General features: G+C 40.2%; 4 protein-coding genes across 10 annotated transcripts; 2 read left to right on the top strand and 2 right to left on the bottom strand.

Annotated features, from left to right (window-relative positions):
- Window positions 1-90,159: 90,159 nt before the first annotated feature.
- Window positions 90,160-220,144, bottom strand: LOC148012511 (LRR receptor kinase SERK2-like). Of its 6 annotated transcripts, none has more exons than XM_087668774.1 (12): window positions 219,868-220,144; window positions 219,651-219,719; window positions 216,879-217,011; window positions 216,700-216,771; window positions 179,512-179,655; window positions 126,404-126,475; window positions 125,970-126,035; window positions 125,736-125,815; window positions 125,488-125,631; window positions 92,164-92,406; window positions 91,548-91,942; window positions 90,160-91,004 (listed from the first exon to the last, which is right to left on the bottom strand). In XM_087668774.1, the coding sequence occupies exons 1-12, from the start codon at window positions 219,896-219,898 to the stop codon at window positions 90,687-90,689; spliced, it is 1,767 nt and encodes a 588-aa protein (XP_087524900.1). In that variant the 5' UTR covers window positions 219,899-220,144; the 3' UTR covers window positions 90,160-90,686. The 6 variants fall into 6 exon arrangements, with proteins under 6 accessions (XP_087524900.1, XP_087524898.1, XP_087524899.1 ...); XM_087668772.1 differs by having other exon boundaries at window positions 92,164-92,505; window positions 219,868-220,140; XM_087668773.1 differs by having other exon boundaries at window positions 92,164-92,505; window positions 219,651-219,789; window positions 219,868-220,138.
- Window positions 220,145-238,286: 18,142 nt separating this feature from the next.
- Window positions 238,287-243,652, bottom strand: LOC148012510 (short-chain dehydrogenase/reductase SDRA-like). Its single transcript, XM_087669313.1, has 6 exons — window positions 243,246-243,652; window positions 242,416-242,538; window positions 242,143-242,277; window positions 241,930-242,055; window positions 241,665-241,766; window positions 238,287-238,436 (listed from the first exon to the last, which is right to left on the bottom strand). Exons 1-6 carry the CDS (start codon window positions 243,429-243,431, stop codon window positions 238,287-238,289), a joined length of 822 nt encoding a protein of 273 aa, XP_087525439.1. The 5' UTR covers window positions 243,432-243,652.
- Window positions 243,653-276,207: 32,555 nt separating this feature from the next.
- LOC148012508 (pentatricopeptide repeat-containing protein At1g06140, mitochondrial-like) lies at window positions 276,208-279,123 on the top strand. Its single transcript, XM_087669507.1, has 2 exons — window positions 276,208-278,663; window positions 278,731-279,123. The coding sequence occupies exon 1, from the start codon at window positions 276,248-276,250 to the stop codon at window positions 278,063-278,065; it is 1,818 nt and encodes a 605-aa protein (XP_087525633.1). The 5' UTR covers window positions 276,208-276,247; the 3' UTR covers window positions 278,066-278,663; window positions 278,731-279,123.
- Window positions 278,336-279,123, top strand: LOC148012509 (uncharacterized). 2 transcript variants are annotated; one of them, XM_087669509.1, is made up of 2 exons: window positions 278,336-278,475; window positions 278,574-279,123. In XM_087669509.1, exons 1-2 carry the CDS (start codon window positions 278,440-278,442, stop codon window positions 278,844-278,846), a joined length of 309 nt encoding a protein of 102 aa, XP_087525635.1. In that variant the 5' UTR covers window positions 278,336-278,439; the 3' UTR covers window positions 278,847-279,123. The 2 variants fall into 2 exon arrangements, with proteins under 2 accessions (XP_087525635.1, XP_087525634.1); XM_087669508.1 differs by having other exon boundaries at window positions 278,337-278,475; window positions 278,582-279,123.
- Window positions 279,124-288,358: the final 9,235 nt, after the last annotated feature.

Below are 288,358 nucleotides of genomic sequence, written 5' to 3'. Positions count from 1 at the left end.
CTGCTTCTTGTAGCAATCCTTTGCAATGTGCCCATACTTGCCATAATAATGGCAATCCTTGTCCCTGTTGGACTGATCAGATGACTGCCATGAACTAGATCCACACCTCTACCTCGAGGTGATCTCCCCCTGCCTCTAAACCCACCAGATCCACGCTGGCCTTGTGTATTTGCACCATGCCAATTACCTTATTGCTGCTGCTGTCCATAAGCATTACGAGTGTCACCACGGCCTCGAAATGAACCATGACCTCTAAATCCTCTGCCACGCTGACTAGAGTATAACACAGTGTCTCTACTCTGAGATACACTAGAACCTGTATTCAAACCAAGCTTGACCTCCTCATGCAGCAATAAAGCAACTAGCTCTTCCCAGGTAGGGGGCTCTTCTCTAAAACAGAAATGGATGTGTCAAAAGCTTTGTACTCTTTCCCTAATCCATTCAAGGCAACAACAATCATATCATCTTCTGATACACTTGAGCCAATGGTAGCAAGTTGATCAGCTATGGTCTTAATCTCCGTGGTATACACCTGGATGCTCCTGCCATTCCTAGACATATTATTGAATTGCTGTTTCAACTGGATCTTTCGTGCATGTGTCATGGTTCCATAATTTTTCATTAGTATGTCCCAAGCATCCTTCGGAGTCTCATATCCAGTGATTTAAATTACCATAGCATCAGATATACATAGAGAAAATCAATGCATCACCTTGCATGCTCTCTCATTCCATAGCCTATGAGCTCTTTTCTGTTCATTAGTTGGATTCATTGCAGGCAATTTAGGAGCAGCCTCATCTCCTGTACATAGATCCCAATAACCCCTGCCAACTAGAAAGTTCTTCATTCTGAATTTCCATAATGCAAAGTTCTTGTTGTCTAACTTCTCTCCAACTATTTGAGTGATATTATAAGTTCCATGTGCATTAGCTATGATGGAATAGACTGTCTGTAAGATGTTTAACTACCTGCAAACCAATAAGTATGATTGACCAAGTTTAGTCCACAACAGTTTATGACAGTTTTCTGCAACTAATTGCAGTAAAAAACCAGGGTATTTCAGCCCACTGATAACCCAAAACAGTCCCAAAACAAATGGTCTAACCCGTAGGTAGAACAATCAATACATATGCTATGTATTTGCTTCAGTTTAAACTCCTACAACCTCACTACCAGGGACCAAAGATGCAATCTGGAAACTATAGATTGTGTATAACCAGCAACAAATTCAAGTCTAAAAACAACATGCATACATGTCCCAGAACTTCCCAGATGGCTGCTAGTACATGTGTCAAGCCATACATAGGCATAGAAGCACAAAAGAGTGCATAACCAGCAAGTACAAATGTCAACTAGTTCGGTTCCAGGTTGCAATCAACCAAAAATGAGCATAACAAGCTTTAAGCAGCTCCAAAAAGTCTTCAAATCATGTCATACATTCACTTTGAAGTGATGGGTTCAATACATGAGCATTTGGGTAGGCATAGACAACCTGTCTTCATTAATCACTGTCAAGGAATACATGATTGTTCATAATCATGACTGTTCATGATCAGCCCAAGCACTGTCAAGGCAATCATTTCAGGTCCAGATTTGAGTATTCAGCAGCATCCAATGCTTTCCACAAACCTCCATACATTCAGCATGCATATGTCAGTTCATATAGGTGATAGAAGCTCCAAAGTGACATGTATTGCTTCAGCAAGATACAATGCTTGCTATTCACTGTGTATGACAGTTTCCAGCCTGTTAATTGCTTTCAAATCTGAGTGTTCTGAGCAAGAAATCTCAGCTCCAAGACATTTGATCCAATGTATACATGCTTTGACAAATTCTTGTGCTTTAAAGATGCCTTCTGAGTGTAGCACAAAGCTCCTGTATGTCAATAATGACTGAATGCATGCTGTCCATTCATTTTCACAGCAGTTCAAAATTGATTACAGATTTGTGTCTGTTACTCCAGCTCATAACAGAGCTTCCCCGCAAGCATTTGTCTCTTGTACTCTTCAAGTACCTTCAAGAGCATTCATGCCTTATGAGTCTTGTCCAAGTGCCCCATTTGAGTTTCCACAGGTTGCAGTCCACTCAGCTCTATAGGCGCAGTTCACGTAGATTCAGTAGGGGTTACTGCTGTACACAATGGCTGATCTGAGCCTATACAAGGCTTGCATAGGCTCAATAGGGCCTTTCAGATGCTCCAGCAGGGTCACCAATAGCCTCTTGACCAATGGCTACTCTCCTTCAACAATGCATACCTCTATGTGACCAAAATAGTGAAAATGACAGTCAGTCCTCTTCTTTTTCCAGCCCTTCAGGTCAGTCTTGAAGTCTTCTTCTGCAATGCTCTACTCCACAGAGCCCAGTCTTGTGGATGCTCTGATACCATGTTCAAAGATGAGAGAGAGAGAGAGACAGGGAAGCACCATCTCCATGAGCCTTCAGGCTCTCAATGTCTTTTCTTCATTATTCAACATAACACTAAACCACCCAATACAATGTATAGTAAACTAGACTGACTAGACTGGCTAACTCTAGTCAAGTCACTGACTAACTACTAACCTGACTTATTTAATGTAGTCACATGGAGACAGCTGTACACAGTAGCTGTCATAGATGTCGGTTAAACTGACTGGTGGAGCTTGATTTCTAACACTTTACCTTCTTCTTACAAGGATGGCCTTTACTTTGAGAAAAGCAAAGAGACCTACTCTGATACCATTGTTATAGAATCTGAGATACACGCTCAACTTTCTTATATACTTAAAATATTATGTTGGCATAGAGGGAGAATAGATGGAAGAAAAGAAAGATGTAGAGAGAGAGAGGTAGAGAACTCACAGGGAGAAGTAATGAGGTACCATGATCCTAAATGTCATACCATCACAGCCAAGCCCTTTGCACTGAATTTTGAAGCACATATTGGAATATTGATAAGCAGGGACAAACCCATTGTCAAAAGCATGAGAGGACATCTTCTCTACCATTAACTACACCTCTCCATCGAAAGATGAAACATAAGGCTAGCCATGTAGTAATAATTTGATTGCAGCATTAGACTACTAGAAGGTGATGAAAGGACTGGCAAATAGGACATCATACCAATTCACATCAAACAAAATCTTGCCATAAGTCTTAGCATTGGAGTCCCAACCTGTGATCAATATGGACCAAGGCTAGCCCTTACTAATTCTCTTGAGTAGAGAAACAAAGAGTCTTTGAGCTTTCTCCTTGAGAGGCTCCAAGTTGAGCCACCCTCATCAATGGGTCTAGAATATGAATAAATTGAGCTTTTGACATAGTAGCTCATAGTGTCGAGGATGGAGTGAGACTGACTCCAGCAAAGTGGTGTGGATTGGCTTATGTTACTTGGAAATCTTGGCGACCAAACTCTACGGTCACCAAATCTCGCAACCTCTGCACTAGGCTCCCATGGACCTTTGGCTTTAGCACAACAATCTCCACTAGTGACTTGCTCCCATGGAATTTTAGGCCAGCCCTTAGCTTCTCCAAAGAAACAAATGACATTTCTAAACAAGGCTTCAATCTTTTCCCGATTTTCCTTAGTAAAGGGAAACACTAAAGCAACGAAGATCATCATGAGAGATAATATGACTCACTAAAGAATGACCCTTCCAACAAATCTAGCTGTGAATAGGATTTTGGCACTGATCTCAACCTATATTTAATTTTAAAACCATTAAAAACAGCTTTTGAGGGGAGTTAAGGCCAACCCCAATCAGGATGCCAAGCTACCTTATAAATTTTCCCTTTTGGAATCTCATGAATTCCAAACTATTCCAATTACTGCAAGCTGCCTTCCTAGGAGAGGAATAAGAGCTTAAACTTTTGACTACTAACTTTAGAGCCAAACGAGAAAGACAAATCATGATAGATCCCAAGAAAGGTACTTACTGAAAGGAGGTTGGCATGAACACTATTAGAGTTATCATTGGCAAATATTTGTGTATAGAAGTACTGGCCATCATGGAGAACCAAAGGTTCAATAGTATGAACCCTTATAGAGGAGCAATAAAACAGCCCTAACTAATGCTACATTGCAAGCAAAAGTTGTTGGATACATAGCAATTAATGGACACAATGGTAGATGCATTTGAAAATAGAGAGCGGATGGTGAGACAAAACTAAACACCAAACTAAGCCTTCCCAATAACAGCTTGCACAAATTCCCAGCAATTTCTATCATATGCCTTCTCGAGTTCCATATTTAGGAGCATATATTCTTCCTTAAGGGATAATGCATGATTGATGCCAGATAAAACATTGAGGATGGCATCTTGAATATGCCTACCATGAATGAAACAATATTGTCTTGTGTAAACATGTCAATTAAGGGCATGTTTGATCCTGATGGCCAATGCTTTAGCCATGAATTTCCAAGGAATGTTTCACATTGTAAGAGGCCACCAATGCCCAGGTTTTTTTTATTTTAGTCGATTTAGGTATTCATTTAATAATGCCTTCATTGGTTGTCTTGGACATAGTACTTGATGTTCTGAACTAAATTAACATCTTGCAAAGCTCATTAGTACACACATCCTAGATCCCAAGATAAAACTCAACTGGGAAGCCGTTAGGGCTAGGGGCCCAATCCTTTTTCATAAACTTCATCACATATAATATCTCCTCCTTGGTGAAGGGCATAGACAATGATAGAGCCACATCATGTCCTAGAAATCAATCCATATATTGCAAGAACTCCTCCACCCTTCATTTCCAGTCATGGGAGGTGGAAAATGGCAGACTAACAATTGAGGAAAGATTCCTTTTGAAGACCTCAAAGATGGAACCATAATCAAAGTACCTAATACCATCATCGTCCTCTATCATAGCTATCATTTCCTTTTTCTATTTACATTTTAGAGCATTGAGGCAAGCAGAGGTGGGGGCCTCTTGTAGCAACAATCTATTTGCCCTCAATTGTACTCTAATACCATCAATTTAATGGACTCCACATCCCCTAATATAGCCTTTGACATCCTATAGAAGGTGTGGTAAGATGGGGTCCCCAGGGAGTAACATCAAAGTGCCAAGAACTACACACCTAAAATTTCATTTGGTCCAGTCTAGCACCTTTTAATTTTAGCTCGGTGCCTACCATGCTTTTTACAAAATTTTATGATCTCAACCATGTGTCGATCCTAGCTCTTGGCTAGGGAGAGGAAAGTAGAGTTGCAAAAGGTCCATACCTTTTTGGTGGTCTGAATGAAGGAGTCATTAGAGAGAAAGCTAATATTGAATCTAAAGGGAGGGGACCTTTATTAATGCTACTTGAGTAGGTCATTGTGAGAGTCATGATGATAAAAGTATGATAGAATTCTAGGTATTTAGTAAGAACTTGATACCTTTGATCAGGCAATTCCCACTCAACATCATGAGAGAGATAGAAGTAATAAAGTCAAGTGCCTCTCCATGTCGTATCCATAGGCATGTTGTGTGCTAGGTTACACATTTCATGTCCTTCTTAGACAGTAGCATTGTGGCATCAACCATGCCAAGGGATGATATTAGGTTACTCCAAGATCTCATTTCCTCATCAATCATGTTACCTTGCCCATGTGAGCAATCCTCAAGGCATACAATCATGTTTCAGTCCCCAAAAAGGATTGTACTCTCTCTAGATACGAGTGACTTGATCCATTGTCATGAGTTAGCTCTCATATGAGAGATATTTGGCACACACACTGAGAAGAAATCTAGCACCTCACTTAACACTTGTATTCTTATTCCCAGGGCATTACTTGTTCCATCATTGACAATGACATTAGCCTAAATACTTTTCTTGACAATAATTATAAGCCCTCCCTTTTCTCTATCAGATACATTAGGAAAGCATACATAACTATGAATATTAATAGATGCAACACTAGGACTGTCAAGTTTAACTCCATGTACTCCAGCATGATTACACTTTTACAACATGGCTTGTACTGACTTTTATCTCTCTCTAAAACATAATCCGTGGGCGTTCTAAGTGAGAATAGATAGCATGTGTGAGATGTTATCCATTGTAGCTTCATTGGGGAGGATCAACATCAGCAAGAGGAGCATACATGTTAATAAACACATGATAGCCTCTAGTCAATTTCTTAATCAAAACCTTTGAGTTGGGATTTTTATGCTTGACCTCAATAAACTTGTTAGCATTTCGATTCTCTTTCCCCACAACTTTCATTGTTCTAGCCAATCCCTCCTTATTTGTATTTGAGGGCTGAAGGACTCTACTACTCCACACCCTGCATATTGACATGTCAAGCTCTTCATGAGCTAGCATCCACCATGCACCTTGCTGATGCGGTAGGATATTATTCGCTAGTGTGTTAGGTGACCGACATGAGGATATGTCAATCATTCTATGGTTGGACTATACCCACATAGTCCATCCTTGATTATGGCACTTTCATTGTGCTACCTTTTCTTTCCTTAGCGAGTTCACACTTAGTGACTATGTGTACATACATTGTGGTATTTTCATATTATTATTTTATCATGTTGTAGACTTAGTTCTTTTGTGTGGAAGAAGAAGAAGAATAAGAAGAAGAAGAAGAAGATTTTAGCCTTATCTCTTTGTGTTCTCAAGTCTTCATTGCTTTTGTGTGCGTGTGCTCTTGGGTGCTTCACCTCTCTCCCTTCTTGCCTATTTTCATGGTATTAGAGCTATCCCAAAGCTGCATGAAGCTTGATTGAAGGCTAAGGTGAAAGTGTTGGAGTACAAAAGCAAGCAAGCAAGCAACAAGTAAGAAGCTCTTCCAGCTTGCATCATTTGCCTTAAGTTATAGCTACAGGAGGCTTTTAAGGCTAGCAAGACTATAGTCTTTGATTGCAGTAAAAGTTGGTGAGTAGGAAAAATAATGTATCTGAGGTCATTTAGACCTCTGTTCTAGACCTGCAAATGGTCTTGATAGCATTTTTGGATATACTATAGTTTGGGCTATGTCAACTGTTTACAAGTATGTTATAGGTCTCGACTCTATAAGGTTTCATGTGTTTGCTAGGTTGTAGATACAAAATTCATCTAGATACAGATTGTAGATTGTGGTTATTTTTGTGCAGTTAGTGAAAAAGGATGCATGTTAGTTGTGGTACACTTGGTATCAACTTTGCTTGCAAACTACAATTTTTGGTAAGATTTTCTGGTTTTTCAAAAAGTCAAACAACTTCAACCACACTGCCAATGAGAAGCTTGATAATAACAATTATCCTACATGGAAGTTCAAGATGACAAATTTCTTAAAGGGTAAAGGTGTTTGAAATTACATTGAATGAGACATGGCAATAGCACCTGAAGTTCATGCATAAAATGCTACTACAAAACAAGTAAAGGCCAAGAAAGATTGGGAACAAAAACAGAGTAATGTATTGGTTGTCTATCCATGTCACAAGTAGCATGATGGGTTATTTGCAAGGATACGAAATCCTTGCTATTGCATGGAAGAATTAGCAAGGCTATTCGAAGTAAACATAAAGGCCAAAAAAAGTTGTAACTCAAGTCAGAGTTGAACCAAGTAAAATGGGGGAACTTGTCCATTAATGATTATGCCTTGAAGATCAAGAGTATTGTGGAAGCTCTTGTATCTATCAATGTGGTAGTTGATGATGATAATGTTATGTATGCATGCTTAGATGGGCTTAAAGATGAATACAAGAGCTTTAGGTTGTCTATGAATATGAGGGATGATATCCTTGGTTTTGTAAACTTGATTTCTATGCTGATACTTGAGAAGAATAACCCTAGCTTGGATTTCATTTCTTCTCAAAGTAAGAACAAGTCTGAACATGTGATTTACTTGATTAGCAAAGGTAGAGGTTGTGGGGTAGAGCCCAAGATAGTGGTCGTGGTTAAGGTTATGATGCACATCAAAATTGAGGAGAACAACCCCTAGGAAAGGCGAGTCAAAGAGAGTAAGCTATAGATTCTAATGGGCAACATAATTTTGATGATAGTAGAGAGTGCTGACGTTGTGGTTAGAAAGTCCACATTTTTAAAATTGCTTCAAAAAGAAGGCTAAAATTAGAAATAAAAAAAAGTAATAAGGCAATTATGCATCCAATAGTAGAAACAATGACAACATAAGTGAATAGTTGTTTATTATTAAAGTACTTTATGAATCCTATGACTATTGATGGTTCATCAAAGAATGATGTATGGGATGTAGACTTAGGTACCTCTAACCACATGACTTCTCATAGAGAGTGGTTTAGAGAGATGTGCAGTCTAAAGACTCCATGCTTTGTGGAGATAGGGGATGTTACAACTCACCCTATTACTCATGTTGAAAATATTCATTTGAGTATGCAAGAGGGTAAAACTAAGTACTTGGTTGATGTGCTACATATACCAAATATTACAAAAAACCTAGTTTTTGTTGGCTAGATGGTAGAATAGGGATTGCAAGTTTGGTTCACATTTGATGCATGTCATGTGGAAGATCTCAAAAATGATTGCAAGTTGATTGCAAAAGGGAAACATGTTGGTAGATTATTTACTCTTGATGCAAGTCTTCTTGAAATGGATGCTGCCATGTTTGCACAAGCTTTAGCTATTGTGGTTGATATTGAAATTTGACATAATAGAATTGGTCATGTAAATGTGTAGTGATTGAAAGACATGTAGTCAAAATAGGTTGTGGATGGTTTGCCCAAGTTTAAAGTAGATGGGATGCATAAAGTATGTGAAACATGTCAATTTGGAGAGCAAGCAAGGCATGCATTTCCACATGAAAAGCATGTATGCAAGAAGCCACTCAAATTGATACATTCTGATGTGTAGAGTCCTACAAAGACTACAACATTGAGTGGTTGCAGGTTTTATGTTTCCTTCATTGATGATCATACTTGCAAAGTATGGATTTATCTTATGTGTGAGAAAAGTGAAGTGCTCAATCACTTTAAAAGCTTTAAGGCTTTGGTTGAGAAGGATACATGTTTGCATATTAAATGCCTAAGATCGAATGGAGGGGGAGATTATCTCTCCAATGAGTTTTCTAAAATTTTGCAGAAAAATAGTATATAAAGACAATACACATATAGATATACTCTGCAGCAAAATGGAGTTGCTGAGAGAAAAATTAGGCATATTGCAAAGTTGACTCATGTATTAATGTTAGAAAGAAACTTGTCTCATTCTTATTGAGCTAAAGTAATTGCTACTACTATATACATTATGAATAAGATACCCATTGCTGCTATACATAGTATGATGCTCGAAGAGAATTTTATAGGTAGAATGCCAAATCTTTCCCATTTGAAAGTATTTGGATGTTTAGGTGTATAATTTTTATGAGTTAGACTGTAAATTGGATACCAAAGCAAAAAAATGTATATCATGGGGTATTCTCTTGAGTAGAAGAGATATGGATCTTATAACCTTGTTATACATGAGCTAAGAGTTAGCAAGGATGTTATTTTTTATGAAATGAGTAGCTGGCATAGTAATGTGCAGAATGCACTTGGGGTTGATGAGTGTGAGAGTGTGGCTATGTAAAAAGCAATTCAACAATAATAGAAATTGGGTGGACCACAAGAGTCTCCTAGTCATCGTAGGTCAAGTAGAGTAAGAAAGCCAATGCAATGATTGACATATGATAGCTATGTAGCTCGTCACTATGCATACATGGCTAAGGTTGTGCAGGATGAGGAACCCACTTGTTTTGAGGATACATTGGGTAATGAGTATTGGGATAACGTTATGGATGAAGAAATGGCTACACTTATGGATAATGACATAGAGGATTTGACACCCTTATTTGAAGGCAATAAAATTATTGGCTGTGAATGGGTTTACAATGTCAAGCAGTTAGATGGATCTATTGAGTGCTATAAGACACAAATGGTTGCCAAAGGTTATGTGTAGACTCATGGTATTGATTATGATGAGACTTTTGCTTTAGTGGTTAAAATGGCAACTATAAGGGCTATCATAGTAGTGGCTATATCAAAAGGTTGGATCATACATCAAATGGATGTAAAAAATGCCTTCTTGCACAAGGAGTTGTAAGAGAAAGTTTATGTGGAGGTTATGTAGATGAGAGTTATCCAATTTATGTATGCATGCTTTGTAAGGTCTTGTATGGGCTAAAGTAAGCACCTAGGGCATGACATGACATGATTACAAAATACATTGTTGGCATTAGATTTTGCATAGAGCAGCATAGGTTATTCACTCACTCTATGTATGTGAGAGTGATGCAAGTATTGTGGTCATTACTATATATGTGGATAATTTGATCACAAAGATAGTATGCATTGGATATGTTGAAGAAGTATGGTATGGTTGATTGCAAGCCTATTTTAAACTATCAGGGGTATTCAAGGGGCATCACTGCATCAAAAAGTCACAATTTGCCCAGACCTATGTGCTAATGGAACATTTTGTTGAACAACATGTATAGAACCAAGTACATCAAACTTTGAGTCTTTCTAAGATAAGAGTTACCGATCCTTAAAGAAGAGTCACTTAAAACATTGATTAAGGAATACTGAAAAGCTCATTGGACTCAAGATAATTGCTAACGATTAAAATGGAAACGTGCATGAACCTAGAATAGGTTTGATAGCTCAGATGGAACACAAGAGGACAAAATGCATTTTGATGCAAAGGAAACCTAGATATAATGACTAGAAACAAAGACCATAGAACTTAAAAGGGATGCTAGCCATAAGGGCAATTAGGTTGCATAAGAACACCTACATAATGTCTTTGGACTGTGGTTAGTCTAAATAAAATACAACATCATTAGAAGGCAAATATGAAGATGGATAGACTTAATAGCCCTGACCTTGAATGCACTACGAGAAACATTGCATGAATGAGCCATGAACCAATATGTGAACCATATTCGATATACTGCGATCGGAAGTTCAAAAATTTGCATTCGAAAGGTTGGGTTTGTGGGCCTTGATTGAGAAGATGATGAGCTAATACCTCCTACTTATCTCAGGGTCAAAACTTATAGCAAAAAGAGAGCATATTATTGATGCTCTTATCGACAAAGTAGTGAACTTGAATATTCTAACCTATGAGGCATGGACTAAAATAGGCCAACCAAAGTTGACAGAGACCAATGCAATCCTCAATCCCTATGGGGGAAAATCGAATTCTCTCCTAGGAAAATGGAGAATCCTCACAATTATCAAGATTGTAATCCAACCCATGTTATTCCATGTACTCTTGAATTGTGAGGATGCGAGAAGGGAAATACTTCTTGGTAGAGCTTCAAAGTGAGCAATAAAATGTGAGGTCACTTATGTAGTGCAACATAAAGATATGATGCTCTTGAATGTGAGGTTATTTACAACTTTCATCAAGGGTAATCTCATCAATCCTCAAGGGAAAGCACAAATCAAATCCCTTAAGTAAAAAGAGATACCAACTAGTGAGAGAAGTAAGGAAACACTTGAGGAGTTGCTTTGAACATAACAAAAAAAGAGAACTTGCACAATCATTTTTCAAATGAACAACCTATAGAGTGATGCTAAGGATAAAAGATGGACTTACAAAACTCAAAGCAAATCGTGAAAGAGGCCCAAACCTTATGGTCAAATATGTCAGGAGAGTGTTAATACACATCAATGGGTTTGCCCAAACCACTTGCAAGTCCACCTTCACCTCACAACACACACAAATGCTCCCTAATGAAAGCAAAACAAACTTAAATGTAAAATTAAGCATGAAAATGAACATTCGAGGGAGGAAGCACTGACCAAGATCCCTAAGGACAAGCCATGCACTGTTGGACATGATAAAGTCCTAGAGCTAGCAACTAAGTAAGAGCAATCACCAACGTCCATAGTTAATACATCTAATGAAGGAGAAACAATTGAAAACTTGGACTTTTTAAACAAAAGGAAACTGAATCATTACAGTGTCACATGATTTCTTAACATGACTTGGGGGGGAAGCCCCACAAGAAGAGGAAAGAAAAAGAGATCACTAATGAATAGCTAGTGACACAATTGTGAAACCAATTGGCGGCACAAAATCTCTAAACTTTGCACCTTGAATATCCAAAAGAAAAAAAAAAAGCAAAAAAAACAATAGCAACAACAAACAGTTACTAGAAGCCAACAAAATAGAGACTAAGGACAAAAGTGAGAAGCTAATAGTCCTATTATATAACCAATCTATAGATATTTCCACTCGTGCTTCTCCAAAAAGCAGTAAGCCAATGAAAAATTCCAAAAGTTCCAAGGATTCCAAGCAACAAATGCCTCCAATTTTGGGGAATAAGAATCAATTCACCAACAATAGTGTGCATGGAACTTAATCAAATGTGGAAATAGAACAATCACAACCATTAGTTGTGACCATACATCACATCTGACAAGGAACGAGGCATGGTAGCCATGGAGCCTCAAGATAACATAAAAACATTGAAAGACAAGTAATCCTCTATTCATTTAATCTTTCCCATCTTCCTGCCCCAAACCTCCCACCATGCTAAAGCCCAAAGCAACGATGAGAAACCTAGAAGAAATGGCATCAAATCAAGCTCGCTTAGGAAATAGGAATGTCATAGAGTGTCTCATGGAATTGGATGCACAATTGAAGTTACTCGTGGCAAGAATCTAAGTCTATATCAATGTGGGCATGTTGCCTAAAGAACATGAGGAGTACCTACCATATTTGCTAACATGGGAGGAGAAAAAACATCTTGGTGAGTACTACAATGAGCTTCTGTACAAGCTTATGCAGCACGTCTCAAATGAGGAAGTTGAAGAGCACCCTTAACTATTACATTCAGTGAAGCACCTTGCCAACCAAACCTAATTGAGATAGAGGAGTTGAAACAACAAGTTGGGATGAAGCCTATTCGAGAAATTTCGGCATCATAATCAAGCTTTGATTGGTTGAATTTAGAAGCTATCTAATGATTATCTTAGAGGAGTGAAGAGCCATATGGTAGTCTCAAAGAGACCTCAATGCATGTAGCCCCTATTACCTTTTATGTACGTGCTCTACTGTCCATGGTATTGACTTACTAGGACCCATTCTAAAATATCTCTTGCTTGATAAAGTTATACCAGAAGAGGAGCTACATGTAGTAGACTTTGTACCACATTGTATTTCAAAGGAAAGGAAAAAAGAAAAGAAAAAGGAAAATATGCACACACAAACATGGCACCACACCTAGGGTCCTCAAGTTAGGTATTCTTGGAGGCCTCTGTCAGTCAACTAATCCCTTAGCATACTTCCTATTCCCCCACATAACTTAGGGCACATCAAGGACATGACACACCTAGGGATCCTCAAATAGCCTATGGTTAGACTTATCTCCTTGAGTTGTTGACCAAAGTCCTTTCAATCTTTTCCAATCTCTCACTACCATGGCAATAATACAAGAAGTACAACAATTACCAAGTCAATCGAGAATCGTGCAATGTTCTAGCCATGATTGTATTCATTGTAAGCCATGATCGTATAAGCTACACTATAGTCTCTATTCATTGTCAAATTGTAAAACAACCACCATCATCACCTCCATGATTGTAAGCCCAATGTATCTCACAACAGTTCAAAGTTCTCCTCATGATTCCCCTTTGACTCTCCTATCTGTCCATCATCTGTCCATTCATGATTATTACTTGGTTTATTTGTAGATACAAAAGCTATAACATCTAGGATTGCTCCTCTTTTCTTTTCATGCATCACAAAATTCAATGTCTCCTTCTCAAAACCCAATTCATGGACTGCTCTCATGCATCATAAAATTCAATGTCTCCTCTCTTTATAGGCAATCTTGAGGTTGCAATGTTTAATTCCTACCAATCATGTTGCTATGGAGATCATAAATTGATCTATCTATTGCACTGGGCTAGATATGCAATTTGCAATATCAAATGTGAGAGAATTCATGCATAGACCAAGTTCAAAGTATTGGCAAGCTATGAAGCACGAGGCATATGGTGGATGTAGGATTATACTCTATTCTGTCCAAGTGATGCACATCTGCAACTACATGTCTTTGTGATTTTAGTTGGGCTTACTATTATAATACCAAACTTCACCGTATCAAGTTGTACTTCACCTTGGTGCTTTAGGTGCATCTTGGTTGAGCAAAAAGAAGTCTATTGTGGCCACTCTAGTTGTCAACTTGACTACAAGGAAACCTTCATAGTTATAATCGAGTGTTTATCTCAATTGGAGTGGCTGAGCATGGTTAGGTAAGATGACTTGTTACCAATTTAGATTTTGATATTCAATCTCACCTCTTACTACTAGTTGCACTTAAGCTGCAATGCTCTAGCAATTATGAAGAATCTAGTCTTTAATACATACACATTGAAGTACATCATTATTATCTATAAGAGCGACTATTGTCAAATGTTAGTTTATATACCTACACAAAACAAAATGGTAAACTAAGGTACTCGGCTACCCTCTTCTCCAAAGAAAATTGATTCCACAAATCTTGAGCTTCAAATGGGGCATTGTTTGTAATATTATCTAATTGGTTTTGTAGATACCATTGAACTAACCACTTATTGATGGTACACTCCATATTTTTATGAGTTTTTTCTACAAGTTATATGCTACATATGAAATTAGTACAAATTAATTACTTTTGTTGATCTAATTGTTTTTGTATATACCATTAAACTAACTACTTATTGAAGGTACACCACATATTTATGAGTTGTTTCTACAAGTTATATGCTACATATGAAAATTAGTATAAATTAATTACTTCTACCTACAAGAAATCATCAAAGATTAACTTGATCATATTTGAAATTTGTGAAGTTGTAAAAATCAAATGCATGAGGACTAGTCAAGATCACACATATAAAAAGTCCCTATAAAGAGTGGGCATGAGGACTAGGAGAGATTGCACACATAAAAAGCCCCTATAAAAGAGTGGGCATGAGGACTAGGAAAGATCACACATATAAAAAGTCCCTATAAGGATGGGTTTCTTTACTTCAAGGTTTTGAAAATTTGGAAGCCAAGAAGCCCTAAATCTATTAGCTGTATATAGCTCTCTATGAGAAAATGTGGATGGATGTAATGGGGTTGCATGATAGGAGAAAAAAGGCTTGGAATGGCAATTTTCTATGTGAGAGCATCATGCTATTAGGAAATCGTGTGAATTTTCATACAATACTTTCTTGTTAATGATAGTTGGAAAGCCATGTCAGCTTGTCTATGCCCACAATAATGGATACATCATGTGACTTCTAATGCTTTGAAAGCTAACTAAATTTCTTGTATTGTTTGTAGGCAATATTGGTGGCTATTGTCTTTGGAAAGATGTTCAAGGGTTTATGTGTCTTTCATACCTTGGTTGTATTGACCTTCCTCTTCATTTGCAATAGCTATCCCAAATTGGCTACGATTTCTTTACTAATAAATTCATCCGATGCAATTATTTGCAATGGCTTCAGTAAGTTCCATGGAATATCCTTTGCTAGCTCTTATTTTGGTCATGCAATTTTGTTGTTGATCTTGTGAATTATGGCATCAATTTGAGAGCACAAAAAGAGCATAAGGTTTTTTTAATTAAGAAGTTGAGGAATGGATGGTGTGTGAGTATGTTTCCATTATGTTGGCTAAATAATAAACTTGTATTTAAAAGCATGGTTCCTAAGAGAGGAAGACATATAAGGATGGAACTCATGCACACCTTCTTTATGCAAAGTGATTTGAAAATCAAAACTAATTAGATGGGGTGGGTAGTGAGAGATGATGAGCATATTGCTTTATAAAAATAACCCTTTAAAACATTGTACAAAATCCCAAGTTCTAACCAATGCTATAGAAATACTTGTTATGATGGACATGGCTTGGTGAAAATGATGGGGAAATTTATTTATTTACCAATGATTATATTTCATTCTTCCCTTTGTTGTAAATTTACTTATTTTCTCATCCTTGGAAGAAGAAGTAACTAAATATGTTACAAAACTAAATTGTAATTTTTACCCATGTGACAGTATATATCAATGTGGTCCCTAAAGTGGAGGTTAGAGTTATAAATAATTAGACTCATAGTCACATATTATGAGCTTGTTTTGGCCCCTTGGCACACTATTATAGATGCTTATGCTTTCTAGTGTTGGTTTGTTGGTTGAGCTATTTGACTCCTACCCTTGCAAGAAGAATTCTCACTATTTGGCAAGGAAACACTTTAAAGTCACTCCACAAATAAATGCCTAGCTAGCCATATGGACTATCATCAACTCTTTGATAATTTTGTTTTTAGTGATTACTAAGCTAATTATAAGATTTCTTTTATTTAAACAACATATTGCCTCACTTTCTAAAGTCTAAGCTAGAACTTTCCTCACATATTCTATAACATAAAATTATAGATAGATCCTTAAAGTGAACCTTACATGCTACATATTCATCACTAGCAAGGCTAAGCAAGGACCAAGTCTTAGCCCATTTAGAACAACTCTCAAGATCTATTTGGATGTAAAGGACCATTTGAAAGAAGCACTTTCTCAAACCAACATTCAAACCTAGAAGAAGAGACTTGGATGGGTATGGAGAGCAACCCCATCACCGAGGCTAAATTTGCTAATGTGGTGCATCATTGCTAGCAAGCTTACCCACATGGGACAAGTTTGTTGGGAAAATTCCAATATCTCTAATATGTGAATTATATAGACAAAAGGAAGGAACGTTCATACATCTATTTGGGAATGCTGTAAAGTTAAGCCTTTGTGGAGACAGGACAAGAAATGGATGTGTGATAGCAACTTCAACACATGAACGAGGGGTGTTGGAGCTTTGAAGCTCGACCATCGAACTTGATGGAATGCTTATTGTTTCAAGTGCTTCATTCAATTCAACAATGGCCACCTCTCACATAGTCAATATATCTATTGCACTCATCAATCTATCATTCTTTTCCCAAACCACATACAGACAAGAATGAATGAATTGACAAGGGTGTAACGAACTCATTGCCTTACCTTCTCCTTGATGCCACGAAGCAAAACCTTGATGTTGGTGGCTCCATGATCCATGATGAGATGATACTTGAAAAGCTCTCCCTCACTCTCACACTCTTATTCTCTCTCACTCTCAAGATGAATCACAAGTAGCAAGAAGGATAAGCATGCTCTCAAGTTTGCACACCACAAGAATAAGCTTATCCATTAACTTTTTGGCTTTTATACATAGGCTTTGAGTTGGGCTTTGACTCAAGTTGAGCACTCATCTCTCCTATTGGTTCCTAGTCAACCTTTGTCGATCTATGCATATACATTTAAAGTCTACCAACCATTGCGAAAGTGAATGAAATCTAGTGCCCACACCCTTACTGAGATTCAAGTCTTTAATGTGGGCAAAAAATATTACAACTTACATATGAAACTCTCCAATTAATATTACAATTAATATCATATAATTGCAAACATTGATAAATATGGGATGCCTTGTGCCTTTTACTTGATTTGCACTTCTCTTTGCTTTTTTCTTCCTTTGTTAGCCTTTGCCTATTAGTTTTGCATTCTATGACATTTCCATTTTACGATTAACATTAATTCCCTTCTAGTCAAGTGCCATTGTACATCAAATATGAGCAATGCCAAGGATAGTTGTAAGACTATTGACAGGAGAGTTAATGGTCATTGGATCTTGATTTTGATGTTAAAGTTGCTAGAAGCTTAATGTGGAGGTTGTAGTTGCTTTGTGCATTAGATATCAAGCAAGAATGGGAATTGGACTAGGTGGAGCTCATGTGATTAGGACCTTCTAGTGGGAGACTAGTCGGATTTGAATGGAATGGTTGAATCTAATCACTATGGAGGATATTAACTTGGGGTAGAAATTACAAGCTATCAAATTCACTTGTATTTGCAAGGAAAAACCTCTCATACTCTATTCTTAGATAAATGCTAGTTTGTTTTCCATGCATATGACATATGGATGGATTAGGAGATGGATTAAACTCCAAGCAACAGCCAAAGAGTTGCCCCACACTTGAGGACCCAATCTGTGTATAGGTTGAGGTGCAATTAATATGTGAGAGCAAAGTGGGGCAATAGTTGATGGACTCAACACACCTTAGGTCAGCTTAGTCTCTGTTCTGCTGCTCTCTCTCGAGGCAACGTGATGAGACATGACCTGGGTGACCACAAGCCCAACAGATGATTGGATCTTGCGTCTGCCCCCCTAGGCCTCTACCTTGTCCTCTCCCCAACGCCATTACCGATATTGGTTGATAATCTATAAGAACTGTGTTGCCCTCATTGTCGTGAGAGATATAAGGATATAAGTAAGTCTCTTCCTCATTTGGCTCTTCCACGTAGTGAACTGGAGAGTCACTCGATGGATGGGTCACATAGGGACCAGGCGGTCTAGGTATGCCTGTAGGATTTATGTCCACCCTAGGGACAGCCGGCTTAATGTCGTTAGGCACAGCAAGGGCCAACGGGGTTCCCCTTCCGAAGAGTGGCTACGGCTAAATGATAAATTTTCAACTTCATTGCATAGTCATTCATATGCATTCATGCAAGCCATGGTTGACATCATTTTAGTGCATGTTAACTTTGAGATTGTAAGAGGCTAGAAATAATTTGGGAAAATATTAGCTACATTGGCTAGTATATAAGGTGTAAGGAACTTTCATTTTTCAACATTAGTTAATACCAAAAGTCTCTTCATCCTACATCTTCTTTCTCCCTGCTTCCATGGCTTCTCTCACCTCTTTCCTCTCTTTCTCTCTCCTTGTTTAGACTTTCTCTCTCCTTTGCACTCATCTTCTTTCTCTTTTTAGTTCACTCTCTTCTTTCTTTCTCTTTCTCTATCTTCTCTCTCTCTCTCTCTCTCTCTCCCCTAGCTCAGTCCTTTACAATTGGTATCGTAGTTGAGTCTTTGATTCATTCTCAGTTCTTGTTCAAGTATCTTACTCATTTTTCTATTAGAAAATCTATGGACCTTCACGTACAACAAATATAGACATGGCAAGAAGCATCTAAGTGACTAGTGGTCTCACAAGCAAAGAGGATAGTAGACTTGGAAGCATTGATGCAGTCCTAGACAAAAGTTGGAGGCAAATCACCAAAGATAGTAGGGTATTTTTCAATCTCAAGACATTCTAGAGGTATCTTGATTAAAAATAGGGTCATTAGAGTTCAGAGGAGACAAAGGTCTTCACTATTTTTTTGAAAGAGAGCTTTCCTCTTCTTCTTCAAGCTTTAGCTTAGCCTCCACCATGGATGTTTAGAGCTTCTAATCTCTTTGCCATGGCCATTTCTCTTTACCAACACCTTGTAGCTTGAAAGCTCACTACTTAAGGAGTAGAATAAGCGCCATTTACACTATATTTGCAACTCCTGGTCAGTGCAAGCCTTCAAGATATTTTAATGTAGATTGTGTTAGTAGCAAGGACAAGGCCTAATTTGATTTGTTAGCTCCATACCATGTGTGGTTGCTCTTATGAGAGTCATTGCATGCTTTAAGGAAGCCCTACAAGCCTTACTACTTCTCTTCAAGCTCCATTACAAGTTCGAACTCTAATCTCTTCAAGAACCATTTCAGTCCAGGAACAACAATAAATGCCTTGATATTTTCCAATATTTGAAGCATTAGAAAGCATATTGCTCAATGTTAGTCCACACCATGGCTACAAGTTCATTAATCCATTTCTCCTCTTGAGGGCAAGTATACAAGTACTTTGTTGAAGATTGAGACTTACATAAATTCCCACAAGGTGCTTCAACATTCATAGCCATTTGAGGAGGTATTACACGGATTACAAGTTAAAACATGGTGCTACAAGGTTTACATATTTAAATAGGGTGTTTAGAGTCTTTTACAAGAGTTTTTTAGATTTGATAGGTTATTTATGGGACTATTTAGTTGGGATATAGGCCTTGTAGGTGTACTTCTAGTGTACACAAGTCATATAGTGGTTGTTGTAAGGTTTAGAGCTCCCATAGAGGGTTTACATGTGATTTGAGATCTCAAAATAGGGCATTTACAACTTGCTATATATACTTTTGTACAACCATAGAGACTTGTTCCTAGAGTTGGCTATTGATTTTGTGTCATAGATTTTTAGCTCATCTCAAATAGGGATTCTTAGCTTCAAGTTGAACAAAAAATTAGGTCAATCATAGTTTTTTATCAAAAGTTATAGCCAAAAGATGACAACAAGTCTAGTTGAACTTCACTCTTCAAACGATAGGAAACAAGGGTAAAGGAAAGGCTAACGAGGATCTACATTAGAGTAGATCAGAGATTCTAGGGGCCCTAATACTAGAGATACTCATGCTGATGACTATGAAGAGGATTCATATGAAATGGGAGTCTATAGTACATTGAACAACGCCTTATGTTAGCATGAAACAAGACATTCAATTAGACATAATGAAATACTCTTGATAAGATCACTGCTCAAATTACAAGATGGATGGATTTCCAAATGCAAGAGAAGGAGAAAGAGATAGAGAAGGAGCACACTCTCAATCCTTTATTGATAAACTTGCTGCTGAAATTGGCAAATGGATGGAATCCCAAATGAAATAAAAGGAGAAGGAGAAGGGGCCACACATCATTATAGATAAAGTGCTAGGTCTATCAACCAATGCAAGCAGAGGTGGCTATGCAAGTGGAGGTAGTTTCTTTGCCACTAGAGTATCCATTCCAAGTGTTAGATCTCAACCTTCTTTTGGTAGGAACTATTCTAACAATGGTAAATTTGATGTTACATATAATGGATTAGCTGCATGGTGGACAACCAAATTATGGTGATAGAGAATTGAGGGATAAGATCACATTATCCAAGTATAATGGCCTATCATCTTCTCCATTAGAACTTGAAGAGGGGCTTTCCAAATTGGAAGATTGCTTTGACATATTTCTTAGGGCTGATGATCAAAAGATCCACTTTTCCACCATACACTTGGAGTGTTTTGCCCACACTTGGTGGTGATACATGAAGAAGAAAAACCATCACATGGACACTTGGGAAGATTTTAAGATGCTCATGGTGCAAGATTTTGTTTGCTCTATGGAAAAAGAAAAGCTTTCTAGACATTGGTATGGCCTAGAGCAAAGGGGTCTTTCCGTGAGGGAATATACCAATCAAAGTTTGAACCTTACCATGTATGTGGAGTCTGTCACATTGATGATGCCAAACTTCATAAATGCATGTATGGTTTAGATCCAATCTTTCAATTGATGTGATGTCACAATCCCCTATAAGTTTTTTGAGCTATTGAGTCAGCTAAAAGATTTTCTAGAAAATATAGGAGAGAGACTCCTTTGCAGGCATAAGCATTCATGAACAAGTTGAGCGATTGTTTCATATGATTTCCAACTTTTGTACCCATCATATCACATGCATGTTGAAGATTAGCAAGATCCATATAGATAGTTCATGTGTATGCTCAAGAGTGAATTGAGGGTATCCACTCTCTCATTCTCCTAACCTAGTTGTAAAAAAATGTGAGCATAATCACACAGTTGTAATAATCTCTCCAAAGCAAGAATTATGCTTCCACCATACTCTTTTCTCATCAACATCTTGTAAAACATGAGTATCTCAAAGCATATCTCTCATCTATATGTATACTATATTATTTTAGCTATAGGCTATGGAGGTCTTGATCCTCCATTGGGCCTATCTAGCCTACAACTTGGATCAAACCTGAAATGGATTTTGAAAATCACCTCTCTAACTCTCTTTGAAGTGAACCAACTCTCTTCTTCTCTCTCTTCTAGCCTATATGCTGATCTATAATGATGGGCCTCTCTCTCTCTCTCTCTCTCTCTCTCTCTCTCTCTCTCTCTCTCTCTCTCTCTCTCTCTCTCTCTCTCTCTCTCTCTCTCTCTCTCTCTCTCTCTCTCTCTCTCTCTCTCTCTCTCCCTTTCCATGCTGTCCCATGGCCATCCCTCTCACTAGACCCTATTTCTCTCTTTCTCAAAGCCACAAATGTCTCTCTCTCTCTTTTTTCTGTGTGTGTGTGCGTGCGCGTGCGCGTGCACTAGTAGCACATCCAAGCTCTGAGGGAAATGGGTGTAATTTTGATGGAATTGATATATCTACTATTGTATTGTTGGCTTGAACTTGGACTTTGTCTATTACAATTGCATCTCCCCAACTCTCCATCATGATAACACCCTCTTAGCCATTCAAGCCTTGCCACATCAATTTTAGCCTTACTAAGACCATCCCTAACTCCCCCTTCCACCACCCAAAGTATCTCACCAACTCCTATGGCTTTAGCATGTAATATTTCTCTTTTTGGTTGTTGCTATGGCTAGATTGTCATGTGTTTGGAGATCCAAACTTTGTTTTTAGATCAGTTTGCATATTCAAAATTTCTACTCCTAATTTGTTTAGATAGACTGAGTATGGGTTAATGAAGTCTTGCTAGAACCATGCATGTATGGTGCATGGGGGGTATGGTAGAAATGGCTATATGAGAAGAGAGCACATTAAGTTGAAGATAAATGCTCTTGAAGATGAGGGTTGAATAAGGTGTAAGCAGTAAGGGCAAATGAGGGTGGCAAAGGTAGAGCAACAATGGGACGACACAACTATTTATGTAACTATGTAAGCATTGATGTTGGTGATCACGTGATGGATTGCTTAAACATAGGCCATTGTTGTAGGTGATCCATTTTTGTGCTATTTGAAAATGATGTTTTTTGTTTTATGGTGTAAAGATACTAATCAATCTATAGGTATCTCTAGTCTTTGTGTGTGTGTTTGTGTCTCTCTTGCAAGAATCTAAATTCTAGCACCAAGTTATATAAGTGCCATAACTTATTGTGCAGTATTGCAAGTTGCTACACATCCATGGTATATAATATGAGTGATCACTATGTAATGGATTGCTTAAATAAACAAAATGTGCCAATTTTCCTTTCCATATTGATTTGTAATAAAACTTTGGACAAGTTAAGAGTCAACTACAGGCCTAAGTCTTGAATGATGGAGGAATGGTATTATTTAAATTGAAAATTTCTACATCGATGCTATAAATTTGTAGCATCAAGCTCATTTACAATTTGACACATATGAAATATGTCTATGTTAATAATTTTTTGCAATCATCAAACCTCTGTTTTATAAAAATAATTTATCATTACAAATTTTAGGGCACATATATATATATATATATCTCTCTCTCTCTGTTTGTTTATCCTTGAGTACACTAGCACACACACATACACATTAATGCACACATATACACTTACATGGCTATCAAATTTCTTGCCTACCCACCCACCCACTGATGCAAGTGGTATCTTGGGGGTCGAACATGTAAATACAAATATTCACATGCACACAAGTATAGACACAACTATACACATATAAGTAAATATTTATATAGACATGTATGCTCTCTCTCTCACACACACACACACGCACGCACGCACGCGCGCGCACGCGCACGCACATGCACATGCACACGCGCGCGCGCGCACGCGCACGCACACGCACATGGAGAAGCAATATATAGAGTGGGGTATGAGTGAATGGGGGTTTCTGCATACCCATGGCACCCATGCAAAACCCTAGCTCCCCAATTGAAACTTTAGGCAGGTGTCACTCATCAAATCCTTGGGCCCCATAACACTAACCCAGCTCCACTCTTATGCTAGATACACACATTTTCTTCTCACACATACATGTGCACACGCAAATATGCACCCTCACAACACCTATGCAAAACCCTAAAACCCCAACCAATAGTTTTGGTTCCATAATATTGACTTGCGCCTTGACTCTTATGCTAAATACACCATTTTCTTGGCATGTTTTATAAATAAAATAAACCACAATTTAAATTTTGAATGCTTCAAATTGTTGGCTATATTGGTGATTGAACATACGTCATGATGAGTAATGAGCAATCAATCTATTACTAGCTCCATTGATTGGGTTACAATGGGGTATAAAATGTTATGCTTGGGGCATGATGTCATGCATGTATATAAGAAATATGTACCCCAAAGAGAGAGAGAGAGAGAGAGAGAGAGAGAGAGAGAGAGAGAGAGAGAGAGAGAGAGAGAGAGAGAGAGAGAGAGAGAGAGAGAGAGAGAGAGAGAGAGAGAGAGAGAGAGAGAGAGAGAGAGAGAGAGAGAGAGAGAGATCTATTCATGCACTATTCTCCATCTTGCCTTCTTGCTCATCACATCATTGGGTAGCATGATGGTTGTTAGAATTCTCTTGAGATAGAAGCACTTATTTTTTCTAGCATTACTAGTTCTTGAATTTATTCTCTTATGTGGATTGAACTATGCATTGCAATAGCACATGCATGCCATGATGTTTATGTAGAGAAGTTGTATGCAAGTGCCATAGCTAAAGAGGTGATCTAGCAATTCCTCCTTTAAGATGCAACCATGCACATGCATTTTATTAGTTCTTTTGAAAATCAATCAAGTTGATATGGACATAGTCAAAGTTAATATCATTAGCCTACAGAGATCAAGATTTTATCATGACTAAGCCTTTATGTAATGTTTCATTACTAGATTGGTATAGTAATAGTCGTTAGCTTTGTCATCATGAAAGCTCTTCAATGCTATGTTTGTAGATCACCGAAATTGGGATCATTAGCCTATAGAGATCAAGGTTTTATCATGATTAAGCCTTTATGTAATGTTTCAATATAGTTGTAGTTGTTACCTTTGTCATCATGAAACCTCTTCAAAGATTTGGATGTTTCTATATGATAAATGTAGGTATCATCATTTATAAGTAAGATAGTGACCTTTTGAGCACACACAAAGACAAAACTTTGACACACACTTTACACCCATATCTCACCCATATCTTTCCATATACTAAACTAGAACACACCCCCATGTGCCTACACACCTCTTGACACATATGGATCCCAACAACTACACAATCACATGTAAACTAGCTAGCATGAGGGAAACAAACATACCATGATAGCTAAGACCCACTCAACTTTGCCATGTAGTAGAACATGACCACTTCACTCCCTATGGAATGTTGCTTTGTGGTACCTTAGTGCGATAATGCAAAGCTACTATGAAGTGGCCTAAACTTTGTAATAATAGAAAAGTTACCACCACCTTTGACAAATGACTCCATAGCATGTAATTTCCCTATTAGCTACATCATCTCAAGAGCTATAGCTTCCATGCATCCAATTGTTGCCAAATTCTTCTTAGCTTCCCCCTTAATGACCTTCAAGCTCCATCCTCCATAGCCGCGTGCAAGAGAAGAGAAGAGAAGAGAAGAGAAGAGAAGAGAAGAGAAGAGAAGAGAAGAGAAGAGAAGAGAAGAGAAGAGAAGAGAAGAGAAGAGAAGAGAAGAGAAGAGAAGAGAAGAGAAGAGAAGAGAAGAGAAGAGAAGAGAAGAGAAGAGAAGAGAAGAGAAGAGAAGAGAAGAGAAGAGAAGAGAAGAGAAGAGAAGAGAAGAGAAGAGAAGAGAAGAGAAGAGAAGAGAAGAGAAGAGAAGAGAAGAGAAGACGAAGAGCTTCTCCACCCTGGTCCCTCACCCTCATACTCTCACACTCCCTCTCTCAACGCAAGCACACACAAGCAAGAAGGAGAGAAGAAGAGAAGAAGAAGAAACCACTTTAGCCACACACTAAAGAATGAGCTTCTCATTCACTTTTTGTGTTTACATACAAACCCTAAATCCCTTGGGCACCCATTCCCTTTTTACATGACCGGGCATCTTGCCAAGGTCCTATTTTCCTATTCCCTTCTAGTTGCCTTATCCCTTCACCTATGCATGTCTAGATTTTACAATTTGCACAGGAGGGAGCCTAGTACTCTTTTAAAAAATTTTAGTGGTGCCTTTTCATTTTAAGACGTGCCTTTGCCTTTGACTTGACCTTTTGTTCTTTTGGCCTTTCCTCTCTTATTAGTTTTGTTGGGCTGTCTTTTTCTACATTATTCCATATTTTTGAATTTTCTTTTCCCCATCTCACATCAAGGTTAACACATGGCATAAGCAAAGTGGCACACACTAGACACATGGTGTGCCACTTTGCTTATGCCATGCTCGACTCTTTGATCTAACTGATGGTACATGGCATTTTGTCTATTGTGGTTGACTTTAAAGTTACCATAGCACAACTCCTATCATATTGTTGTTCTTTGTTATAATTGTTGGGCCGGCAGGGTATTAGATGTACTAAAGATGGGTCTACAACTTTGAGCGTATACGATACAACATGCATTGAGTCTCCTTCCATTGCATGGGGTTTCTAAATCAAGTGTCCATTCACATGTTTAAGTCCTTCCAATTTACATAAGTGAACAATTTTAATATAACGAGGTAGAACCTAGATTCATTGCTACACAAGCTTCAAAAGAAGCTTCAAAAGAAGCTTCAGAAGATGAAGAAGAGGGTGAGTGTAACAACAAAAAGGGAGTGAAATCCTCTTTTAATCACTTTGAAAGTTCATTAGGAGTCCTCAGAAAGGACCAAGGGAAATCTTTTGTGCTAGAATTTGCTATGTTTGAATATGATTAGGATTGGAGCTCTAAGGAAAGTAGAAGTGATTTAGATAGAACTATGAGAGAAAATGTGAGAAAGGCACTCTAAGGATACTTAGAGAAGAAATCATAAGAGTAGTTGAAACAACATTACAATAAAATGAAGAAATTGAGGAAGATGCCTTGGAGAGGGAAGTTGAAGAAGAAAAAATGAGTGAAATATCCTTGGAAGATATTGGGCAAGTAAATAGGAGATGATGGGAGAGGTAGAGCTAAAAGAGGAGGAATAGGAGAGACAACAATCTATTGAAGAGAGAATCTTTTTAGAGCTTGGTACATTTGAGAAAATGAAAAAGAGACCTAAGGACCAAAAAAAGGAATGGTTGATAGATATCACTACTTTTTATAAAAACACTTTCATATGTTAAGAATTAAACATTGTACTAGTCTATTGCCAAAGCTTTCAAAGTTCAAATTATGTTTCTTATATCAACCTCCTAGGAACTCTCTTTACCATATGGAATAGTTCTTTTGCCACAAGAAATGTATGTTTGAGTACCAATGCAAAGCATTGGAAGAGCACATGTGCAAAACATCTAGAGAATGTAGGTGCGGAGTGCCTACATTAGTGCAAATCAAAGCAAGATATACATGTGCTTGAAAGAGAGGGGGACCATTTGATACCTACAAACCAAACTTATAGATCTTTATTAGTAAGACCTAAATGACATAACTTGCATCACATACATAAACAATAGTCCCTAGTTGTTATTCATCTTGCCCTTGCAAGCAAATGTTTACCTCGTTCAGTTCCATTTCCATAATCAACAAGCTTCGTATAGTTTATAGAGATAATACTTGGTTTAAGACCATTTGTCTTGACTATAGTTTAGAGTAGAAGAAGTATTTAAAAGCTAACACTAGTGAGTATTGTATAGCAAATACCAACTTTCAACTGTTTGCAATGTGCACAACAAATTTTGTTTTTTGGCAATAGATAATAATCATGAAATGGAAGCACATTTATCCAATGCCTAATTGTGTGATCCATGCATACAGTAACAACATCTACACAATGTATCTATGAAGACAGCTATTAGTTTACTTACAGGACAGAAACAAGGGAAAAATGGGGTTGAAATCCATTGACAAGGCATGAGCACTAATGGGGCAACACTCGAGCATTGGAATGAAGGTTTAAGACCCAAGGAAGGGGGGTTGAAGGCTCATTCTTAGCTTCAGCAATGTGTGTGTGTGTGTGTGTGTGTGTGTGTGTGTGTGTGTGAGAGAGAGAGAGAGAGAGAGAGAGAGAGAGAGAGAGAGAGAGAGAGAGAGAGAGAGAGAGAGAGAGAGAGAGAGAGAGAGAGAGAGAGAGAGAGAGAGAGAGAGAGAGAGAGAGAGAGAGAGAGAGAGAGAGAGAGAGAGAGAGAGAGAGAGAGCTTGCAGCAGATCGATCTAGGGCTTGCAGCAGATCGATCGGCTTGTGCAAGATTTTTTCGACCATTCCATGTATATACAAACCTTGTCTGTTGTCCATGCTTGCATTCTGGAAGTGTATGTGATCTAACCTACCATAAATCGTCACCAGGAATCTAATTTTTGCCTTCCTTGTCGATTTTGAGTCTGATTTTGGGAATCAAACTCAGATGTCCAATTATGGATAATCAGATAGTCAAATTCTGGATAATCAAACATTCTGATTTTGGGCAATCGGATGCTCAAATGCTCTTCGAACTATCCGATTGAATGCAAGACCAAGAATCAGATTCGGACCCCCTATGACCCATCCAATCAAATGTATAGCTCGTCCGATTCAAACTATCGGTCATTGGACACTCAGACCTTCTAAAATCGGACCGCCTAGAATTGGGCACATCAAAATCAAACAAATACAAATCAGTGGACATCTAATTCTGAGAATCAGACACTAAGAATCGGACTCTGTCAAATTGGACCAAAAGTTGGGGGTGAAGATTGACAAATCCAGCATGTCCTGGGCAAAGCAAAGCACCTTTTGTAACAAGGAAACCTTCCAGTAGCCCTCCAAACACGTGGGATGGCTCGTGGAGCCTCCTGACTGCGAGAAATGGGACCAACAGACCTGGAAGGAATGCTAGCTGTCCACCTTGCTTAGAGCCACAAATCGACCTGTAGACCTTGATTATAAATCAACTGAGTTGAAAGACATAGTAGAGGCCCTAGAGACCATTGAGAGTAGCCAGCAATTGGGCCTGCCTTATGGGAATACCATGGAGTAGCATACTAGACTGGTATGATTCATCGATTTTCGCCCAAGCCACCAAACTAAAGGTCTCTTCTTTAACACATTACTGCAAGGAACAAGCTTTAGGTTAGAGAGTGCACTGATAACCATCGAACACTCGACACAATCATACTATATTCAAGTGCCAACTGTGTGGTCTCATGACCAATAAGAAAGACCTTGAAATGTTCATCACGGCTACACGCAAAGAAACTTACTTGTCTCAGACCAAACCCACCAACCGATGAACATGACCATTCAAAAGATCCCTTTCATCAAAGACAGCCCAATGATATTCCAATATCTCTAGCAACTTCTCACTATGAAAGTAGCATTGCATCAATATCAATCTTTATGTTATAGCTCACAAAAGAGTTCCAAACAATTTCCAATAGTAGTCTAACAGAACAACAAGATGTCTACAACCACCTCATTGATGTGACATACAAGAGTGTATTGTTGACAACAAGCACAAGAGCAAGTACAACTAGACTATGCAACCTATCCACTATGGTCCACTACCAGTTCAAGATACTAGTGCATGCACACCAATATCCAATATAGTTGCAAGATATGGACAAACGCTACATTGCAATAAGAGAAGATGATGCAATCATCATCAATGAGATGTCCATGCTAACAAGGACAATGTTTGATATAATAGTGCACTAGATAATGAGTGTTTTTCAAGGCTCATTGCTCAATCCATTCAACAAGAAGCTCATGATACTATTTGGTGATCTTGCATAGTTACCACCTATCTAGAACCATTAGACCGAGTTTTAAACAGAGTCACATCACCTCCTCATCGTATTGGGCACATGAAAAGCAACACACTCTCCAAACCTCAGTTCAACATGCACGGACCTACCATTCCTATAGTTTTTACAAGTGATTAGGCATCGTTGCCCAACAAAGAAAGAGATATATGAATGCTTACATCAATGCATGATCAACGAGAAGGACATCCTAGATTTTGTCAACCAAAAAATAATAATCATATGCATACACGAGAAAGATGTTGATAGCTATAATAAGCAGATTCTACAAAAATACTACATAGTCAAATAGATCCACACCATCAAAGTTTAGACAAATGCAACTGACAAGCCAACATTCTAGACCTGGCTGCATGACAAGAACTTCCACAACATGGAGGAGATAGTAGTTGGGGTAATTGCAATGATAACTAGGAACATTGACCTCACCATAGGTGCAACAAATGGTGCAATGTGTAAGATCAACCATATCGACACATTAAATAATAAAATGATATCAAGAATCAAGGTCACGATCCAGTCAACAAACCAAAAGCTCACCTTAATGGTGCAGGAGCACCAACGTAAGGTACTAAATAGCAAGTGGTACCATAAATCCATGTTCTCATTGACACTCACATTCGCAATCACTGGTCACAAATTGCAAGGAGACATAGTCAACCAAAAAGTACTTCTACACATAAGAAGCGTATTCACACCGCCCGAACTAGTCTACGTAGTGCTCTCTCGCATAACCAAAAGAAGAAATTTGTGTATCAGCCTTCCAAATCCATCTACCTTTACTCTGATACCTTTCTTAGACACCAGGACTCAAGTGGAGAAACAACACAGCTCAACAAAAAGCAAACAAATATTAAACACAACACATTCCATCACACAACAATCTCATACGCTTCTTGTAGCAAGTAATAAAGCAACTTCTAAACCTTCTTTCAAATGTTTTTTTAAAATAGAATAATGTGTTTTCCTACATTTCTTGTCCTATTAATAGATTTATTAACACACTAATGTGCTTTCCTTATTTTCTCCTTTACATATACACATCACCCGTCAAGGAAAGATGACTCCGCCGTGAGGTACACACAATCCAAACAATACTAGTATGTATAAAAATACAAATATATTAGTTTGCCTAATCACATTGACCTGTGCATGTAGATGCTTTGGCTACACATTCAAAACCACAAGAACACCTAATGCCCCATCTTGCAAATATACAAACTGTGTACTAACGACAAACCTGATAAGAATGGCAAACGTTGCTAGGCAAAAGCCATCAACATATGTCAACGGCTTCGCAATATACAATGACCTCTAAAAACTAATGGCCACATCCACTCAAATTCTCAACAATGAATGGTGTCTTGCATCCGGTGACAAAATCACAACTGGTGCACAATCTCCTACAAACTATGCAACCTTCATTTTTACTTGAAACAACAACACTAACTCATATGGACTTAACATGAAGGACTCCTCAACAACTACTTGACAGACTTGAACTTGAGTACAAAGACTCAGTTGTCAATCCACTACAAACAAGCATGGCCCAAGAGCTACTGGACACAAGAATAAATGGCATCGGAACATACCCATTGAGCTACTACACTACATATTTAACATCTTGCTCAACCAGTTGGTAGAAGTCATGAAAAAAGAAGGCAAGGGCATACTAGAAGATTACATGAAAAAGAATCACTACAATTACAGTCATGACAATCCTACAATAACAATCTAGAAGGTCACATATCTATTGAGCAAAGAGTTCTGCACCTGAAAACACAATTCCAACTCTGATACATTCAACAACATAATCTACGTAACATGCAAGTTTTCAAACATGAATTCTTCTCAAACATTTTTTTTAAATAAAACTAACAATATCAACTTTTCTTGCAAAAATTCAAACAGAAGCAAACCAAGAAGAAACCAATCTTCTGCCAATGCCAAACTTGCAACCTCAACCACTGCAAGTCCTACCACCATCAACTCAAGTACTTCCATATCATATGGCATTGTCTACAACCAAAACCCACGAGCTAGTTGTAATGAAGCATTCAACCAAGAAAAGAAATCTAACAAGAAATCTAATTAAACTAAATTAGACATAAAGTAACAAAGAACTATTGCACCAAGACATCTTGCTATGTATTGATGATGAGAATTCCGAAGAATACATGACAGCCATGGCTGATGCTTCATCTAACAAGAAGGAAGCTAACTTCAAGAAAGTAAATAGTAAGATTTTTTTTGAATGAACCAAAAGATGTCTTCTCTTAGCCTCTTGCCTTCCTTATCCTAACTCCTCATCTCCAAAGTTAAGGGCACATTTACATAGGCAAGGGCTGAATTTACAAAGGCTGGAAATTACAAGGTATGGAATTAGCATGATTCCCCATTACAAAAGTATCAAGGTATTTTCTTTTATGACAAACCATCCCGTCCTAAGATGGTTTTGTCCTCAAAACCAAGGATAAATGGACCAAATCCAAGCCAAGGATGATAGTAATCATGTCCATGTAGCTCCAATACGATAGAAAAGCACTTTCCATATAAGAGAGACCTTTATGTATACCAAACTGTGAGTAAATTGGCTGCTGTCCAAATAGGGCTGATTTACAAAAACTGTCATAAATTCTGATAGAATGGTCCAAATGACACATATGAAGTATAGAAATGAAGTATACAATCCCTAGTATCACCCCATAACGTCAAAATTAATTTTTAATAACGTCGGGACAGTTTTATTGCCAACAGAAATATCTCACAACAAGCTGTCCCTACACAGTTTGGCATGTATCATCCTACAATAACCAAGGAAAATCATTCACATAAGTGAATGATTGCCAAGAAGATTCCTCTATAGGTAAGATAGGTACTTAGTAAGAGTACAATTTCTGAGCACTTTTTCTCTCTTTCCCACCCTTTAATGAAGCGTAGTGTGTCTTGGGCACTTTAAGAAACACCCAATCTCCAATTTTGAAGTCCAAATGGCTTCTCTTCTCATTTGCATAGGCTTTCATTACTTCTTGTGTTTTCCTTATGCTGTCCTTGCATTGTCTCATGAGTGATTCCATCCTTTCTAACTCTTTCTTTGCTTGGGGGTTGACATCTTCATGAAACAAAATTGATGGGATTTGGACTTTGTACCCCATAAAGTGCTTCAAATGGAGACATACCTATGCTCATGTGATGCGTGTTGTTATAACAAAATTTAACAAGGTAGATCCAACAATCCCATAAAGCTTGTGTGTCATGACAATAATGCCTAAGGTACACTTCCACCCAGTGATTGACCCTTTCCGTTTGCCCATCGGTTTGGGGGTGATAGGCTGTACTAGGAGTGAGAAAAGTACCCATAGAAGAGAATAGACTTCTCCCATAAATTTTGTATCTCTATCCAATACTATTCTCATTGGCATACCATGCAGCTTGAACACACCTTCCATAAATTGTTCAGCCACTTGCCTTGCTGAATATTGCATTTTGGCTGTAATAAAGTGGGCTAATTTAGTCAATCTATCAACAACCACATAGATACTATTCCATCCATGACTAGTAGTAAGTAATCCCATTATAGAGTCCATGGAAATGTCGGTCAATTTGCCCGTAGGAACAGGTAAAGGCTGAAGGAGTCCAGCTGGTAATAAAGTAGAGTCCTTATTTTGTTGGCACTCTAAACACTTGGATACATGCTCCTGGACATCCTTCCATAAACCCTTCCAATAAAAACTTTTATGGACCTTGTCAAAGGTCTTGAAAAGACCCAAATGTCCAGCCATTGGTGATGAATGCATCTCATGGAGAACTTTTAGCTTGAATTTACTGTTAGGAACCAAGTACACTTCACCCTTGAACCATAAGAGTCCATTATGCACTTTGAAATTCGGAAATTCTTCATCATGTCCTTGCTGCAATTTCTGTTACATCTGGACAGCATGCTCATCCAGCACATATTCTTATTGGATGTCATTTATCAAATCCTTATAAATTGTAGACACTGTAGATAAACTACATGCCCACATTCTAGATAACGCATCAGCCACATCGTTATCCTTTCCAGCCATATATGCTATTTAAAAATCATATGACTGCAAGGTAGCCAGCCATCTCTTTTGCTTGGGAGAAAGGTTGGGCTGTGAAAGGAAATACCTCAACACCCTATGATCACTTTTGACCTTAAAATGTATTCCATAGAGATAATGATGCCATTTCTTGATCTCATGTAGAATAGCAAGCATCTCTTGCTTGTATACATGCATCTCCCTCTCTTTATCATCGAATTTTTTGCTCTCAAATGCAATGACACCATGCTCTTGAACCAAAATAGCCCCTAAACCTCTACCACTAGCATCCGCGTAGATGGTAAAAGTCTTGGAAAAATCAGGGCAAACTAGTATTGGTGCTGAAACAAGAAATTGCTTCAACTTATTAAAGCTCTTGTCGGCAATTTTGTCCCAAAAGAAGGCCTCTTTTTTTTAGTCGATTGGTTAGAGAAGCTGCAACATGAGCATAATTCTTCATAAACCTACGGTAAAAAGATGATAATCCAAGGAAACCTCTTAAAGAAGTAGCATTAGTTGGGGTAGGCCATTCTTTGACGCATTACATCTTCTTAGGATCCACTTTGATTCCATCTTCTCCCACTATATGACCCAAGTATTCAACTTCCTTCATCATAAACAAACACTTAGTTGCCTTGGCAAACAGTTTGTGCTTCCTCAATATATCAAAGACTTCTTTTACATGCTATAAATGGTCCTCTTTGCTCTTGCTATAGATTAAAATGTCATCAAAGAACACCAAAATTGTCTGAAATAGCAAGGGCTGAAGTATCTTATTCATAAGAGATTGGAATGTGGCTGGAGCATTGGATAAACCAAAAGGCATAACCATGAATTGATAGAGGCCTCTTTTCGTCCTAAAGGCTGTTTTGAACTCATCCCCTTCCTTCATGCGTATTTGATGATACCCCGATCTCAAGTCAATTTTGGAGAACACCTTAGCATCCTTCAATTCATCTAAGAGGTCATCTATTCTAGGTATTGGATACCTATTCTTGATAGTGACTTTGTTAAGATCACGATAGTCGATACACATGCGAAAAGAACCATCTTTCTTCTTTACAAGAAGGACTGGAGAGGCAAAAGGCAATTGGCTTGCCTTGATAAGACCCATTTCTAATAGCTCTTTCACTTGACGCTCTACCTCTTCCCTTTCCACCTTGGAGAGGCAATAAGGTGGTTTGTCAATAGGCTTGGTGTTGGGTAGCAAGTCTATAGGATGATCCACTTCTCTTTTGGGAGGAAGAGAAGAAGGTGGCTGAAAAATATCATCATAATCCTTCAGCAACTTGCAAAGACATGGATCTATGTCATTAGTAGAAGGAGAGGGTTGATCCTCATCAATCTTTGAAAGAAGAATAGTGAACATGCATGCCTTTGCATTTATCTCTTTTTTAATCTTCTTAGGGTTGATCACCTCTATTTTCTTCCTCTCAACACCATGTAGGATTACTTGCTGTCCACACCATTGAAATTCCATTTCAAGCTTGTTAAGATCCATAGTAAATCTGCCCAAAGATTTCAGCCAATTGCAGCCAAGTATAATGTCAATGGAACCCATTTCTAATGCGATCAAACTCACTGATGTAGTGCATAATGGAGATAGAGTGATAGGAAGATTTGGACAGCATTGATTACTGTTTTCAAAATCTCCATTGGCCACTTGGATTTTTAGCGAAGAAGGCGCATCATGTGTACTCAATTTCAATCCATTGAGTGATTTGGAATTAATAAAACTATGTGTGCTGCCCGTCTCCATTGGCCACTTGGATTTTTAGCGAAGAAGGCGCATCATGTGTACTCAATTTCAATCCATTGAGTGATTTGGAATTAATAAAACTATGTGTGCTGCCCGTATCAATGTAAAAAGGAAGAGGATCAAAATCTAACACTATGAAAACACAAAAGACTGTGAGAGATTCATACCTATCTTCTTAGGAATAAAGGATATTTCATGTCATTCATTGAATATTAGATTATGAAATGTATTTCAACCATGGAATGGTGGGGGTTTAGCTAAGAGGAGTGTGTATAAAATGGTTGTTTTCTTGAAATGTGTCATTTTATCAAAAGGGATCCATAGCGAGGGATGTAAATCAGTCCAAGAATCATCCATGTAATGACCACCCGGATCAAAAGGAAAGCCATCCATTGGGTCATAAAACTCGTCAAGGATACTCTCTTCATTTTCATGCATCTCTTCTTGAGTAGTAGAGCCTTCAAGCTGAGCTAGACTTCCCTCAATAGGTTCAGCATCAGAATCATCTTCAAAAATCATACTAACCTTCAAATTCTTAGCCTTGCACTTGGACTTATGGTCGAGTGACCATTTGTCCCCGCACTTGAAACATAGGCCCTTGGCATACATTTCTTTGAGCTTGTCATTAGACACATGCTTGCCTTGGGTAGGGGCTAAATTTTGGCACTAATATCGGTCCTTTTTCCATCAAACTTATTTTCAGCATTAGATCTGAAATTGCTGCCCTGTTTTGGCCCATAAACAGTGGGAAAAGTTGATATCTTGCTGTAGGTATTGATGTGAACATTTATTGGCTTCCCACCATGCTGAAAATCAGTCCTTGCATGTCCATAATGGCTTGATGTCTTTGGGAACTGTGTAGGCTGAAATAAATGCCTTGTTTTTGGCTGGAAACTCTTTTATTCTGCCCATAACGCTTAGCCAATTGAATGGTAGCTTGCAAAGATGTAGGCTTCATGGCTCCAACTTCGGATGATAAGGTAGACTCCAAACCAAATATATACTTGTTCAATTTGGCACTATCGGAGACTCCATGAACATACATTGAGAGGTTTAAAAACTGATTTGAATACCCTCTAACCGAAAGACCACGTTGCTCAAGGGCATACCATTTCTTTTCCAAGCGCTCTTTTTCAATGGGAGAGACAAAGACTTCAATCATAGCATTCTTTAGTGCTTCCCACGATAAGAAGTCATGCCCAATTCTTGTCATATATATCCACCAAGTATGTGCATAGCCTTTTAAATGAAGGGTTGCAAACTTCACTTTGGCATTTTTGGGCCTTGGATAAAGGGAAAAGTACATCTCCAATTTGTCAAACCACTCCTCCAACTCTGTCGGTGAAGGATTCTCCCCTTCGAAATTTGAGATGACAATTTTCTCTTTATACTCTCTCTCATATTGAGGTGGCTGCCCATTGTGGTGCTGCTGTCCATTACGGTGTTGTTGTCCAAAAGAGTTACCAAATGAGCCTTGCCTAGGGAATTCATTATTCCAAGTTCCTTGTGCAAATGGGGTTTGCTGTCCATATTGCATACCATGACCTTTCATGTATCTATCAACCGTGTAGAACTGTAAGGGAATTCCATACATCTGCCAAAATTGAAAATACCCTCTACAATAACCAGAATGAATGAATAATCCACAGTAGACTGCAAGATTAATGGGATCCTGCTTGTATAACCTGTCCCAAAACCTCAATGTTGATCCACTGTCAAAATACCATGCTGAAAACTGAATTCTTGTTCCCTTGAGTGGTACCTGCACCTAAACTTTAAATGCATGGGATCCGAGACTTGAGGAGTGTGAAAATTTCCCTCTCAAGCCGATTTGTGCTCCCCTTCAGGGTCCTTGTCAATAGGGGAGAGTCACCTCTCTTTTGTCCTACCAACTTGCCCGGCATCCACTTTTCCTCGTGGGTATATACATGGCAGTCTAATGCTAAGTTCTAAAAATCAGCATGAAATGCATGGAATGAAAAGAATTTGATTGCCCTTTTGATGATATGCAAGAACTTAAATAGAATAGGTTGAAATTGAATTGGGAATAGGTAAGGGATCACCTCAGCAGTGACTCACTGCTTAACAATTCTTATTCCACTTACCATTGGGTAAAATTTTTACTCATGTCAATGAACAAAAGGAGCAAACAATCCAATATCAGGGTTAGGTAAATGAAATGAGAATTTGAGGCACTTGGAAATGGTTATTTCAATGAATGAGATTGATTATGCTATGATTAACCACTAACATAGCTCTATGGATTTCCTCATGAAATGCATTTGATAGAATGAATGGGATTCTTTATCATTTTAATCCTTCTTTCATCAATTGGACTTAGCTCAGCAAAAGGATTTATAGAGAGATTAAAATTGATTAGAATACCTCTTAAGCTGGTAGAAGAAGAGTGTTGTTGTTGATGAAGGAATCTCCCCAAATAGAACTTGACTTCAACAAATAAAGCTTGATTTTAGCTACAATTAATCCAAGAAATCCCCATTTTAGCTTTCTAATGCTAATATCTAGCTTCTTGATCAAGAATCTTCATGAAGAGTGCTCCCATTAACCATTGGAACAAAAATTTGATGAAGAAGACTTCAATAGAGAAACCACTTGAGTTGAAGATGCTGATTACTCTTCATTGTTAAAGTAAGCTTCAAGAACTTCAAAATTTGAAAGAGAATCCAATAATTCCCTTCTTTCTATTGACATTGGCTACCCCTTCCATGAATCCTTCAAGAATCCACTCCATTCTTCCACAATGGCTAAAAATCCATGCAATGTTGGTACTATCCTTTGTGTAGAGGCTTCAGGAAGTGATATTGACCAAAAGCCCCATGATTCCGATGAGAAATCTAAGAAAATAAGCTTGCTATCCAAAACTGTCCCTGTTAGGGTTTTGTGAGAGAGGGAAAGACTCAAGATGGAAGAAATCTCTTCAAATCTTGGAAGAGACCAACTGCCAAAGGAAGTAGGAGCTTGGTATGGCTCAGCTAGAGCTTATGAGCTCCAAATTTCACCACGTGATGCAGGAATATGATCAAGCGCAGATCACGCAGCCTGTATACTCTCATACCACATTGAAAAAAATGAGCAATACACTCAAGATTGGTAGTCCATAGAAATCTCAAGTGGCAGGGAAGATGCTTGTGAGGTCAAATGGCAAGATAGAGTCCATGGCTTGAAGGTAGGATCAGAGATTTCCATGGTTTCCATGAGAGAAGCTTGTAGGAAAAGTGAAGAACCCCTGTTCTTGAAAAGTAATCACAGTTTAAGCTCCACTAAGTCATGTAACCCTCATTCTCTTCAAACTTACCCCAATTTTGGTCCAAATCTTGGTCACGACCTGCCAAAATGGTTGGAGCTCACCATTGTCACTGGTTCATGCCAAGAACCTCCATCTTAGTCATGATTTGTAAGTGTTCTCCATGTCAGACCACGGTTACGGAAGAACTAACTCTTGTGATTGAATTTTAACTGTGGTTTTCACTCCCTAGTCACTGTAATTAAATCTATTACATGAAAATGACTTTTGACAAGATCTAAACTAAGCTCTGATACCAATGTAATGAAGCATTCAACCAGGAAAAGAAATCTAACAAGAAATCTAACTAAACTGGATTAGATATAAAGTAACAAAGAACTATTGCACCAAGACATCTTGCCATATATTGATGATGAGAATTCCAAAGAATACATGACAGCCATGGCTGATGCTTCATCTAACAAGAAGGAAGCTAACTTCAAGAAAGTTAACAGTAAGATTTTTTTTGAATGAACCAAAATATGTCTTCTCTTAGCCTCTTGCCTTCTTTATCCTAACTCCTCATCTCCAAAGTTAAGGGCACATTTACATAGGCAAGGGCTGAATTTACAAAGGCTGGAAATTACAAGGTATGGAATTAGCATGATTCCCCATTACAAAAGTATCAAGGTATTTTCTTTTATGACACTAGTCCAAAAGCGCCAATACCTATACAAAATCAAGTACTTCATCTATAGCATAAGATGTAAGAAAAATGGTAAAAAGTACATAGGACAGACAACCAATATCAAGAAAATAATCCAACAACACTAAAGAATTCCCGTCAAGAAAATGAAGAAAGACATAGAAACATTCCAACCATTCGAGGATAACATCAAGGTTAACATAAAAGGAATAGTTGATAGCCATTAATAAGGGATCATACGAAGCATCGATTGTCCTGAGCCATTCAAATTGATGGCAAGTACCTTATAAGGACCCATCCAGCATTGTTGAAGCTTGCCTGGAAACTTGCCAAATCAGGAATCATAAGTAAGGACTAAGTCACCTTCCTTGAACGCTTTCTACTTAATGAAGCTATCATGATAGATCTTTCTAAGAGCTTATGTGGTGTCCATGCAGTATAGGGTCATCCTACGGATCTCATCAAGACACTCCAAGTGCAAGAGACGGCGTTGTAGGGACTTGATATCTCCCAAGCATTCATTGATTGGCCACATGTAGAGAGGGTAGCTTGAGTTCAATAGGAAAGATGGCTTTTGTTCCATACACTAAAACTGAAAAGAAGTTTGTCATGTAGCTACCTTATGGAAGGTTCTGTACGCCCAGAGGGCCTCTATAAGTCAATCATCCCAATCACAATTATGTGCAGCTATTGTTCTTGTTAGAATCAAGCAGAGGATGCGATTAGTAACTTCAACTTGGTCATTGGCTCTAGGGTAATAGGGTGTGGACTTACGATGACGAATCTTGTACAGTTCTATCAATTCTTCAATGATTTTGTTAAGAAAGTGGATACCTATGTCACTAACAAGCTCTAGGGAACTGCCAAAACGAGTGATGATGTTCTCGTACAGGAACAAGGCCACACTATTACCATCGTCCTGCCTCAGAGCTTTAGCTTCACACCACTTTGTTACGTAGTTTGTACAGACCAAGATGTATTTATTTTGCTTCCTTCTAGTTGGTGGATCAATGGGGCCCCCAAAATCAATTTCCCACTTCTCAAATGGCTTTAGGGGAAGAATAGGTTGCAGGGGCATGGCATCGGATTTGGTATGCTTCCCCATTCACTGACAAGCATCACACCGTTTACAATAAACATAGCCATGGCACCGAATGTGGTATGCTTCCCCATTCGCTAACAAGCATCACACCGTTTAAAGTAAACATAGGCATCCTTATAGAGGGTCAACCACCAATATCTTGCAAGTAAGGCCTTTCTGGCTGTAGCTTCTCCTGCAAAGTGTCCACCACAAGGCTCGTCATGGCATGCTTTCAATACTATGCCAATTTCTTCTCCTACAACACATCTTTGCAAGACTTTGTCCTTGCCTTTCTTGTACAAAGCACCTCCTAACAAGGTGTAGGGGGTTGATTCCAAGAGAAGCTTCTTCCTCTCACAGCTCGAGATACTAAGGGGTTATTGTTGGGTTGCAAGGAGGTTGGTGTTGGGGGTAAAGGCGCCTCTGCTTAGCCGTCCATGTATTGCTATACTGACAGTACCCACCACCGCACACTGCAGGTGGCGGGCGCCCGTCACCGTCACTTTATTCGTTATTCTTTCAGTGATAGTTTGAATAAAGGAAGGCCCGATCACACATTGTGATGGTTGGAGTTCCTATTTGTGTCTTTCTCTCTTCTTACTCTTGCTCTCCGCTATAGCTCACTTCCAAGAAAGCTTCAATCCTTCTCACCTTTCAATTGGTATCAGAGCTTTGGATTAGAGCTTGATCATGGAGCTTGGCCTGGCATTACTTCAGCCCGGATTGAAGATCTAGAGCTTGGAGCTTCAATGCCAACCATGGCTTCTTCCCCCCGAGATAAGATTTCATCTCCTGCCTCTCCCCGGCCCTCATAGGCTCTTTGAAAGTGTTTCTTGGCTTCATTGGGCACCTTATATGCCCCCATTTTCCCCCTTATCCTCAGTATAACCAACAAGCCCCACAGTTAGCTCGCATTTTTTTTGCACTTGGATCAAAATCTGGCTTTAAAATCCCATTTTTTCTCATATCTCGGGCATCCAAACCCAATTTGGGCAATGTAAGAATCTAACTTGGGGTTTTGGCACGCTCTGGACGCGATGGCAATGTTAGATCTATCAAATTTTGATCACAAAATTATTTGCAACAGATCTAAGTTGATTTACATCAAGAAAATGTCATGCTCTTAGCTTGTGTGATGCTCTCGAGGCTTGGTATTTGATGCCCAAATACTTTGGGGATGTTTGCCCAATGTTTTGAAATGCTTTAGGACTTGGTTTGAGCTCCCATAGCTTGATCTATGCAAGAATTTACTATTGTATATTATTTGGGCAGCAAGGTTTTATTAGGAACGGCTTATGCATAATGCTCTTTGTTGATATTCAGGTGTCTTGTTGGATCTATTGATGCTTGGTCATCATGGTTTATGCCTGGATATGCTATTTGAGAGCAATTGAGCCTTGATTTCTATGCGGACACTTCATTGTTGGTTGGGATTTATGCTACCTTGGTTGATAGGTTCTTTTACCTCCAGTTTGGTTGTGCCTATTGGTTTCGGGCTATGTCTTTGGGATATGCAATGAAGTATTGACCTTCAGGGTACGACATCGAGGTTGTATTTGGTTCTAAATCTTCATTTGAGCTTGAGCTCAGCTTTGGAATGCATTTGATGCTTCGTCTTGGATGTACATATGCCATGTATATTACCTATGTCCGACCGATCTTGACATGCTTGGTCTATGGCACTACTACATGCTACTTACATTGTTTGGAGCTTATTGCTACTAGTGCCTTGTCTTGGCTTGCATCTGGCTTCTAGGAACTTATTTGGGATATTTCTTGGCTTGCTAGAGTTGTATTTGGAATACAATTGATGTCTATGGATGCTCTAATTGGAGGCTATCGATCCTATATACTCATGATGTCTTATTGATGTTCGGTCTTAGATCTTTAATCATTGGTGCTCTCATATGCCCTTCTTGAGCTTCTTGGCTTGATAAATACGGCTTTTGTGCTAGTGGGAGCATCATTGGATGTTTGACAGACATTGAGCAGGTGGTTATGCTATTGCGCTTTGATTCTTCTGAGACTGGGATCTTCTTCACTTGGATGTTGCATGGTTGATATGGCATGGTCCGCATACATGTACTTGGGCTGATTTGGGCTTCGCACTCCTTGAGCATACACCTCTTTGTGTCAAGTCTTGCCAGTGTTGTGTACACCTTGCCCTATTACACAGGGGGTGTGCCAGCTTACTGACGAATTCGTTTGACATGCTTGGGTGTTTGCTCGATGTCCGTATGACTGTCATATGCTGATTTATGCCCGCTTGATGCTGGTTATGCTTTGACAGTTAGTGGTTGACTTGGTGCATTGATTTTTCCTACAATTTGCTCTCATTGTACCTGGCTATAATTTATTATAGCAAGCAGTTATGTATGGACTAATGTGGAATTTTCATGCTAAATCATCCTGATTTTGTGTACTTTTGATGGTACTTGGTGCGTAGCATCATTAGCTATCAATTCGTGGTCATTTTTCCTTGGTTTTGGTGGTATTTTTGGCTATTTAACAGAAAACAACAAGCAGTTTTGAACTGTCTGCACTGTTTTGGACTGCAATAGGGGTTCTTCTTTTAGTGACATTGCTATCTTCAACATCAGTAAGCTTGATGGTACGAATTATGCCTATTGGAAGAGCCAAGTTTGGCAGGTATTGGTGCAGAAATCAGTAATAAAGCCACTAAGGATGCATGGCAAGTAGCTTGAAACTATGACTGATTACAAATGGGATGAGCTTGATGAGTTATGCAAGTCCACCCTCATCTTGTCTCTCACTGAACAGGTACATTACAATGTGGTTCAGGAAGCACAGAGTGCTTGGCAACTTTGGGGTAAAATTAAGAACCTCTATGACAAGAAAAGTCCAGCAAGTCAGATGTATTGGCTGAAGCAGCTTATGGACATGCGCATGAAGGAGAATATGACTATGTCTGCTCATTTGAGCCAGTTCCATGCTATTCTCAAGAACTTGACTTCGCAAGGTATTACCTTTAATGATGAGGTTACTCCATTGTTTTTGCTTGGGACTCTAAGTGAGTCATGGGCTATATTCCGCATTGCCTTATGGGCTCCTGTTACTATTTTGAACTTGCCTAATGTAGAGAGTGCTCTTCTGCAGGAAGAGATCAACCATAAGAACTTGGATGCCTCTTGTGTGTCACATGCGTTGACTATTAGAGGCAGAGATGATAATGGCAAGAACAACCGTGGGAATGGCCATGGTAGAGACTCGCAAAAGTCTAGGTCTAAGTCGCATGGTAAGTTGTGCAACAAGTCTCTGGGAGAAATGCTAATGTGACATGTCATCATTGCGGCAAAAAAGATTATATACGCCCATCACAGTGTCATGAGTTGCGCAATGAGAAGCGCAAAGAGAAGGGGAAAGACAAAGTACAGGAAAAGTCCTCTGATCGTAGCATTATGCCTACGAAATCCAATGTGAATCAAGGAGATAAATGTCATGCAGACTCATGACTCCGATGAGGAGTACATACTTGCAGCAAGTTCTTGTGATGTTATGCCGTTGACCGATGTTCACTCTATATATGTGCACTACTGGCTTTTGGATTCTTGTGCTTCATTTCATGTTACACCATGTAGTGAGTGGTTCCACTCCTACCGCAATGTCTCTAGCTCAGTTCGCTAGGGTGATAACATGTCACTTGCTATTGTTGGCATTGGGGATGTACTGCTACAGTTCTCTACTAGCAGTACTTTTTTGTTGCAGGATGTACTGCTGCAGTTCTCTACTAGCAGTACTTTTTTGTTACAGGATGTACATCATGTACTTGCGCTTACACACAGTCTTATATCTGCAAGGCAACTTAATGCTGGGTTTCATGTTTCATTTGGAGATTCTACCTGGAAGATCACCCGTGGTAGACTTGTGCTTGCTAGAGGTGCCAAAGTTGGTAGCCTCTATCCTCTTGTAGTTGATGGGTCCTCTGTTGACCATGTTTTATCACTGGGTTCCATCCCACATGTATCTCTTTGGCATGCCCATTTGGGTCATGTGCCCTTGAAGGGAATGAAAATGCTTTCTGGTTCGCAGTACTTACCGCCCCTTGACTACGCATGTTTTGATTCATGTGAGCATTGTCTTTATGGCAGACAGACTAGGAATACACATAAGAAGTCTGGTAGGATATGTATGAGTGAGCCCTTGGCATTGGTATATTTGGATGTATGTGGGCCCATGCCCTGTCAGTCTATGGGTGGTGCAAAGTATTTTGTGACGTTCATTAACGATTTTTTGCATAAAGTCTGGGCTTACCCCATTAAGATTAAGTCCGATGTCTTGGCTGTATTTCAAAGATGGCTTGCATTTGTTGAAAACCAAACTGGGCATAGGTTGAAATGCCTTAGGACTGACAATGGGGGAGAATATGTGTCACGTGCTTTTGAGCAAGTATGTGACGAGAGGGGTATTAAGTGTCAATTGACCACCCTCTGTACCCCACCCTAGAATGGTTCGACTAAGCGGATGAATAAAACCATCCAGGAGCGTGTACGCAATATGCTTAGCCATGCAGGCTTACCACATAGCTTTTAGGCTAAGGCAATCAATACAGCTGTGCATGTTAAAAATACATCACCTTCTAGTGGTTTGGATTTCCAAGTTATAGAGGAGGTATGGACTGGGAAGCCTCCATCTTATATGCACCTAACGTGTCTTTGAGTGTGAGGCATTCTGTCATATACCCAAAGACAAGCGTACTAAGTTGGATCCTAAGAGTGTCAAATGCATTTTCATTGGCTATGGGGATGCATGTGAGATGGGTTACCGCCTCTGGGATCCGCAAGCATGGAAAGTCATTTGCAGCTATGATGTAGTCTTCCATGAAGACAAGATGCATAGGCAGCCTGAGAAGGTGGTAGAGATACATAGGGTTATATTCATGGAGGAGCCACGTGCTCCTGTACAGCTAGTTGGACAACCTGCAACAACAATTGGTACACATAGCCAGGGTGTTGGACCGTAGAGCCTGCCGTGAGACGGTCTACTAGAGATAGACGTCCACCTGATAGATTTGAGCCCTCGATGCATTATGTCTTGGTTACAGATGCAAGAGAGTCTCTCACCTATAATGAGGCTATGCACAGGGGTGACAGTCACTCCTGGGAGAGGGCTATGCAGTCTGAGATAGACTCCCTACACAAGAATATGACTTGGGATTTGGTTGCATTACCTCAGGGCAAGAAGGCTTTGCCATGTAAATGGGTGTACAAGCTGAAAACTATCCCTAGAAACCCCAAGCCGACTTATAAGGCAAGACTTGTTGCTAAGGGTTTTAAACAGGAGCATGGATTTGACTTTGATGAAGTCTTTTCTTCTGTGGTCAAGATAACTACCCTATGCTTGGTTTTGGCCTTAGTCGCGCAGCTTAACTTGGACTTGTACCAGATGGATGTCAAGACTGCATTCTTGCATGGGAATTTGCATGATGAGATATACATGGAGCAGCCTAAGGGCTTTGCAGAACCTGGCAAGGAGCACCTAGTGTGCAAGTTGAAGAAAAGTCTTTATGGCTTGAAGCAAGCACCTAGGGTGTGATATCATAAATTTGATGCCTTTATGCAATCACAAGGCTATAGCAGAAGTGTTATGGATCCATGTCTTTACACAAAGAAAGCCCGTGATGGCTCATTGCTTATTTTGGTACTTTATGTGGATGATATGCTGATAGCAGGGAAAGCTCATGATGAGCTGGATGCTCTTAAATCTTAGCTGAAGAAGTGCTTTGAGATGAAGGATTTGGGACAGGCCTCTCATATTCTTGGTATCCGCATTAAGACACATTTGTCAGGATTGAGAGAAATCCATACTCTTGACATCTATCAAAACACTACTCTAGGTGTCCCCAATGTTCACGAATGAGGCTATAGACACAAAAGTCATCAAGATACACCTCAATGAAATCATGTAGATGGTTCTGGACGGCAGCCATCATTACTCATTGAAAAATAGCAGGAGTGTTATAGAGCCCAAAGGGCATCACTCTATAAGCATAGGTTCCCCATTCTATTGTGAAGGTTGTTTTGGATTGATCCTCTTCTACAATTTGGACTTGATTGGATCTATTGAATCCATCCAAGAGGGAATAAGGCTCATGGCCTACCACTGTGTCCAAAAGTTGGTCTATGAATGGGATAGGGAAATAATCCTTCTTCGTCTTGGAATTCAGCTTTCGAAAGTCCACACATATTCAAAGTTTCCCATTCTCTTTGGGTACGACCACAATGGGTGAGACCCATTCACTATTAGCAACTGGATAAATGAAATTAGCTTCAAGGAGCTTCAATAATTTGGCCTTCACCGAAGCAAAATAATTAGGATTCATATGCCTCTGTCTTTGCCTCACAGGTTTGGCATCAAACTCTAGGTCGATGTGGTGTTGGCATACTATGGGATCAATCCCCTTTTGATCTTTGTACAACCATGCAAACACGTCTAAGTTCTCCTTTAGTAGGTCTCGTAGGACCAATAGTTCCTCTTCTGGAAGATTTAGACCCACCTTCAGGTGACGTTTAGTACCTCAACATCCACGAAAGTCAATTGCCTTTTACCTTCCACTTCACAAATAAATGTCCCACGGATTGCTTCTAGGTAAAGATGTGCTGACTCCTTCAAGGGACTGGTCTAATCTTCTGATGATGCACTGAAACTACTATTCTCTTTTAATGAAGGCTTTGTTGGGGGTAAAGGTGTCTCCGCCTAGCCACCCGTGTATTACTACACTGACAGTCACCGCCACTGCACACTGCAGGTGACGGGTGCCTGTCCACCATCACTTTATTCTTTATTCTTTTAGTGACAGTTTGAATAAAGGAAGGCCCGGTCACACATTGTGACTATTGGAGTTCCCATTTCTTGTCTCTCTCTTTCTTGCTCTTGCTCTCTCGCCATAGCTCTCAAGTGCAGGCTTCGATCCTTCTCACATTTCAACTGGTATCAGAGCACAGCTTCCTAACTCTTGAGCTTGGCTCATGGCATTCTTAGCTTCCTATCGACTCCCCACTCGCATTGGGTCTCCTTCCTGGCAGCCATAGCTCATTCTCTTGAGCTCCCGTCACTCCTCGACTTCCCGAGCTTCTTCCCGACCTATTGAGACACCATCAGGGCATTGATATTGAGGTATTGCTTCATTATTTCAGAGATTTATCTCAGTCCACAGGTCTAAGTAAACAGGGTTTTCACAGGTTGTGGGTAGCCATAGCTCAGACCTCTTGGAGCTTCCTTCACCTGGATCTTGCTTCCAGCCTATCAAGGCTTGCTGAGGCTTGGTGTAGGCCTTCTTTGGCCCCCATTTGTGCCCCCTTTGGGCTCCATTGTTGACACATGGGACAGCAGACCCCCCTAGCCAGCTCACGTTTTTTTTTGTGCCTATTTCAAAATCTGGCCCAAAAATCACTCATTTTGTCATATCTTGAGCATTCGGAACCCGATTCAGGCAAGGTAAGAGTCTAAGTTGGGGTTTTGGCATGCTTCAGACGCGATGGTGATGTCGGATTTACCAAATTCTAATGACAGAATATTTTGCAACATATTTCAGGCCTGAGGCAACATGTATTTGTATGCCTATGGCTTATGTGATGCTTCTACTGATATCTATTGATACCGGATCACTTGTGGATGTTATGCCTCTTATGTGAGATGCATTTGGAGCTGATTTAGCTCAGCCATTGATTTTTTTGAACAATCCCAGATCTGCCCAAAATAGGGCAGCCACCTATTACTTCAATTTTATGCTTACAGGTCTTGGCATTTGATGCCCGATTATGCCCGGTTGGTGCCTATACATATGGGAATGTATGCCTATGTTTTGCCTATGGATTTGAGCTTGGATTGAGCACTGATTTGCTCGATTTACAGAGGTTTTATGCTACTAGAAACTTCAGGGCTGAAGCTATTTATGCTACAGTTGGGTTATGCCTATTGGTCACGGGGTGCTCCCAGCTACTTGGTATGATGTCATGATGTATTTGGACTATGCCACATTTCTTGTTTATGCTCTGGAATGCTTTTGAGCTGACATTAGAGCTCGATTTGGGTTTGACTATCACTTCTTTGCAGCTGGCATTTCATCTATGACATGGTTTATGCCTAGGCTACCCAATACGGGTTATGATGTCTTGGTGAATGCTTTATGCTTTGGCTGTGGATGGCAGTTGTTTGAGCTCGTCTCGACATTCATTTGAGTATTCCCTTGAGCAGTTGGACATTGACTTGGATTTTTCCGTTACGACTTGGCTTTTTCCATTACGACCTTGGATGCTATTGAGGCATTGTCTTGGTTACCTATCTTTGGTACTTTGACTTGGTTTGCTTGAGTTGTTGAGCTCGTTTATCCGCCTTTTGAGCCAGTGGAGCATCTTGTATGCTTGACCGACATTGAGCAGGAGGTTTATGCTATTTTGAGCATTTTGCAGATACTTGAGCATGAGGTTTATGCTATTTTGAGCATTTTGCAGATACTTGAGACTTTGGGATCTCTTACACTTAAATGTTGCATACTTCATGCACTGATATCTTGGAGTTGCTTTTGACCTAAGCTTGGGCTTTGCACTCTTGTGAGCATACACCTACTGGTGTCAGGTCTTGCCAGTGTTATGTATACTTTTCCCTATTGTCCAGGGGGTATGCCTACTCACTAACGGATGCTTTGGTGACATGTTTGGGAGTTTGCTCAGGGTCTTGATGACTGTTTGGTGCTGATTTATGCCTGTTTATGGCTGGTCATGTCTTGGCTGTCATTTCTTGACTTGCTATAGTGATTTGGTCAGCAATTGCCTCTCACAGTACCTTGCTGTCATTTATTACAGCAAGCATATAACTTCAGATTGACATGGATTTTTCATGCTGAAATATTCTGAAATGATGTACTTTCACTAGCACTTGGTGGGTAGCAACTTTGGTTACACTTTACTTGCCATTTTCTCTCGATTTTGGTGATTTTTTGGTCATTTTCTTCAGTAAACAGCAAGCAGTTTTGAACTGTCTGCAATCTTCTAGCCTGCATTATGGCGAGTTCATCCACTGGTCATGTTATTTTCAACATCACTAAGCTTGATGGTACGAATTACTCTTATTGGAAGAACCAGATTTGGCAGGTATTGGTGAAGAAATCACAAATCAAACCATTGAGGTTCAGCAGGGGCAGCCGCCTGCAACTATGCTAGATGAGGAATGGTTTGAGCTTGATGAGTTATGCAAGTCCACTATTGTATTATCTCTCACAGAATAGGTTCATTATAATATATTTGAGGAAGAATAGAGTGCACGGAAATTGTGGGATAAAATCAAGAATCTCTATGACAAGAAAAGTCCAACGAGTCAGATGTATTGGCTGAAGCAGCTTATGGATTTGCACATGAAGGAGAATGTGACCATGTCTGCTCACTTGAGCCAGTTCCATGCAATACTCAAGAACTTGACTTTGCAGGACATCACTTTTGCAAAGGATGTCACTCCTCTTTTCTTGCTTGGTACTCTTAATGAGTCATGGGATGTATTTTGCACTGCATTATGTGCCTCTACTGCTACCTTGAAATTATCTGATGTTGAGAGTGCTCTTCTGCAGGAAGAGGTTAATCGTAAGAATTTGGATGCCTCTCGTGTGTCGCATGCTATGACAGTTAGAGGCAGGAATGATGGATATGGAAAGCATGGCAGTGGCAGTGGCCGTGGATGGGATTCTTAGAAATCTCGGTCCAAGTCTCGTGGAAAGTCAAGTAGCAAATCCTGTGGCAGGAATGCAGATGTCACTTGTCACCATTGTGGGAAAAAGGGCCATATTAGGCCACAACGCAATGAAAGGTACAAAGATAAGGGGAAAGACAAAGTGCAGGATAAGTCTTCTGATCGCATCATAGTGCCTGCAAAGTCCAGTGTTAAAATTGAAGAGATCAATGTTATGCAGCCTGAGGATGTTGATGATGATTATATCCTTGCAGCTTCTTCTAGTGCTTCGCAGATGACAGAGATACACTCTATGTATGCTCTTGCTCTCCCGCCATAGCTCTCGAGTGCAAGCTTAAATCCTTCTCACCTTTCAAGCTTAGCTCTTTGGGAGGCTGAAAGGATATCATTGAGGTTTCAAGTTTGGGTTGGGGATGAATTACTTATTGGCTCGAGGATTCGTCTGAAGATGCATCCTTCCCCTATGAGTTAGACTCAAGTGATCTTAGGTAGCAAATTCCATGACATTCCAAAGGGAGTTCCGAATGGCATTGCATAGAACGATCTCTTAATGGACTACTAAATTGTGCCATCAAGGGGACATTCAATAGGCACCAAGAGTTATGTATATTCTTCTTTTATAGATTAATATACTCTCTCTTTTTTATTTGGAAACTTGAAGTTTACAAACTACTTACATTTGGCATATAGTTTCATTAGCTGGATGCTTGCTACTATGTGTAGAGTGCATTGTTTATTATGCACAAATCATATCAACACATAATAGTGACCTATTTTCCAAGAATTGAGCCACCTTAACCTAGCTCTTCAACACCTAGTATGTTAGTAAAGATCCATTAGAATGAAAGATTACAATCTTATACTATTAAAGCCCAATTTATAAGGCTTGCCTCGTCTAGATCACTTTTGAATGGGACCAGCCTACTGCTACTGCAAAAAATCTGGATCGATGCCATCTACATTCAAAATGGTTATTTGGGTTGATACTATGAAAAAGGATTGCTTTTCTTAGCTATTGTTGAGAAGTTTATTGCTTGATTATGTTTACACAAAGTTATTGTACTCTCTTGGGCAAAAACTCTGTTATGCACTAAACCTTCCTTAAGGTTAGTGGTGGGAGCCCTTCATCAAGGGGCTGTTTGACCACATTGGAGGTAAGGATCAACCTCAAATGTGAGAGGTCTCTCTATAGGGAAACCTTGGGCACAAGGAAGTAAGGATGCGAGGGGGGCTCTGGCTAGTAAATCCCTTGTGCTCCTAGGAATTACTCAACCCATGTATGACCTAGGATGGACTTCCTAGAAGGCCACGATGTTAGATAAGGGTGGATTGGTGGATTGTGTGCCTGAGATTGGACATGAGTCCCAGATTAAGGGACAAAATGCAGGTTAGCATTGCAACTTAAATAAGGTGCAATATAAAAATTTATTATTTTATAACTGCTTTCAAAGGATTGTTTGATATTGTCTTTGTGTTTGGGACCATAATTTATGTGAAGGAACTAGTGTTTAATGGATAATTAAGGAAGCTATACTTACATGTCAAACATAAATGTGTTAGGATAATTAAATAACTTTAAAAAACTCCCAAGGAAAGTGTGAGGGCATGATCCCCAACAAATGGATGGTCTCAATAAGCTTAGAGTTTTCCTTCAAGGTGCTAGATTTGGAAGTGGCCAAATGCATAATTGCCTAGTGTATTGTCCTAGATCTCGATCGATGTCATTTTAGGGGAATGAAGTCTAGACTATACCCTATAAAGTAGAGGGCTTGACAAGTACAACTCTGCCTCATTTCTCACTCACTATAAACCAAGTGTGGCATTGGTATGCTTCAATTTGAGTTGACTTGAGAACACAATGGCTCAAGGACAGATGCTAGTTAGAATCTTATAGGTGACTCTAGCAACAAATTAGGAACCTAGTTTTAGATTGATCCTTATGGATTATGGCCAAAACCTTCCATTGCAAAGTGGGCTCGAAAGAACCTAGGCAACAAACCCCATGTTATTCTAAGGAGTACCAAGTGGCGTTGCTTAGGAAAATTCTCTTGATGGACCACTAAATCATGCCACCAAGGGCTCCTTGGTCAGGTAGGGTACAACTTACTACATTTAATTATTGGCTTCAAATCTAAACATGGTACCATCTCTTCTTCCTTTAAATCCAAGCCCAAATCTCCCACTTCTTGGTAAAAAAAAGACCTATTCAATTCATCCATGAATTGGTTCAACCCACCCAAATCTAACTTATTGTCACTTTGGTATTATAGCTCTGTAAATTTGTCTATCTACATAGGCTATGCACCTATGTGCAAACCATTATTTACAAAACCTAAGAGGGTGAAAGAAATAACCTCCTAGATCCCTAATAATATCCCATTTGGTAGATTTATATGCATAAACATAAATATTTTTCCATGCAAGTATATTCACTACCCTTGGCTTGGTTCTAAGTCCCTATCACTCTACTACCCATAAATCTGTCTATTTATGCCTAGTCACAACTATAGGACTTACCACATAGTCATATGCTCTCTACAAGTCAAACCTATAGCCACATCTTCAATTTTAGGTCACAATCTTTGTCTACAAGATCTCTCTATAGATCATACTATTTGTACCATCTTCTCCCTACAGGTCATGCATGTGGCCCTACCATGCAAGCGTCTTCTCTTTGCAAGTCATGTCCTCTCTCTATGCAAGGTCATGCTATCTACAGTGTCTGGCCTACACGATGGCACATTTATTTAGAAGGTCACACTTGTATGGAACCCTAGCTACTTGCATCACTCTTCTCTCTGCCTAATACGTAATGCCCCATGCATGAGCTCTCATTAAATTGTGTATCATGTACTAACATAGTACTTTTGATGAATGGAAGTCATAGTTGATACATCACTTATTCAATCATTATAGTAGTTATTAGAGAATATGAGAGGGAAGAAATGGTGGTATGCAAGGTTGAAAGCTATGGAGTGGAAGAGGATTAAGAGGGAGAAGTTCACAAGAGAGCTTAGTGGGTACAATGAATGGTACCCTTATTCTTTATTATCCTTACTTATATATGACTATACAATGAATGGTACTTCTACAAGGGGTACTGCAAGACTATTCACCGTTGTCCTTTAACCCAACAACTTTCCACTTATTAAAGGCCAATGCGTCTTTATGGGAGTATACGAAGACTGTAAAGATATTATCCAATGCTCATTAACACTCTGTAGTGTGCAAAGGGCTCAAAAGGAAAATCCCTTGTGAGAAGATCCATAAGATTATTATCCATATGGATCTTGAGAAGCTCACTTTATTTTCCTCAAGAACCTCCCTCTGATGAAGTGATATTTTTCCTCAATGTGCTTTGTATTTGCATGAAATATAGGATTCAATACCAATTAAATGGCACTCTAACTATCACAATGCAATGCATGCACCTCTCTTGCAATGCCCAAAACTCCCACTAGATGAGTAAATAATAAAGTTTTATTATAGATGTTAGTGGTTGTGATATATTTAGCTTCAATGGTAGATAGAGTTGTACATGACTGCAATCAAGAGACCTAAGAGTCTGCAACGCCTATGAAAGTGAAGATAAAACCTATAATAGGCCTCCTAGAGTCTACACTCCCTACAAAATCAACATCTACATACCCAAGAATAGATGCATCCTTCCTTCCAAAGCATATGCACACAAATCTACTGCCATTCAAGTATACTTGCTCTTTACTACCTCCCAATGCTTCTTGCAAGGGTTTTTCATACACTTGTTAATCACTCCCAATACATAGACAATGCTTAAATATGTAGCAAGCATAGCTCACATCAAGCTACCAATTGTGAATGCACAAAGAAACCTTGGCCATTTCATCCTTTTGCTCATCTAATTTGGGGTTGTCCTTTCAGCTAAGTTTCAAATATGGAGGTAATAGAACTATAATTGCCTTCTTACTCTCCATATTCAAATGTTCCAATACCTTCTCAATGTATTTCTTGAGACAAATAGAGTATCATTTTGTCTCTATCCCCACATAATGTTAATGTGCTCTTGTGATGATTGTCCATTCTCTTAAAAGACTACCTAGCTTATCTCAATTTTTTTAACAAGCTACCTACACATCTTATCTTCATTAAAAATGATATCATATCTACATATGATCTTCTTGGACTCAAGATCCCATCAACAATAGCCCATTTCTCCTTAATCTCCATATCCAAGAAAGATACACTTCTTGAACTTAGGATCAATTTTACTGCTTATCCTCAGGTACATGTATAAATGCTTATGGCCAAAGATGCATAAGTGATCATAACTAGGCCTCTTTCCATACCATAACTCCTCTAGAATTTTTCCATTGAATGGGTTACAAGGAGACTTTTTGATCAAATGCACTATTGTCTTTAAATCTTTAGCCCAAAACCCATTACTAAGACCAGTTTTAGAGAGCATACTATAAACCCTTTCCTGACTGGTCTTATTCATCTTCCTAGCCACACCAATTTGAGTAGGATTTTTAGGAGCTTTCAACTCTCTTTTGATACTACAACTTGCTCAAAAGGTCATAAAGGCATGAGAAGTGTACTCATTAATAGCTTCGATTGAGATTCCTAGAGAAGTCCTCATATAATTTGTGGCCTCCTAGTCAAATAAAGCATTTATCCTCATTCCCTTCCCTTTTCCATGCATCTTTTATGATAGTCACTCAATCATCTCGGTCCTGTTGTTAAGATAGAAGGTCCGTCCTCCCTTGGGTATGTCACACATTTTAGTCTAAAGCACTATCAACTCAATAAAATCCTCCTCCCAAATGTTAAATGAAGACAAAGTGTCCCCACATCATGGATTCAAAAAGTAGCTAAGTATTGGAAACTTAAAAATCATGATTGGTCATTTGGGTGCAATGCAGAAAACTGTGAAGAGGTTATGAAGACAATGTCAACGAGGGAAAATTTCAGCAAATGGACCCTTGTCCCTCTGGTGTTCCTACTCTGCTATAAAGGATGAATCTATCTATCATTTATTTTGGGAATGTAAACACATTAATTCATTGTGGAAAAAAGCTCAAAAATGCATAGTAGCTTAGGTTTTCATGATGTTATCACTTGGAAACAAGTGCATCTCTACTTTGGTGATGCATGAGTTTGTGGTACCATAGATGGTGTGGATTGAAGGATGGGTTGATGTTCCTAAATTGTGTTGCCCTGGCAAGAAAAACTCTTTAATAGCAATTGGTTCATGATGCATGCCATAGTCTTTATTTTCTATTGGACTCTAATTAGGATATCACACCTATCTAGATTGGATAGTCTAATCCTCAACTAAACCTTTTGATTGGTGCTCACAACTCTCAATGTAAGTTATTTTAACATGGTCTTTGACTCATAGATCTTCTTCAAGTTTTCCCAAGACTACTTTGTAGTCTTCACAACTCTTAGATGGTTGAGAATATCATCCTTAACACTCATCTTTATCATGTGGATTGTAAAAATAGCCTTTTTATCCATTGGTGGAGGATTCACATATAGGTTCAACATTTGTTTGTAAATTCCTTATCTCGTTGGCCAAAACAAGATAGAGATGTCATGTTGGGACTCATGCCTACTTGTGCCAACTTTAGAGTAAAACAAACACCCAAAAACACTTACTTGAACAAATCACTTCCATGTCCATTTTGCACACTAAAATAGAAACTTAAACCTAAATGATGGCTTCTTGTGAAACATCATAAAGATAAAGGGTATGAAAACATCAAAATAGTCATTGTCCTAGGTGTCAAGTAAATGCAAGCAAATCTTTACATGAAAATAGAATCAAATATGTAAAAGATGAGCATCCTTTTGCAATTGAACTTGTTAGCTACTAGAATCTTGTGCTTGTTTATAACCTATAAATTGAAGAATATGCTAAAATTTCTTAACTATACTACCATGAAAAGCATTTCATACCCTTAGGTGATGTTTGGATTCATTTTTGGGCCAATTGATCTATGAAGGGATTTGTGGATCATAAATGAGTGTGACTTAATGTTTGAAAATTACACTATGTTTTATCAAATGAAAATGTGAAGCATGATGTGCTACAAAGTGTTTACTTTCCAAGCATGGCCAAGCACCACAAAATGACCTACTGTGAACTCTCGTTGTCATGGTCATCCAACCTCATTATCTTGACCCTCCATTTTTTACTTATAAGACTCACAACTTTATAGTGTTGTGATATTTAATTGTTTCATCTAGCATTTAGGATGTCATGAAAACATCCTATTACTTTTGGAACCTATCTCATTTATTCCTTGGCATGGACATTAATATCACACAAACAAGCATGGGTTCTATAAGCATTTTAGGAAAATGATATTGAAACAATCATGAGTTTGGAACTACAAAATTACGATCATTAGGGATACATTTAAGTTTGCATCAGCTAAGAAGGTTTTAAAACTTTCTTTGTAAGTGGTTGTTGCTTTTGTGTTTTGATAATCATATAAATATTTGATCTTCGATAAGCTAGAAGTTTGAACCTTGATAATTATTTTGATTTTTTATCATGCATATGACTTGGTTGGCCAAGATTGAATATTCTGTAGGTTGACAAGGAGGAGTTGGATAGGGAATAATGTTTGCTAGTCACCCAATTACATATTCTAAGTGACACTACCTAGATCTAGATGGGAAATTAGGGAGTAACATTTGGTAGTCACCTAGTTGCACGATCTAATCTAACCACCCGAATCCCATGGAATGTGCAGGTTTAGTTGACTAGATTGCCTTTGAGTCTGCCTCATAGGTGAAGTACCTAGCTTAACCCATGAGGGGCAACTTGGTTTTTAGTGATCTTCACTATGGTTGGTTGATAGCAATCTAGTATCAAGCTAAGAGAGCCACTTGTGTGATTAGTCATAGCTCCAAGTGTGGCAAGCACCACATCTTGTTTAATGAGAGTGAGAAATGAGGGGAAGTAGAACATCAACTGCTCTTACAATAAAGCATCATCTCATCTGGTCCCCCTAAAATGGTGTTGTATCAATTTTAAGACCCTGAGACCCTAGGATGGTCCTCATTATCGGCTCTAATAATCTAATCTATTCAAGAAGCACCCAATCCATTGGGTCCACACATTTGTAGGATGTTCCTATTATCGGGGAAAACCATCCATCTACTTTCCAGGTACACTCCTAAGGCATTCTTTAGTTATCTAGTTACCTAACATAGTCAGCGGAAACATTTACAAGCAAGTTCATTAAATAACCCATTAAACATTGGTTCCTTCACATAAGTTATTGTATAGATACAAAGATGATTGAATATGGTCCTTTTAAAACAACATTTTATTGCAACCAAAAAGGAAGTATATCTTATTTCTGTTGGAAGAAAGGGAGAGAGATAGAGTGGAGCGAAAGATGAGCCTCAGCTCATTGTTGTTCTTCTTTCATTATTCTTCCATCATACTCACTGAAAGAGACTTACATACATAGGTATGACTAACAAATACTAATTGTGGTTAAGTCATTGACTACATTGACTTATTAAATGTCACACACATATACAACTGTATCCAGCTAATGTCGGTCACACACATATACAACTGTATCCAGCTAATGTCGGTCACACACATAAAGATAGACTGACTGAAGAGTAATGGGAGCTTGATATTCTAACACTCCCCTCAAGCTCAAACCATCTGATAAACTCAAAGTAGCTATCTGAAGTATATAAACTTTTCTTTACCAAGAGACTTGGTAAATATGTCTGCTACCTGGTCTTCAGTCTTCACATGAATCAAGTCAATTTTCCTTGTAAGAACCGTTTCTCTAATGAAATGGTAGTGAACCTCAATATGTTTGGACCTAGCATGGTAGACAAGATTGCTAGCCAACACAACACTACTGAGGATATCACAATGCAATCTCACTCTACTTTCCAGCTGTATTCCCAAGTCTTTTAGCAGTTTCATTAACCAAACTGCTTTGCAAGCCGCTAAGTCGGCTCCTTTGTACTCAACTTCTACACTAGACAATGCAACAGTAGGCTGTTTCTTACTCTGTCAATTGATCATACTGTTGCCCAATCCAAATGCATAACCACTGGTTGATCTCCTGTCATAAGCACAACCAGACCAATCGGCATCAGCAAACCCTATTAAGTCAAGGTATTTTATTGGGGATAAAGGCGCCTCCACCTAGCCGCCAATGTATTACTACACTGACAGTCACCGCCACTGCACACTGCAGGTGGCCGGCACCTGTCACCGTCTCTTTATTCTTTATTTTTTAGTGACAGTTTGAATAAAGGAAGGCCCGGTCACACATTGTGACTGTTGGAGTTCCCATTTCTTGTCTCTCTCTCTTTTTTGCTCTTGCTCTCCCACCATAGCATCGAGTGCAAGCTTCAATCCTTCTCTCCTTTCAACTGGTATCATAGCACAGCTTCCTGACTCCTGAGCTTGGTTCGTGGAATTCTTAGCTTCCCATCGACTCCCCACTCGCATTGGGTCTCCTTCCCGACAGCCATAGCTCATTCTCTTGAGCTCCCATCACTCCCTGGCTTCCCGAGCTTCTTCCCGGCCTATTGAGGCACCATCAAGGCATTGGCATTGAGGTATTGCTTCATTATTTCAGAGATTTATCTCAGTCCACAAGTTTAGGTAAACATGGTTTTCACAGGTTGTGGGCAGCCATAGCTCAGACCTCTTGGAGCTTCCTTCACCTGGATCTTGCTTCTAGCCTATCAAGGCTTGCTGAGGCTTGGTGTAGGCCTTCTTTGGCCCCCACTTATGCCCCCTTTGGGTTGACACGTAGAACAGTAGACCCCCCAGCTACCTCACGTTTTTTTTGTGCCAGTTTCAAAATCTGGCCCAAAAATCACTATTTTTGTCATATCTCGGGCATTCGAAACCTGATTCAGGCAAGGTAAGAGTCTAAGTTAGGGTTTTGGCACGGATGCGATGGTGATGTCGGATTTGCCAAATTCTGATGACAGAATATTCTACAACAGATTTCAGGTTTGAGATAGCATGTATTTGTATGCCTATGCTTGTTTGGGCATGACTACATAACCGGTTTGATGCCTATTGCATCCCGATTGATTGGGGATTGAAGCTACATGTAATGCTATGATTTTGGCCTGATTGTGGGGTTGGAAATACATAGTTTATAAGAGTAAATGCATGCTGAATACTCTTGGGCTGAAGCTATCTTTCATGCTTTGACATATGCTTATTGGTTTCGGGTGTATGTCTTGGGTTATGCTATGATGTATTGATCATCGAGGGACGACTTCGAGCTTGTCATTAGATCCGGATGCTTTTGGAAGCTTGAGCTTATTTCAGCCCGCACTTATTGACATTGGTTTATGCTTGACAATGGTCAGTGCTTTGACAGCTACATGCTCTTTGGGTACATGCTTACCCGACGCCTATGGCTTGATGTATTTGTCTTGGCACAGTGTACCATGTACTTGTTGAGCTTCAGTGCTCTCTGAAGACTTGGCTTGGATTCTCATTTTCTATTCTGGAATTTTATATTGGATGTCACTTTGGTTGTCAGAGATCTTTATTGGGATGTATGTCTTGCTCATGGATGCTACCTACAGTCGCTTTGTAGTCGTCATGCTCTTGGGATGCTATTGAGACATTGTCTTGGTTACCTGTCTTTGGTATTTTGACTTGGTTTGATTGAGATATTGAGCTCGTTTATCTACCTTTTGTGCTAGTGGGAGCATCTTGTATGCTTGATCAACATTGAGCAGGAGGTTTATGCTATTTGAGCATTTTGCAGATACTTGAGACTTTGGGATCTCTTACACTTACAGGTCGCATGGTTCATGCATTGATATCTTGGAATTACTTTTGATCTGAGCTTGGGCTTTGCACTCTTGTGAGCATACATCTACTGGTGTCAGGTCTTGCCATAGGGCTACAACAGGAGTGCTATGGATCCGTGTCTTTACAGGAAGAAAGCCCGTGATGGTTCTTTATTGATTTTGGTACTCTATGTGGATGATATGCTGATAGTAGGGAAAGCTCATGATGAGCTAGATGCTCTTAAGGCTTAGCTCAAGAAGAGTTTTGAGATGAAAGATCTGGGACATGTCTCTCACATACTTGGTATGCGCATTAGATGCAACAGGCATCAGAGACTCCTCTACTTGTCACAGAGGGAGTACATTCATAAAGTCCTTGAGTGCTTTCGTATGCGGGACGTAAAGCCTATTGGCTGTCCATTGCCTTCTTATGTGAAGGTCTCATAGGTTGATTATCCACAGACAGATGAGCAGAGGGCCGAGATGGCCAAGATTCCCTATGCATTCGCAGTGGGCAGTCTTATGTATGCCATGATAGCCACTCGTCTAGATATTGCCTTTGCAGTTGGTGTTGTGGTATGCTATATGGCTACACCTGGCAAGAAGCATTGGGATGCCGTGAAGGGTATCATGAGGTACCTGAAGGGCACTGTAGATATGTGCATATGCTATGGTAGCCAGGATACAGGAGTCGTGGAGTACACTGACTCTGATTATGTAGGACATGCAGATAGTAGGAAGTCCACTTCCGGCTATGTATTCACCTATGTTGGAGGTGCTGTTTCTTGGATGTCCAGGGTGCAAAAATGCACAGTCTTTTCTACTACAGAGGCCGAGTATGTTGCAGCCACTGAGGCTTGCAAGGAGGCCATTTGATTGGGTCTTTTGGTTGCTGGCCTTGGTATTGATGCTACCCCTACACTGCATTTGGATTCTGTGAGTGCTATTCAATTAGCCAAGAATCCGGTCTTCCATGCGAAGACGAAACACATTGAGGTGAGGTATCACTTCATACGTGGGGTCGTTGAGGACAAGTCTGTTGATCTTGTCAAGATCTTGACTAACCAGAATCCTACAGATCTGCTCATGAAAAGCCTCTCTACAGAGCACTTTGCCTTTCTCAGGAGGTTGATGGGCGTGGGATAAGATGATGTCTTTCCTCATCCTGTTGTACATGTGTACATGTTGTACTGTCTTTTTTTTTCCCTTTTCACTCCTCACTAGGGCGGCAGATTCGCCTTTAAGTGGGAGGTTGTTGGGGATAAAGGCGCCTCCGCCTAGCTGCACGTGTATTACTACACTGATAGTCACCGCCACTGCACACTGCAAGTGGTGAGCGCCCGTCACCATCACTTTATTCTTTATTCTTTTAATGACAGTTTGAATAAAGGAAGGCTCAGCCACACATTGTGACTGTTGGAGTTCCCATTTCTTGTCTCTCTCTCTCTTTTTTTCTCTTGCTCTCCCGCCATAGCTCTCGAGTGCAAGCTTCGATCCTTCTCTCCTTTCAAATTTTCTATATACATAAAATGGCCCATAATCTATAGTACCCTTTACATATCTCATGATCCTCATGACTGCATCTAAATGTGGTTTGCGAGGCTTTTGCATGAACCGACTAATTAGCCCCACTTCATAACATAAGTCAAGATGGATAATAGTCAAGTATATCAAGTTGCCCACCATTTGTTGATACATGGTCACATTCTCTATGCCATTCTCAACGTCAATCTGCAGCTTGACATTTTGATCAAGAGATGTCTCCATAGGCTTGCATTCAGCTATACCATACTTCTGTAACATGTCACGAGCATACTGCTTCTGTAGTAGCCATATACCTTAAGGCGTAGAGACTACCTCAATCCCAAGAAAATACTTCAAGTCACCAAGGTCTTTGACTTTGAATTCAGCCTGTAAACATGATTTAATTTCAGCAACGCCCTCTTCATCATCTCCAGTGATGATAAGATCATCTACATAAACCATTAGAAACACATATCCATGATTTGTCTTCTTCGTGAACAAACTGTGATTTGCATTACCCAATCTAAATCATGTAGCTGTAAATAATTGCTGATCTGAGCATTCCAGGCTCTAGGTGCTTGTTTCGGTCCATATAAATCCTTTTTCAGCTTACATACATGTGTAGGAAAGTCCGGGTGAACATAGCCTTCAGGCTGCTCCATATATACTTCCTCAACCAAATCACCGTTCAAGAAAGCATTCTTGATGTGCATTTGCTATAATTTCTAGCCTTTGCATGCTGCCAAAGCAATGACAGTTCTGACTGTTGCCATTTTAGCCACCGGACTGAAATTCTCCTCATAGTTAAGGCCATATTGTTGTACATACCCTTTTGCAACTAGCCTGGCCTTATAGCATTCTAAAGAACCATCTAACTTGCACTTAAACTTGTACACCCATTTGCAGCCAATGGGGACTTTGTCTTGAGGCAACTCAACCAGTTCCCATGTCTCATTTTCAGCTAGGGCTGCATACTCCTCATCCATGGCAGCACACCAATTATCATCTGTAACTGCATCATCAAACTTTGTAGGTTCTTTGTAACCTGTCACACTAGCCATATATGCATAATGGCAGGCTGAATAACTAGTGCATGTAAACATGTCAACTGGTCTTCTAACTCTCTTAGATCTCCGTAACTATGGCTCACTTTGAGCCTGGTTCTCATGAGGCAGTACATAATGACTCTGCCTTGCTCTAGGCGTCATAATAGACAGAATGCCCAACTCACTATCCAAACTGTCGCTGTTAGATGACTCATAACCTGCTATAAGTGGACGTGTCACATCCTCAAGAATCTTTTCTTTTCCCTTATCCAATCTCCCCCTCACTGACATATCCGTGTCAGTGGAAGTAGGAGTATGACTCCGCAAGCATCCTGACCAAGGACTTACTGTAGGTTATCTATCATCTATAGGACCACTCATAGATGTACTCATTGTAGGTGTATTTTCAGCATTACTAGTGTTGGTGGCTGATCCATCAGTAGCCACTACAACAGGATTACCATACCATGATGCCACCTCATCAAAAACATATATGCTAATCAATGTATCATGTATAGATAGTACATAACACTTATAAGCTTTTCAGTCTTGTGCATAACCAAGGAACACACTCTTGACAGCTTTACGATCCAATTTCTTCCTCTTTTCATCAAGAACATGCACATATGTAATGCTTCCAAATACCTTCAATTGTGAAATGTCAGGTTTATGACCATACAACCTCTTATATGGAGTTACATCATGAATCCCTACTGTAGGAGTTCTATTCAGCACATAGACAACAACCACTACTGCTTCAGCCCAATAACCATTTGGCAAACTCTTCCCATTCAGTATAGCTCTTGCCGATTCCATCAGCACCCTATTTTTTCTTTTTGCTACACCATTTTGCTGCGGTGTATAGCTGCAAGTTAACTGTCTTTTGATCCCATATTTAGCAAGGTACCTGTCAAAGTAATTAGAGACATATTCTCCACCTCCATTTGATCTAAGACATGAAATTTTATAGCTCAACTCATTTTCAACCTGCTTCTTGAAGTCCTTGAATGCATCAAACATACCATCCTTATGTTTCAGTATGTAGAGCCAAGTATACCTACTGAAATCATCAATGAAGGATACATAGTAATGAGCACCACCAAACAAAGCATTATGAGAGATAGACCCCATACATCTGAATGTACCGATTGCAAGGGTTGTGAGCTATTCCATACATGTCTCATAAATGGAAACCGTGTCTACTTTCCAAACTGACATGCATCACATACATGTCCAAAGTCATGATACTTGAACATAGGTAGTCTAAGCACAATCTCCTTTTGCTACATAGATTTTAGCTTTTGTAGATTCACATGGCCAATCCGCTTATGCCATATCTCAACATCCCATATAGCACCATCATCATGTGTAAACATGGCTGCTTTCAATTTTGGAATTGACACATCAATAGTAAACATTTTGCCACCATCTCTTCGGTCTCTAGCAATCAATTTGCAGCCATTACCATATTCTTCAACAAAGCATTCATCTCTATTAAATCTCACCTGCAGATTCTGTTCTGCCATCTGTCCAACTGACAAAAGATTATTGGTTATTGTAGGTAGATGTAGTACATCATGCAGGCTCTTTTTCTTGCTATCAAGCATCAATAACGGAACAATTCCTGTGTGCTGAATGTCATGTTGGGTGTCATCCCCAGTGCACACATAACCATATGAACCTCCAACCATCTCATCAAACCATTCTCCATGGGGTATCATATGATTTGAAGCCCTTGAATCAATGTAGCATCTCTCATCTCTATTTTGCCTAGATGCATTCTTAGACACATGTTGCATGGCAAACAACCTGTCAACCTACTCATCATGAGCACTGCTAGAAGATGCATAGTGCCCATGCTGTTTGCCCTTTGCCTTCATATCTCCTTGCTTTTTGTAACAATCCTTTGCAATGAGTCCATATTTGCCACAGTAATGACAGTCCTTATCTCTGTTTGATTGATCATTTGACTGCCGTGAACTAGATCCACCACCTCTACCATGGGGTGATCTCCCCCTGCCTCTAAAGCCACCAGATCCACGCTGGCCCTATGTATTTGTGCCATGCCAGGTATTTTGCTGATGCAATCCATAAGTGTTTCGAGTGTCTCCTTGATCTCTAAAAGAGCCATGGCCTCTGTTGCCTCTACTACGCTGGCTAGAGTAAAGAACAATGTCTCCGGTTTGAGACGTACTAGAACCTGTATTCAGCCCAAGCTTAACTTCCTCATGCAGCAGCAAAGCAATCAACTCATCCCAATCAGGGGATTCAACTCTCACAGAAATAGACGTATCAAATGCTTTATACTCTTTGCCAAGTCCATTCAATGTCACTGCAATCATATCATCCTCAGATATTGAAGATCCAATGGTGGCAAGATGATACTCTATATTCTTGATCTCTGTAGTGTAGACCTGAATGCTTCTGCCATTCCTAGACATGTTATTGAACTGCTGCTTCAATTGAATCTTTCTTGCATGTGTTAGATTTTCATAATTCTTCATGAGTATATCCTATGCATCCTTTGGAGAACTGCATCCAGTAATCTGTATAAACATAGCATCTGATACATATAAGGAAAACCAATGTAACACCTTGCATGCTCTCTCAGTCCATAGCTTATGAGCCCTTTTTTGATCATTTGTCAGATTCCTTTCATGTGTTTCAGGTTTAGCCTCATCACTTGTACATAAGTCCCAATAACCTCTGCCAACCAGAAAATTCTTCATACAGAGCTTCATACAGAGCTTCCATACAGAGCTTCCACAATTTGAGTGATATTGTCAGGTGCCTTGAGCATTTGCCATAGTTGTAGCTTAGGTATTCAGTGATGTATACAACCTGTAAGTATGTGACTCCTTTTCCTACAGTTTAGGACCAGTTTTATGCAATTCAGGACAATTTTTCTGACAACTTGCTTGCTAAAAACTGTATTCCAACAATGAAAAAACACAGTCAACTAAGCATAAACCAAGCTCAATTCAGTTCAAAACATTCTATGGTAGTGGCAAAACATCCCAGCAACAAACTATGTCCATACAAGTATCAATGTTTGTACTGTATGCAAGTAGCAGTACCAAATACAGCCGGCCCACTGCTATAACTAGTAGTATTTTCTCTGTTAAAACAAGAGTATTCAGACCTCAAAATAGCCCCAAAACATCTCATTCAGTTGCCACTCTATGCATGTGTTGATACATGTCCAACCGGTCAGAATATATTGCATGTATGTCAAGTGAAGATGATAGGTATCCTTCTTGCAGACAATAACCAGTCAATACCATGGTATAACCAGTAACAAATCAGTCCAAATTTTGGACTTTCAGCACTCACAACATCCCAAAAAGCATCTACCACTCAAGTGGTATGATCCAAACATTTTTCAGTAGCAAATAAGCATCACAGAAACTTCAACCCTGTAGGTATATTGTTTCCAAATTCAGGACAACAACTTGTTCATTGTTTCCAGCCTAGAAATAAGCTCCAAAACTGAGCATTTAACACTCCAATATCATGCTCAAATGCATGATAATAAGGGCATATACATTGTTAGGATGAAAGCCACCAGTAAACAACTACTTTGCATAGGTCTGTGCTGAATATCTCAAAATCTGTGAGGAATTTGAAAAAACTTTCTTCTACAAAGTTGTAGATCATGTCGAAACGGTCAGGAAATTAGGCCATTTCTTCAAAAACAATTTATGTAGCAAGATATAGCTTCTACAAAAAAATGGGCTGTAGCAGGCATAGTCTCCTTTGATGATGTTTTCTTCATATATGATGTCTTGATGTCAAATGGCCACTACCAAGCCTTCAGGCTTCAGGCATTCAAGCTCTGATACCATGTTGGAAGAGAGGGAGAGAGACAGAGTGGAGTGGAAGATGAGCCTTAGCTCATTGTTGTTGTTCTTCCATTATTCTTCCATCATACTCACTGAAAGAGACTTACACAAATAGGTATGACTAACTAAGACTTAGGGATTCATCAAAACTATCCCTAAATAGTATGGGGATCTCCTAGATCACTCCAAGCTTGCAAAAACTAAATCTATCCTAGACATCATGATAGTCTTCCTAGAGCCTCACTAGTCATCCATGATTCGTAGGGAAACCAATCATAGATATGGAGATACCTCTCATCTATAGGCCTAGCCCTAGCATCCCAAATGAAATGAGTTTTTGGCGGCAAAACTTAGGGGGGTACTTGTGGATAGCCACCACTGCTCCTCATACCACTTGTACAGATGAAATCCATCAATATTTGTTTTTAGAAAAACAAGATCATGGCAAGCAGAATTTAGTTATTCAAGGCTCCATATCTTGCCATTATTTGGTAACTTTGGCCATTTACTTCTAGGGTTAGTTTCTTAACTTCAAGCTTTGGCCTTTCATCCTTTGGATGTTCCATAAACACTATAAGGGATTGGCCCTGCAGATGACTATATTGTCACATTTTTTTAACTAAGAAAGAAAACTTATGAGCGTGCCTAAAGTCAAGATAAAAAGCACATTAGGAAACACACTTCTAAAATCACATTTATTTCATGAAATATAAATGTGTTTTTTTCTACACTTTTATATGCAATTTAACTGCAATTTTCATGTTCATTTAAGTTGTCAGTTCATGTGTTCGAAGTTGCAAATTTCATTTGCCATTTCACATGACTATAAATGCGCTTTGGGTAGAAAAAAAACGTAGGGAGTTGCTACGTGTATTGTTACGATAAGACAATTTATCTAAAATTTAACTAAGTAGTAATGGCTAGTCTTGTGTTGCATATCGATCGAACAAGTCTACTTTAGCCTTTTCAAGAATTCTTATAACTACAATTTCCAATTTTAAGATTCTTCAAATCTTAACAAATTCCAATGCCTAATTATTGTATTTTAGATGGGCAGCTTTGTCTACAAAATTTAGCTAAGTCAATTGCCATGTAGCAAGAATTAGTTAATATTGAGGGGTGATTCGATTATTAATTATATACTATTATTCTATATAACATGAACTTTTGTTTCTAAAAATTGAGACCAATTAGCAATTGCTAATTAGCCCTATTTTTCACCAATACTTTTCTATTTGATTATGTAGTCATTTAATTAAGTATATGGACACCTAGTAAATTGCTAGTGGGCAGATGTGAAGTTGTGCTTGTAGTGGCTACAACTTGTTTTGCTTTTTTCATAGTTGTGATTGACTTAGTTACTACCATTGCACTTCAATTCAGATGTCATTGCAGGCGATTCTTTTAGTTATGCTACTATGTGTATTATGATTCCACAACAAAAATAACTTCTACATGGGCAACTTAAAATCCATAAGGATTTTGAGCTCTTGAAAAATTGTATTAAGCTTCCAATCACTTGAGATCCTCACTAAAATTTCTATTTCCACTAATCAAGGACGAGCTATGATTTGAATCAAACCAAAGGAATGCGATGAGAGTATAGTGGTTAGATCAATGAAAATATGACAAGAATGAAATTGCAACATTCATGGCTAATTTGGAGGTGATTGTGGGCTTGATTATTTGCTCAAATAATAGGGTTAACAAGAAAAAATCAATGCCAAAAGAAGATACATTGCCTTCCAAAAGGTTATGCAAGATAGGGTGTATCCCAAGGCAATAGATGCAAGGTATGGGTAAGAAATGGGCCAGAAATTGAACTATGGAGCAAACATGACTACATGAAGCTCTTCTCACATTTTTTAATATATCCATGGGGCTTCCTATGCTTAAATAGAGGTAGGCACATGAATTTAGAGTCAATTAATGAGTTGGTGGGTTGACTATGATTTGTTAGATGGGGAGTTGTGGAGGGCTATGATTGGTCAAATCTCTATTACACTATTGTATACACTATTTAATAGCTTGATATCCATGACGCTTTCCCTTTAGATTAGTGATCTCCCTCTCTAGTAGTAGACCTACATTAGAGTGAACATCTTGATCAATTTTATTAGTTTTTATGGCCCTAAATCCAATCGTGGATAGCAAAAGGATTGCTGATGGTGCTTGATCTAAAAGAGGAGTTTGGAGATTTCAATCACTTCGGTCATCTCTTTCTAACTTCAAAAGCTATGCTTTGAATCAATTTTGCGGATGAATAGACAGCATGTGGTGATGATCACAAGTGGGAGAAGAGAGAGAAATTTTTTTCTTGTAGTCATGAGGTAGCCTAGAACAAGCCTCAAGCTTACTTGGTGCCATACCCTAGCATATAAGCTCTTATTTAGAGCTTACTTGTTATTAGTCAAGGCTCTTTTTTTGTATTATTTCCTTCCTTTTCCATCAATTTATCCCCTTTTAGCCATATTTTAAGGTTCTAGAATGTTTTTCCTCATCTTTGTAAGCTTGAAGAAATTGGGGGTGGTCTTTGCCTAGAGTAATTTCAAGTTGCATCATCCTTAGGGAAGTCTTTCCACTGTACTAGATGTTCTCATATTGTTCTATTTCTAAGGATCCTCTCTTTGGTAGCAAGAATTTTGTTAGTTTGCATGTCCATAATCCTTTGCCTAGATATTGAAAATTGTCTATAATCTTGCATATCATCCAAGTTTGGGACATAAGCTTTAAGAAGGATGATATGAATTACATCGTCAGTCTTAAGATGTGGTGAGAGTTGCAACTTATAGGTGTGTCTTCCTAGACACTTAACAATCTTGTAAGGATTGTAGTATCTTGGGATCATCTTCTTAAATTTCTCTAGTAATAGGGAACTCTTCTTAGGTTGAACCCTTAGGAAAACCAAATCTCCCTTCTTAAAAATCTACTCTGATCTCTTTGGATCTACATATGCCTTTTTGTGATCTTCAATTTCTTTGATGTCGTGATGGATTGACTTTGATTGTTCTTGCACCTCTTCAAGCACTCTCTTGGACACTCCTATCTTTAGCATCGGTCCCAAAAGTTTAGGGGAGATATGCAATCTTGGTCATAGAGCACTTGGAAAGGAGTCATTCTAATGCTTTGATGATATGAGGCATTATAGGCTAACTCCACCAGTGGTAGATATTCAATCCACTACTTAGGTTCCCTACTATAGTAAGCTCTAAGTATGTCCTCAATCAACTAATCCACTCTCTTCATTTGCCCATCAATTTTTCAGGATGATATGCCATGCTAAAATAAAGCTAAGTTTTGATGGAAAAGACTTGCCTAGAATCTAGAGATAAATAGAGTGCCCTTGTTGCTCACTATCCTATTTAGAAATTTGTGAAGTTGAAAGTTCTCCTTCACAACTGATGTTAGAATCTTTGAAGCTTGTCTTTACCTAGATAATATGGGAAACTTTGGTTAGTATGTCCATTGTGACCAAAATGGATCATAACCCCCTTGAACTGTAGGAAGTCCTATAACAAAATCCATTCTGATGAACTCCCATTTCATCTATGGAATGTCAAGAGATTGTAATTGCCCTAGTAGCTTGACTCTTTCAACTCTAATCAGGTGGTAGCTTAGACTATGTGACATTCCTAACTATGTCACCCTTCACATTAGTCCAAAAATAGCTTTTCTAATTACATTCTAAATTTTTGCATAACCTAGGTGTCTAGTTATTGGAGTCTTAGTACCCACATGTGTATCTAAAGCACCCTCTTCATCTAAATTTGAAAGAATGTATTGAATATGCTCAACATATTCCCCAAGTAGAGTATTTTCAATGTCTAATAAATATTCTCAATCTAACTCCTAGGAGTCATCCAATAGACTAGTAACTTGAGCATAAGATTATACTTGAGCTGTGTGTGAAGATGAGTTGTCAATACCCTACATATGATTATTTGCAATATGCTTGTGTGATGTTCCTCCCCCTATGCATGAACCAACACTTAGAAGGGGGGAAAGCTTTTAAATTAAAGAATTTTTAAGCCTTAAAATTCATGCAGAGAAGAAAACAAATATGCAAGCCGTTATCAGGTGTGACCACCATCCTCAATCACATCACTTTTAAAATCAAAATTTAAATCACTTTCAGCCATGTACTTATTTGATTTCAAAACCATTTCATTTTCTTCCACTCTTACTATGAGCTTTGTAAAGGATTACACACTACCATTGCCTTGTGCAATTGGTAAGACCTTCCTATCATGGCCTATGTTGATGTAAAACATCAAATCCACAAGTTTGATGGGAGAGATTTCCATCCATGGCATGCATTCGTGAAATATAAAATGATGGAGAGGGGTTACTGGCCCTTCATCAAAGGGACCAAGGCCATTGACCCATCCAACCCTATAGATGTAGAAGATGATGAAAGAGCCCAAGCTATAATAATGTTTCACTTGGATAAATCCTTAATCTACCACATTGATCAACTTGCAACTACAAAGGAGAAGTGGGATGAGCTTGAGAACTCTAAAATATTCCTCAAAATAGATTTCTTCATCTTGGAATACAAGCAAGGAGAAGACTTGGGAAAGTTCATTTTCCACATGAAGGGGGTAATGTCCTAACTAGCTTCAATTCAAGCTCATGTCGTTGAACAAGATGCCATTACAATACTTTTAAAGGCTGTATAAGGAAAATATTCCCAATTCTGTAACTACTCTAACAAATGTACCAAATCGTATACTTAAAGGTGTCATTTAGTCTTGTCTGGATGGGGAGAAAAGAAATCAAAAGAAAGGCAGCACTAGTTTAGCATCTACCTCAACAACCTATGATCTACTCTTAGTTAATACTATTTCCACTAAATGTTCCTTTTGCAATAAAAAGGGGTATATTGTAAGAAAATATTGGAAAAAATATCCTAATAAGATGAAGTGTAACAAATGTAAGTAAACACGACATATCACCAGTAAATGTCCTAACTCCACTAAAGCACCAGAAGAAATGGAGGCCAACTATGTCTCCAAAGTACCTGATAACTGCATTTTCTAGTATCCTTGTATCATCTTTCCATAAACACTATTTTATAGAGGCATTCTACTTATTGATTGAGGGGGGGGGGGGGGGGGAACATTTACATGCTATGTAATCCAATGCCACCTTGGCATTGAGAGGGGAGGGGGTGTTAGAATTATAGCATGAGAACCCTATGTAAGCAAGGGTGCATGAGGGAAGGTGAGGTGTGAATGGATTAGAGAACAGGGAAACCCTAACCCTAGCTCACTCAGAGGTTATATAAACATAGCCAAAAGATCACTCTCAATAGATGAGAGAGTATACTAGTTGTACTTTCATGAGCAATTGAATAAACAAGATCTTCCTCACATAGTTTGTGATCTATCTTCTCCCTCTCATGCTCACTCTTCCATGCTACAACTCTGATATTTCAATAGCCACTACATCTCTAAGAACATTTGCAGCTATTCGTGATGCCAACATTTCTAAACTTGCTGAAATTGATCGCTTGCATGACAAACTCCTTTTAGAGAGAAGAGCTACATATTGCAAGTCTATTGGGACAAAGCAACATGATGATTGATTCCATTAGATATATTTGTACCTCACCATGACTCACAACTTCTTGATAGCCATGCTTCATTGTAGTACAATTCTGATTTCTATAAATGGTTCATTCCAAGGTGGAGTGACATGGAATCTCATCTTTCCTATGATTCAACTATAATATGTAGAATGAATCTTGAAGAATAGTGATGTACATAAACCTTCTACTAACATCGATATAATGGCTAAAAGTAATTAAAACTCTAGATCCTATGATGAAAGCTACTGATATCCCTACTAACCCACCCCATCAATTAGTCCAAGTCAAGCTAGTTGAACCCCGAAGTGCTCTAGAGGAGGCTTCTCAGACTCATCTCTAGATCAACCCTACTAAATGTAACCCTCCTTTTGGCCTCTAGCCTTTGCTAGTATGTCATCCAATTAAGTATCGTGGCGGCTCATTGGCAAAGAAATTCAATTCTATTGACATAGAATGTTTTACTCCAATTTGATGCTATGTTCACTACTTATGCCAAGCTATTTGCAATGATTGATTTAGGCCATACTGACAATGAGGCAATACAAGTTGCTTCCAAATGGCATCCCAATTGTTGGGAAGAGAGTGAACACTCTACCACAAAAGAATCTTGATTCAAGCTAAATATGGTAAGACCCTTCCTTAGAATTGCAGTCTTGCTAATTGATTCCCTCTTATGCTTATGTGATCAAAATCAATGACCTTTTATTCATGCACCTAATTGTGTAAGGTCATCATCTCCCCATTTACCATTATAGTATCAATAACCCTTTGGCCTTCAAATAAGAAACATCAAACCAACCTTAGTTCTTGAATCCATTATATTCTCTTGAGATTGGTGTAGAGGTTCCCCATTTCATCAATGTTGATTGTGAAAAAGTTGCGAGCAATTCTCTATGGCATTTCTCTCTAGACCATCCCCATTGGATTCAAGTGTACTAGGGATCTAACATATTCTTAAGGATTGTCATCAAGTTTTCTCAAAACTCAATATTCAAGGATTGACATGTAGTATCTATTTGACCTTGAATACCATGAATTGATTATAAGCTTGTTCAACATCCTAAAATATCATAATTATACTCATTAGGAAAGAGAAATACCGACCTTCCAATACTTGACTAACTTGAGTAGAATAGCAATTCCTTGAGTCCATTCTTATAGAAGTGGTTTTCTCATCGACTTGACCTTGCTCGCAATGCCAATCATCTTATGAAAATGGTTGAGCAATGAGGTATAGTTAGTTCAATCTGACCCACTTACTCTAGGGCCACTTCATGCGGATTATCATCCTAGCTTGGAATTTGGACTTGCTGTCAAAGATGAAATATCACCCATTGATTGATAAGTTTTTTTAAAAAGGGGAATTGCATATAACCAAAAACTTTTTGCCGGACCTTCCTTAGTGATTTGATTACTTACCTTTGTGGATTGGCTACCAAACCAACTCACTTGGATGTTTTTGTTGAATTATTGGAGCACAACCGAAATTTCTACAACTGGTGGATTCCTAAAACTCCAAAATCCTAATCCTTATATATTACTAATCCTAGTTACTTTGTACATATTTCTTTCTTTAACTCAATATGTTGCCGTAATAAAAGCTCAAATACCTTTATCCAAATATCCTTCAAATTTTGGAATAATACTATATATTATGCAAGAGTAGTATCCAAGATATATACACTAACTTTTGTTTTAGGTATAATGGTATGGAGTAGCAAAGTTATTAGTGAATCCATTGCATGGTCCTCTTAGAGTTTGAATGCAAGATTAAAATAGGTGACCATAGGTGACAAAGCCTAGCAATACTCCACTCAAGACAAGATGGCAACATCTACCACTGAAGCTCTTCTACTAGTTTGAATATGTAGATACATCAAGATAGCAAGCATCTTTTGGAGCTTCAAACAAGAGACAATGACCTCAAAGAAGCATCATCAACAAGGTCCAAGTTTCTTCAATAAAAACATACCTTAACTTCAATATCTAATGATCATATACTTTCTAGGAGGAGTTGCAAATTGCTTCATCAATGCGCATTCAATTTTTCATCACAACAAGGATAGGTTCTTCTTCAACAAGGACAAGTTCTTCATCAACAAGGATAGGTTTGTCTTCAGCAATAGGTTCATTAACAACACGTCAGTATTCTTCCAATGTCCAAGCTTAGTCTCTCATCTTCATTGTATGCACCTTAGTGCATTAGCCCTCTTACGAGCCATATTTACTACTTTTAATCACCTTTTGATCTATTTCTATACTGAAAAGGAAGAAAGAAAAATAAAGTGAGAAAAAACAAAAACCAAATAAAAGAAGAAAAAACAAATAAAAAAGAAAGAGGGAAGGAAAAGAGAAAAAGAAAAGAGAGCAAAAGCTTCACAATTAGTTAGGTGCACTCACATTTTACTACATCTAGGGGTTCTCAAGTTAGGTGTGTCCAGTGGCTTTGGTCGGTTGGCTCCATTCCTAACCCTTAGCCCTTTCCTTATTAAGTCTTAGGGAACATCAAGGGCACGACACCTTAGCAAGCTTTGATGACTTGTCACTTTGAGTTTAGCACCACACAATAACTTTCCATAAACTAGGTTCTCAAGTATGCAATAATACTTCAAGCTTGCTTAGAGTTTGAATCATTTTCTAGTTGCACCTACATGTATATAAATAATTGCACAAGTTAAATATACCCCTAAGGGAGGGCATGCATTGACGTGTAGGATTTTTGTGAAATATAATTGAAGAACTGATGAACTATCAACATCAGTGGCCTTTGCATTCTCCTCATCCTATGCTATATTACTTTTCTTCAGCAATGTCCTTAGTGATCCTTCATAGAACCATTACCTTCGATAAGTGAGCCACCTCTTTTTGGACAACATCTACTACAACATCAATAAGAACATCATCTTCTTTAGTACTAGTTCTTCATCAACAAGCATATCACTATTATCATCCATAGTTTTTCATCTGCAATATTTATTTCTCTCCATCAGGGCTACAACTTCATTGCTTTTTCTTAGCCTTCCATGTCTACTTTTGATGTGAGTGCCATGGGACTGGCACTCTCATAGATGGGGATAATGTTAACATTATTTTGTGAAGGCTAAAGTCAAAGTGCAAGTGCCAAATTTATTTGTGATAATAGATTATTATTATTATTAGAGCTTCAATGCATTATTTTTGGGCAATTGTATTATTCTGTACTTCACGATTATCACATTATATGGACGTATTATTTTGTGAGAGCCAGGCTTACTCCTATGCACTAACTAGAATAGCATAGACTAGGTCTATTTAGGTTAAGCACAAAGCATGCTTCAAGGAATGACATCAAGGAATGACCAGCTTAGATCTCCCCACTAGAGGTGAGTAGGATGCCCAAGAAAGGGTGCAAGCTTTAATTCATAGTTGTGAAAACCCTAAAACATAAACAAGGCACCATCACCCTAGAAAAGTGACCTAAATCTAAACCTAACCCTAATCTCGGTCTATATAAGGGTGGAAGGTCTTAGTTATATTGACCCATTTTGGCACATCTATGTTGCAAAAGCTATGTTGACGGAGACCTTTTTGGTGCATCCATTTTGTGGAATCTCTATTAGTGCAACTATTGAAGCTTTCTATTCACTTCTTCTATTTTATCATCTTACTTCCATTGTTGAGAGTGATTGAGAGAGAGAGAAAGTGAGAGGCATGTTCAGCGAGGGACTTAACAAAGGTGAAACTCTTTATCTTCTTACTTTTCTTTTCTTCTCTACTAGCTTCTCAACTCATTGGTGGTGGTGGATGTGAAGGAACAATGGCATTGGATTGTGTTTCCTGGGTTGTTGTGGAACCATCTTCAAGCATTGAAGCTTTTGGACTAATGCTAGAAGGTAAGTTGGTGAGTTCACTATACCTCAAAGCTAGTCTTGTGTTCTTGCTTTCTTGGTTTGGAGAGAAGGATTCATGGTTAATTAGAGTGGAACGTCAAGAGAAAAGGTGAGAGATTGTCGCCAAAGCGAGTTGTAGCTTTTGAAACAATAGAAGTCCTCCAATGTGCCAATTAAGCTGTGTTTAGCCGAACACTTTCATACCACTAGTAGCAAAAGAACACAAATATCCATTGCTCAAGTTCAATGAGATAGGTTCATGTATGGCTTTTGAAAAAAATAGTTCATATTTGATAGGACTAGAAGATCCTTCTATAATGTGTAACAATGAATGGGTTCAAAAGAGTTGGCTTCATCATCTCTTAAGGGTAGCCATCATTGTCGGACACATACCAAGCTTTTAGGCAAGTGAAAATGCCGCACAATAATGATTGGGATAGAGTATGGCATTTTAGTCCTTGTTCTATCTCAATATATTGAGGCACATGAGCAAGACCTTTCCCAAAAGCAAGCTTTACCTTCCAAGTGGACTACTCTTTGAGCATGAACCTTAATGAACTTACTAGAATCAATCCCTTGTTGACAAGTGCAAAGCACACATACCCACTTCTGCATGCTGATCCAAGGTTCTGAAATTTTGGTAGCCTAAAATTCCCTCAATCATGCAACTTGAATACACATTTATTGATCTTCTTCTAAACAAGATTGGACATAATATTAGAGACCTTAACATACCTTGGCCAAAGCACATGACCACCCAACCTATTAGGCATCCATGCCAACAAACATTTTTATTCTTCATGGATCCCCAAAGCTCCCTTCTTGAGGCTTCTATCATAGTAATAGATGCATTTGGTTCCCAATTAGGGTTCCATGCTAACCTTGAAGACACCTTGTGTCTAGTCCATATTTGCCAATCCTCAAGTGACAAGGATGAAACTAATTCCAAATAGAGAGATTACTAATCACATGCCCACAACCAACGTGGTGCATCTAATATGGTCATTCCTCTTGCAACAAACCAAGCATATCTTGCACTTGAAGTATTACAATTTCATCCCCTTGATGAGGTAGAATCATCCTCATTGAAGTGCTATTCTCTTTCCTTGAGTACCCACTAGAGATCCACCTCTATTAAAATGTACTTTCTCAAAGGATTGACATTTAAATGATGAATTGGGAAGATATCCTTGGAACTTATCTAGATCATTTGAAAGGGAAGCATGTAATATATAATGGATCTAGAAAATAATAACCCTAATAGATGTGGTTATATAAGCAAGCTAATTGCAAGGACATGTGAAAATGATATATGACTCTAGGCTTGATTGAATCCAGTGCTAGAGAAACTTGGGCCTTAAACGTAGTAGATGCAATCCCCTAGGAGTACAAACTTGTGTTTGAAAGACTAAAAACCCTTAATCTTGGCTACCAACAATAGTATAAATTGAGGTTTCTACCTCATATCCTTGTTTGAGACTAGGCTTAGTAAACTTCAAATTGACCATGGCTCGAATGATAATATTGTCCTCTCAATTTAGGGTTTTTCTTAAGCATGCCATACTCCTTTGACAATATCTTGGAGAAATAGCTCACTGATACAAAGAGCAAGCTCATCAGGCCAAAGGAACACAACAATTTCTCCATACTTGTTATTTAACATGTTTGCCTTAAAAGCACTTTTTATTTAACAAGTAGTTTGCAAAAGGACTCAATGATTTCTCCACAATTGTTATTTAGCATGGTTGCCTCAAAACTACTTGTTTGCAAATTAGAGTTTCTACTAATGGTTGAATTCACCTTAGCATGCAAGGATCCAAGCCCCCTAACAATATGAGAATATAAGAAAACATTTAGAAGTGCACTTTTTTTTTTTGGTAACCATTAAAGCTTTAAAAACCAAAAATGAAATTGCAAGGATCCAAGCACCCTAACAATATGGGAATATAGCAAAACATTTAGAAGTGTACATTTTTTTTTGCTAACCACAAGCTTTAAAAAACAAAAATGAAATTGCATAACATCACTCAACCACACCCAAGGATCCTTAAGCATAGTGATACCTTGTGGTTTTGGTTGACCAACTCCTTCACTAACCCCATAGCCCCTCATAGCTTACTTCATCCATAGGGGTGGGGCATAGTTAGGAGGTCCCTAGCTGCCTAGCATCAAACTTGTACTCCTAGACAATGCACTCTTCTTTTTTGGCTAACCTTCTTAATCTTCTTTCAACTCTGTTTTCATGTCCAACACTCTTGACACTTTGTAATGATGACTTTTCTCCATCAATAATAACGAGGTCCCTAATCCATCATATGACACCTCAACATCAAGAGAGGATGCACTCATCACTTCCAGTTTGCACTCTTGGACATGATCTTGGGTGCTCATACTTAAAAATACAATGCTCCAGGTTAAGGGCTTTAGGACTTTCAACCACACCACTTCTATGATTGAGTGTACATTGGAGCTACCACAAAATATTAAGATAAGCTAGAGATTAAGGAGAGACTAAGGATGAAACTTAGTGTAAAGATAGTGAATGCTAGTTTATGGTGAATAAAGCTTGGTCCAAAATCCCCTAGGAAAAAAGGATGGAACAAAGAATTCATAAAAAATCTTTGAAAAGAACAAAGACTCCATCCAAAACTTGGGTGGCACCTTTCCTTAGAATCCCATTGGGGCTATAAATATTCCTAAATTTGCATGCCATCTAGTGAGCAACTAACTTAGCAAGTATGTAGAGATGGCTCAACACAAGCCTCAAAATATCACAAATAGAGTGTTCTACTCTTGGATATAGTTATGATGGTTATCCTATACTCAACTAAGTTGAAACAGCCATTGTAGGTTACTTTTTTTCTCATCCAACATACATGTAAAGCACCAAGACAAAAGGAGGATTTACTAGAGGTACTTCAATGCATAATCACCCACCTAATGAAACTTACAAAAAGCATGTAGTTGTGCATAAACTACAAATCCCTCATATGTGACATTGTAAGCTACACATTGGACCTAGTGTGGAAAATATATAGAAGAAGACACCCAATAGCATGCTAATATAAGGGTAGATCAATATTGTTGCCTAGATCCTGAACAATATGACATAAACTAGGTTTTGTAGAAGTTGCCACATGCTCAAATGTAGCATAAGAAATAAAATTTTAAAGAAAATTCTCAATGTACTTCATTTTCAAGAAAACAATGCTATCCTTGTGCTATGTAAAATGAAGTTCAAGTAGTAGTATAATAATTCAAAGTGTAATGTAACTCATATGTATATCAAATGATGACCAATAGAGAGCCTCCTTATTTCCTTGTATAGAGTATTCTTAGTTCAATAATTGCAAAAATACAAGCCAATAGATATGTATTTACCTCCTTATATCAAGCTTGAGGTGTTTGCTCACGACCAGAAGTAGCCTTCTTCAATCTCCATACCTCTGAATAATGTCCGTTAGCAATAAAACCATGAGGCAATGAAAGCATACCCTCCCTCATACACGTTGTCATTGAGGAGAGCAATCTTAATGTCCACCCAACTGATGTACAATCTGGTCATGATGTGCAACTATTGCAACAATAAATTGAATGGTGATCATAAGTGAAATAGTTCAAAATGTCTCATAATAAAAAATCACTTTATGCTAAGCATAACTTTGAACTTGTAGCCAACAATTCTAGAATCTACTTTTCTCTTCAACTTGTAGACCCATGTAGTACTACTGGCCTTTTTGCCTTCAAGAAGTTCACCAAATCTCATAGGTCATTCTTCAATGTGAATTGTTCGTATCCTCCATAGGTAATTGTCAAGTATTAATCATATTTGTCCTATACACATATATCCAATTAGGACTATCTTAGACCTTCCACATATGATAATCTAGTATGAATCATATATTTCCTACATGACATGCATCCCATTAACACTACCTTTTTCTTTTACAAATGAAATCAATTCATGTCCATTAAATATAAAAGTAAGAATAGCATGGTTGTTAGCAAATGAATCATGCAAAGAGGTCCAACATGTTTACTATTAGGCGAATGAGCAAAATGAAGCCCATTTTTACAATCATGTCGATTCATTAGTGATTGTTTTTTCTCCAAGCACTGCCTCATCCAAACCAATTTTGTCAACCAACTGATTAATGTGCAACTTTTGTCATTGTAAAAGAGAATATGCAAGTGGAAAAGAACCATTACTGGGAGACAAAGAAGGCCTATATTGAAGGTGGATAGATTGATTTAGAGAAGCATGTGAACTACATATGTATAATTGCAAAGAAATACTTTATTTAAGAAAGATTATAAAATCTAAACCCTTTACCTTTTTTGTTGTACCCTACAAAAGTGCATGTTATGACCCTTCCATTCAACTTTGTGAATTTTTTAAAAACCTCATGTAGTATGCCCATTTAATGTGTATATTATTGCATTAAAAAAAGAATATTAAAAAAATTTCAAAGAAAGCAAACTTGCAATGGAGGATTTTTGCCATGCCAAGCATAATAAGGTATAATCACTTACAAAGCCTTGATTGGACATCTATTGTGTATAAAATCAACACTAGCATTCCTTGTGAGCTTTCTGTGTAAGGAATGCTAGGCCACTTCATGGTTGTGAAGTAGCATTTTGAGGGGAGAAACTTTGTCAGTGTGTGGTGCATATCTATTATGGAGTGGTAGCACGGCATCTTTGTTGCCCTCATGCCAACTAGTCTACACATAGTTGTATAGTTTTTGTGATCCATATGTGTCAAGGGTATGTAGGCACATGAGAAGTGTTCTAGCTTGGTGTATGAAAATACATGGGTGTAGAGTGTGTGTCAAAGTTTGTCTTTGTGTGTGCATGTGCATGTGAAAGAGAGCCTTAAAAGTGGTAGATTCTCTTCTCTCTCTCTCTCTCTCTCTCTCTCTCATTGGAGAAATACTTTTAATATATGACATGTGTGTGCATGCACACACCACACACATAATGCTCTTGCAAAATCACGCACACATGAAGCTCCCTTAGTCTTTAGAGGGGGGGAGGTTAGGGAGAGTAGGTTAAGATTTCAATTGGGAGAGGGAGTGGACATAAGATTTTGGGAAGGGGGGAGGGTGTGCATTGCTCAATAGGTCTTTTTGTTGCTTATCGAATGAAAATATCTACATTTATGATATACAAAAATCCAAAGCATTGAAGAGATTTCATGATGACAAAGGTAACGAATGCCACTATATTAATCTAGTCATGAAACATTATATAGGCTTAATCATGATAAAATCTTGATCTAATGATGTCACCTTTGATGAATGGCCACATCAACTTGTTTGCTTTTCAAAAGAGCTAAATAAGTGCATCTACATGGTTTCATCTTAAATAATGTATTGGTAGATCACCACTTTAGTTATGGCACTTGAATACAACCTCCCTATATCAACGCAAGATCAACACCATTCAACACCATGGCATTCACGTCCCATTGCCAATGCACGGTCATTCAAATAATGTGATGAGTGATAAGGCAAGATGGAGAATTGTATTGGATCTCTCTCTCTCTCTCTCTCTGTGTCTGTCTCTCTCTCTCTCATACGTATTGCACCGTGTAATATTACATATCTTGTGTCTCTCTCTCTCTCTCTCTGTCTGCCCTCATTTCCCTCCCCCGCTCGACGTGCGTACTGGCTGTGAGAGAGAGCACCGTTCCTGAGGCAAAAGTATCCACCACAGGTGGAGATCTCAAAATGGAGAAATGAAGAGAAACTTGTGCAGCAAGCTGCTGATGAAGGAAAACACATTCAGACCTTTCCTGCCTATCCACTAGCATCAGGATACCATCAGAATAATAAGACCAAGGATCAGGATACCAACAGCAATTCATGAGTTGCCTAACTCTCGTCAAGGCCGGCCCATCTACTTGACCTCTGCTGAGCACGCATATATACCTCATCCATAATTAGCAAAGAGAAGCTCTTTTGAAGTGGTAGTGCTGATAGAGAGGTACCTGCCCACGTGCTTGGAGTCCAAGTGTCTACCTTCTTATGCATATTATTGATGAGGTTGCATTAGAAGCCATGGTCCATTAGATGGATGTTCTTCTAGGAAAATTTCATGAAACCAACGCAAGGCCAAAGAGATGAATGTCTAAAGCCTACTTAATCAAAGAGTCCTTAGTCCATATAGCAAAGTCTATTGAAGATCATGAAAATGATTTTCTTTCTTTATGGTATTTTCAAAATCAATTTACAACATGAATTAGAAAACCCCTCCTGATGAAATCACATGTTATAGTTATAATAAAAGGTTTTGATAAGATTCAACACGACGATGATTTGAGATGGTCATAAATGCTCTATGTACAAGCACTTTAAAACAAGAAATTATTTGTGATGAATTATGATAGATATGCTATTATCGTCCATAGTTTTAATAGTCATGTGATCATGAGGCCCCAAAACACCATCAATCTACCTTTATAGTATGTAAAGATTATGGTGATAATTCATTTACTTTAATAACTTGCAAGTTAAACCTAACTTAGTAGAATACAAAAAGCTTGCCATGTGTACATGGTGGCCTTCAGAACCTAGTAGTTGGAGCATATTTACTATGACTCCCTATTACATTAAATTTAATAGTTCATTAGAAAATGTTTTTGGATTTGCCCCCACATGATTGCAAGGTTGGTTAATAGAGCAAATGCACTCTCTTTATAATTAAAACTCACCCTTGGATACTAACACGTGAGCTCAGCTCTAGACATTTCTCTTATGAAGGTCTTGAGGTAGGAGATTCCATATTGTGGTCCATCGTTATACAAGGACTAGTGCCCCTTCAAATAAGAATGTAATAGTTTGGCAAGACTTCTAATAACTATTAGATCTAGTTCATCCAATAAGATGTTCTCATCATGTACTTAGAAAGCAAGCAAGTTATTGCCTGAATTCATCACATTCTTTATAAATTCTTAAAGGTGCACTATAAGGAAGTAGAAGGTAGCTATACCACGTTACCATGAAGATTTTAGGGATCTGATCATAATGGCACACAAAGCTCTTCAAAATGAGCTTGAGGGGTGCACCTATAAGAAATTATCTATTTTTATTCCAAATTGTAATTAAAAACCTCTTTTGTAAGTATAATTCTATAAACTTTACTAAATAAAATACCCTTTCTTTTGAACTCACGTAGTATCTTACATGTTCTATAAGGTGCACTCATTGGAAAAATGAGTTATCACTTTTAATACCACTATGAGATGTATCTAAATACTTGTCAACAAACCTTCAATTTTGCACTTCGCCACATAATGCATTGATTGAACCTCAAAATGGCACGAGTGTAAGTCTAAGTCCTACTATTTAGTTTTCTTGTGTCTTATAATTTTTGAAAAAGGTCTATGTCATGCTAGGGTGAGGAGGGGAAAATGAAAAATGAAATATGTTAATTTCCTTACAATCACACTAGCTTAGGATAAAAATAAAACCAAGAAGAATAGTCCACCAATCTTGTTGTAAAATAGATGCTCTTAGCTATTTATTCGTTAATTGTAGTCATCAAAAGCGAATAAAATAGTTGCATTAGGATTGGATAATATAGCTAACACAATACTAGCCCTCCACTTGTCCAAAGGGCGAAGGGGGATACTAAAATATTAGGATAGCCCACTCCCTCTATAGGCCATTAGTGCAACGTCCTTTTAGTCGGTGTAGCTTTGTCCCTCCCCCCTCCCACAAGGCATTAGGTGCAACCTAACCCCCACTCAAAGACAAAGCCACCAAGAAGATGTCATACCCTTTAAAAATGACTTCATAAGTAAAGAAAATACATATGCCTTCTTAGAGTGATTTTGTGGAAGGCATCATATAATCTAGTGGTGTAAAAAATAGCAATCAATGATTAGATCACTAGTCCTCACTCATACACCATAGCTTTTATAGCAAATCAAGTAAAGGGTGCGATTGATTATCAATATTAAAGGTTCTATGGAAGCAAGGTAGTGCCTTACTTAAACCGCTCCTCAATTGGTATTATCACTATTCCCTTGGTGCAAGCCCTATAAACAAACTTGCACTCCCTTTCCACCCATTTCTTTTACCTTAACACATCCTGTTGGGCAGGCACATCTCATGTGACATTAACCTCTAGGGTGACATCAACTCATGAAGAAGCTAGGGTGGAGTTGCCTTGAGGACTAAAAAGTCCCAACATACTTGAATTAGCACTCCCTTTCCACCCATTTCTTATACCTTAACACATCCTCTTGGGCGGGGGGTACTTTTCAAGTGACATCAACCTCTAGGGTGACATCAACTCATGAAGAAGACATGGTGGAGTTGCCTTGAGGACTAAAAAGTCCCAACACACTTGGATTAGAGGATCATACAAAGAATGTATATGCAAATTGGAAGCACCTCAAATGTTTCATGCTATTCTAGAATTTATAACTATGACTGTCTATACTCAAATCTTAGCCAAAACTTGTTACAAAAAGTAGTTATTTGCTGATTTTGTTTATATTTTATTTTGGAAAGGTTTTTATCCTTGGGCTTTTTATAGAAACCTTGATCACTTTGTCTGGTTTTCTCTAGAGTAACTCTTCAAGAAAAATGTTTGGGCAATGAGACACTTAACATTACTTGAGCATTATGGATATTACTTACTCTATTTTTATTAGCACATTACAATGTATGTAGGGTATAGTCATGAAACGTAACATGCAAATATGTGAAAATTTGTTTTGAAATGTCTAGCCCCACCATTTGTGTATGCATCAATATTACCTATGGTCTTGATGTCCTAATATATGCGTTGATATTACCTATGGTTTCCATACACTAGTATATACCTCAAGATAACCCTTAGAATAACCATCACTAATTATTGGCACTTATTCCGATGAATATTCGGATGTGTGCGAAGAATAGTATCGGTGCATATTGATGTGAGCAAGTTATAGGGAGAAAAAAAAGCAAGAATCTAGCCCTTTGCAAAACCAAATCCATGATGTCCATGTCTGCTATCCTATCAAACATGGACCACTTGTTTAATGGAAAGGAAATCTTAAAGCCTAACAAAAGTGTGTTATCCATTTAAAAAACAAAATATGCAATGATGATAAGCGTACAAGGTATACAAGTCAAGAACCCATTGTTTGAGTTATTTGACTCTAAAAAGTACATGGAAGATATGTTTTACATACTACTTTACAAATTATCGATGTTGTATGTACCTTGGAGGCATTCATGGGGCTCACTCTCTTAGAAGAGAATGGTAGAATGTATAAAGGTTCCCTAGTGATGAACTATGCACAATTTGTGGAGTGAGAGGGAAAGTTAGGATTGATCTCCATCTTTCCTTCCAAAAAGTAATGAAATAGACAAGGTATTCCTCCACAAAGAATGATCTCTCCAATGATAGTTGATAGCTTTACTTTTCTACATGTTGCCACATTAGCATTACTCTATATATTCACTTATTCATTCATATGTCTCATATGAATTTTTGATTGTTTGAATGATTTGATGTAAATTTGGTTTAAATGAATTATTTGAGATTTTTTAAAGAGTGCAAATGGAGCATCATTGCTACTAGCATCGTTGTTGTTGTTCTTGTTGTTGTTGTTGTTGTTAGGCACATCTATTACTCATCTATTCTGTTGACAAAATTATTTAGCAAAGGCACCACTAACCATTTATTTTATGGTATGCCTAGGCCTAAACATTATGTAGGATCATTTGACACTATTTAGATGACTTATATTTTGTAGTACCATGAGACACCATGGTACATTAATTAAATAATGTAACATGAAAGTCCGTAGTAAAATAAGAATATACTATATTTTTCATATTTTAGACATTTAGTAAATAGCAAACATAGATGGGGTGCATAATATGTTGACTGCTAGCTCTATACATTTCCTAATTGTTGAATCACCTATCTTAAATAGCTTTGCCATGGTCTTGTCTAGATGATCCATGAGCTAGATGCCATAAGACACATGCTAAAGCTAGGTCAGCTTCTATAAGGTCTTTGACAAGGGTCTTCTTGTTTGAACATGGAAAATGTGACTCTATCCAAGATTTCAACTTATGGAATGCTTCATATGACATACGATAGTATGCCACATATTGATGTTGACTTTCTAACCATGCATTAGACCGTATTTGCAAATGGGTGCCATTCTAAAAGGCAACTTGCCTTGGAAAGCACCACCATAAGCACATGGAGTACTTTATGCCACTATCCTCCACCGATACAAATAACAAGGCATGCGTAAATCATAGAGCTTAGGAGCAACAATGTTGCAATATTATTCATCCTACATACAATAAACAATACAAGACTTACCAATCTAATTTGTCTCTCTTTCTCTTGTTGAGATAGTAAGCTCAATACGTGTGAACATTGATGATAGACCGCCTAGTTAGATGGGTATACACATCTACACTTAGCACATCAGTGTTCATTATGATCCTCACATGGCCATTGACTTATCACTTATTATATTTGGTTTATTGCTCCTACCTACAATTGGTATGGTTATAATGCTAATTGATTAGCATAGCCAGTTATGCAATGTTTGACTTAGTAAACCACTTTCCTTTATATTGTATCTTACCTACAATTCTTGCTAGTTAATGGGGGTGATGAAAGAGTGCCAACATTTAGGATTGGAGTTGAAGGATGAGGCTACTTTTTGCTCCTTGTCTGTGGACTATCATTGACGATGTCACATGCATAGAACGCTAAGGTGGAGGGCTCATATGGAGACTTTGCGAGGCCTATTGTGTTAGGCATATCAATGGCTAGACAGGTGTTTTGAAGGGCACTATAGCAAATGGCAATGATGGACTTGTGTAGAATGTTTGTGGAGCATGTGGTGCTAGGTGTGTTGATGGTTGGACAAGTGCTATACAGAGGATGCTAAAGCAAGGGGTGGTTACATCGTACATAAGATAATGATGCTTTTGCTATGTAGAATCACAAAAAAGAAACTCTTACATGAAGGAGCATAAAGAACCATAAGGAAACATTGATAACAAGAACCTACCCAATCATGCCAAACAACATGCACTACGCACCACATATCAAACACACACCCCTAATGACAATCCTAGTGCAATAGTAGTGGAACCACCCCACCAGACAAAATGACACCTTGATTATGTAGTGGCAATATATCAATTGCATGAAGAGCCATACAATAACAATAAAGAACCATAAAGGACCCAATATCAAATCAAGGCATAAAGCATTGTCTTTTACAACAAATGCTACAAACCATGTGTCATAAACATAAACTCTTAATGAAAATCCTAATGCAAGGGTAGTAAAACTATCCTTCCCCCTCCAAAAAAAAACAAGACTCATAATTAACCCTAATTAATCATATAATTCAAGACTTAGAAATAACCATAAACAATCACAACCATAAACCACATAAATTAATCATGAATCCTCAGTGAGGATCCTTGTGCAAGGGTAACTTGTTCAATGATCATCCTAGTACAAGGGTAGTGGGACCACCGCACACACACAAAACAATGACACCTAAAATATGCAAAGTCTCAACATATCAATTGCATGAAGAGTCATAAAAGAACCATAAACAGTCATAAAGCATGTTGTCTTAAATGTACCATGTGGGTTAAAAATAAACTATCAATGAACATCCTGGCACAATTAGGGCAATCAAACTACCTCCACACAAAAAACAACGATACTTTTATGTTGTTGAATCATAGGAAATTGCTTGCAACAAGACTTGTATCAAACCATAAACAATCATATGGTTTTCATACCCCAACTGCAAGCAACCTATGCTACGAACAATGTGGCCACAAATCATGCAATCAATATAAATTGCATATATGAAAAGGACATAAATAAATCATGAACCTTCAATGATAATTGTATTGCAAGGGCAATCCCTTGAATGATAATCCCAATGCAAGGGTAGTTGTGTCACACAAAAAATAGTGACACTTCTGGCTATGTGGAGTCAAAACGTATTAGTTGCAAGAACAAAAAAAGAAAAGAACCTTTACAAATAATAAAAAATCCAAAACCCTAAGGCATTAGCAGTAGATACTATAGACATTCATGGCAAGAACTTTAGCAATTATGAGAAACAACCAATACTATAAAGCACGTTAGTCAAACACGAAAACAATACTTACATGAATAATCATAAAGAACACAAAGAATCATATAGTATTCTTGCCTTGACATTGAGCATCCTATGCTACAAAGAATGTAGCACAAAACTCATGCAATCAAGCCAAACAACTAGAATGCAAACCCCGTGAATAATCAATCACGAATACACAACCTGCAGTTGATCACAGCAGCACAAGAATTTACAACGTAGTGATAAACTATTGCTACCAACATTCTCAAGACAGGAGCTAGAGCACACATGGAAAATACTTGGAGAGCCAATGGAAGTGCCATTGCAATCTTAAACTGCATATCGTGCATCAAATTATGACATGGACAATATGAAGATATGCATATGCATGGAGAAAACCAAGATGGTTGAAGTGTTGCTGCTCTTCGGTGCAACATATCACACGTGTATGTATTGCGTAAACGAAAAGAAGAGAAGAATGTAGGGCAACTGAGCATATCTAGGGTTCCAATCTGTCGACGCTCGCGTGCTTGGAGGGCGGTTAAATCTGGTGCCCACCCCTAAAACAGTCAAACAGTCCGCGGAGTTGTTTGCTTTACTCCTTCACAACACCAAATGTGCCGTGGTTAGTAAAGGTCGGTGCACATCAACCTTTTTTAGATAAAAGGCCTTGTCGTCCAGTTAGTGGGCCGGGGAAATAAACGAGAAGGGACTATATACTATTTCATAGATTCCATACTATGTTGCAAGTTTGGGAGGCCCTTTGAATAATATATAATAGAATATAAAATATAAATAAAACAGTTATCAATAATCATGCAACTTCCAAATGAAGCAAGTACAACTATGTACTCTAAAGAATGCACATTTCCTCCTCACTCCATGTTCAGAAGCTGTCTTAGTTGAAGCAAATACATATTTTTTCAAACTTTGTGAAGGACTATATATCAACTATTTTTGCCTCTCTCAAATAGATCACTTTTTCTTGATAGGACTTGCCAAGCTATATTATCCTCTGTTCTAAAGAGACCTTGATAAATAACATAATGAAGCACAAACTCCTAGCAATTTAAATTTGCAAATATAAGTATTAGAATATTATCTTATGATGGCTTATGGTTGCAAGAAGGCTCTATTGAATTTCATCCTATTATTTGTAGATGCATTGTTAAGTATTAACATCTTCGTTTCTTCCATAGCATTGATTGATTTGGAAAAGGTTAGCACAATCCTTAAAAATTACAATGGAAAAAACTTTTAAGGTTTGCCATTTCAAGGTGAATCTTTTTCGACGGTTTATTCACTTTATTACACACTATATTATCTATCTAATAAATAGATATCCTAGAAGAACTTTTAATCTACATGCCATACAAGGTTACAAAATACAAAAATAGAAACCTATGCTAGAAACAACATGCAAACGCTCACACATATAGAATCCAAGAAGGTTCATTTGATTGATTGGCTATTAATACTATTATTCCTAACTTTTGCCCAAGAGAGCATAGCTACATCCTTTCTTGGATGACACTCATTGTGAGTACCTATATGAAGAGGTACATCTAATTAACACAACCTACATGATTTTAAGACATTGACATCTTTCCCACATTTCAATTTGCACCAAGGACAAATTCCATTCCAAATCCTCAACAAGGAGAAAGAATCCTCCACATGATAAATTTAGGGGTCTTAAGTTCTTGAGACTATTAGCTAGAGAGAGGAGTATGAGAGAGAGAGAGAGAGAGAGAGAGAGAGAGAGAGAGAGAGAGAGAGAGAGATTCATGATGGGAGCAACATATTTGTGCTAAAGTTGTTATGGTTCATAAGTCAAATTTCAACACATGTTGCTCTTGTGAGGGCAACTTTTGAATTCTCCATAACTTTCAAATGCAAGGGAACTCTACTTATAAACTCCTTCAACTTTGTTCAAAGCATAGGCTTTTTGACTTGTGCATGTACACATGTGCACATGCATTCTTGTGCATACATGTACCCTATATACTCCATGCATGTTTGAAACAGCTGTTTTCATTTAAAGCTAGGCTTTATTGAAAGAATTTCACAAAAATTTCTGTCATGTGATATGAGTTTAAGATGGGTTCCATAAATATCCTAAAGATTGTCTAGTGAAAAGATGAAGAGTCCTTCAAGACCACTAGGTTGATATTAGGACAGAAGATGTGTGATGGTGATACATTTCATATCAAGAGGCTATTGTTGAGTGCATGATTTAGTGTAAAAAGGCCAATCCAGCAAAAGTTCCTTTTTTTTCCCCCTTTTGTTTCAAGATATCCAAATAACACGTATGTTTCCAATGTAAATGTCAAATTAGCTATTATCACCCAAAACTTTAGGACATTTATTAAGTAGCCATGGTTATAAAATATGGAACCAGGAGAAGAGTAGTGGAGCCTCAAGTATTCCAAAGGGAAGTGGTCTCCACTTATGCACTACATATTTTGTCTCGGTAAGGTCTGGACAACTTCATGTTCTCTACCATTTTCAAGAGCTCCTTCTGTTGTTTCTTCAAAATAACCCCCATAAGGTCTTGTATGTCATTCACCTCAACCTTGTCATGGTTTAGCTAGGGTTCCTATATAACTTGTCTCTACTTCTTTCATGATGTAAAGCATCAAATGCACATTGGGCGATGTATGCGAGAGTAAAAGAATAAATGATATAGTGTACATGTTGGCTAGAGAGAGTATAGCAATTGAATTTTGAAACTTGAAGCAACAAGCCAAAAGAGAGTAGGTGTGCTTCTTCATTCGTGTTACACGAATATGAACTAAGAAAGAAGGTCGTATCCTTATGATACGTGGGTGGGGTGGGGTGGTGCGGGGCGTTTGGGGCCATCTAATTTTGACGTAAATAGAGCCTCCTGCCTACCTTGCCGAGGAGAGTTGAATGGCTTCGAGGTCATAGGAGGTGGAGCCGTCGTCGAGGAGGAGGTAGCTCGGCGAGGATTCGAACTCGCGGCGGCGGGTGACCTCCAGCTGCTGCCACTCCTCCCAGCGCTCTGCCAAGCCCCCCTCCCCGCTCAGCATCCGCACCACCTCCCCCATCGTCGGCCTCTCCTCCGCGCTCATCTGAGTACACAGCAGCGCCACCTGCACCATCTGCTCCACCTCCCGCGCATCGTACTCCTTCAGATTCGGATCCACCAGCGCCTCCAGCCTCTTCTCATACTGCAGTGCCTTCACCTAGTAATCATGCAAACCAAAACAACATACACCCAACCCATTCCATGTCACTTTCAGTAAGGCCCACCATCTCAGCTCTCTGAGTACGGCTTTGGTTAATCAGAAGAGAACTGTGCAGTATGGTTTCGTTCAGATGCATAGTATGAACATCATGAACTCCTACACCTTACATGAAATGGCGGGAGCCACCCCATACCTAAGCTGTTGCAGTGGGGGACTGACTGCAGCAACCCCCACACCTTTCCAATCCCACACTACAACAGGCTAGGTATTCTTGCAGGAGCTCATGATATTGCCATGGTTCTTAGAATTGAAGAAATAGGAATTCATGTGGGGAAATGTCTAAAACATCTAGTGCAATCAGTTTCAGGACCCTAACTCTGGGTTAATCCATGATGAATGGCACTAGCCCATGTATGCTGAACCTCAAAATGCAATTATGAAAAAAGATAATGAAGAATCCTAGGCAACAAAATCTGCTTGCAAGGTGTCAGTCATGCCTACACTTATAATCACACCAAGAACTTGAGATAGTGTCATTACATAATCTAGCAGCAGAACTTCATTTTCCTCCTCAAGCCGATTCATTTCAATAGCCCGCTGACCAGTCACAAGCTCCAAAAGCATAACCCCATAGCCAAAGACATCTGTTTTTTCTGATGATCTCCCTGTTGATAAGTATTCAGGTGCTATGTGGCCCATTGTACCTCGTACCATTGTTGTCACATGAGTATTCCTTGTGTCTACCAATTTTGCCAGTCCAAAATCGCCTACTACTGCCTCATAATCTCCATCTAGTAATACATTAGCAGCTTTAACATCTCTATGGATTATTTTGGGGTTGCAATAATCATGAAGGTACTCCAGCCCTCGAGCAGCTCCGAGGGCAATTTTCTTGCGTGCTTTCCAGTCAAGGCTTGGTTCTCCACGCCTTCTTTCTGCAACGCGTTCTCAGTTTAAAAGCAAGAAATTACAAAAATAGAGCAATCTTTATCCATAACACACTAAAATACTTCTACCAACTTTAAATGTGAGATTATTACACTATCTCTGCAAAAGTTATCAGTGTCTTTCCTGAAAGCACACGACATATGAAGATGACCTTAAAATGTCAATCACAAGCTTTTAGAATGTAAACTGAAGCTAATCAGAAACCAACCTCGTAGACAGTATGCAAGGCTCTTGTTCGACATATACGGATAAACAAGTATTCGCTCTGATGGAGTGACACAATATCCAATCAAGCGTAACAGATTCCTATGCACTGCAACACTTATCAATTCCACTTCTTGTAAAAATCCTGCTTCACCACCGTCAAGATTGATGTTCATCAACCTTTTCACTCCTATCTCTGTGGAATCATCAAGAATACCCTTGTATACTTTTGCAAAAGCTCCCTGACCTACAACATTATGCTCACTAAAATGATTTGTTGCATTTTGAAGTTCACGCAATGAGAACCTCTTTAGTTGCCCAAAAACAATTTTTAGTTCATTTTCAGCTGCACAAGAAAGCACAAATTCAGTTAGATCCACTTTGTCTCATAAGACTACAGTAGCAGTGAAACATTTTAAGTGACTCAGCTACAGAAACCATACAAAGCTTGTTAGATCTGTCTTTCTCATACACCATGTTAGCAGTGAAACATCAAACTTGGCAGGCATTTTGGTTGATTTATCAATCTTTAGAGTAAATGGAATGTACTCAACTTGTAGGCTCTGGACTGGTAATTGTGACTGGGAGACTTCAGTGATTAAGATCTTCAGCATCAGATTGGTCGAACTGGATTAGGGCAATTTAGAGATCTTCAGCATCAGATTGGTCGAACTGGATTAGGGCAATTTAGAGAATTCTGATGCAAACACGTGCACATCTCAAAAAGTAACCATCTGTAGTGAAATACCACATTCCTTTAGCAAATGCAATTGCTAACTGTCTTCTCCAGGGAGGGTAAGCACTTCTAGTCACTGTTCCTCAGAAAGCTATCTTTGTCTTACACACCAGTTTTACTATCCTTCCCCACCAACAGCACCTGGATCTCCTGCTAACATCATATATACTAGGCTAGTGCCCAAAAGATTCAAAGCTCTTCAAGTCTCTGACCATGTCATTCCACCCAAGCTAAGCTCAGGTCAAAACATGTGAGCAATATGTGACGACTTGTATTTGGTGAATCAGATTTACCAAACAACAAGAGAAAACAAAGGCCTTCAGGGGGCAAAAAGCCCTTATCTTATAAGGGATTTTCCTAAATCCAACTTGCCAAATTGCAGCTTTCAGTCACTGTTTGACTGAAGTTTCTTTGTTTGTGTTCTTCCTATTTGAAATAGCAGATGAGTACTGTGTCTTTTGCCCCAGCTCAATCTGCTAGCCCTAACTTGTGGAAATCTGCAGCCCCTGCCACATATGAAAGAGCACATGGCTTAGACAATCTCACATCTGACAGGTATGTGATGCTTACTACAATGTCTCTATCACCCTCTAGCTCAAAGTCCATCGACTCTTTGAACACCTGCCAAAGCAATTTATGGAGGCCTATAGTATCATCTTGCACGCCTATAGAGCTGCAGCAATTAGTGAGATCATTTTCGACCTTGATCATCTCACAAATTTAGAAAATCCACTGTTGAAAGTGCCCTTTGCTTTTTGAAGGCCATGAAGGAGCAAATAGTGCTTGAACATTGCCTACTCAAAACAAGCTCTCACTTGCTAATAGCTATCAGCAGTGCTCTTTAGCTCTAAAACTATATTGAGGTTTAGTTAATGTGTAATAAGATTTTGTACATCAGCCATCATAGAGCAACAGTTTCCGTGTGTGTGTCAAGCATGCCTCCCTGCAATGCCCTTACTTCTGTTATTTCATAATCTAATTCACATCCTAGCTTTTTAGATTTATTTCCTTCCCTCGCTTGCTTGCCAACTATCTTTCATCATCTGACTTAACCAATATTTGTTGCTCTAAAACCTGTGAAGATTGCCTTGAGGCTACATATAGGGGAGCCCTGGTAATTGAGTACACCATTCTGTAATGATGAATGTGTCTTCTTGTTCCCATTGAATATGGTCTTGACTGTAAGATGCCTGCGTCACTATTTTAAACCTGGTGTTGGAATCCGACTCCTAGGATGGCTACCATTATGTTATGGTCTGATAAGAATGCCCCTAAGCCTTCACATGCCTGGAATGTATGGTCATTCCAGCTAGTTTTGAAAACGGAAAAATAGAAACGTGTTTCCGAGTTGCGAAACAGAGATTCAGCCCAAGACTGAAACAAGGAAACCAGGACATGGATTGTATGTCTATTTCTAGGAATATTTTAATATTAGACCTATATAAAAGATTGCAGTATGCCATGGCCCATGAATGATGACAACACATGTCAAGATTGAAGACTCGTATTATGTCATATAGACTCAAAAATAGGCTACTCCGTAAACGGGGTGTGAAAAGAAAATATAACTATGTTACCGTAGGACATGCACTTTGTCGTGCAGTATCATCCTCATTTGCCACACTAACCACAAGGCATAGCTGCCTTCAATGCTCTAAACTAGGAAACACATATCACGCACCTCAAGGCAATTATCAATATCCTTACCACTAACACGAGGAAGATGATCCGTCACTCATGTAACACTCCCCATGTGTATGACATGGCATTATTTCCATTCCCGCTGATTCGAGCCACCGCTAGCTCCATAGTTGCTAATGATGCACATGTGGCTCCAAAATCTATCCTTCACAATGGCTGTTTCTTGCTGGAAGTAGAGGAAAGCAGCAGCAAAGTTGGGAAAAACCAGCTCGAACCAGTGAAAACAATGAAGGACAATGACTGGAGGGGGATTGCTCACTCAAAACACTAAAAAATGGCTTCAAAACTGAGGAAAAATTGCTGCAGATAGTGTGGACAGGAAAAGGAAAAGGGTTAGTGGCTGATAGATGAGAAATTTAGGGTTTCAAGGCTGTAGACAGCAGTAGATGTGAAAAGGGGGAAGCAAACAGCAGGTAAGGAGAGTGATCAGCTGACAAAGAGGGTGGAGAGCAAATGAAACAAGGCGAAATCTGCACGCAGAAAGGCAAAATGAACGGTCCATCATGAAATTGGGTAAGTTACCCTGCTTACCCCGAATTGGCTGTCCCAAAACGCGTTTTGGGACCGAAATGTTTCAAGGCCGAAAATTTCCTTTCCCTCACTCCATTTGAGTAGTAGAATCATATATTGTATAATGCATAGCTGTGAAATAAACACTATGCCATGGTAAGTTTTTCTCATCCCTTTATGGAGTTTATTTTCAAAAGATGATGTACCAACGAGATAGTAGGGTTTATGGGGAGGAATACGGAGTGAACTCCGCAAACATGGAGAAGAGAAGAGAAGAGAAGAGAGAAGAAACTTTGATGAATGGAATGATGAAGATTTGAATCATGGAGTGAATGTGATACAAGGGAACAACGGCGCCGTAGCATAAGGAAGATGATGAAGACAGCCATGAAGCACGAACTGCAATGTCCTCTTGAAGGGGTGTGAGGGTAGTGGAGAGGTTGGAGAGAAGAGGTGACGGACTGAATGAATCAGCCATGAAAAATGAGTGACAGGCCGTAGCATAAGGAAGATGATGAAGACAGCCATGAACCATGAACTGCAATGTCCTCCTGAAGGGGTGTGACGGTAGTGGAGAGGCTAGAGAGAAGAGGTGATGGACTGAATGAATTAGCCGTGAAAAATGAGTGACAAAGGCAGCCTATAAATAGGCAAGAGATTGTCTAGGGTGGCGCCCGGAGGAAGGGCGCCGGCTGTCTAGGGTGGCACCCCACTGTGTGCGCCCAGCCCCTTTTTGGGGCTGTCCACTGTGAAACCCTAAATGCAAAATGCGAAACCCTAAACGCAAAGCGCAGAACCCAAATTGCATGTGAAGGGTTTCTCAATGACCCCTCTTAGGCCCAAAAAGGGGAAGAAGAGAAGAGTGAGGTGGAGATGGAATGCTACATGTTGAAGAATGCTCATGCAGCAGGTGCCATTTGGACAGTGTCCATCGTGGGAAAACTTGCCCAAGCGCTCTATTACAAAGATGATGAAAACATGCAATACATAGGAGGAATGTCAGACTTTGTGTGGTGTTGTGAACCATAAGGATATGCCCGTACTCAATCTCGGGAGTTGGCTCCATGCTAACCAAGTGACCAAGGCAAGAAGAAGAGGAGGAAGAAGATGTAAAGGATCCCTAAGATTCAAGATTTCCAACTGAAAGGTAGCCTGTAGTAAAGCACAATAGACAGAGTGAACTGGCGAACCCGAAACTCAACCTCAGGATTAGAAGCCACTAGCTCCGTCCATCCATGCAAGAAGGAATACGAAGGACTTATTACCAAGTCATGGCTAAACCTCCAAGGCCCTGATCTAGTAGATCCTCGAGATCCCGAGAATCAATAGGTGAGATGATCATTGCAAGCCACCCCATCCAAGGGTAGAAAAAGAAGGTAAAAAGCCGCTGCCAGGATGTGCGAAGGATTGAGCTGTGGGTGGGGACCCCCTTTGAAACTGGAGGAATAGGAAACCCCTTTGAAGTCGCAGTAGATGTAGATGCCCCCTCGGAGGGCAAAGAAAGATCATCCCCCTCTAAGGTAGATAGGGAATCCAAAAGCTCACGGATCACGGACTCTGAAATGTATGAGGATGAAGGAAGTGCCGTCGGTCGTGCCGAAGAAGGTATTTGGGATGGTGAAGAACTCCCAGAGATGGCCTCTCGAACCTGAGTAGTTGAGGGTGAAGGGTGGGGCTCAGACTGAGCAATGAGTGGGCAACGGTTGTTGCTTCTCAATGGAGCGGACTGGGAAGTCAAAGAAAAGGAAGGACTCGAGTAGCCATTGTTTGTTAAAGGAGAGGATTGACGAGGAGATGGTATCAAACAATCACTCTCTCTCGATAGAGCGAACTGCAGAACCGCGGGCCGTGGTAGCCACTGTACACAAAAATAGGTGGAAGAAGATTGCCGCTGGCATTGCGACGATCTCCAAGAGGTCGTAGTGCCAATGGATCCTCCATGTACCCGAAAGGACTTAGTGCACATCAGATGCATCTTATTGCCTTGAGCATAGTACTCTGATAGCCAATGCAAAAGAATCTCTGTGGCCTAGAAAGAAGAGGTGGCACAAGGAGTGCCTAATGGAAGACACATATACTCCAGGGGGGTGGGGAGCAAAGGTCGAAGTTGACAAGCATCGGTGGTGTGTCCGGTGATGCCATAGTAGGAGCACCCAGTAGTCTGGTCATCTATTGTTAAAAAAGCCATGGTACCAATGTGCCTTGCTGAAGAAGGAAGAGGTCAGCCACGAACCATGAACTGCAATGTCCACCTCAAGGGCTAGGAGGGCAGTGAAAGGGCTAGAAGTGAGATGCCAATGGGAGGAGGACGCGACCAACAGTAAGAGGTTGCAACCAATAGAAAAACGCAGGCGAGGAGAGAGAAAACAGCAAATGCAGATAATGGAGAGAGAAAATCCGTTGCAATAGGCTAAGGAGAGAAAATCTGCAGCCAGGTTGCGGAGAAAAGCCGCTAACAGCAGGGAGGAGCCACCAGCACTTTGGCTAAGCCGCTAGCAGCAGGGAGGTGGAGGTGGTAGCAACAACCTTGAATGCATCAAATGTAGGAGGGAGCCCGCCAATTAGGATGCTGATGCAGTGGGAGAAGAAGAGAAGTGGATACCGAACCCGCCACCGGTCTTTGCCTTCACTAGAGTGGAGGATCTTTGCGGCTGTTTGACCAGATCTAGCTCTGATAACATGTCAAAACATGACGTACCAACAAGAGAGTAGGGTTTGCGGGGAGAAACACAAAGTGAACTTGGCAAACATGGAGAAGAGAAGAGAAGAGAGAAGAAACTTTGATGAATGGAATGATAAAGATCTGAATCATGGAGTGAATGTGATACAAGGGAACAACGGTGCCATAGCAATGTCCTCTTGAAGGGGTGTGAGGATAGTGGAGAGGCTGGAGAGAAGGAGGTGACAGACTGAACGAATTGACCTGAAGAATGAGTGACAGAGGCAACCTATAAATAGACAAGAGACTGTCTAGGCTGGCACCCGGAGGGAGGGCACCGGCTATCTAGGGTGGCACCCCACTGTGGATGCCTAGCCCCTTTTTGGGGTTGTCCACAGTGAAATCCTAAACGCAAAATGCAAAACCCTTAACGCAAAACGCAAATTGCATATGAAGGGTTTCTCAACATTTATGTTCAGTGATAGCTACAAGGCTGTCTTAGGATATCATGCCAATGATCATAAAAGCAAGAATGGGGTGAAATGACAAGACAATAAGACTACAAGACTCTTTGGCTATTATGGCTCAACCAACTAATGGCAGGCAACATTTGGCAAGTGTTAGCATTCTAACCAGTTTGCAAAAATAGAAGTTGATGAAGTTTGTAAACCTTGTTATATAAGAATTTCATTGCTATCTCCCTAGACAAGTCAAGCTAAGACCCTAATGTAGTTGATTTTTATTGTGCTCTTAGGTCTCTTGTGATGCCAAAGCTAGAAAAGTCAACTTGGATCTAATCGGCAACTATGAGATTGATCTATAGCAATCAATTCAAAGTCTTAGACAAGGACGCTTGTTGACCACTCCATATTGACTTTGGAGTTGGTAGTTGGAGTTTCTACTGTTGGGATAAAGGCCCGGTCTAACCCTCGTGTATAGTACACGCACATTGTATATGTGAATGCACCCTTACGTGCCCTAAGTTAAAATACATTTTATTCTTTGTGTACCAACCCATTGTTGGCACACTGCTCTCTCTCTCTCTCTCTCTCTCTCTCTCTCTCTCTCTCTCTCTCGCCGTCACACTCTCACGCTCACTCCTCGAACTTCTGTCATTGCAGCAGCTAAGTATTCCCATAGTTGGTATCGGAGCCTTGGTCCTGCACGTTTCTCGAGACCAAGGGCAGCTGATAGTGCAGGTAGCTCACGAGTACGTTGTGCTGAAGACAGTCGACTGCAATGTTCACGCGCTGGAGACATAGTTTATCACTTATCCTTCATTTTTTTTCTCATTACCACTTATCTCTAGCAGAAGTTCACACGCTGGAAACATAGTTTACAGATTTGTGCAAATCTAGCTCGAAAAATTGGGGGGATAAGATAGATGCATCTGAGGCAACCAAAGGCGCAACCAAAAGTAAAGAAAAGGCTAATGTAACCTCTAGTGTGGTCATAGAAGACCTTTTAGATACAAAGCCTTACGTATTATGTGTAGATGATTACGATGCCCTTGTATGTCACATGGAGGATATGCAGATTACCAAGGCTGATGTGATTGATACACTTTTGTCACTTGATGATGGTGTCACTCAGACTTGGATTGTTGACTCTGGTACCTCTTTCCATGTAACTCCTTGCTTGGAGTGTTTTGCTATGTTCAATGCAAGCAGTTATGGAAAGGTGTATCTTGGAAATAACCATCCTTGTAGCATTGATGGGATTGACACAAAACATTTGTCTTTAGACAATGGTCAAGAGCTTGTGTTGAAAGATGTCACATATGTGCCTGGCATTAAAAAGAGTTTACTATTTCTTGGTCAACTTGACTTCCATGGTTACACCACACTGTTTGGTGGTGGTTTGTGAAAAGTGAAAAAGGGTTCCATGCTGATTGCAAAGGAACCAAGAAGGGCGCTTTGTATTGTTTGCACTGTAAAGCCTTGAATGGCAAGTTTCCGGCAATTGCTGAAATTTGCAGCCACTTAGAGTTATGGCATAAGAGATTAGGCCATATGAGCCAAAAAGGACTTGATGTCCTTACCTCTTTGAAGAGGGTTGATGGAAAAGGCTCTAAACTTGACTTTTGTAATGAGTGTCAGTTTGGAAAAACTGATAATGAAAGTGAGTTCACATCAACTGAATTCAAGTCCTTTAATGACTTGCATGGTATTAAGAGGGAGCTTACAGCCCCTTACAGCCCTTCTTCAAATGGGGTGGCTAAAAGATATAATAGGGCTTTATGTAAAAGAGTGAGGTGCATGCTATCCACTGCTAATCTCCCTCATGAATTTTGGGGAGAGGTACTCAAAACCGCAGGTTCACATTTCCAACCGCTCTCCAAACAGGTCCTTAAATAATGGCATCCCAGAGGAGGTTTGGTTTGGCAAACTGGCCTCATATGTGACCATTTACGCATATTTGGCTGTGATGCTTTTGTGCCTATCAGGGATGAGCTTAGAAACAAACTTAACCCAAAATCCACCAAAGGCATTTTCATGGGCTATGGTAATGAGGGTGAATTTGGCTACAGAGTGTGGTTACCTCAGACCAAGAAAATTATTCCCAACTTTAATGTTGTGTTTAATGAGGCAAAATTGTTGAAAGGTACTTTAGTCTCTAATGAAGATATGAAAAAAGTGAAGTTTCAGAGTTTGTAGACACCTATTATTTCAAAAAATGAGCCCATGGTGCTGTACCACAGGCTAAAACTGATGATCAACGGGTTATTTTTTAGCCAAATGATGATGGACAGCAAATAGGAGCACAAAGAGGTCACGGACAACAAGATAGGCTTGCTGATTATGAAAATACAGGCTGGAAATAAAAATGAAGGTTCTGTATAGCATGAACAACATGCTGAAAATGCCTTATAGCAGCCAATAAATGCTGAAAATAATATACCACCACATGTAGACCCAATTCCTGAAAATGTTGATCATTGGGTATGCAGGTCTACACGCGTAAGAAGGCAACCACATAGATTTGACTCTTCCTTGCATTATGTGATGTGTACAGATGAGGGTGAACCTCTTACATACAAAGAGGCCAAGTCATGTGAGTTCAGCAATAAGTGGGAGCTAGCTATGCAGGAAGAGATTAAATCTCTATATGCAAATGATACTTGGGATCTTGTGTCTCTGCCCAAGGGAAGGAAGCTACTTCCAAACAAATGGGTGTACAAAGTAAACACACTTGATGGGAAACCCAAGTACAAGGCAAGGCTAGTTGCCAAAGGGTATGCACAAAAGGAAGGGATTGACTTCTAAGAGGTTTTTTCACCTATTGTGAAGATGACCACTCTATGTGTGCTTTTTGCTCTCACTGTTATTTTAGATTTAGAGCTGTATCAAATGGATGTAAAAACAACTTTCTTGCATGGTGACATTGATGAGGAAATCTACATGAAACAGCCTGAGGGCTTTGTCGTTCCTGGAAAAGAGCAAATGGTGTGTAAACTAAAACACAACCTGTATGGGCTGAAGCAAGCACCACGGCAGTGGTACAAAATGTTTAACACTTTTATGCTATCTCATGAGTTTACATGCAACCATGCAGACCATTTCTTGTACATGAAAAAGGATACAGATGGCAGCCCCATCATACTTGTTTTGTATGAGGATGATATGTTACTAGCTGGGAAAAGAAAGACTAGCTTGGATGCTCTCAAAAATCAGCTTAAACCAGCCTTCTCCATGAAAGATGTGGGAAATGCACAGCATATTTTGGGCATGAGGATTCGTAGAGATAGAATGCAGAAATTGCTGTTTTTTATCTCAAGAAAAGTACATTGAAATGGAACTGGACAGATTTAACATGGCTGAAGCTAAGCCTTTTGGGGTACCCTTACCTCCTTATCTCAAGCTTAGCAAAGCCAACAGCCCGAAAGATGACGTGGAAGCAAATGCTATAAAAGGGAGTTCCTTATGCATCAGCTTTGGGCTCTCTTATGTATGCTATGGTTGCTACTCCTCCAGACATTGCTCATGCAGTGGGAGTTGTTAGCAAGTTTATGTCAAATCCTGGCAAAGCACATTGGGAGGCCGTTAAGTGTATTCTTCGATACCTTAAGGGTACACAAAGAAAGTGTATTTGCTATGGGCAAGGTGCACTTAGTTTGCAAGGTTATTGCGATGCAGACATGGCAGGTGACTTGGACACTTGTAGGTCCACCAACGGGTATGTCTTTACAGCTGTTGGTGGGGATATTTCTTGGTGTTCCACGTTGCAGTTGCATTGAGTACCACTAAAGCTGAATACCTATTAGCTACTGAAGCTTCTAAGGAAGCTATATGGTTAAGCAGACTTGCTGAAGATCTCGGCATGTCTATAGGTGTTGCAGTTTTGGGATGTGATAGCTAGAGTGCTGTGTATCTAGCTAAGAATGCCATGTATCATTCACGTACAAAGCATATAGATGTGCGATATCACTTCATTAGATAGATTCTGGAAGATGGTCAGCTCACATTGACCAAGATCAAAACACAAGACAACCCTGCAGATGTTCTCACTAAAAGTCTAAGAAAAGTTCAGCACGAGCATTGCATATGACTAGCGGGAGTTGGTTAGTTAGAGATTCACATCGGATCTTTAAGTGGGAGGTTGTTGGGATAAAGGCCTAGTCTAACCCCCGTGTATAGTATACACATATTGTATATGTGAATGCACCCTTACGTGCCCTAAGAATAAATACATTTTATTCTTTGTGTATCAACACATTGTTGGTACACTCATATCGAATCGTACTTGACTCTGCTCTCTCTCCTGCCGTCATACTCTCACACTCACTCCTCCTTGAACTTCTGTCATTGCAGCAGCTAAGCATTCCAACATCTACATACTTTCTTCTTACTTCTATCACTGGTTTAGAGCATTCGAAATTTGGGGTTAGGATCTTATTGTCCATTGCCAGACTTAGCAAAAGTGAACTTTTCAGGTGGTGTCAAACTCATAAGAAGAATGGTATTGGATCATGGATCTTTGCTTTGAAAATTGAAAGTTTTCGATGAAACTTAGAAAGATTTATTTACCTTAATGATTCCGCTTTCCATCTGTAACCAACCTTTTGTATATAATTTGCTAATTCGAATTAATTTGATACTCATGTACTTTGAAAGCTGATTTGTATTATGTGAGTATTTCAAAAAATCATTAAATGTTCATTTTTCTATTTAAAGGTGGCGACCCTATAATTATACTTAGGCCGTCATTGACAAGTTATCCACGAGAAATTAAAAGTTTGGTCGGACAATCACATTGACTAGAAAGCTTAGAATATCTACGACTTTTACACTCAAATAGTTAGATTGACTAGAAACACATATAATAAGTGATTTTAGAAAGTGAAACCAGATGCTCATGATCAAAGAAACAAACCATGAACCAGTGAACCTATATAATGAAGCTCTCTCGAATCTAAATTTGGCGACTCTTGAAATTTAGGAGGTTACTAATTTTGAAAGTTACTCGAATGGAAATTTTGTTCACATCCAAGGCTCTAAAATTTCACAAGGAACAATTTTGTCTTTAGCAACTATCTCAATTTCTTAACCATTTGAGACATTTTGAGAGTAAAATGTTTAGAAGCTTCATTCTTTAGAAAAGTCACATGTGGTACCTAGAATAGAACATGTGTCATTTTGAAGAGACAAGTGTCTCTACGTCTGTTATTTTAAGCAAATACTTGTCATTTATAACCTTTCCTTTTCACTTTTGAGTACGCAAGCCCCACAACTATATATTGGAGATCTCTCTCTTCATTTGGAATAAGCTTTCATGTTGAAATTTTAGCCACATGCTTTGTACTCTTCTATCTATCACTCATCCAAGAAGCACTTTCTACTTAGCTTGATCTAATCTAAGCACTAAAGAAGAAAATCAGCTTGCTGCTCAGAGTTTGAAAAATTAGGGTTTTAAAATTTTTAATTTTTAGAAATGCAACAAATTAGCCCTTTTGTATATGGTTCAAGTAGTAAGTGCATGTGGTTTGTTTCAATATATTCTTGTAAAGGGGAAGGGGGCTGGTTCCCCTCTCAACATGCTCTCTCTCTCTCTCTCTCTCTCTCTCTCTCTCTCTCTCTCTTTTCGTAATTATATTAATTACGAAAAGCTTACATGATTACAAGATACACGATGGATCTACCCCATCGTGTGTACACACTGACTCTCTACAAGAACCAGACGGCCAAAGAGTTACAAAGTCATGGCAAAGACGCGGAGGAAATTGCCATATGTGGACGTAAGTCCTCCCGAGAGAGCATGTCAGAGTGCTGGAGAAGATCTATCTGCCAATACAAGAGACCTTTAAGCCTAGCAATATGCCGCTGAACATTATAGGCGGAATAAAAAAGGAAAGCATTCCGAATGGTCTAGTTGTCCCAACAGCCCCAATATTGAAGAAAGTGAAACAAGATCTTCATATGTGGCTGTGTCGATGTGGGATATTTGGGCTGCGCAAAAACCCAATCAAACAGGCGTAGCGAGAAACCAACCACCGCTCGCCAAACGGCTGACAAGAATGACCAGATTTTCTGAGCAAGGGGACAAGAAATAAAACGATGACGGGCGGATTCCACAGTGGTGGTGCAAAAGAAACAATTGCCGTTGGAGATTCGGCGCTTGGAAAGAGCTGAAGCAAGCGGAAGACCACCAATCATCACCCTCCAAAGAAATACCTTATATTTGAAGGGTGTCTTGTTCAACCAGCCCTCCATCACAGTTACCCTCCACCATGACTGGGATTTATGCAATCCCCATAGAGTATTAGCTTTAGTAACTAGCCATTGATCTTTAATCAGAAGATGATACACCTGGTTAGCTGAAGCCTTTTCTAAATTCAGCCTGCCTGCAAAGTCCCAATCCTACCAGGGACGATCCGTAGCAAGGGCAGGAAAGGGTTGTCTGCTCTGGAGCACCATCAAAAGTTGTTCCCATAAATAGGGATCCTGAAAAGCCTCCTGGCTGTACGAAACGATATCAACACATTGCGACTGGCAAGGGTGGCATTCGCGACCGAAGTTAAGCCCAAACGTGCCATGCAGTTGAATTTTGGTCGAAGCTCATGTTTACCTTCCCACGAAATTAACTGCGAGACTGCCAACAGTTCCAATTGAAAAGAATTAGTAGTTAAGCGATCCTCCGATGGATGCCACTGAGACTTCCGGAGGACCAGTCTCTAGGAACACACCAAATGGGCAAGCAGAGATGAGGAAGAACTGGAGAACCGAGAATCGGCATTAAGAACATGCCACCAAGAACTGCGGATTTGGGTATTACCATGCAGAAGCCCGTGATCCTCAAGAAAATAACGGGCTATGACGACCCAAGGATGATGATCCGAGCACATGGCGCGAAAAAGAGACCAGTGGAGTGCCAACATATGAGTTTGGGCATCTAAAATATCCCCTCCACCCATGCGTTTGGGGGTGCACGCATGCGACCAAGAAATCCAGGAAATGCCTGCATGCAAGGAATCCTTCTTCCATAACATGAAACGAATAGACTGAGTAAGAGCATTCAGTGTAGTAGTAGTCCAGGGCAGCAATGGCAAGAAATATGCAAGCATTGGCAACATAATTGTCTGGGCTACTTTGAGACAAACATGAAAGGGCCAGGCCTGAGACTTCCAATACAGAAACTTAGCCTTTAGTTTCTGTGAAATCCACTGTAGTAGCTGCTTTGGGGGAACATCAACACCCAAAGGGTATCCAAGATGCCTGACAATGGAGCCACGGGGGACAACCATTCCCTGCCAGTCCAGTGACTGCAAATCCGACTCCGTGCAGCTGAGAATGGCTGATTTCAAAGCGTTGATGCGAAGACCAGAAGCCTGACCAAAGAGAGCCCAAACATCTAATGCTTTGCGAAGGTTATCTTTGTCCGCACGCAGAATCATAAAACTATCATCAGCCAAGGATTGACTAATGAAGTGCTGTCCAGAGGGAAGCGACAATCCAGCCAACTAAGTAGAAGCTGCCATATGAGATACCATCGAAAGAACCGGATGAGTCACAAGGGCAAAGAAGAGAGGACTCAAAGGGCACCCCTGTCTGACAGAGCGGGCAAGGATAATTGGCTTGGTAACGCCTCCATTCAGCATGACTCGCGAAGACGCTGCAACACTGATAGTGTAGATCAGACGAGACATCCAAGCACCAATGCCCATAGTAGACATAAGTTCTGCAATGAAAGACCAGCCCAGATAATCAAAAGTATTTTCCAGGTCCAATTGAACCAGTACGACCTCCTGATTTGAATGCCTTGCATAATCAATCACCAGTTGCGCATTTAATACATTGTGCAAAATGTTTCTGCCCTTAATGAAACCATATTGGAGAGGATGCACAATGGCAGGAAGATGCTTATGGAGGCGATTCGCAATTACTTTGGAAAATATTTTATACATAGAACCCATCAAAGAAATTGGGCGCCACTGTTTCAACATAGATGGCGAAGGAACTTTTGGAAGCAGTTTAATAAGACCTTTCCATGAGGAAAGCATGATCCCCGTTTCCCACACCCGCTGAAACAAAGCCGTCAATGGTTTCGCGAGCTGGGTAGCAAAAAACTCAAAGAACTCATTGGTGAGACCATCCTAGCCAGGACTTTTATCCTTGGGCAAGTGTAACAGAACATCCATAACCTCCACCTCACAAATATCTGCCTCCAGAGTAGATTGCATGTCCTGAGGAACCTGATTGCGGAGATCATAAAAAACTGAACGAGAATGAGCAATTTGGCATGAAGGAGGAGAAGTAGAACCAAGAAGGTCGAGGAAATAATTTCTACACATATTCACAATAGTCTGCGGATCAAGGACCATTTGACCTTCTGCATCATGGAGTCTAGTCATATTCTCTCAAGCAGAAGAGGCATGGAGAGCTCGAAAGAACTTATGAGTCTGACAAGCACTATCTTGCAAAGTCTCCGTCAGATGTTGCAATTTGACCTGCTGATAAGATTTCAACTGAAACTCTTTAATAAGATCAGCCAGGCGCATTGCTAGTGAGAGCAGAAATACATCATCTGGAGTGTCCACCAGCAAAGAACGAACCAAAGCCAGCAGGTCCTCTGCTGCCTGTCGGCGCCGCCGACAAAGAGAGGCATGATGGATCCTATATTGCCGAGCAACCCGCTGCACATTAGAGAGCAATCGTTCAAACGAAGCAGTGCCTTGAGATGAGAAATCCAATAAGAATCGATCAATCAATTGCTGCATATAGCCCTGAAAGATTGCATGCTTCAAATAAGACGAGTTGAGACGTAAAGGGAGTCTATCCAGAAATTGCTTGAAAGGTGCAATGGGTTGTGCAAGGAGCTCAAGCTGTAGAGGAAAATGATCCGACAAGGCATATTGTTGCAACACTTGCATTTCGAGCATCTCAGGAAGGAAATCATCATCCTGCATGATGTATATGCGGTCTAACCGCGACCATGTTGTTGCATACTGGGCAGAATGGAAAGTAAACCCTGTAGAAGAAGGATGCAGCCAAGACCAGAGATCTTACTTAAAAACGGCAAGAGCCAACTCCTGCCACATACGACTTTCCGGCGCATCCATTACCGAATGCTCTGATGTGGACTGTGAAGAATCAACACACATATTAAAATCCCCCATCAAAAAACCCCGTCTGCCAAGGGACAAGGAAGTCTGCAAGGTATGCGAAAGCTCCCGGTGAGATAAAGGATCATTCGGAGCATAGAGGCCAAGTAACCATAAGATCTCTCCTTCGAATAAAATTTCAATCACCACAAAGCGGCCACGTACATCATTCTTGATAAGAACCGGCTGATATTTTTCATGTACAATCATAAGCACACCAGAATACTGCTTGGCATGTGTCCCTGCATAGAACAAACGAAAGCCATGGCAATCCACAACTTTTCCTGCTTCACCGTGACTCTTGTGCTCAACAGTACACAAGACATCCCACTGATTCTTATGCAATATAGTCCACATGGCATGTTGCTTGTGGCGAGAACAAATTCCTCATACATTCCACGTGGCTATCTTCATGTGGATCCAAAAGAAAATCAGGTACGAGGCACAGCTTGCCTCGATGTGACCTTTTCTGCGAGAATGTCCAGGACTCCCTCATCCAAAAAATCAGCTAACACGGCAAAAGAGTTCTGACGACTAGATTTGGAAATAGATGGCATATCTGCTGTCTTGGGGATGGAACGGGGATAACGATGATCCCATGGGGTAATGACGTTACCTCTAGTATCAAAAGCCAGCTTAGCAGGTGGACCCTTTGGACCATCCGAATACACTCTCCTAGTTGGCTGTTGACGGGGAGCAGAGGAAACCATAGCAGGAGCAGAGTGCTCTAAAGGTAACATTTCTTTCCTGCGCATATACGTACGCATGGAATCTAGTGAGGCAGTAGACACAGTATCCACCATGCCAGCAACAAGCCTGTTGCCTTTTTTCACACGTACATCTACCCAGTCGTTGCCACGAGAATCCAAACCCGAGACCTGTTGTTTACCTTTATCCAAAACTTTAGGTGGCTGGGTGGCATCCTGCGACGGAGCGTCACACACCATATCTTCCATGGGCTGCGCAACATGCTCTACATCTGAAGTGTGGTGCTTCTCTGGACATTCAACCATAAAATGCCCCAATTTTCCACACCAAAAGCAATGTCCTGCAAAGTTGCCCCATTTCAAACGAAAATGTAAAGGATGCATGCTAGAGCAGTTAATACGTAACCAAGCAGGCCTTTTCCGAGCAGTGTCCCATAATATACACAGACGGTTGCAATTCATGGCCCTTAGGCTTGGGGGGACCAGAACAGTGCCCACAGCAGCCATGGCGTCCTTTAACAGTGACCAATAAACAGCGGGATAGTTTTCCACTTCAACCCACACAGGGCATTCACGTTGCAGCAGACGCTGAAAATCTGCCATTGGGCGCAATGGCAGTTTAGACAGGAGAGCAGCACGGTGTCTCTGATTTCAACAGCACCTCGAAAAAACCCCGGGGCCCAACAAAAATCTCTTCAACACATTCCCCTTGTAGCAGATTGTGCAGCCACTAGCGAATACGGGAAAGCGGTGGGATCCTGCCAGTGAAGAAAAGTATCACGGCATGTTTATAAAACACTGAAAAGGAGCGCAAGATATGTTTCGGGTCCACAGTGGCTTCCAGAACATCTTCCGTTGTAGAGTCCGAAAAGACTTCCTGATTATGTTGAACATAATCGCCAAGCAGAGTGTTGGCAAACTCCAGCAAATGCTCCCAATCAACATCCTGGGAGTCCACAGAATCAGAAGCAACCTGAGCATAGGAACGATCCTGATGATCCATTGTCCCTGCTGAAGTAAGCTTGGTGCGTTTGCCCGCTGGCTGGAGGTCAGGAGTAGGGGGCATCTCCTCTGTGCACGGAACCATATCCTCTGGTTCCTCGGTATTAGAATCCGGACCAAGAGCTGCCACCATTTGATCTATAAAAGCCAGATCTAGGCCAGCCATATTGTATCAGTACGTATGTTGGTCAGAGGCCGAGTGAAGAACTCACGGGAGGTAGATACACGCAGGCCTCTCTCTCTCTCTCTCTTTTCTATACAGAGGCACTGTCCAGGGGCGTATTCTGCAAGCACAGCCGATGAAACCTGAGCTTTACCTATCGGCCTCAGTCGTGGCCTATCCCAAGAACACGTGTGGCAAGGCACAACCCTAACAGTGCAGGGGCAGGAGGGCGAAACAAAGGGCTGGCAGTCGACGGCAGAGTGGGACAGTCTGGGGCGTAGGGCAGGGGTCCGGCGTCAGCAGAAACCCTAACGGACAGGGTGAACGGGCGAGAAGCAGGCGCAAAGGTCGCAGTTCAGGCGGGTGAGGGACGCAGCCGATGGGCCGTCCGACAGCAGGGCGAGGGACTCAGCGGTAGTCGACGGGGTGTCAAGGCGGCTGTAGGCGACGAGGGTCAGGCGACGACGACGGGACCGCCATCGCTCTCTTCTCTCTCTCTCTCTCTCTCTCTCTCTCTCTCTCATTGTTATGGTGAAAATTGATCGAATTGGTTAGTTCAAAGAATTGTCATTTTCACGTTCTTCACCGTGTTTACACTATCTACTTGAATCGCATCTTTGAATAAATTTCTCACAATAACTTTTTTTTGCAGGTGGCAACGTAAAATTCTAAGTACGTATCTCTCGTATGCAGATCTTGCAATGGATGTTTTTCAAGGGTAAATGTTACATTAATAAATGTAATATATGGGAAGACAAGCGCGAGGGATGATCATCCAGGGACTTTGGGCGCCCATACGGGGTTAAGGGGAGCTTAGGAAGTAAGTGAGTAATACTAAAATAGTAGAACTCACCAAGTAATGACAGCTGGTAGATGGGTCACAACGCAGTGGCACTAGGAGAACTTCCTAAGCGTGGTCGGGAGGAGAGAGAGTGACTCTCAAGCTTGTTTTTCCGTAACAGAGTTGTTCATCAGTAGAAGATAGATCTAATACAAAACGTAATACTTACTTTGAGCCATCTAATATTGGTATTAGAGCCATTGGGCTACATCCTATCGAAAGGGTTTCGTCCTCATCTTCAGCCGCTCCGATCACACTTTCTGTCGTCTTTAGCCGCTTCGAAATCCCTATCGAAGCATGAACGGGTCCTGTCTTCAGACGCTTCCGTGTTGGTGTGGACGCAGGATTCGAACCTGCGCGGGCAGAGCCCACATGATCGCTTCCGTGTTGGCAAGTACGGTGGGACGGTGCAAGTCGGGCGAAGTCCGTTGCGACGGTGCAAGTCGAGCGAAATCCTACTTCCAGTTACAACTTTGGTCACAGATTGTTCCCACATGACTTGGTTGGGGGGGGGCGGAGGGGGAGGGGATTTAATCACATCCTTATCCAACGTTCCTGCCAGACAGGCTTTATTCTCGCGTAATCTGCACACAATTAGCGCATATTTGAGGAAAGCTTCTCCGTTCTTCGTGCCCCTCTGTAATCAGGGAAGTACCCCTTCTTTGTACGCAAAATTCTTATATTTGCTTTCTAAATTCTAGTGTATTAATGGTGGGGAAAGAGAAAGAGGGGGTAACCGAAGGCTCTAGTTCTGGGGACCACCCTATGGTGGATCCCCATGAAACAAAAATACAATAAGAACAATGGAAAGAATTTTTTGCTACACGAGAACAATTTGATGATCTAACTGCTCGTGTGCAAGCACAGGGGGTTCAAATGGAGTTGCTAACTCAAGCACTCACTGAAATAAAATCCCAATTAGCGAAATGGATAAAGGTAAGGTAGAGACCTCAGATATTCCATCTTCATCGAAAGATCTAGATGTGACTATGCGAGACTCTAGGGAGCCCCACCAAAAGCTGAGGGATAACCTAGTGTTAAAAGATATGAAACCCCCGCAGTTTCATGGGGAGGAAAAAGACAAAAATAAAAATACTATCTTTAATTTCCTCCAAAAATGGGAAGATTTGCACAAATTAAAGAATACTTCACCACATCTCCAAGCGCTAGAGGCCAATCTAATCTTGGGACCGAAAGCATATAAATGGTGGAGAACTTTAAAGGAGGCAAATAAAATACTTGAATCTTGGGCTCAATTTGAATCAATCTATTTGAAAGAATTCCTTCCTAAAAATGAAATGGAAAGAAATTGGAAAGATTGGGATTTTGTCAGACAAAAGGAAAGGCCTTTGTTGACATATCTCGAGGAGGATCATGAGATAATCCTTAAATTGAAAGGAATAGATGAATTTCAAAAGACAAGAGGATTCATAAGGGGACTAGATAAGGCCTGTAAAAAGGAAGTGAAAAGGAGTTCTCCTAAGACGCTTAAAGAGGCAATTAAATTTGCATTAATCAATGAAGATAATATGCGTCTAGGTGCACTCACTAGTCTCACTGATACGGAGCCTAAGACTAGGGAATTTGAAGCCTCAAAATTTGTAGGCAAATCTAAAAGAAAAATGCAATTCCTTAAGGGTAAGAAACAACCCTTTGAAAAGAAACAATATGTAAGGCCAAAGTTAAGTCAAGATGACTTTGATAAGGCCAAAAAAGAAAGGCTATGTTTCAACTACCTATCTCCTAACCATGCTGCCTGGAAATGCCCTCAAAGGAAAAAGGGGGAAGATAAAGGAAAGGATAAAGACAAGGGCAAGGGAAAAGGAAAACAAATCCATGTACTGCAGACCTTGGAATTAAAGGGGCATGAAAAGTATATATCTTTAGAGGTCTTGCACAAGGATATACAACACAGGTGTTGTGTGTCAACTTCTATGTGGCAGCCTATCTTTGGGCCACATGATTTAGTTAGAGTGCATAGATTGATAGCGGGAAAGAGGGTTCGAGTTATGATTGATGACTCTGCCACCCACAATTTCATAAGATATGCACTTGTCAAAAAGTTGAAACTTCTTTAACAAAAGAGTGAGCATCAATATGTTATTCGTATGATGCAAGGTTAGGATAATAAAATATGGGATACAATGGTATCCAATTTGGAAATCGAGATCCAAGGATATAAAGATAAGCTTGATTTCCAAATTATGAATATGGAAAGAGCCGATATTGCTTTAGGGAGGAAGTGGTTATGGGGATTGGAACCATCCTTAAAGTGTAGTTATCATCATAATATACTGGAATTCGAAAGGGATGGTAAGACTTTTGTGATTCAAGGTGAACATGAAGTATCTTATAACCCTTTGATGTGTTCCCTTGAAGTTCAGAAGCTGATAAAGAAGGAAGCTTGTGAGGTATATATGTTATGGTCCCTTCCTGTATAGAACACTTTTACTTTTTGTAATATTAAGCAACAATTTTCTTATGTTTGTGAGTTGAATGTAAATAATGAATTAAGTGATTTGTTAGATGAATTCAAAGATGTGTTTCCTTCTGATTTACCAAGTGGCCTTCCACCAAATGGAGGTGATGTAAATCACCCAATTCACATAGATAGGGACACACACTCTCTTTCTAAACCACCTTATAAGCTAAGTGAAACACAGCACCAAGAAGTCGAAAGAAAAATTAAGGATTACCTTGATAAAGGGTTTATACAACCCAACAATTCATCTTGGGCTTTCTCAATTTTATTGGTGAAGAAAAAAGATGATTCTATGCGACTTTGTGTTGATTATAGAGCACTTAATAAAATAACGGTGAAGAATAAATTTCCTATGCCCAGAATGGAAGATAGGGAATCAAGATGGATCCAAAAAAAGTAAGGGCAATTATTGAATGGCCATCTCCAAGGAACCTGGAAGAGCTGTAGATCTTCCTAGGTTTATCTGGATTTTATCATAGATTCATTCGAGATTATGCCAAGATAGCTGTTCCAATGACGGACCAACTTAAAGGGAAAGGGAAGAGTTTTAATTGGGGAACAGACCAAAATGAAAGTTTTCAAAAACTTAAGGTAGCTATTGCTATAACTCCAGTACTATTAATTGTGGATCCGAATAAACCATTCATGGTTGAAGCTGATGCCAGTAATAGGCCAGTGGGCGCGGTCTTATTACAAGAAGGTCGACCGGTTGCTTTTGAAAGCAAGAAATTAGACCGTGCAAAACAGAATTATTCTGTTTATGAGAGGGAGCTGTATGCAATAGTACATGCAATGAAGAAATGGAGGCACTATTTGTACGGTGCCAAACTTTTGATCTTGTCGGATCATGAAAGCATTAAGTGGCTTAATGACCAACAGGATCTCCAAGGGCGTAAAGCCAGATTTTCCGAACTCCTCCAAGAGTTCAACTATGACATAAGGTATAGAAAAGGAAAGTATAATATAGTGGTTGATGCACTCAGCAAAATGCCCATCATAAATGAATTGAGTTTTACTCAATTCACTTCCGATTTACTTGAATCCTTAAAAGGGAAATGCCAGGTTGATCTGGCATATTCCAACATATGGGAAGCAATAGAAAATAGGGATCCAAATGGAAAAGCCTCCACTAAGGAAGGAACATCTGAGGATGTTCAACAAGGAAATGGAGCATCAGGGGTTGCTCAAATGGGATTCAAGTGGAAGAATTTTACCATTGATAATGGTTATTTACTCTACAAGGGTAGGGTATGTGTCCCGAAAGATGAAGAAATAAGGAGCTAGATACTCTTTGAGTGTCATGATACCCCTAGTGCCGGACATCCAGGAGTTAATAAGACTTATAATCTTATTAAAAGGTAATTCTATTGGCTTGGAATGAATAAGGACGTCCTTGACTATGTGGTCAAATGTAATAAATGCCAGGTTAATAAAGATGAAAGATTGAAAATGGGAGAACATCTCCACCCATTAGAGATTCCTTCGGGAAAATGGGAGAGTATCTCCATGGACTTTATTGTCGCATTACCCAGGACACAGAGGGGGCACGACTCTGTGTAGGTGATCGTGGATAGGTTAACCAAAATGGCTAGGTTTATTCCAACTTCAACTGATGTTAAAACACCAGAATTGGCTAGATTGTTCATAAAGAACATATACCGATTGTATGGCCCTCCGGCGAATATAGTTTCTGAACGGGATAGAAAATTTGATAGTCAATTTTGGCGTGCTATATTTAGGAAATTGGATTCTAAACTTAGCACGAGCACGGCGAGCACTCACAAATAGATGGGCAAATTGAGAGGGTTAACCAAATCCTTGAAGATATGTTTAGAGCATATGTAAGTAAAAGGCAAACTAATTGGGAAGAGTATTTACCGATATCAGAGTTTGCATATAATAGTGCCAAGCACTCTTCCACTGGATATAGTCCATTTATGCTAATGTATGGGTTTCAGCCCAGGAAAAGGTTCAGACAGCAAAGGATTTTCTGGAGGATATGAAAAGTATGTTGAAATTTGCTCAAGAAAATATTAAGAAAGCTCAAAATTGAGCTAGAGCTTATGCAGATCCTCACCGAAGAGACATCTCCTTTGAAGAAGGGGAATTGGTCTATCTTAAGGTGCCTGAACAAAGTAAAACCATGAAAACGGGACTATGTCCAAAGCTATCACCCAGGTATTGTGGTCCTTTCACAATACTTAGAAGGGTGGGAGAACAGGCTTACAAGCTCCAACTACCTGTTGGTAGTAAAACACATCCAGTTTTCCATGTAAGCAAGCTAAGAAAGAAGCTGGGTGATATGGATAATCTAATCTTAAATGATAACATTAAGGAGCTAATAGGTGACCAATCTATTCCACACGAACCAGAAAGCATTTTAAGTGTTCGTAACAGACGAACGAGAAATACTATTTATCAAGAATATCTGGTAAAATGGAAAGATTGTTCAGAAGAAAGCTCAACATGGGAGAGAGTAAGTACCTTAGGGAAAAGGTTTCCCAATTTACAGACGGACCTCCCAAGCATCGTTTTCGAGGACGAAACCGATTCTTAAGGGGGAGGAAATGTTACATTAATAAATGTAACATATGGGGAGACAAGCGCGAGGAATGACCGTCCGAGGGCTTTGGGCGCCCGTACAGGGTTAAGGGGAGCTTAAGAAGTAAGTGAATAATACTAAGATAGTAGAAATCACCAGGTAATGACACCTGGTAGATGGGCCACGACGGGGTGGCACTGGGAGAACTTCCTAAGTGTGGTCGGGAGGAGAGAGAGTGGCTCTCGAGCTTGTTTTCTCGTAACAGAGTTGTTCGTCAGTAGAAGATAGATCTGATACAAAACGTAATACTTACTTTGAGCCATCTAATAGTAAAGATAGCAGTAGGCAATGCTTTGAGAATAGAATTTATATGCTCTTTTAACTTACTAGGACCAAACTCAATCTCATCTCCACACAGATGTTGGTATTAGCATCATCTGCATTGAAGAGAACAATTGATAGAATGCCCACAAACAGAAAACTAAAAGCCACACTTTTCTCTGCTGTTACACTCCAGCAGATTCAATTCTTGACTCAGGTACAATATGCAACTTTTAAACAAATAACAAATCTAGGCAACTGCTCCTTTCCAGCACTTCCAAAAATACATAACCCTTGATAAAGTCATTTCCAAGGGATAATTTACATTTTAAGAGTAAAGAGATTTCAATCTCTTAGATTTATTTATCTCATGTGTGAATACACATTATTGTGTGTAAAAGTATGTGTTTACAGCACTTAGTATTTAATAGGGGTCAAAGGTGTATGTGGATACCTCAACCTATATATTCAAGGCCTATCACTTGTACTTTCATCACAAACTATCACATCAATCTATTCAACTTGTTGTGTACTTGCAAGAGCTCTCTCTCTCTCTCTCTCTCTCTCTCTCTCTCTCTCTCTCTCTCTCCTCACCATGGGGCTTCACCCTCCATAGCCTGCTGGCCCATCTTCATAAGCTCCATACCCAATAGCAATATCACAGTAGATTCTTCAGCTGCCCATGTAGCCGCCCAATACTCTACTAGCTATCTTCTCGTACCCATTCTATCTATTTGCTAGTAGTTGTCTACTACACAATGTCTGAAGAAAAAGAAGTTGTGCTAATCTATCTACGCCCATGTTAGCTGCACCCATCACCCTATCATCCAATTGTTCTCTCGTTCAGTCGTCTCTAGCTATTGAGCTAAAAATGCATTAGGTTTACCTAAACAGCTCCAAAACATACTTAATTAATGAAGAAACCTTGTTTATTTAAAAGAATCACGATCCTAGAGAGTTTCAGTGCCCCATAAGCACAAATCCACTTGGGAGGGCCCAAACTTTCTATAAATACCTATGTTGCCCTCTATTCAGCCCTTAATCTCGTTTTTGCAGATTTCAAGTGTTTCAACTTGCTGCCCACATCCTGTTTGCGGAGGACATCTCAACTGAAGTTGTCCATTGCTGTCTCCAACAATTGGCGCCTAATTTCCAATCCTCTTCACACAGTTTGGAGCTAATTCCAGCCAGGTGACTCCTGTTCTTGTGCAGACCTGCTGCTGTACAGCCTACCACGTCATCACAGTCTTGCAGTCTGCGTTTGTAGTCTTTCTCTCTCCTGCAGGCTGTTCTACCTACGTTTTAAGTGTTTCTCTCTCCCGCAGTTTGCGTTTTTAGTCTCTCTCTGCTGCAGGCTGTCCTGCCTGCTACTTGCGTTTTTAGTATTTTTCTCTCCTCATTGCTGTTTGCATCAGACCCAGCTTCTGATTGCTGCATTTGCTGGTATTCGACATCCAGAGTCTGCCTTGCTGCAATTCGGGATCTGTTCAAAGTACGGCACACTCTCCAGCTCATTACCCCTGCCCTGATCCTTGAGATACAGGAGTTCGAGGTACAGTATTCATTCACTGCATAGTGTGTTTGCTCCATGAGCATCATATATTCAGTAGTAGTATCAATTCATTTATTCACTGTCTTCATTGTCTCTGAGTTACCCGAACTCTAACTGTGTTCTTTTATCAGTCCGTGCTTTGTCGTACAGTTTCTGTTTATGTTTCTGTGTTAGGGTATTTCTTTACATGGTATCAGAGCCTGATACTCTCTAAGAAGCCTAGCCCTTTGATCTGAAAGCTCTACACAAGAAACAAGAACAACAATAGGTTCAAATGACTTCGAACACAACAACACCGATTCAGTCTCCAAAACCAACTACACTAAGTACCCAGCAAGAGTGGGCCGATCAACATGCTCCACAAAGTTCCGACATGGTGGAAGACCCTTTTGATTACATGGAAGAAAAGCTAGGCAAGCTGACCTCTAAAATATACAAACTGATCATAGCTTATAGACGAAAGAAGATTGAGAAGCTCAATCGAAGAATGGCCCTTCAAGAAAAGCTTCTAAATGAAGGTATGGATGAATTTTTCTCTTCAGATGTTGCCAGTAAATCTGATAATGTTGCAGGGCCGTCGAGACCTCCATCAGGGATAAGGCCCCCTCCTGGAGAATAAGACTCGGAGTATGTTCCTTTCTTTCATCCTCTTCCATCCACTCTGGTGTAAGGTACTTTAGATTCATCTTTTGTTCCTTCTTTTACCTCTTCTGCTTTGCAATATTCTAGTAGAGATCATGTGGAAGAAAGAGTCTAGTCTGTTGACTACAGAAAAGGTTCTCTTGAGGATCAATTCTTGTATGTTAACACACGTCGTAGGGATTATAAGAAAAAGCCAGCTACCTCTTCTTCTAACCTTCCTTCTTTTCTGTCTACTTCACAAAATCAGAATGAATTTGGTGTTCCTTTTTCTTCATTGCATGGTGCATCACAATCTTTACATTTACATTTTCATTTCCAATCATAAAATGATAAAAATGAACAAAATGCATTTGCACCTCACACACCACATTTTCAAAACCCGCCCATCCCACCATATTCTTCCGCTGCTTCTCCACTTTCATTCACACCATTTACATTTCCATTTTAGACACCTCATGTCGCACCGCACATCACACCGGGGGGTTATGGAAACATAAGTACATCCTTTAGGACCTCATCCTTCCCTCATTCGGGTGGTGTTCCACCTACTTCACGCACATTTTTGGGATCATTGCAGCCTGGGCATCCCCCAGTCTCTCCCGAGTGTGGATAAGTTGACTCCACAGTTTGCCTCCATGGGTTTACCTAGTGGACCTTCTAGTCATACTGATGTGCCCCAGCCTCACTTTGGATAGGGCTTCCCTGTCCCAGTGCCTCCACCTTCACTAGCACCTTATGGAAACATTCATGTTCCAATGCCTCCACCTCAATTGGCACTCATTGGACACTCACAGCCTACTTCTACCTACCCTCCTCTATCTCCTCCTTGTACCTATTAGACATATTCACCTCCACCATCTTATCCCTCACATCCATCTTACCCCATCTACTCAACACCTCATAGTTCATAGTTCTAGCTTATCTTCTACCAAGCATACATTTAATGACAAGACTCGTTTTAACGAGTCAAACTTTACCACTTGGTCGAACTTGATGAGACATGTCCTTGACTCCTAGAACCTATGGGATCTTGTATAGGGGTTGGAACCCCAACCTGATCCCGCACTTCCATACGAGGTTGTCCACTCATGGAAGGCTAGGAATGTCTACGCTATTGTCGAGCTGATGCAGGGCTTATTGCTTGAGTTTCATTCTCAGCTTCAACATTTTGACTTAGCGTCTGAGCGATGGGCACACTTGACTGACCGCTATGCGGCTCAGGATAGGACCCATCGTATCAATCTTGAGATGAGCTCCAGCTTTTCAAAATCACTAACCGGGATGACTTGAAGGTCAAGTTGGCCGAGTATCGGCGTCTTCTAGCTGGATTCTCCACTATGGGGACCAAGTTCTCTGATGATTAGGTCACATTGTCCCTAAATAAACTCCCCAAGAAATATTTCAATTTTGTGGAAGGTATAGTTTCAAAGCCTACCATGCCTACATTCTATAAATTTCAGTATCAGTTGTTGCGTTACGCACAGTTGTTCGATCACTTTCATATGAATTTCTCTTCAGAGGGGGCTCTTGTTGCTCATTCTCAGAAAGGGCAACAAGGGAAGGAAAAACAAAACCAAGCCTCCACTCAAAATCAAAATCAATCCGGGGAATCACAAGGAACATCCCAATCTCTCAAACCTGGGTGGCAAAATGTACCTAAAAGAATAGGTATTGTCAACATTATCAAAAGATTGGCCATTTTGACGACGAGTGTCGATCAAAGGCAAGAGGCACAGCACCAAAATCTAAGTCACAGATCCCCAGCCCTCAGCCGCGGGCAACCCCTAGCAAGGGAGGCAAGGTGATGGCAAGGGGCAATTTAAAGGTTAGACTCATACTGCCACTGCTCAACTATCTCAGTCGACAACGTTCTCAACTCCAGAAGGCTTGTTTGATTGGTCTGCGGAGGCCCATATCGTCTCCATAGAGACATCCGACGCGAGTCTCGTCCACATCTGTGAGTTGCCTCTAAAGACGAGGTTACTGCAAAGGCCCACTCGTAACAGCCGAGCACTTCAGCTTCTATTTGGATTATGGATAGTGGAGCTACACATCATATGACTCCTATAGGGGACATTTTCCATTCCCGAGCCCTTGCAGCCGGACGGGTGCGCCTAGGAAAAACCTCCTGAGTCAAGATTCAGGCCCAAGGTTGTGTTTGTTTTGCCACTGACAAGGGTCTGAATCTAGCTTTGCTTAACAATGTATATCATGTCCCTCACCTTGGGGTGAACTTGTTGTCTGTTCAACAGCTTTGCCGGTTGGGGCGAGCAGTCTTCTGTACAGCAACCACAATCGAGGTCCTTGACTCTCAGACTGATTTAGTGATTGCTCACAGTGAGGCACAACCTAATGGCCTATACCACATGACACATTTTCTGACCGACGCAACAACTGAGGGCTCCATGTTCCATAGCTTCCAAGCCTTAGCCACATCTCACAAGCCTACGAACAATGAGCATCTTTGGCATTTTCGCTTAGGGCATCTTGGTTATGACTCTCTTTATGAGTTGTCGCACCGTGAGCTGGTTATAGGGCCTTCTATGCCTGAAGCTAGCTCGAGATGCCTGTAAAGCATGTAAGATCGGGAAGTAGCACAGTGCTCCATTCCCTCAGCAAACCTCACATCGTACTGAGATGCCTCTTAGATTGATTCATGTTGATCTTTGTGGGCATGTAAGCTCGGGAAGTAGCACAGTGCTCCATTCCCTCAGCAAACCTCACATCGTACTGAGACGCCTCTTAGATTGATTCATGTTGATCTTTGTGGGTTGACATCCACTGCCGCCTTGAACGGCACGTTGTTCTTCTTTTTGATAGTGGATGATCATTCCAGATACATGTGGGTGTATTTTCTCAAACATAAATCAAATGCTTTCATATATTTTTATGCTTGGGTGCTGTTGGTTCCTAACCAGACTGGTTGTCGTGTCAGTTGCATGAGTGATAGTGGTTGCGAGTTCATCTCCCACGAGTAATCCGATTTTCTACAGAAGCATGGCATCTCCCGCCAACTCACCTCTACCAACTCCCTTCTCAAAATGGAATCGTAGAGTGTAGGAACCAAACAGTCATGGAAATGGCACGCTCTATGCTGTTCGCAGCAGAGCTCCCAAGTGCCTTTGGGTCGAGGTTGTTAACACTTCGGTGTTTATACTCAACCAATGCTCGACTGCGGTTCATCTTCAGAAGCCTCCGTATGAGGCATTTTAAAGCTCTCGGCCTGTTATTTTCCACTTTAGAGTCTTTGGGTGTCGTCCATACACACATACGCCTCATGACAAGATAGGAAAGCTCACTCCCCGAGCTGATCTCCTTATTTTTGTGGGATCTTCCTCTGAAGCGAAAGCCTATCGTTTGTTTGATCCTCGGACAACCAAGGTGATCGTTAGACGGGATGTTGTCTTTGACAAGAGGGATATCGTGCAGTCCTCTGCACCTGATTCCAGTTCGATTCCTTCTTCCATATCATCACAGATCGTGCCTATTGAGCCTGGTCTACTTCCCACTCCTGACATTTCTGCAGACTCTTCTGCTCCCAAACCCCCTCCTCGAGACCCGTTACCTCGCTGTTACCACCAGACCATGCAAGATTCAGAGATCCTACCACTGGATTCCACTCCGAAGGAACCTAGAAGATCCACCCGACTTGCTCCTCAAACATCATTTGCGTCGCTATTTAAAGCTAATTATATAGCGCATTCTAAATCGGATATATGGCAGGAGGCTCTTCAGCACCCTCAATGGCAAGAGACCATGGAGAAGGAGCTAGAGAGTATTGACTGAAATGAGACTTGAACATTGGTGGATTGTCCACGAGCCACAAGAAAGTCATCGGAACAAAGTGGATTTCTAGGACTAAGCTAAAAGCTCATGGGACTTTAGACAAGTATAAGGCTCGCCTTGTTGTGCAAGGGTTTCAATAGAAGCATAGCATTGATTATGAAGAGACCTTCACCCCTACTGCACGGTTGACTTTCTTTCGGTTGCTACTCATGGTAGTGGCTCACCACGGTTGGCCAATACATCAAATGAATGTCAAGAGTGTCTTCCTGAACGGTTTCTTGGAGGAGGAAGTCTATGTGGAGCAACCACCGAGCTTTCCTTCAGGAAACCCTAGGAATACGGTATTCCACTTACATAAAGCTCTTTATGAGCTGAAGCAAGCGCCGCGGTCTTGGTCCCATAGGATGGATGAGTTCTTGCAGACTCATGGATACTATTCTATCCCTTATGACCCGAACTTATATGTTCAATCTACTACAGAGGGCATTAGCTATATCTTGCTATACATTAATGACTTACTCATCACACGCTTAAATTTTGCTGCCATAGCGGAAATCAAGGCCAAGCTTAAAGCTACATTTGAGATGACATAACTTGGTTTATTGTCTTATTTCTTGATGATGGAGGTAGTTCGTTGTGGGGGCTGTATTTTTGTGTCATAGCAGAAGTACGCACTTCAGCTCGTGGATCAGTTTACTCAGGATCAGCCACGGCCAGTGGCCACACCTCTAGATCCTACTGTCCTCTTGTCGAAGGATACGCTAGGATAGCCCTTCGATGAACATACCTATCATTTTGTTGTAGGAAAACTTCTTTGGTTAATTCAGACTAGGCCAGATTTAGCTTACTCATTTAGCATACTCAGTCAGTATTCCACAGCATCTAGGATGTCACATTGGATTGCAAATCTTCGTGTGTCGCGTGCGATGTACTTATTCTTATGGCCTGACATATGGTTCTGTTGCATGGATACACTGATTCTGATTGGGAAGGAGATTCTGACACCCGGCGTTTCCATGGCAGCTACCTCTTTACCTTGGGCACAAATTCCATTTCTTGGTCCGGCCGTAAGCAGGGGACGGTGGCCGCTTCTACAGAACCGAGGCTAAATAACGGGCTCTCTTCAATGGCATCATCGAGGCCATCTATCTGAGGAGTTTACTCACGATGCTTCACTTTCTATATGACTCTCCCACAGTTGTCTACTGCGACAATCAGAGTGCCATTGCCCTTGCAGGCAATCCGATCATCACACCACCGACAAGACATGTGGAAGTCCACTTCCACTTTTCCAAAGAGCAGGTTAAGCTAGGCACTATTCACCTAGAGTTTGTGCCATCATCAGATAATTTTGTAGATATCTTGATCAAAGCAATCAACCGGCCGGTTCTTTAGTACCTGCTACCCAGGATTGGCTTGGATACACCCTCCCCTACTTCGTTAGCTTCACGCACAGAGGGTGCTTCCCTCTTGCTTTCCCTTCCAGTTTAAGAGAAAGCGGCTTCTACTCTTGATAGTGACAATGATTATGCTTATAGTTTTTTTAGATATTACATCCATTTATTCTTTTGCATTGTATTATGGACATTTGTAACTTCATCCGCACTGTCAGGATGACATGATTGTAAAAGGGCACTTGGACAAGTGAACAATTCCCCTGCGAGGGCGCTGTCCCAGTGGCACCGTTGCATAGCATATTGCATGAGCATGATATCTTACATCTCCCTTTGCATTATCCCATGCATTGGCATTGTGTTCATGTAAACATGCATCTGTGCGTATTTATTTCTTTTCGGTCGTTTGGAGTGGTCGACTCTAGGATCCACCATAGGCCACTAGGAAGCCGACGTGCACCTTTTGTCTAATGCCCTATCCTCTCTAGGGTAATCACTTGGGCTCCCTTGATAAGATAACCATCGCCTCTGTAGTCTTAGTAGGCCACTGTGCAGCCGAGGCGCATTCTTTGTTTGATGCTCTAGCTGCTTTGGAGTGGGACGCCTTAGGGCAAAAGATAAACTAAGAAAGGGCTTGGCTGGTCTCAATTCTCGTGGTACCATTGTTGGACCTAAGAGGGGGTGTTGAGCTAAAAATGCATTAAGCTTTACTTAAACAGCCCAAAACATGCTTAATTAATGAAGAAACCTTATTTATTTAAAAGAATCATGATCCTAGAGAGTTTCTGTCGCATAAGCACAAATCCACTTGTGAGGGCCCAAACTTTCTATAAATATGTATGCTACCCTCCATTCAGCCCTTAGTCTCATTTTTGCAGATTTCAGGTGTTTTAGCCAAAGCTGTCCATTGCTGTCTCCATCAGTTGGCGCCTGATTTCCAACCCTCTTCACGCAGTTTGGAGCTGATTCCAGCCAGACGACTCCTATTTCTCTGCCAACCTGCTGCCGTATAGCCTGCCACATCATCATAGTCTTGCAATCAGCATTTTTAGCCTTTCTCTCTCCTGCAAGCTGTCCAACCTGCGTTTTTAGTGTTTCTCTCTCCTGCAATCTGAGTTTTTAGTCTTTCTCTCTCTTGCAAGCTATCCTGCCTTCGTTTTTAGTGGTTCTCTCACCTCCAGTCTACGTTTTAGTCTTTCTCTCTCCTGTAGGCTGTCCTACCTGCGTTTTAAAACTTTCTCTCTCCTCACTGCTATCTGCACCAGATCCATTTTCTCATTGCTACGTTTGCTGGTGTTCGACATCCGAAGGCTGCCTTGCTGCGATTCGTGATCTCTTTAGAGTACGACACACTCTCCAACTCATTACCCCCACCCTGATCCTTCAGATATAGGAGTTCGAGGTACAATATTCATTCACTGCATAGTGTATTTGTTGCATGAGCATCGTATATTGAGTAGTCATATTACTTCATTCATTCACTGTGTTCATTGTCTCTGAGTTACCCTAATCCTAATTGTGTTATTTTATCAGTCTGTGCTTTGTCGTACAGTTTTTGTTTATGTTTTTGTGTTAGGGCATTTCTTTACACCATCCTGTGCGAATCAACGTCGTCATCAACGATCGTGTCCTCTCACAATGGTCAGATGTACCAATCTGCCCCAACAACTTTGTCCTCTCTAGCCATGTTCTGACACGCTCTTTTTTTTAAAATGCATATCTGCCTTGCACCTACCAGTTGCCCTACTCTTGCCAATCGCCCTGCTCACATCTGCCATGTGCACATGGCTACCATCTACCTTGGACACTCCACGTCTCATCCTTGTGACTCTTTCTGCCAGCATTTTGTAAGAAGTTGAGCACATGCATTTGGGGCGTTTCAAATCTGAGATTGCTTTCTTCAAATTTCTTCATCAAATTTTGGCCTTTCTTCAATTTGAGCTTTCTCCATCGCATCTACCATTGGGATATCGAGATATGGTATCACAATTGAAAAATTCTCATGTGTTGGCTTTTCCATTCAGAAGACAAAGATTCACCACATGCTTATGCAAGAAGGCACATGGAGAGTTGTCTCCACTAATGAACCAGAGCACGTTCAGGGCAATGTACAACTTCATCAAGAATGGCTCGAGAAGAATGAAAGCGCACCCACCATTATCGGGCTCGGCATCTCTGACAACCTTTTTCATCATCTTGATCTTACACAGGCGCAATTGTTTAGTATCTCCTACAATCTTTCGGAGATTCTTAAGCAACATCTCGATTATTTAAGTCTTCTTGACCAACAATTGACCACTCTCAATAGCCGTCTAGATGATGATGACAAAATGGCTCTACTTCTTAATAGCCTCATGAAAGAAGCACAATTCTATGACATTGGCACAGTAAAGTTTGAAGATGTACATAAACTGTCAACAGAACTCATCACACCATGGCTAAAGCTTTGGGACGACAGTCTGGCAGATTGGCTCAAGGAACACCATCTCTGAAATAACTTAAATTCAAGTCAAAACAGATCTATTTTCTCTGATCCAAACCAAGCTAAGCTAATCTAGTGAAATATCTCAGGCATAAAATGAGTTTACTAAATATTGTTATTTACTTTAGGTCTTGAGAAGCCCTTCCCGTATTTGAGACTATTGAAACAGCAGCAAGACCTCTTAACAAGATGGGAAACTTCATTTCTTACCAGGAACATCATAAAATGCAGCATCAGCAATGAGGCGTCGGCGCTCCCTCTCACAACATATAATCACAAAAGCAGCTGCAGACATGAGCAAAACTGCACCAACCAATCCCCCAATAATCTTCCCCACATTTGATTTTGCGTTCTCTGCCACAGAAAAATCAACCATTCATATGATGATCTTTGTACACATGTCCTTGGTTCAATAGTGCTGATAGAGAAACGAAGAGCACTAGCCTAGAGTCAGATACTTTGTGTATTTCCAGATAAATCAGAAGACTGGCATGGTTGAAGGGCTCTCAGTCCACAAGTGAGATTGTTACCTGCAAAGCTGCAAGTATAACACATTCTTTCATCATTACCTTATGGTTATATGGTTTCTATTTCCTCAAAACTGTTCTTCACAACTGTGCAAAGGTAGGCTTACCTATCAAAACGAATCAACATATTTTCTTATACATGCAACTGCTATTGCACCCACTTACTCAAAACTCTGGAGCTTGAAAGCCCCAGCAGGGATCTGTCCTGTTAAATTGTTGAAAGAGAGGTTCCTGCATATTCTCTGAAGCATGTGAAACTCTGTATCCACTAGTTACCTTCTGAGGTATTAAAAAGCTACATATTATCACATCGACTATTGAAAAAGGATACGAGAAAGAAGAAGATGCTTCAGAGCATCTTGCTGCATACAGAGATGCATATTGTTGCTTAGTATTCAGATATGATGTAAACCGAAGGGATTGGAATTGTGAATTACAACCACCAGCACCAGAGAAACTAGGTTAAAAGCAAAAGTTGCCATTGCTGTTCTGCACAATTATTTCCACAATTGTTTCTGGATGTCGCCATGTAAGGGTCAAGTTGCTAAAGTGAACAATCATGAAAAGCAAGTTAAGAAGAGAGGTTTCAAGCTACGTACAAGCTCAGCAAGCTTGGGAGATTGACTATTGAATCTGGTATTCCTCCAGTTAGATGATTGTTATTCAACACCCTGCATGATGACACCACCTATACAATCAATATGATCATCTCAAAGCTGTTGAGACTCATTTTGCTCAACTTTAGTAACAAAAAACTTAATGTCCAGATTCAAGTAAAACTATAATAATATTACGAAATACTTTTGACTAAAATACAGATAATGTTGCAAAAGCACATCAAGTTGTACTTTGAAGTTTCATACAGTAGCAAGAGGAAGTGCATCCACTTCTGTAGCAGGATAAACTTATGCATCCGCTAAGTCATAAAAGTAAAATACATCAATGGACTTGAAATAGCTATATGCATGGTCAAGCTCATCACCTTTGGTCTTCTTTCCCTCCCAAAAAGACAAAAAACTTTCCATTATCCAAAAGAAAATTGGCCGAACAGTTACAAAGAATCAACACCAAAGACATTGTTGGAACTTGGTGCCCCCTCTAATAGCTACCTCAGATGACCCCATCCCTACTTGGTGCATGAGAGGGGGCCCTCTAAGATTGGGTAAGACCTCTCTGTTAGCATATATCCTTGTTCATGGCTGAGTCTGTGAATGTGATTCAGTGTGCTACAGCATCAATACATTTTTCTGATTATTTAGACATTTTATTTGGCTATTTATGATGGCTAATTTGGCATTTTAAGTTGGCTGACCAGCATTAAATGCTGGCCGCCGACCTGTTGCCATTTATGGCATTCTTTTGGCCTATTTATTCAGGCTTGTCCTCCACTCCCATCATTCATCACTCATTCACAGGTCCTTGCTGCAGAGAGGAGCTGGTGCCAATGCCTTCCCAACCAGTGACTCACATTCGTTTTGTACTGTCTCATGTCTTTGTATATGGATTCCATTTCCCAAGTCTTCTTCTGAGTTCTCTTCTTTTGCAAGGTTCTTCTTTTCTCTCGTGTTCAGCAGTCTATTTCAGCATCCGTATACGGTTCCATTGTTGCTTCCACTTCTGACATGGTATCAAATTGCAAGTTCTATGTTCCTACTGATGTTTTTTTATGCTGATTACAGGTCTGTAATACCTCTTTTGATCGGGCAACTTGCTGCTGATTGCTTCCAGCCTGTCTGCTGTCTACTACAGCCTACATTTACTGCCCACGAATTTGTGTTTTCGGCTTGCGTCAGCATTTAGCCCTGTTTCGTCAGTTTGCTGCATTTATTGCTTAATTCAGCCTATGTTTTGATTTTCTGACCTTGAGTGTTGGCTAAGAGACTATGTATCATTTTTGCTGTTTCAGGGATTTTTTGGATATATTTTTAACCCCTTGCAGTAGTCTCCCTTATCTTCTAATCAGATTTTGGTTTCCACTACATGTGAACTCTCATTTTGTGCAGTCTTTGCTCCTATCCTCTCTAGATGGCTCCTCCAGGCACTTCTAATGATGATAACTTACATGGTCCTGACTATCTAACTTGGAGTGATGTTATGCCTGGTTTATACAGAAGCAATTATGGTACATTGCTTGTGGAGCTATTCCATGTCCTTAGCGTACTTCTCCTTGCAGCAGTCTCCCTTATCTTCTAATCAGATTTTGGTTTCCACTACATGTGAACTCTCCTCTCTAGATTATGCTATTCTATGTGGAGCTATTCCATGTACTCAGTGTCCTCCCATTCCAAAAGATTTTGATGAGGATAACCATGAGGAAGCTGTGCTTACATGGATACAGATGATGCATGTGCTTGTCTTGCTCTACTTTGATGTACTTCTTTAGAAGTTCTACCAGCGATTACCTCTTGCAGGACATCTCCAAAAGTATGGTTGAAGCTTTAGATGTTATATGAGGTACTGTCCACCATGTATGCAGTGACACTTTATGGACAACTCCAACAAATGAAGCTTGAGCCTAAGGATACTATTCAATCATTTTCTCTCCATGTTACACAAGCACAAGACTAGCTTCAACACATTCAGTTTGCTATTCTAGATGCACATCTTGTGGGGATGGTCCTCTACAAGCTCCCCCCAAAGTTGATGAAGTGGCCAATGTTTTGAGGGCGTAAACATCCTCAACACCTATGAGCTTTACCCATATGTCCTCATGCTGCTTGAGCATAAGGCATCTTTGAGTCTACAGAGCCTGCTTCCATCTCATTATATAGGTTCTGGTGAGGCTCTTGTAGCTTCCGAGAGGGGTGATTGGAAGGAGGAGTCGAAGACCCAGTGTTATGAGGTGATTGTGGTAAGAAGGAACACTTAAGGAAGGATTGTAAAGAGTTAGCAACTTTGAGGAAGAAGAAGGAGATGAAGAAAAAGCAGGATCCGGACTCTTCTGCTAAGTCATCCTTTACCTCTAACTTTGATTCAGATCCTTCGGCCCAGGCGAACCATGGATAGACTCAACCATGAACTCACATGTTTGCTAACACCCTCTCTCAACGTGATTCACTGGGCTAGGGATCAAGACATTTTCCTGATCATTTAGGCATTTTATTTGGCTATTTATGATGGCTATTTTGGCATTTTATGATGGATAACCTACTACTATTTATGGCATTCTTTTGGCCTATTAATTCAAGCTACTTCTCCTTACTCCCATCATTCATCTATCATTCACAGGTCCTTACTGAAGAGAGGAGTCGGTGCCAATGCCTTCACACCCAGTGACTCACATTGGTTCTATGTTGTCTCACCTCTTTGTATATGGATTCCATTTTCGAAGTCTTCTTCTAAGTTCTCTTCTTTTGCAGTATTCTTATTTTCTCTCTTGTGTTCAGCAGTCTACTTTAGGATTTGTATATGCTTCCATTGTTGCATCCACTTTTGACACTCTCTTCCCATAACCTTCCATCCTAAATAATGCATGAACCACAATCTAGACACAGAGTAGCATCCCTCAAACTCATACAAGCCCAGGGACTATCTAGATAAGAGAATCAAAAGTAGAAAAATCCCTCAAGCTTATGTGGATGACCCTAAGCCACCAAATGTAATCACTACCATACATGGTGGAAAGAGTGCTTTGCTGTCCCCCTACATTTCTGGAACAGACCTGCTCATTTTCTCCCTCATACAGAATTGGTACAGCCTCTAGAGTCCATCCTCCATGCAATTATCTCCATCCTCCAACCAAGTCAATTGGTGCAACCAGCTCTGCTGCAAACATGTTGCTTTGTTCTGATTTTGTAGTGCAATCAAAGGATAATTTGTAAGCACTATCATAGTGACATAGAGTATGATGTAATGTAAGAAAGTTCATGCACTATACTATTACATATGATGAGCATGTTGAGGTAAAAATGCATTATGCTAATTAGCTCTTTAAAACAGCCCCAAAACATGTAAATGACCCAAAGTTTCATTAAGCGGTGCATAGTCCTAGAGAGTGTCTATGTCCTATAAGCAAACCCTTATTTGGAAGGGTCCACTCATCTATAAATTTATAGGCTGCCAACCATTCAATCTCATCCCTTGTCTTGCAGGTTTCAACCATCAGCACTCCCTCCAATGGCTGTCCAGCCCATCATGACTGCTGCCACATCATCATTGGCCCTTGGCACCCTGCCCATTGTTGCTACCCTATTGTCCAGCCTCTTCCTGAACATCGCACAACGTGCATTTATTGCAATGCAAGCTCAATCTGTATCAAGTCTTCCTCTAACAACTGTAGCCCAATCTCCCACTGCTGCCAGTGATCAGCTACCATCATCTTTAGATGGTTATGTTTCTGCATTTATGACTTCCAACCCCAAAGATTGCTAGTCTAGTTGAGGGGTGTTAGGTTTACCTTCCTCATCCAATTCATAGTGGTTCTCTGCACCATACAAAGACTAACATCAAGCTCCTCTTTCTCTATCATCAACATCCATGGTTGACAAGGGATTCTTATCCTTGATTGGTATTCTACAGGTTTCGGCATTTGTCTTTAACATCAACCTCTCTTTCTTCTTGAACCTCCCCTTTGCATTGCATGATCATCATCTTTGTAAAAGGACACTTGGGCAAGTGAACAATTTCCCCAGAAGGGAGACTATCCAAGTGGCACCTTATAGCATACACATTCTCATCATGTAGTATTACTCTTTGCATCTCATTATACAGAGCACTCCTGAGCAGATACCAAATTTTTTCCACCAACAGTTTCTTTTATCCCCTTACCACCGCACCTCTCTACTTGTATACCCTTGTACTTCATCATTGACACCCACGAGTGGTTGGGATAGCTGGTATATTTTGTGATGTGGTGGATCTAACCATCCCTTTTATTCTCCTCTAGGGGCATAGAGAACTCAATAGGATGAAAACTATGATTTAAAATCATCCAAAGAAAACCAAACAAAAATTTCAACGTGATTCCATCAACCTTTGCTGGTTGGAAATCCCTCCACTCCTAGCATTCCATGTATCACATACCTTGTACAAAGAGTTTTACCATTGTGGGCTATGGTTGTACATAAGCACTGCAAGCCATGGGGAGTTTTTGCTTCTATTAATCTTTGCACAAGTCTTGGAACTGCAAGTGCACTTATTGGCTCCTCTAGATGGATTGAACTACTCCTTCCTATAGATTTGTATATTTTGATGGGTGGTTTGAGGCATAGGTGGTGGAGGTCATCCATAACCAAGTGACATAGCATGTATCCTAATGGTTGGGAGGTGCAGGCTTGAGCTGCTCCCAAAGCAATGGCCTAAACATAAGACAGATTAACTAGAGGTCTGCTGTAGAGTTCCCTCACCTTGGCATTCCTTTATGCACCACATAATCATGGCACCCCCCTTACACATGATCAAGTGGCCACTCACCCAGGTCATTCCACACTGCACGTTGACAAAAGCCTATTTGATAGCTTGGCTGATGAAGGTACATTCCATGAGGCGAACATCACCCCCTTACTATGCCCACAAGCTAGTATAAGGGAGTGGAGCTCCCCTTTTAAACCAACCCCGAGCATCACTACGTGGCCCCTAGGTCCCCCTCTTGTTTGTCTTCAACCATGTATAACTCGAGCTTGTTCAACAAACCCTAGAGCTTCACCATGAGGATTATCTAGTATTGAGCTAAAATAAGCATTACATGCTAAATTAGCCTCTTAAATAGCTCCACAACTGCTTAATAAATGAAAACCCTAAATTGATGTGCGGTTTCAAAGAGTTTAAAATAGTGCATGGTACGAGGTTCCAAAACTTTCTATAAATAGGTAGGTTGCCTCCATTCAGCCCAATCTCGTTTTGCAGGTTTTAGGCCCTCTTGCTTTGTTGCCCACACCTTGTTCACACAGGACATCTCAGCCAAAGCTGCCCGACATTGTCTATACCCTTTCGACATCTATTTACAGCCTCCACACATTCTTCACCCTCCATTTGCTGCCAACAAAGCAACATGTCCTATTGCTGTGTTTGCTGCATCCAACTGCCGCCCTCTTGCCCATGATCACATGGAGGCTGTGTTTGTTACAGTTCTGCGGCTGCCATGCTGCCCCTATGCTCTCCCCCACCTCCTACTGCTAGAGGCTGTGTTTTTCTCTCTTTTGCCTATCCCCCGACAACCATCCAACATCACTATTTGCTGCATTTGCTGATGTTTGACCTCTTGGAGGCAGCCTGGCTGCATTTCAGGATCTGTGATGAGTATTACACACTCTCCCGCTCATCAACTCTACCTCGGTCCTCGAGACACCAAAGTTTGGGGTACACCTTTCATTCCCTGCATGGCTTTTTTGCTACATGAGCATTGTATATTCAGTATTCATTCATTTATTTCAAATCTTCACTATGTTTATTGTCTTTGAGTTACCCTGACCCTAATCATGGTTGTCACGTCCGATGGCATCCGATTAGAACAGTCCGATGCTAGTATGGTACTAATCAGACTAATAAATCTTGGACCTACGTCCAATGTTATGTTCGATGAAAGAAAAAATACATATAATTTTAAGTCTATGCTTAATGTTTGGACTTAAAAGTTAAAACATAAACTTAGAGATTCAAGTCAAAAGTGCAAAAGAGAGTTAAAACAAGACTCGAGAGTGTACTATGTAGAATGAATAATGAAACTAACAACTTTATTATGAGCCAGATGTGCAATCTCATACAAAAAGTGTACAAAAATGGATTGAGATAAAAGCCATCATCCATGGCTCAATCCGAATCAAGATACATGATTACTATAGGTGCTCATATCACTCTTGACATCGAAGGAGGAAGCATTCTCGTCACCGCTTGAGGAGCCATCACCCTCCTCACAAAATCACCCTCACTAATGACATTACCCTCATCATCATACTCGGGCTCTCTAAGCTCTAGGTGAGTATGTCCTCCAGGGCCGAACTAGGAGTACTTCTTGAGCCACTCCCATGCCTCGTGTAGCATCTAAGGGCCCCACAAGCATCACGGGCAGCCAATGTAGATGTCGAAGTGCAAGTTTCATTGCTACCAGCGCGAGGATAAATAACAACACCGGCACAATGTGCATGAGTATGAGAGACCCGCCGGTCTATCTCCTCGAGCTCCAAGTAAAGCTCCCTAAAGATTTGCTCCTCCTCCAAGTCTCTCTTGCGAGTCACACTTTTAAGTGTACTAGCGGAGAGCTTAAGTGAATCCAGATTTATCTATACATTTAAATAATAAAGAACTGAGATTAAACAAATGAAACTTCTCTAAATATATTTCATAATCTATGAATAAAGTTACAAACTAAAAAGTAGAAAAATTAGATATACGATACATGTCTTACCATAGACATCTCATGCATATTGCGTAGCATGTGTAAATTGAAGCGACAATAAATTAGTTGCTCGATATATCCTGTGCTAAGCTTGTTACGAATTTTGGTGTGCACGAGGGAATAGGCGGACCAATTCCTCTCACATGCACCTGACGAATAATCTAAATCATGTGAAGAAAAAGTAAGCTTAATCTTTAAACTTACAAGTTGTAAGTTGTAACTAGAATTAAATGAAAAAAGAGAAAAGATTTTCAAACATAGACAAGAATGCGTAAGGCCACTCTTTGGAGATGAGGCAATTGGTAGTCAAGTAACTCCCACCAAAAAAAGGACTTCACCAATAATTCCGACTTCCAACAAATGGTAGATGCAAAAGCCATGCCCCTTTGATTTCTATAATTAATGAGCTCCTGGAGGAAGGTGCCATGGTGCTCTTCCGCCAAAACCTTTGGATGAAAGGCATCACGATCGGCAAGGACATTGGCATCCATAAAGAGAGAGGGTTTTTGGAAGGCGGGGATGCAAGAGTGCCGCAAACCCATGTTTGGGTCACTTCATCCACTCCCATCTTTTCTTTGTCAAAAAGAGAATGTCATCTCTTTTGGGGGCGGTATCCAAGATATCACTAAAGTAGGTGTAAGATGATAGAGATTCGATACAATATAAAATAGAATTTGAAAAGAAAGAGTGTGAGAGTTAAGACAATATGAAATATAGATTCTAAAACAAAAAAGAAGCATGAATCATTTAAAAAATAAAAAATAAAAACAATACCATGAAAAAGAGGCCTCCCTATCTAAGATGGTCGATGATTATATCTCCTCCATCGCATCTGCTACCATAAGATGATAGAGGAGGCCAATAGTAGCTCCCTACATGTCTATCATACGAAGCACCTTGTAGATGGGAGTGACAGTAATGATAACACCCCTCACATCCATCCAAAATTCCTCCTTTAAGCAAAGCCTTTGAACGGCCTTTGCTTCCACTTGACTTGATATGGACTCCCCTTCAAGCCATTCCTTAAACTCATCTGACACAACCGTTTTTTGTAGCTTATTGCAAACATCATAGAGATGCTCGAGAAGAAGGCGCATGGCTGTAAACCAAGTCTTCAAGGGCTTCTTTAACTCCAAGTCCAAGTATGAGCGATAAATCACAAGAACACAGACCTTGTAGTTGACAAAGCCAACGATTGTGCAAGCATCATCGACAATCCTCGCCACTCACTCCAACTTACCTCTATCTTCCATAAGAAGATCTAGACAATATGTAGCGCATGGTGTCCATACTATGGACGGAAACCCGGCCTCAACTTTCCGCCCATAGATGCACAATTCGAGGCGTTGACTGTGACAACTTGCACCACATTTTGCGGCCCAACCTACAAGATTATACACGATGAAATTAGAATAAATTTGGGAGATCAAAATAATAAATTTGAAAATAATGGATTTAGAAGAATTACCTCAATGATGGTTTATCGTATTTGCCGATACATGAACGAGACCGTGGTTCTCCTTTCCCTTATGCCCGCATCCACCGCTCGTAGCAAGTATGTGTCAACTAGACAAGAGATGAGGATGTTAATGATCCCCGTTTTTTTGCAGTTGCTCCATTCATCGAATAGGATAGAGCATCCATACTTTGGCCAGTCGGCACGCACGGGCCCAAGGAACTTATCAATTCTCTCTCTCTCCTCATCCAGTTTCTTCGTACGCATGCCATTGTATGTGACACCATACCATCTCTTGCATGGACGACCAACGGCGGCAATGGCTTTCACCATCCCCTTACATCAATCCACTTTGAGAATATGGAAAGAGAGATTGCACTCAATTATGCTACATACTGATGGGATAAAGACCCAGTAAACTCCGTGTATAGTACCTGTACATTGTACATGTGAACGCACCTTTTGTGTGCCCTAAGTATAAATACATTTTATTCTTTGTGTACCAACACATTATTGGTACACTCTAATCATCTCATACTTCCACTCTGCTCATACTCTCTCCAGCCATCACACTCATATACTCACTTCTACTCGACCTCAATCACTCTCTGTTGTGTCCCCCTCTTGGTCCAACAATTGGTATCAAATTTTCCTCTAATCTTCTCATTACCACTTGTCTTTAACGGAAGTTCACACGGTAGAAGCACAGATCATAAATCTGAAAAGAATTCGAGCCAAAAATTTGGGGCTTTTAGCAGATTTAATCTCATCTAGGCCGTCAATGACTTTCGAGTTAGAAATTGCAGACACCCAAATTAATTTGGGGATTTTGCCAAATTAGTTAAAATTTTGTCCCTTTGAGCAAAATTTCCTAACAATGGATCCCAAAAATTTAGGCTTTTCATGTATTGGCAAAGCTTTACTCAGCTAGGTCAGATTGATTAACATTAATGCAATTTTGGACTTGAAATTTTAAGAATTTGCGCAGAATTTGGTAAATTTCTGCATTTTTCCCCGTGTGGTGGCTAGTTATGTACAAAACAGCAAAAATTTACTTTTGGTTGAGAAAAAACAACAGTGTATTTTGCTGGTTCAGCTTCTGCTTCCACAAATTAGTGCATTTACTCCTGTGTTTGTGATAAAATGGCTACAACTTCTTCCAATTTAGACATCAAGAGTTTGATGGAGATTAAACAGTTTGATGGTCATGGATTTGACCTTTGGAAAGACCGTATGCAAGGCATTTTGTTCCTAAAGGATTGTGAGGATGCTTTGCAGGAAGATAAACCCGCACTAATGTCTAATGCAAATGGGGCCAGAGTGAATAAAAAGGATGTGGCTTAGATAAAGATGGGTGTCACTGATGACATTTTGACAGACATTAAGGGTTTAGATACAGGTTATGCAATATGGGAGAAGCTGAAAACTACTTATGAGACCACCACACCTGTTAATCACGTGCATTTAATGCGCAAGTTAGTGAATATGCGACTGGATGGGTCAAAGCTTGCAGTTGAGCACTTGAGTGCATTTATAGGGATTCTAAATCAGCTCAAAGATGCAAACTTAGACTTTAATGATAAGTTGAGGGCGATCTTTTTTATCATGACACTGCTTGACTCTTGGGAGACCTTGGTGGTTTCATTCAGCAATAACCCCAATCTCTCATATGATGGGGTGAGGGGTTCTATCTTGAATGAAGAAATTAGACGTGTGTCTAGTGGAGAAGGCAGCAACTCGGCTTACAATGTAAGAGGCAGGGCTGAAAAGAAAAATGCAAATGCAAGACACATAAACAGGAGCAAGAGCAATGGAAAGGATAAGAGTGACATTACTTGCTATCACTATGGTCGGAAGGGCCACAAGAAACCTGATTGCAGGAGATAAAAAGAAGAAGGAAGAAAAGACAAATGCATCGCACACAACCAAAGGCAAAGAGAAGGCCAATGTGGCCTCTAGCGTAGTCATAGAAGAGCTTTCAGATACAGAGGCTGATGTATTATGTGCAATTGATTATGATACCTTTGTACGTCACATGCAGGATATGCAGACTACCAAGGCTGATGTGATTGATGCACTCTTGTCAGTTGATGATGGTGTCACTCAGACTTGGATTGTAGACTTCGATGCCTCTTTCCATGTAACTCCTTGCTTGGAGTGTTTTGCTATGTTCAATGCAGGCAGTTATGGAAAGGTGTATCTTGGAAATAACCATCCTTGTAGCATTGATGGGATTGGCACAATACATTTGTCTTTAGACAATGGTCAAAAGCTTGTATTGAAAGATGTCAGATATGTGTCTGGCATTAAAAAGAGTTTACCATTTGTTGGTCAGCTTGACTTGCATGGTTACACCACACTGTTTGGTAGTGGTTTGTGGAAAGTGAAAAAGGGTTCCATGCTGATTGCAAAAGAAACCAAGAAGGGCGCTTTGTATTGTTTGCACTGTAAAGCCTTGAATGGCAAGTTTCTTGCCGTTGCTGAAATTTGCAGCCACTTTGAGTTATGGCATAAGAAATTAGGCCATATGAGCCAAAAAGGACTTGATGTCCTTACCTCTCCGAAGAGGATTGATGGAAAAGGCTCTAAACTTGATTTTTGTAATGTGTGTCAGTTTGGAAAGCAAATAAAAAATTCATTTTACTCTAGTGTCTCACGTAAGTCCAATGTCTTGGACTTAGTGCATTCTGATGTATGTAGTATGCTCGTGAAATTGTTGAGTAGTGTTGCATATTTTGTCTCCTTTATTGATGACTATTCCAAGAAGATCTAGGTGTATTTGTTGAAAAAGAAAAGTGACGTATTTGCCGTTTTTTAAAACTTTTCATGCATTTGGGACGATTCTGACAGGTAGAAAGCTGAAATGCTTGAGAACTGATAATAGGGGTGAGTTCACATAGACTGAATTTAAGTCCTTTTGTGACTTGCATGGTATTAAGAGGGAGCTTACAGCCCCTTACAGCCCTTCTTCAAATGGGGTGACTGAAAGATATAACAGAACTTTATGTAAAAGAGTGTGGTACATGCTGTCCATTGCTAATCTCCCACATGAATTTTGGGGAGAGGCACTGAAAACCGCAGTTCACATTTGCAACCGTTCTTCAAATAGGTCCTTAAATAATGGCACCCCTGAGGAGGTTTGGTCTGGCAAATCGGCCTCATATGACCATTTACGCATATTTGGCTGTGATGCTTTTGTGCATATTAGGGATGAGCTGGGGAACAAACTTGACCCAAAATCCACCAAAGGCATCTTCATGGGCTATGGTGATGAGGGTGAATTTGGCTACAGAGTGTGGTTACCTCAGTCCAAGAAAATTATTCGCAACCGTAATGTTGTATTCAACGATGCAAAATTGCTGAAAGCCACTTAAGCCTCTAATGAAGATCTGAAAAAGGTGAAATTTCACAGTTTGCAGCCACCCATTACTTCAAAAAATGAGCCTCAAGGTGCTGTACCACGGGCTGAAATTGATGATCAACAAGTTATTTTTGAGCCAGATGATAATGGACAGAAAATAGGAGCACAAGGAGGTCATGGACAACAATATAGGCTTGCTGATTATGAAAATGCAAGTTGCTGGAAATGAAAATGAAGGTGTTGTAGAGCATGAACAGCATGCTATAAATGGGTTACAGGAACCAATAAATGCTGAAAATAATATACCTCCAGATGTAGACCCAATTCCTGAAAATATTGATCATTGGGTACGTAGGTCTATATGCGTAAGAAGGCAACCACATAGGTTTGACCCCTCCTTGCATTATGTGATGCTTACAGATGAGGGTGAGCCTCTTACATACAAAGAAGCCAACTCATGTGAATTCAATAGTAAGTGGGAGCTAGCTATGCAGGAAGAGATTAAATCTCTATATGCAAATGATGCTTGGGATCTTGTGTCATTGTCCAAGGGAAGGAAGCCACTTCCAAACAAATGAGTGTACAAAGTCAAGACAGTTGATGGGAAACCCAAGTACAAGGCAAGGCTAGTTACCAAAGGATATAGACAAAAGGAAGGGATTGACTTCCAAGAGGTTTTCTCACCTGTTGTTTTGGATTTAGACCGGTATCAAATGGATGTAAAAACAACTTTCTTGCATGGTGACATTGATGAGGAAATATACATGAAACAACCTGAAGGCTTTGTAGTTCCTAGAAAAGAGCAAATGGTGTGTAAGCTAAAACACAACCTGTATGGACTGAAGCAAGCACCACAGCAATGGTACAAAATGTTTGACACTTTTATGCTATCTCATGTGTTTACACGCAACCATGGAGATCATTGCTTGTACATGAAAAAGAATACAGATGGCAGCCCCATCATACTTATTTTGTATGAGGATGATATGTTACTAGTTGGAAAAAGAAAGACTAGCTTGGATGCTCTCAAAAATCAGCTCAAACCAACCTTCTCCATGAAAGATGTGGGGAATGCACATCATATTTTGGGCATGAGGATTCGTAGAGATAGAATGCAAAAATTGCTGTTTTTTATCTCAAGAAAAGTACATTGAAAAGGAACTAGACAGATTTAACATGGCTGAAGCTAAGCCTTTTAGGATATCCTTACCTCCTTATCTCAAGCTTAGCAAAGCCAACAGCCCGAAAGATGACGTGGAAGAAAATGCTATGAAGGGAGTTCCTTATGCATCAGCTTGTGACTCTCTTATGTATGCTATGGTTGCTACTCATCCAGACATTGCTCATGCAGTGGGAGTTGTTAGCAAGTTTTTTTATGTCAAACCCTGGCAAAGCACATTGGGAGACCGTCAAGTGTATTCTTTGATAGCTTAAGGGTACACAAAGAAAAAGTATTTGCTATGGGCAGGGTGCACTTAGTTTGCAGGGTTATTGTGATGCAAACATGGCAGGTGACTTGGACACTCGTAGGTCCATCAACGGGTATGTCTTTACAGTTGCTAGTGCGGTTGTTGGTTGGTATTCCAGGTTGCAGAACATTGTTGGACTAAGTACGACTGAAGCTGAATACATATCAGCTACTAAAGCTTCTAAGGAAGCTATATGGTTGAGCACACTCCAGATGATCTCGGCATGTCTATGGGTACTACAGTTTTGGGATGTGTGGCCAGAGTGTTGTGTATCTAGCTAAGAATACCATGTATCATTCACGCACAAAGCATATAGATATGCGATCTCACTTCATCAGACAGATTCTGGAAGATGGTCAAATCACATTGACCAAGATTAAAATACAAGATAACCATGCAGATGTTCTCACTAAAAGCTCAGCAGGAGCATTGCATTCAACTAGTGGAAGTTGGTTAGCTAGAGGTTCATATCGGACCTTTAAGTGAAAGGTTGTTGGGATAAAGGCCCAGTAATCTCCGTGTATAGTACACGCACATTGTATATGTAAACGCACCTTTTGTGTGCCCTAAGTATAAATACATTTTATTCTTTGTGTACCAACACATTGTTGGTACACTCTAATCGTCTCATACTTTCACTCTGCTCACACTCTCTCCAGTCGTCACAATCATACGCTCACTTCTCCTCGACCTTGATCACTCTCTGTTGTGCCCCCTCTTGGTCCAACACGTGCAATCTCTATTTCCGCTTGCATTTGCCTCTTGTTGAGAAAGGAGAGAGGACCGAAAACTTACCCCATTGCTTGGGCAAGAGTGGCTTGTCTCTTAGACATAGGTCCACCACTCGAATGGCTTTTTCTAGAGGGGATAGAAGAGGCCCCTCCAATGGAGGAAACCGAGACAGTTGGAGAGGGATCGTCTTTCGCATTCGAGACCTCATGATCGGGAGAGATCACCTCCTCACTTGCCCTTGAAAGGCCTTTGCATCGATTCAATGGCAAGTATTTCCGACGACAATCTTCTTAGACATCCTCCGGAATACCGAGGCATGGTGTGGCTTGCCCTCCTAATTTGCAAAGATGAATGAGAAGGTAAGTGACAGATGAGATTTAGAGCTTTTGGCAATACTTGCATTGTCCCTTGCAAGTGTTGGATTTCTCCTTCACTCGTTCGAAGTAGACACAATGCAAACGAAAGGCCTCATGGAGAGGGGATGCCATTGATGATGTATAGAGAGAGCCTAGAGGGTCACGAGTGGAGGGTGAGATGATTGAAGAAAGGAGTGGAAAGAGTATAGAGCTTGAGGGAGTAGAGAGGCTATAGCTTGATGGAGGAGGAGGTTGGAAGTGTTGAGAGGTTAAGGGAGGACTTGAGGAGAGAGCTTTAGAGAGTAGGAAGGATGGAGAGCTTGAAAGGATGAATGAGATGGTAGGGGAGGGCAGATTTTATAGAAAGGGAGAGTGCTTTGAGGGTTTAGGGTTGGCCCTTGGGGGGGGGGGGGGGGGGGGGGGGGGGGTTTGTAAAGAAGTGCCCTAACATAGAAACATAAACGGAAACCGTATGACAAAGCACAGACTGATAAAAGAACACAGTAAGGGTTAGGGTAACTTGGAGACAACGAACACAGTAAATAAATGAAGTGATATAACTACTGAATAATACGATGCTCATGCAGCAAACACACTATGTAGTGAATGAATACTGAACCTCGAACTCCTGTATCTCAAGGATCAGGGCAGGGGTAATGAGCTGGAGAGTATGTCGTACTTCGAACGGCGGATCCCGAATCGTAGCAAGGCAACCTCCAAGTGTCAAACACCAGAAAATGCAGCTATGTAGCTGGATCTCATGCAGACACGCAGTGGAGAGAGAGAGTATGCAACAAGTGTGTGGATGTCAGGTGAGGAGAGAGAAAAAACTGAAACGCAACCTCATGATGCTGGATGACAGCATGCACATGCTCCGGAGGAGAGAGAAGATGTAAACGTAGCAAAGGGAGAAGAGAGAAGGTCAGGGGGCAGCTCCAGACTCAAAAAGCAGCCTCCTCAGTGAGGAAGAATGCCAGGCGACAGAGAAAAACAGCAGATGATGATGATGATGCAATCGCCAAGCAGTGGAGAATCTCCAAGAGCAATCGCCAACACCAAAATGAGATCGCCAGACTGCAAACGCATTGCGGAAGAAGGTGGATCAGCAAGGCAATGGCTGAATAGGCTAGATCAGCAAGAAGAGGGCTGCAAAACAACACGAGCATGTAGTAGACAATGTGGGGCAGAATCGGTTGAGATGTCCTCCGCAAACGGGGTGTGGGCAGCAAAGCTCTAGCACCTGCAATCTGCAAAAACGAGATGATAGAAGAGTGGAGGGCTAGCTGCCTATTTATAGAAAATTAGGATTCTAGATCTTCTCCCACTTAACTCTCTCGATCCGCTCCCCATTTTAGGGTTTTGGCTAAAATAAGCCTAAAATAAGCATGTTTTGGGGTTGTTTAAGTGGCTATGTTCATTTCTTAGCACAACACCCCCTCTCAGGCCCAAAATAGAGCTAGAAAAGTAGGCTAGTCTAAATTTTAATTTACCCCAAGGCATCCCACCCCAAAGCAACCAGGGCATCGGACAAAGGGTGCACATCGACTACCCAGTGGCCTACCAAGACTACAGAGGCAATGGTTATCTTACCAAGGGAGCCCAGGTAATCACCCTAGAGAGACCAGGACATCGGACCAAGGGTGCTCGACGGCTGCCCAAGGACCTACCAAGTCCTACAAAGGCGGATGGAAACAACAATGGACTTGTTTGTTTGTTTTTTTTTTTGTGGTTATTTGAAAAGTGTTTTGAAAATACATAAGTAATATAGGAGCAACGGCCGATTAAGTGACAGATAGGAAAATATAAAGAGAGTTTTAAACCCAAGTCATTCACAAAAACTAGCAAGCAAATCCCTCACATTGACTAGGATAAGTGCCTAAGGATAATAAATGTGTGTGTATATGTGTGTGTGCCAATCATGTGGAAAATATGGAGAGAGACAAAAAAGATGATAGTGGGCTTAGCAAGACAAGCAAAGCAAGGAAGCATGCAAGGGTAGGGAAACTACCTTTGGGAGAACTGCCATGTGTTATGCCACGAATATGGTGGATCCTAGAGTCGACCACTCCAAAAGACCGAAGAGAGATAAATGCACAGAGATGCATGTTTATATGAACAGAATGCCAATGCATGGGGTAATGCAAAGGGAGATGCAAGATATCATGCTCATGCAATATGCTATGCAACGGTGCCACTTGGACAGTGTCCTCGCAAGGGAATTATTTACTTCTCCGAGTGCCCTTTTACAATCATTTCATCCTGATAGTGCGAAAGAAGCTACAAATGTCCATAATCCAATACAAAAGAATAAATGAATGTAATGTCTAAAAACTGTAAGCATCATCACTGTCACGATCAAGAGTAGAAGCCGCCCCCTCTCAAACCGGAAGGAAAAGCAAGAGGGAAGCACCCTCTCTCCATCAAGCTGAAGAAGTAGGGGAGAGTGTACCCAAGCCGATCTTGGGTAGCAAGAACTGAAAAACCGGCCGGTTGACCGCTTTGGTCAAAATGTTTGCAAAATTATCTGATGAAGGCACAAACTCGAGGTGAATAGTACCTAGCTTAACCTACTCTCTAGAAACGTGAAAGTGGACTTCCATATGTCGCGTCCGTGGTATGATGATCGGATTGCCCGCAAGGGCAATGGCACTATGGTTCTCGCAGTAGACAACGATGGGAGAGACATAAGGAAAAGGAAAATGAAGTGCCGCCAGTAAACTCTTGAGATAGATGGCCTCGGTGGTGCCATCGAAGAGAGTCCGGTACTCAGTCTCAGCCAAGGAAGCCACCACCATCTCTTACTTACGACTGGACCAAGAAATGGGAGCCGTGCCCAAGGTAAAGAGGTAGCCGCCATGGAAACGCCGGGTGTCAAGATCTCTTGCCCAATCAGAATCAGTGTACCCCTGCAAACATAAACGAGAACCATATATCAGGCCATAAAAGTAAGTACACCGTAAATAATGCAACACAAGAAGACATACAACCCAATGTGACATCCTAGGTGCCGTGAAATACTGACTAAGTATGCTAACTAAGTAAGCTAAATATGGCCTAGTGTGAATTAACCAAAGAAGTTTGCCTACAACAGAGCGATAGGTATAGTCATCAAAGGGCTGTCCCAGAGTATCCTTCGACAAGTGAACAGTAGGATCAAGAGGCGTGGCCATTGGCCTGTCTGATCCGTAGTGTACTGTTCCACGAGCTGAAGTGAGTACTTCTGCTGTGACACAAAAATACAACCCCCAGACGAACTACCTCCATCCTCCAAAAATAGGACAACAAACCAAGGTCTATCATATCAAATGTAGCTTTAAGTTGAGCCTTAATTTTTGCTATGGTAGCAGAATTTGAACCGATGATGAGTAAGTCATCAACGTATAGTAGGATATAGCTAGCCCCCTCTGCAGTAGATCAAACATATAAGTTCAGGTCATAAGGGGTAGAATGGTATCCATGAGTCTGCAAGAACTCATCCATCGTATGGAACCAAGACTGCAGCACTTGCTTCAGCCCATAAAGAGCTTTATGTAAGCGAAATACCTTATACTGCGGGTTCCCAGAAGGAAAGCCTGGTGGCTGCTCCACGTAGACCTCCTCCTCGAGAAAACCATTTAGGAAGGCACTCTTGACATCCATCTGATGTATCGGCCAATTGTGGTGAGCCACTAGCGCGTGTAGCAACCGAAAGGAAGTCAACCGTGCAGTAGGGGCAAAGGTCTCTTCATAATCAATTGCATGCTTATATCGAAACCCTTGCACTACAAGGCGAGCCTTGTACTTGTCTAAAGTCCCATCAGCTTTTAGCTTAGTCCTAAAAATCCACTTTGTCCTGATGACTTTCTTATGGCTCAAACGATCCACCAATGTCCAAGTCTCATTTCGATCAATACTCTCTAGCTTCTTCGCCATGGCCGCTCACCATTGAGGGTGCTGAAGAACCTATTGCCATGTATCCAGCTCAGAATGCGCTATGTAATCAGCTGTAAACAATGAGGCAAATGATGCTTGAGAAGCGGCAAATCTTCTAGGTCTCTCCGGAGTGGAGTCTGGTGGTAGGATCCCCGAATCCCGCATGATCTGCTGGTAATAGCGAGGTAACGGGTCTCGCAAAGGGGGCTTGGGAACTGAAGAATCTACGAGAATGTCAGAAGCGGAAAGTAGACTATCAAAAAGAAGTACAGTGCGCCATTCAAGGCAGCAGTGGATGTCGGCCCACAAAGATCAACATGAATCAATCTAAGAGGCGCCTCAGCTCTATATGAGATCTGATGAGGAAATGGGGTACGGTGTTGCTTCTCGAGCTTATAAGCTTTACAGACATCTCGAGTCAGCTTGAGGCGTGGAAGGCCCTCAACCAACTCACGGCATGATAACTCATAAAGTGAGTCATAACCAAGATGCCCTAAGCGAAAATGCCAAAGACGATCATTGTTCAAAGGCTCCCGAGATGTGGCTAAGGCTTGGAAGCTATGGAACACGGAGCCCTCGACTGTCGGCTCGGTCAGAAAGTGTATCATGTGGTATAGGCCATTAGGCTGTCCCACACTGCGAGCAATCACTAAACCAGTCTGAGAATCAAGCATCTCGACCGTGGTCACTGTAAAGAAAACCGCTCGCCCCAACCGTCAAAGCTGTTGAGTAGATAACAAGTTCATCCCAAGCTCAAGGACATGATATACATTGTCCAGTGTAGTCAAATCCAGACCCTTGTTAGTGGCAAAACTGACACAACCTTGGGCCTGAATCTTGACCGAGGAGTTGTTTCCTACACGGATCCGCCCGGCTATAGGGACTCGCGTACGTAAGATGTCCTCTATAGGACTCGTAATGTGTAGCTCCACTGTCCACAATCCAAACAAGAGTTGAAGTGCTCAGTTGTGTCGAGTGGACATCTGCGGTAACCTCGTCGGAAGGCAACTCACAGATATAGACGAGACTCGCATCTAATGTCTCTAGGAAGATAATGTGGGTCTCTACAGACTAGTCAGACAAGCCCTTTAGAGTTGAGAATATTATCGACTGAGATGGCTGTGCAGTGGCAGTGTGAGTCTGACCTTTAAACTGCCCCTTGCCATCATTGTGCCTCCCCTGCTGGGGGTTGCCCGACTGAGGGGCAGGGGTCTCGAACTTAGGTTTTGGTGTTGTGCCTCTTGCCTTTGATGGACACTCGTCGTCAAAATGGCCAACCTTCTGACAATGTTGACAATACCTATTTTTCTTAGGTACATTCTGCCACCCAAGTTTGAGGGATTGAGATGTTCCTTGTGAGTCACCGAATTGATTTTTCTTTTGAGTTTGATTTTGATTTTGAGTGGAGATTTGGTTTTGTTTGCCCTTCCCTTGTTGCCCTTTCTGAGAATGAGCAACAAAATCCCCCTCTGAAGAGGATTTCACATGAAACTGATCGAACAACCGTGCACAACGCAACAGCTGACACTCAAATTCATAGAATGTAGGCATGGTAGGTTTTGAAACTATGCCTTTCACAAAATTGAAGTATTACCTCGTAAGTTTGTTTAGGAACAATGTGACCTGATTGTCAAAGGACTTACGAGTCCCCGTACTGGAGAATTCAGCGCGAGGAGACGCCAATACTCAACCAACTTGACTTTCAAGTCATCCCGGTCACTGATTTTGAATAGCCGAAGCTCATGGTCAAGATTAATACGACATGTCCTATCTCGAGCCGCACAATGATCAGTCAAGTGCCCACCGCTCTGACACTAAGTCAAAATGGTGAAGCTAAGAGTGAAACTAAGGCAATAAGCCCTGTATCAGCTTGACAATAGCGGAGGCATTCCTAGCCTTCCATGAGCAGACAACCTCGTATGAAACAAATACGAGATCGGGTTGGGGTTCCAACCCTGCACAAGATCCCATAGGTTCTGGAAGTCAAGGACATGTCTCATCAAGTTAAAATGAGTCTTGTCATTAAATGCATGCTTGGCAGAAGATGAGCTAGAAACATGAGGTGTCGAGTAGGTAGGGTAAGATGGATGTGGGGGATAAGATTGTAGCCTATGAGTGTCCAAGAAGTGTCAATTAAGGCGGAGGCATTGGAACACACTAGGTAAAGTCATGGAGACAAACTGTGGAGTAACCTGATCCATACTTGGGAGAGACTGGGGGGATACCCAGGCTGCAATGATCCCAAAAGTGTGTGTGAAGTAGGTAGAACACCACCCGGCAGAGGTAAGGATAAGGTCCTTAAGGATGTGCCTATATTTCCATAAGCCCCCGGTGTGATGTGCAGTGTGACATAAGGTGTCTGAAATGAAAAAGTGAATGGTGTGAATGGAAGTGGAGAAGCAGCGGATGAATATGGTGGAATTGATAGGTTTTGAAAATAAGGTATATGAGATACAGATGCATTTTGTTCATTTTTATCATTTAATGATTGGAAATGAAAATGTGAAGATGATGATGCACCATACAATGAAGAAAAAGAAATACCAAATTCATTCTGATTTTGTGAAGTAGACAGAAAAGAAGGAAGGATATAAGAAGAGCTACCTAGCTTTTTCCTATAATCCCCACAACGTGTGTTAACATACAGGAATTGATCCTTAAGAGTACCTTTTCTGTAGTCAACAAACTAGACTCTTTCTTCCACATGATCTCTACCATAATAATGCAAAGCAGAACAGATAAAAGAAGAACGAACAAAAGACGAATCTAAAGTACATTCCACCAGAGTGGACAGAGAAGGATGAAAGAAAGGAACATACTCCGAGTCTTGTTCACCAAGAGAGAGACCCATCCCTGATGGAGGTCTTAACGGCCCTACAACATCATCAGATTTACACTCAACATCTGAAGAAAGAAATTCAGGCATACCTTCATTTAGAAGCTTTTCTCGAAGGGCAATCCTTCGATCGAGCTCCTCAATCTTCTTTCCTCTATAAGCTATGATCAATTTGTATTCTTCAGAGCTCAGCTTGCCTGGCTTTTTTCCATGTAATCAAAAATGTCTTCAACCATCTCCGAACTTTGTGGAGCAAGCTGATCTCCCCACTCTCGCTCGGTTCTCGGCATAGTTGGTTTTCGAGACTAAATCGGTGTTGTTGTGTTCGAAGTCATTTGAACCTATTGTTGTTCTTGCTTCTTGTGTAGAGCTTTCAGATCAAAGGCATAGGTTTCTCAGAGAGTACCAGGCTCTCATACCATGTAAAGAAATGCCCTAACACAAAAACATAAACGGAAACTGTACGACAAAGCACAGACTGATAAAAGAACACAGTTAGGGTTAGGGTAACTTAGAGACAATGAACACAGTAAATAAATAAAGTGATGTAACTACTGAATAATACGATGCTCATGCAATAAACACACTATGCCGTGAATGAATACTAAACCTCGAACTCCTATATCGCAAGGATTAGGGCAAGGGTAATGAGCTAGAGAGTGTGTCGTACTCCGAACGGATCCTGAATCGCAGCAAGGCAACCTCCAAGTATCAAACATCAGCAAACGCAGCTGTGTAGCTGGATCTGATGCAAACAGGCAGTGTAGAGAGAGAGTGCGCAACAAACGCAAGTACCTAAGTGTGTGGATGTTAGGTGAGGAGAGAGAAAAAGCTGAAACGCAGCCTCCTGGTGCTGGACAATAGTGTACACATGCTCCGGAGGAGAGAGAATATGTAAATGCAGTAGAGGGAGGAGAGAGAAGGTTAGGGCGGCAGCTCCAGACTCAAAACGCAGCCTCCTCAATGATGGAGAATGTCAGGCGACAGACGAAAACAGCAGATGATGATGATGATGCAGTCGCCAGGCATTGGAGAACCTCCAGGAGCAGTCGCCAATACCAGAATGAGATCGCCAAGTTGCAAACACATAGTGGAAGAAGGTGGATTAGCAAGGCGATGGCTGAATAGGGCAGATCAGCAAGAAGAGGGCTGCAAAAAAGGCTCCAACATGCAGTAGACAATGTGGGGCAGCCTTGGCTAAGATGTCCTCCACGAACAGATTGTGAGCAACAAAGCTCTAGCACCTGTAATCTGCAAAAACAAAATGATAGAAGAGTGGAGGGCTAGCTGCCTATTTATAGAAAATTAGGGTTCTAGATCCTCTCCCACTTAACTCTCTCGATCCGCTCCCCATTTTAGGGTTTTGGCTAAAATAAGCCTAAAATAAGCCTAAAATAAGCATGTTTTGGGGCTGTTTAAGTGGCTAAGTGCATTTCTTAGCACAACAGGGTTTAGGGTTGGCCCTTGGGCAACCCTTGGGCAAGATTCTTTGATGTGTGCTCCTTCATCTTTTTCTTCATTTACATTTAATGGACAAAAGGACCCTAACTCACTTCCCACTACTACACAAATGACAAATCCATTTAATCTCCCACCCACTAGTTGCTCCTTCCTTTCAGCCTCCATTAAGTGCACCGTTCATATCTTCACACATTACACTAGGGGGTTCTTCACCCTTAGGCATGCCCTTTAGGACCTCATTTTTTCCTCAACCGGGTGGTGTCTCCATGATGGATGTTCATCCTCCCATCCATACACTTTTGGTATTTTCATGGCTTGGGAATGCCAACCCAGTCGTCACCAAGTGTAGGTTAGTTGGTACCACAATTTGCCTCTTATGGCATTCCCTAGTGGCCCTTCTAATCATTATGTTGTATCCTAGCCGACCATTGGACAGGGCTTACATGTCCCATTGCCTCCACCTCCACCGGCACTTTATGAAACCATTCATGTTCCAGTGTCTCCACATCAAGCAACACCCATTGGACATTTTCAATCTATTTTTTCCTATCCACCTCCTACTTATCCCCTTTCACCACCTCTCCCTTATCCATCTTACTCCACTTATCCAACGTCTCATGGTTCTTGACGAGACTCATTTTAACATGTTAAACTTCACCGCTTGGTCAAACCTGATGAGACATGTTCTTGACTCCCAGAGCTTATGAAATCTTGTGCAAGGGTTGGAACCCCAACTTAATCCCGCACTTGTTTCATACGAGGTTGTCTACTCATGGAAGACTAGAAATATCTCCACTATTGTCGAGATGTTGTAAGGTCTATTGCGTGAATTTCATTCATAACTTCAACATTTTGACTTAGCATCTGAGCGTTAGGCACACTTGATTGACTGCTATGTGGCTTAGGATAGGACCAGTCGCATCCATTCAGATCGTAAGCTCCAAAACTTTAAAATCACTGACCAAGATGACTTGAATGTCAAGTTGGTTGAGTATCAATGCCTTCTCGCCAAGTTTTCTACGATTGGACCTCCTAAGTCCTCATATGATCAAGTCTCATTGTCTCTTAACAAGTTGCTTACGAAATACTTCCATTTTATGCAACAAGTGATCTCACATCCCATGATGCCCACATTCTATGAATTCAAGTATCAGCTATCATATTAAACTCGACAATTTAATCAGATTCATAGTTTGACCTCTTTAGATGGGGCTCTCATTGCTTCTTCTCAGAAGGGGCAACAAGGGAAGGGTAAACAAAACCAAAATCAAAATCAAAATCGATCTAGTGAGACCCAAGGAAACTCCCAATCATCTCTCAAACCCAGGTGGTAGAAAGTACTAAAGAAAAATTAGTATTATCAACACTGTCAAAAGGCTAGCCACTTTGACGACTAGTGTCAACCAAAGGCCAAAGACACAACACCGAAAGCTAAGACTCAGACCCTTATCCCTCAGTCACGCAACCCCCAAAAGGGGAGGCAGAGAGGTGGCAACCCTCAACAAGGGCAATGGCAAGGCCAGACCCTTGCTACCACCGGTTAGCCATTACAATCGACAACGTTCTCGATGCCACAGGGATTGTCTAACTGAACTACAAAGGCACACATGATCTCCATAAAGACATTTGAGGATGTGAGTCTTGTTCGCATCTGCGAGTTGCCTCCTAATGATGAGGCGACTGCAGAAGCCCACTCATCACAACTAAGTACTTTAGCTACTCCTTGGATTATGGATAGTGGAGCTACTCATCATACGATCCCCATGGAGGACATTTTCATTTCCCAAGCCCCTGCAATCGGGCGAGTCCAAGTTGGGAACAGCTCCTCGATCAAGATTTAGACTCATGGTTGCATCAATTTTGCTACTAACCAACATCCGGATCATGCTATGCTGAATGATGTACACTATGACCCATAGCTTGGGGTGAACTTGTTACAGCTTTGCCAATTGGATTGAGTAGTCTTCTTCACAGCGACCACAGTCAAGGTCTTTGACCCTCAGACTAGTTTAGTGATCACTCACGGTGATGCACAACCTAGCGACCTATGCCAAATGGCATAGTTTCTTTCTGAGCCGACAACCAAGGGCTTTGAGTTTCACCACTTCCAAGCTTTAGCCAGTGCATAGGAGCCTATGAGCACCGAGCATCTTTGGCATTTTTTCTTAGGACATCTTGAATAGGACTCTCTTTATGAGTTGTCGTATCGACAAATGGTTGATGGCCTTCGCCTAAAGCTATCGTGGGATATCTGTAAAGCCTGTCAAGTTGGGAAGCAATACCATACCCATTCCCTCATTAGTCTACATATAGAGTTGAGGAATCTCTTACATTGATTCATGTTGATCTTTATGGGCCGACATCCACCGCCGCCTTAAATGGCGCATTGTACTACTTTTTTATTTTGTGAATGATCGTTCTAGATACATATGGATGTATTTTCTCAAGCATAAGTTTGATGCCTTCACATAATTTTCTACTTAGGTGTCGTTGGTGCATAATCAGACAGGTCGCCATCTCAAATGTATGAGTGATAGTGGGGACGAGTTTACCCCCCACAAGTTTTCCATGTTTCTCCAGAAGCATGGCGTCTCACAGTAGCTTACCTTTACCAACTCCCCTTCACAGAATGGAGTTGTAGAATGTAGAAACCAAACCACCATGAGCATGGCACGCTCTATGTTGTTTGCAACACAGAGTCCCCTGGGTGCCCTTGGGTTGCGAGGCTATTAATACTTTAGAGTACATCCTCAATCCCTTCGAGATAGTGCCTTCTAAGCCGGGTCTACTACTTGCTCCTGATCCACATATACATTCTTCAACTCCCAGGTCCCCCTCCATGAGACCCATTAGCTCACTCATACCAACAAACCATGCAGGGTTCAAGGATCCTTCCACTAGATTCCACTCCAAGAGCCCTAGAAGCTTTGTCCATCCCCTTGCATCTCAAGCATCTTTTGCATCATTTTTTATAGCAATTGATTACATAGCGTATTCTTAGCCAAATTGTTGGCAAAAGGCTTTTCAACAACCCCAATGGCTAGAGGCTATGGAGAAGGAGCTAGAGAGTATTGACTGAAATGAGACTTGGACCTTTGTGGATCGTCCGAATTACAACAAAGTCATCGAGAAGAAGTGGATTTTTAGGACTAAGCTAAAGGCTAATGGGACTTTAGACAAGTATCAGGCTCGCCCTGTGGTGCAAGGGTTTCGAGAGAAGCAAGGCATTGACTATGAGAGAGGTACCTTTGCTCCTAGTGCGCAATTGACATCACCTCGTTTGTTGGTTGTACTCACCCGCTCACTACAGTTGGCCAAAAGTGCCTTTCTGAATGGTTATTTGAAGAAGGAAGCCTATGTGGAGGAACTACCTAACTTTTCTTTAGCTGGCTGGAAAGATAAGGTCTTTCACTTGTGGAAAGCTCTTAATGGGCTGAAGCAAGCGCCCTGGTTTTGGTTCCAAAGCATGGATAAGTTCCTTAGAACTCAAGATACCATTCTACCTCTTATGACCCGAATTTACATATCTACATCACTTCAAAGAATGTACATAATTTACTTGTCATTGGTTCAAATTCTGCTACCATAGGAGAAATAGAGGCTCTACTTTATTCTACTTTTGAGATGACAGACCTCGATTTGTTATCTTACTTTTTGGGGATAGAGGTAGTTCGATTTGGGGAATATTTTTGTGTCACAACAGAAGTAGGCTATTTCATTAGTAGAATAGTATTGTATGGATCAAACACAGCATGTGGCCATGCCTCTTGATCCCATTGTCCCTCTTTCTAAGGACACCCTAGGTCAACCCTTCAACAAGCACACTTATAGATATGTGATAGAGAAACTTCTTTGGTTGATTCACACTAGGCCAGATTTAGCTTACTCAGTTTGCTTAGTCAATATTTCATTGTATCTAGGATATCACATTGGATTGCATGTCTTCGTGTTTGTATATATTCCTAGTATTCCTATTTTACGAGCTTGACTTATGGTTTTGTTTTATGTTTGCAAGGGTACACTGACTCTAATTGGGCAAGAGATCCTGACATTGGGCATTCCCATGGCAGCTTTCTCTTTACCCTGGGTACAACACCCATCTTTTGGGCCAATCGTAAGCAAGATTAGACAGTGGCGGCTTCCAATAAAATAGAGGTTCAAGGTTGGAAATGCAGGTGTGAAACTTATGAAACACAAAGGCAGAAACAAAAGGATGCATCAGTAGACTTGGGGTTCCCCCCAAAAAAACCAAACTGACCATCTAAAAATACGTTTCTAGAAACTTGTCATTCCAAAATGATGTTCTCATTCGAGACCCAAAGATGTTTCTTGCAACTATGAAGAGGTTACAAACCAGTAAAAATATTATTCATAAACATAAAAAATCTTGCCAGCATTTTGGCAAGGAGGGGCACATTAAAATTCAATGCCTTATCAAACAAAATCGACAACATTTACCATAGGAGAGGAAGAGGCTAGAATAACCCACTCACAACAGTAATTCACAGTATAACCGAGGCCAAGTATAGGGCTCTTTTTTATAGTATCATGGAGGCTATCTACTTGAGGAGCTTACTTGCAATACTTTAGTTTCCGTACAACTCTCCCACAGTTGTCTACTGCAACAACTAGAGTACCGTTACCCTTGTGGGAAATCTCATCATTACACCATGAACGCAGTATGTGGGAGACCACTTTCACTTCACCAGAGAGCATGTTGAGCTAGGGACCACCATCCACCTATAGTTTGTACCTTTATCAAACAATTTTGTAGATATATTGACCAAGGTGGTCAATTGGCTGATGCTTCAATATTTGTTACTCAAGATTGACTTGGATACACCCTACCCTACTTCTTCAAATTGACAAGGAGAGATACCTTCCTCCAACTTTCCCTTCCAATTGGAGGGGGGGCAGCTTTCTTCTCTTGGGTGGTAACAAGACATTGTTTACATTTTCCTTTCTAACATTATGTATATAGTACTTTGTATCTTCATTCACATCATCAATATGACATAATGGTAAAAGGGCACTTGGAAAGTAAACAATTCCCTTGCAAGGACATTGTCCAAGAGGCACCATTACATCGAATTTTGCATGAGCATGATCACACTTTATTATCTCTTAAATAACTCCTATGTATTGATATTTTGTTCTTGTAAACATGCATCTATGTGCATTTATCCCTTTTCGGTCTTTTAGAGTGGTCAACTCAAGATCCACTACATTCGTGGCATTGCATATGGCAGTCTCCCTTGCTTACTTATGTTCGCTAGCTTGCTTTCCACAAAATCTTTTTTTTTCTCTCCACATACTCACCATATTTACTTTGCACACCCTTAGCCTATTCTTTCGTCATCAACACCCAGTAGTAGTAGGGATAGCTTGCTTGTTTTGTGAAAGCTTTTGGCTCTAACCACTAGTCTCCCGTCCGTTACTTAATCAACCGCCACACACGCTTTTTGAAACAGATACTCTTTTTTTAAAAGAAAAAAAAAAACCAAAAACCAGTTCACAATGGTTTCATCCGCCTTTGCAAGACTAGCCAATGTGCATCCTTTGTCCGATGCCTTGGTCTCTCTAGGGTGACCACTTAGACTCCAGGTAAGATAACCATCGCCTTTATAGTCTTCATAGGCCATTGGGCAACCACCATGCACCCTTTGTCCGATGCCCTAGCTACTTTGGGATGGGACGCTTTAGAGTTAAAACAAAACCAAAAACAAAAATACACAAATATTTGGGTTAGTCTTCTTTCCTAGCTCAATTCGTGGGCCTAAGAGGGGATTTCACATTCAGTTTCGATATTCCAAAGGCAATAATTTTATTAGATGATCTAAAAAGTATTACATGCTGAATTAGCCCAATAATGCTTAATTAATGAAAACCCTAAAATGACGTATGGTTCAAGAGAGTTTAAAATGATGCTCGGTACGAGGTTCCCGAACTTTCTATAAATGGATACACTGCCCTCCATTCAGCCCAATCTCGTTTTTGCAAGTTTCACGCCCTCTAGCTTCGCTACCTACACCCCATTCGCAGAGGATATCTCAGCCAAAGCTTCCCGACAATGTCTACACCCTTCCAGAGCCTGTTTCCAGTCTTCTCCACACAATCTTCACCCTCTATCTGCTACAACCGGCCAAATAACCTCTGTTGCTGCTGGATTTGCTGCAGCCAGCTGCCGCCCTGCTGCCAACGATCATTCGGAGGTTGCATTAGGTGAATATTTGCTGCCCTTAGGATGTTGCCCCTCTCGCTATATTTTGCTGCTGCTGCTGCCGCTTGGCAGTCCTATACCGACTGGAAACTACTTTTGCTAATTTTCTCTCTCTTTTGCCTGTCCGACACTGATCCACCCAACACTCATCCAACGTCATTATTTGCTATGTTTCCTGCTGTCCGACATCTTGGAGGCTGACTTGTTGCATTTCGAGATCCGTCACAAGTACGCCACTCTCCAGCTCATCACCTCTACCTAGGTCCCCGAGACACAAGAGTTCACGGTAAAATTTTAATTCCCTGCACAGTTTGTTTGCTCCATGAGCATTGTATATTCAGTATTCATTCATTTATTCAAATCTTCATTGTGTTCATTGTCCCTAAGTTACCCTAACCCTTATTGTGTTCGGTTGAGTTTATGCTTTGTCATACGCTTTCATTTATGTTTCTACATATAGGTATTTCTTCACCTAGTGGAGCACATGATCCTAACAAGATTGTTCGACAAAATTTGCAATCAGCGTGCTAGATGTATCGATATTCCTCTACTTCAGAAGCACAGGCTCTCCTCCTCCTAGGCCAAAAGAGTCGAGAAGGTGCTCCTAGGAGGCTCTTTCACCTACTTGGATCATTGCATTGGTGCCCATGGGCAAAGTGGAGGTGTATGCGCTTTGATTGCTATTGCTATGGGTGCGAGATCACGTCTTGGGAGTTGGGCTACATATTGGGGGTTCCTGCATTGGAATCCTCAAAACCTATGCCTTGACCTCTAGGCTGCTTTTCGGATAGAGGTGGTGACTATTTTGCCCGTGGTGATTTTAGCCAAAACCCTAAAATGGGGAGCGGATCAAGAAAGTTAAGTGGAAGAGGATCTAGAACCCTATTTTTCTATAAATAAGCAACAAGCCCTCCACTCTTGTTCAATCTCGTTTTTGCAGATTTCAAGTGTTTCAGCTTGTTGCCCACACCCCGCTCGCGGAGAACATCTCAATTGAAGCTGTCCATAGCTGTCTTCATCAGTTGGCAACTGATTTCCAACCCTCTTCACGCAGTTTGGAGCTGATTCCAGTTAGGTAACTGTTGTTCCTGTACAGACCTGCTGCCGTACAGCTTGCTACGTCATCACAGTCCTGCTACCTGCGTTTTTAGTCTTTCTCTCTCCTGCAAGCTGTCCTGCCTGCGTTTTTAGTATTTCTCTCACCTGCTGCCTACGTTTTTAGCCTTTCTCTCTCCTCCAGGCTGTCATGCCTGCGTTTTTAGTCTCTCTCTCTCCTCACTATTGTCTGCATTAGATCCGGCTTCTCACTGAGTACGACACACTCTCGAGCTCATTACCCCTACCCTGATCCTTGAGATGCAGGAGTTAGAGGTTCAGTATTCATTCACTGCATAGTGTGTTTGTTGTTTGAACATCGTATTATTCAGTAGTTATATCACTTCATTAATGCAATGTGCTCATTGTCTCTGAGTTACCCTAACCCTAACTGTGTTCTTTTATCAATCTGTGCTTTGTCGTACGGTTTCTGTTTATATTTCTATGTTAGGGTATTTCTTTACACTTCCAAGGCATTGTTGTTGATGAGCACGAGACCTAAGAGGCATTTCTTTCTATAGTGGGTTTTGGAGATATCTAAAGAGGCCCAGCCTTTTCCAAGCACAATGGATCATTACATTTCTCTTAAGGTTACATATGATTGGGAGACATCATGCTCGATAGGTTGTCCGTGAGTGATTGGGAGCGCTCCTGAGGGAGGTAGATTGGGCACTTGGTAGGACCATGCTATCAAATCACACCCCTATCCTTCTATTTCTAGATACACCTACCTCGACCCTTGACTATGCTCATGAAAGGATTCTAGACCCGACCTATGAGCACGAGGAGTTATGCAAATAGATTAGGTAGGTTTGGGTCAAAGACCAAGCACGGGTTGGAGGGATTGTAGAGGTGGTGGCACAAGCCCTAGGAGAGTCAAGCATGATGCCCCAAGAGGTGGTTCTCCATGCAAGCAACAATGTTTGGAAGAGTAGGGGACTTTACGATAGTACCCAACAGCCATTGGGAGGTTGCTACATGACTCACCTAGAAACCACACCCTCCAAACCTGGGAGTTGAGAGTGCAAGCTGTGTTCCATCCTTGGATATCTAGATGGGTGCTAGTAGCATTGGTCATAGTGGTCATAAAGTGACCTTGTGCAAATGCACTAGGGACACTTTAGGGTTAGGGTAGTTGAGTTCTATTCACAGGACACAAGGCCCTATTATGCATGTTATTGCGCGATCACCACTCTTGGACTCTTGGCTTGTAGGTCGATGCATTTGTACACTAGGATGGTGTGGATTGGTGGTACGAAACGTCGGCTCTTGGGACATAGTTATGACTGCCTAGTTGCTAGATCCTAGCCTTGAGGTGAGCTTGCTTGGCTCTATAGTTGAAAGGTGTATCTAATGTCCATTTCCTTTATGTTCTTTGCCATGGGTGTGGCTCTTGTCGTGTCTCATGTGCAAGTTGGAGCTTAGGTGGGCATTGCATTGGTCTCAAGGCATCAAATTGCTATTTGGTATGATATTCGGTGACTTGCACAAAAGCACTATTTCGCTCATGGAACCATGATGGTCCATGCCAGACAAGTATGCCTTTATCTCATATAGGATGGTATGGCATGTTATTAGCAAGAGGGTCGTGTACGGGGGGGGAGGGGGGTGAAGTGTTGTAGGTAGTGGCTACAATAAGGTTTGTTTCATGCCCAGTACTTGTGTTCTAGATGGTATCTGGCTGATGCATTTGTGCATGTTTCTTGGATGATACTGACAATCAAGGCTAGGAGAGGTACCACTCCAAGGCCATGAAAGGCCATTATTGGTAGTCGAGATCTTGCTCAAATTGGCATTGGTAACTCATCCTCAATATTAGTATTGTTAACATTAATTATAGGGTAATTATTAACATTGATATTGACTTCTGCATTAAATGCTAGTGTCAATGTAACATAAATGAATAATATCTTACCACATCACCAAGGTGCATAATGGATACCAGCTCAGGTAGAGCTCAACATCTCAACACTCCCCCTCAAGCTCAACATGAGCTTATGAACTCTAAGCATAGTCCTAAAGCATTGAAGCTCCTCAGCTCCCAAGGCCTTGGTGAAAATGTCAGAAGCTTGATCCTCTATCCTGGCATAAACCAAGTCAATATCACTTGTCAAAACCCACTTCCAAATGAAATGGTAATAGACCTCTGTGTCTAGTCTGCGCATGATATACTAGATTCCTGGCCAATTGAATGCTACTAAAGTTATCATACTAGATGATAACCTTCTAGTCCTCTTGCATCCCCAAATTACCAAGTACCTTGCGTAGCCAAGCTACCTCACATGCTATAAGTACAACACCTTTGTACTCTATCTCTATACTAGACAAGGCAATTGTTAGCTATTTCTTGCTGCTCCAAGTAATAGCACCACTGCCAAAGGAAAACATAAAACTACCGATAGACCTCCTGTCTAAAATACTACAAGCTCAATCTGCATCTTTATAACCATGCAAGTCCAACAATATGCTTGCATCATAGAATATGATATGAAATGTCATATCCATGATATGCAACCAATCAATCAATGCTCCACACAAAAATTATGAATGCATTGAAGAGAATGTGCCTAGCCTAACTACATGTGCTCGTGTGTCATGCAAAACAAAAACAAAAAGACATACACAATGGAAAATAAATTCTTAATGACACTGACTAATGTGTTCAAATTTTTGGCGAAAAGCTCCGACCTCAGGTTCACAGTGGTGGACACACAGTGTCACATCGATGTTTTAAAAAACGGCGGCGTCTGCAAATCAACACCCCTCTCCTTCACATCATTTTGGGGAAGATGCCATGGTGAGCTGCAACTAAACCATAGATCAGATCTCAGCAATGGATTCTTCAATTTCCTCACTCCCTATCGCCAGTCTTCGCTCGCACAATGGTTGCCAAATTGAAGAGCACAAAATTCAATCTTTCTCTCTCCTCCTTTTCTCTCCTCTAAGGGGCTGATCACACGCAGAAAATCAACAAGGAAGGGAGATCAAGGATGCTTGTCCCACGAGGACCGGATTGCTCCAAGATCAAAAGGAGAATGAAAGGCAATGTCCAGCACTGTCAGGGAATTGAAGATGGGTCTGTTGGTTGTAGTGACAGAGAGCGCAAGGATCGAGACACGCAATGCTTACTAGCAGCAGAGAGAGACTGAGAGAGAGAGTCTGTGCAAAGTAGAGAGTGAAAGTCAACATGACTTGTGGGTACAATAACGAGTGTACCTCTTTAGGTTTTAAGATAGATATATATATGAAAGTACAAATGTGCTAAGGCTGTGTTCACACCCGTGCATATGTAAAAGGCACGATGGCCCTTTATTCCCAACAACCTCCCACCTAAAGGCAATGTGCCTTAAGAGGAGAAAAGAATCTGGTAAGTCTAGGTATGTACAAAGCTGAAATACATATATCTATCCAACTCCCATCATCTGTCGGCAATGAGCAAACCGCTCACCTGGAAGACCCTTTGAGAGAAGCTGTACAGGATTATCATCTGTATACACTTTGACAAGCTCAATGCTCTTGCTATCAAGTACATCTCTAATGAACTGATACTTCACCTGTATGTGCTTCGTCTTTGCATGAAAGATGGGATTCTGTGCTAGCATGATAGCACTCTAACTATCACAATGGAGAATAGGCAACTCTGTAATCCCAAGCTCTCCCACCAGACGTGAAAGCCATAAAGCTTCCTTGCATGCCTCAGTGGCAGCCAAATACTCTGCCTCTGTAGTAGACAATGCAACACACTTTTGTAGTCTGGAGATCGAAGAGACTCCTCCTCCTGTGAAGGTAAACACATATCCAGAAGTGGACTTTCTGCAATCTGCATGACCAGCATAGTCTGCATCCGTAAAGCCAACGACATATGCCTTCTGCTTTCCAAAGAAGATGCACAACTCCTTTGTGCCTTTGAGGTGTCTCATATTACCTTTCACTACTTCCCAATGCTTTTTACCAAGGTTTGCCATCTGCTAACCACTCCAACTACAAAGGCAATGTCAAGACATGTAGCAACCATAACATACATCAAACTGCCAACAGCTAAAGCATATGGTATCTTGGCCATTTCAGCCTTCTCATCATCAAATGTAGGGTTGTCCTCTGCATTGAGTTTCACATATGGAGGCAATAGAACCCCAATTGTTTTCCCCCCCTCCATATTGAAACGCTGCAAAACCTTGGAGATATACTCCTGCTGAGATAGATAGAGTAATCCTTTTGATCTATCTCTGAGTATTCGCATGCCAAGAATGTGATTTGCATCATGAAGATCCTTCATGTCAAATCAGTGAGTCCAAGGAATGAGTATCCCTGCTAGCAATCAGCATATCATCAACATACAAAACCAAGATAATCAGACTGCCATCTGCTGCCTTCTTGGTGTACAAGCAGTGATCCACTTGACTTCTATGAAAACCTTGAGATTGCATAAATGTATCAAACTTATAATACCATTCTCTTTGTGCTTGTTTTAGCCCATACAAACTCCTTTTGAGTTTACATACCATCTTCTCCTTTCCTTTTTTCACAAACCCTTCGGGCTGCTGCATACATATGTCTTCATGCAGATCACCATGTAAATATGTAATCTTTACATCCATCTGTATGAGCTCCGTATCTTTAGCTGCAACCAAGCCCAAAATGGTTCTCAATGTAGTCATCTTGACTACAAGAGAGAAGATCTCATCAAAGTTAACTCCATGTTCCTACTTGTACCCCTTCGCAACCAATCTTGCTTTGTACTTTGATGAGGAACCAGAAGCGACCTTCATCTTGTAAACCCATTTGCATGGAAGGATTTTCTGCCCTTTAAGCAACTCCACCAAATCCCAAGTGCCATTTTTCTCAAGAGATTCCATTTCAGACAACATGGCTTTATACCATTTCTTGCTGTCCTGTCTGTCCATTGCTTCCTTGAAGCAAGACGGTTCACCACAAACTATCAACATGACATAATCAGCCACATTGTTTGCACCAAGAACGAATCTATCAGGTTGTCTAGTAACCCTAGACGATCTCCTAGCCCAATGATCATTGTTTGCTGGCTGTTGAGCATTTTCAGCTTGCTATCCTGGCATTTCAGCCTGCAAATCAGCATTAACAGCTTGTTGTCCTAGCTGTTCCTGCACATCTAGTAGCTCATCATTATGGGCAATAGCTGGCTGATCATTTCCAGCATTATTTTCTACATTTGTAGGTTCATTTACAGCAATTATTTGCTGCTGTACAGCGGGCACATTTTGCTATCCAAAAGGTATTTCTTCCCGAAATACAACTCTACGAACCTCCTCACTCTTTTCACGTTATTTATACATGCGATCTTCTCAGAAGATAACATCATTGCTACATACTGCTTTCCTTTTCTTGGGATCCCATAATCTATATCCCATTTCACCCTCATCATCATATCCTAGGAAAATGTATTTACAAGACTTTGGCTCAAGTTTGCTGCATTTTTCTTTACGAATGTGCACAAATGCTTCGCAGCCAAACACTTTCAAGTGTGCATACGAAGGTGGCTTTCCCGACCATGCTTCATGGAAAACTCCCCCCCCCCCCTCCCAAAAGACCTATTTGGTGGCCGAATAATCAAGTGTACGGCTGTCATAACAACCTCTGCCCAAAAACCATGGGGTAATGCAGCATGAGACAGCATTGTACGGGACCTTATCCTATATGGTCCGATTCATACACTCTGCAACTCCATTTGGGAGGCAGTGAGCCTCCTCTTTATCCCTTTGATGTCACAAAATGCCTGAAAGGCCTTGGACACATATTCCCCAACATTGTCAGAGCGAAGACAATTAAGTGATTTCAGCGAAAGAGACTTCTTATGAGACGTTTATGCATGTTTACCATAAACACAAAGATCACAATGCTCAAAATCAGCATAACGAAGACAAGCCAAGTAACCCAAACGAGAAAGCACTTTCATTCTAGTTTGACTCATGTGTCCCAACCGGCCATGCCACAAAGAAACACTTGGCTGCTCGGTCACGGCAACAACATGATCACTCACACTAGATACACAGAGAGGAAACATGGTATCACTTTTACAACCTCTAGCAATCACTCTAGATCCCTTACAGATCTTCCATTTCCCATCTCCAAAGGTCATATGTAATCCATCGTCATCTAGCTGCCCTGCTTCTATGCATACAGTTCTTCCATTCGAGTCCAAATAGCATAGGCAGAATCCAAATGTTCAATGTTAAACAGCAAGGCATCAGAAATCCATAGCTCGATGGTTGGGCGCGCAAGCTCGTTTCACTCATCCCAATCTTCCTGTTCCATATCTCTAGGCTTTGTCCCTTTGGTCTTAATCGGCTTTGCCTACTTCTTTGCAAGAAGAAATTGTAGCACTATTTTTGCCAGACTGCAAAGTTATGTGCTCCTTCAAGTTTCTTAATGTGCATGAAATTACTGCTATCACTACTGCCAGCCATGATTTTCAGCCCAAATGTGACCAAAAAATTCAGCAAATGCAGGCCCAAACTGTCACACAAGTGACCAAGGTACAAACAAATACCAACCAGCAATAAATGACCACGTAGAAGCAGAAATTTCAGATTTGTAAGTAAATTTTCAGAAGCACCAAACCTTGTGCTACAGCACTCCACAACTGATTACACTTGTTTCAAGGGGAAATACATCACATTACATGATAAGTCCCAAATTTTAGCTATAACTTCTATTGTACATGCACCCACGGGCACAAAATTTGACACACATGGTCAAAAGCCCCAAAATTTTTGTGCTCAAAGCATCAACCATACTTCTACATTGTCTCTGACCTACATAGAACATGCCAATTTTCCCAAAATAGAGCAATTTCAGCAAAAACCCCAAATTTTTCCAAGTGCTAGATGTCCAAATTGCATGGAATTAAACCCACATGTACATAAAATGACCAAATGGCACACAAATTTTGCCCAAACAGCAAAAGCCACAAATTGCACGGGATCCAATGTGCATCAATGTCAAGAAATTGGGTAAATTTCAGCCCAATTTTTGCATATACATGAAAAGCCCCAAATGTCGGAGGCAAAATGTCACAAATTTTTGCAATTTCTGAGAAAAATGGTCTTGCTCTACATCACAATCCACAAATCCAGGAAAAGCCCCAAATTTTCAAGGCCAAGATTGCACAAATCTGCACTCTGATACCATACGCACAAACTCCGGTTAGAGGGAGGAGTTTCAAAAAAAAGATTTTGAAGAAAACAATGTTTTGGACCGTTGACCCATCAGGACTGACAGCGCCCATTCGGCCACGCGTGTCCCATCAGCTACCGCGTCCGTCCTCAGCTGTGCTTTGTGCCGTGTGGCCCCTATTGCCTAGCGCTCGTCTGCCCGCTTCGTTTGCCTGCGTTGGGCCCGTTTGCTAGTTGTCTACATCAGCATGCGACTGCCCTATGTCCTACGCCTGGAGCAACTCTTGCCTATCCACGACCTGTCGCATGCCGTCTAGCAGTCCGTCGCGACGACTGCACGCCCCCGTCAATCCTGTCGCCTACACCTACAGCCCGATAACTTAGACTTCGTCAGTCCTGTCACCCACGCCTGCAGCCCATTGACTTAGACTTCGTCAGTCCTGTTGCCCAACCTGCAACTCCGACCCTGCCGACTGACTCATGCACAACTGATGGAGCATTCAACACATGCGCTTTGATACCAGTTTGTAGTGACAGAGAATGTGAGGATCAAGACACGCAGTGCTTCCTAGTAGCAGAGAGAGACACAGAGAGACACAGAGAGAGAGAGACAGAGAGCAGAGTAGAGAGTGAGAGTGAGCACAACTTGTGGATACAATGAGGAGTGTACCTCTTTAGGTTTTTAGATAGATATATATATGAAAGTACAAATATGCTAAGGTTGTGTTTACACCCGTGCACATGTAAAAGGCACGATGGCCCTTTATTCCCAACATTGGCTGCCTAAAACCATTTCATAAAAACCACGTTACAGGCAAATAAGCAGTATGCTCAAATTTTATGGAAAAATTTCTCATTGTTTTGATGATTAATGGCTTTAATGATGTGCCTAAGTTAGCATATTTCATGATATCTTTATAAAATACATCAAATGGTGATCCATCTTGTGATGAATATCCTGAAATTGCACGAGGGAAATAGCATATAGCAATGAAAACATAATGTTGCCTTTCTATGTGTATCTTGACTCACATGTATCATGCATCTTTTTCCTTTTATATCACTTGGAACACATCTCTGAGGCTTTCACCTAAAAGTATGGCCACATCTCTAGAACCCCTAGTGCTACTAGGCTTTCTAGCATGTGGGTAGAATGCACTCTCCCATCTGTACCCACGAACGTCTGGCAATCGCCCCCCTTACATTGATGTGTTTTTGTCTACATGTATATGTCCATATTTTGAAAAATACCCTCAAAATATTTTGCATATAGGCATAATGCTCCATTATAGTTATGTCCCATAGGCTACAAACCTGGTGTGTGTGTGTGTGTGTGTGTGTGTGTGGCTTGTGGGCGTCGTAGGTGCTGATGATTTGCAGTAGCCTGTTTGATGATTTTGTGTCTACTGTTTCTATATTCTAGTTGAGAAGGTATCAAATCCTCATCGAGGTATATCTTTTTCCCTTTTAGAGCCCCACATTTTGTGAGAAAAGATCTCTTCTTATCCAAACTCTCAAATTTGAGCATGAGGATACATCCTCTCATGTGCACTAAGCTTAGCATTAACATCCAAAGACATAGAAATAGGCTTGCTATCAACCATACCATACTTCATTAACATATCCAATGCATACTATCTCTATGACAACCATATGCTCTTTGAAGTCCTGATTATCTCTATGCTAAGAAAATAGCGCAGCTCTCCTAGATCCTTCATCTCAAATTCTATCTTAAGGAGACCCTTCACATTATCAATCTCTGTCTCATTATCACTCACAATGATCAAATCATCCACATATATAGTAATGACCACAATACCTATCAACCTCTAACATGCGAAATCCAATGTTCACAAGGTATTCTAGTATGCTAAGAAAATAGTGCAGCTCTCCTAGATCCTTCATCTCAAATTCTATCTTAAAGAGACCCTTCACATGATCAATCTCTGTCTCATTATCACTCACAATGATCAAATCATCCACATATATAGTAATGACCACAATACCTATCAACCTCTAACATGTGAAATCCAATGTTCACAAGGTGTTCTGGAATTCTATCATGCCATGCCTTGGGTGCTTGCTTCAACCCATACAAGGCCTTATGAAGCCTACATACATAATTTGGATGACTCTTATCCACATAACCAAGAGGCTACTCCACATAAACTTCCTCTTGCAACTCCCAATATAAGAATGCATGCTTAACATCTATTTGACGCAGATCCAACCTTTTGATATAGCCACTACTATAACAATCCTTACAATGGCCATTTTAGCTACTGAAGTAAAAGTCTTCTCATAATCAATACCACAAATCTGCGCATATCCTTTGGCAACCAATCATGCCTTATAGCACTTAATAAATCCATCTAATTTATGCTTCACCGTGTAAATCCATTTGCAACCAATAGTTTTCTTGCCTTCAAGTAAAGGCATCAACTCCCATGTGTCCTCCTTAAGTGCAGCCATTTCTTCATCAATAGCATGATCCCAATACTCATGATCCATTGCATCCTCAAAACAAGTGGGTTCCACATCCTACATAACCTTAGCCATGTATGCATAGTGGCAAGCTACATAGCTATAATATATTAATCGTTGCATTGGCTTTCTTACTCTAGTTGACCTGTGTGGACCTGGATCACTACAATGTGCTTTAGCATCCTCTTGTGCCTTCCGCACACCAGATGTTTTAATAGACAAAATCCCAAACTCCTCATCCAAGCTCTACTCAGAGCCATGTGAATCAATATCAACATGAGAGAAACCTGATGGTACATCTATCATAATAGGTAAGTCCCCAACTTTCTCTTTTGCTTTTCTTGGCATCTATAATATACTTGGCAGAGTAACCTGTGACCTCAACCTACCACTCCGAGGTCTATCAACAGAACTATGACTAGGAGACTCCTGTGGTCCACTCCATGTCTATGACTACTAACCTGTTTTCTACACAGCCACACTTTCATGCTTATCAATCCCAATTGCATTCTACATATTACTATACCAGCTACGCATCTCATAAAAAATATTCATGCTAACTCTCAGCTCATGTGTAACAGGGTTGTAACATCTATATCCCCTCTACTCAAGCGAATATCCCACAAATATATATATTTTTACTTTGGGATGCAATTTATTGTACACCTCATTATGAATATGCACATAAGCAATATATCCAAATACTTTCAAATGGGATTGATTTGGCTTTCTATATGTAAATTTCTCTTGAAGTGTCATACCATGTACAGCAACAGCGGGTATCCTATTCATAATGTATATTGTCAAAAGAAAAGACAAAGAGACCAAAGAGAAAGTAGGATTTGTAGGGAGAACACAAAGTGTGTACGACAAACACTAAGAGAGAAGAAAAACTTAGAAACACAAGAACATGATGATGATGCACTAAACCATGCTATGAGAAGAAAAGGCTAATATAGCAAAGCCAAAGCTCAAAAGATGACTACACTATCCTATTTGAATCTATCCTATTCGAATCAAGCAACAACACCTATGGGAAATCTGCACAATGAGGGAGTGAAACACACCCTCCGAGGACAGTGAGCTATCAAAGTAATCACTGGAAATTGAAGAACACTTGTTGAGGGAGTAAACCCCAGTCCTTTGATGCCGTCAAAGATGTGGAAGATGATCACCAATTGTCAAGGGAGTAAACCGCAATCCTCTGATGCTAGCCTAGGCAACAAAACGCAAATCCCAGAGACCTGAATGCTGAAAACGTAAATGTTTGATAGAGACAAGCTGCAAGCACAAATGAAATCACTAATCATAGATTGTGGACGTTATCACCAAGTCCAAGTCAGCTGCACCAAGCTACAAAAGATAATCCAACTGGACGAAGGACTCCAAATTGCAAAGCATAGATACTAGGGTAACGCCAAGTAGATGAAAGCTGACACCTGCTAGTGGAGAGCCTCTAGATGATGAAAACGCAAAGTGGATGATAATGTCATCTGGAAAATACAGACAACTGTGTGGAAGAAATTAATGCCAAGTTGGAAAAACCTATTGCCAAGATGGGAGAAGCCTCCAGACGCAGACCTGATAATGAGGAAACAGGACGCATGAAGGAGAAGCCGATGGGTGAGCACGAACAACGATGTCCTCCAAGAGAAGTATGGGCAGCAATGGAGTGAAGAGGGAAGAGGAGGGGTGAAGAATGACTGAAGTGGTGTCAAATGAATGAAGTGATTGCCTATTTATATGAAAGCACTTACTAGGATCGAGACGGAGTTCAATGCAGACTAAGTGCAAAAAGAATAGTGAGTTGAAGAAGCGAGTGCAAGACACAATCAATATTTGGTATAGTAACGAGTGTACCACTTTAGGTTTAGATAATATATAAAGTACAAGAGTGTAAGGATGCATTTACACCCAAACACCGTAAAAGACACGGTGAGCCTTTATTTCCAACAACCTCCCACCTAAAGGCAACATGCCTGAAGGTAGAGAAAAGAATCAACTAAGTCTATGTACTATCCAACCCACATCATTTGGTAGCAATGAGCAACCGCTCGACTAGAAGACCCTTCGTGACAAGGTTTGCAGGGTTATCCTTTGTATGTACCTTGACAAGCTCAATGCTTTTGTTGTCGAGTACATCCATAATAAAATGATACTTCACATGTATGTGCTTTGTCTTTGAGTGAAAGACAAGATTCCGTGCTAGTATTATAGCACTCTAACTGTCACAATGGAGGATATGAACCTCTGTAATATCAAGCTCTCTCACCAGACGTGAAAGCCATAAAGCCTCTTTGCATGCCTCAATGGCGGCCACATACTCTGCCTCTATAGTAGACAATGCAACACACTTTTGCAGCCTGGATATCCAAGAGGCTCCTCCACCAGTCAATGTGAACACATATCCTGAAGTAGACTTCCTGCAGTCAAGATGATTAGCATAATCTGCATCTGTGAAGCCAACAATAAATACACAAATCCTTTGTGCCCTTAAGATATCTCATGATACCCTTCACTGCTTCCCAATGCTTTTTGCCAGGATATACCATGTATCTGCTAACCACTCCCACCGCAAATGCAATGTCAGGACGTGTAGCAACCATAGCGTACATCAAGCTACCAACAACTGAAGCGTAAGATATCTTGGACATTTCAACCTTTCCATCATCAAATGTAGGGTTGTCATCTGCACTAAGTTTCACATATGGAGACAATGGTACACCAATGGCTTTTTCCCCCTCCATATTAAAATGTTACAAAACCTTAGTGACATACTCCTGCTGTGACAGATAAAGAAGGCCCTTTGATCTGTCTCTGAGTATACACATGCCAAGAATGTGATTGGCCTCACCTAGATCCTTCATATCGAAGCTATTGTGTCAACTCTGTTTCAAGGAGTCCAAGGCATGAACATCCTTGCCTGCAATCAGCATGTCACCCACATACAAAACCAAGAGAATAAGGCTGCTATTTGCTGTCTTCTTGGTGTATAAGCAGTGATCAACTTGAGAGTGATGAAATCCCTGAGATTACAAAAATGTATCAAATTTATGATGTCATTCTCATTGTGCATGTTTCAGCCCATACAAACTCTTGCTGATTTTACATACCATGTGCTCTTTATCCTTTGCAGCAAAACCCTCAGATTGCTACATATAGATCTCCTCATACAGATCATCATGTAAAAAAACGGTTTTTATATCCATCTGTATGAGCTCCATATCTTCACATGCAACTAAGCCCAAGATGGTTCACAACGTAGTCATTTTGACTACAGCAAAAAAGATTTCATCAAAATCAATTCCATGTTCTTGCCTGTACCCTTTAGCAACCACGCATGCCTTATACTTTGGCAAAGAACCAGAAGTGACTTTCATTTTGTAAAACCATTTGCAAGGTAGCATTTTCTGCCCTTTAGGACAAATGCACCAAATACCAAGTGTCATTTTTCATGAGAGATTTCATCTCTGACAACATTGCCTTATGTCATTTCTTGCTGTCTTTTCTATCCATTGCTTCCTAGAGGCATGACAACTCACCACAATCTGTCAACATGGCATAATCAGCCACATAGTTAACACCAAGAACGAACCTATTTGGTTGTCCTTGCACTTTGGTCAACCTACGGACCCAATGGTCAAGATTTGCTAGTTGTTCGGCCTGCAAATCTACATTAACAACTTGTTCTTCAGGTTCAGCATGTTGTACAACTGGTTCTCGTTGTTCCAAAGGCATCTGTTCTTGGTGAATTTGTGATACATTATGGGCAAGATCTTGCTGATCATTTTCAGCATTATTCCCTATACTTTCAGGAACATTTATAGCAAGTATTGGCTGCTATCTAATGGGCATCTTTTGTTGTCCTGTCGGTATATCCTCTCAGAATACAACCCTTCTAACCTCCTCTGTCTTTTCAGGCCATTTGTACATGTGATCTTCCCGGAAGATAACATCATTGCAGCGTACTACTTTTCTCGGGATCCCATAATCCATACCCCATCTCACATTCATCACCATATCCTAGGAGAATACGCTTACAAGACTTTGGCTCAAGTTTGTTGTGCTCTTCCTTGCGAATGTGCACAAATGCCTCGCAACCAAACACTCTCAAGTGAGCATACAAAGGTGGCTTGCCCAACCACCCTTCTTGAAGGACTCCCCCCCAAAGACCTATTTGGTAATCAATGAATCAAGTGTACGGCTGTCATAATGGCCTCTATCCAAAATCCATGAGGTAAAACAGCATATAACAGCATTGTATGGACCTTGTCTTGAATGGTCCTGTTCATATGCTCTACAACACCATTTTGGGGTGGATTATAAGGAGTGGTGAATTCCCTTTTAATCCCTTTGCTGTCACAAAATTCCTGAAAGGCTTTGGACACATATTCCCCACCATTGTTAGAGCAAAGGCACTTTAATATCTTGCTGGTCTAATTTTCAACAAGTGCCAGGAATTTTTTAAGTTTATCCTAGGCCTCGTATTTGCAACGGATTGGATAAACCCATACTTTGCATGTGGCATCATCAACTAAGGTAATGAAATACTTATTTCCCTCTAGAGATAACCCTGGCATTTGACATACATCTGAATGTACCAATTCTAAGGGTAAAGACTTCAAAGAAAGAGAGTTCTAATGTGACATTTGAGTATGTTTACCATAAATACAATATGATCACACTGTTTAAAATCAACATACGTCAAAGACAACAAATAACCTAGGTGAGAAAGCACTTTCATTCCAATTTGACTCATGTGTCCCAACCGGCTAAGAAAACACTTGGCTGCTCGATTATGGCAACTACATAGTCACACACACTAGATATATGTAAAGGATACAAAGTATCACTCTTGGAGCCCTTGGCAACAATGCTCTGAGCCCTTACAAATTTTCCATTTACTATCCCCAAAGGTGGTGTGATAGCCTTCATCTTCTAGCTGCCCTGTGCTTATCAAGCTCCCTTGAGCTCATGCACATGTCTCACACTATGTAAAACAAACAAGAAGCCATGCTAAAATTCTAGTTTCACATTGCCAATACTTGCAATTTTACATGCATAGTTATCCCCCAAGTGGACAATACCACGTGCACCACCATTGTAGTCAAAAAACCACTCATCATGTGGTGTGACATGAAAGGATGCACCTGAATCAAGTATCCAAGTGTGCATGTCATCCTTAGAATCTACAATCAATGCATATGCACTCAAAGAAGCAGCAAGAAGTACATCACCATCGTTGTCATTCTCATGAGTGATTACATTGACCTCTTCTATTTTCACACTACTCTTCTTTGCACGCTGGCTGTCCTTTTTCTTAGCCTTGTCGTCTTCAATGTTTTCGTTTTTGCCTTTCTTCTCCTTCAATTGAAAACATTCCCGTTTGTGGTGCCCTTTTTTGCCACAATCATGACACTGCACATTCTTGCCACGACACTTGCTGCGTACTCTATTTTCAGAATTGCCCTTTTGCTGAAATCTGCGTCAGTGTGCAATGCATTAGAAGACTTGTTTGCTGAATTATTTTGCCAGTTGAGTTCTTCCATCAGCAAAGAACTCTCTACATCAAAATATAACAGCTAAGCATTCGAGTTACTCAAAGTTGTCCTGAAAGTATCCCAACTTTCAAGTGCATAGCAAGAAAGTAGCCTTGAACTCATCATCAATATGGAAATCCAAAGCAATCAGCTAACTAAAAATTGAGCTGAACTCGTTCGAATGTACAGACATGGTTGTACCTCCTTTCATGCGAAATTCCATTCACTTTTTCAGCTTGTAAACCTTGCTAGCTGCACTTTTCTGAGCATACAATTCTTCAAGTCTTTGCCACATTGCATTTGCTGAATTCAACTTCTCAATGTTAAAGAGCAAGTTGTCTAACACTAAGGGCTCAATGATAGAGCATACAAGCTCATCCAAGTCATCCCACTCGTCTTGTTCCATGTCTGCTGGTTTTATTCCCTTTGTTTTGATGGGCTTCACCTGTTTCTTCTACACCAAGACATTGTAGCACTGTTTTTGCCATATTGCAAAATTATGTCCACTCTCAAGCTTCTTGATGTACCAAAGATTGCTATTTTCATTGTTTCCAGTCATAATTTGCAATACTAAATTAACTCAAAAGTCACCAAATGTAAGCCCAAATGTCACACAAGTAACCATGGTACACTGCAAATACCAACCAACAGTGAAAATCCAGAGATTGCAGAAATTTCAGATCTACAAGTAGATTTTCAGAATTAGAGTGTCTGTTGTTTCACTCGTCAAGCAATTACTAACACATTTAGAGACCAAGGCACCAATTACATGTGAAATCCCCAAAATTTGACTGCAATTTCTGCTCCAAAAGCATTCTCGAGCACAAATTTGACAATTTTGGTCAAAAGCCCCAAATTTACAACAGGAAATCCATCCAAATTGCATCAATACATGTACCCAAGTGTATGTACCAGACAGTTGTTGCACAAATTGAAGGAATTTCACAAAAGCCCCAATTTTCTTGGGTCGGGTGTGCACAAATTTCAGTAAAATTGAAGAAATTTCACTAAAATGTGAAAAGCCCCAAAATTTCTCAAGCAAATGTGCACCAAATGTGCAATTTCTGAGTCAGCTTGTCTTGTCTTGCGTTAAAGTCCCCAAATCCAGGAAAAGCCCCAAATTTCTACGTCAAAATTGCACACTGTGCTTGTGCATATAAACACTCAACAAAGGGGACAAATGAACATTTTTGAAAATTAAAGAATGAATGAATGAAAAAAAAAAAAAAGGGACTTATGCAGGTGTTGACCAGGACCAGTCTCTCGTCGGACCTGCGTTGGCATTGACCAGGACCCGTCTCTCGCTGGCGGACCTACATCGCCGGACCTGTGTTTGTGTCGCCCACTTGACGAGCCGACTAGGACCCTGTCTCTTGCAAGTCATATGTTCATATCACCTATCTGACTAATCGACCAGGACCCATTTGACCTACGCACTGCGTGTCGACCTATCACCTGTGATGACTCCCACCTTCTGGCTAGCTTGTGCCCTGTGTGTCGACCCGTCGCCTGACTGCTGCCTTCCATCTAACCTATGCAACCCACCAGCTGCTCACCTGTCTACTTACGCAACCTATCAGTTTTGCTGACCTGTGACAGCCGACCAAATCATCTACTCCTCGCTCTAATACCAGTTTGAAAGCAGTTGCTAGGATCGAGACAGAGTACAATGTAGATTGAGTGCATAAAGAATAGTGAGATGAAGGAGTGAGTGCACGACACAATCAGTATTTGTATAATAACAAGTGTATCACTTTAGGTTTAGATAATATATAAAGTACAAGAGTGTAAGGGTGTGTTCGCACGCACACTGTAAAAGGCACGGTGAGCCTTTATTCCCAACACTATAGGCATAAACTATCTAGGGTGGTGCACCACTATGTGGGTGGACACTAAAAAAGTGGCCAAAATGTGGATGCGAGCCCTTTTGGGGCTTGTCAATGTGAAACCCTAATTGAAGTGGAAAACTGAATGAGTGGTTTCTCAACACCCCCTCTCAAGCCGAAAAAGGGATGAAGAAAGAGAAGCAAAGAGAGATACGATGAAGATGTAGAGGATCCTAGAGCTCCAACATTTCCTAAAAGGCAAGCTATAGTAAGGAATAGTAGACATGATGAACTATAGAACTCCACTCCACCTCAAGAGAGAAGCCACTAGCTCTATAACTCCATGCTAGAAGGAATTCAAAGACCTCGTCACCAAGTCGCGGTTGAACCTTCAAGGCCTTGATCTAAGTGGTACATGAAGATCATGGGCATTGATAGGTGAAATGACTATTCAAAGCCAACAATCCTAAAAGAGTAAATGATGGGTGACGAACTTCGTGATGAATAGATGTCCCCCCCCCTCTCAAGGGTGGAGACGCAAGGGCCCCCTCAGAAGCCGAAGAAGTAAAAGCCCCATTTGAGGGCAAAGAGATTACATCTGCCTCCAAATCCCCCTTGATGAGAGAGAAGGAATCTAAAAACTCATGGATCGCGAACTTTGAATCATCTGATGATGAAGAAAGTACCGCCGATCAGTGCCAAAGAAGGTATCTGGGGTATCAAAGATGTCTAAGGACTCCCAAAGGTTACCTCTCGAGCTTGAGTAGTCAAGGGTGGAAAAAGGTGAGGCTTAGGCTGATGAGCCAAGGGTGAGCAACTGTCAATCTCTCTCACTGGAGTAAAGCATGGAACCGAAGTAACGAAAGGTGTCGAACAGCCATTGTCTCGCAAAGGAGTAAATTGCCGAGGGAATGGTAGCCAACAATCATTGTCTCTCGATGAAGTGGTCTACAAAACCACGGATTGTCAAGGTGGCATTCCTGAAACCCTAGAAGAAGTAGAAGCAACCTCTGTAGCGCATTGCGGCGATCGCAAGAAGGCCGTGGCGCCAATCGATCCTCCTATGGCTCACAAGGGCTTAGTGTGCATTGGATGCATCTTATTGCCTTGAGTATAAAAATCTGAAAGCCATTGCAGAATAAACTCGGTGGTCTAGAAGTTAGGTGGCACAACGAGTGCTTGGTGGTAGATGCAAGGAAGCGACCGCAGTCCTTTGATGCCAAGGAGTGGCCTAGGCAACAAAACATAAATCCTAGAGATTTGAATGCTAGAAATACAAATGTCTGATGGAAACAAGCTACAAACACAAATGAAATCACTAATGACAAGCAGTGGATGTTGTTGTTAGGGACAATACAGCTAACGCTAAGCTATACAAGAGGACCCAGCCAGACACAAGACTCCAAACAACAAAATGCAAATGCCAAGGTAACCCCAGGTAGATGGAAGCTGACGTCTACAGGTGGAGAGCCTCCAAATGATAAAAAGGCAAAGTGGATGATGTCGTCATCTGGAGAAGACCGACAACTCTGTGGAGGAAACTAATGCCAAGTTGAAAAAACCTACTGCCAAGATGGGGAAAGCCTCCAAACACAAATCTAATAATGACGAAACAGGACGCCTAAAGAAGAAGCAGAAGGGTGACCACAAACAACGATGTCCTCCAAGAGGAATATGGGCAGCAGAAAGGTGAAGAGAGAAGAGTGTGGAAGTGACGGAGAAAGAGGCGTGAAGAATGACTTAAGTGGTATAGAATGAATGAAGTGGCTGCCTATATATAGACATAAATTGTCTAGGATGGCACACCACTGTATGGGTACACTCTAAAAAAGCAGCAAACTACTTCAACCCAATAGTGATTAGGCAAGTTTTTTCTAATATCAATGCGCAAGCCACCTCTACAATATACATGTTTTTCTCCTTAGCAACTCCATTTTGTTACGGAGTATATCTACATATATATTACCTCTGTATAACATTTTTCAATAAAAAATTAAAAACCCATTGGAGAGAGATTCTCCCCCTCCATTTGACCTTAGGTATTTAATATGCAACCCTGTTTCCTTCCCAACCAGAGCCTTAAAGCTTTTAAAGTGAGTGAACATCTCACTTTTCTCACACATAAAGTAAACCCATATTTTGCAAGTATGATCATCAATTAAAGAAACATAATACTTGCAACCACTCAAAATTGTAGTCTCTGTAAAACCCATATTTTGCAAGTATGATCATCAATGCAGGAAACATAATACTTGCAACCACTCAAAGTTGTAGTCTTTCTAAAACCCCACACATCAAAATATATCAATTCAACTAGCTTCTTGCATACATGCTTTTCATGTGAAAATGTATGCTTTGCTTGCTTTTCAAATTGATATGCTTCACATACTTTATGCATCCCATCAACTCTAAACTTAGGCAAACCATTCACAATTTATTTAAAGTGTATGTCTTTCAGCTGCCGTACAGTCACACGACCAATTCTCTTATGTCAAATTTCAATATCAGCCACAACACCTAAACCTTGTGCAAACATGGCAGCATCCATTTCAAGCACCAAGAGTAAACAATTTACCAGCATGTTTCCCTTTTGCAATTAACCTGCAATCATTTTTAGAATCTTCTATAAAACAATCGAACTTGCAATCCTTGTTCTACCATCTGACCAACAGAAACTAATTTTTTTTGTAATATTTGGTAGATGCAATACATCATCCAAGTACTTAGATTTATCATCATATATACTCAAAGGAACATTTTCAACATGAATAATGGGGTGAGTTGTATCATCCCATCTCTCCACATAGCCCGGTGACTCTAAACTACAAATCTCTCTAAACCACTCTCCATGAAAAGTCATGTGGTTAGAGATACTTGAGTCTACATGCCATACATCATTCTTTGATGAACCATCAATAATCATAGTATTCATAAAGTGTTGCATAACAAACATCTATACACTTCTATTACCATTGTTTCTATTGTCGGATGCATAATTGCCTTGCTACTTTTTTCAATTTCTAATTTTAGTCTTCTTTTTAAGCACTTTTAGAATTTTGGTACTTCTGACCATAATGTCAACACTCCCTACAATCACTAGGATTCTATTGCCTATTAGAATCTGCAACTTAGCCTCTTTGACTTCCCTTCCTCGAGGCTGTCCTCCTTTATTTTGTTATGTATCTACGTCTGCTAGTAGAGTAAAGCACCTGTTCAAAATTATTTTCACTTTGAGAAGAAGAGGAATCCAAGCCAAGATTCTTCTCTTTTAAGTATCAACATAGAAATCAAGCTGTAAAATCAGGGATATCATCCCTCGTATTCATAGATGACTTGAAACTCTTATATTCATCTCTAAGTCCATCTAAGCATGCACGCACAATATTATCATCATCAACTATCACACTAATAGATCCAAGAGCTTCTATAATACTCTTGATTTTCAACACCAAATCATTAATGAACAGGTTTTCTATTTTTACTTGGTTCGGCTCTAACTTGAGCTGTAGCTTTCTGGCATTTGTGTTTACTTTGAATAGCCTTGCCAGATCTTTCCATGTAATAGTGGAGTATTAAATTCCTACAAAAAGCCCATCATGCTATCTATGACACTCAAAGATAGCCAAAACATGACTTTACTTTGTGTCTACTCCTAATCTTTCCTAGCCTTTATCTATTCTACAATAGCATTTCGATAAGAGATTCAAGTGCTACTGCCATGTCTCCTTCAATGTAATTCCAAATACCTTTGCCCTTCAAGAAATTTGTCATCCTGAACTTCCATATAGGATAATTATTCTTATCAAGCTTCTCATTGACAATCTAATTGAAGTTGTCAAACATTTTAACAAAACAGACAACCTTGTAAAAAACTACAATCTACAAGCAAGTTGAAACCCAAGTGCATCACAACTAAATACCCAGCCTTTTCACAAACTGCACAACAATGACCGCAGTCTGCAATCCATATGTAAACGCCTTCTGTGTCTGCAACCCAACCAACACCTAAAACCTTAGAATATACACTATTCTTCCTACTCGCTAAGTTTCACTGCAATTGGAGATTGCAGCCCTGCCAACCTCACGAGCCTCTTGTGGCTATAATCCAAGGCAAATTGAGCAAGGTAGAAGAGCTTCTTATCCCTTTCTTGCTTGCTTGCTTTTGTGCTCCAACACCTTCACCTCAACCTTCAAAATTGAACTCTGCAATAGTATTGAAACAACTCTGATACCATGAAAACAAACAAGAAAGGAGAGAGGTGAAGAAAACCAAAAGCACATACACAAAACAATGGAGACTTGAGCACACAGAGAGATAGGGCTGAAATCTTCTTCTTCTTCTTTCTTCATTTTCTTCCACACAAAACAACTAAGCTACAACATGATAAAAGACTAATACAAAAGTATCACAATGTATGCACATGCGGTCACTTAGTGTGATCCCGCTAAGAAAAGAAGAGGTAGCACAATGAATGTGCCATAACCAAGGGTGGACCATGTGGGTGCAATCTAGCTGTAGAATCATATGTGTATCCTCATGTTAGTCACCTGAAATGCCAATGAGTAATATCCAATCACATCACCAAGTTGCATAGTGAATGCCAACTCATGTAGAACTTGACGTCTCAATGCGGGATGGGGGAAATGTGTGTGTCAAGAGAGGGAGAGAGAATGTTGGTGTTGTGCCGCATATTATTCACTTGAGTAAATTTGTGTGTTGGCAATACCTGATCTGCATCATTCTCATCACAATCAACCATAACATAGTTGTTGGTTGGGTAGGGCAATGAAGATTGATGAAGGGCATCGTGCTAGGGTAAGGCGGTGATCCACCTATACTTGCTAGCTCTAATTGGACTCTTCATGTGGTGTGGCAAGATCCATTGAAATCATCATGCAGGCAGCATCCTATGTGGCACCTCCCCTGATCGATAGCTACAAGAGTGACCATAAACTTCATGATGGGAACATAATTTCATGTGTTCCATGTGGGGAAGGGGGCTGAGCTTCTTTTTTTTTGGGGGGGATGGGAACATAATTTCATATGTTCATGTGGGTGGACTGCTTTAGATTTCATGTTCCTGCCCTACATTGCATCTATTTTCTGTCCATTTTTATAATAAACTGTCCCCAAGGTTATAAAAACTGTAAATAGACCCCCTAAGCACGCCCGTCAAGCAGTCCCTTTGCCCAAAAATAAAAAAACAAGAAGGCACCCGCTAGGCCTGCAATAAATGCAGGCAGTACTACCATCACCCTGCTGTACCAGCAATTGAAAACCTCTCATATTTTCTGTCTCGAACACCTCACCCTCATTGTAAACTTACTCTTTCTTCTCTCATCCTCTCTATCTTCACTATTTTGTCTTGCTATCACCCATAGCACCGTGTTTCTTCAACATTATGACTTCTCATATCATGTGCCTCACTTTGATGCACCGGTTGTGAGTGAACCTCAACACATGAAGGATGTCTGACCAGCTTCTCTTAATCCTAAACATACGCACGGGCCTCGTCTCATAGGTTCTTTCTCCCTAACATCAAACACAGATTTGTCCCTTGCAGCAGCCTTGCAGACCCAGTTAAAGGAAATACAGCAACAACTTCACACTCCCCACTTTCTGTTTTTTTTCCTGGGGTCAAAATCAGCATTATGTATATGGCAATTCACAATAAAGAAGTCTCAAAATAAGAGGAGTCTTTGAAGAGAGAAGATACATAGCAAATTTATGGAATTTTGAAGTGGTACTTTGTGTATTTGGGAAGTTGTGGATATCCTATGATCTTCATAAACATATTTCAACATAAACAAAAGATCTCACCCATGCAAAAAACACTGAAAAGCAATTAATCCAATATCATGTATGCCCAATAATTACAAATATCTGTGAAAAGATGCTTCAGGATATCCAAGCCACAATAAAGCTGGCTTCAGATCTTATATCTGCTATTTCTACAATTTTCATGGGCCACATACCTGGAATAGATCATTACAATCAGTAAGATGTCACCTTTTGGGAAGGGGCTTTCCCATCTTCAATCCTTAACTTGTCTTATTGAAATTTTCACTCATTATTTGAAGTAAATTTGGCTGTAATTATCCCAGCTTTTAAGATCTTTATAATTTGGGAATGTCCATAGAGCAAAACTGTATGAAATTCCAATTGTAAGCATATTATGTTGGTGGTGCTGTTTATACTGGTATCAACACCTTGTCTTGACCCTTACCCATATACTAAATAGTGCTTACACTGAAAATTTCTCTAGTTTTGAGCTGACCACAAAAATCATCTGAAAGTGCAACGCTATCTTCTGCAAGCTATAGAAGGCTTTAAACAGAAAATTGGCTGAATTGACTAACTTTCAGATGCAGAGGCTATGAAAAAGATGTTTGCGACTCAGCCCTGCACTTTCAACTGTATTATTTAAACCTTCATAATTATAACATACAAAAGAGCAATGGTAACGAAGCTTACAGGTATTTTAGATTAACAAGGGTACCCCAACTACTTGGGATACTACCATTGAAGGAGTTTCTTTCTGCAAGGAAGGTCTCAAGTGATGAGAGTATGCCCAATGCATTTGGCAGTGGTCCAGAGATCATGTTGTTTTGAAGTGTCCTGAAAATGAACTTCTATTTATCAAAATCATTGCTGTTTGTGAGGAAAACAAGGCTTTTTAGATGTTTGATTTGACTGAAATGTATAGCCAAAATTGCAAGCAACAGCTAGATCTAGTCAATGCAGTTCTAGGATGCACCCATCACTTCAAGACATGACAAGTTTTTTCAACATGCACTAACCAAACAGAGTAAGAGGATCAAAATCCCTTTTCCACCAATGATGAACTTTTCTATATGTCTGACGAACAAAGATTCTTAACCTGCTATAATGAAAACATAAAATAGTCACATAACAGACTTCTAACAAGTGCAGCAAATTTCCAGGGGCAAAATCAGACAGGAGTTAAGCTTTACAAGTAACAGAAAACTCTTTTTGACACATTATTAGTTTTACCACAAGTGATATATGCATATGGGTCATAGATGGAACACTTGAAAGTGAACACCAGTAAATTGACCTGATAGTCAATCTTTTTCTTTTCTATTTTTTTTTTAATTCTATTAATAACACCTCGGAGAAAATCCCCTTGAGGTAGAATATAAAGTACAAAGAACCTTGTAGAGAGTAGCTAAAAAGTACATCATAAATGCAATGGTTATGAGAACAACCAATTTGGTGGGCTACAATGCCAAACCATTCGAGGGGCTATGTGAAAAAAGGTGCCAGAGTCCCAAGGCCACAAGAAGGCATGCCTTCTCTTCATATTCTCATAGCCAGCATGCAACCTCTCCCATCTCCTATGGAGAGTATGGACAATCTCTCTCCAAATCCTTGAAAGAGTCTCTACAGTGGAAACATCTTATCTATAGCATGGATACACCTTGCAATCCATATATACCAAGCAATAATATTGGCAATAAGGTCCCATCTATGGCTATGTCCCTAGGTCCATTGTGCATGCGAGTAACCTAGAGTGGGGATCCTGCTTGGATGTTGACCAATGATGAGAAGGGAGCAGCTCCCATAAAAATCATCATATCTACATGCTAGGCCTTTGTCTATGACCCAAGCTACAATTCCCCAACTCCTAAACATTGTCTCTTTTGTGCCATGAAAACACATCTTGAGGGCTCTCCTCCATACCTCCTAAGCTTTGGGATTCTCCCAAAGTCACATTCATGGAAGCGGAAGGTGATTGGTATGAAGTGGGTGTATAAGACCAAATGTTTGGCTGATGGCACCTTGGACAAGCACAAAGCTAGGCTTATTGCCAAGGGTTTTGCCCAGAGGATATAAAGAAATGCTCATCTACAGAATACAAACACAATCGCATGACAAATGCACAGACTAATAAAGAAACACAGTTAGGGTTAGGGTTAGCATAGATAATGAACACAAAAGATAATCAAATCGAATAATGAATGAATAAGTGCAATGCTCAATGTAGCAAACACACTATGCAAGGTGAAAATTGACACCCAAACTCCAATGTCTCAAGGACCAGGGTAGAGGGTATGAATGAAAGAGTATGTCATGCTCTAATGGATCCCAAGCCACAGCAACAGCCTTCGAATGTGTTTGGCAGCAGCAAATACAGCCTGTGAAGACGGACAGCATAGAGTGTTGAACAACAAAACACAAATATGTTCATGACATGGCAAATCAGAGAGATACAGTCTGCAGCAAAATGAAGGCTTTAGGGTGCCATGGGCAGCAACATGGCAGCACATCAGGCTGTTTGACAGCAATACAAGGTGAGAAAACAATAAATGCATGCTGGACACCAATCTGCAGCAATCATGAGTGGGTAGACAGTCAATGGCAGGATGGAATCAGTCCCGAACAGCAGTAGAAGGCTGGAAGACAGGCACCAAACAGTAGACTGCAATGGGGAGCAAGTCGGCCAAGATATCCTCATCATACGGAGTGTGGACAACAGCAATATGACACTTGCAAACTGTAAAAACGAGATTAAGGCTGAGCGGTGGGCAGCCTCTCTATTTATGGATGGCAAGGTCCTCCCAAATTAGGATTTGGCTTACGGGACAAAGACACTCTCTAGGAATGCACATCTTTTGATTCAAGTTTCAATAATTTTATTAATTAAGCTTGTTTTGGGGCTGCTTCAAGTGGCCAATCAGCATGTAACACTTTCTTAGCTCAATATCCCCTCTCCAACCCAAAACTAGAACCAAATTGGGATTGCAATAGCCCAAGCCCGTATATTTTCCTTTTTCCCAAGGCATGTCACCCCGAAGTAACCAAGGCATCGGGCAAAGGGTGCATGCCAGATGCCCATTGACCAACCAAGACTACAGAGGCAATGGTTATCTTATCAAGGGAGCCCAAATGATCACCCCAAAGAGGCCAAGGCATTGGACAAAGGGTGCATGTCGGCTACCAACTGGCTACCAAGACCTGCAAAGGCGGATGGAATCCACAATGGACTTTTACTTTTTGTTTCTTGGAAGGACTTTTTAACCTTTTGATTTGATTTAGCATTAAGTGTAGGTTTTCAATCAATTTTCTTCCTATTGACTAATTTGTGCCCCTAAGGGAAGAACAAACGGATGGTTAGACCCAATGCACCACAAAACAAACAAGCTATCTTGACCACCACTGTGGAGGGTATGTGGTGAAGTAAAAACGACAGGTGGAAGTAAAGGGAGACTTTGTACTTGCACCTTACACTCTACAAATTATTGCATTCGGTGTCATACTATCACACTCTTCTTACTATCAACTGTACTCTAAGTTGAGCTTCGATCTGTCCTTCTAACATATGGTATCAAAGCCGAGTTCAGCTCAGACTTCTCTCCCTCTGCATTGTCAACAGCTCTAGGCCTAACTCTGCCCTGTCCACCATCTGCAAAACCTTTCACTTGTCCACCTATGCTCCACCAGCTCTGACCGCCACCTTCAGTGCCAATGATGATGCCTCCTGCCCCAGCCACTAGAACTAAGCTACCTAGTGCCACTTGCAGCACCTCTGTTCCCTGCACCAGGTTGCCGCCAGTCTGTAAACGCCGCCCCAAACTGCAACCATCTGCACTTGCGCCTATGAGCTGCTACAGCGCCCTGTTCCTACACCTGTACCTTGTACCCTGTATCCTATACCTACACCGCCACAGGTCCCCCAGGCCTGACAAGTCAGCCCGCCTGGTCCTGCAACTTTACCGCCTCCACAGGCCAAGTCCGCTAACCAAAAATCTGCCCAGGTCCTACTCTGCTCAATTAGAGTCAGAGGTAAAAAGAAAATTTTATTAATTTTTTATTTAGAATTGATCTACAGAAAGGGGCTTGTGCCCGGGAACCATCTCTCTGCTTAAGCAAGTGTCTATGACACATTTTATGCAAAGATTTTGTACAATTTTGAATAAAAATTTTAGGGCTTTTGTTATCAGCTCAGAGATTGACAAATGTACATCAGTAATAACTGTTTGAAATAGACTGATTTCGTGCATTTTGGGGCTTTTGTATCTTTTGTGCTATTGAGCATTTTTTGCACCTTGGACAGCATGCATTTTAGACAATTTTTTAATAGAGTGTGATTAAATTTGCTAATTACAACGAAGTGCTTGCTGTAATTCCTGGAAATTTTGAGATTTCTAGGTTGGTCTAGCTTGATATATTGCTCTTTCACTCTTTGATAAGTGGCATTTATCATGGCAAATCAGGGAGGTGATGTATTTACATATGTATCCAAGGAGGATAGGTTGGATGGCAGCAACTATTCCCTATGGTCCTTTATGATGAAGAATGTGTGATTGCAAAGAACCTTTGGAATTATGTCAACAGTGAAGAAGTTAGGCCCGGATTTGTGGCTCCTGCTATACCTCCTCAAAGAGGACCTGAACAATGGGCAACTCACTCCACTTAACCTGTTCAGGCCGCTCCAACTCAACCACTTCCCCAAAGATCAACAACACAAAAGGCATGGGACACACGGATCCACAGGCTTTGTCGCTGATTGCATTGGCAGTTCAACGGTCTATCATCCCCCACATTTGGTCTACAGCTTCTTCACGAGAAGCATAGCTAACCTTGGAGCAAATGTTTGCTGGAAAGAATAAGACACATCTCTTTCTTAAAGAAAGAGCTTGAGACTGTGAAGATGACTGAGGGTGACTCTATGCAGGATCATCTAAATAAAATTCAAGACTTGCGTGAGCAGCTTACGAATGTAGATGAGTACTACTCAAACGTGCAATTGATATACACTACTTTTAATTCATTACTACCCTCATATTTGGCTTTTCTATAGCCTTGAACCTCACTATGAGGATTTCCCCACAACCACTTTCCTTCCTTCAATTGGTCAATTTGCTCTTAGAGGAAGAGCAAACAATAGAGAATAGTAGTGTGGATGTTATAGCCTCTGAGTAGGCTTTTATGGCAAGGCAAAAGGCCAAGGGCAACCAAGCTCAAAATGCTCCGCAAAGCTCCGAGACTTCAAGTACTTCACACGGTAGCAAGAAACAGAGGGACACACAAGCCAAGAAGGGCAAGTGTCACTATTGTAAGAAGCCAAGACACTACATCACAGAATGTAGAAAGCGCATAGCCAAGGAGTCATGAATGTCTCTTTCTAGAGTACCTTCCACTGCTACTATTGAGTTCACATCTTTTGTTATAGAGAGAGACTATTGTTTTTACACGTGCAGTTATGACTCTTCTTAGACTCATAGAGCATTTAGCTCTACTAAGGATGCAAGCACATGGTCTTCTCACAATGGAGCTTCCAGGCACATCATATCTCGCAAAGATTTGTTTTCTTCTATTATTACAACCCCAGTTGGCAATTCTGTACAGTGTATCAACAATGCATCATACTCTATTAGAGCCATTGGGGAGATTGTGTTGACAACCATTGATGGCTCTATTCTCCGCTTGCAGGATGCCTTATTTGTGCTAGGCATAAAGAAGAATTTGCTATCTATTTCTTCTTTGGAAAGATGTGGTTTGCAAGTCACCTTTGAGGATGATAGATGTATGGTCAAAGATAAGGAACACATGACTTTGGTTTTGACTGGCACTTTATGTCATGGGTTATATGAGTTGGATGCTTTTTCAGTTGATCAATCGATCTATCTAGCATCTACTCTCACTCTTGCTATGTCACTCGTGGAGTTATGAGATGCTCGCATGGGGCATGTAAACTATGGTAGCTTGATGCTTATGCAACGTACATAGATGCTTGATGGTTTACCTCTCTTGGAGAGACCTCTTGAGCATATATATATAAGGGGTACATTTATTTCAATCGTTTTTCGTTTCCTCGTGATGTTGCTTTTAGAGTAATTACCAAATTACAGATTGTGCACTCCGATATATGTGGCCCTATGCAAACAAAGTCATTGAGTGGCTGTTACTATTTTGTCACTTTTATTGATGACTTTACTCGCTTTTGCTAGGTCTATTCTTTGGTGAAAAAGTCAGAAGTATACAATGCATTTTTGGCTTTTGTAGCACTTGCTGAAAATCAATATGGCTGCAAGGTTCTTAACTTTGCGTTCAAACCGAGGGGGGAATACATGTCTTCTATACTGATTTCTTTTTTGAAGCAAAAAGGCATTGTTCATCAATACATTATTGCTTATATTCCATAGCAAAATGGGTTTGCAAAGAGGAAGAATCGATCACTCATATAGAGATGGCCAAATGTATGCTAAAAGCAAAGAGCTTGCCACAGTTTTTGGATGGAAGCAATTATGTGTGCTTGCCATGTTTTAAACAAGTGTCCCACCGAGGCATTAAATAATATCACGCCTTTTGAGGCTTGGAACAGCCGAAAACCTTCTATTGGACATTTTCGTACTTGTGGGTGTCTTGCATATGCACACATTCCCAAGGTACTCAGGAAGAAGTTGGATAACAACACTGTTAAAAGCATTTTTGTGGGATATAGCAGTGAGAGCAAAGGATATAGATTACATGATCCCATCTCTAAGAAGGTATTTGTCAATAGTAGGGATGTGGTTTTCGATGAAAAATCGGAATTATCCCTTGCTGGTTTTGATACATATCAAGCTACCAATGATATATTTGAAGGGCTGCTGCCCATTTCTCTTTCGGTGATACAGCTAGAGCTCCAACAAGTGAACTTAATGTTCAACCAACTGCTCTATTGGGTAATGCGGAAAATCAGCCTACGGCTGATCTGAATATTCAGCAAGGTGCTGAATTTGAAATTCAGCAAGAGCTTATACACAGTTAAGAAGCTAGGCACGTGCCTAGATAGTATTTGTAGACTATGAAAGATAGTCATTTGGATGCTCCTATTGCTGGTCGTACTAGAAGGCAAGCTTGTATGCATGATGGTGCACGTAGCAAATCGTTTTAGGGTTTCTATTGTAAACAAGCCCAAAACAGGGTAAAATCAGGGGAAAAATGGGCTTGCAATCCATTGACAAGGCATGAGCACTAACGGGGCAACACTCGATCATTAGGACAAGGGTTTAAGACCCTAAGGAAGGGGCGTGGAAGGCTCATTTTTAGCTTCTATAGAAGAGAGAGAGAGAGAGAGAAAGAGAGTATGGCAACATATACACTTGATGATGGGGAGCCTGAATGTTTTGAGGATGCACAACATTATGTGCATTGGATGGCAGCAATGCAAGTTGAGTTTGATTCCATCACAAAGAACCAAACATGGAATTTAGTGTCCTTGCTTGTTGGAAAGAAAGCCATTGATACAAAGTGGGTCTATACGCTGAAAAGAAATGCACATGGATCCATTGATAAATATAAGGCCAGGCTTGTGGCTAAAGGCTACGCACAAAAGAGAGGCATTGACTATGAGGAGACATTTGCTCCTACATCCCACATGACTCCCATTAGGTCTATGGTTGCTTTGGCTGCCCATTATGGATGGACTGTGCATCAGCTTGATATAAAGACTACATTTTTACATGGGGAACTTCAAGAAGAAGTGTATGTACAGTAGCACAATCTAGATACATTGGTAAACTTCTTGAGAGGTTTGGCTTATAGGATTGCAAGCCAGTTTGTACACCAATGGAACTTGGACTAAAGTTGTCATTGCATGATGACAATAACTTGTTTGATATCCGTACATATATGATATGGCCCAACAATTGGATGTCTTATTTACTTATGTAACACAAGGCCAAACATACAATTTGCAATTTCAGCCCTGAGCAAATATATGCATCAGCCACGAATGTCACGTTGGCAAGCTGTCAAGCGTGCTTTCCATTACTTGTAGGGTACTAGGACTCTTGGATTGCTTTATGCCAAGGGGGGCCCACTGCACTTACATGCTTACAGTGATTTTGATTGGGCTGGTGAGCATGATTCTCATCACTCCACTAGTGGTAATTTTTTTTTCATTGGCTCATCTTGCATCTCTTGGCTTAGCAAGAAACAATCTGTTGTTGCCGCATCGTCATGTGAAGCTGAATACAAGACAACTTTCACTACCACAATTAAATGCATATGGCTTAGCTAATTTGGATGTATCTATCAAAGAGCCTACTCCTTTGTTCACTGACAGTCAAAGTACAATTGCAGTGACACGGAACCCAATGTTTCATACACACACAAAACACATTGACATCCACTATCACATTGTCAGAGAGAGGCTACATGCACGTGATATCAACCTTTTCTATTGTCCTACCACCAGTAACGTGGCAAACATCATTACCAAAGCTCTTTCTCATGACAAATTTGAAGCATTCCACAATGCTTTGAATTTGATCTCCTTTGGTGGATCACCCTTATATCTTGATTGCTCTTCACTCCAGGGGGGTTTGTTGGGTTTGAGTCTTTGACTCATATCTACACTCACAAAGGAGTGTCAATGATCCTCAGTAGGACACTGGCACTTTTTACTCTTCGTACAAGAGGTTTATTCCCCTCGATTTATCTCCTTTTATTTGATGTACCTATGTTACACAATTTAGGCACTTATCATGTTTCAAACCCTTCAGATGTGAACACCCTCTTACAACCCTAAGGTTTAAGGGTTGTGCTTTGTACTTCCATCTGACACTCAACAAATTATTACATTGGGTATCATGCGATCACACTCTTACACTCTTCTTATTGTCAATTGTATTCTTAGTTGAGCTTCGATCTATCCTTCCAATAGAAATGGCGCCTAGCCCAACCCACTCTCTGGTGAGATAATAGTGTGTACCAACATGCGCATTTGTGGATTGATGGTTAGGTTACCAACTAGTGCAATGACACTCTGGTTGTCAAAGTAAAGGATAGTCGGTGAAGCAAATGGCAAGTGAAGAATTGCCAATGGTCCCCTCACATAGACAGCCTATGTGGTATCGTCAAAGAGGGCTCAATACTCTACCTCGACTAAGGAAACAACCACCGTCACCTACTTATGGCTTGACCAAAAAATAGGAAATTTTCCCAAAGACAATATGTAGTCTCCGTGAGAATATTGAGTGTCGAAATCTCTAGTCCAATTCGAATTATTATACCCTTGCAAAAGCAAACTATAACCACATATCAAACCATAAGAAAAAGTACATCAAACGTATCTCAACACACACATGCAAGCAATCCAATGTCTCACTTTTGGTGCATTGAAATATTCATCGAGTAATGAGACAAAATATACAAGGTCTCGCCTACTATAGTCTAAATCAACCAGAGAAGTTTTCCTACAACTTATCTATAGGTATGCTCATCAAAGGGCTAACCTAGGGATCCTTAGAAAGCTTTGTAGTGGGATCAAGAGGCGTAGCCATAGACTGTGTCTGATTAGTGCAATATTGCTTAACTAACTCAACGGCGTACTTCTATTATCAAACAAAAATATTGTCCACAAATCGAACTACCTTCATCTCCAAGAAATAGGACAACCAACCAAGGTCAATCATCTCGAATGTAAAACAAAGTCGGGCCTTTATATCCACTATGATAGTAATTTCTGAGCATGCAATAAGTAAAGCATCAACGTATAAAAGCATGTAGCCGACCCCCTCTGAAGTGATTTGGACATATAAGTTTGCATCATAAGTGGTAAAATGATACCCATGAGTTCAAAGAAACTCATCCATCCTATGAAACAAGAAACATAGTGCTTGCTTCAGCCCGTAAAGAGCTTTCTGCAGACGAAAGATCTTATCTTTACAATCTATAGAAGAAAATCTAGGATGCTACTCCAAATAGACTTTCTCCACTAAATAACCATTCAAAAAGGCACTTTTGACATCCATCTAATAGAGCGACCAACTATGGTGAGTGGCTAGGACAATCAACAAATAGAATGATGACAACCATGTAATGGATGTAAATATCTCCTCATAATCTATAACATGTTTTTATCAAAAACGTTACACAATAAGACAAGCCTTGCATTTTTCTGAAGACCCATCAGCTTTTAATTTAGTCCTAAAGATCCACTTGGTCCTAATGATTTTCTTGTTGCTTGGACGATCCAATAACATCCAAGTCTCATTTCGATCAATGCTCTCAAACTCCTTTTCCATGGCCTCTCACCGTTGAGGATGCTTTAGGGTAATAGACCTTGCATCAACTTGATAATAGTAGAGGCATTTCTGGCCTTCCACAAGCACACAACCTCTGGTGAAACAAGCCATGGTTCTGATTGGGATTCCAACCCTTGGACAAAGTCCCACAAGTTTAAAGAGTCAAGAACATGCCTCATGAGATTTAACCAAGTAGTACAGTTAAACCTGTCAAAAGAACTCTTGTCAGTGAATGCATGCTTGGCTGATGAGGACGAAGAACTATGAGGTCTCTACGTGTAAGGTGGATATGGGTAGTAAGGATAGGAAGAGGGATAGGGTGAATAGGCAAAAAAAGCCAGAGAAAGACCCACCAGTACTTGTGAAGTGAGCATGGAGAAGAATCCACCAATACTTGTGAAGCAAGCACGGGGACTCTCAAACTTTGCATAATTGTCAGTTAAGGCACAATAGCACAACCGGATAGCCTACTAGGAACTGCTATGGAGGCAAATTGTGGTATCAACTGGTCAACACCTGGGATAAGCAAGGTTAGGGACCCCATGCTATGAGTATCCCAAAGGTGCATTAGGTGAGGACAGCCTGCCCCAAAGGTGCACGAGCACCACCTGTAATGGGAGATACACACGTCCTAAAGACTATGCCTATGCTTGAAAAGCCCCCTAGTATGGTGTATGCAATGACATGAGGTGTCTTAAATGGAAATGTGAATGGTGTGAATAATAAAAGTGATGCAACCAAAGAAGTGGGTGGGATGGATGGGTTTAGAAATTGATGCAGAATGCAATGAAGAAGAAACACATACTCATTTTGACTTTGAGAAGTAAAACTCAAAGAAGGAAAGGATAAAAAAGAGTTACCTATCTTTTCCTTATAGTCATCTCTTCAAGTATTAATATACAAAAATAGATCTTCCAAAATGTTGCAAGGGAGTAAAGAAGCCATAAGCAAAAGTGAATGATGTGAAAGCTAATGGTACTATAGTGGAAGAAGTGGGTGGGATGGGTCAGTTTTGAAATTGTTGTGGAAATGCTGATGAAGATGCATTAAATTGATTTTGATTAGGTGATGGAAATTGAAATAAAGGTGAGGATGCAAAATGCAATGAAGATGATACATCAAACTCATTCTAACTTTGAGAAGCATAATGAAAAGAAAAAAGGGAAGAAGAAGAGATACCAGTCTTTTTCTTACAATCATCCCTTCTTGTATTAACATACGAGAGTAGATCTTCAATGGGAGATTTACCGTGATTAACATATGGCACTCTTGTTTCAAATTGTTCTTCACCAATATGCTTCAAAGGTAGTGAAGAAAAAGAAATAGACAAAGTGAGAAAAGTAGAAACTTGTGTACCTTGCATCGAAGTACAAGAGATAGACTCAAAATAGAAAATGTATTCTAGATCTCTGTCCAAGACGGGAATCCATCCCTAATAGATATCTTGAGAGCCCTGCAACATCATCAAACTTGTACACTATATCTAATAAGCAAGAACTAAGTATACCTTCTTCATGCAACTTTTGTTTGAAGCCTTGTCAACATAACTCTTCAAACTTCCTGGAACTGTGAGCCAAGATCAACTGCAACTCCTCATCAGTGCTATTCCCAATGCAATCAGAAGGATCGCCAACCATGTGGGAACCTTGCAGAGTTGACAATAGATGCCACTCCTACTCAGTTTTCGACAAATGCTCCTTTGGGAATTGAGTCCCTGTAGACATGTTCAAATTCATCTGACCTACTGTAGTTCCTGGCTTTTGAGAAGAGCTTTCAAGACAAGATCTAGGTTTCTTCAAAAAGTAACTAGCTCTAATACCATGTAAAGAAATCTCCTAACACAAACTCAAATGCAATCATATGATAAAGCACAAACTGATAATAAAACACAGTTAGAGTTAGGGTAACTCACTGACGATGAACACAAAGAATAATGAGATAAATCAATCTAAATAGAATGCAATGCTCATGCAGCAAACACACCATGCAATGACTGAATACTAGCCTCCGAACTCCGTGTCTGAAGGACCATGGCAAAGAGTATGAGCTAGAGAGTGTGCCATACTCCTAACGGATCCTGAAACGCAACAAAGCATGTTGGAAACTATGGAGAAGAGAGAAACAAGAGAGTGAGAGTAGACAGTGGAGTAAACAATATGAGCTAAAAACAAGTATACTTGCTAAACTGAAAGTGATAGAATGAAAGTACAACCTTAGCTCTAAGGTAGATCAAACCCCTAACTCAACTAAAGTTAGCTAACGCTAGAACTAACTCAAATGTAGTGACACGACTTATTAACTTAGTTGTGTTCACGCTACAAACTGACTCACTAAAACATTGGGCACTACCTAAAGAATTGGCAAATTCTACACTTGCCACCTACAGTGTGTTCGGAATAAAGGCCTCGTGCCTTTTATGTGTGCTTTGGTGTGAACACACCCTTAGCACTTGTACTTACATATATATATATATGAAAACCTAAAGGTACACTTATCATTGTACCTAAAAACGTGCTCTCTCTACTCTGCTCTATCTCACTCTCTCTGTCTCTCACTGCGCGTAACAACAATCTGTCTCGATCTTCGTGCCAAACCGGTCCCTACAAACTGGTATCAGAGCTGCGGTTGAGGCGTTTGTGCCTTTCGGAGTTCGAGCAAGACAGACGAGCAAGTCATGAGCTGCAAGCATTGTGGGTAGTCGCACGCGAGCAGGAAGTGTCGCAGGCAGGCTCGACAAGAGGAGTTGCAGGAGTTGCATGTGTCGCAGGGCGTGCGACAGGTCGACAAACAATAGGCAACCGTTGACGTGGACCAGTAGACGTAACGGACACCAACTGACGCACAGCAAGACTGGACGACTAGGTGACTCGGTGACAATGGCGAGCAAGCGGGCAGGCATCGTTGCAAGCAGGCGCCTTCAGCGTCACACGGCGCGACAGGGGTACCAGACGGCAACCTGCACGGCGGGTCCGTTGACCCGCCGTTCAACATTTTTCTTTTTTTTGAAGTTTCCCTACCGAGTGTTCATGCGTGGAGGCACAGCTTCCAATTTTCATGCAATCTTGGCCCAGAAATTTGAGGCTTTTTCCGAATTTGGGAATCTCAATGTAGAATTGGACAATCTGACTAAGAATTTACAAAGTCAGTGCACATTTGCCCGAGAATTTTTGGGCTTTTCACATTTTAGTGAAATTATTTCAATTCACTAAAATTAATGCACGCAGGACTTGGAAAATTTGGGGATTCGTCCAAATTTGTCCCCGACATTTGTGGCTTTTCATGTACATGTACAAATTGGACTGAAATTTACCCAATTTCTCGACATTGATGCACATTGGACCCCCTGCAATTTGGGCCTTTTGCAGATTGGGCAAAATCTGTGCAGCATTTGGTCATTTTATGTACATGCAGGTTGAATTCCACTCAATTTTGACATCAACACTTGGAAAATTTAGGGGTTTTGCTGAATTTTCTCTATTTTGGCAAATTGGCCTATTCTATGCATGACAGAGAAAATGCAGATGTGTGTTTGATGATTTGAGCAGAAAATTTTGGGGCTGCCCCCGTGGGTACATGTACAACAGAAATTGCAGCTGAAATTTTGGGATTCCTCATGTAATGTGATGCACATGCCCTTGGAACAGCTGTAATCAGTTGGATAATGCTGTAGCACATGGTTTGGTGCTTCTGAAAATTTAATTACAGATCTGAAATCTGTGCTTCTACGTGGTTATTTATTGTTGGTTGGTACTTGTTTGTACCTTGGTCACTTGGGTGACAGTTTTGGGCCTGCATTTGCTACTTTTTTGTCACATTTGGGCTGAAAGTCATGGCTGGCAGCAATGATAGCAATAATCTAATGCACATAAAGAAGCTTGAAGGAGCACATAACTTTGCAGTTTAGCAAAAACAGTGCTACAATATCATGTTGCAAAAAAAGCAAGAAAAGCCGATTAAAACCAAGGGGGCAAAGCCCGCAGACATTGAATAGGAAGATTGGGATGAATTAAATGAGCTTGCACGCTCATCGAGCTATCAATTTTTTACGCCTTGCTGTTTAACATTGAAGGTTTGGATTCTGCATATGCTATGAGGACTCGACTGGAAGAATTGTATGCATAGAAGAGTGTTGCAAGTAAAGTGTATTGGCTGAAAAAGCTTATGGATTTGCGTATGAAAGAGGGTACAGCAATGTCTACACACTTGAGTGAGTTTAACTCGATTTTCAGCCAGCTAGTTGCCTTGAAGTTCATGATTGATGAGGAATTTAAGACTACTTTCGTGCTTTGCACTCTACCAAAGAGTTGGAATACATTCAAGACTGCTATGAGCAATTCTAATGTGATCCTTTTGTATGCTGATGTAGAGAGTGCTCTACTTATGGAAGAGATGAATCGGCAGAACAATACATCCAGTATGTCTTCCAGTGCTTTGCATACTAGGGGCAGATCACAGCAAAAGAGAAAATATGATGGCAACGGACGCAGTAAATCAAGTGGCAAAGATGTTGAATGCCATCATTGTGGCAAGAAGGGTCACTTTAAACATGCCTGCTACAAATGGAAGAAAGAGAAAGGAAAAGGCAAGAAGATAGATGATATCAAGGAAAATAAGAAGGACAGTCAACCTAAGAAGAACAATGTAAAAATTGAAGAGGTGAATGTAGTCACTCATGACAGTGACAGTGGGAGTGACGTACTCTTTGTCTCTTCACACTTTGGTGCACATGCTTTACTTACAGATACAGATGATGACATGCATACCTGGATTCTTGATTCAGGTGCTTCCTTTCATGTCACCCCTCATCGTGAGTGGTTCTCCAACTATACAAGGGGTCTACATGGTGTTGTCCATCTTGGGGACAACTATGCATGTGACATTGCAGGTATTGACAGTGTGTAGTTACAGTTTCAGCATGGCTCTGTCTTTACACTTCAGCATGTACGGCATATACCTCAGCCAAGAAGAGCTTGATTAGCACAGGGCAGAAAATGGAAGATCTATAAGGGATCTAGGGTTATTGCCAGAGGTTGCAAGAGTGATACTTTATATCCACTTCATGTATCTAGTGTGATGACCACGTTGTTGCCGTGACCGAGCAGCCAAGCGTTTCTTTGTGGCATGGCCGGTTGGGACACATGAATCAAACAAGAATGAAAGTGCTTTCTCGTTTGGGTTACTTGCCTTGTCTTCATTATGCTGATTTTGAGCATTGTGAAAAAACATGCATAGACGTCTCATAATAGTGTCTCTTTCTTTGAAATCTTCTCCTCTAGAGTTAGTACATTCGGATGTATGTCAAGTGCCACGATTATCTTTAGGGGAAAATAAATATTATGTCACCTTTATCGATGATGCTACACGGAAGGTATGGATTTACCCCATTCGTAGCAAGGATGAAATGCTTGATAAGTTTAAAAAATTCTTGACATTGGCTGAAAATCAGATAGATAAGACACTTAAGTGTCTTCGCTCTGACAATGGTGGGGAATATGTGTCCAAGGCCTTTCAGGCATTTTGTGACAACAAAGGGAAAAAGAGGGAACTCGTTGCCCCTCATAATCCGCCCCAAAATGGAGTTGCAGAGCGTATGAATCAGACCACAAAGGATAAGGTCTGTATGATGCTATCTCATGTTGCATTACCCCATGGTTTTTGGGCAGGGGCTATTATGACAACCATTCACTCAATTAATCGGTCACCAAACAGGTCTTTGGGGAGGGTAGTTCCCCAAGAAGCGTGGTCGAGCAAGCCACCTTCATATGCTCATCTAAAAGTGTTTGGTTATGAGGCTTTTGTGCACATTCTTAAAGAAAAACGCAGTAAACTTGAGCCAAAGTCATGTAAATGCATTTTCCTAGGATATGAAGAAAAGGAAAGTAGTACGTAGCAATGACATTATCTTCCGGGAAGATCGCATGCACAAACAGCCCGAAAAGACTGAGGAGGTCCATAGGGTTGTATTCCAAGAAAAAATACCTTTTGGACAGCAAAATGTGCCCGCTATACAGCAGCAAATACCTGCTGAAAATGAGCCATTACATGTGCAGGAACAGCCAGGACTGCAAGCTGTTAATGCTAATTTGCAGGCTGAAATGCCAGGACAGCAAGCTGAAAATGGAAATTTGCAGGAACAGCCAACAAACAATGACCATTGGGTTAGGAGATCGTCTAGGGCTACTAGACAACCTAACAGATTTGTTCCTAGTGCAATTAACGTGGCTAATTATGTCATCTTGATAGACTGTGGTGAACCGTCTTGCTTCAAGGAAGCAATGGACAGACAAGACAGCAAGAAATTGTATAAAGCCATGCTATTAGAGATGGAATCTCTTGAAAAAAATGGCACTTGGGACTTGGTGCAGTTACTTAAAGGACAGAAAACCCTTCCATGCAAATGGCTTTACAAGATGAATGTCACTTCTGGTTCCTCACCAAAGTACAAAGCAAAATTGGTTGCAAAGGGATACAAGTAGAAACGTGGAATTGGCTTTGATGAGATTTTCTCTCTTGTAGCCAAGATGGCTATATTGAGAACCATTTTGGGCTTGGTTGCAATTGAGGATATGAAGCTCATACAAATGGATGTAAAGACTGCGTTTTTACATGGTGATCTACATAAAGACATATATATGCAACAACCTGAAGGGTTTGTTAAACAAGGGAAGGAAAAAATGGTATGTAAACTCAAAAGGAGCTTTTATGAGCTGAAACAAGCACCAAGAGAATGGTATCATAAGTTTGATACATTCATGCAGTCCCAAGGCTTTCATAGAAGCAATTGGGGTTCCATTGCCTCCATATGTAAAACTTAGTGCAAAGGACAGCTCTACATCTGATGATGAGAAGGCTGAAATGGCCAAGATACCATATGCTTCAATTGTTGGCAGTTTGATGTATGCTATGGTTGCTACATGTCCTGACATTGCCTTTGCAGTGGGAGTGGTTAGCAAATACATGACAACCCCTAGCAAGAAGCATTGGGATGCAGTGAAAGATATTATGAGATACCTCAAAGGCACAAAGGAGTTATGCATCTGCTTTGGAAAGCAAAAGACATCTATTGTTGGCTTTACGGATGCAGACTATGCTGGTCATGCGGACTGCAAGAAGTCCACTTCTGGATATGTGTTTACTTTCACAGGAGGAGCAGTCTCTTGGATCTCCAAGCTACAAAAGTGTGTTGCATTGTCTACTACAAAGGCAGAGTATGTGGCTGCCACTAAGGCATGCAAGGAGGCTTTATGGCTTTCATGTCTGGTGGGAGAGCTTGGCATCACAGAGTTACCTATTCTCCATTGTGATAGTCAGAGTGCTATCATGCTGGTACGGAATCCTGTCTTTCATGCAAAGACAAAGTACATACAGGTGAAGTACCACTTCATTAGAAATGTACTTGATAGCAAGAGCATTGAGCTTGTCAAAGTGCATACAGATGATAACCCTGCAAACCTTCTCACGAAGGGTCTTCCAGTAGAGCCGTTTGCTCATTGCCGACAGATGATGGGAGTTGGATAGATATATGTATTTCAGCTTTGTACATACCTAGACTTAACTGATTCTTTTCTTCTCTTAAGGCACATTGCCTTTAGGTGGGAGGTTGTTCGGAATAAAGGCCTCGTGCCTTTTCAATGTGCTCAGGTGTGAACATACCCTTAGCACTTGGACTTACACATATATATCTATCTAAAAACCTAAAGGTACACTCGTCACTGTACCTAAAAACGTACTCACTCTCTACTCTACTCTATCTCACTCTCTGTCTCTCACTGCCGTAACGACAGTCTGTCTCGATCTCCGTGCCTAACCGGTCCCTACACAGTGCCAATGTGATGGAAATATAAAAAGATCAACCACCAAAGGGTAGAAAGTTTAAGGACTTTCAAAAAGCCTCAAACTTCTCGCGAGGTAGCGCTTTGCTGAAACAGCATTTTCCTATGTAGAAACATACATCAAACCAATCTCTCCTACATAGCATCTCTCTCTAATATAACAGTAATGTACCTCAATGTGTTTTGTACGAGCATGAAACACAGGATTCTAATCCACTACAATGGTACTTTAACTATCAAAAAGACTAGGTGTAGTATCCTCCAAAGAAATTTGTAGATCATGTTGGGTGTAAAGGCCCTTCGCTACACTTCCCGTGTATATATTTTACTTGTACATGTGACCGCACTCTTGCGGGTGTAAATGTACCGTACCCTAAAACATAAATACATTCTTAAATTCTTTGTGTGTGCCACACTGGTACACACCCAACTCAAGTCTCTACTCTCTCTGCACTCTCTACTGCTGAACACACTCCATTCTCGCTGCGCACACCACTTGGGCATTTTAACTTTCCTTCAAACTGGTATCAGAGCTTCGGCTAAGGTGTGCGCGCTTCCCGGAGCCTGTGCGAGACATCGCCAGAGCTTCGCTCATGAGAAATCAGCAAGTCATCATCTCTGCTAGTCAGGTGAGAGCACGCGCGAAACAGGCGACAGTACTGCAGGCTCGTTTTTGCTCAGTCTGTAACCAAACAGGTCAGGCGCAGTCATTCCAAGTCAACACAGGTCAGGTCGTCATCTTTCGTCAGAAACAGGTCGGCGTGAACAGGTGACAGCCAAATCTGCTCAGCGACAGTCAGGCGACAGCTGACATGGTCAGCGTGGACAAGCGGCAGTTCGTTTCTGGTCACCGTGATCAGTCAACAAGTCACGACAGTCATTTTTTGCAATTTTTTGTGACTTGTCACATTAAAACAGGCCCCGGTTCGCGCACACAAGCACATTTCTCAGATTTGTGCAGATTTGAGCCAGAAAATTTGGGGCTTTTCCAGATTTAGTGCTGTTCATGCATAATACAGACATCTGCGTCAAAATTGCAAACATTGTGCGCGTAAAAATTGGGGATTTCGCCAAATTTGGTGAAATTTTGCTTGTTTGAGTAAAATTTCTCAACATTGGACCCATAAAATTTGGGCCTTTTGCTGTATTGGTGAAATTTTGCTCAGCTAAGTCAGATTGGTTGACATTCGTGCACACTTGGACCCGGAAAACTTGGGGCTTTTGCAAGATTTTATGAAATTTTGCTGGATTTGCCTGTTTTATGCTCTCGAGAACATGTATTAATGCAATTGGGGCAGATTTATTGCAGAAAATTTGGGGCTTTTCACATTAGTGATGTATTTTGAGCGGATTTGTGCTTTGACAGTGGAATTACAGCAAATTCACTGCTAAGTGGGAGAAATTTGGACTTGGGATGTATCAAATGTTATGAAAAGGCAACTTCTCTTGGTACATGTATTGCTGAATGCTCATTGTGCAGTGAAACAGTGGCACATACAGCACTCGGGTTATTGCATTTGGGCATTACGGTGATGCATTATTGAAGTGGGAGTTGTCTTGTATGCACATGTATCAGATTTGCTTTGTGTATATGCTGTAATCAGCCCTTTGGACTGCAATTACAGCAAAATATCTGCTTCTTGGGCACACTTTGAAGTGCAAGTTTGTGTATTTGCTGTTATATACAGCAACCTTGCTATTCGCTGATTGCATTCAGCATTCTATTGCAGAAATTTATCGCTGAAAAATGGTTGGAAGTGCATCCATTGCTGACACAAAGAATCTTTTTGAGATTCGCAAATTTGATGGCAATGGCTTTGATCTTTGGAAAGATCATATGCAGGGTATCCTTTTTCTGAAGGATTGTGAAGATGCTTTGGCAGAACAAAAACCTGCTGCTTTGTCAGATGAAGATTGGGCTAAAATGAATAAAAAGGCCATTACTTACATCAAAATGGCAGTTACTGATGATATCTTGGTTGATATCAAGGGACTCAACAATGCATATGCAGTTTGGGAGAAACTCAAGGCTACGTATGAGAATACTACTCCTGTTAATCAGGTCCATCTCATGCAAAAGTTAGTCAACTTAAAGCTTGATGACTCTAAGCCCGCCTCAGAGCATTTGGCTGCATTTACAGGTATTTTGAGTCAGTTACAGGATGCCGGCTTGCCGGGTTTTGATCCTAAGCTAAAGGCTACCTTCTTGCTCATGACTTTGCCAGATTCATGGGAAGCATTGGTTGTGTCATTGAGCAACAACCCCAACTTGACATTTGATGGTGTACGTGGTTCTATCCTCAATGAGGAGATTAGACGCAAGTCTAGTGGGGAAAACAGTGGATCAGCCTATAATGTTAGAGGACGGACTCAAAAGAAGTCAAATGCTGCAAATAAGCATAAAAATCGCAGCAAAAGAAACGAAAAACAGCAAGATGTCACTTGCTATCAGTGTGGACGCAAAGGGCATAAAAAGCCTGATTGCAGGAACTATAAGGAGTAAGAACGCAAGAAGCAGGCTAATGCAAAAGGCAAAAAGAATGAGAAGGATAGCAGCTCTACCCCTAAAGAAACAGAAAAGGCAAATATGGTATCTAGTGTTGTCATTGAGGAGATAGAAGATGATAAAGATGTTGATTTGCTGGTTGCATCTTCAGATCCACATGCTATGACAGTGGAAGACATGTATATCACTAAAAGGGATGTGATAGATGCCTTGTTATCTGCTCATGATGGTTTGTCACAATCGTGCATTGTTGACAGTGGTGCCTCATTTCATGTAACTCCATCTCTGGAGTGTTTTTCTACTTATGCAACAGGTAATCTTGGGAAAGTTTACCTAGGGAATAATCATGCATGTGATATTGAAGGAGTGGGCACCATACACTTGGCTCTTGAAAATGGCCAAGAATTGATTCTTCATGATGTTAGGTATGTACCTGGCATTAAGAAGAGCTTGCTTTCTGTTGGGCAGTTAGATAGCAGGGGTTACTACACTACCTTTGGTGGTGGAATGTGGAAAATACAAAAAGAATCTATGCTGGTCACTAGAGGTGGTAAAAAGGAAACTTTGTATTATCTTTATTGCAAGGCACTTCCTGGAAAGTTTGTTGCAGTTGCAGAAGTACAGTCACACATGGAGCTATGGCATAAGCGTCTTGGACACATCAGCCAAAAGGGTTTGGATGCACTTTCTTCACTTGGAAGAGTTGATGTGAAAAACTCAAAGCTTGACTTTTGTGATGACTGTGTCTTTGGAAAACATGTAAAGAGTTCATACTCTCGTGGAGCCTCTAGGAAGGCATGTATCTTGGATTTAGTCCATTCCGATGTATGTACCGTGCCAATAAAAACTCATAGTGGTTTCCGTTATTTTGTGTCTTTTATTGATGACCACTCTAGAAAGCTATGGGTTTATTTGCTTAAGCAGAAAAGTGAGCCATTGGATGCGTTTAAAAGGTTTTATGCATTTGTTAGTACTCAAAAGGGCTTAAAACTGAAATGCATAAGAACAGATAATGGGGGAGAGTACGTATCTAAACAATTTAATAGTTTTTGTGATGAAAATGGGATTAAACGAGAGCTTACAGCCCCTTATAATCCGTCATTCAATGGTGTGGCTGAGCGAATGAATCGCACTTTATGTGAGAAGATTCGGTGCATGCTGTCCACAGCTAATCTCCCGCAATTGTTTTGGGGGGAGGCACTTAAAACCGCGGTGCATATTTGCAACCGATCTCCACATCGTGCACTTGATAGTGGCATCCCTGAAGAGGTTTGGTCTAGCAAACCTGCTTCATATGACCACTTAAGGGTCTTTGCCTGCGAATGCTATGTACATGTGCCTGTTAATAGCAGAACCAAACTTGACATGAAATCCCTCAGAGGCATTTTCATGGGTTATGGAGATGATGGTGAAATGGGTTATAGAGTTTGGGTTCCAAGCATGAAAAAGGTGCTACACAACCGAGATGTGGTATTTAATGAATCAAAGCTGCTGAAAAAATGTCACATCTAGTGATGTAGACAAAAAGAAAGTGAAATTTCAGCATGATCAGCCACTTAAACAGCCATCAGCCACTGAAAATTCAGCTCCATCTGATGCTGGTTATGATAATCAGCGTGTCATTATTGAGCCAGATGCAAATGGGCAGCAAAGGGATGCTGAAAATCAGTTTGGGCAACAAAATCAGCATGCTGAACATCAATTACAGCAGCCTGAAAATTTATTACAGCAACCTGAAAATGCAGTTCAGCAGCCAAATAATGAGGTCATTGACATTCCTTTAGATGTAGATCCATTGCCTGATAGCACAGATCATTGGGTGAGAAGGTCTACACGTGTCAGGCGACCCATACAGAGGTTTGATCCCTCTTTGGACTGCATTTTACTCACAGATGAGGGTGAGCCTCTTACATATAAAGAGGCATTGTCGTGTGAGTTAAAGAAAAAGTGGGAGCAAGCTATGCAGGAAGAAATGAAGTCATTGTATCAGAATGATACTTGGGATTTGGTTTCATTGCCCAAAGATAGGAAAGCTATTCCTAACAAGTGGGTCTACAAAATCAAATGTGTGGATGGCAAACCCAAATACAAAGCTAGGCTTGTGGCTAAGGGTTATACTCAGAAAGAGGGGATTGACTTTTAGGAAGTCTTTTCACCTGTTGTCAAAATGACGACTCTTCGGGTATTGTTTGCTATTGTTGCATCTATGGATCTTGAACTTGATCAGATGGATGTTAGAACTGCATTCTTGCATGGTGATTTAGAAGAAGAGCTGTATATGAAACAGCCAGAGGGCTTTGTTATGCCAAGAAAGGAGCATTTGGTGTGCAAGCTTAAGAGAAGCTTGTATGGTTTAAAACAGGCTCCTAGACAGTGGTATAAGAAGTTTGATGCCTTCATGCTCTCACATGGGTTTAAAAGAAGCAATGCGGATCACTGCTTATACACAAAGAAGGCTGATGATGGAAGCCTTATTATCCTTGTGCTTTATGTGGATGATATGCTTATTGTTGGTAAGCATAAGAGCCAGGTTAATGCATTGAAAAGACAGCTGAATTCAGCCTTTTCCATGAAGGACTTGGGTGCAGCTGAACATATTTTGGACATGCGTGTGACGAGAGATAGAGAGCAGAAGCTCCTATTTCTCTCACAAGAAAAGTACATCAACAAAGTGCTTGATCGTTTCTCTATGACAAATGCTAAGTCACTTGGTGTTCCATTACCACCATACAAGCAAAGCTGATTGCCCAAAAGATGACATGGCAGCCAACTCTATGAAGGGTGTTCCTTATGCTTCAGCTTGTGGATCACTCATATATGCTATGGTTGCCACTAGACCTGACATTGCTCATGCAGTGGGAATTATGAGTAGGTTTATGTCGAACCCTGGCAAAGCACATTGGGAGGCAGTGAAATGCATCTTTCGATAGATACCTTAAGGGCACACAAAGAAAATATATTTGCTATGCAAAGGGTACATTAGATCTGCAGGGATATTGTGATGCAGACATGGCAGGTGACTTGGATACTCGCAAGTCTACTAGTGGGTATATATTTACCTTGACTGGTCGAGCAGTTTCTTGGTGCTCTAGATTGCAAAAGATAGTAGCACTTTCTACCACTGAGGCTGAATCTAGAGCACCAAGAAACTGCCCAACCAGTCAAGGTAAATATATACCCACTAGTAGACTTGCGAGTATCCAAGTCACCTACCATGTCTGCATCACAATATCCCTGCAGATCTAATGTACCCTTTCCATAGCAAATATATTTTCTTTGTGTGCCCTTAAGGTATCGAAAGATGCATTTCACTGCCTCCCAATGTGCTTTTCCAGGGTTCGACATAAACCTACTCACAATTCCCACTGCATGAGCAATGTCAGGTCTAGTGGCAACCATAGCATACATGAGTGATCCACAAGCTGAAGCATAAGGAACACCCTTCATAGAGTTGGCTGCCATGTCATCTTTTGGGCAATCAGCTTTGCTAAGCTTAAGGTATGGTGGTAATGGAACACCAAGTGACTTAGCATCTGTCATAGAGAAACGATCAAGCACTTTGTTGATGTACTTTTCTTGTGAGATAAATAAGAGCTTCTGCTCTCTATCTCTCGTCACACGCATGCCCAAAATATGTTCAGCTGCACCCAAGTCCTTCATGGAAAAGGCTGAATTCAGCTGTCTTTTCAATGCATTAACCTGGCTCTTATGCTTACCAACAATAAGCATATCATCCACATAAAGCACAAGGATAATAAGGCTTTCATCATCAGCCTTCTTTGTGTATAAACAGTGATCTGCATTGCTTCTTTTAAACCCATGTGAGAGCATGAAGGCATCAAACTTCTTATACCACTGTCTAGGAGCCTGTTTTAAACCATACAAGCTTCTCTTAAGCTTGCACACCAAATGCTCCTTTCTTGGCATAACAAAGCCCTCTGGCTGTTTCATATACAGCTCTTCTTCTAAATCACCATGCAAGAATGTAGTTCTAACATCCATCTGCTCAAGTTCAAGATCCATAGATGCAACAATAGCAAACAATACCCGAAGAGTCGTCATTTTGACAACAGGTGAAAAGACTTCCTAAAAGTCAATCCCCTCTTTCTGAGTATAACCCTTAGCCACAAGCCTAGCTTTGTATTTGGGTTTGCCATCCACACATTTGATTTTGTAGACCCACTTGTTAGGAATAGCTTTCCTATCTTTGGGCAATGAAACCAAATCCCACGTATCATTCTGATACAATGACTTCATTTCTTCCTGCATAGCTTGCTCCCACTTTTTCTTTAACTCACATGACAATGCCTCTTTATATGTAAGAGGCTCACCCTCATCTGTGAGTAAAATGCAGTCCAAAGAGGGATCAAACCTCTGTATGGGTCTCCTGACACGTGTAGACCTTCTCACCCAATGATCTGTGTTATCAGGCAATGGATCTACATCTAAAGGAATGTCAATGACCTCATTATTTGGCTGCTGAACTGCATTTTCAGGTTGCTGTAATAAATTTTCAGGCTGCTGTAATTGATGTTCAGCATGCTGATTTTGTTGCCCAAACTGATTTTCAACATCCCTTGCTGCCCATTTGCATCTGGCTCAATAATGACACGCTGATTATCATAACCAGCATCAGATGGAGCTGAATTTTCAGTGGCTGATGGCTGTTTAAGTGGCTGATCATGCTGAAATTTCACTTTCTTTTTGTCTACATCACTAGATGTGACATTTTTTTAGCAGCTTTGATTCATTAAATACCACATCTCGGCTGTGTAGCACCTTTTTCATGCTTGGAACCCAAACTCTATAACCCATTTCACCATCATCTCCATAACCCATGAAAATGCCTCTGAGGGATTTCATGTCAAGTTTGGTTCTGCTATCAACAGGCACATGTACATAGCATTCGCAGGCAAAGAACCTTAAGTGGTCATATGAAGCAGGTTTGCCAGACCAAACCTCTTCAGGGATGCCACTATCAAGTGCACAATGTGGAGATCGGTTGCAAATATGCACCGCGGTTTTAAGTGCCTCCCCCCAAAACAATTGCGGGAGATTAGCTGTGGACAGCATGCACCGAATCTTCTCACATAAAGTGCGATTCATTCGCTCAGCCACGCCATTAGATGACGGATTATAAGGGGCTGTAAGCTCTCGTTTAATCCCATTTTCATCACAAAAACTATTAAATTGTTTAGATACGTACTCTCCCCCATTATCTGTTCTTATGCATTTCAGTTTTAAGCCCTTTTGAGTACTAACAAATGCATAAAACCTTTTAAACGCATCCAATGCCTCACTTTTCTGCTTAAGCAAATAAACCCATAGCTTTCTAGAGTGGTCATCAATAAAAGACACAAAATAACGGAAACCACTATGAGTTTTTATTGGCACGGTACATACATCGGAATGGACTAAATCCAAGATACATGCCTTCCTAGAGGCTCCATGAGAGTATGAACTCTTTACATGTTTTCCAAAGACACAGTCATCACAAAAGTCAAGCTTTGAGTTTTTCACATCAACTCTTCCAAGTGAAGAAAGTGCATCCAAACCCTTTTGGCTGATGTGTCCAAGACGCTTATGCCATAGCTCCATGTGTGACTGTACTTCTGCAACTGCAACAAACTTTCCAGGAAGTGCCTTGTAATAAAGATAATACAAAGTTTCCTTTTTACCACCTCTAGTGACCAGCATAGATTCTTTTTGTATTTTCCACATTCCACCACCAAAGGTAGTGTAGTAACCCCTGCTATCTAACTGCCCAACAGAAAGCAAGCTCTTCTTAATGCCAGGTACATACCTAACATCATGAAGAATCAATTCCTGGCCATTTTCAAGAGCCAAGTGTATGGTGCCCACTCCTTCAATATCACATGCATGATTATTCCCTAGGTAAACTTTCCCAAGATTACCTGCTGCATAAGTAGAAAAACACTCCAGAGATGGAGTTACATGAAATGAGGCACCACTGTCAACAATCCACGATTGTGACAAACCATCATGAGCAGATAACAAGGCATCTATCACATCCCTTTTAGTGATATACATGTCTTCCACTGTCATAGCATGTGGATCTGAAGATGCAACCAGCAAATCAACATCTTTATCATCTTCTATCTCCTCAATGACAACACTAGATACCATATTTGCCTTTTCTGTTTCTTTAGGGGTAGAGCTGCTATCCTTCTCATTCTTTTTGCCTTTTGCATTAGCCTGCTTCTTGCGTTCTTACTCCTTATAGTACCTGCAATCAGGCTTTTTATGCCCTTTGTGTCCACACTGATAGCAAGTGACATCTTGCTGTTTTTCTTTTCTTTTGCTGCGATTTTTATACTTATTTGCAGCATTTGACTTCTTTTGAGTCCGTCCTCTAACATTATAGGCTGATCCACTGTTTTCCCCACTAGACTTGCGTCTAATCTCCTCATTGAGGATAGAACCACGTACACCATCAAATGTCAAGTTGGGGTTGTTGCTCAATGACACAACCAATGCTTCCCATGAATCTGGCAAAGTCATGAGCAAGAAGATAGCCTTTAGCTTAGGATCAAAACCCGGCAAGCCGGCATCCTGTAACTGACTCAAAATACTTGTTAATGCAGCCAAATGCTCTGAGGCGGGCTTAGAGTCATCAAGCTTTAAGTTGACTAACTTTCGCATGAGATGGACCTGATTAACAGGAGTAGTATTCTCATACGTAACCTTGAGTTTCTCCCAAACTGCATATACACTGTTGAGTCCCTGATATCAACCAAGATATCATCAGTAACTGCCATTTTGATGTAAGTAATGGCCTTTTTATTCATTTTAGCCCAATCTTCATCTGACAAAGCAGCAGGTTTTTGTTCTGCCAAAGCATCTTCACAATCCTTCAGAAAAAGGATACCCTGCATATGATCTTTCCAAAGATCAAAGCCATTGCCATCAAATTTGCGAATCTCAAAAAGATTCTTTGTGTCAGCAGTGGATGCACTTCCAGCCATTTTTCAGCGATAAATTTCTGCAATAGAATGCTGAATGCAATCAGCCAATAGCAAGGTTGTTGTATATAACAGCAAATACACAAACTTGCACTTCAAAGTGTGCCCAAGAAGCAGATATTTTGCTGTAATTGCAGTCCAAAGGGCTGATTACAGCATATACACAAAGCAAATCTGATACATGTGCATACAAGACAGCTCCCACTTCAATAATGCATCACCGTAATTCCCAAATGCAATAACCCGAGTGCTGTATGTGCCACTGTTTCACTGCACAATGAGCATTCAGCAATACATGTACCAAGAGAAGTTGCCTTTTCATAACATTTGATACATCCCAAGTCCAAATTTCTCCCACTTAGCAGTGAATCTACTGTAATTCCACTGTCAAAGCACAAATCGGCTCAAAATACATCACTAATGTGAAAAGCCCCAAATTTTCTGCAATAAATCTGCCCCAACTGCATTAATACATGTTCCAGAGAGCATAAAATGGGCAAATTCAGTAAAATTTCATAAAATCTTGCAAAAGCCCCAAATTTTCCGGGTCCAAGTGTGCACGAATGTCAACCAATCTGACTTAGCTGAGCAAAATTTCACCAATACAGCAAAAGGCCCAAATTTTATGGGTCCAATGTTGAGAAATTTTACTCAAATGAGCAAAATTTCACCAAATTTGGCGAAATCCCCAATTTATACACGCACAATGTCTGCAATTTTGACGCAGATGTCTGTATTATGCATGAACAGCACTAAATCTAGAAAAGCCCCAAATTTTCTGGCTCAAATCTGCACAACTATGAAAATTGTGCTTGCGCGCGCAAACCTGGGCCTGTTTTAATGTGACAAGTCACAAAAAATTGCAAAAAATGACTGTCGCGACCTGTCGACTGATCATGCTGATTAGAAACGAACTGCCGCCTGTCCACGCTGACCACGTCAGCTGTCGCCTGACTGTCGCTGAGCAGATTTGGCTATCGACTGTCCACGCCGACCTGTTTCTGACCTAGCGACTGTCTGTCCAGCTGTCGCCTAAGTAAAACGTGACCTGAACACTGTCGCCTGACTGTCCTGAACAGAAACGTAACTAGGAAAGCTAACAACATGACCTGTGCTGACCTGGAATGGCTGCGCCTGACCTGTCTGGTTACAGACTGAGCAAAAACGACCCTGCAACACTGTCTCCTGCTTCGCGCGTGCTCTCGCCAGACCAGCAGAGATGACGACTTGTTGACTTCTCACGAGCGAAGCGCTGGCGATGTCTCACACAGGCTCCGGGAAGCGGGCACACCTTAGCCGAAGCTCTAATACCAGTTTTAAGGAAAGTGAAAATGCCTAAGTGGTATACGCAGCGAGAATGGAGTGTGTTCAGCATTAGAGAGTGCAAAGAGAGTAGAGACTTGAGTTGGGTGTGTACCAGTGTGGCACACACAAAGAATGAAAGAATGTATTTATGTACAGTACATTTACACCCGCAAGAGTGCGGTCACATGTACAAGTAAAATATATACATAGGAAGTGTAGCGAAGGGCCTTTACACCCAACAACCCTTGACCTTTCTTTCCTTATGTGCCAAAATCTACTCAGTTACCAAAATTTCATCCAGCTCTTCAACCTCAAGCTGAATTTCAATATATTCATCCTCTTATACATTATCACAAAAAGGCCTCAATAGACTGACATGAAAGACATATGTATCCGCCAATGTGGAGATAATTTCAGCTGATATGCCACATCGTTGATCTTCTCCAATACTTGGAAAGGCCCATAGTATCTCATACTTAACTTCAAATACAACCTCTCTCTTCCTTTTATCTTTTTTGACCTTGCCTTTCCAAAACACAGCAATACATAATCGCCCTCTACAAACTGCAAAGCACATCTATGGTGATCGGCTGCCTTCTTTTGCTTTCCCTATGATCTCTGAAGTGCATACTTTATCTTTACATAGATTGCATCCAAGTTTTCCACAAAGCAATCAGTCTCAAAGATCTTACCTTTAGTGTGCAAGATAAATGGTACCTTCTTGCCACCTTCAACCACCTCAAATGGAGCCTTACCAATGGAATTATGCACTATATTATAGTATGCAAACTCAACCAATGGAAAAAACTACTCCCACTATGTCTTATGGTCTAAAAGATAGCATCTTAAAAGATCCAACACTATGAAATAAGCCTCTTCCGACTGACCATCTGTCTACCGACGAAAAGATTATGAGAATTTCAGTGTGATACGCATGTTCTCAAACAACCCGTTTCAAAGTAAACTAGTCATCCGAGGATCTCAATCACTAAATCATCAACTCTGGCATACCATGATACTTAAAGATATGTTGCAAAAACAATCATGCCATATGATCAACCTTTATTTTCTTCCTCGCCGAAATGAAATGGACCTATTTGCTAAACATGCTAATAAAAGTCCATATCCCATCATTCCCCATAGATGCCCTAAGAAGCTCAAAAATAAAATCCATTGCAATGCTCTGCGAAGGCCTGTCTAGAATAGGCAAAGGCTGCAACAAGCCCGGCATCTTTTGCCTATCATGCTTTACCTTCTGACATACGATGCATATCTTGACAAATTGGTCTACATCATGCCTCAAAGCTGGCCAATAGAAGAAATGCTCCACTGCCTTGACTATGACATCAATACCTCTATGTCCTACATACGGAGAAGTATGACTTTCAATGATTACTCTAGGCCTCAACTACTTTGTGGGACACAATTGTCCATGTATCATCAGAAATCCATCTCCTAACACAAAGTGCTCATGCCTCTGGCCATTCCAAAAATAATCATTAGCATATTGCTCTTTTAGCATTCAACTTAGTGTGATAAACCATGCTAACAACTAAAATTTGTGGCTTCTTTGACAGTGCATCAGCCACTACATTCTTTTGCTATCAATATGTACAATTTCAAAATGAAACATAGAGAGAAAATGTGCCCATCTCATATGCTTCTCTAACCACTTTGTCTACGTCAGAAGTACCTCAAAGTCTGACGGTTTGTCTACACTATAAAATCAGTCCCTGACAAATAATATTTCCATGTAGACAGAGCATGAATTACAACCAAGGGTTCTTTCTCATAGACCTGCAAATTTCTCTCTATACCACTGAGAAGATGCCCCCTCATAAGCTACAACTCAGTCATCCTGCATTAAAACAGCCCCAATGCTATTTCCGCATGCATCCCAATGAACCACAAATGACTTTCTTAGATCTAGCAATACAAGCATAGGATCTAAAGTCATCTTTTCAAATGTTGAAATTTCCGCTATTGTCCATCTAATGGCACATTTTTATTTTGCAAAGCATCCAATGGAGATGCAATTTCAACAAACCCGTGTACATACTTCTTGTAGTAAGAACATAAACCCAAGAAGCTACAGATCTCATGAACATTCTTTAAAGGTGTCATAAACATATTTCCTCAATCTTTGTGGGATCCATACGTATACCATCAATTGATAGAATATGCTCCAAAAGTGGATTTCATGTAAAAAGAATTCACTTTTCTTGTCATTAATGATCAACCTATACTTATATATTTCATTGAACACAATATCAAAGTGCTTTCTATGCTCTGTCTCATTCTTTAATAGACAATCATGTCATCAAAGAAAGTGCCTACAAATCCTCTATGTGGCCTGAAGATATGATCCATCATCAGATTAAAAGTGACAAGAACATTCGTAAGTCCCAAAGGCATAACAAGAGACTCATACAACCTAAAAGATATCTTGAAAGCTGTTTTAGCTATATCCTTCTGTCTAATGCGTATCTAATGACACCCACTTTTCAAATCTATGTGGTTGGCTATGGCCGCCCCTTGCAATCTATCCATAGCATCATCAATACAATGGATCAGAAATTGATTCTTTATCATGATTTTATTCAAAGCACAATAGTCGATGCACATATGCCATGAACCATCCTTTTTCCACAAAAAGCACTAGAGAGCAAAAAGGAGATGAGTTGGACTGAATTAGCCCTTTTTCTAGCAACTCATTCACCTAACTCATAATCTCCTCCTACTAGGCTGCACTAACTTTGTAAGGTGGCTTGTTAAGTGGATTGTTTCCAAGGATAAGATCTATAACATGTTCTTCAAGCTGTTCAAGCAATAACTGCTCTAGAAGTGACTAAGAAAAGCAATTAGCATACATTTTCAGAATTGACATGCGATATTTCTCTAACTTAAGATATATCCCCAACATTCTCACTATCATCCCTATCTTCACTATCATTTTTATCCTTCGTAAACACCAAGCACATTAAAAGATGATCGTTACTTTGAAAATCGCAGCTACAAATATAACAGAGACAGATTCCCCTTTCAACTTTATATCCAAGTGTAAGAGTCTTTCCTTTATGCTAAATAGTGATCTCTTTTGCACATGAATCAATCACGGCATGCATACAGTGACGCCATGGCATACCAAGCAGCACATCACAATCCTCAAGTGGAGTAATAAAAAACTCTTCACTATCCATATATCCCTGAAAGTGCAACAGAAGCTTTTCAATGAGTGGTGTGATTGGCTTTGCGTGACCTTTACTTGCCATGCCAACTTTCCCCATGGGTTCCATCTCATCCTCTCTGATGCCTAGATAAGTTGCTATATCTACAAAAATGAAGTTAGCTCATGTACCATTATCAAAGAATATCAATGCATGCCAATCCTTGATTTTGCCCCATGCTTTGCATAACTCAATGGATTCATTGGGTTGATCACTAACAATACCGGGCACCAATCCCACTAATATTGCATGCTTCTTTTCCTTACGATCTCCCTGATTTTCTGATTTTCCAACTTGTTTTCTATTGTGACGGTCCTTTTCTATATGACCCTCATGTTCACAAATAAAGCATTTATTTGTAACCATCAATTCTCTATGTTTGGGCCTTACACGCCATGCATTGGCTGCTACCTACCATAGGGAGTTGTGCCATGCATTCCTGTCTGTGATTCTCATCTAACCATTGCATGAAAAATCATGCTACCACCAAAGTACCCTAGCTGTCCCATCATTGTATGCATGCCTAGCTGCCAAAAATCCATTGGATTGGCACTTCCATGATAACCTTGCATTTGCACCTTGCACTGCAAGTACCAACTATTTTGCTTCATTGGCTTCTTTGGGAACTCAAGAGAAGAATTTGGCACTATCTTTGGTACCCTTTGCTGTCCCGAAGGTTTAGAAGATGACTTCTTTTCCTTGCCCTTGCTGTCCTTCTTTGAAGCATTCAAAAATCAAACAAACTGAGGATCCTTTGCTAATTCAACAAAGAGATTCAGTGTTGTCCTCATCCGATTCCTGGACGGGTCATCAAATTCCTCCTCTTCTTGATGGTTATCAACCTCATTTTGCCTTGAAGGCCTGCATCTTATCCAACATCAACATTTTCAGTATGATGTCCATCATGTAAGCCTTGTCCAAGATAAGGCATTGCACTTTCTTCTTCCCCATGTGAATGTCCATAATACTGAGCAGCATTATCATTGCTTGATTCCATCTCACTGTATGAAGACATCTTACTGTAATTACTCAACAGAGCACCAAAATCAGCACTAGCACAAAGCTTTGGCTTGCAATCAAGTGCCTTTGGCCCACGAAATCCAAGGATTGAGTAGTATCCAGGCAATCAAACCATGAAACCGGCCTTCCTTCTTGGATAGGATGGTACTATGTGATTTAAGCACTTAATTACAGTAATTAAATAAGCATAAATTGAAATGCACACTTTACCTTAATAATCTTCGATAATGGACCCTTGTTGGCCCCAAAACTGGTGCCTCTTTCAGTATCTCTTTAACTTCAATCGTTGGTGGATTGATTACAAGCCAATATTTCACAATCTCCTTGGCTAGTCCAAAAGCTCTTTGCTATACCAAACAATCAGCAAAACAACTTGGATGATTTGCCCTTTGAATTTCACCTAGGACTTGTTCTAATGGAGCCCCAATTGGCCAAATGCTCCCCTAAATTCACAATGGATGGGCTCGCATCTAAAATCCTTGACAATTCTATGAATCTTAGGTGCTGATTTCAATGTACGATACCTTTGACTCATGGCACGGCTCCCAAGAGGCTGCTACTAAACCCTAATTTCTACAAAAATTTAGGGTTTACAGTTGCAGAATTTTCTCTTGTTGTCCACTAGATCTAGCTGTAATCTCCTTCAAATGGTTGAGATTTGCTAAGATAATCTAAGAATGGGCTGGAGAAGATAAGAAGATGCCAAAGGAGAGAGAATTTCCTAATTGCCACGCAGGAAATGGCTGAATTCTAACTATTGCCTGTACCAAACTGCATTGAATGTAGTCGACTGCTACCTTGAGCCCAAACCTATTGTCACCTACAATAAATGCCGTCACCAGCAGCTCCTGATGCTACAAATGTTGTCGCCTTCAGCTCCTAGCCTCCTAGCTGTTGTCTCCTACCTCCAATGGCCTCCAATGGCAAAAAACAAGCTTGATTCTGATCAGCAACACCTTCTCTCTCACACACAAGCTGAAAACTAAACTACATGGCTCAAACCACACCCCATAAACGTTTTCTCAATTTGCATGGGTACTTATGCCAAGTGGCAGCCTTCTAAACCCAATTTTCAGTATTATCAAGCCATTAAATTAATTTTCAAAATTAATTAATTTTGAAAATTAATTTTAACCCTTCTAACCCTACCCAAAATTAAATACGCCCAACCTCTCTATTCATCATTAATGCTAGTCCCTAGTGTCACCACTGATACGTATTGGCCAAACAACTATCCTAGGGTCAACACCAAACTGACCACCAAAGCTTAGTTGCCATAGCTTGTCATAACTTTTTCCTTTGACACCCACTGCATCCACATGGTCCTTGGCCTGTTACCATGAAATAACTGCCATATGCAACAAATGTTTAACAACCTTGCACATTTGATTAGTAACTTAATCAAATGTTACAAGCAAGATTAAAGCATCTCAAAATTTCACATCCCCATGATAAACAAATGCCTCCTCATAATCAATTGTCCTTCTTCTATGCATAGCCTTTGGCTACCAAATTTGCCTTGTACCTGTCTATACTACTATCAACCTTGCGCTTCAATTTATAGACCCATTTGGTTCCAATGGCTTTCTTGCCAAAAGGCAACTCAACAAGATTCCAAGGCTCCTCAACAAGATCCCAAGTATTCTTGGTGGCAATAGAATCCAATTCTTCTTGCATGGCCTGCATCCAATGTACATCTTGCTTGGCTCATGATCATTAACAATGAGCTCATAAATGCATATTCATCACAAAAATCATCTGAAAGATCAACCAAATGAGCCCCCCTTGCATGATGTATTGCATATCTAGCAGCTCTTCTAGTGTGTTGAGGCAAGGGAGCACCATTTTTACTCTCCTAAAGAGTTCATAACAGCTATCTTGGGACTGTTTTTGCTGCATTTATACAACCCTTTCTTGTTGTACTACATGTTCCACTAAAGAAGGCAAAGCATCATCAAGAACCTCCTATTCGGGAGCATGTGGTGCAACAACAACTTGTTGTAGTGAGTCTGTCCGGCCATTCATAGCAAGCTTGGACCCCAAAGAAAGTGGTGAGAGGCCTTCAAAAATATCACCGAAGTCAAAGGTGAATGGCATTTCAAACTGATCATGTGAAAAGGCTGCATTTTCAGCAAAGATTACATCTCTACTGACAAACACTTTCTTTGGGCGTGGATCATACAACCGATAAAATGCATTGTATGGCCTTGTCATCAAGCTTGCCATGAAGCTCCTTCGGCACATGTACATAAGCTATACATCCAAACACTCGAAAATAATCAACCTTTGGTTTCTTTCCATGCCTAGTCTCAAAAGGTGTGATGGTCTTTAGTGCCTTTGTTAGTGCAAAATTTAAGAGAAGATTAGAGCATTGAAGACCCTCTAGCCAAAACTTATGTGGCAGCCCTTTCCTCTCAAGTATACATCTAGTCATCTCCATAAGTGTGCATTCTTTCCTTCAACCATTCCATTCTATTGAGGTGTCATCCTCACAGTGGCTTGATGTGTAATGCCATGCTCAAGCAAAAATGTCTCAAATGCATGAGACATATGTTGAGAAACCACTTCTTCAATCTACACATTTCATTTACGATTTCGCACTAACAGCCCCCAAAAAGGGTTGCTGTCCACATTTTGGTCACTTTTTCAGTGGGCACCCACTTAGTAGTGCGCCACCCTAGACAACTTATGCCTATAAATATGCAGTCACTTCATTCATTCTTACACACCACTTCAATCATTCTTCACCCCTCTTCTCCCATCATTCCGACATTCTTCTCTCTCCTTGCCACTGCTGCTCACACCCCTATTAGAGGACATTGCTGTTCGTGGCCACCTTTCACCTTCCATTCAACCCTATTGTTGTGTTTTACTATGGCGTCCTACTACTGCATTCTACTGCTGCATTTTACTACAATGTTCTACTGCTGCACTTCGCAGCCTGTCTCAGCATCTACAGACTGTGTTTCTCTCCCTCAATAGCTATCCTTCGCCTTTCAATGATTACTTCAATAGCCCACCACCTAGAGGACTGTGTTTCACTCCCTTTATTGTGCAAATTCCCCACAAGTGCTACCGCCTAATTCAAACAGGACAGTACAGTCATCTTCTCAGCTTCAGCCCCGCTATACCAACTTTTCCTCTCATAGAATAATTCAGCCTATCATCACCATCTTCTTGTGTTTCTAAGTTTCTCTTCTGTCTTAGTGTTTGTCGTACACACAATGTGTTTCTCCTCACAAACCCTACTCTCTCTGTGCACCATTGCATATTATGACAACATATACTCCCCCCCTCTATCTGTGCATAGGGTCTGCACCTTTAAACCCGTTTCTACTTCCAATTTTGCAACCAAGTGTTTGAAGTGCATAAATACATTTATTTTTGCCTTCGAATCATACATCCAAATGTATTTGGAGTAGTCACCGATAAACGTAACAAAATACAAATGACCACCTACTGCTCTCATCCGCATATGACCACACACATAAGAGTGTATAAGGTGCAATTTCAGAAGCACGCATTGCACCATCCTTCTTAAAGGCAAACCTGTGCATTTTTCCAAGAAAGCAACCCTCACAATATGGGGCAGTGGAGTAACCGAAATAGGCAAAGCATCAACCATCTAAACACCTCTGAAGAGTCATAAGACTGCCAAAACTCATGTGACCATAGCGAGCATGCCAAAGCTCAACATTCTGCATAGCAGAAGTAAGAGTGCTAACTGTTGAAGCATCATGAGAAATCCTCTCATAAATAGGCCCTTATACAAGGTACCTAACAATCAAAGAGCATAGTCAAGCTCGGCTAGTGTAATAAAGATTTGATGATCTCTTCCACCTTTTTAAGGCTCTATTATCTTTTGATTGAGTTGTGCATTAGGACTGTGAATCTTACATTCGCTTTAAAATCAAGATGGGAGGTATGAATGCCCAGTAAAAGCTTCTTCAATTTTGACTTCTCCTTGGCACATGTTCGCAGAAAGGCGCACACACACACACACACACACACACACTAGCACACTCCAGCACATCAGCAGGCAGTAGAAAAGAAGAACCAGCACGTAGTAGGCAGTCTGTCGTTCCACAGCAGCTCTCACCTTCTCATCACACAACTATACACACATTTGTCCCTTACCCACACATCAGAGGTCTTCATTTAAGCATTACCTCTAAAACAGTTAGGGATAACCGCAACTTGATATCAATCTTCAAATGCTCTCACTTTAGTATAGACTGCGACTATTATGCCTTTTATGTCCTCACTACAGGACCTAGAATAAAATTCAATCAAGTGCAGAAGACCAAGCTACTAGTAGCATAGATAAATTAGGCATGTGATATAGTGTAGCATACCAAGCAATAGGATTACACCCAACCTCCCAAATGTACCATTGAACGTGTTTCATCTACTGATATCGGGGACTGAGTGATTCTTAAAATCCTATTTAAAACATGCTGCACATATCAACTCGTGATTTTGGACTCCTTCCAATTATAGCTTTCCCCAACACTGTTCTAATGTTTTCTCCTATAGCAATCTTTGTTATTCAAAGTTCACAATCAGAAATCTTGTTATCAGCACCTGAGCCTTCCTACTAATCTAATGTATAGTACCATTAGTAAATCCTTTTTGCAACATTGTTCTCCATAGCATGCTTTAAAAAAGCTCCCTTATATGAATTGATGAACCTACAGTGTCTGTAGCATGCTTTAAAAAAGCCCGGTTAATATGAATTGATGAACCTACAGTGTCTGTAGTTTGGTGAGATTAGCAATTGCTCCAGAAAGAACTCCAGACAAACCAAGACCAGCAAGATTCCTGTGAAACAAACATGCAAGATATGTTCTCTAAGATCCAGCACATATTATATGAAATCCAACCCAAACAATCACTTGGAAAGATATTAGTGAGAGTTTGCATCTTACACTGATGTAACATGGTTATCTGTGCAGACCACCCCACTCCAGCTGCTGCACGGGCTCACAAGATCTTGATTCCAAGAAGGCAATGCATTGTTGCCATTATTGAGCAGATTTTTAACTTCAATTAGTGCATTGCCTGCATAGTTGTTTATGCAAAAGAAAGTCAGGGACCCAAGGCTCCTCGTAGTTAGTTGTAAGACCTCCCACAAAATTTAGAATGCTGCTACATTTGGCCTAGTTTTAGTGAACTAGGTGATGAAGAGATGTGAATTTCAGGATCGAAACCTTCTTGAGTTGTTCACTAGAGGGTAAAAGCAGGAAAGTCTTTGTATATACTCAAAGAAATCAAGACTAAAAAAGGCTTAGCAGCAAGACTAGAGCTAAATGGACTAATTATATACTCAAAGAAATCAAGACTAAAAAAGGCTTAGCAGCAGGACTAGAGCTAAATGGACTACCGGAATTATATCACATACAAAGCATCTCAAGGTAGTCTGAGGGGATATTTAGGTAATCTTTGGTTTTTTTTTGTAAGGATGTCATCTCCGCAGCTCGAAGAATAGCCAGGATTCCCCCAGCTGCAAAGGACGAGAAGTCTAAAATCTTGCTAATGGCTCTCCTTTCAACTGGTCATGGCATCCTCTGAGGGTACGGACGACGGAACTCCAAAAATTATGCACAATGACCTCAACCAGAGCTAAAAAGACTACCAAGGAAAGGTCCCCAAGTGATGCACTCCGCAAGCCCTGTTCAGCTTACTATGGGATGCTGCATGCTCCTCTCCACACCAGTTGTGTCTCGTTGCAAACCAAAAGGAAACGCTTTATAATCTGCTGGCAATACCCAAGCATCTGTGCTGCTTACGACATTTGTGAACACTTTAGAGTACAACATAGAGTATGGAATGTCATGTGCTATGATGTGACATACCAATAGGCTTCCATGTGGAGCCATGAAAGAAAGCTGGCTAAAAGCATGGCAAAGCATAATCCCCATAGAGTCATCATCGAGTCTACTTTCACATGCATGAACGAAAATTAGGTTTTTTTGTGTACGCTTTCTTAATTTTATTTGAGTTTTTTTTTTTTTTTTTTAAAGGTGACTCAAGGCCACTCAAAGTAACAACTCGATGCATTCATGTGGCAAGTCTACATAATGTGCATGTGACAAGTCATTTATTAATTTATACTTTTAATATATACTAAAAAGGCTATTTTACATTTGTGATTATTTTCTTTAGTCTAAAGAGCTGGTTGGATGTACCACAACCATGTTGCTTTTGATTATTGACATTTAGTTAGCCAAAGGGGACAATGTTGCACAAGGAGAGTGCACTGGAATCGACATATGAACACTCTTCTATTCTTGGAACCTCATGGTGATGCACGTGTATGTGCCATCTAGTGAATCAAATAGAGATAGTGGAGATTCCAATTGCTATGCATCAAATCCACATGTGTGTATGCGGGATGAAGGTGAAGTGAAGTGATAGGCTTGCTTGTAGGTGCAAAGATGTGTAGTGACCTTTGAATATGTGAGTAGCTGTCTAGTAACCAAAAATGTGAGTTAATTTTTAATAACTTACAAGGTAGGGTTAAACTCTTTAGAAACCCCAAGTGTAAAAATATTGTTTTACGAAACTTTCGTTTTGAAGGAAAGAGGTAGGTCAATGGAAACCACAGACCCTGACCCGTTTTTGCTTGTTTCGGATAGCCCGCCCACATGGAGGCTTTAGAGCTCACCATGTTGAGCATTTGTTGACGTGTCGAAGGAATGTCCAATTTTCCAGCCCAAACCCATGGGGAAATTCTGTGTTTTCGAGCATGATGAAGGTCTCTACGTGTCGATCAACATTTGGTCTCCCCTCACAAAAAGGTCGTTCATCTCTGAAACCACCGTAGGAAGGAAGGGAGGAAGCGCTTCAAAAGCTCATGTGCGAGGGCTCCGAAGTTTTGTCTAGACAAGGGGAGGGAGAGGCTGGTTGTGTCATGGGCGGCTCGATCTACAAGCACGTTGACTGCTGTTTATTAGGGTTTGCAGGTAGGTGTGTTACTAGAAAAGCATTGTTTTTCGTTCCACGTGTGTCGATCTTCTTTGATTCACCCTCGAGGATCAACCGCAAGTTGTTTCCTCAGGAATATAGTTCTCTGCAGCCGACACCTCTACCCTCTGTTACCTTGGGGCTGAGAGTGGAAGTGATGCGGATGCTTAATGCCATACTTGGAGCTCGTGTGCTCCTGCGATCGTACTTTGATTGATACAACCGCAAGGGAGTGACACACTGGTCGATCCTGCAGAAACACACTTTTTCAAATTCTTGGTTCAATGTTCAGCGATTCTTTTGAATACTGTGGTTGTAACAAAATTCGTGGTGGCTGTAATGGAGCCGGGAAATCGGCAATAAACAGACTGCATCGTCTGACATCAGGCACAGCACTCCAGTGTAGTGGCCAGACCTAGTTCTTGATCTTGTCAAAGAGTACAGTGAAGGCTGAAGAAATCACAAGTCACCTGTGTAACTACTTGATTCGTAGAGAGCCCTGGCTCATTAAGATTTTTCTCAAACTCTCCTTTTCTAAGATAAGGCACACCCACTCACGCCCACTTTAATGATTGCAAAATCCCTCCAAATAATGTCCGAGAGAGCAACGCAGCCTTTTAGACTCAAACTCAAATACTTTCAACCATCTCATTGACAACCTCGCCAATTCAACCTCACAATTCTCCTTGCTCAGCCTACCACAGAGACAGGATTTTGGAAATTCAGAAGCGTACCTTCTGCATTTGACATGCCAGCAGAGAATTGTGGAGATTGGAACAAAAGGCCGACCAGACACCAGCAGACTGCTGAGACAACCATTGCGATATCACAGAAAAGCAGGGAGGATCATGGTCCCGGTTGAAGCTTTCTCAGCTAAGGAGGCAATAGATGTAACTATTTAGACCTGTGATCGTGTGGAAATATAACATCTGTCTGAGTTAGAAAACTTACGAGCTTGAAGAGCTAGCTGATGCAACAACATCTCTGTGCCGGAGTGAGGCAAGAAGTTTCGTGCCCTATTTGAATAGCTATGTACTGATTCCTCCGCTGTGAGAGTCTAGCTTAAAAGTTAGAAGCCACGACCTCGGTTGTGAGTCGTGACGAGCGCGAGAGAGAGAGAGAGAGAGAGATTCTGACCATTTCCAGCCAGAATACCGATTTATCTACTCCCAGTTGCACTTACTCCCAAGTTCCATCGACTGTCCGCGAAAAACGTGAGCTATTATAATCTCGACACTTGTTTTTCCGAAAGAAGAAAAAGAAACTCCATTGATAAGCACCCCGCGATGGAGGTGATTGTAGCCCAAGAGCTGGGCCATGCCTACCTAGGTCACTAACTTAAGCGGTGCTTGCACAAACTTGTATAAGGTTATGACCACATGCGAGTAGTTTGTGTAAGTCAAAAAGCTACCCCATTGTCATATGTTCATCTTTGTGTTTGTGTGTGTGTGTGTGTTTTAAAGGGGGGTTAATGAAGATACAAAGCCTCACGTTTGTAACTACCTTACAAATTGCATTGCATGAAGTCTCTCCCGATCTCAGTCTTTGCACAAGTCAAATTCAATAAACAGCCCCTATTTTAAACTTTTACACACACACACTCTCTCTCTCTCTATGTGTCTACATGTGTGCACATGCATGTGCACAAACCGAAGCTATAATAATAGCCCTTAAATGCCGAAGTGTATCATTAAAGTTAAAATGTATGTAAGGTCATTTGCGAAACACGATCGATGCTTCGTGTAATGATGTTACTCAAATGCTTGATAGTTCACACTCAATGATTACTTGAATTGAGTGTGAATCATATATAATATGGTAACTCTCTCTCAATACAAAGTACAAAGACATTCTTTTTCTTTTAACTCTACTCAAGCTTTTTTCTTTTCATTGTGATGCTACTTTCTTTGACTTTCTTCTTAAAGCTTGGAATTTACTTGAAGTGTTAAGGTAAAAATAGTGATGACACATTGAAAATTTAATTGTTGATTTTTTAAAAATGGTGGCCTACTTGGAGGGCACACCATTTTGGGTATACGTTGGATTTTATCCCTCTCAAGTATGGGGTTTATTTTGATGGTTTAGGGTTCTTCAATGGCAAACCATGTTGTGTGTGTGTGTGTGTGTGTGTGTGTGTGTGGGGGGGGGGGGGGGGGGGGGGGGGGAGGGGGAATCCTCATCAAGCCTTGCTTTTATTAACAAACATATGTCATCTATAAAGGGAGAGTCTAGAACTTTTTTTTATGATGTAATGTGATATATACTAAACATAAAAGGAAAATTGAGATATATACAATTGTAGTCATGGCCTTCAAATGTTAACAAAATTCAACTACATCTGGCCAAGCTCTTGTAGGCTACTTTAAATAAATGTCTTCTCCCTTTCACGACCCTAAAGATGGCCAAACTAGCACCCCTAACCATCTTATAGACATCACTACTTGCAATTATGCTTTCCTTCCCAATTACTACTTTGTTCCTATTAGACCACACACGTTTGAATATCACTACATTGACTACATTCCAGAGCTTCAGGACTCCTCATCCATTTTGCTTGCATCTCCAAATAAGACCATCCACATCTTCAACATCTCATTTAGATTTGGCACTTTGAACCACTCCCTTTGTTTCTTCTACGCTGACCTTTTGGAAGTCCAGAGCAAATGTTTTGTTGACTCCCATTGTGTGCAACTCAAAGTATAGAAGGGGTTAATGTTTCTCAAATTTCCAATTTTGGTCTTTTGTTGGTAGCTTTCCAGCAATCACTTTCCACAGTAACAAATTCATATGTCTACTAGGTGTGCCTTTCAAGCTCTTGGCCAACCTCCTTTTTCAAGCCATGGAATTAGAATGTGAGAAGCTACCTTTCATTTGCTTTGAGTTTTAATAGCTATCTACATCCCTTCCGCTAGAAACCCCTTTTGCTTTTCATCTTGTAGGTTAGTATACCCTTGAAGTTGCCCATGACGAACCAAACTTTGGTGGGGCCTATCTTAGTAGGCGATGGCTAGTCCTCCTCCTTATCCCTCATCACCATTTCCATCATCCTCTTCTCCTCCCCTCTTAGTATATACTTCTCTGCAATCTCTTGGGCATTCTTAACTGTAGGATAGGCAATAGGATAGCAAAGTAATTCAACAAAGAAATGCAAAGGAAAAAAAAAGTAAAGAGAAGTACAAATCAAGTGAAAGGCATAGGGCATTTAATTTTTTATCAAAGCCCGCAATCATACAATTAATTGTAATATCATGTTGAAAGCCAAGCGTAGCGCATGCGCAAGTTGTAATGTTTTTTGCATGTTAGAATGGTTGGTAAGCTTATTAAGGACTCGTGCACTAGCTTTCATTCACTTTTTGACAATTAGTGTAATCTAATATGTATTCATAAATTGGAAAAGATCGGCCAAGAGCCAAATAGGGGAGACAAGCATCCAATACTCCAAACCCCACGTATAAAAACCGAAAAGTGAATTGATGAGCTCATTCTTACAAACTTGAGAACATGCTTCTTCTTCTTGCTTCTATTCTATCTACTTATGCTCCATTTTGAGAGTGAGGGAGACTAAGAGTATAAGAGTGAGGAACTTAAGAGGTAAAGCTCCTTCTTTGTGTGCACTCTTCTTGTCTTTTCCTTCTTGGGTGAGAGACAAATTGGAGGAGGGATTAGGTTGTCTTTCTTCTTCTTTGCATTTGCTCTCATGGATCGAGTGCTTCTATATCAGATTGGGAAGTGTAAAGTAGAGATTGTAGATCCAGTACCATTGCACAGATCGTGGAGCCACCATCGAGCATTTGCTTTGCGACATTGAGGAGAAGGTAAGGTGATAAGTTCACTACATCCTTGTTGATTTGTTCGTTCTTGCTTTTGTATGGTTTGGAAGAAGAATGGATAGATTGATGAGTTCAAAGGATGTATAGGCTATGTGAGAGGTAGTTGTTGCCATATTGAATCAAGTGCTTGAAATGATAAGCGTTCTTTCAAGTCTTGAGGTTGAGGTTGTAAAATCTTAACATTTTGGTTCCATTGTCAAGACACAACAGAATCACCCATGATGGCATACATTCTCTTCATCATGTATAAGAATAGAAACAACTGTAAAAAGCAATACATGAATACATGTATGGAATAGGAGTACGTACCTTGAAATAGATTAGGAGTGTCTTTGAATCAAGTGTGAGGTAGACTAGCATGGAGATTAGTTGGGGCTTGCAGAGAATCGGAAGAGACATGTGAGAAGAGGCCACACTTGGAAGCATCAAGAAGGAGAGAAAAGGAGGCGAAAGATGTGGATCGCGACCTATTTATATGTATAGAGGCATGAGCTTCGTGAGCACTAATTGAATCATACTTGGTTGGCTTTGTGATTGATACTCGGATTCCAATTTCTAGAAGAGTTAAAATATGTTGTTTCGTCTCTTTCTCACTCTATCGATCACGCGTAAGAGCATTAGCCATAAGGCCTCTTTACCTCAATAGGCTTTGAGTCCAAGATGAGACGACATTATTTCCATGGGCATATGTATCCATCATCACGAATGAGACGAGAGGCCTATAATCTGGACGAAGAGTGCCTATTAACTTGGATGAACATGGTGTGGCAATGGCAATTCGGACGAAGGCGCCGCCATATAGGCGTTGCAAGGCCAATAAGGCCAATATCTCGTTATTCGGTCGCTATGCTTGCTAAGGCTTAATTAAATCAGTCCATCAAATGTGCTTTTCCTTTCTTGTTTGTCCTTGTCCAAATAGGTCACGAGGTTGGCTTGCTTTCGATCGTGAATGACCAAATCAGGCTTCCAAAGGCCCGCAAACGGTTGAAGAGACAAAGCTCTTTTTCCATAAGCCTAGTAGTGAAGGCTTGAGTTGAGAGCCGCGCAATTCAATTGACATTGACAAGGCTTACAAATTTGGAGCATGCAATTCTGATGATTTGGAGGAAGGCAGGGAGGGCACAACTAATGATTCGGCCATTTTGGACAGCTTGCGATCGCCATCTCACATGACCCTCTCCTTCTCTCATTCCATCACACGCCTGATTTTCCCCCCACCACCCATTTCGCTGGTAGCCTCGGCCATTTCAAGGCCACCAAGGAATCGGGCCTCGACCGTTTCAAGGCCTGAGCCACAACCAACCACATAGCCAAAGGCAGCCACACTTGCAGGAAAATACAGAAGAACAACGGTTATGTTCATTTTTAAAACGGCCTTACGATCAGCCGAATAGGCTACCACCCTCTCACACAACGCACCAAGATAAATAAATATCAGTATGGCCCCAGATTCTTGCGGACGTGTCGGTTCTCTCCCGGTGACTTGCCGGTCGCTTAATCTTTTATATTTATTTGAATAGTCAATTTACATGATGCAGGCATGTCATCATCCTCTCACGCATGCGCATAGTTTTGAGCGCATACCTCAAACCGACACGGTGCAGGGTTCGAAACCTAGGGAGTCGAGAAGAGACCAAACCTCATTTTAGGGGCCTTTTTAGTCCGTGGGACCCAAAGTTACCTGGTACGGGCTGAACCCATCAAAATCTATATATATATCCATAGCCTCACACAACAGCCACAGAACTCTGGACTTTGCCTACCACCACCCTCATTGTAGTAAGTCGCCATAATCTTGGCCCTTAGCTAACTTTCTCTTTGGATAGTTGGGGGTCCCAACACACACCGATTGCCATGCTAGTGACGGACTCATATATAGACAAGCTCTTTAGTCACATCAATGAGTGCAATCAATTTTACTTAAGCTCTTGACTTAGGAATGCAGGTTGTCAAGATGGAGGTATAGCCATCCAGCTCATAGCCATGCTGCAAACGATCTTCCTGCCTCAAAGCCACCACCAATTAGCTTGGACAGGACTAGCAATCCACTCAAATGAACCACTCAGATTATTCAAGAAGTTGTCACTCGGCACCACAGCTGACACACAGCCTCCTTGCATGTGCAAGGTGCACATGTCAACATGGCTTGCACAAGACCACCAGCTATCTTGGATGGGACCAATGCTTGCCACATATTATCATGATGCCATCACATCATCACTAGCATAGCAGTTGATCACCTAAAGAGGCCTAGATGTGTACGCACATTGCAGGACCCATTGTTGAGTTGATAGGAATTACTTGTGTGATGAGGGTGTGAGACAATGGTGGGATGATAAAATTTTGAAAGCAAGAGCTTACTAAGAACTAGTGAGGTGCCACTCTATGACAATAACACGAGTTGAAGTACAAAATGTCACAGTGGTTGCTTGCAATAATTGTACATTAGAGTGCTAGCATTTAGTCATGTCCTCACCCAACACATGAATTTTGCAATCACGAACCATACTTACACTTAAAATCTCAAACATCCTTAGGAGGCGCATAGGGCTCCATGATAAATTGCAAAGCACATGCACTATGACCATAGTTCCATCACACACGCCATAGCTCATGCACCCGAAGTTATCTAATGTGAGCACAAGCTAGGTTACATAACACACTCACTAGGCAACTATGTCCTACACATAATAAATATTAGATCCCTGTGCTAGGTTACATCACAGCACAACAAGCCACATTGCATGCATGCATGCTAATCACATGCTTGTGACAATGCTTACACATTAGATGCACTAGGTAGGACATGCAACATTAAGACGCATCACATGCATTAGTCAATCCAATCACACACCACTAGAGTGAGAATCCTTGAACCTCATGATGAGTCAATAAGAAGTGGCATCTAACAATGCTTGAGGCTTGGAAAAGTCAAAACCTTGAGCTCGCTGCACCTAAATCTTCAAGATCCTCTTAGTATTGTGCCTCTCATCAACAATTATGATGCTAAGCCTAGAATAGGGGAGGGGCATCCATAGTGTGAACTTGAGCTTTGTCATACAATCTCTATGTCTCTACACCACACTTGACTCTTGTCATCACCCATCGTAAAATCCTTTTTCACATCTAATGAGGCAACTAGCACACACCCTAGTACATGCAAGCATAGTCACCTAGGGCATTGCACAATAACAGCTTTACACTACACTAATCAACTACACCACCTACGCAACATACATTGGACTACATATGCAAGTAGGCTCTCACTCTTCCTTATGCACTAGACAACATTAGCTGAAGGCATCGATCCCTAAGCACAACTGAGTAATCACTCACACATGACTATCTTGGGGGTTCCATAAGATGTTATGAAAGCAGCTCTCCAATAATAAGAATAGAGAATTGCGACTGCTTAAGAATAGTTGGTGAATCCCAAATGCTTATCTAAGACCCTGATGGTTAAAACAACTTGTGCCATCCAAGAGCTACCAATCTAACAACAATTGCAAGTAGTATCCCAACTAAAGAACCACCTTACAATTAGAGATCTAGTAGGATGCATGCACCCCATTAAAGAGCATGAGACATGACAAACATATCCTTTCACTTGCAGTGCTAGGGTTTTGCATATGATACACATAAGGTGATAAGACCACACACTAGAAAGGAGTCTACAATATAGGACCTGCCGGCAAAAGTACCCTGGTGGCATAGATAGGAGTTCATAACTTTGATTCAATCTTGGAGCACTCATAGCTTGGAAACAAGTGGATTTTCTTGTGATATTTGAGGGCCTTCAAGAAAGGCTCACTCAGGTCACATCATCAACACAAAGGGAGTTCATTGTCTTGCAATTAAAATAATCAAGAACTTGTGCATATCAAGTGAACTCTATGAGATTGTAATGTAGCCTTGAGATGTCACGATTGGGATGCTGTGAGGCCACTAACATTAGTCATTGACCTAAAAAACCATTACCACAAGAAAGGCAAGGAGAATACCACCAAGTAGAACCATGTATGCTAATTCAACTTGTTTGTGTAAGGTGAAGGGTGAAGCTTGACTAGAAGCATGAGCAAGACGAATACAAGCTACGACGAAGAGAGAGAGAGAGAGAGAGTGTGTGTGTGTGTGTGTGGGGGGAGATTCCCGACACTTATTACACAACTCACTTTCCGATTGGGCATTGGGTGAGATGTCATGATTCCTCACCTTGTTTGTTTTGTTTTGTTTTGTTTTTTCACTCCCTGGCCCATTGCCCTTTTAGGGGGAGGTTGTTGGGGTAAAAGGCCCTTGGGCCTGCCCGTGTACAGTGACTAGCCATATTCTTTATTCATATATATATGAAAGTGCAATAAGTCTATCATAACATTGTTGACATCACCTACATTGTGTGTGCTCTTCTCTCCCGCGTCTCCTGTATCCCTTTCACCAAGCATGTGGCATCAACCATAGACATCAACGTATCATTCTAAGTAGTTGAGAAGCATCAACAAGTAATAGGCATATGCTTTCACTGATAAGATAACCTTAATTCTTGCTTATTACAGCAGTAAACATGATGGTAAAAATAAGCTAAATATGGGCTCAAACCAGTTCAAAAGCATTCCAATACATTGGCCAAACATTCCCTAAGTGTCCAACATCAAATGGGCATCTCGAGAGCATCACATAAGCCAAGAGAACGACATTTTCCATATAAACAGGATTTAGTCATATTATGACATCAGTGATATTCATGAGAAAAATGAGCTAAAACAGTGCTCAAATTAGTCCAATAACACCTCAAACCAATGACATATGACCCCCCAACTATTCGGCAACAAAAGATAGGTATACGGGCATCTCGAAAAGCATATACGAGCTCCAAACATTGAAAATATGGATGTCCCTATTTTATGACAGCATGTTGTCCTATTTGCATAGTTAATAACTGAAGCTTAATGGCTCAAAAACAATGCTCAATGTTAATGGTCAATTCGAGGAGGAGTGGTAAACAATCCCAAAGCCTTTTCCAATGCCGGGGAGTGGTTGAGCAAGCACAAGTGCTTGAAAATGGCCACAATTGAAAAAACGTATTTGTATTTCTAGCCTTGAACACTGAGCTGAATACTGCCTGAAATAAGCTCAATGTAGGCTCATGAATGCCTTGAGATAGCCCTAATAGGTCCTCAGAAGTCCTAATGTAATGAGAGCTCAATATGAACCTTAAGAGGTGGAGCTATGGTCGCCAATGGTGAAACCTACTATAGGTAACTCGAATGAGAAGAGTTGAAGCAACGTCAAATTGAGCTCAAGGTTACAGAGAAGAAGGCTTTGATATTAGTTGAAGGGAGAAGCCTAAGTGGAAGCACAAGTAAGTGAAAGCAAGAGAAGTGTGAGCTATGGCAAATGGAGCAAGAGAGCGAGAGATAGAGAGACTCAATATGTGGAAACTCCAATAGTCAAAATGTGTGACTGGCCTTCCCTTTATTCAAATGTCACTGAAAGAGTAAAGAATGAAGTGATAGTGATGATGGGCGCTTGTCGCCTATAGTGTGCAAGTGTGGATACCGTTAATGAAGTAATACACGGGCGGCGCGGCACACATGCACCTTTACCCCTGACAGAAAACACAAGTATAACTTGTACTTTAAGAAAGTATACAAACCAAAATGTCATAAACATAAGTATACAACAAATATGGATTCCATCAATAATAGTCCATGGGACAAGTCTTTCAAAGCAGTTGCTAGAGGTCTAGGGAAGAATAACTAGTTTAGCTATGGAACATCCCCCACACTAGTGAGGATATGTAAATATTTTTCTTGGTTGATATAAATTACATTATAAAATAAGTATTTACAGGAAAAGTAAACAACTCTAGCTATTACTTGTATGCATGTAAGAACATATGGTATGGACCATCCATCCATGCTTATGCATATTGCATGTATTGTCATGGGATTGGGTTGTTATCTTGTTGCATCTACTAACATGCTAGAAAGACTAACCCAAAGGATATCTAGCAACTAAAATTTACTCTCTTTTAGGACGAATCCAAATGGAGGACAATATGACCTAAAATTCTTCACTTACAAAAATACATCAACAAACTAGTTTACATCTTATATATGTATTATAAAAACTTCTTTAGCAACCTAAATCATAATTTAGTTAGTACATTCGACAATGTATTTTAGTGAGAACACATCTAAATGCATAAGCTATCCTCCTTTACACAACAAGTGAGTGTTCATACTTAAATATTAATCTCAATCTCGAGTGTTTCTAGCCACATAAATATTAATCCCATGCTTAAGTGTTGCTAACCACATACATTATTTTTATAAAAAATGCATATACTTATAAGCAAAGAGAACCGTTTGTATTGCTTTCCAGATCTAGTAGAATTAAGAGTCATGTTTGGTATTTGAAGGAATACAAATTAAGCTAAGTAATCACACTAGGCTAAGATAAGCTTCATTGTGCAATATCTTTTCTTGAACCATTCTTGCCCCTAATATTATGCAAAGGGGTTAAAATCATACAAATCCACCCATATGGAACTATCATTGCAACAACAAGGGAGCTAGTAAAGTTTAGCCATCCCTTTAGTTTCAAAAAAGTAAGCATAATAGCAAGCTTAAGGTCTAGTTCTTAAGGAATATATGTACAATAAAGCAAACTTAATGCCTTGAAATTTATTTATAAATATCGAGATACAAATCCACCCATATGAAAAACTATCATCATAACAACAAGGGACCTAGTCAAGTTTACCAACCCCTTTTAAAAAAAAACTAGACATAATAGCCAACTTAAGATTTAGTTTCTATAAAAGAGGTACATATATAGCACATTATCTAGGAATTATAGGAACTTTAATGCCTTGAAATTTGATTATAAATGCACTTAATAATGCCTAAAGCAAGAGTCTCTATGTTAATAATAATTATCAAAATCGTTTGTGTCGAAGCACTCAATTAGGCAAGGTTGTCTATTGCTCCACATTGTTTCAATCCATTGATCAAGACATTGCTTATTATGAAGTGAGTGATGAGAGCGTTGCTATTTGGGAAGCTAAAATAGTCCTAGATGGTTGCTAGATACATAACAAGATAGCAAATAGTCCGTTTCTCTTTCGAGTAGAACAAGATAATCCACTCGCCATGCATAGGGTAACTTGGTTGCACAAGCACTTCCAGATACCACATGCAATGAAGAACTTGTTTCTCTACATGATGCTTTACAAAACAAACATTGGATGGTAGCTATGCAATCAAAGTTAAACTCTAGATGAGTCAATATGCACTAGCATTTGGTGGTCATCATGAGCCTTACATGGTCAGTGACTCATCACTTTTATTACATTTGGTTAGTTACATATACTTAGAACTAGCACAATTATAGCTCCGACCAATTACTATAGTAAGTTATGTACTGTTTGACTTAGTAGGCCACTTTTCTTTATATTGTATCTAATTTGCACTTAGTGCTTGAGTGAGCTTCTCCTCACACAATTTTTTATCCTTATCAATAATTTCTTTTTCAAAAGATCTCTCTCAAAAATTTTGATCGTGATTTGGTGATAAGGTCCTCTACTTGAGAGGTATCTTATTGCATTATGTTATGTACTTTTGAATCAAGAATCATAAAGACAATGATCATAAGAATCAAAACACTTATAATCAAGGGGCAGAAGATACGACAAATGGATAAGCATTTTTATACCCTTGAATGACATGTGACCAAGGTTATGATTGTAGAATGATACATGTGGTAATCCAGCCCACGATTACCAAACATGGTTGATAGACCCAGATACAAGTAAGGGTAAAGAGTGCCATACTTAGCACCTCATGCCAGGACAAGATTCCCATGGGTAAGCTTCCATGATAGATCACTAAAATAGATAGCATAACTTGCATCATCCAACTATCAAATTGAAAGCAGGCTTTTAGTCAAAGCTAGAACATAGCATGCATCATGCAAAGTAAACAGACTACTTGACGAAAACTACACCTAGACATCTCCAATACCAAATGATATCCAATGCCAAGTCATTATCCAATCTAATATATCTTGTCATATTGAAATACAACTAGAACCACTCTTGATGAGGGGTGACATGAAATGAAGTCCTTGAATCAAGCAGCCTTTGAGCATAGGTAGATGAAGCATTAGTTAAGTGTGAAACATCAAGAGAAGAAGCTGCAAGTATATAGTCATCATCAAAATTAGTTTGCACAACATTAATCTTTTCAATCTTAACATTGGACTTGTTAAGGACAATGCTATGATCATCATTCTATTTCTGCACTTTATCCTTTCCCTTTTCTTTACGCTTATCATCATGCATTTAATGGCACTATGGCCGAATATGATCCTGCTTCCCACAATAGTGACAAGTCAGTGTGGACTTATGGCCATGGGACTTATTGCAAGACTATCCATGTGATTGAGAACAAGACTTCTGAGAGTCTCTACCATGGTAGTCATTACCACTTCTACCACTATTGCCTTTGATTGTCAAAGTATGGGAGGTGTAATAAGCATCTACATTCTTTTTGTTAACCTCTTCATTCAAGAGCGCACCCTTTGTATCCTATAATTTTAGTCCATCAATAGGTATATTTGCACACATAGTAGTATGGAATGTGTTCCATGACTTAGGCAATGTAACCAACAAGAATAAGGGAGAAAGATTTTTCTTTAGTCCCCTACGAAGAAAAGTGGCTGAAAATAGAATGGAACTCATTTAAGTGGGTGGATGTGGAGCTCCCCTTCTTCATAGAAAGGTCCATGAGTTGCTTCAACCAATACATTTGAGAGATAGAACTTTGCTTATCACAGACATTATGAATGTTATCCTATAATTCCTAGGTGGTTTGCCCATCAAAGATAACATTTTAATAGACCTTCTTAGAGAGTGACAAAATGATTGTAGATTTATATAACTTATTTAGTTCATCCTCCCAATCCTCTGTATCAAAGTGTTCGAGCTTTACACCCTCATGTCTCAATGGCTTGATCTACAATTTGGGCACTAGAACTCATTAGATTTATGTCTTCTAATAGTTGGAATTTGTGCCATTCAACTTCTCAATGTTAAAGATAGCGCTCTCCTTTGATCCACTAGCCATAATGCAAGAGATGAAAGCATAATCCAAGACAAATAGGCTACTATAAATGATAGCAAAATAGCCACAAAATCATAGCTAAATCAAGGGCTCAATAAGAGAAATTTCCAAAACAGTGAGCTATCCACAAACTGTAATCAAGTAACTATCAAATCCGTGACTTCCCTCAAATAGAATGCATAAAACTAAAATGATAGGCTGTTGTAATAAACTACAATAGTATACCAACAATCAATGGTGAGTAGCCCCCAAGAAAGAAAGAATAGGAACAACCAATCACTAAACACTATCACAACTGTAGTGTATCAGTAACTAGACATGAAGTAGGCATATCATGCACATAGGAGATCTCATTTTGAAGAGAAGAGAACTACCAAATGCATAACCCATTGAGCAAAGCTCAAAACATAACCCAAAAGCATATAAATATCACTGACAACAGACTGATAGACATAAGTGCCAAGTCCAAAGTAAGTGATCAAATCAACCCACTATAGGGTAACGACATCCAATACATATCAAGAGAGCATGTATATGAAGTAAGTCTACCACGGTCTTAGTGAAAGTAAGCTCAACCTTAATTGTATAAACCCAAAGCTCTATGAAATATCCAAAGTAGCACATGTAACTCCCAATAGAGTTCTTGAAGCAATAGACATGCATTATGGAATTTACTATTTGCTTTCCAAAGTTCTATTTTGTGTGAAACAAAGAATAGAAAACTACATATAATCGGCTTAGATTTATAGTTCTCATCGCACTCTTCATTTCTAGCTATAGAACACTTAAAGTTGTTATCACATGTAAAAGTTATGGTCAAAATACAACAATGCTATCAAATTGCCATAGCTATAGAATGCCTAAAGCCAATATCACATGCAAAAGTTATGGCCAAAATACAATAGTGATGTTAATCTGCCATAGCTATCCACATCTTCTACAACATACTCTTTATCCACTCAAAATGGATAAAATGTATGCTTCTTAGCTCAATAAGTACTCAACAAGGCTCAACTAAGCCTTGGGAAGCTCGTCAACAAGCATGGAGCAAGTTGGAACAAGAAAGAAGAAGAAAAGACTCAATGCATACCTTGAGAAAATGAAAGAATGACTGCCATGAAACCTTGAGTTGAAGCTTTGAATTTGGGCTAAAGCAAAGGATGAAGAAACTCCTCGAATGGTTGGCTTTGATACCAGTTGAAAGGTAGAGCCTGAGTGGAAGCACATAAGAGAAAGCAAGAGCTATGGCAAATGGAGCAAGAGATCAAGAAAGAGAGATACCATATATGGAAATTCCAACACTCACAATGTGTGATTGGCCTTCCCTTATTCAAATGTCACTAAAAGAATAATGAATAAAGTGACAATGATGGGCACCCACTACTTGTAATGTACAAGTATGTGGGTACTATCAATATAATGAATACACGGGTGGTTAGGCATAGACGCCTTTACTCCCAACAGCATTCTTGGATGATATTTTTGTGTATTCTAAGGAGGTATATCTAAGGAAAACTCTTCAAACTTTGAGGGATCATAAATTCTATGCTAAAATAGAGTAAATGTTTCTTTACAGATGACACAATTATTTATCTAGGAAGAGTTACCTCCAAGGATGAAATTTATATAGACCCTAAGAAAGTAAACTTGGCTATTGTTGAATGACTTTTACGTAAGTATGTGAAAGTCATGATGAGCTTCTTAGGGTTAGCTTAGTAGACTTCTCTAAAATAGCAAGCCCAACTGAATTAACTAAGAAAATGAAAGCTTTTGTCTGGATAGATGCCTTTGAGAAAGCCTTAGAAACATTAGAATAAAGGATGGTTGAAAACTATACTTTGAAAATTAATGAGGTGGAAAAATATTTTGCCTTATCTTGTGATACTAGTGGGGAGTGATTGGGAGAGCAATTGGGATATACATTGCCACAAAATGGGCAAGTAATGGCTTATGAGGAATGCAAATTAGGAAGGATGAATTTGAGTATTTTATACATGACTGAGAACTTATTGTAGTTTATGCACTAGAACATTTGGGACATTTGCCCTATAACATTAGGGACATTTGCTATTTGAAATGAAATTTGAGCAAAGAATTGATCACCAAAGTCTAAAATACATCTTCACTCAACCATTCTTGAATAATTGACAAAAGAGATTGTTGGAGTTGTTATGTGGATACAACTTTGATCTCAAGCATGTGCCTAGGAAGGAAAACATAATGATGCCTTAAGTTGTAGATCTATATGTAAGGGTTTATATGTTATGCAAATTGACTTACTCAGGGATATATGCCTTGAAATATAGAATGATCCAATGTATTCTAAGAACTTATTCTCCCCAATAACAATTAGGAAAAATGTACAATGAAAAATTTCACATTTTTAAGGGATATCTTTATTATTTGAATCATTTTGGTGTCATTGCTACCTCAAAATTTAGAAAATAATTTCTTAAAGAATATCAAAATTTTCTTTCTTTTCTCATATTAGATTTTCCAAGACTTATAACAAAGTCAAGAGCTCATTCTTTTGGATATGAATGAAAAAGGATATTAGAATAAATAATCAATAAGTCAAAATTGAAAAAAAGTGCATGCATGGTCAAATGCAACCATTGGACATACCCAACAAAAAGTGGAAATCCATATTTATGGATTTGATCACAAAGTTGTTTGTTATTAGAGGAGGATATGATACTAGTTTTTGTGGTAGTTGATAAACACACAAAAATGGCTTATTTCTTTCCAATGAAAAATATTGACACAAATGTGATCAAATTAATGTAAAGAAAATATTTTGTTTGTGTGGTATACTAAAAAGTATTATTTCTATTGGAGATTTAACAATTACATCTAGCTTTTACCAATATGCATTTAAGGCCATATGAATAGAACTTGAGGACATTTCATCCACTGATTGATGGGGAGGCAAAAGGGTGATTTGAGTTCTTAAGGACATATTTAGGATGCACATGAATTAATTTTTAAAATATTTATTGTTAATTAATTTTACTTATAATAATTTATGACATACATAAATTAAAATGGCTCCATTTGAAGCAACATAAAGCTATAATTATGTGTCTCCTATTCATTTTTCTAATGCTTTAAATAGAGTCGAGACTTCAAAACGGATACTTGAAAAGATGGATGAATTGAGACAATGAAACAACGCATTAAAAAATCACAACACAAATAAAAGGATTACTATGATAATAATGAGAGAGCATTAGAGTTTAATAAAGACAACATGGTTTTTTCTTGCGAGTTAACTAACCCCATCAAACTAACTTGCTTCTTGGAAAAGATAGAAGATTATCTTCACATTTTGCAAGACCCTTCAAAATATTAATGAAGATTTGATTACTTGTATATGAACTTGAATTCTCATCTCTTGTCAAGGCTCATCCTATTTTTCATGTAAGTTAATAGAAAAAGTATGTCGCTACATTTGATCATATTTTGTAGGACAGGCCTAGACTACAAGAGAATGGGACATTAAAAGTAATACCATAGTTAGTATTAGATCATAGGGTCAAGCATCTTAGGAATAGAAATATTGTACAAATCTTAATAAAGTGGGACACATATCCCATAGAAGGTGCATCTTAGGTACATCTAGATATTTTGCAAAAAGGAATCCCTTCTTTCCAACTGGAAAGACATGGTTTTTAGAAGGGGAGAATGTCATATGCCCTAATAAAGCCATATTGAACTTTTTATAATGTATATAAATGGTATTTAGAAGTATTTAGAAGGTTATTATTAGGTCTTTTTGAGAGTTTGAAATTTTTTTGATAATAGCATATTTTTGGTAAAATTTTTCTAATACATAGAAACATGTCTTGTTTTTAATTTAAATTGTGGTTGAATGGAGTGAAATTTGGTCAAAAGCCATCCCACAAATTATGAAGAGGGCATTGAGGAGAACATTTTGTCATTTCATTGGCTTTGTCAAATTCCTCACCATTTTCAAGACATGAGACTCCAAAAATAAAAAATAAATTTTATTCAATACTTGAAGAAAAAAAAAGCATTACTATGTTGATTTTGCCTTTCTTTTGTTATTTTTGGTAGGTGTTAAATGGCATGCTAGTGTTGGAGGATTGCATCCATTCTTTCCTTGGAAAATGTGTCCTTAATAAAAAGTTTATTTCAAGGCACGTGAATTCGTTTAGAAGACAATTGATTGAGATAACCCATCATATTCTTTTATGAAACTAAGAATAAGATTATGAATGAGAATGAGATTGTGAGTGAGATTATGATTGTGATTGAGATCTTTCATGTACATGAATATAACTCAGGGATGGTCGAGTTGATCAAGCTCCACATTGGAGCCATGCTTGAATGCACTGCTATCTACTACTCCTTGTTACTCTATCATATATAATATGTATTTCTTCTTCTCTTTTCTCTCTACTATATGATTCTCTACTTTCAATTAGATATCGTATTGATTTTTATATGATATGATTGGTTGTGTTTCAAATTTTATGTGGTCTTGATCAAACAATTCAGTTTAATACAAGTCATATAAATATTATTCATATAAAGATATATCTGCACAAACATTGTTCATTCAAATAATTCTTTTTTCAATAGAAGGAAGAAACATATAAGCTTTCCATTGCACTCCAAAAGTTTATATTTTACAAGAGAGAAGTATAGGTAAAATAAAAGGATATTCTCTTTTGGTGAAATGTTGAAAATTTTCAAGTATATTTCTTGGAATAATAAATAAATATAGGTTTTTTGTTCAAATAACTAAAAATATATATTTATTTATTTTTTTGGATAAAGGCCAATGGTGAAAGGTTGGGCAAGCATTATACATTGTGTAGTCCTATAAAAGTGAAGATAATGAATAATAAGGGTATCTGTGTGCATGTGTGGAAGCTTGATATGTGAGAAGGCTATGGAAGCACCATAACACACACACACACACACACACACACACACACACTCTCTCTCTCTCTCTCTCTCTCTCTCTCTCTCTCTCTCTCTCTCTCTCTCTCTCTCTCTCTCTCTCTCTCTCTCTCTCTCTCTCTCTCTCTCTCTCTCTCTCTCTCTCTCTCTCTCTCTCTCTCTCTCTCTCTCTCTCAGTCTTGGGATGTGCTCTCTCAACTCTTCTACATCCTCCTTGGTATACAACTGCCTCCTATATGCATAAATAGCATTATTGCAAGCCAATATAAGATGCTTTCATGTTTCTAAGAAAAGGGACCATCTATTAAATTATCTATCTTGTTGGTCCTATAGGCAAATCCCTTACCACAATGGAATGCCTCCATGATCTCTCCATCACTGATGAATAGAGAGGCTGAACTTCAATGTAGAAAAACAAAGAGAGAGGGAATATTGGACTTCTCAAAAGTGGAAGCAAGAGAGGCAATGGTCAACTTTGGAATGAAATACAATAATGTGGTGCTCAATAAACGAAATAAATTCATAATATTTCAATTCATGGTAGAACACTTCGAGAAATTAACCACTGGAATGGGTGCATATGCTAGAAAGAAAGTCCTTGATGAAGTTCTACAGCATCCTTGCTTCCATGCCATATAGAGTAAGTTGAAAGAGTTGGAAGCAATTATGTTGAGAAACATCCACAAAGAAAATTTTTGATGAAGTTCTTTAGCATCCTTGCTTCCATGCTATAAAAAGTAAGTTGAAAGAGTTGGAAGCAATTATGTTGAAAAACATCCACAACATTTGAATCATATGAAGATCCCACAATCTTCAATGAGTTTTTTATAAAGAAGTTAGTGATAATAGTATTCATGAATGGAGAAAGTTGGGTGCAAAGCACTAACATTAGAATATCACATGTTGCTAATCTGATGGGAATCCAAAAAAGAAAGCTATATATAGCCAAACGTCACTTGGTAATGGGAAGTAAAGTTGATGGTTTGTTCCTTGCATTTGCATGTTGTAGAGAGTTGTAGAGAAGATGGACAGAGAGCCCACTTCTTTCAAATTGTCAAAGGCTTAGTCTTTTAGTTTGGATGGGTAAGACAAGGGTGTCTCTTAACAAAAAAGGATTTTTGTGAATCTTCCATTAGACATATAACATGGCTAACAATAATTGAGAAAGGTATCCATTTCCTCATAGATACCATTTCTTTTTGCTAGTTTGTGAGTCTTGTACCATATTCATAATGGTGCCAAGACTCATTATTGAGAAAGGTATCTATTTCCTAATGGATAATCAAATGAAAATCCTAATCTTGCCCTCAAAATATGGGGCTCATTGAGGCAATATTAACTTATGAATCTATGAAATGTTTGAGAGTTTGGTTTGGAATTTTAAACACAAAGATTAATGTAGGGAGACAAATGGACAAAATTACAACAAAATAAAAGTTTGTTTTCTCATCAAATAAACTCATTATATACATGAGTAACACCAAGCTAATTAAAGCCTTGAACTCATTCCTCCTGCCACCACAATCACTTCACCTGTAATGTATGAAGCATCTTCTGAGACAAGGAAAGCGATTGTTGAAGCAATCTCACTAGTGGATCCTAGTCTTCCAAGCAAAGTTTGTGATTCAATAGTTTGCCTCTGCATAGTCAAAAACATAATATGGACACCCTTATATGCAACAAATCAAGAATGATTCAAGATATACATATTTCAAATTAGGTTTCTAGGTTTTTGTCATTCCTTAACTATTCGAAATTGTATGTGCATGCACATATGTGTAACTTATGATTATGATTCAACATATACATGTTTCAAATTAGGTTTCTAGGTTTTTGTCATTCCTTACTCAAAATTGTATGTGCATGCACATATGCATAACTATATGTGCTCCTATTATTAATACTTTTCAAAGACAAGATCACGCATTGTGGACACCATGTGAATAGCTTGTATATGTGTTTACACTAATGGCAAATTCTTCTTGATATATAAAGAAGTAAAAGCATATAATTAGAGATAGTTCAACCATGTTAATGCAAATAAAATATTATTAGGATAATGTTATGATAAGATAGAGTGTAACATTGGCTGACATCATTTAGACAAACCTCAACCATCTATCTTTGTCCCAAAATTCTTACTCTGAAAGTGCTTACTATAAGAACACTAAATTAGTCCTTATCTTTGATTAATAGAGCTACATTTACGTTAACATTTGATGTGATCTTCTATATAAACATTATAAAGTTTTGTACCTATACATAATTAACTAATCAATAATGTGGTGAATGTCTTCATATGTATCCTACAACTTGTAAACATTAGGGTGACTTTAATCCATTGTCCTAAATTTTTCTTTCGTGTGAGTAGCAAAAGGTGATATCAATAATTTTGTGAATGTCTCCACATCTATCTTAAAACTTGTAAATATTGGGGTAAATTTAACCTATTTCCTTAGATTCTTGTTTCTTGTGAGTGGCAAAAGATGATTTCATAACCATCCTATATCATAGAAATGTGGGTGAACATAAAATCCTAAAATTATAACTCAACTTACTCAACTTTCAAACATAGATTTGGAAATATATAACATTTTAGCCAATTGGTGAATAGGAGCCACTAAAAGAATCCTTACGGCTAATGTATTGAGTAAGAAATACAAGGATACTACATTTTATCAACTTACTGTTAAAGTGCATTGTATTAGAGGATTGAATGACACATGATGAATGTTGGACTTGACACACCATGCATATATAGATTGGATGAAGCTAGCTTTTTGCATAAATGGTCAACATGATGTTATTTCTACATTAGAAACTTATTCAAAGGTTGACTTTATAGCTCTTTGAATGGTAAGTACCCTTTCTCTTACTTGTACATTGTTATTTTATTTTTTGTATTTTGCAACATGCAAGTAGATTGAGAATGGATGAACAGTTTCACTATTAAATATGGATGGTCTATAGTAGCTAGATTTGGCAATCCTAAAAAACAAAGAGATCTATCTATCATAAAAAGTCAATAAATAAATAGTGCAAAGTGATGATTTTCTACCAATCGATGCCATCCTCATGGGACCACATAAATCACTTTAAATGAGTCGAAATTTTCTTGTAACTCTAGTAAAACCATCCTGTGGAAAACCGAATTCATCCATCTTTCCTAAAACACAAACAACTTGACACACTACATATTTATCACCATATCAATTGATGAGACAACATGACATGGTGAAAAATATGCTCATAGTTGAGATGCCACCTACACATGTGTGTGAAGCTTGTGTTTTGTGCAATCAATTTACTTTTCCAAAGGATGGTTTGATTAGAGCTGTATGAAAATTGCATCTCACATATAGTGACCTATGTGGTCCCATAAGTACACTATCTATTTGTAGAAATAAGTACTTTCTAACATTTATTGATGAATTTTGATACAAACCCTATTAGTGAGGGTCTTATTGGTAGAAAATGTGCTTATAAAATTAAGAGAAAGCTATATAGTGTTGTTAATAGATATGAGGCTAGATTGGTTCCAAAAGTCTTTGCATACTAGAAAGGCCTAGATTAGGAGGAAACATTTGCATCTTTTTCTCAAACTTTTGTTATGAGAATCAAGAACATATTCTTGGATGGTGACTTATATGAAGATGCTTATGTAAGTTGGCCAAGTGGTTTTGTGATACTTGATGGGTTTAAATCATTCATGCAAAGATAGCCATTGCTTAAGCTATGTGAAGTGTTGTGTATATGATGGTAAACTCATGAATATAGGCAATGAATTACCAACACATGGTAATGAGATTACCAAAATGGCAAATTTGATTGACATTGATTGCCACTAATGTGGCACTTTGTCATCAATCTTGGCATGCTACAAGGGGAGTCTATTGTGTGTGTATCCTTTCAAATCCTCTTCCCACCTTGCCTTGTTTAGAGGCTTGGATATGCATGTGTATTGCAAGGAATGGATTGTAGACCATTGTGAATTTTAATACTATTGAGCCATAACTTGCTTGCTTAGTTACTATTAGGGAACTATCTATTTTATATGCATTAAGTTGCCTAACAAAGTCCCACTTTTATGCACTTTGGAGGTAATTTCACTACACAATGTGTACAATATTCTTTTTCTTCAAGAGTCATTGCATTTTAACTTCTCTTTATCAAAAACCAAGTGCTCCTTTATATAAGAATGATTATAAATGCATTCTTTGTGTTGGAGGTTGTGTGAAGTTTAAAAAATAACATCGGCTAACTTAGGTGACATTATGCATTTTTGAAGAGTGATCACCCTAGGCCATTGCTAGTTGCTTCATATTGTATATACTTGGAAGGCTTGTAGAAATTGGAGCTTTAACTATTATATTTGTGTGAATGTGATTTGTAAGGGATTGTAAGGCTAGTTATAAGTACACATATGAATATAGCAATCTCCAAAACTACTTTTGTCCCATCCAATGAGAAAAGAAAGAGGAAAGCAATTGAAATGTGACCAATGTTTGGGCAAAAAGATATGACATGAGCCAATTTTATAGCTAAAATGTCAAAAACGCAATTGGTTCTCATCAAGACAAGCTTGAATTTCAATCAATTCCCTAAAGATATGGGCAAAGAAAGTGCAATAAAGCTAGGTTTTTTGTGAGGATCCGTGTGATTGAGTAATCCATACTTATGCATAACTCACTATTTATCCCAATATTATGTAGGATGTAGACACATTCATGTCTATCTCCATAATCGGGGTAAAGAGAGAAGAAGAAGAAGAAGAAAGAAGGATTTTTATGTGGTAAGAACATTCCTAAGCTGCCTTTTGTTTTTGTTTTTTTTTTTTAGAGAGAGAGAGAGAGAGAGAGCGACCGACCAGTATTGGATCGGTTGTTAGATAGCTTGCAAAATGTGTTGGTATAACTCCAGGGGCCACACAGTTAACACGCACATTGGGTGCGAGCTCTGTCGCAAATCCCTGGATGAGAGACCATATGATCGATCATTAACGGTAGTAATTACAAGCATGATTAAAACAGGAATCGGCCTACGTAGAAGATCAACAAAGTAAGTAACGAGCATAATCATCAATCGTATTAGCTTATAGGAAGAAGGATGAAGCACAAAAGACTCGTCGATACCTTGGTCACACCAAAGAGTGCTGTCTTGGTGACTCCATACATTGCAACACCCTTATGTGGGTTATATCCAGCGACTGAGGATACGAACACAATGGACGAACCTTTGGGCATGTGAGGGACTGCATCCTGCGATGATTTTGGAAGGCAGCGCACCGATGGTGAATTCATAATGGCTTAGAGTCCTTAAATGGTAAATGATCATTAACACAATACCTGAACGATGAGGATACCAGCTTTCACATTGACTTCCCATAGCTTGTCCATGGCAGCCTCGGAGATACCCACAAGGGGGCCTACCGAGGGACTAATGGCTGCATTCGAAACCAGAATGTCGATGCCACCGAATGCCTGGAAAGCAAGAACTCATGAGTCATTTGCCTCAGGACGTTGTGTGATTTGATCAGCGGCGCGATTACAGACATCCAAATCCAAAATAACTAATTAACCATGTGGGCTGTACTGCTCACTAAGGAACACCAGTACTACCGCAACAGCCGTTTGAATGAGGCCTTTTCTGTGGTCTTCTTTGGCGACATGGCAAGCTACGCCTATGACAGCCTGGGTTTTGAGCTGGGATCTTAAGGTCCTCACAGCTTCGTCCACATGTTCCTGTATTAAAACGTGAGATGAGACATGGAAAGCGCTCTCTCTCTCTCTCTCTCTCTCTCTCTCGTATTTACCCATCATGGCAGAAAAATATTCTTTTTCTTTAAAGGTTTTCCCTATCGTGTTCAACATCACCATCTTTTTGCCCGTGAGGCATTACAGACCTAGCAACACACAGTGCATATCTAGTTACGCATGGTACCCCCCAAAGGTTTTGCCTTGTGCGCAAGAAGTTTTAGACAAGTTTCCCGCTATAATTTGCACATTTAAATTACAATTACAATGATATGATGATAATGGCCATGGGCTTTTGTGTGTGAGGGAGAGACTCTACACCTAGCTACATGCGGTGGGGTGTAGGGCCGACAGTTCCCCCCCGCCCCCAACTGCGCCTGGCTAGGTATCTAATGCCTCCCTCCCAGGCAGAAGCTGCTCGCAAGGCACCACATGCCTAGCTAAGCACGGGTCTGTCTGCAACCCCCCCCCCCCCCCCCCCAATGAGCTTCTCCGGTTGGGAGCGTGCCAGCCTGGAGAGTGGCCCCTTTGCCCCCACACGTAGCTAGCTATGATGTTGTCATGCTGCATAATGTCGACACTTGTATGGGGAATCTATCAAAAACTTCTTGTGTGTCTAAAACTTATAAGGGAAACCTGTCTAAAAGCTTCTTGTGTGTCTATGAGAGAGACAGAGACACAGAGATTTTTGTGACCTGCTTCCTGGAGGACACAACCAGCGAGGCGCCTTCTGAGCCGAGGCGCTGAGCGATGGCGAAACCAATGCCTCGAGTGGACGCGGTTATGAGAGCCACCTTCCCATGCAGCCTCTTAACTGTACTGTGACTGCTGACAGTATTGCTGTGAATGTTATCACTAGAAGGAGAAGCCATCTCTCTCATGCAGTGTGCAGGGAATATTGTTTTTCCCGTTGAATGAATCAGATGAAGATGAAGATGAGACGAAGCGGCGGACAAGATCAGAATTATAAAACATGTATGTTGAGCTGTGAGTACTGGCCCCTGGGGCAATAATATACAACCTCGTTTTGCATCTGTAATATCCGATCATCCTCAGCTAGCTGATATCAATGATTATGGCTGGGTGCAGCTGCGGGCGTGGCCACCGAGAGAGAAACAAGGAGGGAGCCTGGGAGAGGGAACTATGGAGCCTACGTCTATCTGTCGCATTCTCGTTTCACACCGACGAGGAACTTAACGGCTTTTCTTTTAGAACCTTAGATTGATAAATAATCCAGCTGTGCAATATATCTATCCGGTAAAACATATGCACCACTATAAAGAGCCTACAACGTTCTAGGTTTCCCCCTCCTTTCATCATGTTGGTTGACTTGCCGGCTTGCTACAAAATTTCCATTCTTAGTTGGCACATTTACATAAGGTCTTGCTCTTGAGATATCATAGAATGGGACATGGATCAATGGTTGGAATCCACGCAAGCTTTGGGTTTACATTAGCATAGGATCTTGTTGTTGAGATATCATAGAATGGAATATGGATAAATGGTTGAATCCATGTAAGCTTTGAGTTTAGTCAATTTGGTCTAGAAAAAGGCATATTAATTAAGCTTTTAATACCAAGTGTGGCATTGAAGAAGCACTCAAGTCTTGTTTTTAGCCCTTTGAGTTTGATTCATTCTAATGCTTAGGTTTTTCTTTTGTTTATCCAAGATTCTTAAGAGGGATCTTATTTAGGCCATTCATTTTAAGTAAGGTACCAATGGTTAGGGATATCCAAGACTAATATCTTAAATATACGACCAAGGATTGGGGTTGATTGATGCATCTAAGGCTCTTTCAACCACAATTATAGCCATGTTTTGCTAATTGGAGGTGTATTACAAATCAAGCTTCTCCATTCAGCAAACTAAGTCAACCTTAATGTCAACTTTCAATTGGAATCGAAAGGCACTAATTTCCTTATTAGTAACCTAGAGCTCTAATAACATTGGTCACCTTTCAAGGGCTATATTTTCATATCTAGAGCTCAAGTGAGGATCTAAAAGCATATAATGGTAAGCTCTCAACGAGGAAGCTCCAACTCAAATCCGATCTGTAAATGACCTGACTAAATGATAGTTAGCTATTTGGATAGTGTTGATGTAGTGTATACAAGGGGCTACCCTCTATAATATTGGACCTCCCTTGGGATGGTATAGGTGAATGACTATTGAATGTGTTGAGTGGACGCAATTGGTTGGAATAGGCCAAGAGTGCTATCACATTGACTAGATAGTTGGATGCCTAGAATCCAAATCACCTTGATACACTTTTCCTTTGCTTTGAATTAGCGCTTAGCACTACATGGGTTGCCATAAGCTAGGTTGTTCCTAAGATAATGGGATATGCTTGCTCTCCAAATGGGATAATGAAAAATTCACCTAGTCATTTGATTCCCATGATGCTTTGTAATCCTACAATAAATCAAGCATTTCATTATTTGTAATATACCTGTCAAACGCTCCCTTGATGACATGATTTGGGTAGCCCAATCCTAGGTGACATCGTCTAGAACTCCCTTGGAATATCGTGGACATTGTTGCCTAGGCTTGCTTGAGTCTACCTCGTAGGGGAAGCTCTCCATACTTATGAGAATCAACCCGAAATAAAGTTCTTAGATAGTACTAAGATCACCTAGTAGTTTTTCTAACATTGGTCATTGAGCAACTACTTGTGCAAATAAGCTTGAATCAAAGTAAACCCATGTTACACTTGGTTTAGAGAGGGTGGGAAATGAGGGGGAGTTGGCGTGTTGACCCCTCTACCCATAAGGCAAAGTCTCACCTCAACCCCCTAAAATGACACAAGGTAAGGTTCTAGATTATTTTATAGGACAATCACCATCCAACTCTTTCTTAAACATCATGATTTCTAGTGTTTTTGAAGGGAAACTCTTGGTTTACCAAGACCACCCAACCATTCATCCTTCCACTTTCCATTTAAAGTAGATTATCTTACTTATCTAATTCTTTAGTTAATCCTATTGCATGAGGCTCATTCATCCAATCCACACACAAACACAAATACAAGATCAAATAGTCTTTAGAAGATGGTAACCATAATGTGTTTATTTGCACCTTCTCCAAGGTGCAATGCTAATCCAATAGGATCCATATCCAAACACCTAGATACCCATGTCCAAGTCCCATAGATACAATCCATAATCAACCCCTTATCTAGAATAAGGTCTTCCAACATTCGTAGCCATTAGGCTAGAGAGGTTTTTCAATCTCTATCCTAGGCCCAACATGGAGTGTCCATCACAGCCTCCCCGATCTCTGCATATTACTATAGGAGCGAACCAACATTCCATGGTGGCCTTCTCACCACTCGATCTTCACCCCAATGTATCTAGTAGTGCCCATTTGGGTCTCTTGCCTTTATCAGCATCCTTTTCCTATTTTGCAATCATGGAGGTGATCCACCCATGCATCAAGCCCTTGCCCGATAATCCTCGAAGTGAGTTTAACTCGCGTTTTAGGGGATTCACAAAGGTCAATAAAGAAAACCAGGAAAATAGGCTATCTCAACTACGAAATTATCTCTTTTCAAAGAAACCAACAAGTGTATTTTAAAACTTTTCAACAAAAGCCAAAATGGTTCCCTTGAATGTTCAACAAATGAAACTATAATTCATGATGTATTCTTCCTAGGTTCTATTTATTATAACAACTCTTTAGGAATGCTAATTTAACCTTTGCCCATGCCAAATAATAACTTATCTATATAGATTTTATATTACTTATTTTCTAAGTGTTATATTTGATAAAAAGAGAAATCCAACTTCATAAGAAGTACCTGGAAGGCACGCATTGTGACTAGGGGATATTGTTGCCATTGTGATTAGATGCCTCAAACCCAAAGATCCTCATTTGGGTGCCATCTTTGTCCTTTTTCTTGCACTTTGACTTCACGTAGTTAGGTTCTCGAATGGATCTCAAAAGTGGTCTTTATCAAGGCTCTATCAATGGTCAAAAGGAGGAATAGCTCAACACTTGATGACCATGTTATCCTTTGGTGAGAGGAAGGAGGATACTTTGAGCCGATGAAGCTAATAGAGAGTTTAAGACCCAAACATTCACTATGTTCATTATAGTGGGATCCACATATGGATAGAAGGCGCAAAGCCCAAGAATAGAATCTCCACTAATTAAAAAAGGTACACCGATGATGCTTTCATTTGTAGGATACCTAGGAGATTGCATTATCCTATTCCTTATACCAACAATCCATATCCAAGTAATAAAGGAATCCCATACAAAGGAGGGGCTCTGATAGCCCTACTTGGACCACTTCATCCAAGATTGACAATAGTAAGAATCAATGAAACCTTCATGTACTCCAAGACCATTGGTATCCTATGTAATGCATCCTCCTAATAGCATCCATGTCAACTATTTTGAAGATTTCTTGGAGTTATATACTAATATGAAAGTGTTTATAGATGATGAAGAATTATATCTTCCTAACCACAATAAGAGTTACCATGCTATAATTGTGACCAATGTAGTCACATTTCTTCTAGATGTGCAAAAAATAAGGAGGCAAGATGAGAGAGTTAGGCATATCAAAGATGCCAAGAATGTGGAATGACCCATACGCATCTTAACTTTCCTAGAGAAAGATCTTCCAAGAGTAAAGCTATAATGCCATCTACACCTTATATTCTATTTGGAGTTGAAATGATCATCCAAGATTTGAGTCCTATCCCTTTAAATGCCACAAGTAGAGTGAAAAGCAAGCAAGTTGGCGTAAGTCTACTTAGATCATTAGTGGTTGTTGACCTAATCATTGGGAGGAATAACTCAAAGAAAAGAATAAAAAGGAAAGTTTCTTATCTTAAAGAGCAAAGTGATACAACACATTAGTAACCAATTGCTTGTGATGTAGGGAGTGTATCTAAACCACCCCTATCTACTTTTGGAAAACTTGCTAAGCATGAGATTATTCAAACCCCCAATTAACAACTAGAAACCATATGCAAATAGAAGGATTGGATCAAAGAAGTGTAAGACTAGTTTGAGGCTACAATTGATGAGATGGACATTTATGATGATGGGATCTAAAGCACGATAACACCTCTAGATTAGAATATGGCTAGATATTTTGAAGATCCTAGGATTAATGGTCAAGAGCATGAAGAGCCTTATGTACCACCTAGAACTCAACACTACAACCATAAGTGGCATATACAAAACAAACTTGAGGGAGCAAAAACTAGCACGATGGTTGAGATAAAATTCATCGATGTTGTTGTGCCCTTAGGAGTATTGGCTAAAGGTAATCCAAATATCTTGAAAGCCTTTAAGGCATGGATGGGAGATGGACAAGAAGAATAAAAAACTATTGGGGTAAAAGGCCCTTGGGCTTGCCCGTGTATAGTGACTGCCCATATTCTTTATTTATATATATATATGAAAGTGCAATAAGGCTGTCATAACATTGTTGATAGCACCTACAATGTGTGTACTCTTCTCTCCCGCGTGTACTGCATCCCTTTCAGCTGATATCAGAGCCACTCCTTTGCGAGCTCTTCCCATCATCTACACGAGGTATGAGAGCTTGCTTCTCACTCAGTTCTCAGCCATTCTTTGGCATGAACAGCAGGGTTTCATGAAGAGGCAGCCATAGCTTCCATCATTGAAGCTTGTTCTCTTCACCTCTTGCTTGGACTTGTCCTAGGCTTGTGTAGGCCTCTTGTAGGCCTTCATTGGGCTCTTGCTTATCCCCTACCCACCTTGATTTGGCCTCTCAAGTACAGCAGCATGCTCACGTTTTATTTGCGCCTATTTGCAAAAATGACTTTAAAAACACTGTTTTTGTCATATCTCGAACATTCGGAACCCGATTCAGGCAAGGTAAGAGTCTAAGTTGGGGTTTTGACACGCTCCAGATGCGATGGTGATGTTGGATTTGCCAAATTATGATGATGAAATATTTTGCAATCAGGTTTGAGACAGCATGTATTTGTATGCATATAGCTTAAGTGATGCTTCTACTGATGTCTATTCATACCGGATCACTTGTGGATGTTATGCCTCTTATGTGAAGCATTTGGAGCTCATTTAGCTCAGCCATTGACTGTTTTGAACAATCCCAGATATGTCCAAAACAGGGTAGCCACCTGTTACTTCAATTTTATGCTTACATGTCATGGTCATTTGATGCCCGATTATGCCAGATTGGTGCCTAAATGCTTGGGAATGTATGCCTATGAGTTGGCAATTGATTTGGGCTTGGTTTGGGCATTATTTTACTCAGTTTTGGACTATTATTTGTTGCTGGAAACTTCAGGGCTGAAGCTATTTATGCTATAGTTGGGTTATGCCTATTGGTCATCGGGTGCTCCCGGCTACTCGGTATGATGTCATGATGTATTTTGGACTATGCCACATGTCTTGTTTATGCTCCGGAATGCTTTTGAGCTGAGATTAGAGCTCGATTTGGGTTTGATTGTCACTTCTTTGCAGCTGGCATTTCATCTATAACATGGTTTATGCCTAGGCTACCCACTATGTGTTATGATGTCTTTGTGAATGCTTTATGCTTTGGCTATGGATGGTAGTTGTTTGAGCTCATCTCAACAATCATTTGAGTATTCCCTTGAGCAGTTGGACATTGACTTGGATTTTTCCATTACAACTTGGCTTTTTCCGTTATGACCTTGGATGCTATATGGGATTTGATGCTCTGATTATGGATCTTGGCTATAACTTGTATGCACTTACAGGTATTGAGCAGTGAACTACTCCCTTGTTTTGGCAGTTGCCTATTGAGCTGTGATTGCTCATTTGCATTTGATATGCGGGATACTTACTAATCAGTGGACTTGGATAGTACTTGGGATTTATAATTATGGCCGTCTTGCTTCTTTGTTGTATGGCATCTATGCTATTTGGGTTGCTATTGCCCATGTATATCAGGAAACAATTGATCTTTATGGCCACCCGTGTATGCACATGGTCTGCTGCTATGCATTTTACAGAGCCTCTTACCTAGATGCTTTTACACAGATATTTGGGCTTTTATTGGAGCTTGATTCTTATAGGTTTATTTGTCACCTATCATTCTTGGCTGGACATGTATGTCAGTACATGGTATGAGACACTGCAAAGTTATGTATACTCCTATGTTTCGGGGATACTTATGCATTTATGGCTCTGAGGCATGCTTATATTTTTATGGTTGTGAGCTACAATGGTTGGATATGCCATGCTTTTGTCTACTAGGCTTGTCCGTGTGGAAGCTTTTGCATCCGTGGTTGATGCCTTTATGTTCTCCCCTTCTGGTTTGGATGAGTCTCCTTTGCAGTATGCTATGACGACTTCCAGCTCTTCTAGTCATGTAGACAGTCCTCTTGATGAGCCGGTTCTCTATGATGAGAGTTCCCTTGATTCTTTGAGCTCCTTGGATGTATTGGACAGCCCTACTCATGTTGTTATAGAGTAGTTGTCCTCTTCTATAGGTTTTACAGGTTATGTTTGCTTTCATTGTGGAAAGACAGGGCATGTGAAGCGTAAATGCTTCAAGTGGATTAGAGAGCAGAAAAGATTGCGCCGCACTAGACATGAGAGCAGAGTCAGTGATACAATAGGTGAGACCACTGTTGATAGTGGTATGGTGCATGTAGTTACCCATGATGATGCAGCTGAGCCTAGATTCCTGGCATCATGTTACCGTGCAGATTACTTGCTCAGTGATACGATCTATACCTTTGATTGGCTTTTAGACAGTATGGCATATTGTCATGTTACTCCGCATAGAGCTTGGTTCTCTTCTTATACAGGGAGGTTGACGGATGTACTTCTTTGGGCCTTGAGTAGGATTGTCATGTTATTTGTACCGGGGATATACACTTGGCTTTGCCAAATGGGTCTTCTCTTATGCTCTGTGATGTATTGCATATACCTACGCTCAATAAGAGCCTGATCTCTATCAGTCAGTTGCATGGTGCAAGATATTATGTCTCTCTTGGGTATACTTCATGGAAAATCCATCGTGGTTGCTTGATATTGGCCAGAGGTGCTAGATATGGCAGTGATTATGTAGTGCATGTCTCTCATATGGGAGATTATGTGGTTGCAGTTACGCAGATACCACATGCATTGTTATGGCATCGTCGCCTAGGCCATGTATGACACACTGAGATGGATGCTTTATGTGATATGGGCTTATTGCATGCTCTTCCCCATGCTACTTGCCCTCATTGTACTCATGGTCTGTGTAGAGCCTCTTTGGCTTATGGCGATCGTGTGAGGTATGCTCCTCTAGATCTAGTCCATGTTGCAATATATGGACCTATGCCTTCCCAGTCACTTGGTGGAGCGTCGTATTTTGTGACCTTCATGGATGATGCTACCCACCGTGTTTGGGCTTACCCTTTGGTACGGATTGAGGATGTTGTTACTATGCTTGACAGGTTTATGGAATCTGCTGGTAGTAGGCCTAGATGCTTGCAGATGGATTATGAGAGTCATGCTCTCTCTCCTAGCTTACGGATCTCTTGTCAGCAAGCAGTGTGGTATTGATTTCTTATTTCCACGGTATTATGGGATTGCTCATGGCATGTGCTTGACTTTACAGGCAAAGGTTGTTGCTATGCTTACCACAACTGGATTGTCTTATGGCTTTTGGGCTGAGGCCCTTATGACGGCAGTCTACTTGGTTAACAGGACATCGTGCTTGACTTTGGACGGTATTACATCGCATGAGGCATGGAGTGATATGAGACCCTCCTATGATCACTTGAGGATATTTGGCTGCCAGGCCACTGTTAGTATGCCACATGAGCCTATGTCACGCAAATGTCTTCTCCTTGGTTATGGAGATGGTGACTTACGGCTTACAGGTTTTGGGACTTGGATGCCCACCAGGTTCTACGCAGCCATCATGCTATCGTTTATGAGACGCAAAGACCTCTCAGGCCACTTGATGCACGTTTAGTATGCTTTGTGGCTGATTCTATAGCCATATGTCAGTCTTCCGCTTCGCTTAGGCCGCATACTGTCTCGAGACCCCATCTGACTTGTGTCCAGGATGTTGGCCCTCTTTCAGTGATTTACTCTGAAGAGTTTGGATGCTCTCCGATGTCTTGTATGCACCATGCTGATGCTATGTGCTACTCTGATGATGATTATGTACAGTCTTGCACTCATGAGTTGTGCTAGATTGCTTTGTTGTATGGAGCTGTGGGATCACTTGCCTCTTGGATGTCTTGGACTCAGAGATTCCCGACACTTACTGCACAGCTCGCTTTTTGATTGAGCGTTGGGTGAGATGTCATGATTCCTCACCTTGTCTCTTTTTTTTTTTTTCACTCCCTGGCCCATTGGCCTTTTAGCGGGAGGTTGTCGGGATAAAAGACCCTTGGGCCTACCCGTGTACAATGACCACCCATATTCTTTATTCATATACATATGAATGTGTAATAAGGTTGTCATAACATTGTTGACAGCACCTACATTGTGTGTGCTCTTCTCTCCCGCATCTCCTGCATCCCTTTCAAAAACTATAGAAAGAGAAGAGTAATGTACCATGCTAATAGAAGTCAAATCCTATACACATGAAGGGTGAACACCTTCTAGGAAGGAGTTAAGTGACATACAATTCTTCCAATCGTAGATACTACAAGCAAAATAGATTTGGACATTAGAGTTAGCATACTCAACAATTGAGTTCTAGAAGCATGGAGAAGTGCAACCATCAAGAATGTACATTTTAACCAGATAGTGGTTGATAGTTTTGACTAGGCATCTAAAGTTAGTTCTATATACAAGTACACTTCCATCCTAGAGGACACATGATATTCAATGCATATCTTCAGTTTCCTAGACATGCCATTCATGGACAAAAATGAATTGAAAAGGGCTAATGATAAGTCAAGTGTTAAAGGTCTACATCACATGTACTTGTATATCATTTCACAATAGGCTCGATCCTAGAGTCTAAAAGCAAGATTTAGAGTGTGCCCCTACTAATGCTAAAAACAACACACAAGACACAATATGAGCGTAGTCCAAATAAAAATCCTAATCCCATGGATGAACCCATGATATTGTATGCTTACACAGGATCATATTGATAGCAAATATAGAACATATTTTGATGCTCTCATTGATGGAGTAGTAGATCATAGCACACTTACCTATGATATTTGGACCCAAATTGGACAACACAAGCTTGTACCCATTGAAATGAACTCATACGAGGATAAACCATATTCATTTTAGGAACATATTAGATAATGATGATTTATTAAAATAAATAATTTTCCTACATTATTATATGTGCCTAATTGTGCAAAGATCTTAGAAAAGAAGTATTGCTTAGCATGCATCTCGAGCTCTAGACCATACAATGTCAACTATGCTATAAAAAGAGCACATTGCAAGGATCATTGTGATGTGCACTCAAGACAACCAAGTTAAGCAAGAAGACCAATCATCAAAATCCAAGCACCATTTAGCAAGGAAGGACAACAAAGTGACAACCCTAGAAGAAGCACAAACGAGGAATCTAAAAGCACCGAGACAAGTCCGAATCCCTACAAAGAAATAACAAAATAAAAGATGGAATGGAGCCAAGATAGAAGGCAAACCTCCATAAAAAAAGATCACATGACAAGCATTAGGAGTAACCAAAAGGGGCAAGAACGATAGAAGAAAAAGTACCAAACCAAGGTGGGTTCTCGAGAACCTCTTATGTGCACAGGCTATTATGAAAGCAATAACATCCTTTGTTTACCAAATATTAGATAAAGAAACCCCCAAGTTACTGATCACATAATTGGAAAAGTAGGGGCTATGCAAGTACATATTAAAAAATAAAGGGCAAGAAGATAGTTTCCCATATAGTACCAAAGGCAAGGCAGGACTAGTTATTGGTGAAAACCCCACAAAGAGAATGCCACAAGAGTAAAAAGTAGTTACACAGCCAAATCCTTGTATGTGATACAATCACTTCATATAAAAATAGAGAAACCAAAAGGAGTCATAAGGACTAAGGTAGAGACTCCTAATACTATCAATTCATAACAAATCGAGAAACCAAAAGGAGTCATAAGGACTAAGGTAAAGACTTCTGATGACCAACTACACTAGTAAATCTTAAGGATAGCATGACACACTCATGACATCCAAAAATAAAAAGGTGAGCATGATTTGTTAGGAACTTGAACCTCATATTCGATTACATGATTAACTTGATTAAATAACGCTTTGAGCTTGTAAACATCAAAGCAACAAATGAGATGATGGTTGAGATAGGAGAAGCAATGCCAGTTACATGGGAGAACCTCGAGCATTGTTAACTCTCAAACAAACAAGGTGGAAAATCTAGAAAAGCTAAAGCAGAAGACAAAGGCCAAGGCAAAAGTGAAACGGAAGACAAATGTGCGCCAAGAAAAATACGAAAACACAAGAAGTGCAAAAAAGTCCTAAATAAGGGGAAAAAGGGCACAAAAAAAAAGCAAAAGTCAATACTTTTGTAAAAGAGCGCAAGTGCATCATGATTTAATTTAAAGAGCGCTGGGCTCTCACCCGTGCAATTTGTAAAGGGTGGTAGGAAGGAAGCTAGGAAGATATGAGGACAATGGAAAAAAGGGCCTAGGCCACGGCTGGTCATGTAAAAAAGGGGATAAGGGGATGACCGCCCAAAAGGGATTTAGGGTTTTGTATATAAAGTTGAAAAGTGAATGAGAAGCTCATTCTTGTGTGTGGCCAAAAGTGGCTCTCTTCTTCTTCTTCTTGTTGCTTGCTTGAGCTTGTGCTTGAGAGAGGGAGTGTAAGGGAGTGAGTGCATGAGGGTGAGGGACTAAGGAGGAGAAGCTCTCCATCTTCTCCTCTCTTCTTATCTTCTTTTCTCTTGCTCGTGGCAATGGAGCTTGGAGCGTGGAGCTTTCTTGAAGCTTGCACTTGGATTGTGGAGCTACCGGAGTGCGCGGGAGAGGAGGTAACTCAATCGGCATGGAGGTAAGCTCACTACACTCATGGATAGGTAGCACGTCGACTATATGAGAGGTAGCCATTAGTGCTTGGCTTGGAACGCTTGAAGCAATAAGCGGTCCGTGGGTCTTGGCGGTTGAGCGTGAGCTCCCACAAGCATATGTAAGCAAGGCACCCACAAATAGCAAAAGATTTGCCAATGACCTATTTGAAGAGTTTCCTCAATAGTCTAAGTTGATTCCCTCATAGATGAAAGGTATAAAGTTTAATTGAGGAAGAGAGTAGTGAGATGTTGAGAAAATTAGACAAATTTGCAAAGCTTTAGTACAATCCCTGGTCCTATCATTGGTGTCTTTCTAAGTAATACCAAGCACTTATAAATGAATAAGAGCAACTAAGATGCCCTTGTAAATAAATAAGATGACATATTAAAAATGAAGAAAAACTATGCACACCAAGATTGCATTAAGAGGGAAAAAGAAGAAATGTAGAATATTATTTAAGCTTATTAATTATGTAAATTTGGACTTACATAATTGCATGTAGCACTTGAGATTTGATCTAGTGACTACAAATACCAAGAACAAGGGACAAGTTTATAGGGGACCAAGCTTGAAGTCACCCAAAGGAAAAGGAATCAATCACTTTAAGACAATGTCCCACAGAAGCAATCAAGGCCCATAAACTAAAACCAACCTTGCAACTCCTTCGAGTGAAGAGCACCTTGACAATTCACCTCACCTAAAGTTGAAATTCTTCAATGATAGATTCTCAACTAGCTCTAAAATATTCATCCACAACATTCATAGTGAGCTTGGTTCTTCTTAAATATAATTCCATCATCAAAGTTTTCCAACTCAAATCATTGTCATGATAGCCTTCCTTATATTGTTTACACTCATAGGCATATAATTTAGTTTGAAAGCCAAAATGTGCAACCCTCATCATCCTTTGTACTTTGAGCCCAATGCAAGAAAAGTAAAGAGATTGATACATTGATGCTTCACCTCACTTCAAAAAAGAAAATTAAAAAAATAAATAAAAATAAGGAAAAAGAATACACATGCACATACACCTATGTTGCACCTAGAGGTTCTCAAGTTAGAGAGGTTTGATGGCCTTGGTTGACTAGCTCCATAGTCTAACCACATATGCTCCCCCCCCCCCCCCCCCCCCCCCCCCCAATCACTTACTTACAAATGCTTAGGGCACATAAAGGACATGACGTGCCTAGGAAGCTCTGGCTTGTGAGTGTTAGACATGATCCTTGAATAACCTACACCCTAGTTTGACTTTTTCAATGCCAAAAGGACAAATATACAAATGGCAAGGCAGAATAGCCCTTCATAGTGAGAGCATCTCTAACTACACCTTAACTAGTGCTTGAGTCACAATGGAGACATACATTTTGTAAATGGTTAAAGCTTAAATAATCATACACTTTGTAAATGGAGACATACCTATGTAAGCATATGCATCCACATATTATTTGGATTGTACTTATACACGAATTGGGTCCTCAAGTGTAAGACATGCCTAGGGAGTCATTGTTTGCCTAGCATTAGATCCATCTCCCAATCCAATGATATATGTCTTATGCATAGAAGACTAGTACTCCCCTTAGGAAGTTGCTAACGGTATTTTGAGATGGTAGCAAAAGCGCAAGTGTTCAACACTTTTTGTGGAGCTTCAATGTATTATTTTGGGTACTTTTGTATTATTTTGTACTCATGGACATCATCATATTATCATGGATGTATTATTTTGTGAGAGCAGGACTTGCTCTCATGCACATTGTATTTATCTCCCTTAGTTGTATTTAGGCTAAGGTTAAAGCATGCTTCAAGGATTGACCGACCTAGAGCCCACTAAGTGGGTAGAATGCCCAACAGAGAGTGCAAACCCTAATCCACAGTTGTGGAAACCCTAAACTCAAAACACAAAAGGGACGCAAACCCTAAATGCAAAATGCAAACCCTAACCCTAACCTTAATTATTGGTCTATATAAGGGTGGGAGGTCTCACTTGTATTCACCCTTTTGGCACATCCATGCTGCGGAAGCTCTATTAGTGTGACTACTCAAGCTTTTTATTATATCTTTCCATTCTATCATCTTGCTTCCATTGTGTTGAGAGTGACTAAGAGGGAGAGAGTGAGAGGTGTGTTGAGCGAGGGGCTGAGGGAAGATGAAGCTCTTTGCCATCATCTTGCTTTTCTCGTCATCTGTACTAGCTCTTTGACTCGTTGGTGTGCTCAGTGGTGGATGCAAAGGAGTGACGACATTGGATCGTATTGATCGTGGTCGTGGAACCATCTTCAAGCCTTCGAGTTATCAAATGCAAGAAGGTAAGTTAGGTGAGTTCACTACAACTCGAGCTAGTCTTGTGTTCTTACTTTCTTGGGTTAGAGAGGAGGTTGCTCAGTTAGTTAGAGTGGAGTGTTGAGAGACAAGGTGAGAGATTGTCGCCAACGTGAGCTGCAATTTTTGAAACAATAGAAGTCTGTTCAAAGTCTCGATTGTTGATGCGTTTGGCTCAACATTTTGGTTCTGTTGTCAGAACCTAGGACGGTGCAACTGCCGAGGTTCTCACACTCCTACTATGTGGCAGAATAGGAGGCTTATGCATGGGCATGGATGGGAGGCTAGCATTACGAAACCCATGCAGCTAGGTTAGGAAGGCCAAATCGGAAGGAACTAGTTCGTTGGATTGAGATTGTGAAGATAGGCATTGTTAGGATAGGAAAAAACACAAAACACAAACTATTTAAAAAAACACACACAAAAAACTCAAAACTCAAAACGCAAAACTCAAAAACCTTCTTGGGTTGGACAACCCATGTGGCAACATTGCGAATGATGATTTTTTTTTTGCTTGCCCTTGTGGTCAATTGCATATGTATTCATGATTGACAACTAACCAAATGCATAGCTCACTCTTATGGTTATCTTTTGAAGCTTTTGTGTTATCGATGTGCTAAGGAAGCCCAACCCCTACACACTCCACACCCCATTCCCACTCTTTACCCACCCCCTTTTCACATGTCACTTACCTTAACACACACTAAACACTAACCAGTTCACTCTCACCCACAACCATTACCCTAACTCACATACTCCTATTTTTCTTTCACATCCAAATCCTAACTCCCACAAAACCCTAACTCCCACACATCCATCCATCTCATTCCCACACATGAGTACTCATTTCCAAACATCAAACCCTAAAACCTCACTCCACACTAAGCCACTTCCATAGATCACTTGCACACATAGATCACTCGCACACATAGATCACCCGTACACATAGGAGTTCACTTGTATACATAGATCACTCGCACACATTAGTTCACTCATACACATAGATCACTTGCACACATTGGAATTCACCCACACACATAGGAGTTCACTTGCATACATAGATCACTCGTACACATAGGAGTTCACTCGCACATATAGGAGTTCACTTGCACACATAGATCACTCACATACTTAGGAGATCACTCACACACATAGGAGTTCACTTGCACACATAGATCACTCGCAGACACATTAGTTCACTTGCACACATAGGAGATCAGTTGCACACATAAGAGTTCACTCGCACACATAGGAGTTCATTTGCATACATAGGAGTTCACTCGCACACATAGAAGTTCACTTGCACACATAGATCACTCTCACACTCCTCCACACACATTCCTTCTTATTGTATCTAGGCCATCTAGACATCTTGTTTTGTCTACGTTTGCACAATCACCTCTAGGAGCCTTGTCTTTGCCTCTTGCATTAGGTTGGTCTTGATATTTTTCCATCTTTGTTATGAAAGTGTGGCTTTGTGGAATTGCTTGCACAAGTGCACTTTGAATAATGAATTGCTTGCATAAGTGCACTTTGAATTTTGAAGGGAAGAAAGCCTAATTTTGCACACCTCACTCTTGCGAGTTTTTGAATCAAAGTGTTGCACAATGCCTTGATACTTGTAGGTTTTGAAGTCAAGCATTTGAAGTAAATATCTTAATGATTGAAGAACTCAACAAGGAGCTTGTTAAACTAAGTAACCACCTCATCATATTGCAAGGACTTGGCACACATTGCACATATCACCTAGGCAACCTTGGCAACACACATTGGGCTGACATTACCTTAAGTCATTTAGGATCATAGTGCATAACCACAACTGTCACTTTCACATCTACATATCGGACACACTGTAAGTCATTTGGGGGAAAATCATCTGTTAAAATATGCAGGATCTAAAGCATGGCTATGGCAGCTTGTAAGCACAGACTAAACTCATGATGACATTGACTAAAGACCACAACTGTTACACAAGTGAATTAGGTTCCAAGATGGAAGCTTGGACTCATGAACACAATCTTGTGTAGGACTGATAAGTACAAGACTGTCACTAACTGATAAAGAAAAGCATCATCATGTATTCATTCATCTATCAAAAGTGGTAGTCAAGTACACTGCCTTATAGTTGTTGGATGGGTACAGTTTTCCCTTTCTGTGCATATGGGATTCCTGCAGCCTACATATCTTCATCCCAAACTGCCTCATACAAAGAGGCTACATTAGGTGTGATTGCTAATATCTCAACACCCCTCCTCAATCACAACCAGATAGTACAAAGTGTGTAGAGGCTTTAGTGAAAGTAACACCTGCAAAGTGTGGGCACACCATAAATATGGCAAAACACCAGGGGCTGTCGCAGAAAAGGCTAAGTGTGGGTACCACAAACATGATGCTCATCCAGAGGCTATAGCAGGGGCCTTACAGAGGCTGTAGTACAAGGTTACATGAGGAGTTTACGAGCTTATGATAAAGACATTTGGGCTAGGCAATACAAGGCTAAAAAAGTCAGTAAAAAATAGGATCAAGGACTGTGAGGCCCTTATGGTTTTTAGCATTTCTTTTGACATAGATCTTTGATTCATTGTAGTTCTTCTTGTCTAGCTTCCTATACTTGTACTTAACTTTGTTTGCCACTTCAAATTCTTCATGATTTTTTTGCTTCTTCTTCTTTTTATTCTTGTTCTTTTGATCCTCTTGATCTACTTCTTCATTGACTTTGCTTGTAATAGTTGCATCAATCTTTATGTCCATGTCCCCCTCAAGCAAAGGTATCATTGTCTTTGAGGTAGTAGAAATGTCTTCAAAATCTTCAAATAAATTCATCGGTTTCTCTTCAAAACAAGTAGATCCATCCATCCCTACAAGCGGAATAAACAAGTCTTCCATGTAGTTGAATTGAGCAACGAGAGTAATGTTACTCTTCATGAGAAGCATCTTCATAAAAGACTTGATTTTGGTCATTCCCATGATGGAAATCAGCTTCAAATGACTAAGAATAACCATCAATGAGTTGATCTTTGTATGTGTCAAAAGACACAAGCAATGGCAGTGAAGTATCAAAAGATACTAGTTTGAAATTTGATGTTTGTTGCTTGAGTTTGACTTGATGATCTTCAAAAACTCTTCATAGCTTCCCCTCCTTGCTGATTTTGATGGGTGAATACTTGCTGAAAACTGTAGATTAGAGTGGCCTTGGCTTGGTTTAAGTAGCAGGAGAGAGAAAATTAAAGAAAAATGAGCTTGAAGGTAAGTGGCTATGCTGTCATGTCAAAACAGGGACCAATGACTGGTAAATGAGCTCCCACGAGCTCCACAGGATGAATCTGCTCAAAACCTTTAAGATGGAGGATCCTCACTAATGTTCCTAACTCCCCCTAAGAGGGTTTGCACTCATTTTTCCTGAATTGAGAGATCTAAGCCTTCAAAGTGGTCGCTGTCAAAACTACACCCAGATTTGGAAAAATGCAAATGTCGGGCATGGTGTGCATCAATCTCCTTGATTTTTGTACCAACAAGTTGTGCTTTGACCTGAAGAACAACTCTTGAGAAGAAAGCTCGAAGAGATATGGCCTGGATGATGAGATATGGCTGCTCCAACAGAGGTAGGTAGGTGCTGTCCAGAGACACAGTTATGGCAGCGACTCTCTGAAAAGAGGCAATGTTGAAGCTATAGTTGCCCAATCCCAATGATTGAGGTGCCATGAGGAGCTTTGGAAGTAGAGAAACACTTCTCTAGAAGGAAATTCAGAGAGATTTGGCCTATGGAGAGAGATTGGGTCCAGTACTCAAATTGAGCTGAGCTGAGATGGAAAGGAGCTGAGAGGAGTGAAAGGAGAGTTGGGCCATGCTCAGCCGAGCTTTGATGCCATGTTAAAATATGTGGGATCTAGAGCATGGCTATGGCGGCTTGTAAGCATAGACTAAACTCATGATGACATTGACTGAAGACCACAACTGTTACACAAGTGAATTAGGTTCCAAGATGGAAGCTTGGACTCATAAACACAATCTTGTGTAGGATTGACAAGTACAAGACTGACACTAACAGATAAGAAAAGCATCATCATGTATTCATTCATCTATCAAAAGTGGTAGCCAAGTACAATGCTTTATAGTTGTTGGATGTGTACAGTTTTCCCTTTCTGTGCATATGGGATTCTTGCAGCCTGCATGTTTTCATTCCAAACTGCCTCATACAAAGAGGCTACATTAGGTGTGATTGCTAATATCTCAACATCATCCAACCAAGCCACCATCATCATGTGCTCCATTCCAATCATTTACAAGGGCCCAATGAGTAAAATATTATTGACCAAGTTGCCATAAGTCCTAAGCCCCCTTTGAATCATTTTGAACCACATTCAAAGAAACTACCAAGATGCAACAATTGAGTGGAGAAGCCAACCACTGAGCCCATAATTTCACCACTTACACTTAGTGCAATATCATAAGACCAATTGACTAACGAGAGACAAATTAGAAGGATAGGAACTCCAAGAAATGAAGTTGCAAAATCCAAGAAGAACTGACAAGCCTAGAGAGTTGAATGTGAACACCCACACTAAGAACCACACAAGACCATTACAAGAAGAGTTGAAGAGTTTGTCATATGACTATTAAGAGCCTTACACTATGTTGACCTGCCTCATAGTGGAATCGACCTTAGGTCTCGAAGTCCTCAAACTTGACGAGTCAACACAAAACGAGTGAATATTCCCATCCATCTATCCATTCACATGTTGCCAAAGCTAGCAACACAAGAGCCTAGGCCAAAGCTAGCAGACTGGATGGTGATAGATAAATTTCCAAGGGGTGACGTAGATGCATTGAGTGCAGCATTACTCACATGTATCATGACTGCCCAACATGAAAGGTTTCATGTAGTACCCTACCTAGGTCTACCATGCCTAATATATGAAAATGGTCCAAGCCACAAACACTAACCCAGAAGATGAAGAGCTAATCCCTCTTGCATATCTTAGGGTCAGACTAACTGCTAAGCGAGAGCTCATCATTGATGCTCTCATAGACGGAAGTTCAGATTACAACATCTGGACCTACGAGGTATGGATTGAGAACTTGAACTCGTCCCAACCAATGCAGTTATCAAGTCATATGGAGGATTGACTTATTCCCTCTTAGGAAGATGCAAAATTCTCATGACTATTGAGACTGAAAGCATGCCCACAATGTTTATGTGCTTCCAAAACTAGAAGATATGGGAAGGGAAGTCTTGCTTGGAAGACCTTTCAAGTGTACAACCACCTGTATTGTGGACTATGAAGCACACCATATACACCTAAGCTTATGAGACGTGGAGATAGTCACTACTTTTAGTCAAAGGGACCTTGTCTCTTCTTTAGAGAAGGGCAAGAAGCTTGTCTTAGAGTCAGATCAAATGCCTAGATAGGACAACTAGAGAGTTCTTAATTAAATACTCAAGGCACACGAGAACAAGAGAGAACCGCTCAGTAGGAAGCCTCCTGGAACCAAAGGAAAGACCACAACTACTAGAAACACTACCACAACTTCTCAAGCTATTGGGAATAGAACTGCATCTAGAAGGGGAAAAGATTTAGGGCAAGTAATTGAAAGCATCAATGGAGATCTAGCATAAGGCCACGATGGATGCCCAAAGTGTTGCTCCGTGCTCAAGGGTTTTATGCAGGAAATTGTTGGATTTGGTTACCAAAACCACCCACACAAAGCTGCCTCCAATGACCACAAACCAAGTCCCATCCAAATCCGAGAGAAAGCAAAAGAGACCCACACAAAAATCTAGGTCACAAATCAAGATACTTGAGGAGACAACACCAGATAAGTTAGTGACTGACGAGCTAGTTCCTGTGACACTTGAGCCCACAATTCCAAGAAAACAACCACTTGAAGTTGCTGCGAATCCATAAGAGGAACTGGTAGTGCCCAAAAAGTCATCGAGCAAGGAGGAAAAACTAGAGCCAAAGCATGACTTCCTCGTGAGGTTACTCAAACTGAAACGAAAAGTCCAAGGATAGATGAGATAAAGCCCTCAAGTGTTGATAAGAAACAACCCCAAGTTGTTGTTGGTTCTTCAAAACAACCAAAGTCTCCTCGAAACCAAGAACCTTTGTCACCCAAACCAAAACAGAAAATCTAGCAATAGCCTAGTGTAGCTGCTCAATCTAAGGAAAAGGATCCACAAGGGATAGCTACGAAAACATCAAAAGAGCGACTACATTCCTCTATGAGTGTTGCCACAAAAAAATCTAGAACTACTAAGACCATGAATACTTCCACTCAGTTTGAGGATCTAAGTGCAGATTCATCTATGACTGTTCACAATTGACCACTCCACTAAATTGAAAGTTACTACTTCCAATTTTGAGATGGAACCCATACAATCACAACCCTTGGTTGTGACCAAGACTGCCACTTCAACTAAAGAAAAAGCCTCTAGTACTTCAATCTCACACAAGGATAGAGAATCTAGTATAGAGATCATAATGAATCCATTGATTTACGAGTCATGTCCTTCTCGGCCAAAAGCCCCAATATACTTGAAAGTTGAAACCAGCTAAATGATTGATTATGGAGCTGTTAGAAAAGAGGGGGCACCATAGAGATCAATCTGAAGCTACGAGTTCTCAAGAACTAGATGAAACACTCTTGACTTCACTTGCTCATGCATATGTTCATACTGACCTTGGAATTCAAATTGCTGAGCATCAAGAACTCTTAGAAAAGCCTTTGACATGGTTAGAGCAATCAAAATTTGTAAAATTTACCCAATAGTTGTGGGAGAAGTTATAAAGCAAATGACCAAGGTAGAGCAGGAGAAGTACCACTCAATTCATGTGTTCTATATTGGGAAGCACACAACAAGTTGGAAAGATGTTGTAGCATTGGCCAAGAAAGTAGAAGGACAAAGTGAGTTTGAATGGAAATGGCATTCTAGTCGAGGGTCAGCTAGACGATATGGTAGCCGCTTAATGACTATTGTTGAGCAAAGAAAGGCACTTTGGACTTCAACGCATGATTCTATATATATTGCTCCTACATCTCTCCAAGTGCTAGCACTTGTCCACAATGTCAACATTTCTAATTTGGCTAAACTTGATCCCTTGTGTGACAAACTTCTTTCAGAGGAAGAGCTACACATTGCAAGTTGATTAGGACAACGAGACATGATGATTGATGTCACTAGATATATCTTTTATCTCATCCATGACCCACAACTTCTTGATGAGCATGCTTCATTAGAATACAATCCTAATTTCTATGAATGGTTTATTCCAAGGCTGAGTGACACAACACCAAATCTTACCTCTGCTTCTAGTACTACAATGGCTGAATCTTCATCAAATGAAGTGACATAGAGTGATGCATATAAGCCTTCTACTAACCCAGACACAGTGGGCTAGAAGAGGTATGCTTGCAACTCCGGATCCTAGGCCCAACACCACTAATGTCCCTACTAACTCACCCCACCAGTTAGTCCCAATTGAGCTAGTTGAACCTCAAGATGCTTCCGAGGAGGTTGCTGAGACACATCTTCATATCAGCCCTACTAAACTTGACCCTCCTTTTGGCATCAAGCCTTTGCTAGTATGTCAACCATTGAGTACCATGGCTTCTTATTTGGCAAATAAATTCAATTCCTCTGAAACATAATGCATACTCCAATTTGAGGCCATATACACTACTTATGCCAAGTTGTTTGCAATGATCGATCTAGGCCTTGCTGATGATGAGGTAGTTCAAGTTGCTTCTAAATGGCATTCCACTTGGGAGGACAATGAACATCTTTTCGATCAAAGCCTCTTGATTTAGAAGGACTATGTTAGGACTCTCCCTCAGAAGCACTTGCTATCATGCCAATTTATTCCTTCTTATGCTTCTATGACCAAAATCCAAGACCAATCAGTACTTGATGAGCGTGAGAAGAATTGTCATTTCTCAAGTCCATTCTCCAAGCCGCCAAGGATAGACAAAAGGCATATGCAGATTTGAAGCGTGAAGGTAGAACCTTTGAGGAAGGAGACATGGTCTTCATTTGCGTACGCCCAAAGAAGAGTTTCCTATCCTTAGGAGATTGCAAGAAGCTAAGTCCAAGGTATTGTGGACCATACAAGATCCTTAAGTGCCTAGGACCTAATGCTTATAGACTGCAACTCCCTGAGAACCTAAAGGTTCATAATGTATTCCATATTAGCCTACTGAAGAAGTATGTACCTAATCCTAGCCATGTACTTGATGACCAACAAATTGTAATGCCTAGCCAAGGAGTCCTTGAGCTACAGCCTGACAAGATCTTAGATGTTAGGGAGAGACAACTGAGATCCAGAACTTTGAGAGAATGCCTTGTCTAGTGGAAAGATTATCCCGAGGAGGATGCTACTTGGGTGGATGAAAGCACTCTCAACCATCAATATCCCCAGTTCATCTCGAGATGAGGACATCTCGATTCCTCCAAGGGGGAGAGAATGTAATATTTCCGTTTGAATAAAAATATTACTAGACCAACCTCCCGCACACCGTAAATTCGTGAAAAGATTATCTCCAGTGTCGGTAGTTGATCTATGACCGTACGCGAGAAAAGGAGTACTCCGCATTGGTCAACCGGGACCGAGGATCAAAAACCGCATCACCTACGGGGAAACATCCTCTTGGGAGGAGGTCAAGAGGATAATTATAGGTTTATTGCAAATTTTTTTAATTTACCTTCCCCCAGCCGAAGCGTGGCTGAGGGAAGGGGATGGGCTATATTGGGAAACTGAGGAGGTGGAAGGAAGGATACCATGCAAGGGGGCCACGTGGGAGAGGGAGTCCTCTCCCCCCCTTGTCCTATAAATACACCCTCTAAGGTGTTGAATGAAAAGGAAAAAGGCTACGACATGCTGCTTGAGAGGTGAGAGGAGGAAGGCGACAGGCTGTGGAGGCTATTGTGGAGTGAGTGGAGAAAGGAGTAGTGAAGTGAGTGCCGTGCTACGCCGTGTGGAGGAAGGAAGAGAGAGCTGTGCTGCACCAGCTAGCACCGAGTTGAAACGCCGCCAGCTCCACCTGATGGCTGCCATTAAGCCTCCAAAACGCCATCTACACGCCGCCACGTGCTGTCCAGGAGCTTCTTACAAGCTTCTCTAGGAAGCTTCTCAGGGGGCTTCCCTAAGCCACCTTCCCATTAGATCCTACACAAGCAATCTTTACCCCTCGGGATTTAAGCCCCCCTTCCCCTTGCATACCCACAAGCCATTTTACCCCAATTTTAAAGCCCCCCTTTTCATGGAGTCCCCATAAAGCCCAAGTTACCCCAAGGATTTTTAAGTTCCCTTCCCTTTGGATCCCCCACAAGCCATTTTACCCCGGTTTTAAAGCCCCCCTTTCCGTGGAGTCCCCATAAAGCCCATTTTACCCCCGGGATTTTTAAGTTCCCTTCCCTTTGGATCCCACACAAGCCATTCCCTAGGCGGGTTTTAAAGCCTTCCCTTTTGATCCTCAATAAGCCCATCCCGAGCTTTGAAGCAAAGGAAGCTACTAAGGCCCTAGGCCCGGTTCTTTGTAAAGAAGAAGAGGGGTTTCTCTACACCCTTCCCACTCAATTTCCCCCATAAGCCCATTGAAGAGGGTTTCTTTAAGCCCCTTTTACAAGAACCCTAAGGCCTTCCAAAGCCAAATTCCGCAAGTCGGAACTTCGGTCAAGGAAGCCATACCTCAAAGGGAATTGCGTATACAAGGGAGACGGGCCAAGATCATAAGACTGCAAGCCAAGACAAGAAGTTCGAAATCCATGAAGGCTAACCGAAGATCGAATTCGCGATGGCCCCTAAAAAGTCACAAGGTGCAACCACAGGAGGATCACCTCCTAATATTCATGTGGATATTTCACCAAAACCACAAGTCCATGTTTTCTTCCTATTTCTTGATTTACATCGAAGTATTACAATTATGCATGGTTAATTCATGGAATTAGGATGCACTTATGCTTGTCAAATCCACCTAGTTTGATGAGAATGAATTACATTGGCTATTTTTAAAAGAAATAACTCACGATTGAAGATTCGTCATTTGTATTTTTCAATGGAATGAACGAAAGATGTCTATGCATTTTTAGCAAGTTGCTTGTGTGCATTGCAAAGTAACAAATCTAGAACAACTAATGACTATCATTACAAAGTCGAGATTATTGTAGTACACCTTCGATTATGCATGGAAAGATTAAATCGCATGTCGCATTATTAGACAAATCTTTCTTCGTAATGATTCATTAAGAAAGTTGCTAACAACTGTAGGAATTTGCAAGGCATGGAAATGATTCTAGGGCTGCATAAAGTAGGTTAACTCTAGTCAATTAGCATAAATCTCATTCAACTACGTAGTAGTTAGGAAAGCTTGCGTAATGCTCAATCAATGTACAAATATTTCATTCAGAAATGAAGTTAGGGAAAAGTTGCATGGTTCGTTTAAACATAAAACCTTAAAGGCTTTAGTAGCATGAGTCGTGAATGCATGTCCTAGTAGGACCAATGGAAGTTATGCGAATTTTAACATGCACTTTGATCTTAACAAGAAAAGTTAGGTTTTGTAAAGCTAATCATACGTAGAGGCAATAAATCGTGTGCTTACGAGAATGGTATCATAATGCAACTAGTTTTTCTCCTCTTTGATCAAGACAATATCTTTAGGAATAGTTCATCCTTGTCGTACGATAAGTAAATTGGTTTACGCAAAACACCTAAACTGCAAAGGATTCATTTAGGATAGTTAAATCGATACAACTCACTCCAAGTGCTAACTAGGGTTTAGCACGTTAAGGACTTGACCTAGTCGCACTTATTGCCAAGTCAAAACTCTCATACCCTAAAGTCCTACCCACATTCACGGAATGTAGGGACAATTGGATGTACTTGCAAGAAACAAATTAGGGTTTCTGCCCTAAAGATCACTCGTTAAAAAGATAAAACTCGGATTGAGTTGGAACCCCTAGGACCGATGATGTCGGTCTAGTGCAATCGGGAATGGATTGGATATGAAGACACTCTAAACCCTATTCTTATCTAATCATGATTCCGTGATTAGAAGACGCCGTTCGATGGGTGAAATAGTCCCATGGATTAGATTCGACACTTGTGCAACAAGCTGCAATGTCGCATGATCTTGTGGTTTGATCACAAGAGAATGGCCAATTCCTCATAATGAGATTGGCAGATTCTTGCACAAGTTATCTTGCAAGAGGATGAGTAGTCGTCCTGATATAGCACCTTTCTTGGGAAAAGTGACCAAGATAAGGGAATTAGATATTTGCTTGGAAGCAAAGGACCAACCAATGATTTGGAGCAACATCTTTACTGTTAATAGAACTTAAGGTACTGGTTAAGTTGGGTTAATAGGGTAATGGCCCTAACCCAAGGACATTAGGGTTAACAAACAAACCCTTGGGGATCTTGTCGAGTCGCAATTGATCTCGGATTGAATGCTAGATGCATTCGGAGAGAAGGATTTACTCCTTAGCAGTTGGTCGCGGATTATGGATAAGCTTACGGGCTGGACTTTATGAATGTATTCCAAAGATAAATATGATAACCTGTTGAAAAGGAACTTGTTTGACACTGCTTTTCTATGTCAAGTGCTAAGATTACGTGAATGATTCGGTGCCTAATGGGCTAATTAAGGAAGCTGCTTGATGCATGTCCAACTAAATGTGGTAGGTAATTAGACAACTAAAACAACCTGAGGAAAGTGCAGTGGATGTGGCCATGGGTCCATCCTATGGATGGGTGGTTCCGATTGGTCGAGAACTTTTCTCAACCATAAAGGACAGCAAGGAGATCTTCCCAAAGTAAATGAATAGCAAGGGCGCTGACCTAGAGTCTAGTTTGTAATAATCCCAGTTTATGCTGTTTTAGGGGAACGTAATGGGACTATGCCTTATGGTAGAGAGGTTGAGCCTTGCATCCCTCTCGTTTCCCATTCTCCTTGAACCAAGTACAGCATGAATCCGCTTCGGCCCTGGCGTTTCTGCGTAAAGTAGTTCGCTCGGGTTTCAACGCTAATTGCCGTTTAGGAAATGACCATTAGGGAAAACCCTGATTCAAGTCGATCCTAAGTGGGAACGGCCAAAATACTTCCGCTACATGGCAGACGCGAAAAGTCCTAGATTGCAAACCCCGTAACATTCCATGAGAGTGCCAGGCAGAGCTTTCTAGACCTCCTTTCCGATGGACTGCTAAGACATGTCTTAAAGGGAACAGGTGGACACGTTACATCAACCATCATCGTCAGAAGAACTCATGGAGTAGTCTTCTAACTATGTATTAGACTATGTATGCATGTGCACTCACTATCAGTATTTGCACAATAACCTAGTCACGGTTTTTGGGTCCTCAAGTGCAGGACAACACTTTGAGCTTGCCCCATCTCCCAAACCAATATCTTCATATGTCCTATGCACAAAAAAAAAAGACTAGCACTTTCCCCTCAAAAGTGATTGCATGTGAGGTTTTCCTTTACAGGTACAATAGTTCGTGGAGGATCTGGCATCATCATTGCTACATCAACACCACATCACCCATCCTCTACAATCTTCCATTCAACTCCAAAATGACCATTCAAGCTGTCTCCATCAACAGGATCAACCCTCAAGCGAATCTTCAGAATCACCAACTTCTACAAGATTTGTCACCAGCAACAACCTCAGTCACCATCTCCTAATACCAGCAATATCTTTAGTACCAACCACGGCAAAAAGAATATAATCCTCATTATCAGTAGCATTCACTTCTCCACCATAAGGACCACTACTCCTTCATCGATTGATCCCAACATATTGTGTCTTCGCTGCAAGCTACAACATGCTACCTCCGACGTGAGTGCCATGGGAATGGCACTCGTTTAGGAGGGAAATAAAGTTAATGGTATTTTGAGATGGTAGCAAAAGCGCAAGTGCCTAGTACTTTTTGTGGAGTTTCAGTGTGTTATTTTGGGTACCTCTATATTATTTTGTACTCATGGACATCATCATATTATCATGGATGTATTATTTTATGAGAGCCGAGCTCACTCTTGTGCACATTGTATTCATCTCCCTTAGTTGTATTTAGTCTAAGGTTGAAGCATGCTTCAAGGATTGATTGGCCTAGAGTGCATCAAGTGGGTAGGACATCCAATAGAGGGTGCAAACCCTAATTCACAATTGTGGAAACCCTAAACACAAAACACAAAAGGGGCGCAAGCTCTAAATGGAAAAGGGGCGCAAACCCTAAACGCAAAATGCAAAAGGGTTGCAAACCCTAAACACAAAATGAAAACCCTAACCCTAACCGTAACCCTAATTCTTGGTCTATATAAGGGTGGGAGGTCTCAGTTGTATTCACCCTTTTGGCACATCCATGTTGCGGAAGCTCTATCAGTGTGACTACTGAAGCTTTCTATTCTATCTTTCCATTCTATTATCTTGCTTCCATTGTGTTGGAGTGATTGAGAGGGAGAGAGTGAAAGGTGTGTTGAGTGAGGGGCTAAGGGAAGGTGAAGCTCTTTACCATCGTCTTGCTTTTCTCGTCATCTCTACTAGCTCTTCAACTCGTTGGTGTACTCTCGATGGTGGATGCAAAGCAGTGACGACATTGGATTGTATTGATCGTGGTCATGGAACCATCTTTGAGCCTTCAAGTCATCAAACACGAGAATGTAAGTTAGGTGAGTTCACTACAACTCGAGCTAGTCTTGTGTTCTTTCTTTCTTGGGTTGGAGAGGAGGATGCTCGGTTAGTTAGAGTGGAGTGTCGAGAGACAAGGTGAGAGACTGTCGCCAACAAGAGTTGCGGCTTCTAAAATAATAGAAATCTAGATTGTTGATGCATTTGGCTCGATAGAAGTGATTTACATGTGATGTTTTGTATTATAGGCATAAAAGCTCATGAAGAACTTGAACTCTTTATATTGACTATTGGCAGCAAGTTCTTCATCCTTGTGTACATTGCACTTACCCCTTTCTAGCACTGCAACTCACATTGATCATGGAAGGACTTAATGAATCAAAAGTACCAACATAACAACAACATGCTCTTTAGGAAAATCCTCATCATCTATTGCACTTCATCAACTTCCAACAATCTGGTAGACAAGACATTGCAACAATCCTCTGCTTCAACGATATCCATCCTACTTTAATGCAATTTGAATACTTAAAAGGTACCATGCACATCCCCAACAACCATTGGTCCTCTAAAAAAACCTTGCCACTCAAGTCCTAGTATTCAAGCTCTATGGTGTGTGTGCACTTGGATGCTACCTCCAACATAGAGTGCCTAAGGGACTAACACTCATCTAGGACGAAATTTCAAAATTTGTCAAATATAGTAGCTAACCAATTTCAAAAGTTTGTCAAAGATAATAGCTAACCAATTTCAAAATTTTCCAAAAACAACAATTTATTAAAATAATATTTATAAAAATAATAAATAATAAATAACAACAATAGTTCAAAATGATGGAAATAAACATATGGTACCTATTTTTTTAAAAAGTATGATTATGATGGTCAAAAGTATTGTGGCTTTTAAATGTGATACTACTTCTGGCAATTTTAAAAATATGCAGTGAGTAGTTATATTCAATAAATAAAATAAAAATATTTACATAATTTGATTAGCTTTAAGCCCAATGACCACAAGCTTAGTCAAAACAAAAAATAACTCTTGCAACTTGTTAGCCCCATTTGACCAATCTTTTGCAAGCTACTTAAAACACATGCACTTGGCTCTTGATAGCCCTAAGATAGCTCAGGAATCTCTCCTTATGCACATGTATATCTCTGCACAAGGGATTTTCCTCTCTTTCTTTATCAAAATGTTATTTCTATTGTGTGAACCACATTCCATAGCCTAAGTGATTCTTCATCAATTTAGCCTTGGTTCCCAAACAGGGCAATCGTCATTTGGACAAGTTCATTTAGTAGGCTTGTTGCCTTAAACCATGTTCCATAGCATAAGGGATTCTTCATCAAGTTTGCCTTGGTCCCAAAACAAGGTAGTCCTCATTTGGAAAATTTCATTTAGGCCTTTTGCCTTAAACCAATCTTTTAGTTTTTTCTAGATTATTGAGGCTTCTTTACATGTCCAAAAGAGGTGCTTAACTATTTCTTTCTATGTTGGACAAAAAACACAATTAGTGTTTAGTCTCATCCATCTTCCCAATCTATCCTTAGTGCGCAATTTCCTTGTAGCGACTTTCCATAATTCTAGGTTTAACTATCTGCTAGGAGTAGCCTTACATACTCAAGTGAGTCAATGCTTCCATGTCCTCACCACTACATTTGGGTAGTAGTCCCTCCACTTAGCTTGGACCTTGGCATGAAAACTCCAATTCATCTTCCTGGTGGATATCTCTCCTCTTCCTCATCTTCATTGCAAGATTTCCTTTATGATTAACTAGGATCTTCCAAGACCAATCTTGCTATGGGTGGCTAGAAGTCCTTCTTCCCCCTTAAGGCAACCTCTAACCGAACCTTCTCTTTCTCATCCAAATTGAACCTCTCTGTGAGCTCTTCTACCCTGCATGTCTTTCCTCCATCTTGGTCCCACACATCCTTCCATCTAAGTATCCCCTTTTGTACTAGTTTCCTTGAAAGCTTTAGGTTGTTAGATGAAAGGGCATGTGGGAATGTCCAAATGCCTTGGAGCAAAGCCCCATCTCCATTCCTTTGCCTTTCCTTTGACCAATCTAACCCCTTCACTACTTCTTTCCACCCTCTCACCAAGCTCGAGATTGTGTTGTAGCCCTTGATCCCTAATTTAGTGTTTAAGGCCAATACTTTGTCAATCCAAGTGAGTCCCTTCCTATCAACTTAAGAGATTGTTGTTTCCCTTTCTTTTAACACAATGTTAGTTACACCTTATCATGAGTTCCTACCCCCTTATTCAACCACATTTACACCTTATTGCAAACTCCTAAAAATTTATCATAATTTTGCACCTATTTAACCAAGCTACATCATTAATAGCTGCCCTAGCAATAATTGTCCATAGTTCATCTTGCTCCATCTTTAGTAGTAGCTTGAATAAGTATCTCTTGATCCTACCTTAGATCATCCCTATGGCTTTTGACCCCATGCTCCATGAGATGGCATTCCATTTCTCCCTAGTGCCAAAGGACCATCGAAAGGTTTTGAAAACCTTCTCTAATCTTTCAATGTCTCTTTGTGAATGGGATAACTATAGAGACAAACATGTTTGCTGGCATAAGGATCTTATCTAACACAATGAGTCAGCATACAAATGATAGTATCAATTTGGGGCACTTCGTCATCTTTTGTTCTACTTTCTCCACAACCTAATCCAATTTTTGCTTCATTGTGGCACATAGTCCTATAGGTGCTCCAAGATACCTAAAGGTCCACTGACCCATCTTGATTACCTTGAATCCAAGATTCAAGACCTAGTTCGAGACCTCATTCACTCCTATGTACTGAAGTTCAATCTTGGGTTTGTTGATTAATGTGCATGAAACTTATGTGTATTGGTCATATAACTCTAGTAAAACTTCCAAATTCTCTAGGTGTAGTGTCTTGAAAAAGGTGGGTTTAGGGGCATCTCTTTCCACAAAGTAGTCCCCTTTCAATTGTGTTTCAATAGCATCAATTCTCCTCTCCTCCTCCACCTTAAGATAATCTTCAATTCTCTATAGCATCCAAACTAGATACTAGTCATTAGGATCAAAATCAAGAGCAGCCATAACATGGGCTCTACATCTAGTAGCCGAATCCACAAGCTTTCTCCTACTCTTAACTCAAGATCTACCATACTCCTTTGCCACCTCTATCACAGTCTTTGTGGTTGCCTCAACTTTGGTAACTGAATCATGTACTTTATTGCCAGCTTCTTTCCATGCATCACATGGTTTCTTTAGTAGCTTCTTGTCTTTAAGAAAACTATCATTGAACATAAATAATGTGGGGCCACTTTGGCATCCTTGAGAGGATTCAATCTTCAACATCATCTGAATAGGAATGTGGTCTAGATCTTAACATCAACAAGGACCTTTAGATTGGGTTGGGGTACAACCCACCACCCCTCGATTAAGATATGCCCTACCCAATCTTCCGTCCCTCCATGAAGAATCCTTATGCTTTTTGTGCCATGTAAAGGACTTGGCACCATCTTCTTCACACATGTGGGCTAGGTCAATTAGATCGTGTTGACTCCACAATTCACCCCAACTCTCCCTTTCAATAATCATCATTATGTCATATTTGTGTGACCTATCAACCTATGGGGATTGGAATATGATGTCATCATATTTCAATCCCCTAAAAGGATTGTACATTCTTGCTTGATCCTCAAAATGAGGGTCTCCCACAAGTGAGCTCTCTTCATCAAAATATGTGGTGCATAGATGGAATACAGGTGAATGACCATGTTTGCAACGATTATTTGGACCCCTAGTAGTGCTCCCTCTTCTTCAGTCCATAAAGCAAAAGTGTTTAACTCCTCTTTGATTAGCACCAATGTCCCTCCTCTCTCACATCCCTCTTTACTCAGGAATAGTCGGCACTTAGGCACTTCAACCTGACAAATATCTTCCAAGCTGAGTTTTACTTCTAGCTTTCTCTTGTAGAGCATATGCTTATAGGCACTTCTTTTGCTACTTGAACACAAGCCTCTAGCATTCAATAAGATAATGTTAGGTCTTCTTGCTAACTTAGTCATGGTATATGCTAGAATAGAGTTGTTGGAATTCCTCATTTCTTTTGGACAGGGAGCATAGACATTCCGCTCAATCAATGGCTTTCTTGCCTACTCCATGAGGAATACACTACTTTTCTTGCCATTCTTTAGTTTAGTGACCTCTTTGGGTGTAGGCTGATTCTCCTTGTTATCTTGTGCAACACGAATTTGAGCCTACTTCTTACATTGCTCTTTATTGTGATTTGGCTCACTTTTGCTAGCTTGTCATTCAACATGTTTCTTCTCCACATCCTTATTCCCGGTGCTAGCCCTTGTGTGAGTTTCAAGCATTTTATTTGGGAGGGCTTGCTACTTCTTATCTTTCTTAGTTGTTTCTCTTCCTTGCTCACATTCTTCTGCCTCTTGCATAGTGACTGTCTAATGGCACAAGTAAGAGGCATTTGGGAAATAGTTGAATTTGACTTCAACATAGACCTCAAGCCCACTAGGATCAACAACCTCCAAGAATTCATGGAAATTTTTATGCTTGTTCCAAAGAATGCAAGCTTTTTTGTTTGCCCTAATAACCCCATTTGTTGCCTTGGGTATATAGAGTACCCTCCCCAACACCTTAGACAATGCCCCAATTCATCATCCAACTAGTCTGGCAAACTAGGGTATGTGATCTAGACTAGACACTCTTGCTATAAGGAATCATTGGGTTAAAGTGGGAAGTCCAAGGAAGGGCACAAACATAATGCCCCTTGAAGCCAACTGCTAATGCAAGTATCCAATCCCACTCTTGTTGTGAGCTAAACCAAGAAAAATAGAAGACTTGTCCAATAAACTTATATTGGTTAAGCAAGGCCCTCCCATGATATGCTTGCACGAACCATCGTGGGAACTCTTCTTTGTCAAGTACTCGACCCATAATTTATGGATATAGGCCACACACAAAAAAATCAGCATACCTTTACTTGATTCTTTGCAAATACAGGGCCACTAGAGCTCTAAGTACATTGGCTCTCATCTTAGCTGCCACCTTTCGCCTTCCATCTGAGAACTCTCTAATGTTCGGGTGCGGCTGCTTCTCTACTTCTCCTATGTCAATGTTAGATTGTTTAGCAATCACAACAACAAAATCCATATCCACCACTTCCTCATTTCTCATAGCCTTCTTGCTTAGAGCTTCAACTTCATCACCGTCCTTTACATGCCTCTTCCCCGAGTTTGGTTGTTACACGTGTAGCTGCCACATGTCAAGGCAGATTGCAAATACTGAAAACACCTTTTTGGCATTAAATGGCTTTTATTAGCAGTTACTAGTAGCACTTTAGAAAGTGTGAAAACTAAAGAATCTCAAAATTTTCTCTTTTCTTGCTGCTAGATGATCTTATTTTCGGTAATTTATTAGGCTATTCTTATAAGTCTAATAATAGTAGCATCTTTTTTTAAAATGCATTTTTAATCCCTTGAAAGGCACTAGGTAGTAGGTGCGCATTCAAGTTGGGTTGAATTTTGGGATTGAAACCTTGCTCTATTCGCACACACTTGTACACACATTGTTGTTTTAAATAAATAAATTGCTTTAAATAAATAAATAGATATCTAGCTATATTTTTCTTTATCTTTATATGTAGTCTTTAAATTTCTATAGATATTTATTCATTTATATAAACGATAGTATCATGGTGGGAAATATACTTTACTTTCCAGAATTCCATGGAGGCTTGCAAGCTTGCATCCCATTTCTGCCGCATGGATGTTCCAGCTGACATGGCGAACAAGGGTGTATTTCAGAAGGGCAGGCTGGAGAAGAATCTCTCATGCAACAAGCTCCTTCATGCCCCAATGGACTGCTACTACCCTAGAGTCTCTCCAACAGAGAGTCCCCTCTGTCGAAAGCATCACACGATTGATCCAGAACTGCAAGTCATCCAACAGTCTGCACCTCATCAGACAGTTGTATGTGGCCATCTGCAGCAGAGGGCTAGATACGCACCAGTATCTGGGTAGTCACCTGGTCCTGCTTTTTGTAGAATGTTGCAGTTTGCCCTATGCCCAGCAGGTGTTTTACAGACTGGCCTGCCGGAATGAATACTCCTGGACCTCAATCATCTCCGGCTACGTTGGTTCCGAGAATTTCCTGCACGCCTTGGTCCTGTATCGCGACATGCAGCAGGATCGTGTGCAGCCTAATAAGTACACATTCGTGCCGCTGCTGAAAGCTTGTATCAGGCTGAAAGCTGCCGAGCGAGGCCATGAATTGCATGCCGACATCGTCAAATTGGGGCTAGACTCTGACCTGTTCATTGGCAACGCATTAGTCGATATGTATGGCAAATGTGGCTCAGCTACAGATGCACAGGAAGTGTTCGGCAAGCTTACTATTAGAGATGTTGTTTCGTGGAATGCACTTTTGGAAGCATATACGGAACACAATTCCACTCAAGCAAATGAGGAGTGTTTTCTAGTGTCTGACTACAGAGAATTACATAAAAGCCTACTGCTTTTTGAGAAAATGCAAGAGGACTCTGTACATCCTGACGGTTATACATTTGTAGCTGTGCTGAAAGCTTGTACTGGGCTTAATGATATGGAAACAGGCCAAAGAGTGCATGTTGAAATTGTACTAAAGGGTTTGGAAAATCAGCTTTTTGTTGGTAATACATTGCTGAATATGTATGCCAAATGTGGACTGCTTGCAGATGCACAACATATCTTTGACAAGCTTTCTGTTCGAGACACAGTGACTTGGACTGCCCTGTTGGTAGGGTATGCTGAACATGAGTTTGGCAAGGAAGCAATAGGCTGCTTCAGACAAATGCAACTATGGGGTGTATCTCTCGATAAGGTGGTGTTCCCTTGCAGCTTGCAAGCCTGTGGCCTTACAGGAGCCTTACTAGCAGGGCATGAAATACATTCAGAAATTATCATAAGAGGTTTGGAAAAACACCTTTCAATGGCCAACACATTAATAGACATGTATGGCAAATGTGGTTCTCTTGCTGAAGGACGAGATGTTTTTGAAAGGTTGCCTGTACGGAGTGTTGTATCATGGACAGCAATGATAAAGGCATATGGTGAAAATCACGAGGGCAATATGGCTATACAATGTTTTGAGGACATGCAAGAGCAAGGTGTGAAGCCAAATGCCATCACTTTCACTTGCATTCTTGCTGCATGCAGCCATGCAAGTCTGGTCAATAAAGGCCAAGAGGTTTTCGAATTGATGAGAGAAGAGCATGGAGTTGAACCAACAGAAGATCACTATGCTTGCATGGTTGATCTTCTTGCACGATCAGGAAATATTTATGAGGCAAAGAGGCTTGCTGAAGGCATGCAGCCTCCATCTGAAAATGTTCTCATGGCTCTGCTTACAGGCTGTAAAATTTATGGGGAAATGGAAGTGGGCCAGAAATGCTTTCAACAGCTTGTCCAGTTGAATGAAGAAGATGCTGCTCCATATATCCTGATGTCAGAAATCTTTAAAATTGCTGGCATGTGGAGTGATGCAAACCAGCTAGAAAGCAGCATGACAGAAAAAGCTTGCAAGCACATTGCAAGATTAGAAGTGTAATTGTGAAACATGATGGATCAAAGGCTAGGTGTCAAAACTAAATTCAAATCTGACAAATTCGTGGATCAGAAGGAAGCAACTTCTTGGTTTTCTAGAGGATCAATCATCATTCTTAAATTTCCGTGTGAACAATATTTTCCAAACTTTCTTGGGGATGTGTTCTTTCTCTAAAGAGGCATTCAGTTGCACTGTTAGAGGTTTGATTATTCTCAAAAACATCAAGACCACCACTTATGCAGAGAGCCAACTTGCGAAAATGTGTCCATGATGCTGATAAGCTGGCTCAGGGAGAGCTAATGTCATTGAGAGCCACTCTGCAATTCTACTTTGCATATTAATTTCAGCAGCATCATGTCGGGCATCTGTAGGAAATCATGTTTTTGTCTGAAGGGGGAATGTTTTCCTCTCAGGTATGTACTATACTTTATAGTAATGTAGCATTCCCCTTCTGAAAAATTTGATGCTTTCTGTACTTGCATTAAAACTGCATTTTGGTGGCTGACAACAGTGTGGCAGGCTTGAGCAGTACCAGGTGGCGGAGAACAGTGGCATGGCAGCAGCAGGGGCTGCGCTTCACATCAGGCAGGAACCTGGAAAGGTAGGAGCAGTAGTAATTGATGTATATCAATCAAAGAGGACAGCAACTAACTGTGTTCTGACCTCAGGGTGGTTGTGGTGGCAGGGAGGGATGTCATCTGATGTAGATGAGGTGTCACCACAGCAGCTGGAACAGTCATTCAGTCTACTGGAGCAGGTGTTGCTGCAGCAGGAGCAGGTGTGATGAGGTAGATGCTACTGTGGAGGCTGCGGATATAGGGTGATGATGATAGATGTGGCAATGTAGATCAATAATGTGGATGAAGGCTGGTTCCTCCAGGGTTGACTTCTATAGAGTTTGGGCAGAGATTTGTCCTATGCAAACTCAAACTCTTAAGAATAATTTGAAGTTGGCCCATGCCCGTGTGAGTTGTTTTAAATTATATTAATGTGAATTATGTGTCGAGACATGCAATAATGCAAGGGTTTTCACTAGGAAGGCTCTGCATATGGGTTTTCATCCAATCCCCCAAATGACTGTCATAAACAATAAATGCAAGGGAAGATGCAACATGTAGCAATGAATTGCACAGTGGCTCTGGTGTGGCTCTTCACAAATGGAAGATCCTCAGAGGTTTTCATCTCGTCAAGTGCTTTACAAATATGTATGAATATCAGTACTGCAAGTACAATAAAAAGCTGTTGATGGCATTGAAAAACAAATCAAAATCATGTATGTACAAGGAGGTAAATCACCCCTCTCTCCATCAAGCCAATGTCACGAAGGTGTTAGAAAAGCAAGGCCATTGTTGTTGTGGAGCCAATTGAGCATCAGCTTTGTAAGTTGGGATGCATGGTTCTCTGCTATTGGGATGTAGGACAGATGCTTGGTGCCTAAGTCAAACCTCCTTTATGAAACACAGTAACAGTCCTACATGCTTTGTCCAGTGTGAGTAGATACAATTGTTGGAAAGAGCAGTCTGACTGTTGATATAGATCATAATTTGTAGGAGTCTTGACAGGGAAATGCATCTTGATCAGAAATCAGCAAAGATAGATGGCCTCTGTGGAGGAAGCTAGAACAATATCTTGCTTCTTATTAGACCAAGAAAATGTTGCTAAAAGCCAAGATGAAAAATATAACCATGATGGAGTGTTGATAATTCAACTTTCCAGCCCAGTCAAAATCAATGTGGCTTTACAATGTCTGTCCTGATCGAAATGCAAGCCCAATCATCTGCATCCTAAAGCTTGAATGAGATGCAAATATTCATCCATAGATACTTTAGCATCATACTTCTTGATCGACTTGAGTTCTTCTAGTTCTTTTCAGGCATGGGGCTTGCTCTTAGTGCAGAGAGGATTAGCCATTGCTTCTTAGCAGTGAAAGCTTCATGCTTTATCTTATGGCCTATACACACCCAACTTGACTATTCATTCCCATCATATAGATATTATTCCATTAGCTAGATTGTGGAGTATAAGACTCATAGTCCTAATGCACAACTCAATAAAAGGTGAGAGAACCTAGGAAAGGCAGAAGAGATTCTCAATCTTTATTGGCTTTGAGAGTTTAAGCATGGACCAACACTTCATACCTACAAAATCACATAGTTGTCCTATTTGGGATAACTCCTCACTCTGCCTTGATCTACGTCGAAAAGTTTTCACCTTTATCAAGCCACAAACAACCTATCTGGCCTCAAATCTTGCATTCTCTCTAGCTTGGGGGCAAGTTTGGTGCTTTGTTGCTCCTTGCAACTTGGCACAAATAGAAAGAGATGTGTTTGCTTATTTGCACTAAAATGATTATTAAAATGCCTCCAATTGTTCATCAACAATTTGCTTTATAGTGCTTTTGAATACTTGAGGGTAAGACTTAATAAGTGGTGGATGAGTTTAGTGTTGGGATGAAGGCCAATGACTAATAGTTGGGTGGGCTCTCCTTGTATAAGTACACACTATGCAATAGGCCAATGGTTAATAGCCAAGTGGACATCCCTTGTATAAGTACACATTGTACAATCATATAAAGTGAAGGTAACAAAGAATAATGATACCATTCATTGTACCCACTTTAACTCTTTTATGTGCTCTCTCTCAACCCTCTTGCACCCATTGCTTTTACGTTCCACCATAGCTTCTCTCTCAATTGGTATTAGAATGGTGTTTTAGCATTTGATGGAGCTTATACTTCGAGCAAGGAATGTGAGGAGTGAAGCTTCATTGCAAAGATCAAGGATTTGAGCTTTTTTTGTGATATTCATGTTTGTTGTCTTTATCTTGAAGGAGGTACTATGTCCATTTATAAACTCTACATTTGAGCCAAACAAGTGTTCTAGCTCGAGGAGTCACTGAGGCTCGATTCGGGGGCTTTAATTGCCCAATTTAGTTGCGTTTGGATAGCCATTAGTGGATAGAATTGAAGCAAAGCAACTTGGTTTTGGATGCTTGAGATTTTGCTACATGCCTTTAATGTATGCAAGTGCAAGGCTAAGTAAAGAGAGAACTTGTCATTTGAAGGTAGGGGGATTGGTTGCCAAAAAGCAGAGGGCTTAGTAGGGTCATTAAGCAAGGGGCTTGCTACAGTTTGTAACATAGAAAAGGAAAGATAGAGGCTTGATAGTTTGCTAAGATTACAATATTTATGCATTGTTTACTCATCTAGATATAGGAGATTGTTTATGATGAAAATGATGTGTTTTGATACATTTTGGTGATTCAAGCTAGTCGTGCCATTTTTTTCACTTTTTTAATGTTTTAGAAGTTACATGGCTTCTATTTTATCTCAAAAACTCTTTGTTGCAACCTTTGAATTAAGATCATTTGCGCTAGAATTAGTTTTATACTACCAGAAACATTATATGTGTGCTTGGGAGGTTGTTTTACCTCAAAGTGTAATATATAATGTTTCTTATCTGTAACACATTTTTCAGGTACCATAGCAATACTTAGGTGTACATATTTTTAGCTATCAATGCATGTGCAACTTTTACAATACGTTTATTTTTCCTTTCTACAACATTTTATTGTGAAATATATCTACATGTAAAGTGTTCCTTTATTTCATGAGACCTAAGAAAATCATTGAACTCGTTAGAGAGGTATTTTTCAATCCCATTTTGTTGTGAGATATGTCTACGTGTAAATTGTTGCTTTATTCCATGAGACCTAAGAAAATCATTGAACTCATCAGAGAGGTATTCTTTCGCCTCTATTTGACGTCAAAGTACTTAACTTTCAAGCTTGTTTTTGTTCTAACAATAGCCTTGAAAGTTTTCAAGTGCTCAAATACTTCACTGTTTTTCTTCATGAAATATACCTAGACTTTCCTAGAGCACTCATTAATGAATGTAATAAAATACTTATGTCACCAATAGATATTTTGAATAGGCCTCAAAATAATTGTGTATGCAATATCAAGTATGTTCTTGTTTGCACCTTGCTCATGTAAAATTGGTTGCCTTACATACTTTCCAAATTGATATGCTTTACAAACTTTATATAGTTTCTCAACTTTGAATGTAGGCAAACTTATAACCAACCCTTTTGACTATATTAGTTTTAGCCTTTGCATATTTGCATGTTTAATATGTTTGTCATATTTCAACATCTACAATCACATCTTTGCCTTCAGTATACATAGCAACATTTATAGTAGAAATTCCAACATCCAAGGTACACATAAGGCCAACTCCATGTCATTTTGCAATCAACTTGTACTTATTATTAAAGTTCTCAACAAAATAGCCCTTTGGATTAAATCTAACTTGCAGACCTTACTCTACCATTTAACTAACAAATATCAAAATCTTTGTGCTGTATGGTACATATGAAACATCTAACAAATACTTTGTCTGATCATCACACAAGGATAAATTAACTTTCTCAATGTGTAAGATCAGGTGGTATGAAACATTGTTAATCTTTACATAACTTAGACTATATAAATCTTGTATTTCTTGAAATCATTTCAACATGATTGGTCATATGATTAGATGCACTTAAATCAACATACTATACATCATCACATGTCCCCTTTCTTGTAACAATATTCATTATATGTTATATAATAAACAGATATTCTTTTTTATCATCATTCTATCTAGAAGACTATGCATAATTTCCTTGCTACAATTTGTCAATGTGAATATCATCCCTTTTATCTTAACACTGGGCTATAATTTAACATGTTCTTCCATTGTAATGACAGATAATATTGAAATTATTAGAATCTCTATTTTGCCATCCATCTCTTTCTCTAGAGCTCTCCATCTCTAAAATTACCATGGCATCTTGAAATTTGTATGTTACCAAATTATTGATTTAACATATTTTACTCGTTGCAACTAGCAGAACCCATACCATAGTCTCTTGAAGAGGATTTGTCACATCATCTTCTTGAACTGGGTAAAATGCTTGGACCTATTCACAACTTTTTTTCAATGATTCGCTCTGCATATTGATCTCTTCAATAATAATGAGAGACTAACTCATCAAAATCTAAAAATGGCTCCCATAAATACACAAAAGTAACAAAAGGTTTCTAAATCTTCTCATTATTAAGACTATCCAAAGTAGACGAAACCAAATCATCATTATTAAGTATTGTATCAATCGTTGCTAAGGCATCTATAATTCCTTTCACCTTCAAAACCTACTCATTTACATACATCTTTCTTTTCTTCAAAGTATTTAACTCTTGCTTGAGTTGAATCTTTTATGCCTTTGTATTTATTGATGAAGACATATTCTCAAAAGGTTGTCTAACTTGCATGTGAAATTTTTACATTTCTAATATGCCATAGCACAATATTATCAATGATTGTAGATAATCAATGCATTACCTTTTTGTCTTTTGCATTCCACTCTTTTTACACCATTAATCCTTCTGTAGTCCACATGATCATTCAACTTTGGTTTCTTTTATTCACTTGAAACAAACTCATAGAGGCCTTTTGTAACATGAAAATTTGTGACATGAAACTTCCATGATGGGTAGTTATTATTGTCTAGCTTCTCAATAATCGGATTTACCATTATTCTCAACCATTATGACACAACTGAGTACCAAACATCAAGGAAGTCTTTTATAACCCTTCACAAGATGTGCACAGTAATAAACTAAGCAACCTTTTTCATAGATCTCTCAATAATAGATACAATTTGTAACTTGTTTGAAAATGAACCTTATGTTTATTTCTTAATAAACACCTTAGAACTTACATATTCAAAATCTATAACATGTATACCTAAGAATGGCTGACAAAGCCAAAATTGTAGTATGTCCTAAAATTGACTGTTGAATAATAGATACAATCTGTGACCTATTTGGAAATAGACCTTATGTTTACTTCTTGACAAACACGTTAGAACTTACATATTCAAAATCTATAACCTGTATACTTGAGAATGGCTTACAAAGCTAAAATTGTAGTATGCCTTGAAACTACTTTATGTAGGGCTTACATAGCTAAAATGGGGCCCAAAAAAATCTCAGATGGCCAAGAACACAACCCCTAAATGGCTTATCTATAACATATATACCATTTTACTTATATACTAAATCTCATAGCAATATGATATTTTTGCTCTACTCTACTTCTAGTGTCTCCATAGGTACTATCCAAGAAAAAGAGTGAGAGAATGGGAGAGCTCCTTACTAGTTGCTTGCTTGCTTGAATATTGGCTCCTTCTCCTTCACTTATGGTGAGGCTCAAAGTACACTCTTAACCTTAGTATGCGTGTAAGTGCCTTATTTACTATATATGAAAAAAACCTTGAATGCCATGTGAAGTGTAGATGTCTTGGTTGTAACTCCTTGTATGTATATTTTTGGATCTATCTTTGATATATATTCAAAATCCTTCAAGATGACACTCTATAAGGGTTGTAGAGGTCATAACGTAAATGTATGTCTCTCTCTTGACAATTTGATGTCATTTACTATGGTTTCTTCATTCAGGAAATATGTGATCAATAATATTCAAGAGAGTGGATGTTCTTGGTTGTCTATGATGTGACGTGAAATCTTGTACTAGTTTCTTGAAAATTGAATGTCATTTTTATGTCTTGCATTCATGCTATTTTAGAGCAAATAGAGATTTAAATAGTTTCAGGGTAGATACACACTCAAGCAGATTCTTGCAATTCAGAGAGTTTCCTACAACTCAAGCAAATTTGTATAGTTTAGGTAGATTCCTACAATTTAGGTACTTTCTTGCAATTCAAGTATATTCATGTAATATAGGTAGATTCATGTTATTCGAATGTTCACGAGGTGGTGGAAAAGAATACAAAGAAGACTCACAAGAAATGCACTACCAACAAAGAAGGAGATCAAAAGCAACTTCAAGAAAATGCAATAACGAGGAATGGATTGGCAAGAAATTCTTCTCAAGCTAAGATTATGAATAGGAAGATGTAGAAGAAGATAAGATAAAGAATAATGAGAAGAAAGGATTTTTCTTTACTTGAATCAACCCTAAGGAAATAATCTAAAGTGCAAAAGTGTCAAGGATTTAGTAGTTTCAGGTATAACCTGGTGTAAAAGTATCACGAGCTATTGAAATGGCACGAGTAACGTGAATTGTCAAAGATCTATTAGAGATGACCTAATAAGATAGAGCAATTTGATCTGTATGGGAGGTTCTAGACAATACCTACAAAATAGTTCTTCACACACCCTGAACTGTAAAAATTGCAAGAATAACCTCAATATCATAGGACGAAAACCTATTAGTTCATCATTGCAAAAGTAAAGAGGTTGGCTAAAAGAAAAGTAGGTTATTTGCAAACTACATGGGTAAATCTAAGAGGAAGCAAAAAGATTCAAAATTTGCTTTGAGCATGGGCATACCTTAAGATGTTGTCCATATATTTATGCATCTTGTGAAAGAGAAGAATCCTACGAGTATTTCTACGTGGTTGATTTATATACATAGTTCAATGGCATCCGCAATAAGCTTTCTTCAACAGCAAAAAAAGGTGCAGGTTCAAGGATGGATAGAGAATGGGAAAAGTTGAGTTCTTTTGAGAATGTACTTGATGCTGCTTATGAGGAGCATGAGGAATGCCATAAAGTTAATCTTGCTCCATTTTGAAGCATGTTCACAGGTTGCTTAGAGCAATTCAAGTTCAAGGAGAAATATAAAGATATCCTAGTTTTTGATTTGGCTTCAAGTTCAAGTGATGATGATGATTGCTACCCTTTACTTGTGGTTTTGCCAAAGATTGAGGCTGAGGGAGTGAGTATAAAGTGGTTTAGGACCATGGAATTAGTCATCCTAAATCAAGAAAATAAGGAAAACTCGAAAATTAGGAAACTGAGAAGGAGCAATGTGTATGGACAATTCAATTGTGCAAGATGAGGAAGGACAGATGGCTATTATTCATACCAAGCAAAGATATGATCATGCTATGAGAAGATCTATAAGAGTGGTGGAGGATGAAGTATAGGAGGTCAACTTGAATGAGGAAGGATAGGCTAAACCCATCAAAGCAAGCATATGTGTTGAGGAGGTGTTCAAGAAAAATCTCATCAAGCTATGTAGGGAGTTTCAAGATATATTTGCTTGGGATTACACAGATATGAGAGGATTTGATCCAGCGGCTTGTCAACATAGAACTACCTTGAAGAAGGATGCCAAACCAATCATATAAAAGCAAAAGCTAAATGTACCAATAATTTCTTGTCTGTTGGTCGTGTCAAAATTACAAGATGGATTGTAGAAACTTGAATTTTTGTTACCTGAATTCTTGAAACAACAATCTAAGTTCTTACAACAACAATGGAAAGTGTTGCAACATTTTAAAATGCATGATATGCATGTTAGAAGGGGCCATCAAGAGAGCACAAATTTTTTATGATATCTTAAATAATAAAATATTAGCATATGCATCTGAATGTTCAAAATCTATAGACATCAACATCAATGGGGAAGATAAAGTTCAATATTGTATCAAAAGGTGAGAATGTTAAGAAGCCCAAAGGGGCTACAAGGCCACTCTCAAGCAAAGAGCTTTTGAGAACATGCAAGGAGAAGTTCACTTAGGCCTCATGAACACAAGGATTATTCGCAACTCAAAAGGCAATGAGTTTAAGAAGAACAAGAACAAAAAAAAAAGTAGTCCACATGGTGCAGGTGCTTCATTTGGAAGCTTGTTCTAAGTATTTGTCTATACAATTTAGCCATCGAATTGATGAGCATGAGTGTTGTTTGATTATTTCACCATGGCAATCCGTGTTTAGACCCCATGACTTGGTCTATATGTATGGTATGATCAACAGATTATGAGTTTGTATTCTGGTGGATGATAGATCAACTCACAACTTTATAAACTATATGTTGGTTAAGAAGCTATATTTTCCCCAGGTATAGTACTCCTACCTATGTAGTCGCTCTCATGAATAAGAGTGACAAGAACATGTGGAATATGGAAGTATATGATGTTTCATTAGAGGTACAAGGGCATACTATGAAATTGAATTTCCAAGCTATGACCATGACTAAGGTAGCTACAGTGTTAGGCTGAGAGATTACAAAATTTTAGTAACATGTTAAAATGTAGTTATGAGCATAATATTATTGCATTTGAGGACAATGGTGCATGTTTTGTTATTGGGTGAGCAGAACATTCAGCCATCCCCTCTTGTATGTATAGCTCAATTTAATTATTTACCTAAATATACTAAAATAAAATGTTTTTATTTTTATTAAATTCTATCTTCCTTTGTTTATTTGGACAAGTCTATGTCTTATATTGATGAGGTTCTTTGCCAAAATTCAATGATAAATTAAGAACATGCTCTCTCTCTACTTTTTCTTTAAAAGATAATTCCTCACCACTACATTCTCTTGGGAACTCTTCTTCTCATTCTCGACCACATGTACATGATAAGATGCAATAAATGCTTAAGGAACACAAGGATATATTTAATTTTGATTTGCTCTAGATTTACCTCCCAAATGTATTGTAATACACATTATTGATGTTTTACGAAGGAATAAATCCACAAGTTGACGATCTTATCAACTTAGTGCTAATGAAGCTAGCAAAGTAGAGAAGAAATCGATTGATTATCTCCAATGAGGATTTATTCAACCAAATTTTGCTTCATGGCTTCCCCAATATTGTTGGTGAAGGAGAAGGATGGGTCCAATGCATGACCTTACGAGCTTGAAGCTTTTATTGAGTCTTATGCTCCCACTATGTACTTGATGTATCTTGGGTGGTTGGATGCCACTCATATGAGGATTTGAGCTTTGTTTTCTCATCTAGCATCTAACTTTTGTTCCAGTGGGAGCTGCTTACTTCACACTTGGATGTTACATCGAGCTTTGGATTTTATTTGTAGTTGAGTTTGAGCTACTTCAACTTCTACTCACGTGTTGTAGGTTGTTTTATATCAGTGATTCCCCCACTTTGGCATTGATTTCTTACTATTGTACCTCATTTTCAACATACTATAATTGCACCTTGTTGTATTATTTATGAGAGTAGTTCCCCCCATTTGATGTTATTTTTGTCATAGTTTGTGGATAGCTCATTATTTGGTTTGTAACTCTTTTTTCAGCTTGTTTTGACAACAATTTTGGGGCTATTTGCAGGTGTCACAATAGCCTATTTGGTTTGTATTATGCCTCTTTTTCTTGTAGTATGGTTGGTCATTCAAATGACAGTGCCATCTTCAACATTGAAAAGTTGGATGGCACAATTATGGCTATTGGAAGACCCAAATTTGAAAGGTTTTAG

The sequence above is a fragment of the Lygodium microphyllum genome, chromosome 27 (assembly GCF_053477565.2).
Source record: "Lygodium microphyllum isolate KBCC chromosome 27, Lygodium_microphyllum_v1.1.10, whole genome shotgun sequence".
Classification (NCBI taxonomy): domain Eukaryota; kingdom Viridiplantae; phylum Streptophyta; class Polypodiopsida; order Schizaeales; family Lygodiaceae; genus Lygodium; species Lygodium microphyllum.
Note: the sequence above shows the minus strand (reverse complement) of the source record. Positions and strands in the feature narration are given on the sequence as shown.

What these genes read in the sequence shown, in the direction of transcription:
- LOC148012511 (XM_087668772.1), bottom strand. Translation starts at nt 219,898, where the DNA reads ATGTTGTTGCATCAGCTAGCTCTTCAAGCTC. An exon ending in CTTGTTAATCTAAAATACCT is followed by an intron (nt 126,476 to 179,511) that starts GTAAGCTTCGTT and finishes GTCATCATGCAG; the next exon opens with GGTGTTGAATAACAATCATC. An exon ending in TTCAAGCTCCAGAGTTTTGA is followed by an intron (nt 125,816 to 125,969) that starts GTAAGTGGGTGC and finishes TTATACTTGCAG; the next exon opens with CTTTGCAGGTAACAATCTCA.
- LOC148012510 (XM_087669313.1), bottom strand. Translation starts at nt 243,431, where the DNA reads ATGAGAGAGATGGCTTCTCCTTCTAGTGATAACATTCACAGCAATACT. An exon ending in TTGTGTCCTCCAGGAAGCAG is followed by an intron (nt 242,539 to 243,245) that starts GTCACAAAAATC and finishes GTTTTAATACAG; the next exon opens with GAACATGTGGACGAAGCTGT. An exon ending in CTGGTATCCTCATCGTTCAG is followed by an intron (nt 242,056 to 242,142) that starts GTATTGTGTTAA and finishes AAATCATCGCAG; the next exon opens with GATGCAGTCCCTCACATGCC.
- LOC148012508 (XM_087669507.1), top strand. Translation starts at nt 276,248, where the DNA reads ATGTTCCAGCTGACATGGCGAACAAGGGTGTATTTCAGAAGGGCAGGC.
- LOC148012509 (XM_087669508.1), top strand. Translation starts at nt 278,417, where the DNA reads ATGTCGGGCATCTGTAGGAAATCATGTTTTTGTCTGAAGGGGGAATGT. An exon ending in GGGGAATGTTTTCCTCTCAG is followed by an intron (nt 278,476 to 278,581) that starts GTATGTACTATA and finishes ACAGTGTGGCAG; the next exon opens with GCTTGAGCAGTACCAGGTGG.